Source organism: Chiroxiphia lanceolata, chromosome 8 (assembly GCF_009829145.1).
Source record: "Chiroxiphia lanceolata isolate bChiLan1 chromosome 8, bChiLan1.pri, whole genome shotgun sequence".
NCBI classification, from domain to species: Eukaryota; Metazoa; Chordata; class Aves; order Passeriformes; family Pipridae; genus Chiroxiphia; species Chiroxiphia lanceolata.
The window spans coordinates 18,601,179-18,829,431 of record NC_045644.1 but is presented as its reverse complement, the minus strand read 5'-3'; the positions used below and the strand labels follow the sequence as shown (position 1 = coordinate 18,829,431).

Below are 228,253 nucleotides of genomic sequence, written 5' to 3'. Positions count from 1 at the left end.
GATTTTGCATTATGTAAGCAAAGCATATCAAACTTCAAAGTGGAGTTTTTTACATGGCCAAGGCCCAGTTAACTGTGCTGTTTTGATCAGATCTGTGATTCTGATTGTATTACCCACACAGTTATGCCTCTAGTTGTATCTTACATCAGTTTGCTCTGATCACCCAACTACATTTGTCACTTTGATTTTCTCTGCTATTCCTGGGACAAGTAGGATATGAAAGCCTGGAGAGATTACTGATATCTCCCTTGTTCATCTGTTCCTCTATACCCACAGACCTTCCCTGCACCTTTGAGAGCAGTGACAGCAATATATGCTTTACTCAGGAGATGCAGGACCTCAGGAATCAGCTGCATAAAATGCAGTAACCTGGGCAATCACTTATCCCATCTGTCACCTATGGGCCTAGAAGAAATGAGGTCCTTGGTTCAGAGAGGATATACAGAAATTAATTATTTAAAACTTGAATGCTATCTCTGCAGAATGAATGTTACTTTTTTTTCTTTTAGTGGCAGGAATCAAAGAGCAGTGCATGCATATTTTAGACACTGGGGATTGAAACTGGCATCCTCAGGAATGTCTCTCCTCCTGTTGTCTCAGGGGAAAAATATAGTCATTTAGGCAGATTTGATTCAAAATGAAACTAGGGTGAAAACTGGAGGCTAGGTGAAAAATGGAGGGAGCTAAAAATTTCAAATGTGCTGTTATTTTAACACTGGCCCATTTTTCTCCTGTTTCAAATCATTTTAAGCAGAGAGGAAGAAAATAATGAGATTAAAATAGAGTTCTTAATGACTTCCAGGCTTGGGGTTTTGAGACCCAGGTAATATTTGTGGCTCTGCCACTGTCTGGGAATGTGGCCATAGGTATATCAGTTCAATTCTTAATGTCACTGTTTCCAGCCTGTGAAATGGAGACTGTAACATCTACCTCTCTGATAAGGTTTTCAAGATGTATAGAAGAAAAATTCCCAATAAAATGGGTTCAATATAAGCAATATTACTTATGAAGCAAATAAGTATATTTGGGAATATTTTTGGACCAAAATGTTGCAGAAAAACGTGAAAAGCTTTAGGTTTTTTTAATTATTATCAGCTTTTCTATGGGAAAAATAGTTTAGGGATTATGGTCTTTTAAAGCAGCATTCATTTTAGAGCAGATATAAACCTAATAAAGGTGGTCTTAATTTTGGTTACAATGTTTGTTTACAATGACACCAGTTTCCTGGAAGATGAAAAATACTTCTTCCTTTTCCCTGCCCCAATATTAATACATGTAACAGATATTACTTGGACTACTCAACTGTTTATTTATACAAATTCTTTTCAGATATGACCTACTGTGGAGGTTGTCCACTCATAGCAGCTGTAATGTGATGAGTCTGCATAGAGATACTTCTTTTAAAAAATCAGAAACTTTTAGCACCAAAAAATCCTTAGCAAGATTCCTAAGCTTGTGTTTCTGCAGGGAATTTCATCTCTGGAAAATTCCTTGTATTGAAAAGCTCTATATTGCTAGATGTACAGAAAGAACTGAACTACTCACTAAAGTTGTATGAATAGGATTATTTTTTTGTTTAAAAACAACCAAATAACCCTGTAAGAATCATTAACTCCAAACAAATGACATTTGTTTCTGGATTTTTTTTTATGTTCTCCTTTTTTAGCCTTCTTAATATTGTTGTTCAAGGTTTAAATGAAAAAATGCCTTTCCAAAACAAAACATCAACGAGTTTAGTGTTGAAGTATGGAAATATCCCTTATGGTTTTTTCCTTTGCCAATGCTGACACAATTTACAAATAATTTGCTTCCCCCCAGAGTTCCATTTTCCATTCACAATCTTTTATCTGTTCTGCTACATGCTGACATTTTTATAATCTGTGTCCCTAGAGTGAGAAGGTCAAAGCAGACCACTGTTTTCTAAGTGGCTTCTCTGCTGGCTGCCCAGCTGAAACCTGTCCATGGCAGAGGCCGGTGGGAGTATGAAAATGTAATCCTATAAATGCTCAAATTGCTGAAAGCAAATAAACAGGAAAGTAAGTGGTTCTATTTTGTGCTGTAACACTCTCCTGTCTCCTTTTCTAAGATGGTCTGAGGAAAAGAAATGGAAGCTGCAAATAGAAGGTGGAAATGAACTGCGTACCTACGGCTATGTAAGATTTTGGCTGCCTGATGTCAGAGCACTCCTTGCAAGCCCTTCTGTCGTGCTGCCACCTCGTGACGCTCGGGGAGGAAGGTGCCAACACAAAAGATGCTCAGGATTAGGACTGCCCACGTTACTGTTGAGAACCACAAACCATGTAGTGTTCTCTGGAGCTCGGGCAGAGGCTAAAAGGCTCTAAGGTACAGTTTCATATTTAAGATCTGTATGAACAAAAAAAGGTCCGTGGGAAAGGGAGAGCTCTGAATATCTCTGGCAGAAATGTCTGTATTGGACAGAGGGAGGGTGTTTGAATTTTTCATCTTTATTCTCATCTCATTTGAGATAAAAAATATGACATAAAAATAGAAAATAAAAGCTGAGTGGAAATGAAAAAGGATAAGACATTAAATAGAAATAAAAATATCACTAGAGCCTGGCATGTCTACACAAAGTGTTTAGTCATACACTTGTCATCTGTGCATTTAAGATGTCTTGTAAGATGGATCCCATCTCTGAGCTACTCTTCCAGCTGTACACAATAAAATACAAGCTATGCACCTTCTTTTGACCATTTTTTCCCCCACTAATAACTCTGTCAATGGTCTCAGCACAGGTTCCTGGTACTAGTTTGTTGCTACATAGCTGGATGAAGGAAGCAAACCTTGCAGATTACATTCTGAATGTATTTAGGTCCCGGACTTTTACAAGGTAGGTTTCTGCTTCCTTCAAGTAAGCAGCTTTGTACTGTGTGGTGACTGATGCACTGAGATACAAAACAATTATTTAAGTTTCACCTTAGGACTGGTGTCTGGTTTTTAGACAGCTTAACAATTTCTATTTCTGAATAAGCCTTCCTAGACCTCCATGTGAATCCTTCACATTTCTCTGCTTACAGAGAGGCAATTCTTGAAGGCAGTGACAGCCCTGGAGACCCTGTGTCTGAACTGGCATCATAACATTCAGCCTTGCAGCAGGAATTTGCTGGTTTGTCAGCTCTGAGCCACTGCTCTCCAGCCCTGGAATGGTAGGGCAGCAATGTATGGGGTCTGGCTGAGCTGGAGTTCATTTCCCCATAGCAGCCCTCACAGTGCTGTGCTTTGCATTGGTAGCTAGAAAAGTGCTAATAACACACGAGTCTTTTGGCTACTGCTGAGCACAGCATCAGCACTGTAGCATCTTTCCCCAGTCGAGGGCAAGATCCTGGGAAGCGACACAACAAGGCCAGCTGACCCAAACTAACCAAAGGGATATTTTGTACCATATGATGTCAGCTCAGATATAAAAGGTAAGGAAAGAAGTAGGAAAGGGGAGCATTAATTGTTTACAATGGTTGCTTGCTAAGAAACCATTATGTGTGCAGAAGCCCTGCTTCCTGGGAAGTGGACAGGCATCCCTTACTAATGGGAAGTAGAGAATAAACCTGGTTATTTTCCTCTTTGCTTGTACATGCACAAACTTTCGCTTCTGCTTTAGTAAACTGCCTTATCTCAACCTCTGAGTGTTTTCCGTCTTATTCCCTCTCCCCTGTCCAGCCGGGAAGGGGAGTGATAAAGAAGCTTGTTGGGCACTTGGTGTCCAGCCAAGGTCAACCCACTACATTCAAAAAGAACTCCAATCTGACCAAAAGCTGCTGCTGTTGCACTTCCCTCTTGTGGTGAGTCTCTCTGCAAGGTAACGACTGCATGCTTGTACCAGTTCCTCCTTTACTCCATGTGGCAGCAGCCTCTGCTGTGAATGTGAAAGCTGTGCTTTCAAGTTCTGCTGAATACACTGAGCTTGCAAATGATGACACAGCCAACGACTCTCTTGCTCTAATTTGCCTCTTTAACAAAGTATTTCTACATGCATAGTGCCATAGTTTAATTTCAAGACTAAAATTACCTCTCCGCTGAGCAGCAGCAGCATTTTTGTGTATCCTTCTAGGTTCAGTTCCTAGCACAAAAGAAAACACTAATGTAGGATCTGGCTATAAATTAAATCGAGAACAAGGAGATTTTTTTCTTATTATTTACCAGCCAAGAACAGCCATTTGAATACCCTAAAAGCAGTCCTTTCCTAGGAGAAAAAAAAAAAAAAGAAAACCATGGTCCCCAGGGAAGCTACTCAGCTTCAAGAATTGTTTTTTAAACCAGACCATAACCCCATCCTTCTGTTCATATTTTTGTATGACATGGCAAAGCCTAGCAACCAAATGCAATTGGAATATTAGTTCTGTAAATAAGGAATTAAGAAGAAGGGAAGATACATGAGTCTAATTCAGAGAGCTCGAAGAATATTTGTAGAAAAGCCAGGCTTATGCATGAATAGGGTGTGACAGCTCATTAAGCCTGGGTTATTAGGTATTTGAAGGTACCCGAGCCGTTATCACTGCAGGAAAGCAGCCTTACTGGATACATGCAGAGTCTCTCTGCTTATTGGAGAGCAAGGTCTCAAGAGATGGAGTTTATAGATAGACTTGGGAACTGCAAAAAAATAATAGTAGTTAGCAGGGGACACAACAAAGACGGAAAAATGTCTGCTCTCACACTTGAGTTGCAAGGATTTTGTTTAATTTGTTTAGCCTGAACTTCAGGCTCCCTATTTCCTCCAAGATGAAGATGACCTTTGCTGTAGGCTATGCAAGCTACACAACATCCTTGCAAAAAGCAAAGGGGCTGTCAAACAGGAACTAGGACTAATTTCTGAAACTTAAGAATAATATGGTGTTGTCTGCAGAGATTTTGGTAATTCTTCCTCAGAGAAAATGAGAAGAGCAAATTTTCCCAAGAAAATATCTGTCGGTCAATATGTGTTTCTTTAATTATATCTTGTGCTTTCGTCTGGAGCTGTCTGTGAGTACTATTTCCTGATAAGCACTATGTGTTGAAGTCTAACTTTCTGTTTTGTAAATATTTGTGAAAAATTTTCTTGCAGAACTTCTATCATGATGCTTTAATTCAACAACTTTTGAGTTGATCGTGAAAACAATGAATTCCTGTGTATCCTGTAGTGGAGAGCTAATCTGGGCTACGGGAGGGGGCATGCCATTGGTACGCCAATTATATTTTGCGTTAGCCTTTCGACTTCCTCAATCTCATTAGACTAATACGCCTTCCAGTGTGGAGATCATGTGTTCAGTCAAGCTGCCTTAAAATTTTCCTGCACATTTTTCTAGTCAGTAGGTGACATTTAATCAAAATAGCAGTTTCCCAGAGGAACTGTTATATTTGATACTTCTTTCTTCTGAGGAAAAAATGTTCTGTTCATTTGGTCAAGATGTTTGGGTCTGACAGTTTCAAACAAAAATGTTTTCACTTTTGTTACAAACCCATTTTTAAAGAGGCTTGTTTTTTCTTGTGTTTTTAAAAGTTGATGTTTTAATAACTCTGGAATAATTTTGGTGGCATTAAGTTATGCATAGAATTTTTTTAAAATGTAGTTTAAAACTATTTAGGGTATTTCTGTGATTATATCATCCAGTGATTCCCCCCAAATACTTTTAACATAGCCAAAAATGTTTAACAAAGGGGGAAGCTGTCAAGCAGCAGACTTACATGTGCTGTGTAGGGGTTTGTAGGAAACCACTTTGGAATTGCACAGATTTCAAAAGGCTGAAAAGCACTGCTGCAGCTTGACCTGTAGGATGCAGGCTGTTGAAAACTTAGATTTGTTCCTGTTTAAACAACAAAAGCATTGGAAAAAATTCCATTTTGATTTACAGATTTGTGTTGATGAAGGGAATTTGTTCTAATTTCCAGTGAAACGTTTTGAAATAGCAGAAGTTTATGTCACAAATTATGCTCACCAAACAATGTTGCTACTGCTAATGAAACCTTACCAATGCCCAGGTGCAGGCTGGGTGCCGGGAGGCACAGAAGAAGGGCTGCAAAATGCCTGGCCTTGCTCAGGTGGAAATGTTGGGGAAGGTAATGGAACCCTTTCCTGAGACAAGTTAGGAGCTTGACTGCAGGACCAAGGCTGCAAACTGCTCTGTCCTTTTACACCCCTCAGTCATGGTGCCAGCGTAGTCGGGGGTGACTGGGCCTCTCTGGTAAGACTGCTCAGGTGCCAGGGGTAGCTGGCAGGCAGCAGGGCAGGAAACATTGCTTTGTGGATATGCTGTGTGTCTGTACTAGCTGCCAGTCCCATGGCTTCATCAGTATGAGCTCCACTTAATTTAAAGCCAAAGTTTAGTTGTGCAGGTGCCCAAGTGTGCCCATCTATGCGGTGTGGCTGTGCACGGGCACATGCTGCCTTCTTTTCCTCAAAGGTGGTGATGCTGCCTCAGGGCAGCAGCCACGGGCAGGAAGGGCCCTGGCTCCGTTCGGGGCTGTCTGGCAGCCCTGGCAGAAGCTGGCTTTTCCTTCCCACCTCCCAAGGGCTTTGTCCTCCAGGGAAAACCTGGTCAAAGAGATGGTACCCCTGCTGCCCCAGCCTACCCTGTGCGTGTGCCAGAGGGAGAGGAGCCGAGCTGCTCAGGCTCACAGTCCTGCTGCTTCTTCATAGCCCATTGCTTTTGCTTCTTTGGGAAGATGTGCCGAAGAATCTGAATGCATCCTTTATTGCAGATTTCAAGGTTTGCTGGGAAAAAACATGAGTGGAAATGATGGTTAAGCAGATGGTTTAAATTTTTGCATTGACTTTTTCTGCGGTCTCTCTGTCAGCTTCTGTTCTGCCACTGAAAAGAGGGGAGGAAAATGAAACACAGCCGCTTCCCTAAAGAAATGAAAAATGACACTATGAACGTTTTTTAATCAACTTTCTTTTTACCAAGAAAAAAGATGGATTTTAGCAAGAAAGGCAACAAGTGGAAAAAAACCTGCAGCTAATTCAACTTCTGGACACTGAAATGTTGAAAGGGACATGTGTTTAACTGACTTTCCCCACACATACATTGAAGGTTATGAATGTGCAGCAGAAAAATGTATTGTCTCAGCAAATTCAGCTAATTTTATTTTTGATGTCTACAAGGAGAGAAACTCACCAGAGAGAGAAATACAGGCTTTTCAGCAAAGCTCCATCGCACTTGGGTTTGCAGTTGGGCTGGACTATGAGCCCCTTGGGCAATGGCAACTGCACAGCAGCAGCCAAAGGACATGTCTGCTCTTGCTGTAACCAGTAAACCACTTGGTGAAACTAATGCAACTGAAACATACTGCAACTTGTGTTTTTGGAGAATCCTGCAATCACTGACCTGCAGCCTCAAGTCCTGTGATTCTAGTCGTTCTCAACCACTAAAATAATTAAGATACTTTGGTGTTAGTGGTATCATTAATGTAAAGCATGAATCAGGGTTTTTCCACTTGTGTGTGGAAGTTGGATTGGCAAAGAAGAGATAGGTTTGGCAGGAGTCAACATAAGGGAAATTATTTGATGCTGTGAGACAGGTGGACCTTGCAGTTATCTCCAAATCCTTGCCTCAGGAAGCCCACTGTATGTCTGGCTTAGGCAGGACACCATCTCCACTGGGACATGCATGATCTACATCCGAGTGCTGCATTATCAGATACAGTTTCCATCCGGTGTTGGAAGAGCTAGCTCCTGGACCAGGAGGTTTAGTGCCCTTTCTAGGTACCTTAAACCAAGATGAGGTTTCCTTTGAACTAGGTGCCCTGCACGTAGATGCAAATGCAAGTATGTGGGAGACATATATGTTTTAATTTTGTTTTTCCCGTGAGACTATGGGGGAAAGGACAAAGAAAGGAAGGATTTTTATCTCTGGTTTTGTATGTGGAGGCACAGTGCAAGGGGCTTTTAATATAAACAACCCAAACTGGCAAAGGGTGTTGTGACACTGTCTCCTACTACATTATCTATATGCTTGTCTTTACCCCTTGAGTTATTTTTACTGCAGATAATTTGGTTACATCTGTTTTGCTCCAGTGAAGCAGAGATTAAGTGGGTGTGCGTGTTGAAACTGGACTTTCAGGCCCAGCAGCAGTTAGTGCAGAATGAAAAAGAGAAATGGTGCTTCCTCTGCTGTGTGGATTAGAAATCTACTAACGATTGTGTGCCTGCTTGACTCCTAACAGCATCTAGTGAGGAGGTACCACTGGATAGGGAGGGCTCCTGGGAAATAAACCTCTCTGATCAAACAGCATGGGGGGGCTGCTGCAAATGACCTTTGTTTTGTGCTTTTAAACTGACAGTAAAAGGGTGGAAATGGAACACTTTTAGGCTTGTTTCTGAGTTAGGAAGTTGAAGACAATGATGTTCTCTCTGGGTGGGTTGGTATTAATATTCCCTTCTGGTCTCTGTGCTTCTGCCATTCATCTCTCCACTGTGGCTAGATTGCCACTGGGAACATATCAGCTAATATGTGCACGGCCTAAGGAAGAAAAATAGTGGATCTGTTGGCACGGCCTTTCAGAGGCTGCATGAGCTTGCTTGGCCCAGAGCAGCCCAGAGGTCTCACAGCCATGCCAGAGCAGCACTGAGCTCAATGGTGCTCACTGAAGTGGCCAAATGCAACATTCCCTGGAGCTGCCCTGGGTGTGGGTAGCTCAGTGTGACCTTGTATCTTCTTGGAAAACACCGTGTAGATTACACTTATTTTAGCTAATGCTTTCCAAAACCTAGTAACAAAGCTACAGAGCTGCTTAATTCCTGGTATAATCTGTAAAGGGATGAACTAAACCCATGATTTTGCAGCTGCCTCTATTGTTTATCTTTCTATCAATACAATGCATTTCTACTGGAAGGCATGAGAACAGTCTTCTGGGATTGTTCTGTTCCAGGAACACCAGTGCATCAAGAGAGGTGCCTGTGGTGTATATGCAATTGCTGTCCTGTTTATTACTTATCAGGAATCTTCAGCCTGGATTAGCTGCATGTTATCCAGCTAAATTGCAGCCTAGCTCGAAGAGAAAGTTAAGTTTTCCTCCTGAACACTCTTTCAAGCATTTGAGTGAAGTAGATGTTAAGAGAAACAGATGGCTTTAACCACCCTCAGGTGGTTAAATCCCCTCAGGTTTCAGTCACTGTAAGGCTATGATCTCACTGATTCTCAAGGTCACCATAAAATTGTTGAGGAGAAGCAGTTGGAAACACTTGAATTTCCCATGTAAAAATGTTTGAACTCCACCTCACCTTACAAAACAGTTATAAAGCCTTTCACATGTATGAAATAAAAAATTAGACAACTGAGAAATAATCTTCCCCCAAGCCCATAGCTATCTAGGTTCATTTATGTTGTCAGTGAGCTTATAGTGCTTTTTTGCCTCTTGATCTGGGTAGCTGCCTTGACCATTTTAGTAGAGAGGTCAGAGACAAGAATTCACCTCAGCATTCAAATGTATTTATTTTAAGGGTGCTGCATTTGAGGAAGGACTCCCAACAGTTGCCTGACCTTTGGGCCCAGATTGTTGCACAGAAAGCATGAGCTTTGTGCTGCTGTATTCCTCAAGTAGTTTTGCAAACATTATATTTAAAAACAAAATGAAAGAAATCCCCCCCCTCACCTCCCTCCTTTGTGAATATGGCACAGAGGGTGAAATACTTGGTTACTCTTGACTCAGGCAGAAGCATGCTATGCATGCCAGGTTTCTGTGTTAGCTGAGCTGTTCTAAGTTGCTTTGGGAGCTTGGTGGGTCCTGAGCTGTGGTTCATTTGCTTTTCACTTCTGCTTTCCTCAGGAAGTAAGTGCAGCAGCTAATCAGGTGATTCACAGTGGAAAGTTTAAAGAGCAGAGTGGGAGCTGCTGCGTGCAGCAAGATGCCTAGTAGGACAGAAACAGTAACACTCCTTTTGGATGTGGTTATTGACTGCAACAGGAGCTGCCAAATCTAGGAGCCCAGGTATGTCAAGAGATTCGCTGTGAAAGCAAAAGGAACAGTGTTAAATGTTGAAGGAAACTGCAGTATTATCTGCAACTGCTTTGTCACTGTAGGACCATTTTCAAATAGCAAAGATTTCAGTCAAAGTTCACCCCAGACTGCAGTACAAAGAGGAAAAAGGATCAGTGGTTTGCTTGTATCATTTAATCTAGAGATGATAATAGAATTGCAGATTTAAGGATTGCAGATCTGTTGCTGCTGCTAGTGAAGACTTGTTAGATATGATTTAACTGAATGTCCTTATCTAATGAGCTGTTGTTTTGAGATGGTCAGAATTACTCTGGTCTTAGTTGTTGAGTTTGTTACTACTATATTGTCCATGACTGAACAGAAGCATTCTGTTTGCTCTTGAGATGGGGACATTACTTCACTTCCAGGAGGACCACATCTCAAAAGAAAGTATACCCAACGTCTCTGCTTCTCTAAGTTGAAAAGTGTTTTAAAACCCTTCTGTTACTTGAATTTTGTCAGTGATTTGTATTTCAAGGCACCAGCCAGATTAGGATCCTATTGTACAAAGCACTGTGCCAGAACATAGGAAGAGAGAATACCTTGCCCTGTAAATTTTTGATTAGATGGAACTGGCAAGGTTGGGTAGGATATTTAATTTTGCAACTTGATTTAAGTTATTGCAGTCCTCTTATTGGAGAATGTAAATAGAGTGACATTTAAGTGTAAATCTTTTTGGTGGTGTTTGTTCAGTTTGTCTCATGAACTATGAGAAATAGAACTGATAGATGTAGATAAGGAAGGCAGAAGGAGTTCAGGGAGGAAGAACCAGGGTGAATAGGAGGGACAAAGGTAAGAGGGTAGTAGGTGGACAGCATCTGGCACACTGTTCACTCTGAGGTACTGTGATTCCTGTGAACACAGAGTGATGTGAGCCACAAGGCGGGAGTTTGTGATTGAATGGGAAGAGAACAAGAATTTGTGATATATCGTGTTTCACAGAAAAAACAAATGATGCCTGCTATTGCTTGGATCTGTTATGGCATCAGACAGCTTTCTTTGGGAGGTAGTGGCATCCCTGTTTTTAGCATTTAAAATTATTAACTGTCATAACTGTGTTCATTAAACAGTCATCTTAGCTGCCAGAGAAAGGAAAGAGTTATAAAGGAGTATCACACAGTGGATTTGTGGGATGCTCTGAGACGTGTGTTTCTGACAGTCACCAGTTTCCTGGGATTTAATAGTTAAGGAAAGGCTATTAGGAGAAGGAATATTTAAAGCAGGTAGTTGTAGAAGTCTGATATTTAGTCTAATATTTTTCTTGTCATTAGAACAGTTGGAGTAAATAAGGAAGCAATTCATAGTCTTTATTTTGCTTTCATGTACTTCTGGAGATTAAAGATTTCCTTGTGCATTCAAATATCTAGCATTTTTTGCAGATACTTACTGTAAAAAAGTGGACCAATCTCTGAAATATGGTATGAGACTTGATTGTCTTTTGGTCAACCATCTGGCTGTGATAACAAGTGATTTTAAATGTATAAGTAAACTTCTTGATCTTGGTGTAAATTGAGATTTTGTAGCCGAATGAGATCCTTCTTTGAACTGCTGGGGGAGGTAATCACAGATAAATAAACTGTCATTTAAAAAATCATGTTTGTTCATCTAGTAAGATGTTAGTAACAGTGTTCTGCCGGTTCTTCTGCCAGCTTTGGTCAGGCCTTTCTTCCCTTTTGTCTTTTCAGCCTAAAAAAACGTAGCAACATTGCCGTGTGATTTCACATGAGCTTCATTTAGAAAAAAAGGGAAAATACATGATTACATTTCCTCTCACTACTTTCTGAATGATTGCATCAGATTTACTTAAAACATTTTGACTTTCATGTCTTCTAAAACCTTTATTATTTAGAGTTTACTTTTTGTATCATTGTGATACTTATCAAAAAGTATCTTATCAAACTTAAGAATCAAATGAAGAAACTTATCAAAGCTGAAATAAGCTCTTAACTTACACTGAGGATCAAAACAAATGGTGGAGTGTAGAAGAGAGAAAACATATAAGATCTTTTCAAAATATCTAATCTATCCTTAATACCAAAGATATTTGAATGCTGGACCCTGTGATTTTGTGGTTAGTCTAGAGGAATAATTATCCTCTGAGAGGAAGAGAAAGTGTAAAGGACTTAGAAGTCTTAATCAAAATGTAGACACAAGAAAAGGCTATTAGGAGAAGTAATATTTAAAGCAGATAGTGCAAGTGGAGTCAACCGACTAATACCAGAGGACTGATATTTAGTCTAATATGTCTTTTGTAGTCCAGATAGTTTGGAACAAATAATGAGGAAAATAATAATCCTCATTTTGCTTTCATGTATTTATGGAGATTAAATATTTCCACATACACTTAGATGTCCTATATAGCCTGCTATAATTAGGTCTTCATTAATGAAGTTGTGTGTGCATATCTGGTTATGAGAGTTTCTGTGGAGATGGGAAGAACTCTTTCACTGCATGGATTCACAGAGCAAACATTTTTTGAGTGACCATCCCCGCTTGCTTTAGCTGTGACATTGACAAGAGAGTGAAGTGTGAATAGAAAGAGAGAAAAATGGTAAAAACATTTACAGGGCCATACTCATGCAGTGCAATATAAGAAGTTGATTGGTCAGTCACTGACCTTCTGAGGCCAGCACAGGCACTTCATTTCACCTCTCCATGACTTAGTTTCACCATCTGTAGAATGCCTCTGTAAAGAACTTTGGGTTTCTCAATGCAAATGACAAAGGTTGAGTGTAGGCACTGAGAATGAGTTACTTGTTGCTTAGCATTGATTTAGGCTTAGCAGAGTAGCTTCCAAGGTGAGACATTTCCTTTAGAGAGAGAATGGTGGTGCTGTTTGGGATGTGAGAGCAGCATAAGTGAACTATGCTCACTGAAGCCCCTAGAACAGTACCCAGGCTTCCTCAATCAACACGCTGTACAGCTTCATGATGACTCAAGTGGGCCAAAATCCCACACCAGATTTGAGTATAACATATGACAAATGTAACTCCCACACAGTCATGAGGAACAGAGTCTTCCTGTTTACTGTATGCAGACAGTCATCACAATTTTTCTGCTCACAAGGCTGTGTTGTCTTAACACAGATAATTAGAGAAAACAACAGCAGTGAAACACAGAATGTTGTTGAGGTAGGAAATTTTAGATTGACTGTTCCTTGGAGGCTGATCAAAATTTCATAGCCCTCCATCTCCCACAAAGGACAGAGTATGGGCTGTGGTAGAGTGAATTAGCCTCTGCCATACTGTGAAGGATCGGCATTTACATCCAGACATAGGTGTCTGCTGGCACTGTCAGCTTGCTGCAGGTGGTGTGGTGCACAGTGACAAGATAATGTCATGCTCTTCATCTGCGCAGTGTGGAGTTGCTGCGTGAGTGTGGAAGGGAAACTGATTCATCTGGCCTGGAGTGGGCAGAACGCAAGCAGTAAGCTAACTAACTGCATAACTTTTGGAAGGTGAAGGAAGAGAATCCCAAATGTAGTGCTGGCTTATGATTCTAAACCAAGCTTGTAATACTCTTTTAAAATTTATTTTAATGGATGTATGTACTGGTAGTGCAGATCTGACTCAGTTTTTTAGTTATATTTGCTTTTTGGCATTTTTATTGACAAGCTAGAATGGCAATCAAAGAGACACTGTAGAGAAAGAACCTATTTCCTAGAAATGAAGCTACATTGACGTTTTTCTTTGAGGGGGGTGTAACAATGTGTTAAAGATTCTTCTAGGCTCTTAGAAGACAATATACTTGGTAAGTAAAGTGAGATACATTAATTTTGATGACTCCCATCTGTCTACCCACACTGTGATAATTTGTCCTGTCATATTTTGAATAGTCAGACAATGACCTAGATACCAATAAGCATATGGATGACTTTGATGGAAACTGGAGAAGCCTGATTTCCATTGGTGTAAGTGTTGTCATTATGTAGGCTCAACATAGCAAGGTGAGCTCACAGAAGGCTACGGCAGAGGACTGGAGCTGCTATGGATTCAAGGCTGTGTCAATGACCTCTCAGAAGACTATGGGTGAAAACAGGGCTGTAAAGTAGATGAGAGGACTTGGGGTTGAGATGAGTTGTATCAGAAGGATTCCCGTACCTATAATGCAAGATGGACTCATTTTAAATTAAATTTGGTGGAAATGAGACTTCTAGAAGCACCATGCTCCTTCATTGAGGAATATCCACTTCGGTTTGCAGGATCAACAAAGCAAGTAATGTTGTAGTGAAAATACCTACTTATTGTACAGAGCTGTATGTTGGCCATATAGAAGAGCTGAATCTGGCTGTCTCTTTGGGCCAGCACACCCATGTGGAGAACCTTTGGCTTTTCCACCCAACTCCTGTTCCAGACAGGGCTTCAGCCCCACCCTAGGTAGGGCGTGTATCAGTGATGTGCAGCTTAATTTAGCGTCCATACTAAATGAAATGTGTAACCTGGCTCTTGGCTAGTGCTCTTCTGTTGAAGATCTGATGATGGTAATAATTATAACTTGGTTTACAGTTGGGGTGACTGAAGTATAAGGGAGAGGATCTGGCTCAGTGGCAAAGCTGGGGCTGGAATACAGATTTGCTGCATGGTTTGCTTGTTTGTCCTGTCAAAGCCCAGATGAGTTATGGAGCACATGCACGTGTCTCATGGCAGACAGCTTGTTCATATTCTTGTCCATAAGCAGGGTGCTTTGCCATTAGAATTGTAGAAGAGTCAATGACTGAGACCGTTTCCATGTTTCTAAACTCTCTAACTCCAACAGTTAAAACTCTCAGCGTCTAGTTTCATGGGAGGGTTAAACAGTAAGAGATGATCTAACTGTAAATAACATAGTATCTTTATCTGGTCTCATCTCAGCATGGACAAAGCAGCTGAACTCACACGGCAGCTGGAGGATGCACCTTACAAAGCAGGACAGCAAGAGCAAAGCCCTGATGATGGAGACACGGCAGAGGAGCTGGAGAAGCCTGCACACAGCAAGGACAAGCTGCCCCAGAGCCATACCCTCCAGTGGGAGACTCTAGGCAAACAATTTGTAGAGTATGAGCAAGTGGCTCCATTTCTTGTCCCAGAGGATCAACAGAGAAGGCTGCTGGACTTTCTTCCCCTCTTCTTAAAGGTTTGTTCAAGGATGTAAATTTGAGTTTCTGTTGCCCTATCCATTCTGTGGTCACCCAAACTGCCAGTATAGTTAATTGAAACAGGATCCCTTTGTCTAGGTGATGCTTTTACTCCACTGGGAGTAAAAGTACTCCTCCTTCCATCTACCTAACCTGTTGAGTTAGTATGAGAAAAATGTGTGAGGGAACACTGCTTTACTTTCCTGAGTGGCTAAATTCTATTCTTGAAGGCAAGGAATATGTTGATGAGACAGGCATCTTTCAAAGTGAAGAGATCACTTCATGTCTGTCTCATGTATTTTATTACTTAATGGGAGGCTGAGCACACTTTCAGTCTGGGAAAATGTGGTTGTGGCATGCAGGCAAGTTAGGGGAAATGCAGGAATACAGTCTTAAGATGGAATTTTGGGGTTAATGACCATGCTGATGTCTAATTTTAGTGCTTGAGAGAGGATTTGTGTTAGGGACATGGAACGAAGAGAAGAAGATCATACCATGGGTGAGGGATACAGCTGAGAACCAGAACATTTTAGTTAGCAGGCTACCCTACCCCATTCCCTAGACCTTCCATCAGCCAACAGTTTCTGAGATGGCCATGTTAAAAGGAGAAATTAGAAGAGCTCTGTAGTGAACGGGAGCCTTATGGGTTTGTTTTCTTTGCTAGAGTCTGTGAAATATACAGGACACTGTTTGAGTGGACCATACAGTGATAGAATGGCAGAGCATATACTGAATAAAGCAGAAAGCTTGGCCTATATTTAAATATACTGTGGTGATGTAGTAGTACAGAAGAATTGTTTTTCTATTGAATTACATTGGGTATTTATGAGTATTAAATCTGTGGTTTTACACTCTCTCACTATGTCTTTCAGAAAAGAAAGCAAAAGCATCTTTTTGATGAAACCGTATTTTAGTGATGGCATATTTCAATTGTCTGTACGTGTGATTTTTCAGTGTTCTTGAGTGACCGAACTCAGATACATCTGTTCCCTACCTAGTTGAGCTGATTTTCTAAAAAGTAGCCAGTGTGTAGGTGAAGAAAAAAAAAGTTAATGCATGATCACTCTTTATATGGAAGTACTGTGAGACATAAAAGGTGATACTCTAGACTGACATTTTAAACGGAGTGCGTAGGAAATTCACTGTGTTCAGCGTTGTGAAATCTTTAGTGTCCATGACAGTAAAGCAGGAGTAACTTCCAGATAGTCTTAAACGTTTCACTCAGCTGGATGGAGCATGAAACTGATAAGTCCTGGTGCACAGTGAAATCCCTGTAGATGATGGTGTCAGTGAACAGCACTGAAACAGGGCACTCACTGGTGTCAGCCTGATTAAAACAACTGAGTTATGGGTAGGATCTGGCAGTGCCTATGGTGAAGAGTTCTCTGTGTTTGAGTACAAGCTTGCCCTGGTCCAAGGCAGTGCAGACAAAATGAGTGGAGGGGTCTCAAAAGACAATGAGTGTATAACCTGGAGTCTCAGAAGTGGCCTTCTTAATAAATCTAAATGATCCTACAGATACTTTATGATTATTGAACAAATTTCACTTTTCACCACTTCCTCTCAACTTCTGGATTTTTTTGCATAGAAGAGTGCCCCTTCTGAACCAAAGACTATATTTGAACAGAACAGCTGTTGTTCTGCATATGAGCCTGTCACTGGAAATTATTCTCTCTCTCTGCATATAACACTACATGTGCTGGGGCAGGCTTTGCTGTCTTGGGAGCTCACCACTGCTTTATCAGGTCACAAAATTTCTGTCTTTGCAAAGGGGCAGTGTTCCTTTCTCAGCCTTCAAAGAATGCTCTTCAAAGTCAGATCAGGACTGATAATCTGACAGTTTTCTGTAGAGGAGCACCTTCCCTTTCCATAGGTCTGCTTTTAAAATGGCATGCTGAAAATTTCACTGTTTTTTTTGAGGCAGCACACTAACAACCTTTGTACTTGGAGCAGCAGTCATCTATTTTGTTTTTTTTCTGGACTGTTTTCAGACCTCCTGTCTTCCTTCTTCTTGAAGGTCCATGGAAACCACACATACTTTATCTTTTGAGAAGACAGGCTTTGCTGTGGAAGATAGTCTCTCCAAACTGCTCCCTCCCTGTCTTGTAAGCAAAAGGCTTTTTGTGGAATTCTTCTGCTGAGCTTTTCCTTCCTCAAACTTAAAATGAAATTGAAATTCGAAGATCTCCAAGTTTCTGAGTTGTGTTGCAGCTTTAGTTTTTGAATACCACATAATGAACATGAAGTAAGAAAGTCTTGGTGTGATAAGATTATATAAACATATTTACATTTGCTGATCATTAACTAGGTATGAATAACAAGGATACCTTTCACGTGGTGGTAATTTTCAAAGGACTGAGAGAGTTGTTTCTGAACAAAGATGATAAAATTTATAAAATCTAGAAGTCTTAGGAATTAGAAATTGGACAGCAAAGAAGGAAATTGCTTATTTATCATGACACATGAGAAATAAAATTTAGTACCGGTGTGTCAAAGGACAATTGTTCTCAGGAGGCAAGGTGAGTATTGCTGAGGGGCTGGCAATGTTGTACATATGCATACCCATTGTGTGTCTCCTTTCTGGAGGGCTGAACTTCACACGCTTTAGGGTTATAGAAACTGATTTCCTGAACTGCAGTAAGGCTTGCAAAAAGGGGATTTAAAATTCTTAAAGGAAATTTTGGCTACAGAATATATTCAGAATGGAAATATGAATTTTTCATTAGCTTAACACTTGATTTTATGCCCTGAGAGAGAGATTCTTCACCCCACTTTTCTTAGATATAATAGTGGAGCTTTGCAGGGCTTTGCAGGCATTTAAGTTTAGAAGTGTGACTAGAGCATTTTAGCCTTACATCATTGATTTAAGAGATCTTTAGCTCTTACTCAGTTGGCTGGAGAGAGGGGGCACTAACCAGGAGACACCTCGGATATGGGGGCTCATTACTCATTGATACTCCTTGACATAGAAAGAAAAGGTGTAGGAGGAAAATGTTAGCCATCTGCTTGTGATTCAGGCCTAGGGAGTCATTTAAATGTGCCTTCTGTGTCTTCCTTCTCGGTGCCTCAGAAAGTATCAGAACGTTCTATCGCATGGCTGGCTTTTGAACTAACATCTCTCCATGAACTATGGAGTAGGAAGGACAGATGGTAAAAGCAGACACGGGGAACTTGTGACAGAATCTTAAACATGTAGAAACAGACTTAAGAGGAAGAAAGAAAATCATATTACGTTGATACCATATTATTCGAGTTTCGCCTGAAGGCAGACATCCTGGAATGGAGTCAGGTTAATATGCTTCCAGATACAGATCTTCTATAGGCTGGAACATGAATATGGAAATAATTAGGTCTGTTCTTAAAGGGCAGTGTATTCTAAAGATTGATGTCTGACCCATGGAACGATCACCAATAGAATTAAATCAGAACATTAGTGGCCTGCTTTGTAGGGAGAAGGACTGGTAGCATTGCTGTGAACATTTGATTACTGCTCCCTGCTGTGTATGGTCTCAAATCCTAAAATTTATCCTGCTCTTTCTGTTAGCAGAAGAGTAGGTATAACAAGGCCTTTCTGAAGGGCTGTGGATGTTCCTCTTTGAGGAAGAGGGGCAGGGATTTATCACTGCTTTTTTTCTGAGAAAGGGTGTAGCTTAATGACAAGCATTGTATATCCTGAAGTGGCTGTAGGTTTCTTGTCATTGTGTTTGCCCAGCTTGCTTCTGTTCTTTATATATCTTCCCTCCCTTCTGCATCAAAAGTGGAGGAACTGATGGATCTTACTCACAACTGAGTATCTCTGCAAATAACTTATGGTCAAAATCTGAAAAACTAGTTTGTTTTTAATATGATTGATTCATTGATTGAAAATTATTGATAGGCACACTGTGCAATTGCATTTCACTCTTGTAGCACAGAAAGAACAGTTGGGTGCGTTTTACTGTGTTGGCTACAGTAAAATGAAGTAAAAAGTAGGTGCCTGCTTGATTACTGACAGACAACTGGCGCTACATGGGGAAAAAAATAGCTTGTCCACAAGCTGCCATCCATGATGAAATAACAAGGAGTTGAAAGCGTGGTAGGGAAGGAAATATTTGTGGAAGATCTTCTTTTACAAAGAGTTGTACTTATTTCTTGGCAGACAATATTATATTTGCTCCAAACTATTTTAGGAAAATGTCATTATTTTTCTTACCTTCCTTTTATAATCTGACCTTACAGTATGATTTTTCAGAGCTTCTAGAAGGAGACTTTTGTAAAGAAATTTTCAAGGTTGCTGGGGACAGAGGTGTCTCAGGCTGGTTTTTAGAGGTGAATGCTGAACTATTGCTAATACATTAATGTATATAGCATTAGATGCTCTGTATAAAAGTAATGATACATGCTTGTTGGAGGCCAATTGGATGTGATAGTATTAGTCTGCTGGAATTTTTTTTTTTATTGCTCTTGAATTTTTTTTCCCCAAAGGCAGGGTTACATTTAAGAGGGGATCTGTTTGCCAAACTCTGAGATTTAGCAAGTCTTGCTGTTATCTAGTAAGCTTTGCATTTAATTGCTTGTCCATTCTTGAACAAGTAAATAATAAATTTATTTATAAAATGTTTATAAATTTGTCTATAAATTTGTTTTTCTTCAGGGTGTTTATGTTGTATTTTGAAAGGGACTAGCATAATTTTTGATACAAAGGATTAGTGACAGAGAGTATGACAAATATTTACATTGTTTTGATTGTACTCAATGTAGAAAATACTGTAAAAGCTCTCTAGTAGGTGTGTTATGTGATTCAAAGGGTTGACTTCTGCATCTGTATCTGTATCTGTTATACTCCTTCCTGTCTGGAAAAGGCTGCTTAATGGACTATACTGGATGGAAAGGGAATTTTGCAGGGGATTGTTAGCTTTATCGTTCTTTCTTTATATATATTAGTATTTGTCAGTCTACCAAAGACATGATATGTCAGAAAGACTTAACAGTTATGCTTGGATTTCAGGCCTGGGAACAGTCTGCTGGAGTTGTCGTATTCCCCAACATTCAGCTGTTAGCCAGTGAGGTTTCCAAGCTTCTGACTAAAGAAATTAAGAGGACCCTCAATGGCAAACCTGCGGGTAAGGATCCCATACCATATCCACTGGATCCACTTGTTCTGGAAATGTGCTGTCTTTCAGCTGTCCTCTGTGCTGGAAATAAAGAGGGAATAGGAAAATGCTGTGTATCAAGCCAGATATTTCAGTAGGTGTGAGCTGGCACTCGTTTTAGGTGATTGCACTGAAGAGCTGGCCTTGCTGATCTTGGGTTTGGAACTTTTGTAGCTGGAAATGTATAATACATATAAGAGTTAAAGAGTAGGTTGTACACTATTCTGAGGAGCTTTCTTTAATGAGAAAAATACTGCCAGCCATGCATGGCTTTCCTGGTGGCTGTTGTACATTCTTCGCACTGTCAGCTGACAGGCTTCATGAGCTGAGCTGGTATTCCCAGTGAAATTTCTCAGTTTGAGACATAATTTACGTGAACTGACCTGAACCTGATGCTGGATCAAAATCATTTTATGTCTTTCTGTTCATTCAGTGGACTCCTGCTACTGTAATTTTGTTAAATTTGTCAGATCTGTTAAGAATCTACATCAATACAGCATTTTCATCTTTGATTTATGTTTTCGTGGTAACAGAAGAAGCTCGTCTGGCTTTGGAGCAATTCCTACAACAGAAAGTGGAAGCAGAAGATGGCCATTTGCTCCTGAAATCAGTGTATCTGCTCTCACAGACTGACTTGGTAAGAGAAATTACTACAGAGGGCTTTTTTCTTTTTATTTCAGAGGAGCCGTGTAGCCACCCCAACAGTGGGACACCTAAGTCTCAGTGTTTGCATTATCCCCAGTACTTGGAGCTTCAGCATGCCCAGGGTATACAATCAGAGGATGCACCACCAGGTCTATAGGCCAGGCTTCTCTGAAAGAGAGAAGTAAGCACTGTGTGCTTTCAGATACCCTTTTTGTTTTGATGATCAGACAGCTATTTTTCCTCTGCTTCCCCCCCCTTATGTACTACTGCTCTTCAGCCTTTCTTTATCACTCCAATTTACAAATCAAAAAGGTGACTAGTAGGGACCTGTATCCCTGGTAATACAGTGGTTGAATTTTCCATCCTGATAGACTCTTGCTTTGAAGCATTTCACAAATTCTACTTTTACAGCCATCTTGAATGCAGACTGGCATCAGCAGTACAGCCTGCTGATGGGCATCAGTTATGTGTTTATCCACAACATTTAGTTGAGTCTTATTCAAACACACAAAAATAAAATCTTACTGTCAGATTCTAGGGGACATGTTCTGTGTCAAAAGGACCTCCATAAAATTATATATAGTTAGTTACAGCATGAAGTTTCTGATGAGCTTTGTGTTTTTCACAGATTTAAGACACTGCTATTTTTTGTAGCACACACACTCACAAAACTTCATATCACAAACCTCATTCTTCTGTTTAATTTGCTTCTGGTTTTTGCTCTGATTACTGTGTGCCAAGCACACACACTGGGACTTCTCTGGAAGTTGTACACAGCCATGGTGAAAATGGGAATAAACTAAGTGTTGAGAAACACTATGAAGAAACTGTCTCTTGCATTTATGAATCCTATAATTAGAAGTGTGTGTGCAGTTAAAAAAAGCAAAGGCATTATAGCTAAATTGCTGTCATGCTGAGTCAAGGAGGGAATGAAGAATTCATGCTTTTAACATACCAGGCCTCTGTAGCTGCAGGGTGTCCTGGAGACTAATGGTAAAGGGGGCACTGTCTGTCTCTGGCCTTGCTGCCTGTTCAGCTGCTAGTTAGTTTGCAGGCTGTGTGCTTTATTGACTGTAGGTCTCTATATGCAGGACATAGAATCTCTGTCAAGCCTGTAGTGGGAAGTCCTGGGAACATCTATGGCAACACATGGTTAGTGTATTTACTTCTGCCAGATGGATTTGTACAGCCATGCTATATGATAGCCAGTCTTGTGTGCTCTGGAGTACTCATAAGGATAAAATGCTCAAGTAGCTCTTTCATCTGCCATGATTACTCTCAGTGTGTAGAAACACAAGAAAACTGTGGTCAGCTTCTGGAGGGACTGATCTTTATTTTGCTTACTTAGAGAACTTTGTGGAACATCATTGTATCTGGACTTCCCGCCGCTCTGATGCAGTGCCTGTACCTTTTCTTCACTTTTCCTCTGAAGAAAACCAGTGATGCTGGAGAGGCAAGTGTGGATGAAGCCCAAACTCAGGAAATGCTTGTTGAGGTGAGATGTGCCTCTGGGAGTTCATTTGTCCTGGGCACTCAGATACACTTAGGCTCTTAGCTGGTGATTGATTCAAACTGCCACAAAAAGAAGTGCTTTTGTACTGAAAACTGTTGAACAAGCATCAGGAGCAGTATAAAACAATCTGAGATGATGCCACTGTATCTCTTACTTTTTTATTAAACAAAACAATGTGACTTTGTGGGAAAAAATCCATTAAGAATATCCTAGTGGTAGTTTTATTTGTTCATTTCACTGCTGCTACTTTCTCGTGACATTATTATCAAACTTATAATTCCTTCTGCCAATGGGTTTTTCTTCATCTCCTGGATATTTGCAGAGGTTTTATTGTAGCTGATGTTTGTTTGCTTTTCAGATAATGCTTAACATGTACAAAGAGGAACAAGGTGTAGAGGAACTTCTGGCAGCTGATAAACTTCAATCATTAATTATAGCAACTGCTTCTCTCTGGGACCAGTGCAGCCAGTCGTGGAAAGTACCTACAGGCCGTGTTCTGAGAACAATTTCAAAGGCTCAGACCAAAAACAGCATCATGTACCTACAAGGTTTGGTTTAGTAATTTGACTACTCCTTTCCTCATAGTTCCACTGAGAATGAATTCTCAAAAGGATTTTTTCCAGGATGGATTTTTATCTCCACATCATCTGATAACTGGTCAACTGCAAAGAATGGGCTCTTGACTTTGTAGACAGGAGCTTTATTAGCTCTGATAGCTGTCTGGAAACTGAAGGGCTTTTTACACAAAAATTAAAATTACAGGCAAGAGACAATCCCACTTGATCACACTGATGTAGACAAGAGCAAGATGTAATATGCTTTTCCTTAAGTTATGTGACTCAGTCTGTGAGCCTAAGACTCATGAACACTAAAAACAGGGCTGGAGGCACAGCCAGAGAAATAGTGTCTTTTGGGACAGCATCATAATTGGATGCGTTACATCCTCATTTCTTCCTAGGCTTTATTAATCTAAGGAATTTTTTGTTGTTTGTTTGTTTGTTTATTGTTATTGAGAAGTGCAAAGGCCACAAGTCTCAATTTCTTAGAAGGGAAAAAAAATAGTTTTATAATGCAAACCTTACTGTCAGTATTCCTTGTCATGGGATAACTGCATATAGGTATTTTTATTTTTTAAACTAAAAATTTGGCTTCCTGAGTGACACTGAAAGACCTGTTTAGACATTTTGAAGCTGTCCTGGAAGGACTGGCTGTCAGATTAGACAAGAAAACTAGGCATTGCTGCTCAGAGCAAAACATGTGTACCCCATTACATATGCCTCATTGAGTAAAGAATTAATCTGTGAACTCTGCACAGAATGTGTGGTCGACTTAGTAAAAGAGAGTTAAATTTGTTAGTCTCTGCTTACCTTGTACTCAGACAGCTGGAATCACTGTATATGAATTTTGGTGAGTGGGTGGGATGGAAGTTCTGTACTCCTGAGACTAAATCAGCTTCTGTGGGTTAAGCAAAGAAGTGCATGCATACTGTAAAGCCATCAATGTTCTTCATGTAGCTTCTGAAATGAGTGTGATATTCATATCTCTTCTTGTCTTTTCTGTCTAGAAAAAGATTTAACTGACTACTATTTTACTGAGAAATAACTTTTCAAACTTGTTTTACTTTTGTTAGTAACTTTGAACTTGTTTGACTGACAGTTTTTAAATACCTGCTGTATTTTTTTTTTCCACAGCTGTGGACTGCATTAAAATAGCTGTTCAGAATCTCTTTAAACTGGCTGATACTCTACCTGCTTCTGATGTGTGTGAAGCTGCTAGTATTGTCTTGTGCTTTGTGAAAGATTCTTATCCCGTATCATCAGCTTTATTAACAGAATTTGAAAGTAATGATGGCTATCAACTCCTGCTAAAAATTTTACTCAGGTAAGCAGAGGTTTTTAGTAGGCTTCTACAGGATGGTAAAACTTCATTTTCAGAATGCATGGGGGTCTCTTTGAAAATATGAATCAAAAAAGTAATCCTGTGTGGATGCAAAGCCAGTAATAGCGACCTTGACACTGAGTCTGTCATTGCTGTTTTAGGAAGGGAAGCAGTACATAACTTTTTCTACTGAAACCATAACAGAAGGAGAACAGTATAGGAGAAGTTAGTCTGCAGTGGGATAGGGACTTTCTGAACACAAGACAAAGGTTCTTCAACAATTAATATTACAGGGGATGCAGGTCAGAGACATTTGTCTCAGTTAAGGTGAACTCTTGATCCAGAAATGCAGTCAGCTAGGGAGGGAAACACCATCTCCTTGCTGTGCAGAAAACAAGCAAGCAAAGCCCACCCAAAGTTAGATCTGAAAAGTTTACGTTCTTCAGAACCAAGATGAGGATGAACATATCAGGAAAAATCCTTGCTAGTTATCCTAATCAAAAGTACAAAGCAGAATCTGTTGCTCTCCTTGTCAGCTTGTGTTGTCTAAGCAGGCTCTGAGTTTGCTATGTCAAAACAGTACATTATACCACTTCCCCAGAGACACTGAGGAGCTTTGTTCTGCTTTTTGTTAATATCATTTGAAGAGAGTATTTCCAGATCTTTTTGTTTCCATTCTGGCTTTGCCTACTCTTGTACTGCTTCTATGCTTGTGAGAATTCTGGTCCCTGAACAAAGACTGGGGTGGGGAGGGTGGTTTTGAATTTGGATCTAGAGGATTATAATTTGAATCATGAACTCAAAGGTATCTGTGAGTATGATTTCTCAAGATTTTTGAATGGCACAAAATTATTAACTTCTTTACAGACAATCAGAGATTGTCTAGCTTTCTCTTATAAATAAGCAGTGTTGAAATGCATATTTCTGGTTAAATTCTAACCACATAAGGGGAGAAACACAGGATCTTTTTCAGTAAGGGCTCTGAATCCCCTCCATCCTTTTTAACTGATGTAACTAGGCTGGGGAGACAGAAATAGCATTCAGGTGCTCAGGGCTTCAGATTAGTCTCCGTTCCCAGCATAAAGGGATAGATGGAGAGCTTCTTTCCAGAGTGTTTTGTGTGACCAGGTTTCCTATTCTCTGATGTTTAGGATTTTTTTTAAGGTAAAAAGAATCTTGCTAATAGCATTCTTTCAGAGAGAACATTTGCTCTCTTTTTCTTTTTTCTTGTTTAGATGAAACCAGAACATTTTGTTTTGTTTTCTTCTAAGATTTTTCTAGCTTCTGGTATCAGTGTGTTGCTCTGCCACTAGCCCATGCCCAAATACTGCAGTTTTCCTTAAGAACTGACCCCTCTAAGCAGTACAGAAGAGGATGACACAATAAGCAGGTCTCTGTCCTTTGACACTCTCACTTCAGTCTATGAACTATGGCAAATCTGGGGTTACAGTTCAAACTTTTTCCTTACATAGGAGAGACATGCCATCTTTATGTCTGATTCACAAAGCTTAGGGAAAACATCTTTTTCTTCCTCAGGCCTGAGATTTTCTGTTATTTATCTCAGTTAGCAAGTTCCTTATCTTGCCAACCATATACCCACCTCTTAATATGAAGTGTCTGTTTTAATTTTTTGAACCCTCATGAAATTTAAATTTTTACTCCGCAAGCCAGACTTTTTTTTTGTAGAGAATTACTTTTTTTAAAGGACACATAACTGGACTAAATTCCAACACTTATCTTACTTTTTTTCAGAAGACTCTTACAGTGTCACTTCAGTTTCTTTCAGTCTGTAAGTTTTGTTCTGCTTCAGAACTCTGCCATGGTGTGGAGTTACTGTATGCAGCTCCTATGTGCTCAGTACCCAATGATATGTCCAAAATGTTTGTATTATAAAGGTATCAACATATGACTGTCCCAAATTTTGTTCCTAGATGTGAGGGGTTGCAGCAAAATGAAGGAGACCCTTATTTGGATGAGATCGTGGACATGCTGACTTGCCTTACAACTTGTGGAAAAACTGAACTGAAAGTTTCTGGCAATATTGTACACCCACAACTGCCACACTTTGATTTTGAATGGACACGATCTTCTGGTACAGTATATATATATATATATATATATATGTATGTATACATACACACATGTGGCTATGGAGGTGGGTCATAGAAAGATGAAGCTCCATTCATTTTGTGTCTAGATATGGAGGAAGGAGTATGAGATGGCACCTTCTGATTTATGTGTTTAATGCTGCAGGAGTCTGAATGCTCCCTAACATCAAACTGAAATGACCATGTCATCTGTAGGGTCTAATCCAAGGTCAAGAATACACCTCCCAGTCAGATCCCTCGTGTCTTTTATTCTTATTTCCACTTTCAGGCATGAGTTAATATTACAGTTATGGTGATTGCATACTTAACTAGCACTCCTGTAAAAATGATCTCACCTGGTTTTATCCCACAGGAATGACAGTGAAAAACCTCCAGGCTTTTCAGGTGTTACAGTCCATTTTCCAGAAAAGTAATGATCAGCACCTGTGTGGAAGAATCTTGGCAGCAATTGGTACCATATGGGCTTGGGACAGAGTGAACTTCTTTCTTCTGGAATGGACACTGCAACCTATCAACCAATTTACTGACATAATCCATTTCAAACCATACCCAGTCCAAGTCCAGTTCTTCAGACTGGTGGAGTCCATAGTCCTAGACCTGTCCTATGTCCCTCATGAAATTTTGAAGAAGGTTCAGTATTTGATAAAGGAAAACATAGTGCCATTCTGCACCTTAACAGCTCTCCAGTGTCTTCTCAGCATGACCCAGAAGGACCTGTTATTCAGCGATATATTCCGTGACTCTGGGCTCTTAGGCCTACTGCTGGCACTTTTGAGGAAGCAAGCCAAGATCCTGAGGAAGTCAGGTACAATATAATGCCACTCACAATGTCTTGTATTACTAAGGCAGATCAATAGGAATGAATAATCTCTTTCTACAGTAAATTTATGGATTTTATACACTGAGTAGCTAGATGATGTCTGCAAGCCAACTGGCCTAAATTTTTGACACATTAAGCTGGGTCCTCTCTGAAATCTTTGCTGTTTGTTCTGTTCATTAGTCTAAACAGTTCTGGGTTATTCTTCACTAGTGCATGATGAATTATTCTGGACAGTGCCCTTTAGCCACATTTTTAAACAGGTCTTAATCTGGGATTCTCTAGGATGCCATCTTGAGACTTGGGCAAGAAAGAGTGTTCCACAAAGCTTAGTTCCTTTGAAAATAACATTTTAATCCTCAGTACTAATGACAGGAAGAAGTTTATTGAATTTTGGCCAGATGTTATCCACAATTACTACCACCCCTTGTGATAGAGGTATATCCTAGCATGAAAACAGGAAGGTAGTAGTCCTAGTGTGGTAACTGTGGAGTACAGCTGACTTAGGAGACAGACTCATGTATTTATAACTGCTATTTTAAAGAAAAATTCATTGTAGTATTTTCTCTACTATATTAATTGAGAAATGCCTTTAAACTGCAGTGCAAAAGTAATTTAGTAAAGGAGGAGGGACCCAAAGTACTAGGCATAACTTCTGATACAGCAAGAATAACTGAATTATTTATACACATTTATTCCAAGAAACAGGAGGGTTATGAATATCAGCAGAAGTTTTGGAGTGCAGACATCCATCACCTGCAAGGACACTTAGATTTGCATTCTTGATATCAGAGGACTAGGTACAAGAGTTTATAAGGTACATAAGGATTGCCAGAATTAATACCAAAGTTCTTGAAAACTTACCTTCTGGTTATGAGCTGGTGCATAGGGGCCACCTTCTGTTTTGCATTACATTTCACCGCTTTAGATAGCTTGGTGATGTAAATGTTACAGAATGAATGATGGAATGGCTATGTGATTTGTAAATTTAAACACAGGGAAGAGGGACAAGTGAGAAGACAATATCACTACTCCCCTCTTTTTGTTTCCAGAAATTTAGCCCAGAATTTGCTGGAGAACTGGTTTAATGTGTTTTAGCTACAGTTATCCATGTCTTATATATTGTATTATGACTTTTAATATACTGACAGCTGGAACTGATCTGCCTGGTCTGGAAGAAGGCACTGAGAAGGAATTAAATGCTGTGATGCTGAAGATGGTGGCTGCCCTTACAGCGAGGTCCGTGAGGAACACAGGTAAGAAAATACAGCTGACTGCATTGCCATTATGATATTTAGTGGTAAGTAGCCATGCTCTGAAGGAGTACCAATAAATTTTCTTACTTTTGTGCTTCAGTCAAAAGCGGAGGACAGAAGCTAGAAGTGTAGGGATAACAGGAAGAAATATGACAAAGGTATTCTTCTCATCCTGGATACTGAACTTTATCCCGGTAGTCAACTTTTTTCCTTCATCAATGTGGATCCTCCTGCAGTGGTTAAATAGAATACACAAACTTCTCTTGTGGAAAACAAGAGTGTGTATGTGACTCTTGTGTATTGTTTGTTCATCCAGATTTTCTTCCATTGTATCTATTACTTGAAATACTGATTGGATCATACGCATGCTGAGTGACACTCCTACATTAGTGTCGGCATACCTAAGAGGTCTGTGTGTAGGGAATCTTGTGGAACATAGTAATACAAAAATGAACTCTACTGAATACAGGAATCCACTCACTTAATTCATTCTGGAATCCAAGAATCATCAGGTTTGCAACATCTTACACAGGGTAAATATATTGTCAGAAACCATCACAAAGTTCCCTTCCTAAGTTAAAGAGATGTTTAAGCTGAAAACTAATAAGTGTCTTTTTTCTTTTCACTTGTTATTATATTGGGAAGCTGTCATCTCTGACAATTGGAAACCGTGGTCATCCAGTCATTTTATCCCTGGTTGTTCTTGTGCCACTCAAGTTGTGTCATCTTTAGCTTAACTGGCTGCTCCTCTTACCCGTCCTGCTGTATTTGTAGAAATGTGGCACTTCACACCAACACTGAAAATCTGCCTGTAAAAACTACAAGCAAAGGATAAGTTAAGTAACAAATGATACCATATTTTTCCCTAGTTGTTCTGAAGGACTATGGAATGGTGCCATATATCAAGATATTTTTGGATGATGAGTGCTACAGGAGTGCTACTCTCAGTATCTTGGAGCAGCTATCAGTCATCAATTATGAAGAATATATGAGCATTATTATTGGGGCCCTCTGTTCTTCTACTCAAGGGGAACTGTCGCTGAAACTAGATCTGCTGAAGGTAATTAATGTGACTCTCACTTGGGCGTTGTTTTCTTGGAAACTTCTTGGCTTTGTGGCAAATTGTTTTTCATGTCACCACAGTCTTTTTATCAAGGTGTTAAACGCAGAATAAAAAAGAGCCATGGGCTAGATCTTGACTGTGGTAAATCAGGCACTTTGATATTTAGGAATGCATGTATGGTCAACACCTTCACTCAGTATCAGATTATGAAGTATTTTGAAGACTTAAATAGAAATGCAGAAGGGAGAAATGAAAATGCCAAAGGCACAACTGTACGAGCAATTCTGTGTAATGTGACAGAGAAAGAAGAAACAAATGTGAATTAAAGTGGAGATGTGGAGAGAAGATGTGAGATGTAAAGGAGTAAGATTGGAAGGGACAGGGTAGGCATGATATGAGCAGCTTGATTCTGATAAGTTTCCAAGGTTGAAAGTTTGCTGTCCTTAATTTTGTCATCTCTTACATACACCAGTGTTGTGGGAAAAGAGATGAGGCGATGGAAAGGAGGAGTTTTATGAATGTTTGGAGAAAGAAATCAGAACTATTCATAGCCTCCATTATGTTTACAGAGGGTCTGATCTGTAAGCAATGAAACAGGGGAAGGAATCATTGTGCTTTATTTTGTTTTAGGTCATAGGCATCAAATTGAAAAGCAACAGTGTTAAAAGCACTGATTTTAAAGTTTCATTCTACCTTCTCTGCCAAGTGTGAATGGAATTCATCTTTCAGCACAATATAACAATTTCTTCTGTGATGAAAGAACAATGTTACTTTAAAAAAAAAAAAAAAGGTTATAGCTTTGATTTGAAACAGTAAACTTTAACAATATCTGTGGAAAAGTTGAGTATGGTGTCCAAACTAATATGAAAATAAATGCAGCTTCAGTGTCTAATTTTGACAAATGATAACTGTATTAAAGCATAATGTAAGCAAATGAATTTATTATCTTTATCCATTGGGACTGTGATTGTGTTACACACAAATTCAGATTGATTTGCTAATGTATATTTAGCTGTTAAAGCCTGAGCCCAAATGCAATTAGCACTGCCATATTCCAGCGTGGCACGTGGACAATTATGAAGAATAACAAATAATGGAATGTGTGAAATAAATTCTGTTAACAGTAACTGAGTTAGGGGGTTTCCAGCAGACATCAGTTTTATAGATTCAAGACAGAGGAATACTAACTCATAGGTGATTAAATTCTAACTGAGTTAGAACTGGAGGAAATGTGTTTACTGCTGACCTTCTCTGAAATGTGTTAAAGCCATCCTGATAACTTCAACTCTAAGTTATTAAATTTACTCCCTGTTCAAAAGTCTCTGCCTGGTTTGATACATTATCATACAAAATTGAATGACAGTAATGGAGTTCCCCCTCCCCCTTCAGTTCTGGGAGCCCTTTCCCACAGTCCTAGGTCCTGTTACAGGCAAATATATTTCTTTAAGAAACCATTCCTCTTCAGAAGGCTGTGAAGTGAAGCTCTTTCATCAGATATCTCTTGGGAAAGAGTAAAGTTAACCCTTTCCAATGTGAAAAACTATGAATTCAAATTTGAAAAGACCCTGGTGCCTGTAGGAACATTCATATTTACAAAACGAATTGTGCAACATTCCAAAAACTTGGGATAGATTACATTCAAATATACTAGTCTGTTTCCTTGCAAGCTCTTTTTTCTCACTAATTTTGCTTCCACAACTCTTAATAACTTGTCTAGATTTGTTTTAAAATGGTGAGCCCATAACATTCAAAATTGACAGGTGGCATAAGCTGGTTTTTTATGCGTGTGTAAAATTGTCAAGTGGCATTCATTTTTATGACTTTTTTTTCCTCCAAAATGTTGTGCAATCTTTAAAAATACCTCAACTGAGAAAGATATTATTGTTGCCTTTCTTAATGAGGAGAGCCTGCTCCTTGCAGTATTCTTTGTGCCATCATGAGTCACTGCTTTTTTGGAAAGGGCCTCCCCAGTCATATGAGCAAAAGTTGTGTGGCTTCTCACGTGTATTCAGGGCTGCAGGAAGACTCGCTTAAAGAGAGCTGCACCTTCTTGTCGGTTTCTATATGAGGGTATTTACAATTGAATCTCTACTTTCATTTATTTAAGGCAAAGACAGGTTTCTTGAGAGAGTCTGAGAAGACTGATAAAAGAATAGCCAAAGATATGAAACTACCTCTGGCCAAACTGACTAGGATATGTAATGTGGAAAATTTGATTTCTTTGCTCGTTCCTCTGAGCACTGTTCCCTACCGGTCAGGCTGACTCCACAGGTTGCTCCTCAGGGTGCATTCAAGTCTTGGTTGTATGACTCATTGGGTATATGGGGGAAGGGAGGAAGAGAAAAGTTGTGCAATGATAACCTTTATTTTGACCAACTTTTTTTTGTATTTCAAAGAATGAAATTTCAGTGAAAGAATTCCGGTACAAACTTGGAATTTTAAAATATTCTAAAGCTTCTTTGTTCCTTGATTTAAGTGCTCCTTTCTTCTCAATGTTTGTAGTCACTCTTGAGGATACTGGAGAGTCTCAAGAGCCATTCAGCTTTCAGAACCTGCAGTGGATTCAATGCGCTCCTGTCCCTCCTCTCAGATATGGAAGGTGCACTGCAGGACCCTCCATCTGGGCTGTGGACAGCATTTGGACAGAATTGCATATTGGAGCTTGTTTTCTACACACTTCAGGTGGTAACAGCTGCCCTGCACCTAGACCCTGTCAACAGCAATTTCTTCCAGAGGAGTGGTCTCTTTGAAAAGATGGCAGAGGATCTCGGATCACTTGGATGCTTCTGGACACAAGGGGAACGGCAAGGGGAATGGGAAATTCCTCTGAGCCTTGAGAAGAAGAGGACGTTTGCAGAATTTTTGGATGCAGCTTTCTGTTCTTCAGAACCTTTCCCAATGTGGCTAAAGAACTGCATATGGATACTGAATTTTCTTGATCTCATGATAAAAGGAACCCTCCATCAGGAGAGCTACTTCAAGGAGAGAAAGCCAGAGATGGGAGAAACATCAAGAGGTGATCAGGAGGGACCCCAAGCTCAAGAAGAGCATCCTGTTGCTTTCAAAAGATCAGGCAACAAATTACCTGCCTCTGCCTATAGGCCATGGGGAAACCCTGAGGAGAAGTAAGTTTTTATTTGCTACAGGAAATATAGTAGTAAGACTGGTATGTGCATTTTGTGTGGTAGTAAACTGAGGTAAGGTGTGATATAACCTAAGAACAAACAAATCAGTGTCACAATCCCAACTCTCAGGCTTTCAAGCAGCAGAAAGTACTTTTGGAAAGGTAACTGATGGTAAAAATTAGGGCATAAGGATTTAGTGGAGCAGTGGGACACAAAACCCAGTAGTTGCAGAGTTTGTGCTGAAAATTCTGAGACCTGCAATATGGGAGTAGGAATGGACTCTAAGGACAGAATTGCTGGGACTTGCAGCTTGTGCTTAGTCTCTGCTTGAGTTTGCCCCAACCAATTTTGACTTTTTCAATTATGTGGAAAGCTGCTTCTAGTCACCCGATACGTTAAAAACAGAAGTTATTTTAAGTTATTTTAAATGCTGCCCTATGCATATGTGTCCAAGCACATGTGTGCAGACACACTCTCATTCATTTATTCATGCTGAATTAGAGAAGATTGGAAAAGGAATAGTAATGCTGCCTCCCTCATTGAATGAAGGTTTATATCAAAATATATATCCTCTGTAGGAAGGAAAGACTATACCAGAGATCAGCATAGCTGTCAGCTGTGAATCAGTTCTGAATAACTTGGATTTCATAACTTGTGAGTTCTGTCCCTTCATTTGTCTGTAGCTTTATCTCAAATCTCTCAGTCCTTTTATCAAACACGTTTCTGGTTGGAGTTATGCTTAAAAAGATTAAGCTGATAAGTGTGAGATTCCTTCAGCCCTTATTGTAGTTTATTTCACAGTCATCTTCTAGTTTAAAGACCAAGACATTAGCTCTGCCACTTGTAGCAGTACTCACTGAAGTCAGCAGAGCTTTTGTTCCCCAAGTACTGGTCAGGCTGAGTAAGCATTTCTGGTTATATTTACACGTGTTTGAAGCAACAAGAAAAATGTTCAGTAGCTTTCTTTGTTCCTTGTGCAGCGGATTTTGAAGTAGTCAGGGAGATGTTTGCTCCCTATTACCACTCTTAATTACACTGTAAGCTTCTGGTTACAGTGCTGGGGAGAGGAGTTGGTAGTTCTGGAGGAATGAATGCTCTTTTCAAAGTAGATCTTTGTAGCCCAATTTGGGAGAACACGGGTTAATGTGTAGAGAGTATACAGATGGTGGTAGTTGTGTTGCTTAAATGTGTATACAAGAGAGGATATGAGAGAAAGAGTAGATCAGTGGTAATGCTGGGAAAGATATGGCTCTGTCTTCTTATTGTCTTTCTCAAGTCATTAGATCTGAAATATAAAGCAAGGCTTCCCACATCCTTGTGTTGTTTTGCCTGCAAGGCTGTGAAATAACTCAAAGCATTCATGGAGAAATTAATCCTGTAAATTGGGATCCATTCCATTCACAGTGTCTGTTTCAGGACCTTTTGGCTTTGGTTCTGGGATATGAAGGCACAAAAGGGAGCCAAATTAGCTAGAGGTGCCTGGAGACTGTCCATGACAAATGTATGCAAACACAGAAGAGGAACATGTACTGGAAAGCTGTCAATCATCAGGCCACATAGCCGGGATACTTTTCCAGCAGTAAATTTTATGAAAATAAAAATAAGAAATCAAGTTCCCATAGTTTCTGCAAGCCTGTAGTTCCCCTGATGCAGCTTCCTCTCAGCTGTACTCCAAACTCACACTTCCCCCTGAAGAAGGCTTCAGGCTGCAACTATGCAGCTTGAAAGGAGGAACTTGAGTGCAATCAGTGTAGGTGGCCTGTGATGTCCCATCTCACAACCTATATATTAGGTTTTTTAGTATTTTAGTGCTGGATAATATTCTAGCCCCTTACACTGTCCTGTGGTCAGTGATGCTGCAAGCTGCTGGGCCACGGGGGAATTGACCCTGTCATTCCCATCTCAAAAACAGCCCTCTGTGTTCCTACTCCTGCAGTAATGTTTGAAACACCTTCTGTGACAGATGGGTTTCTGGTTTTCCTTTTGCTTCTGCTGATTTGACATAGCTTGCTGCAAGCTGTGTTAACTGAGGCTGATCTCTCTTTGGGAGAGAAGCCCTTCTTTGTGCCCACCCGAGCAGAATGGCTGCTGCAGCTGCTGTTACTGCAGACTCACTGTGCTAATGGCTCTTCAGGTTCTTTATGATGTCTCATTTTGTCCCCAGACCCTCTTATTTATCTTATTTTTAAGTAGCAGCCAGTGCAGAGCAGCTTTGCGATTCATACTATGATACTGGTGACATAGATGGAGTGGAATCTTGGGGCTGACTGGATAGCCCTGGGGCTGACTGGATAGCCCTGGGGCTGACTGGATAGCCCTGGGGCAGGAGTGTGAGAAATGGGATATTTGCAGGAGAAAGCTGATATGGCAAGACAGCTTTTGTACTGAGACAGGTCATAAAATGAGGAGCTCCAAGGAAAACCACACAGAAGGCTGGAGATAAGGCTTATATAATATTCTTAGAGACCATGCACCAGCTTTGCTGCCTTTTCTGGACACACTTCAGCACCTCAATGTCTTTCTTGTAGTGAGGGGCCCAGAACTGCACACAGCACTCGACGTTTGGCCTCACCAGTACCATGTACAGGGGGACAATCACTGCCCCTGGTCCTGTTGGCCGTGCTGGTTTTGATACAGGCCAGGATGTCATTGGCCCTCTTGGCCACCTGGGCACACTGCTCGCCCATGTTCAGTAAAATGTTGACCAGTACCCCAAGGTTGTTTCCAACTAGGAAGCTTTCCAACCACAATCTCAACCCTATTGATTTTAGTGAGCCTGGATTTTTCTCTTTAAAAATGATTAGGGTTTTTGGGGGGAGATGGGACGAGAGCATATTTTCAGACATATTTTTTATTGTTTGACATTTAAAAGCATTCACGTCAAGTATAGGTGTATGTATCCACATTGGAGCCACTGCTGCAGCAACACGTTATACCAGATGTGATTTTGATTCATTGCACAGAAAATATTGCAAATGAGCAATTTATTTGAAAATATCTTTCTTGAAGGTGCAGTAAGAATTATTTGTCACTGTGTGGCAGTGTGCTACACATTACTCGTTGCTCTGATGTATCAGATAAGCCTTTTTTTGGAAGTGGCTAATAAACATGTTTAATTGCAGCCTTTTTACCTTCCTTTAGATCCCTTGTAAAACTTTTTTTTTTTTAAATGCTCACTCTTTTACTTATACCCTTTGTTTTATACAGTCAGTAAAGCATATTGTGCATTATTATTTTGTCAGTCTAAATTCGACAGTTAGATGTTACCTTTGCTTTTCCTGTGAGTTCTGTTTGGGAAGGATGTTTCTGACAGTGCACATCACAACTCCAGTTCAGAGGTGCACCCAGAAATGCCGATGATACTCTGAACAGGATGAGCCTGCAGTGCCTGCACTGGAGCTACTGCTATGCTGTGGGTTCATCTTTGAGATACATCTAACATCTAGCCTGCATCATGGCATAAGGAGATCTTCTCTGTGGTGTGGCACAGATATTCAACTTTGTTTTACTAGTTTAGGCAGATTCTGGTGTTGAAAGGGGAGGCTTGCATACTGATTTCACCAAGACTGCCTTGTCTTTGCTTGTTTCTGTTATGTTTTGAAGTACTGAAGTTACTGTATAACCAAAGTGACAAACTGCTAGAAAATAGAAAGGATAACGCTGGTTCTGGACTGATACATCAGTGATTCCTATGGTTGTGTCTTTTTTTTGTACTGCAAGTACCTTCAAAGGCATAGTTCATATAAAGAGGCAGCTGCACATGCACAGGAATGTGCAGGTCCCTGAGATTTGAGCTCATGAGCAGGTAATGTCCTGTTGTTTTTACTCTAAGGAGGCTTCCAGCTCATCTGGGTTGTCTGTATTGTTTGCTTAGTTTCAAATGCTGAGCCTGGTTACTTCTAGGAGGATTTAACGCTGTACTCTGCTGGAACATTGTTGGACCCTCTTTGCTACTGTTAATGATCATTATGATGATGTGTCTTTTTACTGCAGCTTGGAAATGAGAGACTGCACCATTGTACATCCAGGTGCTGTCTGTGTCATGGTGAGGTTGCTGCCAAAGCTGTACAAAGAAGGACATGCTCAGGTGAGTCTGAACATATCAAAGTGCCATCTAAACAGTGTCTTCTACTTTTCTGTAGTTTTATTTCCAGGAGTTGCTTACTCTTTGCAAATGTGGCGGTACTAGCATTTACCTAAAACACTGTCAGGAGGAACAGCACAAATTTCACTGAGTCAACAGATTAAGAACGACAAAGGCTCTTGGCTATCAGTTTGACTAAGTGTTTGTATACCTGTCTGATGCAGTACATGGATTTTGGTCCCAGAATACTTATTATAAAGGCACAGTGTAGAAATCCCTTGAAAATTGTTTAAAGTATTGCTATTGGACCTAGCAACCAGAACTGTCTGGCTCCTCAGACTTACTGGTCCATAAACTTCCAATGCAGCTTAGAATTTGTTTTGCTTTGTCAAATCTTCCATGCACACAACCGCTCTGCATAGGCATATTTGCTATATTGTATCTGCTATTTGGTCTAAAATACTTGGATACAGTTAAAGTACATGCATTGAAATAAAACCAGATTGTTCATCCAGAGCTATGGAAGGTGGGAGGGCAAGTTACTGCTGGCACATCCCAACTTTGTTTAGTGGAACCAAGCCATCAGCTAGTGAAATTTTGTTAATTACAGTAATTAATTTCTGAAAATCAAGTAGAACAGTTAATTAGATGAGAGTGTCAACAAGAAATCAGATCTGGCTCTAGGACTTGAGCTCTGTAGGAGAGAAAGCCTCTCAGACCCTCAGTAGATGGCAGTGTTCTTAAAAATATGAAGGACTAGAGCACAAATTACAGCAACCTCAGTTATATATTTAAGTATGTTAATCTTTTGTTTCTTTCTTGCTCCTTTTTTCTTAGTCAACAATAAATTATTGCCGGTAGTGTTTGTTTAGTATTGCTGTTGTGAACAGGATTATCTTATGTAAAATGGGACCACTGTTATGCAAGGTCCTGATTCAGACTCCAGCCTGGAGTTAAAAAATGTCTTGATGAATTTTTCACCAAATAACCTAAAAAAAGGATAGAGGAAAAATAGAATTTTTCCTGGCTATTTTTATTTAAAAGTGGGTGAGAGAATGAATAGAATATTTCGGAGCTTGGGAAGCTCACTGATGCTGCCAGGTACAGACATGAAAGGCTGGACTTCAATGCCTTTAGTCATAACATATACCACTGCATGAACCCTTATGCAATGAGATGCTACTTGGAACACAGTAGTTAGGTAAGATCTGATGCAAAAGGTGGAACTCCATGGCTAGTGAAGGGGAGCTACTTGGTAGAAGGAAAATAACTGAAGGAATTACTCTTTGGATGGATATATTCTGTCCCAAGCAGGGTACTATTCTTTTTTTTTTTTTTTTAGCACTACAGTGTTTGACAGTTACGTGAGAGATGAAATTACATCTTTGTGAATGGAGCTTTTTACTGCAGACTTTCATGAAAAAATCTGAAGGGGCTTCTTGCTCTGAATATAAGACTGAGTCAAATAGTACATTTTTAGGAGCAATTTTGGAAAAGAGACAGTAACTCATTCCTATAGTGCCGTGATGGATATTTTGGGCCCAGGTATCCAAGAGTAATCTGGAAAAATCTTCAGAATCAGTTCAGGTCATGTGCAATTCCTTTGCTTTCACTGAATTGGCAATGAGAAAGCACTGCTTTTACAGAAACATTAATGGAACTCAATAAAATTAATGTACTTTGATTCTGACTCTCAGGGATAATATCCATTTCCTGCCAATTTTGCAACTTCTCAGTGACCTTTGTCAGACCCAAGCAGTGATAGGTTGAAGCACTCTTGAGGCTGTCAGTATAGAAAAAAACAATAGCAGAAATTAAAACAGGTGATTTTGCACTTCATCCATTTCTTAATACTCTCTAGAATGAAACTTAAAAGCTGAGGAGAATAGATTTGTGGATGTATATTACTGCCATTCCTAGGTATGACCAAAAAACACCAAACATTTGAATGTCATATGGGTATGAAAATTTGCTTAAAACTTTAAAACTGCCCAAGAGACAGTCTTTGAGTCAGTAAACTCTATTTAAAGGACATTGCTCATGTTCATGCCTATGACTTGTACTAAGCTATTTTCCATCAGACTACATAATGTTTACCCAAGTAAAAAGTAGACTTTCCTTTTATTAATATGCTACCTGTTCAGTGATGAAAGATAGCATTACACATTTCAGAAACTAAGTAGAGACAGGTTACCATACATTTTAGAGATGTGGCCCAGGATATTCACTGTGTTTTTTTTACCTTTAAAAGAAAGATATTTCCTCTCAGACACATCTCATCCTTGCCTAGAATTGTGGAACTCTGGCTTTTAGGATTCCGGAGTGTCATGCCAGATCTTTCTCGTTTGCAATGTCAGATACGGAGATCTCCTAGATCTGACAAGCCTAAGTAAGGGAAAGAAAACAACTTCTGAGAAGAGAATCAAAGCATGATTCAGTTCTATGTTATCATCCCAATAGATTTCTTTTGAGTACAGGAAAAAAAATCTTCACATGATTCATTACAGAAATTATCTATGCTTTTGTTAAGTAATGTTATTACTTCCACAGCTGAATTTGTGCTTTCTGTTTTCATTCATGTCCCTCCTATGATGAATTGCTGTCATATTCTCTGTTGTGAAAGTAAAATATTGTCCATCAAAACGAGTTTCGCACCTTTTAAAAAGACCTTTATCCCTGTTTTAAATTTAGCCTAAACTACTTGTTCTCACTGCAGATGTTAACAGAGTAACATTTTTCAGGTATTTGTATCTCTTAAAAATGAAAATGGAAATGGTCTCTGACATAGAAGACTGTGTGACATGGAGATTTGTCTGCCTTTAGACTTATATTACTGATTTTACTGCTAATGTAACTGTTAAGGTCACAGTGAATTCCTAAATTACTGCACTGCATTATCTGTGCAAGGAAAATCTTCAGGCATTTGGCCAGAGCTTCATTCCCCTTTGAATTGTGCAGCTAAGGTTTTGGGATAAAGGAATGGAGAATGGATCAAAACTCTGGTAGGAGGCTTTTAGTTAGAAGTTTGCTTGTTCATTGATCAACTAGCTTCTGAAGCTTTCACTGTTTATACAAACTAAGCAATTTTTTTTCTGTGCTTCCAACCCCACAGCCTGCCCTTTTATTGTCCTGTTTCTCTTGCTGTCACTTTCTCCTTAAAAAGCGGCAAGTGACTCTAAAGTTGCATAAATTCTTGTTGGTAATGTACCCTGGATTGAAGAGATAGGACCTCTACCAAGAATCCCTGGCTTAACTATACTGGAGATAATTTTCCACTTTGTCTTCTATTTCATGCAATCATATTATTTATAAGGTGGCAGGACAGCTTTGTCTTCCCTTCAGATGTCTGATGAACATCATATTATAGCACTGCAGAGTAGCTTGGAAAAATAAGAAGGAAATGCTGCATTCAGCTAATACTGTGGGGAAAAAAGTACTGCAACTAAAAGTAAGTGGGTGAGCAAGAGGTGTGTCAGACCACCAGAATTAACAAAAGGATTCTTAACATTAAGAAGAGATTTTGTTGCCTGGCTTTAAATAGTTAAGGCTTGCTAGTGTATTTCCTCTAGAAGGCAGTAGTAACCCTGGTATTTATACAAGCAAAGATCTTTAGTTTCTCTTACATACCGTACTGAGGCAAAATGTGAAAATCCTGATGAAGACGTTGTGACTTATTTGGGGCATTTAACTATGCCCTGTCTTGTTCCATGTTTTTGAAAACGTAGAAACAGTTCATGCAGTTCAAAATACTTTTTTCCTTGCCTATTTGCAAAGAGCAAAAACCAGTTATACATACTGTCAGCAAAGTAAGTTTTACTTGTTAGCGGGTGAGAGTTAATCAGCAAAATATTATGAAAGAAAGGGAATGTGCTTGCAGTTGAGAACAGTGCGTCAGGAATTTAAGCTGTGATAAACTGATGAATATTTTTATGACATATGATTTTCAACAGTGACTCAAATTCTCTAGAGACAGTGGGTTTTAAGCTGATGGATGTCTACCTTTTCTTTTGAAAGCAGAATTTAAAGTCCTGGGTCCCTTGGAACTTTTTGAAAGCTCTTCTTTTGATGCCTTGATTTCTTCATTTGTAAAACTAAATCTGTGATTTGTTAGGAAGTTAATTCTAATTTTCTGTGAGGGGCTGCTAGCTTTTCAAGTAAGAGGTACTCTGAGACTGAGAAGTAACTTTGCTTTTTTCAAATGCACACAAAATTATTGCTATATCATTCTTAAATCTCAGGAAATTGCATCCTGATGAAGTGAATGCAAACTGCCAAAGGTTCATCATTTTTGCTCATCTTGAACATAGCATAAAAATCTTGAAGATGAGTAATGGTGAATTAAAATCAGATACCAAGTTTTGAAACTATGGGCTCTTAGGAGCAAGAATCTGGGAAATGCTTAAGCAGATTGGGCAAATTGCTATGTGACATTTTACCCTTAAGACTCTAATTTGAGGCAGACCTCAAACTACATTCTAACTGCACCTTCAATATCCTGATTCACGGTGCAAGTAATATGTGCTAGGAAAATCAATCCATGTATATAGAAACACACAGCGTGGTTTCCTGGACACCTTTAATATTTCTACTAAAATCTCATTTTACTGGAACAAAGATCCATGAAAACAACGCGTTTTATTCAAAACAAGGCAATATTGGTATTGACAAAGCTGCTAAGCTAATGAAAACAATCAATTTTTTTGTATGCCATTATGCTTTTATTGGATTTATTTTGGAGTAAACCAGTTGTTTCACTTAGTCAAGACCTGCGTTGCTCTCTGTTTAGTTGTAGTTTTACATATCATGATACTTTCCTGCATATAGTCAGAAATGGAATAAGCTATTAATTAAAAGATCCAAAAAGTTATGAGTGAGACTTTGAAACACTGTAGCAGTAAGTGCCTCTGAAAAATAGTATAGTTCAGTCTGGTAGATGATTTCTACATGTAATGAGATGCACAGTGAAAATTGTGTCCCTGGGAATGAACACTCCTTCAGAGAGAAGAAAATGTTATCCAAAAAGCTCATGCTTCAGATATGAAAAATAGTAGTTGAGTTTGCAAAAACAGTAGGGGTGTTGTAAGGGATATGCCAGTATTATTATCTAAGTGTTGCAGCTGGAGACACTTTGAAAACAAATTGTTTGTTGGCCTGGAAATTGTCCTGTAGTAGTTTTGTTTGGTTGGATGCAAAAGAGCTGAATTCCTCTTTACACTTAATAAGCTAGGTTATCCTGAATCCAGTTGATTCTCATTCGTGTTATAAAATCAAATCCCAGTGCCCCAATTTGCATGTCTGCCACCATTGTTGTCCTTTTCTTTAAAAGTTTGCATATATGTTTCCTGGAAAAGTGTATGAGAAAGCAGGAGAGCTCCTGGGAGTAGGGAACAATTCGTCTTTGTAAAATTTGTGTTTAAATACATGATCCAGTTACTTTTGTGCGAAATCTAGTTAGGTCAGTGGGGTACAATCCATTCCTAACTGGGAACAAAATGCTCTAAAAATAATTTATGAGAAATGGGAGATTTTAAGATCATTAAGAAGCAATAATGAAGTAAAGCTTCCATTCAGCAAAACATGTAGAGAAGTGTTTAAAATTAAGTGTTTAATGACATTGCTAGATACAGTTTTGTTTTAAAACAGTACTTTTAGAATGAAGAGTAGATCATGCCAGTATGACTCTCCACAGGCTTAATGTTAAATATATTCTGAGTTCCTGGGTTGGTCTTGGAGCTTATGCCTAATAACCTGCCCTTGGTGGTGGTCCCTTCTTTAGAATGACAGCTGAGAGCCCTGGTCCTTCACTACCATAGTGTTGAGGCACAAAAGCTGAACTGTGGATGGCTGAGCAGCTCTCAGATGAATATATGGATACTGTGCAACTGCAGAACTTTACAGAAGAGCCATGCAGTTGCACTTGAGTCTCTGGCCTTAAGGGCTTCTTTTCTGGGCCAGATTTTTACATCCAGAGATTTGACAAATGAAAAAACCAATTAAATAAAATAAATCAGGTGCCATGTGCAATTTTAGTTCCAGCCCTCTGACTTCAGTTCTGTGTCCATTTCAGCTTTCACAGGAAATTCAGTATGCTGTGGTTGATCATATCCAGTCCCTGGTGAAGTCAGAAAAGAGTCGTCAGGTGATGTGTGAATCTGGGTTGCTGAGCACCATCATAACTTCCTGTCAGGATGCCTTCCACAATGAGAGTCATCCACTGCATCTGCCCCTCACTAGAGTGTTTGAGAAGCTTGCATCACAGGCTATTGAACCAGCTGTGTTAAGGTATCAGATTGTATCTAATGGAACAATTTGCTTTAGTGCAATTTTTTGTGAAGTTTATATAATAATCAGATGCTTCACGTAGTGCTCTAATTCAGCAAGACTCAGCCTTTTGTTTCAAGTCTCAGTTAATATTACTTTCTCATTGATTGCAGGATATGTGCTTAAATGACTTACTGAAGATGGTGTGTCTGTAGTGCTCTGCTGCATCATCTCTGCAGGGGTTGTAAAGCCATTTATGAATGAACTAATTAAGTAATTGCAAAACAACTTTATATGGAGAAGCTGTTTTCTGAAGAGTAAAAGTGACTTTCTCTTATCTCTTATCTCAGATCCATGTCAATAATAGATGCAGAAATAAAAAGTCTAGTCTTGTTTCTCAGTCTTTAAAATTTGGTGTTCAATAAGAAAGTTGTTCTCCAGAGGGCTGAGCTGCATTTGCCTGGTTGCTGTGACTCCAAAGTGTCTGGCTTCATTGTTTTCCTTTTTTTCGTTGCTTTCTTAATTATTTTTTTTTCACGTTAGGCAATTTCTTCGGCTGGGAGGTTCTCCAGTACTACCTTCCAGGCACAGCACAAACAAGACCAAGGTCCTTTCATGTCAGGGAAGTGATTCAGCTAATGCAGGTAAGCACATAATGAATAGCCTGTTGAATGGCTGGGTTATAGATGTCTCCAAAATGACAGGAAGCTTCCCTTAAGCAGGTTGCTCCAAGACAGGCGGTGAAGGTGGAGTATGGCTGAAGTTCTATGCTGGCTATTGCCCAGGTTGGGTGGTACTTGACCAACACTGAGAGCTGATCTAATGATCATCAGAGATCAAATTATGTAATATCTTAGCTCAAGCTAGGTGCTGATTATAGACTCAGACTTTCCTAGATCAGACATGGAAGTGATCTATAAAAATACTAATGATATTCTACAAAACAGGGAGACTGTCTCATGGTTTTGCAGCATGTTTTTCCTGTGATTTATATCTAGAAAGAGAATAAAGATGTAAATAAAAAGACACTGCTTTTTGTAGTTCCTAGGATATCCTAGTAGACTGCCTTGCTTCTACAGGCTATTTTCCAGCCAAGTTCTCTTCTATAATGTATTTTGCAGGTGAAAGGCTACAGTAATAGTATTTGGCTTTTATACTGTTCTCATGCCCATGAGACATCTGATACATCATGGTATAAATTTCGGTCTTATGTTCTTTGCAGTCATTCTTCAAATCCTCTCCCACATGTTGATTGCAACTGTTCTGTTACAGCAGAATTGAATGGTCTGTGTATGAGAAAAATGGAACCAATGGGTTGGGGACCTTTTTTACCAGCAGTGAAGTCTGGATCTATCTGAAGATGTGTGGGGAGAAAATACAGCTATCGTTTCTGTAGAGCTCATCTCTCCTGCCAGCTTCCCATTTTGAAATTCCTTTAGTGCAATATTTTTTTGTATTTCTGCAGGATGCTGAGGATGTGTTATTTCAAGAGCATGTAGGGCTGTTCTTAGCAGTGATGAATAGAATATGGGCAACATCTGTGCAGATATTGATCTGGTTAGACACTCTATTGATCTTGTAGGTTCAGAAGAGGACACGATGGACAATAAAACTGATCCTCAGACAGTTGTGCCTATCAGCAACTCTCCTTGGGTGTCTAAGGGATCTGCACTTGCACTCCAGACTGCAATGAGTCTCATCTCCATGACATCACCTCGAAACTTCCAGCTACATGGCACTGCTTTGGCTCCATCATTTGTGGAGTTTGACATGTCCATGGAAGGCTATGGGTATTGTTGCTGTTGCTTTTTTCTTGAGCTGCTCTGTAGTCTCCAAGCCCTTACTCTGGACACAGTTACTATTCACTTCTCTCTTTGTCTTAACCTATTTATGTGCCCTGTTGCTGCATCCCTTGCAGCAATTTTGCCAACCTGTTTTGTTATTGCTGATAGCCTACTCTTTGCCTTGCTACCATGATTCTGCAGTATTAAGTGACTAGTGACTTTCAGATATGATTTTACGTTTTTGATGAATGGGTGCTTGCTTCTGTAGGTGTTTATACCTCCCTACCTTGGCCACTGTTATGGGACCCAGTGCAGACCAATCTGTCTCGGGAGGAATTGGCATGGGTAAGCACTGTGACTCAGCTGTAGCTTCCTGTAAGCACTCACTTTTCAGCCCCACTGAAAGCATTCAACAGCTGTAAGAAATGGCAGCAAATAAACTGTGTATTTCAAAATATTTCTCTGTGTCCCAGACCAGCTCTGAACTGTATAATTCGAACTGCTCAGCAAAATGCAGTATCAGATGCAGCTTAATAGTGTGATAAATTAAGATTAACATTAGCAGTAAAAATTTAAGGCAGGCTGCTAAGAAAATAGTCTTAACAAATCAGAGCCACTAGATTTTTGGGTAATCTCCCATGGCAGCAATAGCACTTGTCACTTAATGGGGTTCTCCTAAACATCAAAATCCTCTGTTGGGTGAACAGTGAAATGGGTGTACCTTTTGCTTCCTGAATTTTTGCAAAATTTAAGAACTTTTTTCTGGCTCAGTGGTTCCTAACTGATGAACTCCATAGCATGGAGTTCTAGTAGTCATTTCTCATCAGTCAATTTTAGGTCATTTATTCATATGCACAGACTCATATGTGCAGTCTCTGTGATATTGAATACAGGCAGTGAAATCTAATAGAACAGAAATTAAACCTCATAATCTAATGTCAGTTCTTGCATGATTTGGACTACAAATGCAACAGAAAGCAGTTTGCTAGTGGCTGCACAAGGAATACAACTTCCTTGCTGCCTTTTTGTTTCCTGTCTACAGGCACCAGAATGTTCCCTCCCTCAAGTGGCCTGACACTCTCCTGCTGGTTTCTGATTAGCAAGTTTGGGTTGGTGCACAACAATCACCCAGTCCGTTTCCTTACGGTCGTGAGGCATGTGTCAAGAACAGAGCAAGAATTTGTTTGCCTTTCTGTAAGCTTCTTCCCACAGGACCTTTCTTTGGTTATTTCCACAGAAGAAGTGGAATTCCAGCCACTTGGTAAGGCTCTTTTCAGTTAATCTGCAGTGCTGTGTCCTCTGATTATCTAGAGTTTTTCATTAACAAATTTTCTCTTCTTTGAAGTACTCAGGATATTAATGAGATTTACCTCTTCAGTTTTCCTCCTGCGACCTGTTGTGATTGTAATTCTTGGCCATGTTTCAGTTTTAAGTTTGCTGCAGGTATTGTGAATTACTTTGTGGCCTGCAATATTCTATGGAAAACTTTTGAATGTCAGTTATATTGTTGTCTGCAGTTGTGGAGACTGGGCTTGAACCAGCAGGTCTCTGCCTGTTCTGTGTGATACTAGACAGGTTTGGAGAGTAGGACTGAGGATTTGGGGTGTGATCTAGCTTCCTAATGAAACAACTCATTTCCTCTCCTCACTTTCAGAATGTTTTCTATCATATCAACCTGATAGTATTTTTCCACGTTGATGTTTATTCCTTTTTCCTTATTGAGTAGAGTAGGTACATCAAATGTAAATGTGAATGAGTATTCCAGAGGAGGTTGAGAATGGAGTGGGAATAGTAGCTGGGATTTTTTTCATGCACAGCTGACTTTGTGTGAGTGCTCTAAGTGCCTTAGATGTAAAATTCCAGCTCACTTCTTTTCATAAAAACTACAAATTAATATACAGATTTTTATCATCTCATAAATTTACTAGGATTTTTCTTTCTGTGTCGGGTAACTCAGTGAATATCCTGAGGGGTTCTCCTCTTAGAGAATATGTTGACTTTGTCCTAGTTCAGTCTAGTTTTGCAGCATTGAGACAACTAGCAGGTTGGGAGGATGGCACACTGTATGCTGGAGGGGTCTTAGGTGTTGTGCAAGTCTTAGGTCCTGATAATAGACCTTCAGGGAGCATTTTAAAGATGTTGAACAGAATAGAAAGAAATCATCATCTGCCTACAGAGAGTCATGTTCTTTCTGTCACATTTGATAGTTGTGTACCAGAGGCAGGAGAAGGTGGGAGACTTTCTGTTCAATCATCCCTATTTTTGCTGTTACAGATATTATGGAACCTGAGGGTGAGGTCCTAAATCCCTCCCCATTTCCAGGGCAAGTCCAGTTTGGCTGTGGTAAACTGCTGGCCACTGGTCAGTGGCATCATCTCACAGTGACAGTTGCTAAGGAAGCAAAGAAGACCTGCATTGTGTCAGCTCATATAAATGGTCAGATGCTTGGCTGTGCAAAGGTAAAGGCTCTCTGCATAGATCTCGTGCTTGACATTTGCCTTGCATTGCTTTTCATTCTCATCTCGCAAAGCGTCTGTAACTTTACAGTATTAATCTGAGAAACTCAAAGCATGGTGATTTGCTTATATAACGTACCACTGTGCTGAGCATCAGTGGAGTCAGAAATTCATACAAAACCGGATATATTTGTGCTGCTTTTCAGAAATGTGTTTTCAGCTTATACTGCTGCTTTGAACTAGTACCCTCCTCCCCTCTCAGCGTGTAGATAACCAGGGCAATTTTGAGTGGTGATGCTCCTCTGAGAGCTGGCGTTACCTTCGTTGCAGGTAGCTGAGGGTTATGCTGCTGAAATTCAGTTGTACCCTTAGGCCAAAATTTTCTGAGTTCACTAATGATTTTGAGGATCTATCTGTTTAAGCTCAAGATTTGCAGAGGTTGGCAGCAATAAAATGTACCACATTAAAGTGTGATCAAAGAACCCTAAACTGAAGGCGCCTTGGATTTAGGCTAAAACCTGCAAAGGTGATGAATTATGTAGGGACTCTCCTTTTTTCTTTCGAAGAAAGGTCAGAGACAAATAAGCTTCTGTGACTGACCAGCTCTTTGCAAGACTCCAAAGATGGGAGGAATTTTCTCAAGCATTTTACATGGTCATATTTCAAGCCATCCTCTTCCTGTTACACCCATTGAACAATCAACTGATGAGTCAATGGCCTTTTTCCTGCTAGCGCACTAAGCATTCAGGAACAGACAGATGTTCCTCTGAGTTAGTTATTCAGTGTGTGAGATTATATCATCTGATGAGTTAATCGCAAATGTTGGTGCACTGGTATTTCCCCTAAGGTGCCATTTCTTGTGATCCTGTTGCATAGCAGTCAGTTCTCAGGTTACGTGAAATATCACGAGAAAGCAATCCAAATGCACCTGAAGGGTTCATAATCTACAGGATAAATGAGAATAGCCCCTGGTTTATATTATCAGTATCATCATGCTCCTCGTTTTGAAGCTAATCTCAAATTATTTCAGAGATCTGATTTTTGCATTTTGAATGCTGGAGGCTGGCAGTGTTGAAAATGCAGCTTATTTCTATTGCAGCTATGGTGGGTGTGGTGGTTTTTTGGGTTTCTTTCTGAATAGAATCCTTTTATTAATTGAAACTTGTAACCTTGGTCTGTTCCTTCTTGTTCCCATATTTCAATTGACTCTCAGCGAATGCAAAGCTCACTTGTGTATATTACACTTCCCTTGTAAACGCAACCTGTTTAATTCCAAACATTCTCATATTTGAGAAAAATGGTATGTCTTCTAAGTGCCTTTTGGGACCTATATCCATTTCAAGAATGAAAATTTAATTTAATTTGCCTTCCTTCAAATGAGACTGAAAGCCATCAATAAAACTAGGCCTAAACATTGCAATTGATTAAAGAATTCATAGCAAACGTGTTTAACATACAGTGAAACAACTCATATAAATAAAAAAAGCTTTTGGTCAATAAAAAATTGTCCCGGTGCTGGGGTCTCTGACATGATGCAAGTCTTCATCTTTATATGTACAGTGAAGAAGTGATTGTCTAAGAAATTAGAAATGCACAAAGGTTGTTAACAATACCAAAGGCTGGTTTTGGTTGGTAGAGCTGGGGGTGGGTGTTACTGTGTTGCACCCAGTCTAATATTTGTTCACTCAAGTGTTCACTCAAGTCCTAACTCTTAATATTGACCAGCCTTGTCCTCTACATGTCATTAGCCAGAAATCAGTAAATTCTAGGAGTCACTCATGCTAACAGCAAATTGTTAAAGGCAGTACAATATAGTTTCTCTCTACCAAAAATTTCCGACTACTTACTATTAGAGCTGTCTGCATTTAAATAAAATAATACACACCATTTAGGAGGCCAAATCCTTGTTTTGCTACTGAGAATGAATGACCCCATTTCCTAAACAATGTTAGCTTCACTGAAGCTAACTGGTGCACTTGGACAATCTATACTCTTCAAAAACTGTTTATTCTCTCGGTGCTAGTACAAGGTGCTCTCTGTAACTTGTCTTTCCGTGTTGAAAGTCACAATCTGAGTTATGAAGTTTAGAACAGGAAAAATAAGTCTGGGTCAAGATAGGGATTTTCTTTGCCAATACTTGAAATTATTTTGACTGTGTTTTTTGAACAAAAATTAAGCTTAAACATTCCAAAATGCTTATGTTTATGGTACTTCTCAAAGTCCAGTTTCTAAGCAGTAGTTGATAATTGTGTTGCACAGCTGACTGCGACTTCAATGAGCAAAGAGGCGACAGGCAGTACCTTACAGGGACAGGACCCTAAGGCACCCTGAGTGTATTGGGGTCCTCTCAGTGAATTCTTTCCCTGTTGCAGATGCAGTATCTCCAGCCCTTACCAGGTAGCTTCATTTCCATGGAACCCTCTTCCTTTATTGATGTCTATGGGTACATAGCTACTCCTCGAATTTGGAAACAGAAGTCCTCCTTGACCTGGCGCCTGGGCCCTACATACTTGTTTGAAGAAGCCATTTCTGTGGAAACCATGGAGGTGATTATTAAACTTGGCCCGCAGTATTGTAGCAATTTCCAAGCAGTACAGCTTCAAGGTATGTGATCATTCTCATATCCACCACTATTTGTTTTTCAGGGGAATGCTTTTTTTATTCTTACAATCTGTTATTAGTGTTCCAATTGTGTCTAGAGTTCACTCTAAAACCCTGGAAAACTGCATTACTGAGTGTTGTACAAGACTGTAGCAAGATGCACGAGGATCTTGTAACATACTGTGAATGGGGCAGAAAAAGAGGGGCAGGAATCAAGCAGCAGAAGGAGATGAAGAGTAAAGAGGGACATCCTGAGTTGCAAGATTGTGATTTCTGTTGTACAAAAGTTAAAGCAGCAGCTTTAACTGAGACATTCTGCATTTACAGTGCTACAGAAAAAGACAAAAAAAGAAAAAAGAAAAAAGAAAAAAAAAACCCCATAGCAGAAAAAGAGGTATCAAGTTTAATTGCAAATGCCTGCAGAATAGGAGAGAGCACAGGGGAGAGAGGGATAGGGCAATAAGTTACATTCCACTTAATGAAGGGTCTTTTTAACTAAAGTATATTGTTAGTTTCAATTATTAAACAGGCAGACAAAACATTTCAGTTATTGATTACTGTTTATTCAACAAGTAGTGCATTCACCTCTGTGCTAGAGTTTGGGATGACATGGGATGACATGGGATGACATGGGATGGTCATTTCTCATGTGAAAAGAGCAGAATAATCTTACCTGGTGATGCTCCAGCCTAAAACAAAGGGAAGACTGTCCAAAAGTAGTCCTTCAAAATGCTGTCTATCTACACACAAAAAATCTGCAAGTCAAGCATGGGGAGGGGGTTGTTGAAAGATAAATTGTATCAAAGTACAACTCTAAAATGAAAACATTACCAATAGAAGTCAGAGGGATTTGATTTTTGAAGATTGAGTCTTTATGAAATCTGGGGTGCTTGTTTTCTGCAGAGTTCTGCACAGATGGACTTTTGTACTAATCATGGATTGTGGCAATCTGATTCCAGAGATACCCCGATGCAGGGAAATCAGAGAGCAACATACAAGATGTGACATCATAATTGTAAAATGATCTCACTCTCTCTTCCCCCAGACTCCCTATTCCATCAATAGACCTAAAGGAACTTGTCAAATGGAAATTTTTACTTAAAAAAAGCTTCAGCACAATGCCCCAAAATACTGTGTTTTATTCCTTAAAATGGATTTATGACCTTGTGGCGAACACCAGTGTGAATTGTTTCAGCAGGGTTGTGTCCTGTGTCACCACTTCATTGCTTCTCACTAATCAGCAGCAGTTCTGAAGAGGCTTAGCCATAAGACCATGTCCTGCTGGAAGGGAAATAGGTGACAATCTTGGGGCATTTGCTTATAGTTAATCTTCATGTGGAATATGAACTAATGCAAAGTTTCTTCAGACATTCATGGTCTGTCTTGTTTTAGGTGAGGACCAGTACGGTGATACTGCACCTCTGGTGGCAGAAGAGAAGATTTCTTTTGGAATCAATGCCATGTGCTCAACCCTTACTACAGTTCAAGATATAAAGAGCTCCTACAATGAAGTGGATGGCCGGCTGATTGCCAAAGAGGTCATAAACTTCCCTTGTCTTAAACAAGTTTTCTCTTGTTTCTGAGCAGTTAACTAAAGCAAATTCTGCGACTTTGTCTTAGTTGTGTACATCCAGTGATTTTTTTTGAGCTTCTTTTCCCATTCCTTAACTTCATTCTACTCATGGGTTACTTTTCACCTGTGGAGTGGAACAGATTGGACAGTCTGAACACAATGTTAAAAGCATTTTTTGAAACAGGAACAGAAGCCATAGTTTTTAGGTCTTATGATAATTTGTTTCACTCTGTGTTTTCTTAATGCCTTCACAAGGACTTTTCACATGCTATTCTATCATTCTTGCTAATGCCAGGTCTACTGACATGGGAGAGTAATGGGGTTCTGGGATATTGTAGGTGGGTGAATGTTTGTCCTAACAATCAACTTGTAACAAAAAAAAGATTATTTTCATAGGCTAAAAGTATCAAAATAATCTAAAGTATTAGAGCATGCATTTGTTGCTTTTTGTCTCTCTAGTACTACCAAGGTGAGAATGTCTTTTATCTGTTTTAGATTGGGATTAATTCTCGGGACAGTTCAACTCCAATATTCCTAGCAAAGAATATTGCTGGACACCTCTCGGGTTCCTTGCGGACTATTGGGTCAGTTGCTGTGGGCCAATATGGTAAATGCACTATATCTTAATGTTTAATACTTTTTAAGAGTGGAGCTTTTCTCTGTCAAATAACAGATTTAGTCCATGTAATTTCCTGATAGAATAACACTGCAATTTCCTAGGGGTAAGAGTGTTCCAGTCCTCTCCAGCAGCTACCAGCCTGAACTTTATTGGAGGCCCTGCCATTCTCCTGGGTCTCATTGCTATGGCCCGTGATGACCACACCATGTATGCAGCTGTCAAAGTCCTGAACTCCATCCTGAACAGTAGCCCACTGAGTGAAAAACTGATGAGGCACATACATGGATACCAGGTAAACACTCTTGTTCATTCACTCTGTTATAGTCCTTCCTGTGGAGAACTTTATGCCAAAACCTATCAATGGCAATGAACCAAGCATACCCTGGCTATAGGCACTTGTGATTGGAACTTCATAAGTTATAAGATCTTTGAGAGGGGGATATAGGACAGTGCTCTGTATCCTGTGCTTACAATCTGTGGGATCCTCTCTAACATATATCTGCTGATGGGAAGGTGAGGACGGATGCCTCTTGGCCAGACATGATCTAATAAACTAAATAAGCCAGTGCAGCAGATTTGTGACTGACCTACCCTTCACCTTTTACCTAGACACTTGATCTCTCCCACAAAAGACCATTTCTAAGACAGGTTTTCTTCTTCTTGGCTCATACAGCCTAAGATTCTTCTTTACAGACTGCCCAGTGTAGGGATGACAATGAATTTCTTTGACTCAATCTTCACTGTGTATTAGGAACTGGGCTGGTATAAATAACTGCTGTCTGAATTTCATTGATTAGGTCTGTCCCAAATTAGCCTTTCAAACCTGAAATCTGTGGAAATTGAAGATTTTGGTTGTATGTAAACTATCTATGCATATAATATTCAATGGATTGAGGCTCAAGTATGAAGCTTCAGTTTAGTATCATTTACTTCATGCTGTGCAGGCTGAGCAGAGAACTCTTAGGGAACAGGGAAGACTCTTTAACACAGAAGGTTTCAAACAAGACTCAACATTAGGGCATCAGGATTGATTTATTATAAACTTTTCATTTTCCCAATTTGCAAATTGTTCATAAATTGATCATGATTCATATGAATATATTTATCCTACTTAGATATTACTTGCCCAATCCTTTCTTGTAGGTGAATGCAGCCTTTACATTGGTGTATAAGCTGTTCCTTTTGACTATGTGCTTCTCTCCATGTGGCAGATCATCATGTTGCAATGGAGTGCTTTTGCTTTTGTTTGGAGGTCTGAAGTTTTTCTTTGAAGTTTTTTTTAACAGCAAACTAATAAACGTGTCTTGATATGTATTTTCTAATTAATGTCTATTGCTCCCAACCTGTTCAGAATGCAGTGGCTTTCTGAATGTTATTTCCTCATAGTATTAGGAAATCATTAGATAATCAAAGGCAGGCTCACTTGAGAAACTGGTAATGTTTCACAAATGTCTTTCATTTGGAGAGGTGAACATTAATATTTTTTCAGTTAACACCGTTTGCAAGCAACTAAGAACACATCCATGAAGAATAGCATCAAAAACCTACATTGGTTATTTACAGTTATATTTGTACGTTCCTTTTTGTAAATTCCATTCAACATAACATGGCATGTATTTTGCTCCTGTTCAATGCCACAGAGCTCCTTCAAAAACTTACCCTTTTACTTACTGCACGAAATTTCAAGTGTGGACTGAAATCTTCACTTCATTATGCTTATGCAAAATGTATCCATATATGACTAATACAGCTGAGCAAACTGTGTGTTTTCCTTGAATTAAAAAATAGTGTTATATTAGTTTATAAATACAGGTTTATACTCGCAGATACTTATTCAGTCTTCCTTTTTCAGTTGCTGACCTATCTATTGAAAAGGAAGACAAAGCTGTTAAACAATAGGATTTTACAGCTAATGTTCTCCCTAGTGGGCACAGCTGAGCTTGGCTTTGAGTCTTCGGTCATCAAGAATTATAGTGCATTCCAGTATGTTCTCTGCAACTTTGAGGTAAAACTGTTGATGTTGCTTTGTGGGTTTGGCTGCTTTAAAGATGGCTTTATAGTATGATGGTTTGGTTTGTTCATAGCACCTCCTGCATCCAATATTTGGGATGGGGTTGTGTGTTGGGGTTTTCCACACTGTGGCTCACCAGGGGAGATGGCAGCTTCCCAGGTCTGAAGGAACACTCCCAGAGGGCCTGCTCCTCAGGGCTATCTCTGGAGCAACAACTCCCCACACTAGGGATTTCCCAGTGCCTACAGGTTGTGTTGCAGAAACACTGAGATTTATGATGTTATCCTCCCTGAACTACTTTTAATTGTTTCCCTGCCACAGGTACTGTCCTCACAGCTCAGCAGAGCAGTAAAACCTCTGCTTTCCTTTGTCTTTCAGCTTTGGATGAAAGCACCAGAAAATCTTGACCTTGTTCTTCTTTCCCATCTAGTGGAGATCTTGCAGTCTTCCAGGTATACAAACTAGTGTTTGAATCAGAAACCTGTGTGAGAAACTCAGTCTGTAACCTGAAGCTGGAACTGTGAGATGCCTATGAAGGGTCCAATCCTAGTTAGAATCAGTGGACTCTGGGAGTAAATAATTTCTATATTTCTCTTTCAAGCCTGAAGTCAGTGATTTGACCAGCCCCTGGTATGACTTTGGGGCCAGACTGGGCAAAGATACCTGGTGACCTGGTTCACGTGGAACCACTGCTGTACAATGAAAGTTTAAGTTTCTGCTGGGGAGGGGAAAATTAATGTTTGAATTGAGTATGAAATAATTTTTAAAAATATGTAATTAAAGTTGTGTTTAAAACCAAAACATAACCCAAGAAGACTTTTTATAACAGTATACTTTCTTAATCATCTGGACTAGAGTTAAATGTATCCAAAGAGATACAGCATGGCAGAGGGGCTGCTGAGTAAAGCTAGATTCCTGCTTTTTGGCAGCAGAGAGCTCTATGCAGAGCTGTCTGGTTTCCCTTTCCCTTGCTGAGTTTTACAGGAATAGCATTTATTACCACCAACTCACTGCTTGCAAATTCAATAACACTTTCTTTGAACTCATTGAAATGCAGCAGTTACTGGGGGAGAGGGCAGAGGGGAAGGTAGAACACACAAAGTAGTCTTCTGATCTCCATCACTGACACATGTTCAATTTATTTGGCAGTGTTTGAAATGTTGTCAAGGCAACATTAGAAGCCAAAGGTGCAAAGTATCAATGCAACCTGAGAATCCTTTCAGCTGACACTCAGCAAATTTGGTTCTCACCAGTAAAAACTTTTATAGTCCCTGTGCTTTTTTACAGAGATGGACGTCAGAATGTTGCAGTTGCCTACCAGGTGCAAATGGTGCCCAAGCTTGTTTTCCTTTTCAATGATCCTGAAATAAGTAATTCCAAGATCACTGTGGCCTGCACTATTCTCTCCCATCTGTTGCAAGGATACTTTAATACACGGGATGTTCTCAGGTAACCTTGAAGTCTATAGCTTTTCCTCAGATTGCAGATTAGCTCTACTCCTTCTGGTACTGGAGAGAGCTTGATAGTAGATCTTTCCTCATGTAGGAGCTCCAGATTCCTGTGGAGTTTGGTAGAACTCCAGATCTTTGGCAACTGCAGGATCTCCACTGATGAAAAACTTTTTCATGCTTTCATTCAGTCCAACCTTATATTTGTGTGAAAATATGTGGGTTGGGTGATGACCCTTACAATGGTGGCACAAACAGTTCTGCAGGTTTGACTGGGACTACTCAAAGTCTGTACTTAATATTTGGTTTCATTAAAGCCTTGCCCCTAAAGTATCACTATAGTATTAGACTTGGCCCCAATGAACTACCTACCTAATCCTGTTGGTTTGGTTTATATCCCAGTAACAATCCTTTTTGTTCTTGAATTTCTATCAGTTTTGCTATCAGGATTTCACAAAGCAATGAATTTAAATCCTAGTTTGTTCTTCACAGAATGTAAGTTCTTCACTGCTTCATTTTATATTCCTGGTCTAATTGTATCAGCCTGTAGCTGATGAATTGAGGAAGGTCCATATAGTGCTGTCTACAGCCACCTAACTCCAGGGAAATGCACTGCACAGATGGCAGCTCTGTTCCTAAAGCTCTGTTTTTAATAAAATATAGAAACAGAGTTGCATGTCAAACCTGTGGTCTCTGCAACAAGCCTTTAGCTCTGTTGAAGTGTATGAGCACCTCAAATAATTAACTGTGGAGTAAACTAGTATGTGAACTTACTGCTTGCCAGCTCTTTTGCGGATGTATGTTCCTAGATGTATGTTACCTGCATGTATGTTCCTACCCTGGGCTTGTATGAGTTAGCATATTCCTTTAAGTGAAAGTCGTGGGCTTAGTATACCAAATTTGCCACATTGTAAGGAGTGTGAATGAGCATTTTTCTTAAAATACCATAATTTGTTATTCTATGGTAATTTGACTGGTTGTCAGGCCCATGACTGCTGAGTGGACAGAGACAATCCCTACCCTCCTAGCTCCAGGACAGCAGAGACTATAACAGGTTCTCAGCAGCACTGAGCACTGAGAAGGATGCTGGAATTTCTGCTGGTCCCAGACTTTTGACAGATCTAATGGGAATTGCTGTGTGGACCATTCCTGTAGAAGAACTGGTGTTCTGACCTCTTAAGAAATGCCCTTCTTGTGGGCAGGAGGAGATCATGCACTTTCACTAATATCACATTAATTTTTTTATCCTTAGAATCAGGTAATGTGTTAAAGAAAACTACACGTGAAAAGAGGTTGCCAGTCCTCCTCCCTGAGTACCTGCTAAGGTTTCTTTGCTCTCCTCTATTTGCTTGGAAATGAGGTGATGATAACAGTGACACCTGAATGCCACAGGGAGTTCAGAATCTTTTGTATGAACAGAGTGCTTAACTCAGTATTGCTTTCCTCATGATGAAAGACCTTTAAAACAGATATAGAAAATTTTTCCATTTTTGTTTCCATGTTGGATTTGTAGGTAGATGACCCTTTAATTTGCTTCCTAGTTTATGAACTTTTCATTTCTATTTCTGCAACAACTAGAATTTCCAATGGTTGTTAACAGTCATCATTAATGAATATTGAGATTTACATGTAATCTCCAAGTAATTAAATTAATGTCTTTTTGCTGACCAAAACTGCTTTCCTCTTTCTCTGCAAGGATTGGATTGTTCCTTGTTTACACCTTGAAACCTTCTTCCGTGGATGAAAATCAGCTTTTCCTGGATAGTGTGGCTGAGATGCCCAGTGAAGGTAGGGAGCTACCTTACCTAGCTTGTGTTGTCATAGATGCTACAGAACTTCCCTGCTTCCCCAGGGCCTAATGAACCATAAATGCAATACAGTGCTTCTGCCTCCTGTGGCAGGAAGAGCCACAGTTCAAATGGCTTCATATGGAAAGGGACAGGCTGCACTGAGGTGACCCTTTTGCCCTCATCTCTGCTAACAGGCCAGCAGTACTTTGGCAGCACTGTCCAGAGCCTACATAATGTTGGATTTCAGATATGCACAGAGAGGAAGGACATTAAATTGAAATTGTCCTCGAACTAATCTGCGGGACTGTTATAAGGAATAAAATTTCATGGATTTTCTGTGAACACTTTACTACACTTACAGTTGTAGGAAATAATTGTAGCTCTGCACCTTTTAAAGTATCTGTATCTGTGTATTTGTGTCAGGTTCATGTGGGAGAACATCCAATCAGTTGGCTTTTTCATTGTGATGTTTCAGTTGAGGCTGTATTGGTTATTGCACCTCTAAATCAGAGATCATATTAAGAAGATGCTGATAACTGTGGTTTTTATATCACAGTAGGCAACACGAGTCAGATTGCCTGTTTACATTTTCCTCTCTGGTTAACCTGAGATTGCTTCCTATTGAACATGTAGTCTGAATGAGTTTTAAATAACTCTAAAGAGAGGACTTTGAAAATGTAAGCACTGGTTGTTTCTGATGTTAGCAGGAACTCTTATGTCTAAGATTTGATGTCTGCATCTTTTTACTCTACAAAAAACCTGGTATAAGTATTTCTACTGGGTTAACTTGGTGCAAACAAAGTTGTTCATCACAGCAATGGAACATGTGTTTTGTCTCTTCATTACTCTTTATTACTTTCTGATATTTGTAGCCTTAAGCCAAACATCTGGAAAGACAATCTGGCTTCGAAACCAGTTACTGAAGATGCTGTTAGATGTAATGCACTCAGACAAACTTCATCTGTCCTCCGAGTAAGTAGAATGGGAAGGTATAGGCAAGTGTCTCTATCTTCTGGATTTTTCTTCTTGCTGGTGCTTGACCAGGACTAAACATAATGAAAATACTTGAATCTCAACAAAATAGTAAGTAGGAGCAGACTAGATTCAGAGCTACTTTTTGGTCAGTGATTTATCTGGCATTCACCTGTGTGGTCTGATCACATGTCTGATATCCATTTTGGAAAAAGCTTTACATTTTCAGAAAATATTGTGAAGGAGGAACTTAGATATTGGTGTTTCTTCTGCATTACAAGAGTTGAAGAAATCCCAGCTGTCTGTGAAAATCAACTCAATCTAATGTGGGATTACTTGCACCTCTCTATCATAACCATGAGCATGCACTTACTACAGTTCTACCTTTTATAACTCAAAGGAAGATTTTATAGTGCTGGGTGCTTTAACTCGGTGTATTTTCACTAGAAAACACATCTTGGACTTCAAAATTTAAATGGTAATTTTGAATTTCATAGGTTAAAAAATCTAGTCTGTGATATAGTTTGCCTCAGTTATTGATACACATTCGCAGAAGGAGATTCATATTAGTGAACTTTTTTTGTCTGATAGTAATATAAGGTTGGATTTAGCAGGAATTAAGTGTCTTCGCCTGTGTAGATGAGTCTGTTGTTAAATCTTCGTGATTCTGTGTTGTGGTACACCTTTAATCAGACTTTTTCTAGAGAAACTTGAGCTTCTAAATCACTTAGCGATAATTTTAAATAATATCTCCTCTCTGTCTTTCACCATGTCTCCTTCCATGTATTTTCATTTATCTGTTTGTCCTAGGGAAAAAGAAAAGACATTTTTGGCACTGGGGCCAGACTGGTTTCTGCTATTCACACAGAGCTACCTGCACTCTAGCACAGTTGTGCTAGGAATCAAGCTACTTCTGTGCTTCCTCCACAATCGTTTGCTGCTGAACAAATTCAAGGAGGGGATAGTGGCTGGGCGCTGGCTGGAAAACAGCTCTGCAGGATTGAGTATTCTAATGGGTATGTATTGGTTTAATGTTCCCCAAACACTGCCTTGATCCAGCTCAGTGATAGATCACTGAAGTACATGATAGGAGAATTCCCACTGATCTCAGCAGACCAAGAATTGAAATTACTTTCTAGGGCAATCTTGTCTTGTACTTCATCATTTCTGTGCTGAAGACTGGAAAGCATTGCTTCTCCCTTGCACAATAATTAGCAATTCTGATTAGCACTTTCAGGGAGATGGGCCTTTTTGTGTTGCACAAAATCAGACTAGCTGATAAGCCTGTGAGGTGTTGCAATGTCAGCTTTGCTCTGAAACCTTCTGTTTCTTTAAGATTTGTTCAGCTTGCTTTCTGATAATTAGACCTGTGGTTCTGAGAAAGGGAGGAGAAAGGAAGAATAATTAAGGGAGAATCTCCTGTAACAAAAGTGATAGTGGGAAAAATGGTTATCTGTTCGTCTGAGGGAGTTTTATAAACTGTTGATATTGCTGATACTGAGTGGCCTGGGACAGAGACAGATGAGGATCAAGTTCTGTCAGTAATCCTTCCTCTAATATGACATTTAATTTTAGACACTTTCCTTTTCTTTTCCTTTAAAGATAATTTAAAAACTCATCCTCCAGTACCTGACAATGGCTACTTCTTGATTTTTGGGTTTTCTGTGTTGCAAAGATGTCTGACTGATCATGTCCACATCCCTGAGATCTACCTGCTTGTGGCAGAGCTCTTTCTGGCAACTCCACAATCTGAACCACCTGAAGCAGTCAAGGTATGAAAAAAGCACCTGAAGCTGATATTGCTTTACTACTTTGTCATTTTATGCCCTTTTTCATGAGAGAATTTTCAGGCAAGTTAATCACACTTGGGTTTTCTGATAATAAAAATTAGTCATTCATATTTTAAAAATTAAGTTAACTTTGATTTAAGAAAATTTGTGTTCAGAACAAAATTGTTCATGCAGGTATTAAATGCTACACATTTAATAGAAGAGGGAGGAGCTGCTGGAGGTGAAGATGTGTTGGTTTTGTTCTTGATGTATTGTATATAATTCCCATCTCTTAATCAAATATCTCTCTTCCTGTGTAGAAAGATCTTGAGTCTGTGTTGCAGTGGATCTTGCAGCACCACCTTACAGAGAATGTCCTCAAAACTGGGTTGTGTGCAGAGGCAGCTGTTTTACTGCTGGAAATGGTTAGAGTCACTGTGGACAAGGTAAATGTTTTGTTGCAAGGACAGTGCACTGTGAATGGCAGAATAAACTGCCCAAGCATGACAGATGTCAGTGGCAGCCTTTACCTGTAATCCTTAGTCCTCCTCTGCCCTCACAGGGCAGTACTGAACATAACAGTGAGCGCAGACTTCAAAGGGTCAGAACTGCTGTTGCCCTGGTTATGTAGCAGATGATGTGATGGTCTCATGTTTAAGAACTTTTGAATACAGAGACTGATCTTACCCACAGCAGTACTAAACTTTTTTCATTTTGATGATGAGGATATGTCATCTTCTGGTTGGGTTTATCTTCAGTCTGAAAGGTGGGAGCTGGCTGCCTGTGCCTTGCCTGATTTCTCCATGGCTGTGTCATGTTTGCTTCAGAGAAGAATGCTGACTTGACCAGATGCACATTTGTTTGTATTCAGCCTATTGCAGATGCAGAAGCCTCCTGGGAGATTGCCTATCCAGGGAACGTTATCCAGTTTCTGTGCTTGATCTATCACAGTTATACTCAGGACCCTGTGTGGCACTGTCCTGACTTCCTGAAAACTTTGGCTATGGTTGCTTTTCACTCAGGACCACCCAAGGTATGTGTATATGAGCCAGCACAAGCCCTTCAGATTGGAGATAGGCCATTAGGAGAAAAAAAAAATCAATTTAAAGAAGACTGAGTTGGAATGTATTGCCGTCTACTTTCACAGGGAGGGTCTGAAGGCCTTTTGACTCCCGATGATCCAGCCATTGCTGAAGGGAAAGGCTGTGTTGATCCCTCCTCTCTCCCACTCCTACCACACCCTGCCAAGAAACAAGTGTGGGATTTTGTGCGAGTCCTCCTGATGGATAGTCTTCTCAACGTCCCAGCAAACAAACAAGGGCATCCACTGGAGCTGCTTCTTGAGGTTTCTCCTATCATCAGGCTTTTCTGCTCTATCTTGCCCTGGGGGTGGAAGGACAGGATGTATCCTGCTAGTGGCCTAGTAAAAAAAGTACTAACAGTGACAAAAGGAAAAAATCCTGTCTCCGCTTTAGGTACAGATCAATACAAGCTGTAGTAGCTGAGTCCAGATTATGGATTTCAATGACTCAAAGCACTCAAAAGAGTTGAAGTAGAATGAAGAAAAGGAAAAAGAAAAATTTAGGCTTCAGTTCTAAATTGTCAATAGTCCAGTTATCCCAGATGTAAGTTCTCATGCAGACTTAGCTTAGTAATAGAAATAGTAATGAACATAAGCTTGACTGCAATTGTCATGAGTTAAATCATCTTGTGGAGCAACAGTTCCCAAAAGGCTTACCCAGTATCCCAAGGTTTAGCACACTTAAAACAGAGTATGGCTTTCCGACTGTCTGAATCCTGAGCCTGCTAATGGAACTGAAGGTCCCTGAGGACAAGACCTCTTGGGAATCACCTGTGAACCTACATTATGGCCCCTTGTGAAACCTTGTTTCTGTTCAGTGTGCAACTGAGTTGGCTATCAGCTAGATGGTGTAGTCCTATGTGAGATTTCCTGGTTTTCCAACTAAAGTATGAAGTTCTGCCATCTACTACAGTAGCTGTCCACACATGCACTCTTGCTGAAAGTGAATTTGAATCTGATTTTCTTTCTGTTTTCCTGCTGTACTAATATGTATACTGTCACTATATAGGCTTCTCCAGAAGATGCCACCGGTGAGCAGAAGAGACATTTTCAGACAAAAGTTTTGCTGTCTGCTATGGATGTCTTCCATGTTACCAGCCAAGGCGAGGGGAAAACAAGACCAAGAGGTAAGTGGTGAGAATCAGATCATTGACTAGCTTATATTTAGCATGTAGGTGTCATTGCTAGAAAGGTTTGGAAGCAATAGAAGGACAGTCCAATTCAGCAGGCTGGATGTTCTGTTCTCTCTTGCTGTAGGCCAGTTTGCATGAATTATTGGGGGTTTATAATTTTTTCTCTCTCTTTTTGAGAACAGATTCTGAATAATAAAAAGAAAGTACTTAGAAAGAAACCTAGGTTTATCCTTGAGTGCTTCTGGAAACAACCCAAATAATTTAGTTGTTGCTGCTCTCCTTTCTGAGTCATTAGTTGGATCAGTCCATTAAAGTATTTTACTGAGGTTGATTCCACCCCTAAGATGGAGCTGTCATATCCAATCTGAGTAAGGTGTTTCTGTTAGACCTAGTGTTTTCTTAGACATGTCCCAGCTCTGAGACATTATGGCATAAGACTGTTCCTTCTCAGCTCTGGTAACCTTACATCTTAATTTTTTTTTTTCATTTCAGCTTGTTATGGAATAATCAACCCTTTGTATCCCCTCCAGGGAGCAGTGATCCTCATGGTACTTCAGAATCAGCTGCACCTGTATCCATGATGAATATTTCTTATTTTGTTCAGAAGTTGGTTGAGAAGCTGAACAGCAGAATGTTTGCTGCTGACCCCAAGCAAATCCTGATCTTCACTGCCAAACAGATTATGTGGGTGAGTCACATGGTATTTTTTTTTCCAACTGTTATCAACATATTGTAACATGATGTTTCACACTGAGGCTGTGACACTGCAATTGTAAAGAAGATGGCTGTAACCCATTTGGTGATTGTTATTATTCCTGGTTTCTTGCATGAACACATAACAGCTTTAAATGATAATGATGATGGAGATAGATGGTGCCCCATAAAGAAGGGATAGTATTGTGTCACTCTTTTGTGCCACTGTCCATTGGCTATGTACGTGTTGCTGAACAAGAATAAATTAATCTCTTCCAAAATTCTGGGGACTTCAGCAGAAATACAGAAAGATTGAATTTGTATCTAACAGGTAGTTCAGGGGAGTTCTGCTGAAATACGTTTGCAACAGCTTAAATTAAGTGGGAGGTGTGGATCCTTGGGGAGAGAGTTCTCTGAGCAAGCCAAGTACTGTGCTGTTTTGTGTTTTCACAGGTCTTAGAAAGCTCGGTTTCTCAAAAGGAAGTTTTCCTCAGTGCCCTGTACAACTGTTTAAACAGAGCCATCCTGTACTGCCTATCCAGACCTCAGCAATCACTGCCTGAACAGTTTAATGTCCTGAACACTCTCAATGTCCTGCAGGAGCACTGGGACATTATTTTTGCAACTTACAACTCAAATAATAATTTTATCATTTGCCTAATGTACTGCCTTTGCCAACTGAACTCGGGCAGGTACAAACCTTCATCTCATTATAATGTTTGTTTACATCTGTGCTGTATCTATGGAAGTGGGTGCAGAGGGAGAGATTTCACAGAACTTGAGTATTATCCATTTTGAAGAATCACTAGAAGCTGAGATTGAGCTGGATCCAACATTTCCAGCAGTCTACTTCAGAGTAGTAACTGGGGTTAAGAAACTTGAACTGATTTCAGTGGAGCTGGCTCACGGGCCAATCAGTAAAATGAGAATTTGGAAATCCTCCTGGGATGTAGACTAGAATCTCTCCACAAGCATGCAGGTGGCCATTATCTGAGACATCTGCATGGGCTAATGTAATGAAATGTTTTTTCTGATTCAGCAGCTTTTCGTGTGCAGGTACATTTAAAACATACATAAAAGTGTGCATGGATCTTGTGAATCTTTCTGTTATTGTTACTTGGATCTCAGCTGCAAAGTCTGGGTCATACTGAGGTTGGGAGTTTTGCCATTGACTAATGTAGGGCTAGAACATCCATACCTGCTCCGTTTGCTGTTCTTACAGATGATATACCAGATGTATTTTTGTGTAAGCTGGGAAGTTATTTTGGAAACTTAGTTTTGTGGAAGGCCAGTAGTTTATTCACTATAACGATGTTTCTTGTTTGATTGAAAGCCTTCTGTACTGCTTAGGTGGTTTGGATTAAATCCATTAATAGACTATCACATGGGAAATGAGCTGTACTTTCTGATGTCTTCTCTTGATTGTTCTTATTCCAGTCAGATAATAATTTCCAGGCCAGAACTGTTGAGATGGGGTAAGGATTGCTTGTATGTAGTAAGAACAGAAACATTTTTTTAAAAAATTAATTACAGAAGTGTTTGTGTTATCCAAAAGCCAAACATAGCAAAGCCAGGGAATCAGAACTGTGGTAATTAAAAGAAAATCAGACATAAAAATGGCGGCTTTGCCATAAAAGACATACAGGATGCCCAGTGGAGGTGCAAGAAAGCTGGATTCAGACTGGCTACGTCAGTACAGGCCTATGTTTTATCTGACTGAGATGAATGGTAGATACAAGTGCAGGAAGAAGTCCAGGGATAAGGTACGTACAGCAGAGTGATCTATAGGATCTCAGCGACTGCTCCTTGGCTTTGAACACCAGACCAGCAGTGGTTTAGTTCCCACTTCCTGTAAATTCTGTGGTATTATGTGATTGGTGTAAGCCCTCAAGCCTCGAAATATCAATCTACCAAATGAATCAAGTATGAATGGATGTACAGAAACACCTGTAGCTTTTTCACTGTCCTCAGTTTGTTCTAAGTCTGGTTTCCTCACCTGCCCTCCTTTTCTTTCCCTCTTCATCACAGCTGTTCAGAAGGTTTTGGGGTGGATGCAAAACCAAAGCTGGCTTCTTATCACCAAATTTTCCTTGCACCCAGTGAAGAGGAAAAGGGCAGCCTGCCTACTCCAGATGATGGTAATTTATGCCACAGGTTGCCTTTGGCTTACAGAGCAGGAAACTGCCTGGCCTAAGCAGTTATCAGAGCAGCTTGTGCAAGTGCTACTTATTTCCTCTGCTGTGTATAGACATTGCAGGCACAGCACAGGCAAAGGAAGTTGTGCTAAACAATTACTTCTGTTACATGCCTTTTTATTCAAAAGTCATGCCCAACATCCTCAGGAGTAATGGAGATCTCTCCCCTATGTTATGGCCATTCAGCGGCCAGACACATAGTATTTGTAGTTCTATTTCTTTTTTTCAAGTCCCATATAGAGCTTGTGTCTGTCTGTTATACACAGGAAGAAGCATTTTGCTCTTTTAAGAGAAACACAGGGAAAATTTTGGGTTGAATTCAGTGTGAGGGCTGTCAGCTGAATCCTATGGCAGAGCAGCTTCCTTTCTTTAATTTTTTATTTTTTAATATGTATTGGCTTAGTTATGATGCAACCAAGTAAGTCTGTTTTGCAGGGAAATACAGCTAAGCATCTCAGCACTTCCTTGTACCGTATCCTCCTGCTGTGTCAAATTGTTTCATGACTTGGTTACTTTCGGCCCTCCATATTTAATGATGTTTGGCAACATAACATCCTTTATGTGCTTTTGCATTCTCTGTATGATAATAAGATCATCAAAATTCTGATGAGATTGTTTTCCAAGGTAGAAACCAGTTAGACTCATCTGTCACTCCTACTTGTTTCTTTCAGGGAGTTGAATATTGTAAAAGAAATGTCCTGCTCTTTTCTGTCTGTCTAACTACTCTGGCTTAGAACCTGCCGAGGCAGTAGACAAAAAGGAACTCCACTGACTCCAGCAGTTACTCTGGACCAATGCTGTTCCAAATTAGATGGTTTTGCTCTATCTGTTGCTTGACTCTTTACACAAAAAAATGATTCTCCATTTATAGTTTCTTTTGTTTCCTAGTCCGTCAGGAGATTCTGAGAACAGTAGGAATCATCTGGAAGCAGCTCATTTCTCAGAGGCGGCAGGCCCTGGAGGACACTTACAAGATGGATCTTTCTGTAAAAGGAAATGACAAAGAAAGGGACATGAAGATAACAGAGATCACTCCTTTATGGGAAGAAATTATGACAAAAGCTTGGCAGCACTTGATAGGTCTCTGGTTTTTTATGGAATATTCATTGTAGTAAGCAAAGGCATTGCAGTAAACGGAGTGCCTGCTGGAAAGCTGCCGGTCCCTTGGTTATACCTTTCCCCTGCCCATCACCTGCTGGATAAAGCAGATTGCCAATTTCTCTCATTCAGGACTGGGATTGCTTTCTGTGTCATAACCAGCCCTTCTCTAATCACCTGATGATGGTGTAGGGTTCGTGCTGCACTGCAAGAGAGAGAAATCTCCTTAAATCATGTCTCATAGGAAAACTTAAAAGGGAGGATATTGGGTGAAGTCATTGAAATGTGTGTAGTGCTGCAGTGATTCAAAGTTCATGTCTGTGTAATGAAACTGATCTATGGCAGACCTCTGTGAGGCTTTTAAATAAAAACTTGAGAAGTATGTGTTAGTTCAGTTGTCATACAAATAGAAGAACGGTCTATCTGGAGTGAGGCACTGCCATGTTGTTTTGTCTTCTGTAATGGGGATACAATATATATTCTGAAAGGCTCAGCTTTAAGTCTTACATGCTTTTTTGTCTGTTCTGACCTACAGCATCTGAAAAGAAGCTTCTCCAACATAAATCAGGGCTAGGCCTGTCACAGAGCAAGCACAATTCCTGGAGTGAAAGCCTGTCTTCAGCTATTAGGTCCATGCCTGGTCGAAACACAAAGGAAATAATATGCAAGTCAGAGGTAAATTTTACACTTTGTCTTTTCTGGCTTGGTCACTGGTCTGCCTTTTATATGTCTCTGGAGAGTTTGTCTGGATTTGGGAGGCTTCTGAGTGTGTCTGTTAATTGACATGCTCCATTGTAAACTAGACACCTATGGCAATTGAGGTTCCTTTTCTAGGCTGCTATAAATAATCACAAAGAAATAGTGAGCTGAAGAACTTCTCTTAACATATAATGTAATAATGCATACTTTTTGCATAAAGCCCAATTATTGCACTTGAAAGGAAAAACCTGATCAGCCCATATATGCCTGTACTTAGAGGGCTCTGCTTGGGGCAGAGCAAGGTGAGGAGATGCCACCTTTGCTGCTGCTTCTCACTTGCATCACTTATGTAAACCTTGTCCTTCAGACACTGGATTAGTAGAAAGCATCAGATATTATCATAGCACTGTCCTTCCATTTTCTACTCTATATGAAGTATTAAAGGTCCAAATTTTAGTTTAGCTCCTAAAGAAACAAGTGTTATATAATCCAGGGATGGATTTGGAGGGTACGCGAAATACTGTCAACAATGCAGTTGAACTGTCTTTTCTATTTGTGAGCTTCTCTTTTGCTGAAAGAAAGGGCCATTTCCATGTTTTTGCTGGGAATTTGTCAAAAACAGAAACAAAAAGCACCAAATAGATGTTACTTGTAAGTGTGTTAGGACTAGAGTGACTAGCTATAGGGTAGGGCAGCAGTGCATTGACATAGTATTCAGAGTTTTAAACCAAGCTTGTGTTGTTGCAGTGCCTAACATATTAAGGTTTTTTTTTCTCCTGCTGAGGAGACAGTGTGTCTATTATAGCATCACTTTAGGGATACTTAACCCTCTAGCTCAAGTTATAGCAGATTGCAGCTTTATGCCCAGTGATGCCTGGTTCACTTCCAGGTGTGCTGATCAGGAAGACTACGATACCCACCTAATGTGTCTGGTAGTACCTTATTGAGCTGCAAGTGTTTTCTCAGCATGCCACAGCATCCTTCTCATTACTTAACATCACTTTGCTGCTTACAGAGGGAGCAAGTTCTTCCCAGGTACATATGTATACCATGATGTCATACTACAAGAGAGCCGACTATTTGCCCTGGGGTCTGTTTAATTATTTTTTAAAATTAATTTTGATTATTACAGCTGATTACACCTCAGTGAGCAATGTAATTGATATTTGTAAATGTATCCCAAGGAACATTTTGTACAACATGGTTTTTGCCGTTGAAGGTTAAAGACTCCGTTATTGGTTTTTCCCTAAATATGCCCACATCATTAGTTCCTCCAGTGAAAAGGTTGCCATCTGGAAAAGGCAGCATGGAGACATTATTCAGGCACAAGTGCATGAAATTGGTGTTTCTACATCTTCTGTCTCTCTTCTGCAAGGAAGCGGCTTGTAATTAAAGGAGCTGAGTTTGGAGGAAACATTACTCACTTGGTGTTATTCCTTATCATGTCAAATACTGACAGCTCTGTAGCTCTGATAAATTGTTCTTCTCCATGAGATAGGAAGATACAGCTTAGAATGTTCTTCTCCATTCTCCCCTTCCCACTTTCTCCCTTCAGCCTCCCTTCAGAGTTTGTTGCACTTTTTAGAGAGGTGAAATCTAAGAGGATGAAATTTATTTGCTTCTGAACAGCCCTCTTCCTTCATACATTTACAGTGAAAAAGTTACATAAAAGGTTACATTAAAAATAAATGGTATTTGTGCTTCTAATTTATATTTTTGACCACTTTGGTAGTCACTTAAAAAAGTGCCCTAATGCAATTTTGCATCATTTTCTGTGTCTCAAGTGGCTTCTGTATTCACTTAGGAAAGTGATTTGTAGATGCTGGTCTCTGTCTTCACTACTGCTAGTAAGAACTTATGTCCTACAGCAATAGGTACCTGGTTGAAACATGAAAAAAAGTAACAGTATGAACTATGTCATGAGAGACAAAGACTTTAAATCCCATAGTGAAATAAAAATATTTGCATTTACTGAGAGCTAAGCATGGTCTTTCCAAACTAAGTAAAACTTACTGAGAAAAGTGCAGAAATTAAGCCAGGATTTCAGACCTTTGCCCAGTAGAAGGAAAAAATGGGTTGGCTACTGGGTTTTGCTGTCAAAATCTAGCATTTAATGTTAAGATTAGCAATGACTGCTTTTGATATTTTCAATAAGCTGCAAGAACAACAAAGGACCACTGTAACAATTGTCTTTCAGTCAACTGTAAATCAGTCAACAGCTTCTACCATGCAGTGTCCTGAGGTTCTTTAGGAGTGCCTGAGCAAGGCTGCAAGCAGCCTATTTCTAACTCCTGTAAGACACACTGCCTCAAAGCTGTAGATATAGCTACTATTCTTTACAAGAAATGCAGAGCCTCCTCAGTTTTACAGGAGGCCTGATCATGTCTGTCCTCTTTTCTTTTGGTTCATTAATTACATTCCTCTATGCCAGAGGCCCATATAACTTGAAAGAATGAAATAGAAAAGTCTTGTTAATCCCAGTCTTCAGAATAAAGAGGTTAAGAGACCTCTTAACTTGTCATTTCAAAGTCAGAAACTTTATATTAGGATTTTGGTCAGCAAGCATATGCTTGTGATGACAGCTATAGATACATCTGACCTCCTTTGTGCTGATTTTGTCAATCTTCAAGAGACTTCCTCCCAGTTTGAACTCTTAAGGATTTTTTTACTGTTTTTTTTACAGCTTGGTGTTGGCTTGGTTTTTTTTATCGTTGTTGGTATTTTTTTTCCAGTTTTCTTATGTGTTTATTCACCAGGCTTCTGTTAGGCCAGCAAACAAAAGTGTTGTTGTTACAGAAAAGTATTGGTTTGTTACACCAGGAACAAGCATCTTTTCAAATTTCACAGCCAGCAAAACATTTTTAAAAATCCTTTCATATGTAACACTCATCCTTATGATAAACATGGCTAGTATACCTAGTATAACTAGTGATTCACCTGTGGCAGTACTGCATTGTATTTTGAGAAGTATTTAAACATAACATTTCCACTGACCCAACTCCCAAGTGGGAGTTTAAACTATAGACTTAAATTCCTTCTGTGCTGGAAATGTAAATCTCTACATCAACACTTACAGGAGTTTTTTAATGTATGTTGTACAGTGCTAGGCTTACTTACCTAAAACAAATAATAGCTGTATCACAGTTTTGGAATTAGCCCTATCTGAGGCAGGGCTCTCACTCCACATGATTCCATCAGGGAAGAACACTGGGGCTCTATTTGCTCCTGGCTGTTGGTTTTGCTTCATGCTTTTGCAGTCATGTTTACAGGTTTTGGGGAAGAGGTAGATGTCTGTGCACAGATGTCTGTTCAAAAATCTGTATTTTAGAGCGTAGTTTTAAAGAAGGCTTTTCAAGCAAAAGTGTCTGATGTTGAAGCGGAAGGGTGATGATTTATTCCAAGGCTGTTGTCAGGGCACTGAAGACTTGTCCCCAGGACATAAAATCACTGTTAGCTCATTTTGACTTCTGTAAAAAAGAAGCTTTATCTCATGATTTTACAGAGCCTTTGCCATTATAACTCAAGATGTCAATGGCAACACTACACCAGCAGCTGAAGTCAGATCTAAGTAATGGACTAGTGACTTCAAATAGTAGCTACTTCTTTCCTCCACTTTTATAGCATCTTTCAATAACTGACTGTAAATTAAGTCTGATGCTTATAAGCTTCGGTTTTCAAACAACTGCATCAGAGAATGGTTGTTTAAGGGGGGAGAAGTATGCAATGCAGTGAAGAGGGTTGAACAAAAACCTTAGATTGCTAAATAAAATATTAGCTTGCTAATTTTGGAGGAAGGAGAGTCAAGACCAACTTAGCAGTTCATAGTAGGTGAAATGAAGAAGATAGAAATATTTGAAACATGATCACCATTATTATTTAAATCTTTTTCTTACCAATCACTCAGTTGATCTTTTATCAGTTTTTCAAGTTAACTGCATTAAAACAAGCAAACATTTAACGATATTTCTTTGAAAAGTGCATCATTTGTGTAACATGTTTATCTTCATAATAGAAGGATAATTAACATCACTAATTATCTAATTAAGTTCATTAACTATCCACCAACAGTGCACCGTGAAGTTGACATTATGTTCTTCTGTCAACAAATGCTTTGATTTCTTAGGAAGTAATTAAAATGTAAATTAGCATGTCATTAAATGCACAAGGGAACTTTGGAATCAAATATTCATTTCAAAACTGCTCATAGCACACATTTTTTTTACTTCAATGAAAGCAGGCACTTTACTATTAATGATGTATATTAAACAATTTCCATTATAATATTATTGTCTTGTTTAATAACTGGCTCAAAGCTAAATTACAGCATGCTGCAGCAAGCTGGAAAAAAGTTTCTTTAACTTTGAACAAAGAAATTTTTATGTCCTCTTACATGGATATCTGACATACCGCTTATTTATAATTTTCAGATTGTTTACAATATCCTAAAGAAATAATTCAACAAGTCTATGTAAGATGAGATTTGCATGAAAACATAAAATACAGAGGTATTTTATATTATGTGATACAAATAACTGACCTTTCTGAAATGTATGGGAATAATTTCCACATTTATTGAAGATAACTGTTTAACAGAGAATTGGAATAGAAATGTTGTATGAAGATGAATACAAACTTTTAGGCTGACTCAGATTCACGGGCCCCTCACCCCACAGTCTGTCCCCTAAAAATTCATTACAGGTTGCTGTCATTGTGTATGACAGCACAATGCACAGGAGAAAAATCAGTTATTTCTTTCTTGATTTACTTTTCATCCTAAAACCTTCAATACGAGAGATATTATCACTTACAAATTTTTTGTGGGTAATTCTTCAGAGGGAGTTTTTCTGTGTTTTTAAACTCAGTGGTGTTCTGTGGCAGTGAAGTCCCTTCATTGAATTACACATTGTATGACAAGATGTCTGTTATTTCTCCTGCATATTTTTTTTTAAATATACTTCTGCCTTTCAAGCTAGAGACTGTGTCTGGGTCAGGTTTAAGCTTGGATATAAGATTTCAGTGAGTGGAATTTAATGTTTAAAGCTCTTGGCATCAAAATCTCATCTTTCAAGAGCTGCTGGTTGCAGAGTTTTATTTTCACATAACAAAGATGATGCCAAATGAGTAAACAGTGTTAACATGGATGAAAGAGGAGTTTTATTTGGTTTCAGAGAAACCCTAGAAACAAGTGCTAGCCACTGAAACTATTTTTTTCTTTGCTGAATACACAAAAAGACAAATAATTTTTCATATTTCTTGTTTCAAATATGTCTCTTTTCTTCCAAAATTTTGATGCAACATTTTATTTATAATAATTTCAAGCAAAATTGTTTGAATTAAGTTGCTTTATATGGATTGTTTGATTCAAAAGCCTGAAGTGGCAATTTAAACTGAAAATTAAAGAACAGAAAATTAGGGGAGGTCCTAGAAATCTCTGCAAGATTGACATAAATATTTCTTCTAAGTGAGGGTATAGGTTGCTAACTGTGCTGAAGTCTGTGACCATTCATTTCTCATTGTTCTCACCTTTGCTAGCAAAATTAAAGTTTGGTTGTACCTATCTGTGTTCTATTCATGCTTTCTGCTGCAGAGAAGCTTGTACTACAGGCACTAACGAAATCCAGAAGTAATCTTGTCACCTTCAAATGTAAGTAATTTTAGAAAACTGATTGTTTTGGGGGTCAGGAGAAAGATGCTTCTTTGTATTCTGTACTCTGAGCTCTAAGCATAAGCTAACATCTACAGAATTCTTTCATCAGCTAAAGGATTAGAAGAGCACATTTTTCTTAAATAAAATCCATGATTCAAATGTGCATGAGGCTTTTGGACAAAGGTATTGATATAGTATGTAATAAAGCCCTAAGATACATACACCTGTAGAATGTCAGCATTTTAAATAGTAATAGGAAAATGGTAAGAACAAGTGAAGGCAAGAAGAAACTCCACTGGTATTCCCCATAATTCCAAAGTCTGACCTTCACCTTTCACTAGATATAAAAGCTAATGCCTCTGCTGTAACAGGATGGAAACTGAGTCCTCAAGAGGTTGAGTGTATTATCCCAAAGTCACAGAAGTCATTCTCAGGATTAAAGAACAAACATGCCTTAACTCTCATTGTGTGTTTTTGCTATTACGAGACAAGTTATCTGTTCTCTCATGAATTAATCTCTTCAGTAGTATCATCTGTTGAAGGACTGTGTGTGTATGCACACCTACATACATATATATAGTTGCTATAGAAGTAGACCTGCTTCTGTACTTCCTGAGTTTAGCTGATAAATGCAGTGTGGAAGTCTCATCACATATACACCATACTTCAGGGTTACCCTTTGAAACCCGCCCCTGTGTGTGGGTACATTTATGATGCACTGAAATATGGAGGATTTTCTCATTAAGTCTGCTATTCCCCAACCAACTGGCAATGCCAGGAATCCATCCATGATCCTTAGGAGCAGTTGGCACTCTGCATTAGCCTCCTAGCGGGTTGAGGCACAAAGCTTCCATGCAACACTTAACTGCTGGAACTCAGTCTGTTGAAAAGCTAAATGAATTTTGGCAAAGCAACAATAAAATCCGCATAGCAATAACAATTTTGTGATTCAAAAGAGCCTGCGAACAACCATCAGTGTGGAGAGTCTATGTGAAGGACTAGGATAAACCTCTCTTTAATCTGCTAAGGAAAACATTATCTGCCTTAGCTTAATGATTGTTACTTTGTAACTAGTGGAACAATTTTTCCTCTTATGAAATGAACCTACTTGTTTCCTAGTGCATACTTGATTACCTGAAAAGTAGCCTGGTCACAAGATGGGTGACATTGTTTGCCCAGGGTAGTAGTGCACCCAGTCTCTGATTCACTGTGTTAGATTAGTAGCAGTAGTAGACTTGGAGATGTTAGGCACTTTGTCCCTATCCAAGTAGAACAGGGCTGGTGAATTGGAAGCTCCACCCAGCTTTAGTAATTTACTATAACACTCAGATGCTTCTTTGTAAAACTGCCATGGTAGCTGTAATCCTGTTCTTCGCTTGTGAGCCAGATGAGGAAGGGGTTGATTGATTTATTCTCTGTGATTTAGCAAGAAAGGACCAGAAGTATTGAGCTTTAATTGCACACGTCAGAAGGGGAAATTCTGATTAGATGTGTGGAAAAAGGAGGAGCATGAGAACTGTCATGAATACAAGAAGATAGGTTTTACATGTCAAAAGAGTTTAGACTCAAAACTTTTTTTGACAATCTCACCCTGTGGCTGTGTAAGTCATAGTGGTTCTGGAATTTCTATGAAAAGATTATTGGGTCTAGATGAGGACTGCAAAAATCGTTTGCTTTTTTGAGAAAGTGTCTCCTTCCTGACTAAGTCACATCCTCAGAGACAGGAGATCCACACTGGTTAGAGCACGTAGTCCAGAGGTCAGAGATGGGATACGGGGCTGCTGAGAGGAGCAATGCTGCACCATGGGTAGATGCAATTTAATATTGAGCTGCTGGGTAATATATAAGAAAAGCTTAACAATTTGCTCTTTATAAAATGACATTTCCTTTGTGTTCTGTTTAATCAGCTTTTCTGTTTGATTCAAGATGTGAAATATATCACATTAGTATAATGTAATTTTTCTCATTCTAATGAGAATTTCCTGTTTCCTTCTTTTGGAATTATCATCCACAGAGGTTTTAAGTGTTATCAATTGTCACTTTTGAGGTTCAAGTGCTGCACACATATTTTCTGTGTTTGTACCTTAAATACTTGGATTAAAGGCAAATCTGCCCCCCTTCGCTAGCAGAAAGCCTGTACGTAAAAGTTGTGAAATACATGCCTAAACACAGCCCTAAACACAGTGATTTCTTGAATCAGGGCCATCAGATCTGTTTCTGCCATGCACAAACTCTTTGCCACTGTCACATAAGCTATTTAAATGCAATTTGTGGCATGCCCCTAACATTGCCTCCTGTTCTGTTTTCCTTCACCCATGGAATACTTTCTAAAAGCCTAGTGATTGCTTGAATAACTATAATTAGATCAAAAAAGCCTTCCTCGTAGAATTGTGAAAGCCCAGGTTAGAGGAATAAGGTACGTGGACTCTTCCTGGAATATGAGATCTAATATCTGGTAGATCAGCTATATTAGAGTACTTACTATCTGCCACTGGGAACATAGAGTAGAAGGGATTTCCAAACTGGTTCATCAAATTGTTCCCCCCTCCCACTACTGCATGCTGTCACCGTGTGCATCCTCTTTGTAGGCTTACCAGGCTGTTTCAAATTAATTCAGGTTGGGTTTGCCACATCACCATCCCCTCTTCCCCTGCAACCAGGTCATAGTGACAGGAGGTTGTGGACTCTCCATCCTTGGAGGTGTTCAAGACCAGGCTGGATGCAGCTATGAGTAATCTGGTCTAGTGGAAGGTGTCCCTGCCCGTGGCAGCAGGGTTGGAACTAGGTGATCTTTAAGGTCCTGTCCAACTCAGACCATTCTATGGTTCTATGATGTTCCAGAAGCTTACTTGTCTTAGTTTCTCCAACTATAAGCTAAAGACTTCGACCTCTTTCATAAAGACCTCTGAGATGTACTGGTGAAAAGTACTATACAAGAGTATATTACTTTTTTTGTTATAGCTGTGATGCCACATAAGTGCCCTTACTCTCTATGCTTATATGTTTATAATATTTATTTTGCTCAGAAGAGCTAAAACAGTGTACCATTATCATTAGTTCTAGCCCTGACCAACAGGTGATTTAAAACATGTGCTTCAAAACAGGTATGTGGGTATTGACACTATCATCCATGGGATTATTCGCTTGGCACAGTGAGGGATTGAATATTCGGGCTTTCCTTTGTCTTTTAGAAGTCCAAAATTATTTTGTCTTGAAGTTTATTTTCATTTATTAAGAGTTTTGGCACATAGTTTTGTGTGCATGTGTGTTCTGTAATATATTCTGTAAAATATAGCCTTTAATTCTCCAAAGAAAGCTTCAAAGTGCAGAGCCCCAGGGACAGAATGTTTCTTAAGGAAAGAACTGTGGTACCTGTGGTGTCTGTATCATGCAACATGAGTTTATTATGGCAAGTCTGAATATTTATGAGGTGTGGGAATGTTAAGTGATGTATATATATTAAAAAAAAAACAGACATAAAGCATTCCAGAACTCAGTAGACATTTAACTTAGAAGTCACACCTCAATCTTTTTTTTTCTCTCTTTTTGACTGTTTTTTTTTTTTTTTGAGGGGGTAGGGGTTTTTTTGTTTTGTTTTGGTTTTTTTTTTTAATGTTTCTCATTACAAGCAGTCTTTCAATTCCTTTAGTTGAAAGAAATTATAGAAAACTCACTCTCTGGATTTCCTCAGTGCTAATCATTTTCTCCCCTATTTGCATGAGGACTCCACACTGCAAGAGGAGAAATGGTTTTTGGATCTATGGAGCTTTTTTGTTTTTTAATAGGAAAATAACTTGTAAATTCCATCACCTTTTCAAACTCTAAATACTGGCTGGCAGCAAAATGATCTGGTTCTACTTAGAATGTGATTGTCTAAGGCTGCAAAGTAGAGAAATCTGTATAAAAAAAAGACTTAAAGCATGGTTTCATACTCAGATTTTTAGGAAAGGATTGATCAATATGGCCTTTTAGTATGCCCTTCCCTAAAATGCATATTATATTTCTTATATTTACACCTGTTTTTCTGCATATGGAATTCAAACCTTATATTATGTAACACTACATTGACAATTATCAAAGCTGGCATATTGTTCTTGTTTAAAATACTACACTGTGACACTGTTGTATTTAATCTACTGCATAAAGAGTTGCCATTTTAAAGGATAAACACCTACATTTTTTAATGGAATCTGTTTAATTGTTAGAAACTTGTTTGCACTAGTTGTTCATTAAGAATTATAGTGTAATTGTTTTAACTGAACACTTAATAAATAATAGTCTGGTCTATATTCTCCATGTTTACTGAGTATCTTTTTCAGGTTTTGGTGGTTGGTTTGGCTTACGTAGGTGTTTTTTTTCCCAATCAGAGCCATCTCCAATTTTTTTAACTGTTCATTTCATTTTATGGCCAAATGGTTTTCCTGTGGGGATGATCAACAGGGACATGTTCATCTGATTGAAGATGGCTAGCTGTAGGTCATTTGGAAACCAAACTGGATAGTCTTCAGTTGACCAGATGTGGCTAGCAGAATTTTTCCTTCTTAGGACCCTTCATATGTTTCAAAGGCTAGGAGTTGGGTCAGTGAGAATCTTTGCAATGTGGGCTTTGACCTTAGGGGTCTGAACGGTGACCATGAGTGAAATACAGACTATGAGCACCTTTGAAACAGCTTCCAGTAGAGCACTGACTTGGCTTAAGTGGCCTGTGAGTATCTAAAATGGTTTATTAATACTTGGAGGCATTGGTTGTCTACTCTGAATGGCTTTTGCCCTATGTCCACATACAACTGATCTCAGCTCTTCTCCTGTACTGAGCCTGTCTTAACAGCAGAGATGCTGTTGCTTTCTAGGTCAGGCTTTATGGGAGTTTTATATGAATTATGGAATAGTTTTGTGAGGCCACAACTGTGATTACAGGTTTAATGATGCTTTAAACAAACAAAAATATAATGACTTTCATCAGTGTAAAACAGGAGCTTCCTGCAGGGAAACACCAATAAATGTGACTTCGCGGCAGGGGTACAGACCTGGCTGGCAGCCAGCAGTGATCAGCACACCACACAGACCTTGTATGTTAACTTAATTATAGCACAGTGCAAGCAGCAGCTAGACAGTTTGCTGTGAGGAATCACCACCAGTGGGGCATAGAGTCCATGCATTTAAAAATTACCCACCTGATCCGTGTCCTTAGGTAGTGACAGGCCGGGACTTTGACAGCCAGTTTAGCCTCGTGCTGTGACTCACAGAAATCTCACCTTTGTCAGGGAAGCTCAGGTGGTCATGAGAATCTTCAAATGGCACTAGGGGCACTCTCATCTCTCCTATACAATCTCTGGACAGCTTCTGCCTTCTCTGCCACCTCTAATCCTTAGGAATTTATCAAAGGACAGATCAATTTATCAATTTATCAAAGGACACTTTTGCTACTTTCTGTAATGCAGTTAATGGTCAACCACTCCAAATCCTGTTTTTTAATTTCATGGCTTTGGTGTACCTAGTGAAAGTTTCTGGGAAGGCCAAAGAATCTTATATTGACTTCAGAATCATGTTCAAGTAAGCCTGCATCTTTCCAACATATTTGGCTGGCACATGGAACAGATATTTCTAGTTTATTTGGATACTGTGGGAATTCTGGGGATTCTGCTTCTTTCAGTAGTGATTAGGAGCATTATCCTGAGCGAGGTCCTGATGTGTTGTACCATTGACTTAAGGGGAAAAAGAAGTTGCTCTTTCAGAGAGCTTTTATTTGAAAAACTTTAAAGCAAGTTTGCCCAGATCAGACACAGCAGCATGTAGTTGTAATAGGACAGCTTGAATCTTTTTCCAGGAAATACACTGTCAAACAGGAGAATTTTTACCTGTGATTGTTATTAAGAAGGTTGTGATGCTGAACTCTTCCCAGGTGGCCACTTGTCAGCAGTTACACCAAGAGATAATGAACAAGGAGAGGAACAGCTGGAGAAGCTATTCTTGTGTTTGCTTAGAAAAGTTAGAGTTACAAGACTCAAACAGTCCCATGAGTGTTGGACAGCCTGTTGGACAGAATTCTATATTGGTTCTTCAGTTATCTTCATGCAATAAGATGAAACAAGCCAGTAGCTTACTTGGCAGTTGTTTAATGCTTCAGCTATACACACAGCCATTCCATATGCTTTGCCTTTCTGATCAGGAAACAAAAATGGCTGTAATAGCATAGAGGAGCAGAGGCAGTTATTAAGGATGTCTTCTTGCACTAGCACAACTCTCAAAGTTTCCAGTTCTAGAGCTAGCTCAGATATCTTTGCATCACAATCCCATTAAATAGTATCTTTATACACCAAGTCACGTGTTGCCAGAGGACTTAGGCTCCTAAATCTCAAAAATGTGTTTTGAAGCAGTTCATCTTCTGTTTTAGAAAAGGGGATCTAGACCATACTTTTGTTATCATTTTCTGTTTATGCAGAAAGGATCAGGTGGATCATTATGGATCCTTACTTCAGTCAAGGTCTATACAACAGATAAATGTCTTTTATGCTACTTGCAGTACTAAGTCAGCTCCAAAAGAAGAAGCCTTAAATTTTATTTGCTGTTTTCTTTTTTCTTCTGAGTAGTTCTACTAATGACCCTTGTTAAGATCATGACTACAGTGTGTGTAACTTGCTCTCAAATGATTGTCTCATCATTGTACTGTCTGGAGAGCCACCAAAGTTGCAGACACAGGCCATATTCCCTACTTGTTCTTTTAAAAGACAGAGCAACTAATGCCTGCTTCTGTCCCTCACAGAATTTATACCTGCAGCAACTTGGTGGCATGTGTTCTGATATTTCTTCTAGGGATTTGTGTCATGTATGGAACGGTACCGAAGAACTGGGCAGGAGCTGTATGCCTCTTTGTACAAGAACCACATACAGGTAAAGAACAGGAATATTGTGCAACAGCTTTCTGTTGTTGAAAGGTTGCTCTTGGACTACCCTGTGAAATCAGGCATTTTAGAAGTGAGAGTAGTATGTATAAAGAATTGCTGAGAGTTGATGAGACAATACTCCATCCCTGACATCACCACTGAAGAGTGATACTGACAGCATCACTCAGCAATTGGATTACCCACTTTATTTTCAGGAGCCTTTTTTTCTTTTTTTTTTAATGAATTATTCCACTCTCACAGTGGCAGCAATGAAAGTGAGGTCAATGACTTTTTTTTTTTTTATCTTAGCAGCCAGTAAAACTTTTCAAAGAGATCTCGAGCTTACAGACAGTAAAATGTCACAGGTGTGTTTCTGTTTCAGGATTGGCCATCAGAGACCAACAAGCTTTTCCTTCTTTGAAAATCTCACCTCTTCTCTCCTTTAAATTGATATTTTAGTGCCCCCCAACTCCCTGAACACACCTGCTAAGTAGAAATAATTAATTTTATGCCTAGCTGGGAGGGAGCACAGTTACTTCTGACTGAGACATTCAGACTGTGTTTTCAGCAAGCATGGTTGTTGCCATTTGATAGACACACTTGCCAGAAAAAAAATGAAGTGAATAAAACCTCTGTGATGCAGTTCTTCTGACTCACTGTGTTTGAGTTGGAAATGTAATGAAAGCAGCCATTTGCAAGTTTGTGACATGCTTATATTTGTCACCGTATCTTCTAGTCCAACTGTCACTGGTTTGACTAGCAAAATCTCCTGCAGCACACTTCCAGTGGGCAGTTGGGCTTGTGTTTGCCAGAACTGCAGTGTTCCTTCTGCATTTATCCCATCTGGTAGGTTGGGCACATCCCTGTGAATCACTGGGGTGGTGCCACTGCTGGTTGAGGGGAGGGAAGTGTTCAAAACATGGCACAAAGTGGTTCTGTCCCACAGATGCAGCAGTGTGGTTACAGCAAAGCAGCCAAGGACTGGATGATACTTGAGGAGCAACTTTTCTACAGAAGGGGCCCGTGGAGAGATGCATCACGATCCTTGGAGCCACGATGGATTCTGGATTGTTATGAGGGGCCTTCACGAATGAGGAGGAGGATTCAAAATGTGAACCCTCGAGCAGCAATGATGAGAATGAAGAGTGAGGTAGAAAGCTTTTGCAAGAGGTGCACAATTTCTGGGCTGGTGACTTTATATAATCACAAAATCATTAAGGTTGGAAAAGACCTCCAAGATCATGGAGTCCAACCTTTGACAAATATGTGCATCTCTTTCCTTCTGGTTCTTATCACCTGACTCATCAATATGCTGTGCCATGCGTAGAGAACCCACTGAAGGGATCTGGTTTTAAGAAGATAAGAGAGGCAAGAGAGGCTGCAATGTGTTTAATAGCAACAGAATGATTTTCCCTCTTTTCTTGTATACAATCTCCCCAGACTGAGGACAGTATAGCCTGTCCATATTTTTCTGCTTGTAGTATCTCAAGGATGTAGTGCTTCCCAATGTATGCAACAAAGTCCAATTAGAAGGCTGCACTGTCCTGTTAGTCTTGTGCTTATCAGGGCTGCTAGAACTGGTGAATGATCAAAAGGGGAATTAGAGTAGTTTAAACTAAACATTGAACTGTATATGTGAGGTATGTACTATTGTTTGTCTTTCTAATCTCCAAGTGCCAATACTGTCAAGCAGAAGCTGAAGCATTTCAGAATGAGGTTCCCATATCTAGGACATTTGCAGCTTTTATGTAAAGCTTGGATTCTCGCAGTTTCCTGTAGAGTGGGTGGTATGATTTTTATCCTATAACTGTCCTCACGCAGGATCTTCTTTGAAGAGACAATAGTCCTTTTGCTTAATTGTTGACATTTGTTCCTTTGGGTTCCTTTCCGAGTTTATTTGAATTTCAAAGACATTTATTTACAACGTAGTTCTAATCTGTGTTTTTCTCTGCAAAACGGTTTTGAGTTATGTTCACCTGTCTGCATATTCTCCTCTGGTCATACCTAGTCTCTTTCCAGGTTCTCCTAGCAAACAGAAATGAAACAACCTCCCCTGCTGAAGTAAATCCAGGTAATCTTTTAGGGCTAAATTATATCATGAAGAGGGTGAACCCAAACAGTCAAAGATAATTGGAACAAGTGTATGGAGTTCTAGGTCAGAATTTAATATAGTGAAAAAAACTTAGTGTCAGTGCTCTGGGCTAAAAAGTCACTGTAACTTCTGGGAAAAAGCTGATGCAATTGTTATAGGTGATATATAAACTGTCTTCAGAATTTGCTGCTCTCATTTTGCCATCTGAAAGATCTAAAGCAAAAAAGCTATCTTGAAATGAAAGCTTTGGGCACTCCTGGGCACCTGGAAAGCTCCCAGTTGCTTAAAATCAGAAGGAAAAGTGCAGCCTTTTCCCCTGCTTTTAGCAGACACTACAGTTCTACCTCTGAAACAGTATTTTAAACCAGGTTATAGATGGCACAGAGAAGTGGTAATAGGAATTGTAACTTTCCAAAAATGTGTACAAAATAATGAAGAGTGGAAGGAAATCAACAAGAATGTTAACATGCCAAACTGTTCAAAATAGAACCAGATTTTTCAAAATCTTATCATTTTCTCAACATTTTTAATTTTTCAAGGCCAGATTTTCTGTTACATAGACATAAAAAGCAGAGGGGCGGTGAGGGGAGTGAAATATGGTACAGAAGTCAAAAGTTTTTCAGAAAGGGCAGAAAAAGGTAATTGAGAAAGAACTGTAGTTTGGAAATGTCAGTCTATGGCTGTGGATTTCAGCCACCTGTACAGCTGCTCCAAGTCAAGATTCTAATGTACACTGTTGGAAACATGCAGTACTGCTGTACACTTTTCAGTGTGATAGGGCCTAGAAAACAAGTGAGAGTGGAGGTCATAGTTACAGACTCCAACCAAGGAGTTTCTGCATGAAAGGGGTTACAGTCTGCCTCAATAAGAAGGCTCATCATGCCTTTCCTAACTGTATGGACTCCATGAATATGCAAAACTTGGGACACAAGATGTAAGTGGATTGTCTCTCCTTGGGTTTTTTTAAGAGCTTGCTCAGTGTGTGTTCCCAGAAGACTACCATTTTAAATTTTTCCTAATTCCCTAATCTTCTATGATTATAGGAATTTAGTCTGAATTATGACTGACTGCATGTATCTGTCTTTAGTTCCCTGAACTAAACATCCTTCTTCAGCAGTCACAGATTTTACTTCTCTCTTGTCTGTTTTTTGTAGATAAATAATGGTATTTCCCAAAGTAGAATAGATTGGGTGAAAGTCTAAATTGCAAATGCTTCTGGTGTCATCCAGCTGCCACTAAAACTGCAATCTCTTTTATACTGATGTAGGTGACCTGACGTTAAATGGAGAAGAAAGGGAGATGGATAAGAAGGGATTGGATTGTAACCAGCTAACATTCTTCCCTGCTCTGCATGAAAGTTTCCATTCAGAAGACTTCTTGGAACTGTGTGTGGAGAGACAAATTATATTGCAGGAGTTTGCAGAGAGTGAAAAGGTATGAAAGATGAACTAGAAAATTTTCTCTGGGGAGATGGCATTTTAGAGGCTGAATTGCATGGGGAGGCCTATCTCTTCCTTTCAGTTTGGGGTTCAGGTGGATTCAGGCTACAGTACATATCATCACTATCTGTTTCCTTACAGCAATTACAGTTTTCCAGCCTCTGTATGAACTCCTATGTAGACTTTTCTTGAAGAGCAATAAACATTAACTCTTTGAAGTAACAGAAAAAAATTTGGGCATAGCAGCCAAGATACTCTCTTGTGGGACGGTATTGTCTGAATTTGCCTAAGACATGGCAAATTATGAGACCCTGAGAATTCCTGTCCTGCTCCCCCACCTTTACTCATGCTCAGAGCAGTGCCTTGATTAAGTGTATTTACTATCTCTGGAACAGTGTGCCAATTTTGTATAGGTTGATAGTTCAGTTCACATCGCTTCCTGATGAATACCAGAAAACATTTTCTTCCTCCCTGTACATATCCTACTTTTTTTCCTGTCTCCCTATGAGTACTGGACAGATTCTTGTCTCTAAGGCCATAAAGAGTTTCCCTGCTTCCTCTCTGGTACTTCCATCATGTGTCATCTTGTCAAAACATTGCTGTTCCCTCTTTGTTCCTGCACTGGACTGGATGCCCTTCTCTTAGGTTTCTTCCCAACATAAGGAAGAGGCAGGTTCAGGAACACTGGGGAAAGACATGAGTTGTGGAGTAAATGGGAGTGACTCTTAGGAAGGTGGTAACTTTGATGTTGTCAATTTAACCTCTTTGCTCAAAAGCTAGCATCCTGAGCATGGTGAGTCCCCACCATGATGACATCAAATCTTTGATGCTGGATATGCACTGCACAGAGCCATTTTCCACAAGACTGGGGAGATTTTGTCATGAGGAGTAGACATGACCTCATTCCCTCTCCTTTGCAGTGTACCTGTTTTTTTCAGTGATATCATTCCCCCACTGGCCCAAGAGTTAGCATCCCATGGTGGAAGCCAAGGGTCAGACTTTCAGTATTTAAACCCAGTCATCACAGTGCTGTGATAGTTGTACATAGATATAGAAATAGCTGTTTTATTTCTCAATACCATCACCAAATTTTCTTGATGCTTTGCCAGTGGCCAGTGCCAGAGCATTCATGCTCTCTAACATGATGACTTCCTCATGCTATCAGGGCTGTTGGTGCAGTCTGTTTATGTAACATAATTCATTTACCTTCCCCTCCTCCTTTTGTCCCTTCCCCCCCATGCCTCTCCCCAGCAGAAGGAGACAGGCATGAAAATGCGAGGCATGTTTTCCATGCCCTGATCTCATTTTGAGCCTTCAGGCTGTCTGTCTCTTCTCCATGTAACTCCGCAGGAAGCCATCAGAAATGCCAGGCATGTTTTTTTCCAGCAGCAGTCGCGGCGTTGCTGAGCTGACAGAAGTATTAACAAAAGCAGCGGGGGGTGACATTAGCTGTCCTGTGCTCACTTAGTGCACCGCTGTCCTGCCTTGTCAATGGCTGCCTCCTGAGCTGTTTGCACTTAAAGCAGGCAACTGGAGCCATCTTACCTCCTGCACTGCACAGAAAAGTCATTGTGATGCTTTGGCAGATATGGGATGGATTTCTGGAACACAGGGATAGCTCATGTCTGGAAAGTGGTCATTGTTTTATAATGTCACCCAGTGCTATTTTTTTGCATTACCATTAAACAGATACTTTTGTATATATTCAGATATGTGAGATTTCTTTTTGCAGAAGCAGCAGATCAAATGATATTGACGTTGCCTTTTAGTTCAGATTCTTTTCCTCAGCAAGTTAAATCAGGAGAATATGAGTGCAGGTGGGGTATTGCTATGCTAATATCATCTAGTCTTTTATCTTACTTGAAAAATGGAATAGAAAATATTTATAGGCATTCCTGTGAAAATAATCTCAAGTATTTAAACAAGATAAGTTTGCCACTTGGAATGCAAGAGAGCATGACTATAAAGAAAAAAGCAAATGGATATAGTTTAAGTACAGGCTAAAGGAAGCTGCTGAGTGGTTAGTCCCTGAGAGTGGAGATATGAGGGAGCAGTCAAGTTCTGTATGTTTGAACAGCACCCAGACCATGCAAAGTTAAGCCTTTAGATAGGCCTTTAGATATGTCTCTTTTTTGTTGGCTTTTTTTTTAATGCAATAAACTACCCACAGAGAAATGCAGACAGGATGGAGGGTCAGGACAGTTTTGCAGATTAAAGGAGGATGGTGGGCTGGTAGTTGAGATGCTTTATTGCTTCATCACCCTTACAGATGGCCTCAGCAGGGACCACCTATGAAAGCTGGGCAAAAGAACTGCTCTTGGTGTGCTTGGGACAAATGTGACTTTGAACGCAAAGCTGGGAATTGAGTCACTTCACTGATGAATGTTTGGAACTGGTGCTGTAGTTACAGTATCTATGTATATATGCCCAAAGTACAAGGTGGAGGTTTTTTCCTGCACTCAAGTTAATGTGTGTAATTCACTAGGTGAACATATCAGACTGTAGGTGCAGATTTAAGGGTGTTGCTGTCAGAGTTGTTCTCTCAGAAGTTACTGAACTGTCACACTCTGGTCGCTTGATTATACATTTTGCTGAGGCTCCACTGAGGTTTTAGTGTGTACAGGTATACTGAGACTATGTGCGGCGTAGTCATGGGAAGAGATATGGATGATGTTACACATGTGCTGCAGTAGAATTTTGCAAGAGAAATGCAAATAGGAACCTGTTCTGACCTAATCTATCAACTTGCCTACTAAAAGGCAAAGCACCAACTTTTAAAATGACCCTACCTTCCCAGCAGAGACAAGGAGATTGGATTCCTGTATCTGCAATCTGAGCACCAACTGTAAGATTGCCTCCCTTATCTTTACAATCCTAAGGTAGTCCTGCCAAACTGGTAATGTGTGTTTACTGTGTAATAAGTGAAGAAAGTGTTGGAAAGCTCAGGGAATGGTTTTGGTGTAGAAATTCTGAATTTTGGAGAAAGATAAATGTTTGTGTGCATGGAAGTCATTTGAGACTATAAGAAATCCAAGCAGCTGGGGAAATGAATCTGAAGTTAACAAGCGGGCACAGCCTAGCAGAAATCTGGGCAGAATGCCTTTGCTTTGAGGAGGGGCTGGAGAGAGCACAGGGGATAACAAGAACAGTGATAGAAGGGACTAGCCTAAATTAGAGGGATTGGGATCCATGGTGTGGAGAGAGATGTTGATTAAAGGACAGGCTCAATGGAAAGAGGGAACAGCTGTAAAGTGCAGCATCTAGGACTGGCAGAATGGTGCAGCAGCTCTGCATCCACTGTGTTTTTAGGGAGATTGTACACACCTCACAGCTATGAATAGAATATTTCAGTTGAAAGGGACTTACAATGATCATTAAGTCCATCTGCTTGACCACTTCAGGCTGGCCAAAAGCTAAAGCATGTTATAGGAGTGTTGTCCAAACACCTCTTGAACACTGGGTTGGGGCAGAAACTACCTCTCAAGGAATCCTGTTCCAGTGTTTGACCACCCTCTTCGTAAAGAAATGCTTCCTTGTGCAGCCTAAACCTACCCTGGTACAGCTTTAAACCATTCCCATGCATCCCATCACTGGGTACAAAAGAGAAGAGAGCAGCACCTCCCTCTCCAGTTCGCCTCCTCAGGAAACTGTAGAAAGTGAAACAAAACCTCAAGAAGGGCCTGTTTGCGTGGGAGCACTGTTACACTTCATCCCATTGTGCGGATGCAGCAGTAAAACCTTATGTGTGCTGATGTGCAGTGTGAACAGGGAGCAGCTATTGTGGTCAAAGCAGAGGACTGGGTGGCCAAGTTCTTGGCATTTCCCTTTTCTGTGCCTCAGCTTCTCCTCTTCCTTTGCTGTTGCAGGCCCAGACATAGTAATGGCTACCCCACTGCAGGAAGGGGTGCTAAGCAGTAATAAGCATTTTCAGTGTGAAGCTCTGTGTTCAGATGGGAGTGTCTGAAGAATGACTAAGTGTTGCCGATCATTACTTGTCTGACTTGCTCTACCTGGGTTTCTGCAGCAGTGGAAAGGCTGCTGGGAGCTCCTTCCCCAGCCCATGCTCCTCCAGCCCTACCTCAGCTCAATGAACAACTTTACAGCTACATGCTGTGAATGTCACAAAAACCCCCCATCAGAATATCTTTAACCAGATCTTTGATCTTCTGGATATCTTCAAAATACTATTTGGTGTTCCATGGATACCTCCTAGCATTCTACCTTTATATCTGCTTCTGGGTTTGTTTTTTTTTTTTTTTTTAATGTTCACCTTGATGAAAAACATCTTTCAATTTTAAGGCTGTAGCTGCTCTCTGGATCTCTGCAGAGCACCTGACAAGCACCAGGGCCCTCCAGCAGACACAGCTGATTCCCTAACAGTTTTTTTCCATAGAATGATGCATCAGGTCAAGGAGCAGGCAGACTTTGCTGTGATTATTCTTGAGGCAATGGGAAGGGCATGAACTTGAATGAACTGACCCTATGATGAAATTTAAGGGCTCATGTTAGTTTTTGGCAGCATTTTCTGTTTGAGAGGAGCCTGGAGTGAGACAGAGATGTCTGGGTGTACAAGAGGTATGAGCACAATCCTATTAGAACTGTCTTCCAGATGCCATCATCAGCTAAGAGATGCCAGCTTTTTAGACTGGTGATGGGTTGGGACAGATGGCAGCTTTCATCACAGAAAGCAAGGACAAAGAGCAGCCCCAGTGCCCACAACCATCTACAAGAAAAGAACTTTCTTCTGCCACCCTCCCTTTTCCCCAAATGTGTGATATTCTTTCCTTGCAGCATTTGAGAAGTTGTTAAAACCCTGAGAAGTGCATACAAAAGAAGTGGGTTTTGCTGCAGTGGAGGGAGGGAGGGAGGGTGAGTGGTGATTACATGCAAAAAAGGAATGTGCCCTGGGTCTTCTAAAGCAAAGGTGTGACCGCAAGGCTTGCCTTCTAGAGATAGCAGTGGTTTCACTCAAGTCTGAGCAGAAGAAGTTGGATCCACTGTTTGTAACAGTTCTGATGTGACTAAATGCGAGCCTACAGCCCCTACCACTAAAGACTAGGCCAAGTTGATTTAGTTTCTTTTGGAAATTGCTCCACTGAGCAGCTGGAGGGAATGAGGCAACCTGTCATGTATTCTTAAGTTGTGATTAATGAGGCGCGTGTGTGACGGTTTCAAAGTAAGATGAGACTTCAGCAACAAGCAACCTAACAATCATTGCAGGAAAGGTCTTGTCAGTGGCATAGAGATGTGGACCTGTATTGCTCTCTCTTACCATGGCAACACATATCTGTTTCCCTAGCAAAAATTGTGAAAGCAACGTATTTGATTTCATGTACTCTTAGTAATTTTAAACTCTGTGGCCCTAAATAACATTTACCCTACTTTACTGATAGGACCTTTGTAGCTGATGCACCCTGTGATTCCTCTTTATAAAAAACAGAAAGGGCAGAAAGAGTACATAAGCACAGGTTTCATCTCTGTGATTCCTGATACAGTGCTACCTAAATGCATTGTTTTTATGTGTATCATGCAAAGTTTTTGTAGCTTTTGCTGAGCAAGTGATTAGAGCAAGCTGTGAGTGTTTATAGGTAAACATGAGATATGACAATGAGCAGGAGGAAGGGGATTCAGTAAGTCCCTAAGCCACTGATTGCTTAGAAGGCATACGAAGATCAAGAATCAGTCCATGCCAAGCACATTTCTTATACTCTTTCCATAAGGCTCTGTTAGAAGATACAGGAGAATTGTTTAGGTGGACCTCTGAACTGACTTGGAGTAGCCATTCTTTTGTACTTATTCAATAAGAATGTTATACTCAAGAGATTGTGTGGGTGTGTTCCAGACACGTGGTTTTGTGACTTTAATTTCCTTGCATTCCTGTGTTTTTCCTGGGAGGGACCATGCTAACACGAGTAGAGCCTATAGGAATAGATGGTTAACCCCTATTGTGTTTTTGGAAACTGTATAAAGACTGTTTGCATTTGTAATTCTTTTAGAAATCTGGCTCTTGAACTCCAGAGCAGAATATGCTTTTATGGCTGTTGGCTTAAATGCAACTAGAACACTTAGAAACAGGTCTTCTGAAAAATAAGAGAAAAATCTATGCCTTTAGCTTTAATTCTCCTGTACATCTGAATGAACAGAGCAATCAAGAGATGCAGGGCTTTGGGCAATACCTTAGAAGGTAATTATTCAATTATTTTATGTCATGTTTGCTTCATTGATTAATGATTCTAGTAGCTTGTGAACTGGATTGTGATCCATTTTGACAGAAAATGGAAGTTTTTATCTAATTTATGATAATTTCAAGCTGCTTGGTGTTTCAATGCAAGACTGAAGGTACAAGACTTGTAGGTACAGGACTGTTCTGATGGAGATTCTCTAGTAGAACTCTGTCAGATCTTTCTTACTCACCTGCAATAAAATGAGTCATGTTCCCCAAAATGAAAAAAATTTACTCAGCTCAAGTATTTCTAATAGTGCAGATCTATTTAATAATAATATAAATTTGAAGAAATAATGTCAAACTGAAGAAATGGATACAAATGACTGTTACTGGTTGGATAGTACAGGAGACAGAATGTACTGGGGCTTAGAGTTTAAGGTTTGAGAAAGAGAGGTTCATGTTCTCTCCTCTCTCAAGGTCTGCTAATGTACCCTGGTCCTGCCTTTGGTGGAATAACAAAGTTATTATTTTTGCCAGACCATATTAGTGATCATGAGCAGGCCTCCTTCACAATCCATGTCCCTCCTAAACCCACACACATGATCTCTGGGTCTGATGAAGGGGATTTCTTAGAAGCCTGGATTTCAACTTTGTGTCCATGTAGCTATTTTATACAACTGCCTGATGTTTCAATATTCAGTTACCTTCCTTTTGGGAAGAAGTTATCTTTCTGCTATTTAATTACTTCAGAAAACCCTGCGGTTTGCTAATGTGAGCAGAATTCCCCAGTATTCTCAGTGCAAGCATATGTCTCTAAACACATAATGGCAGGCACTCCAGCTCAGAGTTCTGTGGTTGGCATATCCCCACAGAGACAGGCATTCCCGTGGGATCTGCATGAGAGGTGATGGAAAAATTCTACCTTCCTCTTAGAAATTATTCATGGGGAAAAAAATTGAAGGGATTTTCATCAAAAATTATCCACAGAAATCTTCCAGGACTATTTTTTTTAAACCTAGAATGAAGAAAATAATCTTCTGTGCCCACTAAGTGATTTCACAATGAACCACTCCATTTTGTTGGTAAAATAATTGCTTTGCAGTAAAAATATTTAAATGTAGAAACAAGATTTTATTTCATTTATTTATATATTTACTATTTATGTTGTGCTGGCATCAAAGACTGAAAATTTGTGTATCAGTGCAGGTCTGTTTCAGCTGACCTGAGCTAGCTTATGTGTATTTTGGGATGGAGGCAAGGAAGGCTGTAGATTTGTTTGCAGAAATAGTGAGGTTAGGAACAAAGGCAGAGAGCAAAGGAGAGCCATACTTACTCTACATATCATCATGTAGACTTCACATAATCTAGTAAAACCAATGCCATTTCTGGGCATGCACAAAAAATAATGCAGCACCCTTTTTCTTACAAAGTTTGGTAGAGATAAGATCATTGAGATCTTAAGAGACAAACTGACTTCGTCATATTTCTCATACTTGTTAATTTGTTCTCTTAAGAACATTGCACTAGATTTCTGAACCAAGAAACTTCTTCCTCTCTAACTCCTCCATATGCAGCCCTCTGGTCCTTGCATTTTCAGATGGACTCAGCTTGCAAAATTTTATACTCATTTCTGGATTTTATGCAGTTCAGGATTGTGTTAATTTACAGGGGGAGCTCAGCAGTGAGTAGTTTTCTTAGTATGGAAGGTAGTATTAGCGTTTTAAGATTTTGGAAACATTAGTGTTTTGTTGTAGAATGAATGTTTGAAGGGTTTTTGCAAATAGAAGGTGCTTCAGACTGGGCTAACAGACTGATGATTAGCTTCTCCTTCCCGCCCTGGGAATGTAGGAGACACTGGCTGAAAGTACTGGTTGAAACTGGGCACAACAGTGAGTTGACCTTGATCCTCACAGTTGACTGTGATAACCAGTGGACTGTGCTTTTGGAGCTGAGTATATGTAGAATATTGTATCAACAGACAAGAAAAATAAGGAACTTCATACCTCTAAATGTAAGGGAAATTCTTTGGAATGAATTACTGCTTTATTTAAAGTCATAACTTTTAAATTTCCTACAGCCCACACAATTTTCCAGATGGTTGGACTTTTCTGGTCCCTGTATTGTTCTGTTTATTTTTTGCACCATCTCTCAGCCATAAAAACTGTTCCAGAAAAAAGGCTTTCTTTATCAAAATCGGTCAATTTCATGAACTGGCATACATGACAGAAGAACTACTTGGTTGAAAAATTCCCAGTGCTTCTAAATTGTGTTTTAGAAATTCCTCTATTTTAAGGGCCAAGTTAATTTACTCAGGAGTAAATGCAAGAAAGTGAGATGCAAAGGGAGGTTTTTTAAAGTATTCCAGAATGTTTATCTAAATCTTTAAGACCACTAAAATGATATATTCATATATTTTGATTGGCCTTCTGTATAGTACAAGAAGGAAATGTGCCAATTCAAGGAGTTTTACGTTACTGAGGATTTCAATTCATACTTATTCAGCTGGCCTTGGTGAGATAGATACCCAGAGAACTAGATTGTTTCCTTGTTCATTCTCCCTGCATGTTTGCAGGATTTTTTCACTGGGATCTAAATGAAAATGTTTGCCTTTTCTCTCTATTCGAAATACATATATACTTATCATATGTCACTGTTATTCTGTATGATGCTGTGTTAGTCACTTCTTTCCTCAGTACTTCAACTCCCTGCCTGTGTAGTAATGCCCTCTTACAAAGTTTTGCAGTGCTAACTCCTGCAACATTTGCAAGTTCTTCATGTTCTGTAGTGATGTTGATAACTATAACTACAGAGAGATGGGTAAGGAACAGGGAAACTGTGGGAAAGTGCATCAGACCCTCCCACTAGTACCATAGAAGCAGGCACTGCCAGTCGTATGGTGATTTTGTGGCCTCATCCCTATGGACCTGCCAATCAATATGGCAGCTGTTTTGGTACAAACATATGTTCTTCTGCATCATTGGGTCTAGCTCCCTGCTGTCTCTGTCTCCTGTGTTACCAACTCCTGGCTTCATTCTGCTTGCATCCATACCAGGTCACATTCAAGTGCTCTGTGGCAGTTGTGCAGGGCCATACAGCATTGGAAGGAGTGTTGCTCTTTGGCAAAGAGCACTTCTACATCTGCGAGTGCTTTGTGTTGTCTCCTCTAGAAGAAGTCTACTGTACTCGTCACTGCTTGTCCAGGTGAGTCATCCTTTCCTTCCAGAGATCTGCTTGGTTAACTTCAGTATTGGCACATGGATACCTTGAATTTGCACAGACTTTGAGGGGATTTCAGTGAGCATAATAGCACAGCAAGAAGTTTACCATCCTTTCTATTTGTTCAAAGAATTGTTTAACATAACTAATGTAGATGCTTGTGCACAGGCTTTGGAGGTGCAGTGAGAACTCCCATCTTCAGCAGATGGAGATGGTGGACAGTGTCACACATACATTGCTGGTTTTCAGTTATTTTAAGTGTTGTTAATGTTTCTTTCCGAGTGGCTCACATCTTTTATTCATATGGAACAGTCAGTACAACGGCCTTTAACTTCACTGTCTCATAAGTTTTTTGTTTGTTTCTCCAAGAGAGGATCGTAATTAATATTTGGCACACTCTTTGGCTCATGATTTATTGAAAGCGATCAATACTGAAAATGAGTCTGTTAGACTAAGCTCTTTGTGCATACTTTGTGTTCATGTGCAAAGCCCAGTGGGACAGAGAGTAACGCAGTGATTTTACTCCTTGACTGTCTGCTCTGCATCCAAATCTTAGTAAGTCCAATATCAGTCAATCTGATCAGGTGACTTAAGGATTGATTGGACTGGGTCTGATAGAAGCTTAGGTTGCTTTTCTATGGGATTTTCTGTGGGCTAGGCTGTAGATAGCAATTCCAGGACATATACACAACTAAAATAATAATGAATTAATTGCTTGATTATTAGTTCCAAGTAATTGCTGTTTACAGTAGCTGTGTGTCCATATGACACTTGCCCTCGACCCAGGCTTTCAAGTTCTCCCACCCAGCTCCTTCCCTCTCTGATTCTCATACTTCAGTGTGTGCAAAACATTGCCTATTTGCCTGCACTAAAATAACTCCAAACCTGCCCTTAGCCTCCACAGGCTCTTTATTTGGGGAACCTTTAGTATTTAGCTTTGTTTTCAGTTCATGTATGCCCCTGTTGATCTTGCTATCTCTTTATATTTGTATTCTCCTTTAGGGAGGACCTGGATGTTCATGAGGGCTCCTCAGGTGTGTTTTGTTTCAAATTAATTTTTTGGATTTTTTTATATATATTTTTTCTCTTCCAGCATCAGTGATCCATTTATTTTCAACTTATGTCATAAAGATCATGCTGTGGGAGACCAGATGTGTTCCCGTTATTCATATCATGATATAAAAGAGATTCATCTGATGCGGTTTCTTCTGCAGGTAGGAACTGACATGCTTGGTCATTTGAGGGAAAGCTGCAACAGCACTAATGACACATGACTGAAAACTACTAGCTCAATTTTCACTAAGACTGCAGAGATTTCTTTGCTTAGATCCCAAAATCCTTTTGCTCCCATCATTGCTTCCATTAGCCTTTGGTAATACAAACTCCTTTTTATATTCACCAGAGTGTTTAAGCACCCTCACTGGAGTGGTTGGCTTATTAGTTGTTAGACTAACAGTGTTGTTCACACTTTATCTCAATATTTTTGAAAATTAGACTTGAAGTCAATTTCCTGTGTTTGATGGAAGCTCCCCGTAAGTGGATGACTTTCAGTAATGCCCATCTCCCACACACTTCAGTAGTTATGACATCAGTGGATTATGGGTATGTGTAACACACTCATCCTGGGCCTCTTAGAATAAATTCCAAGTTGTACATGAGGTTCAATAAAAAAACCATAAGCCAGAACAAAGGATTCAAATCCTTTGTGCTGTTAGTGCAATACCCAGGAGGTACTCATCACCAGTGGCCTGGTATCCTTTTAGTTTTGTCTGGTTTAGGTGAGCCTGTGATGAGAATCACAGAAGAATTGTAGCTAGAGCTTCTTGCAGCAGCAGAGCCTGTACTTGTTTAGAGGGTTTTGGTATAGTCTAAAGAGTAATTCACAGATTTGTCAAAAATGTGGAGTTTTGAAGCAGCCGTAACTAGTTACTTGTTATTTTTAATTCATTTTTGGAAGGTTGAGATTCAGCAGAGAATTAAGAAATCATTTGGAAAATTCAGAAGCTAGAGAAAATGGAGCTGATAATTGTCTTATTCACGTAGTATGGTCATGACTCATCCATGAGTCAGCCTTGTTTTATTTCATTTAATTATGTATGTAAAATGGACAATTTTAGTAGGTGAGACTTGCTTTAGGATATAGCATATTTCAGTGGTTAGGTCACTCGCCCAGGATGTATAGGAATGTTAAGTCATGTTCTGAGTAACTGTGAGAAGCTTATTTTCTTACATCACTGGTGATCAGCCTGAGCAACAGAACTGTCATCTCTTCTGTTTCGTGAATAGCATAAAGTTGCCAGTGGAAGCTTGCTGACTACTCACATATTCACATCTGTGTATGCATGAATTTATTAAAACATGCAAAATAGAAATGTTTGATTTGACCCAAAATGAAAAGTGGAGATGAGTAGAAACAGTCTTTGAATGGGTCTGTGGCAAAGGCTGGGCTTGTTGGTTCAAGGAGGTTTGTGGTAGTTTTTTGTTTGTTTGTTTGTTTGTTTTGTTTGTGGGTTTTTTTGATTGTTTGGTTTGGTTTTGGCTTTTAGTTTGGTGGTGGTTTTTTTGTTTGTTTTTTTAGGGTTTTTTTTTGTTTGGTTGTTTTTTGGTTTTGTTTTGTTTGGGGTTTTTTTGTACGAGGGTTTTGTTTTTTATTTGTTTCAATAAACTGAAAACTCAGGTATCTGTATCAGGCTTGTACTAGGACTCTATGTCACAATCTTGTTTGAAAAAATATTGTGGAAAAAGAGGAAACCTGACTCCTTATGCTTTCCCTGCAGGACAGGTGGATCAGCTGTTTAGGCAGCTACTGTCCCTCAGAGCTGATCTCCTCCTTTTCATGCACACAGCCCAGCCCAGAGCAAAGCACTGTGAAACCACATGGCCTAATTTTGTAACTGCAACACTTGAGCAGACTTGGTTTGGAAAGCTGAGCTTCAGAGCAAATGCTGCAAGCTGTTTATTGTCATAGCTGCTCTCGTATTACCTTTATACTTTATTTGTGAATCATGTATGAGGCAGTTGCCACTGTGGTGTTTCTCTAGGTTTGTATTGCACCTGCCACATTTGGACTGAAACTCATGTCTGGGTTTGCAGGCACTGCATGTTATTTATAGTTTTACTTGAATGATATGAGGGGGGGAAAGGACCACTCACTGAGTAAATAATAGGATTACATTCAAATGTCCAACATAGCAATGTGTGGAGACATTGCAGGGGGGAAAGAGAGTGAAATTTTCTTTCAATTTTAATTCTTCAAAGCTTCAGTGAGAAATGCCATAAACTCCCCTTCCTTCTTTGCTGCTTCTTCTTTTCAGGAGAAATTTGGGCAGTTCTGTTTAGCTCTCTATTAATTTAGAAAGTAGTGTGGTTACTTTCTATAAGAAACTCTTACTTAGAATCCCCTCTTTGTGTTATCTTTAACACCTAATTGGAAATTAATGCAACTGTTGTCTTATTAATCACACCAAGATTTCAAAATAAAAATATTTCAGAAGCAGCAGGAAAAGGTGAGTGATGGCACCAATATCTGGAGTTTGGTTTTGTTTCAAAGAAGCATTCGAACTCCTAGTCACCCAGTAGGACCGTTCCTACAGTTAGAGAAATATAGAATAGTAGATATATTTTGCTTTACTTCTTCACACTTGGTACGAAGTCAAGGTCCCTTTTTTTAAAGCCCTGAAGAATTGGACAGGCCATAGTGGACCTTTTTACAGCACTAGGCTTTGCTCTGCAGCTCTTCACACTGTAAATCTCCTTTCCAGGAAATTGCCTTGGAAATATTCTTCAAAAATGGTTACTCCAGATTTCTTGTCTTCCACGACAGCGACCGAAATAAGATATTTAAAAGGTAATGACTATCTCATAATAACATGGGAATACCCAAGTGATGCTCCTGGTCTACCACCCTTATTTATCCTGGCCTAAAGTGTCTGTGTTGTGTTGCCGCAGCAGCTTTATTTTCAATTTCAGCTCCTTGGGCTTTAATGGGTTACACTTAAGCTATGAAATTTTCCTTTTGCTGACCTGTGAATTCATTGGAGCATTAAACAGCCACTGATTTATCAAGGGATCTAATGCGTGTGTAGGACTTTTCTAGCACCCAGTGGTGTGGTGTGTGTCCCTGCATCCCAGGAAACTGCAATTGTAGCTGTGCTCCTTCCTCCCACTGAGATGAGAGCCACCTCCACCTCACCTCACAGTACTGGGCAAAAGAAGATTTCTTCCTGCTTTTTCCAACACACAAAGTGTCATTAGATTCTTCAGGAATAAAATATTTTTGCCTCTCTGACACTATCTTTGGTGTGGAGTTAACGTTAACTTTTAGCAATGGCATTTTTATTTAAAAAAGATTTCTCCCTATATGCTTGTCTTGTTAAATGGAACTTGAACTATGAAGTGATTAATTTGCACTTTATTTTCTTGCATGTTTTTTTCTACTGTAGTTCTAACCATCATATCAGGATTACATTCACTGGCCTTTACACAGGACAAACACTTCAATACCAGTATTTCTCCTGTGGTAAATGTGTCAGCCTGAACTGAGGATTGGTACCATTAATTTCTAAACAATCACAGCAATTCCTTTCGCTCCTGAAATCTCTGAACAGTTCCTATAGGAGTATTGCATAAAAAAGTCAATGCAGATTTATTTAATCTTCCTTTCCAAGCTGGCTGCATAGTGTGACTACTTAAAATCACAGGGCCAGCTGCTTTTTTTAGTCTATCTTTGCTGTCTTTGAGCTCTGACAAGTATCTCTTGGGGGAATCTTTCAAAGGCAGTTCAACATAAGGTTTTGATCTTCAGCTGAAGGTCACAAACCCTACGTATTCCAAGGGTATAGTTTGTCTGACATCATAAAACCCACAGTGAATATAAAGAGGAATGGCTGAGATGTGGGTTGGTATTCCTTTCTGCCATTTTTCCTAAATAAATGTCTGAGTGGGTTCTTATTCTCTGGCTTTAATAGCCCCTTAAATCACCTGATCATAAGTCCATAGCCCTATATATAAATTCAAAGTCCTGTTTGGGAAAGAAACTGCTTTTATCAAGCCCACAGGTAACTCCTTCATACTAGATGTATGCTGTGTTGTCTTACAGCTTTATTCTAGGTTAGAGTCTCAGTGAAATTCTGTGGCATCCTTCAGGAAGAAAGTTGTTGTTGAGGACATGATATTAGTTATATACATATGTAATGTATCCTAATAACCATTTACATAAATATAATGTGATCTTTCATATATCTCCTATAGATTTTGCACTTTCCAGCCTGCTTTGAAGTCGAAGGGGATAACAGAAGAGTCCCTGAATATAAGGTAAATAATAGGAAACACTGGATATCTGTAGATAAGTACAATTGTTTGAATAAGTTGCATCTTAAAGCAAAGCATACAGAAACTTACCTATTTGTGTCCCCTATTTTAAAGATCCAAAGATGTTGGTAGAGCTCCAAAAAGCATTCTAGCATATATCATCCACACTATGGAGACATGAAAATAGTATTGAGTAGGTGATCATGCACAGTTGATTGATAATTATTATCTCCTCAATATTACTTTATTGGTAAACTCTACACAGATGGTTACTGTGGGAAGAGACAGTCAGTGAGATGAGGTTAGAGCTAATCCATGATGCTTCTGCATAATGACCTCTTCATTGCGTGCTTAGGGCAGACAGTGATAGATGTACACATGGATCTTTTAGTGTGTTATATTAGCTGTACAGTGGAGATTCAGACTTGTCCCTCAGATTTACCACTGCAGGAAAAAATAAGTTTTCTCCTAGTGGCAGGTGATTGAGAGCATGTTTCATGCTGACCATGAGTTACTTGCATACCTGTAATTTTTCTCAATTTGGGTATCTGAGGAACACAACCCTAAGTGCCTAATTGGTGTCCTCTGAAATGATCACCTGAGGCTGAAATACTGTTGAGACCTGAGGGGCAGATTGCCCCTGTGAGCTGTTGTGGCCTCTGTCAGCTGTGTTCTTTAATTTTCAGTCTACCTGTTGTAGATCATTACCTATCTTATAAGTGAGCATTTTCATCCAGTCATCAACTGACAGAAAGTATCCGTGCGGTCTGCAGCCAGCTCTGGCTAGAGCCTAACCTATGCCAGAGGGACTGGTTGACTCTGTGGAGCATGGTGTCTGTTCTGTGTGGAATACACAGTAACTCACCCCAGGGCTTCCTTTCCCTGTGCTTCCTGGGTGCTCAGCTGGTGTGAATATCTTGAGATAAGAAGCACTACAGCATTAGGAACTTTGGACATTAACTGGGCTTGTGGTTGTTGTGAGAAACACTTGATTCATGTTTAATCTCAGAGGTTGAGGCAGGCTGTATGTCTATTTCTAAAGTAGCCTATCCTGAATCCATAAGGCTCTGTTTTCAGTTTTACTCCATTAGCTGAGAGAAGACTCTGTGTAAGTTACTCACTCCAAGAACATAGGAGAGCTTTGGCAGAGCTTTGGCTGGACCATGTTAGAGAATGAACTGAAACAAACATAAGATAGTACCACTGTGTAAATAATGATCCTAGACAAGTTGTGCTTAAGTGAAAAGCTAGTGAAAATAACCTTAGCAGGTGTGCTTCGCTTTACCAAGCTCCAGTCAGAACTGAAGGACTGAGGTCCTGATGAGTTTACTTTTCCCTTGTTTGAATTTTGGAGCTGCTTCTGAGTTAGAAAATTTCAAAAGCAGCATATGAGGCTCCTTCCCCATCAAGGAGTGCAATGGCCATCTTCCACAGCATCCCAGTTTTATCTGCCCTACCTGAGACAGGGAGGAAGGCCAGATTAAGCTCTTTGTCCAGACACACTATTAATAATTGCACAGTTGAAGCATGGAAAGAAGAAATTACTGGTTTGATGCATCACATGACATTGAGGTAACAGCATTTCTGGGAAACCCCATATAGTTTTTTCCACCTAGTCCATAGGAAATACACAAGAGTTCCAACTCCCAGGCTCTATTGTAGTAATTTAAAAAATAAAGTGCTCCTGGCACTTTATCGTTCATTTCAATATACTTAAATGTTTGCCGTCTCCACAGGTTATTACGGTCACTGCCAGCACTTCTTCTTGTGTCATGCTTGACTGCCTTTATAATCTGCTCATTGCTTGTACCTGAATATTGCTGTTTGCAGGCTCTCAGCAATCTCTGCCCTAGGGATGTGATGTGAGCAAGTGAATGTGTGTGCTCAGGTGCACACAAGCATACGAACGTGTGAATGGAAAGCTAAAAGTAGTGTGGGAACACTAGACCTGACCATCAATTCACATACTGACTCTTGGATCATGGAATACGATGACTCTTCTTAATCACTTTAGTCACTGCCTAAGTGATAAGCCTGGGACCCCTAGAAAGAAACCTTTTCCCTACCCCTTCTCCCTTCTGCAGCTTCCTTGGAGGGATACTCAGAGGCAGACAAAACACAATGAGTATGGGCAGTGGTGCTGACTGTATTGTGCAACTTGGAGACTGCTGCACCTAGGTATAGCACCCGAAATCCTAAAGAACTTGCTTGTGCAAAGTCTGGCCCCTTGATGGCAAAACAGGATCATGGGTTGTCTGCCTCTAAGCATTGTGTTTGCACTGCTTAGTTATTCCTGACCATAACATTTGTAGCTGCTGCCTCTGAATTGGAACAGCCTCACAGTTCTAACACTTGACAGTGCCTATCTGGGACTCTCTGAGAGCTTGGTGGCAGCCACCAGCAGCAGAAGGTTCCCAGGTCTCTGCGTTTTCCTCCAAACTGTATTTACTGAGACTAGAATAACTGTTTCTCACCCTACGAAAATGAACACAACTAATGTCTGGGGCTTAGTGGTGGGAATAGATTTACTAGAAAAATCCCTTCACTGGACACATGAACAAACAAAAGACCCCCAAAACACCCAAACATGGAGAACATGTTGTAGGAACAGGCCCAGATCGAAACAGTCCTTCCCAGATATACATCTGTTTTAGTTGTTTTGGTTTTCATTTTAGAGACCACAGAGATCAGCTTCTAAAACAGAGCAGAGCTTTAAAGAAGAGCAGGAAAACAGAGGAAGAGGGAGGTCAGCTTTATTTTTTTTCTTTCTTTTTTGGACTGGACTTCATAGCACATGATATGTGGAGTGCCTTGGTATATTTCAAGGATCTGTGCCTCTTACTCTCCATTCTTCTTGATTATCCTTTGCAGAGGAATTGGGTGTAAGGAGTAAAGGGAAACTTAGCTCCTTGGAGGAGCTAGGTGTCATGTCCTCCAGCCTGTGCAGCTCATCCTTCTCACCCTTACACTTCTTCAGGCAGGAAGAGCATAGGTCTTTCTCTTCTACTAAGTGAAGTGTTTCTATGCGTTTGATGGTGTCAATCTCCTCCTCTGGCTTTTCTAACTCTCGTAAAGGGTTTCTTTTTACATTCATTCTCTCAATCTTGGGGAGATTTTTCACGCTCTTTGGTATGGTGGTCAAGACGTTGTCAAAGAGACCTAGATCAACGAGTTCCCTCAGGGCCCCAAGAGTGGTGGGAACAGTCTCAAGACAGTTCAAGCCAAGGTTAAGAGTCTTGAGGTTCTTGAGAAGTTTCAACTCCTCTGGCAGACTTTCCGTGGTCAACTTGTTGTTGCATATATTCAGGAAAGTAAGGTTCTGAAGTGAGCCTATTTCCTGGGGCAGCTCATCAAGCTGATTACTATGCAGGTCCAACCAGAGCAGGTTCTGGAACTTCTCAATGGTGTTTGGAATCTTTCTCAACATGTTTCTGCTCAAATCAAGTTCGTCCACATCACCAGCCAGTTCCAGAATGCATTTGGGGAAGGTGGCAATGCCCATTTTGCTTAAGTCAAGACGACGCCTTCCACTAAAACTTACTCGGATTGAATTTTTGGCCATCTTCAAGGTGATCCTTTTCCCTTGTGGGCCTTTTGCTTTCCCCTTGGCCATGTCTCCACCAAGAGATAGACAGACACACCAGACTCTGTGGATAAAATGTGGAAACTCCCATAAAGCCTTTGAAAGCCATGGTTGTTAATCACACAGTTATAAATTAATGTTACCATTAGATTCTTCAGAAGTCGTCTTTTCTTTTTTTGAGATCAAGACTTTTCAACCCTGAAGCTGCAACTCTGAAAGTTCTTCCTGAAAGTATTTTGAGTAGGTGAAACTCTCATAATATATAATATGCTTTTATTGCAATGTAACACCTATATTGCATTACAGGGTGAAATTACAAGTGGGAAACATTTGCTGTCTTTCATCTCTAAATACTGATTTAAGCCAAGGATGATGTGAAACAAAATGAAATGTGTTATTATCCATCGGCCATTTGAGGACTGAAGCAAAATGTAACGTAGATCTCAATCTAGTCCTTAGGGACTACATTAAAAGAAGCTGTCCAAAATTGTCTCGTTCTATCCGATAAACAGTTGCCTTCTTTACAGGCCTGGCATCTGCTAACAGGTTGGTTAAATGTCCTGTTTAATGGATCTAAGATTTGGGCTCTGGATGCTATTGAAAGATTAAGTGTTTAAAGGAAATTATTATGAGTCTTTTTTTAACCTAGTGCGCTCCCAGATTTGCCAGCACTGTTGGCAATTGATACATCACCTGCAGGGCAGACTGCAACACGGATTGGTGTCAAGTGCTGCTTAATGACATGTTAAACCAGGCCTTGCTAAGTGTCTCCTCTGGGTACTCCAACCTTGTCTTGTCATCTGTGCTGTAGGATAGATGGTCTCCCACTGCAAAGGTGCCCTGCCCTCAGAAAAATGCATGTAGGTGTTCTACTCAGACTTTTGACTCATACTGATGCTCAGCATGTGTTATGTGCTTTGTTGAATTGAGGCCTGTAAGAACAGTCCACTTAGTCTCAGGTTTGGTGAACTCTCTCTAATTGAAGATCATCAAATACAGCTACTAATTATAGTTAGTGACAAAGGAAATAGGCTGATTCCCTGGAAATGGATGACAATGTCCCTCTCAGCCAGAGTTCAGAGAGGAGCATGGGTTACAGCTGGCTAACCTCAGGATGGTCTGGGTGCTCTGGCATTTAATTGTGGAGAGTCAAATTGAAGCTTTGATGAATGATTGTTTGGGACAAAATATGGATTTGTCTACAATACATTTCCCTATTAGAAAGGCTTCATTACAAACCCTTCAGGCTTTTTGGCTACTCATTAATCATGTGCGAATACGTGAAGGGGAAGCTCAGGCTACAGCTAAGGCATTTCATCTCCTTTTCAATTACATGCCACAGCCCAAAATAATGCAAAAGCAGGGGGAATCTCTCCCAGCTACTACCCACCCTCCCAAGAGCTCAGTAATGAGGCAGATGCTTCAGAAAGTACTGGAAGCAGCACAGTGGATTCAGTCTTGCCCTGAGGGTATGCTCCAAAATAAAATCTTTGTTATTTTATATAAAAATATTTAAACACAGTTAAATCTTTCTGTGTGTCACTCCCATGTTTCTGTCTCTCACCAGTACTTACAGGGCGATATTACCATTATATCTGAAGGCCTCTTACTCTTCGCTGTATTTAATCCTGCAGTGCCCAAAGGGCAATATCAGTGCTATTCTTTCCGCAGTGTGGACTGGTAACTGAAGGAAAGTACTCTATGGCGTAAGTAAAGTACTCTTTCCACCTTTGTTGATGTTAGCTTAAATAATTTGCCCAGGAGTGAGTAGGAAGTTCTGGAGATCAAAGTAGCAGGGTTTTCTAATCACAGCTCACTCATTTTAAGGATTTTCTTGTTGTCAATTCTGTGAAGATAAAGTTCAGCTGTGTAGGAGATGCCAGAGCCTGGTGCTGGTACAGGACACCCTGCGTCCTTTCTGGTGCACAGAGGGTGACTACCATGCTTCAGAAAAAGATCTGTAGGGCAGCTTCCTTATGTGTTGGCTCGATGGAAGGAGACTTTCTGCTTCCTGTAATTGGTGTGAACCAGGTGACTTTTAGGTCCAACTTTTTCTTTTTTAGAATTTTGTGTTGGATGAGTTGATCAGAACATTCAGTGCATTTGTATGCCTTTAATAAATTGAATGGGAGTTTCAAGGAAAGATATTTTTTTTTCTAATTTCAAAATTATAATTTCTTTTAAAATGTTTTTCAAAACATCTTTAAAACTCTTGGAAATAAAACATTTCCTTTAGTTCCTAGTAATTTTTTATATTATTTTTAATTTAAAATCCAAGAGGGGAACATTGAGCCAAACCGATTTCCTTTCTTATTTTTAAAAAGAAACAGCGAGGTAAAAAATCAGCCAGTTCTGCCGCTGTTCTGGTAATGCTGGTTCCCAGCGCTGGTGTCCCTCTGCGCTGTGTGTGCCTGGCAGCACTAGAGGGAGCCTGGAGTACAAGGTTGAGTGCTGGAGGCTTGGCAGCAGTTACCCTACAGTTTAACTTGTTGGGTTTGGGTATTTCTCTGTCAATAACCTCTTCCAACCTGTTACAAAGTTTGAACCTGGACCTTTCAGATTTTTAAGACGTTTCTCTTCACCCTGCCTCCTATAGTTGGATTTTTTAAAATCCTACTGCGAACCTCTAAGATGTGCTGATTAGGATGACCTAAGTCCTTCGGAACTGTTATAAAGCCTCACTAAAGAGGATCTTGACAAGAAAACCCTTTCCTCTTCTATCCACGCTTGGCAAAAGCTTTGGTCTGGATTGGGGTTTTGAAAGCTGAGAGCTAAGCCCAGAGCTTTAGGAGCGTTTCATAGGCCCAGAGCTATGAGGCTGACCTAATACAGAAATTAATAGAAAATGTATGTCAAGGGCATCATGTTGTCTGTGGTACTCAGTGTCACTGGGAGCTGCAGGGATGGAACAGACCTTGAGCACCAGCACCAAGACTGTCAATGTCTCTCTGAGGCAAGGAAGGATAGAGGATTACTCCTTATCTGCATTTAAGCACTTGCACAGGGGTCATTCATGACCCACTGTATCTTAGGTCTGTCCTAAGAAGGAGATCTGATCGTACAAGAATGCATATTTCCTCTGACTTTCCCCTTGGAAGTCTGCACAGTGCAGAGCAGGCTTGCCAAGCCTAGCAGAGCTGAACATGCCCTGCACCTCTCTGGGGGTAGGCAAGCAGTGTGGTAACATGCTGATTCACCCATGGAATACTTCTATGAAAATACTTTTATATAAAGCTTAAAACCAGCATTTGTACAGCAAATGATTTTGCATGAAGCCAAGCAGTTACACTTTGGGTGGGTTGTTATTTCCCTGCTTACATATCTGTTATCATTTCTTGTTGTTGGATACGATCTGTTGGGAAAGAGAGATTAATTCACTGACTATCTTAAACGCAGTCTTTTGCTAACAGGCAGGTTTAGACTAAATCCTGCCATGAGCAAATAGTTCAAGAGAGGTTTCCTTCCTTGGTTTTCCTACTTTTATAGATCACTTCCGAGCCACCATACTATCACACACTGCAAGCTTACTTGCAAAACCAAAGCCCACCAAGGATAAACAAAAACATTGTTTCATCTTAACAATTCTGCCAGACTGCCCCCCCTGCATAAGATCTTACCAGCTAGTTGCTAGAAAGGCCTAGAAGGCGAGGTACAGATGTCACAAGCTACTTGTTTTTTCTCAGTTGCGTGGGCTGAGCCTTCATAGTCTGTTACTGTGCAGTTGTCCTCTGTCTGCTCTTCTTTGAGTTATGAATTAGTCTTTAAGTCTGTAAATAAACCCGTGAGCAGGAAACACAGGACAGTTTCCTTTCCACAGTCCTGCGAATTCTGAATTGCACTTTCTTGACAGAAAATGGCAGCTCTTCAAGAAACTTGTGTGTGTGTGGAGGGAATAGGAGTGGCAAAAGGGCTTCCCTCACTGCAGGGTCTTGCTATTCTGTGCTCCTTCCGCAGCCCGTGAAACTTTTGTTACTAAGCAACAGGAGTGTTACGCCCTTGGAGATCATCAGCATAATGGTTGGTTCCAGAATGGAAGTTCGAGCTGGAGGGGGAAGAACTGAATGGCATGCAGTGCCTGGAAATGTTAGATTTCAAATTATGCAGAAAGAAAAAGCATCTGGAGCTCATTAGAAGCTGTTAGTCAGCTTCTAACATTCCTTAACTGTCAGTTTTAGTCTTTTGGCTATTTCATTTTACTTGGCTGTAACACGGTGATAGATACTTGTATGTGTGTGTGTTAAAACTCACAACACTTGTGATACCATCCTTAGCACATGCCAAATTGGATAGATGTGGACAAAGGACAGAAGGCTCATTCAGTGATACAACAGAGAGGATATGAGCTGCAATTTATATTCATTTATCTGTGACCCTTCAACGGTGTGGTTGGTACAATTTCCCTCTGAAGCATGTGAATTTATTAAAATTTTTCTATATGACTGAGGTTACTGAGCTGAAGTTTTTATCAACCAGTTGCAGTAATTTCAAAATAGCATCTGGAAAAAAAGAAGTGGCTGAGTGGTTTATTTATGTATTATTTGCAGGACATGCAACATTGAGGCCTCTCTCTTGCTGATAATTGGTCCGGGATATTATTGGTATAAAGAAGCTGATAACGTTGATGTGCTTGTCTGATTCCAGGGTTGGAGATTGCATTCTGCTTACCTCAACAAATAAACAGAATTTACTGGATGTGTTTCTTCACAGCCCGAAGTGTGCTTGACCACAGCATTTCCACACTGGAAATGTTCTCCCCTTGGTTTAGGCACTGTGAACGCACGTGGTGCAGAGTTCTGTAAATGAGGGAGATTCCTTTCTCCTTCCATAGCCCCTTCAAGGAGCCCTACTTGAATATGACATTTATTTATAAGTTTTGTATTATATCTCAATTATAATACCAATATATATCTCCACCCAGAAAGTGGACTGCTACAGTCAAAGAAAAAGGACACTGTACCTTTATTCTAAAGTGATCTAACCTAACACTTAGGTCGGAGTTTGAGAGAGACTTGATTGTTTCACAGGGAAGACTTTTTGAAGTCTTCTATTCTTTTTTTTAATAGTAGGACTTGGCCCTAAGTTGTGGCTTAACAGAAAGGGAATTTTCCTTACAATGTTTTTGGTAATTGCAAAGATTCCTTAAGAAAAGTGGTTTTAGGAGAGCCTTGGCACTGTTTTCCAAACTTTAAGAGGTCTGGGGGATGGAAGAAAAAAAGAAAATGGAAGCAGCTTTGTGAAGTCTAAGAACCTATTAAGTTTATTGGAATTTTAGTATTAATGTCAGTGGGGGCAAAATCTTATCTTTTGAGATTATCTCATCTGCAATGAATCTCCAAATGGGTTGAGGTCCACCTGTCTCTAGCAAATGGAGAGCACTGGCTATCACAAGAGTGAGATCATAGTCTGATGTTAATGGAAGAGGGATTAATAAATCACTCATGTATAGTATAGCCAAAGGTGGATCATCATTAGTACACATCGTGCTTAGATACTGCCATGTCTGGTGCCCTACAAATGCCTTATAAATTAAGATATAGATAGATATCTAGGTACTTCTCTTGATTTCAGATAATTACACCCCCTCTGAAAGTTTAGTTATTTAAACTTACAAAGCACTTCTCTTGTTTCTTTTGCAAACCAACCTTTGAATATTTATTTATTTATTTATTTACTTTTAAATGCACTTACTGAGGTTGGATAGCTGATGTTAATCTATGCTGAGCTTTTGCTGTGCTGTCTAGAGAGGTGTTGGCTGAAGAAATGCTAATTGATTGTCAAGGAGAAGGCAGAAATAGGCTTGAGCTGCCTGTAATGCAGTTCATGTTCTGAGCTCCTGAGTGAACAAAGCAGAATGCAGAATTCCAGATCTCTGGGGACTTGGAGGGAGCATCCTGCCGGGTCCTCTGAGACTCAGAAGGATGGCTTTTACAGGGGAGTGACTACATTTATCCTTGCTTATTTTCATGGTGTGATGAACTTGTCAACCTCTTTGAGTTATGTAGTGGCTTCCGAAGTCAGCACAGAGGATTATTTTGACCCTTGTAGAGTCCTTATTAGCTCTTTAGGGCTCGTGACAAGCAGAGCAAGTGTTTCACTAGAGGGTCATGGCACCCATAAGTCAACATATGTATATTTGCATAACATACACACAGACTGGCACAGTTTAGTCCTGTGTATAACATTTTGTAATGTTCTCCCCTGCTTTCTAACTCAGCCAAAAATCTAAAATAAACATGGGCAGTTTTAGTGAGTGAGTCTACCCCTGTGGAAAGGGAAGAACTTAACTTGATCTTTCTGCAACAAACACCCTAATCCAACCACATTCCAAATAACCCCAGAAATCCTGATCCTGTTCCATCCTTTCAAGATACTCTCTGTGAGTTCCAAATGTCTCTTGGAGGCCTTACAAAGGCCACTGGGATAAAGCTCTGTGAAATCTACATATAGTGTGAGAGGGCTGAATTTTAAAGGATAAGTGCTCAATAACTGTTTTGTGTTTTGGAATTCCCCCATTCTTGAGCCACGTGTTGCTCAAACTAGGGGTGCAAAACCACCATTACCCTAGTCAATGGAATTTCTTCTGATTTACATTGTGTAAATTAGACCATTATATAATCTACTAATTTTTTTGGACAAAGAGTGAAGATCTTATTTTTCTGTATTGGACTTCTACACCTTTCTGTGTTGCCTGTTTTCCATAAAACTATAGCCTGTCATTGTTAGTTTCATCTGCTTAGGAGAACTGAACAAAGCTTAGCAACTGTAAACCGTTGCTAGAATTTGTCCTGGGTTTCATGTTTGTTCATGCAAAATCCTTCTCTCAGATACACACTTTTCTCTGAAGAGAGTGCCTAAGCAAGGAATAAAATAATGTGTTGAGAAAACCGTAGTGTTTTTTCTTTATATACGCTATCAACTGCTCCAGGATTGAATAGGCGGTAAAATAATGATTCATAAGCATGAGAGGTGGTTTACAAGAATTTACTACTGCAAATCCAATAAAAGTGTAATGATCATAGACTTTTCCAATGTTTTATTTAGATCTTTGAAGGTACTTTAAGCCTTCCTTTGTGGATTTCTAATGTGTCCAATACAGAGCACAAGAGTGTGAAATAGCAGCTAGTTATTCCTGTAGCAGTTTTAAAATCTATGGCTGAACTTATTTCCTTACAATTCATGAATTTAATAGTCCTGACTCTGAGCTGGCACCTTAGAATTTGTTTAAACTATTACACTCAAAGGAAAAAGCCTCTCTTGCCACCAGTATCATGTCATGTCAGTAATCCTGTTTACTTTGGAAGATCAAAAGTATCTTTAATCCATGTACTGGTTTGGGCTGGAGTAGAGGTAATTTTCTTCATAATAGAAGAAAATTGCATTTGAATTTGTGCTGGAAACAGTGTTAATAATTCAGGGATGTTTTAGTTATTGCTGAGCAGCGCTTACACAGAGTCAAGGCCTGTTCTATTCCTCATACTGTCCCACCAGTGAGGAGGTTTGGGACACACAAGAAGTTGAGAGGGAACACAACCAGGACAGCTGATCCCAAATGGCCAAAGGGATATTCCATACCATGCTACATCATACTCAGCATATAAAGCTGAGGGAAGAAGAAGGAGGCAGAGACATTCCAAGTGATTTGGAGTGATGATGTTTGTCTTTGTAAGTCATTGTTATATGTGATGGGGCCCTGCTTCCCTGGAGATGGCTCAATGCCTGCTGACGGGAAGTACTGAATTAATTCCTCATTTTGCTTTGCTTGCATGCACAGCTTTTGCTTTATCTGTTAAACTACCTTAACCCATAAGTTTTCTCACTTTTATGATTTCCCCTGTTCCTATGTGGGGAGAGTAAGTGGCTGTGTGGGACTTATTTGCCAGCTGGGGTTAAACCACGATGATCGAGAAGCTGTCACTTGTCTCAGTTTGGTCTCTGGGAACTGACGAGCAAATCCACGGCCTTCAGATACTGACACCTTCTGATTCAGTGCAGTTGGAATGTGACTTTTGTTTCCTCAGAACCTTTGACTCTTCCTTACTTTCAAGTGAATTCCCTGTTTAGAATCTGCCTTCAGTTGATCTGGGGTTTTTTATTTAGAGTTTTCATAAAAAGTTGCATTTTGAGAACAAAAAGGTGGAAAATACATATTTTGTCTTATTACTGTAAAAAATATTAAAATGACAATCCAATTTTTAAGAACTACATTAGTTTCAAAGTGCTTTGTGAAACAAGAATGTCTTTTGATATGAAGACTGAGGGACTTCTGTTTTCAAGCCTGTATTTTCTGAACACTTCAGAAAAGCATGAACTTTTGAAACTAACGCTTCAGAATAGAAGCAGACAGCCTTAATGGTACCTGTCATTAGCACTCTAGCTCTACAGTGGCATGAGACTGGCAGGACAGACTGATTAGCCCTGTGGCTTAACTCAGAGCAGCTGAGGAGGTTGCTGTTCCCAGCTGTCCATCTACCTCTGCTGCAGGAGAATCTTCTCTGCCTGTGACTCATCTTCTGAATTCTTGTAACTTACCATGTGGCATCACATGGCACTTTGCAGCAGTATCGTAAGGCAAACAGAATCTATCCTTAGCCCCACAATCCTAATTTCTTCTTTTTTTTTTTTTTTAATTAAATATCATGCTGTAAGTGGCACTTCATTCAGAAGCCAACTGGCAAGTAGCTTAGATACAGTCAGCATGTCAAAGGTAGAGTGACATGTGTCAAAGGTACAGTGATAAGTTCATCAGCCACCTAAAGCTGATCCCTGCTCATCAGGCAGAGCCTTCCTTCCAAATGAAAGCAGTAATGGAAATTTGTATTGTGCTAACCTGATCAATGACACTCTGATTTTGGAATCATTTGGTCAATGATGAAACCTCAACATTCTTCTAGTGTTGGTGTTCTCCCATTTTTGTAGGATGAGAGCAGGGGGCACAGGGAGCACAGATGTTAATGTGTTGACTTTCTCTTACTGTTCTGAAGCAGGCTGTTTCAGTCAAATATTTGTTCCATACAGGAAACACTCAGGAGGGGAAAAGACAATGCTCCAGAAGTGGCAGGTAAGCTAAATCTTGGCTGCATATGATTAAGCAAAGAATTTCAGCACCTCTCTGTGTGTCTGCACACAAATGTGTGTGTGTGTGTGTGTGTGTGTATGTATGTATGTACCTCAAGGCCTAAGCTGTTCACTCACTGCTGGAGGTGAGGTTGTTGGCAAGAGGAGCACAGTATTTACATCTGGTTATTGCAGAGATTTTGGTCCTCCTGCTGTGAAACATACGGTGCTACTCTCTGGCAGATTAAGTGTGATTTTATGCACATTTTGAAACGGAGACCAAAGAGAGCCACCTAGTTGGATGTCTGTTCACAGACCATCTGTACATCTAAATCAATGCACCTCTCATTCTCCCAGATGTTTGCTGAGCTGGGAGATGTGTTTACTTTCCTGTAGCCCTGATCTTGGTGACCCAAGACACATGAAGAAATCCATACCTTCTTGTTTATATGTAAGACTTTGTGCAGCCTTTTCTGTACAGGCAGTTGTCCAGGGTTTTCCAATATCCAGACTGCATGCATTTGGCTCACTTTTAAATTGGGGAAAAAGTGCTCTGTTATGCAAATAGAGCATAAAAGCACTGTGTGATTATAGACAAATGCAAATGGCCTGTCTGAAGAAGAGACACAATGAGATAGGTTCTCTTGAATGGGTTGCTGTGTAAGAGATATTGTGCTGATCTGAATGGCAAAGCATGATTTATTACACTATTTATGACTCTTGTCCTGGTGGACCTGGGAACCACAGGGCTCTGAGGGTGATTTTGATGCACGGTTTTCACAGGTAGAGTCTGAAGATTTTAATGCTTGTTTCCTTTCCCTGGCAGAAGAGGGAGATTAGCAACTTTGATTACCTCATGTACCTGAACACATTGGCTGGCCGCAGCTACAATGATTACATGCAGTATCCTGTGTTTCCATGGGTCCTCGCTGACTATCACTCTGAGGTCAGTGCTTGCCACAGTATTCTGTACTTTCTATGATAGCAACTGCACAAAGGTTTGTTTAAAGATTCCATTGAAGAAGAGGGGTCTAGACCAAGGGATTAAAATTTGAGACAGTTAATTTGAACTGTACTGATTGAACTGTATAGATTAGCCTTACCTTCAGCATGCTGAGTTTGACATTCTGTCTCACAAAGGTGGATGAACATTTGTTAAATACATACCTAGTTAAGAGCAGGCTGCATCAGCTCAGCAGATGGGCGTGAACACGTTTGTGTGACCCCCAAGAAGGAGGTTCAGACAGAAAAGCCTTGAGAGTAGTTTGGAACCTGCCAGGTACTTTTTTTGTGAAGTTCTGGAGGTGGATAAACCTATGACCTTCTTGTATGGGTGAAACTTCCAACACAGCGTGGCGGCTGTCCAGTGTCATTGAGACAGTCATGATTTCTAAGACTCAGGGATCTAAAAATCTACATATCTTCTGGTTTTGCTTTTCAGACTCTAAACCTTACTAATCCTCATACATTTCGGGACCTATCAAAGCCCATGGGAGCTCAGACTGTGGAGAGGAAACACAAGTTCATCCAGCGCTTCAATGAGGTGGAAAAGAGTGAGGGTGAGTGTTTTAGGAGACTAACAGACAGCAGAGGCTTGAGTTCCCCTCAGGACACCCAAAAACTTTGAAGAACTGTGGCTCAGGGAAACATCATGCCAAGGAGAGCCTCTCACACTGATGTATACAAACTGGTTGAGAATACAAAGAGAAATGACTCCTGCAAGTACTGCCTTATGTACCTTGTACTGCTGCATTCTGTTCTCTTCCCTTGGGCAGGAAGAGATGCTACAGCAAAAAGCCACATTCCCTGGAAAAGACTGTGTTGTTAGCTAAGCTGCATGCATTAGTCTTGTTTGTTATCTAAGCTGCACGTTAGAAGACTGCTGCATGCAGCTTAACTAAGAGCTACTTTAAGAAAAGGAAACAGAATGGTGAGGCTATTGACCTCTGGAGAGCAAGAACTTTTGTGGTACTATTGGGGAAAGGAATGGTGTTGAATGTTAAAGGTGTTATTTTCCAGAAAATGAAATGTGGGAGGCTTTTGCTGATAGACCTTTGAACGCACCTGTTCAAAAGACCTCTTCCCTATTTAGTTGTGCTGTGGTAATTGGATGCTATGGGCTTGAAATGGTGGTATTTTGCACTGGAATCTGATTTTTGTGCAATTTCCAGGAGACCTATCAGTCCAGTGCCATTACTGTACTCACTATTCATCAGCAATTATAGTGGCATCTTACCTGGTCCGAATGGAGCCATTTACCCAGACCTTCTGTTCTCTGCAGGTAAGGGGGCAAGATAACTTCCCTCCCACAGCTTGTTATGAACCATGTAACACATTACAGTGAAGTGGAATTAATTCTTTTGGCATTTTCTGCACTCTCTATGTGGACTCTGAGCTTACTGAAAGCTCTATGCCATGTGTGTTGAATTCAGTGAAAACACCTTAGTGGGAGCATGACTTATGTGAGGGAGAAGGATTATTTAGTCTTGTGAGAGCTGAGGCATGTAAACACCTAGACAATATTTTATTACCTGTCTGAATATAAGCTTCTGACTTTAGAGCAGGTCAGACTCTGATGGTAGGTAGTCTAAGCCCAAGTGCCCATAAAGTAATGTGGCTACAGGCAAGTACTTGGAGCACTGTGGTGGCATAAAATGCATTTCTGGGACAGATGAGGACAGACAGGTTCTGGTGAGTGAGAAATTATAGGGATCAAGGGATCAACTTACTGAGGAAGAACTGGGGTTAGACTACATCCAGTGCACCAGAAGGAATATTTTGCACTGTTTTGCAGTGCCAAGCTGGTTCTCACCATGGAATTGAATTGCATGGAAATTGAATATTGTGCTTACCTTTCCCATCTGCTCAGCATACAGGGGTACCAAATTTCCTGATTGCCCCTTTCAGCAGGCAGTTGATGATACACAAGCAAATTCACCTGGGCCGTAGCAGAGAGTTGTTACCCTCATTTCTGTAGTATGTGTTGTGTTATAGCAGGGTCTACCAGGAGGACAGATCCTCAAAAGTTTATTTTTTTTAAGGAGTGCCTTATTGAAATCTACCTATCCTTGTGGAGCAATATGAGGGAGATAGCTAAGCCATAACAATTCACACTCAGAGACTGCTGTATCAATAGTGAGGGATGGCTGTGTCTCCTGCAGCTTTCCAAGTGCTTTGCTATTATGCTGGTCTTTTTTTTTCCTCGTCTTTTTTTAATCTTGTCTTTTTTTTTTTAAATGAACTAATACAAATAAAGTGCTGTGCTAATTAAGTAATAAGCCCTATGATATCGGCTGTTACCAGCAGTAGCTGATGGGTTAGTGAACCACCTGAGGCAATGGTTACCATCACACTCTGTGAGCCATATGTTAGCTGCAGTCATGAATGACTGTGGAGCAGTTATTTCTTGTTGTAAACAACAAAGGCTGCTGTATCTCACTGGCACACTTTTCATGCATAACGAGTTCGCAGTCTGAGGAAATGCTTTGTGGCTGTGTTTATGTGTGATTAGCAGGTAACCAACAATTTTGTGAGGATAGTTATCTTCAAAGGCTGCTGAGATCTGAAGTATTCAAAATTTTGTCTGGATCCACTGAAAGTGTTAAACTTTTTCAGTTCTTATTCTTTTGCTTTTATGTTGCCACATGTTCAGCTGAACTCATTGCTGTTGTTTCCCCCAGGTGACTGGTCCTATAGTGGCTTAGGAATTTCTAACTGTGAGATGCAGTAAAGCAAACAGCAGACCCAAGAACTGTATGAGCAAGTCAGTTGCAAGAAGAGCACACCCAAACTTAAGACCTTGGAAGGGTGCTGTATTTGGGAGCTGTGAAAACTTCTCAGCATCTTAAAAATCTATGTTTATAACTGCAAACGGACAGTCTGCATACATGACAAGGAAATGCAATAATTTGGGTGCATCCCTTGTGAAAAATCGGTGTTGGCATAACATCTTGTTTCTCAAGTCAAACAGTTGATTTGCACCTGACCACAGAAGAAGGCAGTGAGGAAGCATTGCCTTTAGTAAGGGGATTGTACAGGAGAAACCTTATTACTTCACTTTTTAAGTGTATTGAGATCTGACTCTGGAGAAAAATTTGTAGGTGTTTTGCATATTGTATTGTAATGGATGAAAAACTGGCTCATCAAACAGCTGTTGGATGGTACCTTCCAGTTCACCTTGGTCAAGTACCTCCTGGAATTCCTTTCAGGAATTGGTCTTAGCACCACAGAAGAGCAGTAAAGGTTTCTGTGTTTAGTGTCTTTGTTAGAAAAGCATTCTAGGACCCCATACCCTCAATAGTGAGACTTGCTTTTGATCAGCTCAGCTTTTTATCCCCTTTTATTCTTATCCCATTGTTGCATTTCAGGTATCAGACTGACCTTTCCTGAGCTTTACCTCCCAAAGTACTTACAGAAAATAGGGTTCTTACTCTTCATTGTGTCACTGACTCTTGAACAGTCATTTAAGCACTATCTACAGGTAATAACTTCTCAGCATCTCTGGGCATGTGGAAAAGTCTTTGCATCTTCATAAGCACTTCTTAGAAACAGTTTGAGGTCTTAGGGTTTAAAGCACCATCAAGGTGATGCTTAGTTTTATGAATGTGTGAAATTCTACCATCTCCCTAGGGATAACTGTGCCTAGTTGCTTTGTATATACCATGCTGGTCTCTAGTTTTAAAAAGCATATTTTTCCAGTATTTCTGATGACAGTAAGGCCTCTACTGAAAGGAAATAAAACAGAGACATACTGTGTCTAGCTGTAGAAAAGTCATAAGAGTTTGTTGTCTTGCAATCTAAAAGCATAAAGCAATTCTTGATTCTCTTTTTCCCTTTCAGTGCAGTTTTTGCATTCATAGAGAGAGAAAACTCATTAATTCTGATATAAATATATGCAAATAAATTTATTAATATAGGAAATGGGAAAATCAGTTATTGCTTCCTTTATAAATAATACAGGCTTAAGTTTTAAAGATATTACTTTTCCCTAAAATGAATTAGACAGCCAGGGAAAAAATCACATTTTTTCGTGGTGGTAATATCTTTAACCAGATTTGTCGCGCTAACAGCATTTCCTATGTATATATTATTTTTATTTAATACAGGTAATCTTTTTATTACAAATCATATTGTTTCTCAGGAGATTACGACCAGCTCTCATAAAAGCTGCAAAAAAAGATGAAAAAGCATCAATCACCACCAGACACAGCACACTGTGTGCAGATTAAATATACAAAGCCCTTTAATATGCTTCAATGAGATACTTGTTAGCTGTTGATTTATTTATAGTCCTCTTTCTACTCTGTTTTAATTTCAATTTGAATTTGACTCCAAGGGTCCCTGCCTAATAATGATCAAGAACAAGATGACCTTGTGCATCAGATTAACTCCAGATAGGCTTGCTCATGTGATTAGTCACTTCTTCACTTCGTCCCTTGAGTGGATGTGGGAAGGCTTCACAATTGTCAGTGGTATAAGGAAGAAGGACAAGAAGCTACTACAGAGCTATGCTGTCATTTAGAGATGAGGCTGGACCAGAAGGCTGGTCAGAATTCACCTCAGGGAAACAGGGACAGGGTCTTTCCATCTGGACTATGTGCAGGGTTTTGGTGTGAGTCTATCTCAAAAGACAAGCAAGGAATGTGGCTTCACCGCTTGGGATTTATTGACTTCTGCCTTTTGATAGCTTACTATGAGGGTATTTTCTCCCTAAAAAAAGATATTGCAAAAGTTACTTCTTGACTTGCAGTTCCCAGACTAAGCAGAGTTTGTAGATCCAAAGGAGTTGCAGCCTAAGTGTGCAGGTACTCAGAGGAACCAGAAGGGCAGTGGTTCTTACCGTCAGAACTGCTGGTCAGGGTTCAGCTGGTCCATGGGAATGGGATGCCATCCTCACAGCATGGGGGTGCTTAAGTGTTGTTTTCCTATTTAATAGATTGTAAGTCAAAACTTCAGCTGACTGTTATTGTGCAGAAGTACAACATCCTTCTCAACTGGCACGTGCAACAGTCTACAGGCAAAGAGAAAACTAAACAAAAGTTTTCCCAAGAGGTCAGCCATAGACAGAACCTGTCTGCATCTCACAGTCATTAACAGATTGACTCTTGCACCATGTCTATGTTTTAGTGTCTTCATTATGCAATCCTACTGGCTTATTCTTTTTGCCTAGTGAAGCAGCTTTGAGGATTGAATGGCTGAGGATAAGCAATTATTCAAAAATTTTCACTGTACTGCAGAACTGTTTAAAGATACTTGTTCTATCTCTGACAATCTCTCCTGAGCCCCGGCAGTGGGATGTAGTGTTATGTCCTATGACATGTAATCCAAATTAGTTGACCCCAGTGAGAAGTATCTATGTTGTCCTGGGAGCACTGCTGCCAGCACCTGAGCTAGATATTGAGAAGAAATTTTGTTCTGTTACTTTAATACAGTTAAAAGTCAGCTTTTCTTGTAAAACAGTTTGGTGTTTCTGACAAACTCAGATGATTCCAAAAACTGATTTCTATTTTTTTTTTCCATTACTGTAGAAATTTTATGTTCAAGTAAATCTTTTCATGCTGAATGTAGAGACCCATATGTAAAAGTGAACCTGGATTTTCACAAATGTATACAGTATCTGAAATCCTATTAGGAAATCCTGTAGGAAATATGGTTCCATTGTAAGGCATGTTCCCTTCCTTCAGTAAGTGAAGGATTATTTTTTAATCCTTTCCTCTTGAGGCCTTAGTTCAGAATGATGTCCTGGGCTACTAAGGCTGCTTTTGTCTGGTGTTTGACTCTCATTAATCTAAACATGTTCAAATGCTCTCAAGAGGTGAGGTAGTTTGTTTCTCCGTCCTTACATACCAATTCAGTGTGGTTCCCAAGCATTCTTCTTTTCTTCCCCTCTTTATGCTGTCTGTCCTTCTCATAATGTATGACCTGTCCCTGCAGGCTCCTGCCCACTGGGCCTTTCCTGTTTGGCTGGATCTAATGAATGTTACTTCAGTGGTAACCTTCTCCCTTCTCCAAGTTTTTTTTCATAGGAGAATTGCACATAAGATTTTTCATAACTGTTTGAGTCACAACTGAAGTGAAAACACTGAAGTTGTGTCCACTGCTTGCAAATCACTTTGGGATGGAAGGAAGTAACTGCTTTCAGAAGCATTAATACTGGGTATGCTGACATTCTCAAGCTGCCTATGATTGTTTCTTCTTGCCTCTGTGTTATTGCAGGCTGTGCTAAGACTCCAGGCTTATGGTCTTCTCAACATACATACCTACAAATCAGGACTAATATAAGTCCTGATAATAGGACTATATATAATCCCTAATATAAGATCATAGTATACATGTCTGGGACAGATCTTGAGACATTCCCTTATCAAACATGTGATAAAGTGATCATTGCAGAATTAGCTAAGATGCTTTTTATTTAACAGAATATTCACATGGAAGTCTTTTTGTCTGTCTACATTTCACAGGGTGGGAGTTTTGATGTTGCAGACAGGATGTTTCACAGTGTCAAGAACACGTGGGAATCAGCATCAAGGGACAACATGAGTGATGTCAGGGAACTCATCCCTGAATTCTTTTACTTGCCAGAGTTCCTAACCAATGCAAATCACTTTGAACTTGGTAAGTTCTAAAAAAGACTTAAGTGTTCCTCCCAGCATCCTGCCAGAAGAAAAGATCCAAATCATGTGTTGAGAGTTGGTCTCTGGACTATGCAGACTTTTGAGACTTTCTAGTGATAAGAGATCAATTTTTCTTAAAATAAGGCTACAGGAACACAAGCTGCTGGTATTTGAATGATGTTAGAAGAATCAAGTTTCCAGATCAGAAAGGAGCTAGTACTTCCTATTAGTTACTGGGCAAGGGAATTACACATTTTGTCAGACAAAAGTGGATTTTGATATAACCAATCTAGTTTTCTGCTTTTGAAAACTTGGCCTCATCATCACATCTCTGTGGCTATGAAAAATGTATTAATTTGACTTTTAGAGGTGGGTCAATTATTAAATGGTGTTGGTGAAAGGTGGGGTTTTTTTGATCTCATGTGAGACCACAAGGTGATTAAAGTTTCCAAATGTCTTCACCATCATCTTGAAAGGTTCTGCACAAATCACATGAACTTGATATATTTTCCTTGTCCTCAAGCAGCATCACAATCCCCTCTGAATGTACATTTTCTCTAGACCTTTCTGCATCAGTCATGAAGGGCCAGAGAGAATCCAAAAAAACCCAGTATTCAGAAATAGGCATGGCAGTTCTGATTCACTTCACTTTACAGGACATTCACACCATTTGCAATGCAAAGCTGTTTTTTTTAGTAGGCACAGGTTGGTTAACAATTTAGGCAGAGGAAAAATACTTTAAGAATCATCCTAAATTGGTAACAGCAAAGGCAATGTAACCCGTGGTATTGAGATCTAGCTGTAATTGTATTTAAGATATCAGTGAAATGAGATACACTTTAGAAAAAGAGCAGAATAGGAAAAAAAATATGTTATAAAACTGTTAAAAGATAAGAAAGAATTGGGGTAGTTTCATCCTGAGAGGAGGCCAAGAAACAAAGCCTGGCTGAAATCATCAAGATCCAGAGACTGACCTGAGTGGAATTTAATGCAGGGTCATGAAGGACACCAGAATCTTACCAGTAGAGGGCAAATATACAGAAGATTTTACAATAGGCAAAGCTAAGAGCCAGAATCTGTTCACTGCTACACTGAAGGAAACTTGTGGTCCCAGACCTGAACCTCAATTTAGATTTGAATTCATCTACTTGTGCAACACCATGCTCTGATTTAAGAACATATGCTCACTTTCTGAAAAGAATCAGGTTGCAAAGGACTTGAGAACAAAATCCCTCTTAGTGGCTGATTTAGTAGGAATATTTGACAGTTAGACTCACAGGATTATGTATAAAAAGAAAGTTGTGCAAGCATGTTTGTCTTGTCTGCATTTGCATTCTGTGCTAAAATGTTTTGTGCTGATGACATGCATATTTTTACTGTATTAGTGACAATTATTAGAACATTTTCTCAGTGCTTTATTACTGGATGAGAATTCCCAGAACACTGGGTCGTCAGTATTCTATGGCACTAAATTTGGTGAACCTGAAACTGCATGTAGGAAAATCACCTCAATTTCCTTTGACTTCGGTGTATTAGAAAAGCTGTTCCTATTTGCAATGTGTCTTATTCTTGTTTTTGATTCTCCCTTTGTAATTCCTGCAGGCTGCATGCAGGATGGAACAGTGCTTGGAGATGTGCAGCTTCCTCCTTGGGCAGGTGGGGACCCCCATAAATTTATTCTACTGCACAGGCAGGTGAGTGAATATAAAGATTTTTGACAAAACACTGGGTTTCACTGAAAATGAAACTCTGAAGGCCAGAGTCACAAACAAAAATGTTGGATCCAAATGCATCCTGGTTTTGTGGAGTTTGTGTCAGTTCTGCACTTTGCTTGTCTACTTGTCTCCCTAACACTTCACCTTGAATCAAGACCAACTTTCCAGACCAGATGAGGGTTATATCTAGGTTTGTGGTATGAACATATCTCAGCCCATAAGTGTAAGAGAACATAGTATAATGTGCAGGCATTTATGTGCATATAGTTCCATGTTGTTGCTAACAAACTCTGTGTTTATTTAAACTATTTATCTCTATCTCTGAGTCATGCCAGAACTAAAATTATAATTTTTTGGGGGGGTGGGGGGGGGGGCGGAGGGGAAGAGGGATAGAAACTTAGTGTAGTTTTCTGCCTTTAATGGAGTCAGCCTTGGCTATTTGAAAGCAAATAGCTTTAAGGTCCTGAGACTTACTGCAGTTAGTTCTATCTGTTCACAGAAAGTCTTAACTTCTGTGTGATGTCATCTGCTACACAGAAGTGAATGCAAATGCAAATCTGTATGAAGATTATTGTATTGAACTCAGACTGCAGCATAATATCTTGGTGCTGGTCTCTATAGTGCCCCTGCATTATCCCATCTGATTTCCTCTGGCAATCTACATGTGTGAGTGCATACAGATTGTTGCTGTGTACCACATATATGATGATTATATGTGTTAGCATTGGTGGAACTAAACAAACAGCCCATGATTTTCAAGGCATTGCATCATCCTGGTTTGTCATATGTAGCTTCAATTTTTGCCTCAGTGGGTTCCTCTTACCAATGCTATGCGGGTCCTGCCCTTGGGATTTTGAATTTCTCAAAAATCACTTTGTAGGTGACTGTATCCAAACTGGTAGATACAAATGTCTTCTCTGTTTTGGTGTCTCAAGCCTTTACTCAGTTGACCTCTTGAGTGCTGGTTTAAATCCTGTCTCTGACATCCTTACTGCCTTAACTTTTTGCTCCTCTTTTGAACAAAATCAGGGTCATACTCTTATTTTGTAAATATTCTTTTCTCCACTGTTCCCTTAATCGTTAACAGCAACCACAATGTTTTCATATAATCATAAATTGGTTTGGGTTGGGAGGGACATTAAAAACCATGTAGTTCCAACCCCTCTGCCGTGGGCAGGGACACCTTTCACTCTCTGGTTCCTTTCACTGCTCTATCTCATTCTGGCTCTGTGACCTTCCAAGGTGCTCAGTCTCTGTTCTCCAGACCTACCAGATGTGCTGCAGACAAAAATCCATAAAAGCCTGAAAGATGCTGCAATTTTACACTAATATTTTTTAAAACATAGGGAGAAATGCTGTTTCTTCTATTGTGACTTGTTTGAAGAGTAAAGTACTGAGCTGTGCTCCTTACTGCTTGTGTAGTGGTGAGCACTGCAAAGGCTCTTGGATACAATGGAGAAATCTGCTTTTGCCTTGTACTTTGGAGTAACGGTGCAGTTTGGAAATGAATCTATAGTCATCCCTCCATAGCATGTCACTGTAGAGTGATCTCAGATTGTGTGAACTAGATTTGTTTTGGATGAAACAAAACAAAAGCTGCACTCCAGTTGTGCACTCCAGATGCTGATGGCATTCAGCCTGTGGGAGCAGACTAGGTTTAGTTGGAAGTAAAGCCCCCACAGTGCATGTAATGTGGATACTGGGCCCTCTCTACCATTTGTCTACAGAACTGCTTCCACTGAGCTGCACTATTTAATAACATTGGCACAGCTGATGAACAGATTAATTCAAATCTCAGATAGGAGCAGCTTAGCAAATGAATGATCACATTTGTGTTCTTAATAATTTGCCAGACCTGATCAAACTTCACACATACTCAGTGCAATATCCTCTCTTCCACCATAGCTGGTATCAGGTATTACACAGGAGAATGCAAAAAATCTTGCTGTGGGGAATTGATTTGCCTGCCTGGGAAAGTTTGTCTAACCCTTAAGTGAAGAGTCGGAGATCTTGAATTCTGGAACATGAGGGTTTCTGTCTCCTCTGAAATCAGCTATAAGGCTGAAGGTAGTACTTACTGGTACCATGCCATTTTTAGGAGGCTTCACAATGAGTTTGGTGCATTAAAGGGATCCGGGTTCACACTGTTCTAAGGTTCGGCTATTGCTTTAAAGAATATGAGAGTAAAGAATTGTTCTTGACATAAAACTCTGAGTAGCTTCCTGTTTCATGTTTAATAAGTTAGGAATCTAGTCTACTAAATAAATATATTTGCTTCCTCCCTAGACCACAAGTTCTCCCTCCCTGGCTGGGCTTGTCATAGTGCTCAGTGAAATACTGAGAGGCTGCACAGTTGCAGCTCTGTTGGTTGCTTTGTTTTGCTTTGGCAGTGATGCCAGAAAAAATTTACAGTTTGTAATTCATGGAGTAACTGCTTTTATTAATAAGGATGAGTTCCGAGTCTGTTCATAAGTGTTTTCCCGTTGTTTGCAGGGGACAGATTGTACGCTGTGCTTGTTCTCTGAGCTGCCCTGTGATCATTATAGCTGTGGGCAGGGTCATTTACACCAGCTGCACTGGGCTAACTGTCTGCTCTGTGAAATGAGCCATTGTTCTGGATCCCATTAGCTTGTTTATTTCTGCTGTGCTTTGGGTGGGATGGTCTGCTTGGGAGACTTTTCACTGAGCATCAGGGAGTATTACGCAGTCAAATGATTTGGAGATAGGAAAGTACTTTTAATAATGCTTAACACTGCTGCTTGAGTCATTGGCCAAGACTATTTGGGAATGCACAAAAATTTCGTGAGGCAGGTGATGGCAGGAGCAGTAGCTTTTAGTGAAGCCTCATGGGTAAGACTCTCTAACCTGGTGGTGGGCAAAAGTTCAAGTTGAACTTGTGTCCACTGCTTATGAACTTGCTGTCTGGGTCTTCCAAGCACAGGTTTTCCTCCATGATTACACTGAGCTTTCTAGGGAGCCCACATTTCGGTGGTCCCATTAATCCACGTGCCAGTCAGTATGGTGGCAAACCTGATCAAAGTCAAACATTTTTTGGGGGGGAAAACGTTTAAACCCTGAATTTTTCCAGGATGGGGAATTACAGTGCTGTGATTCTCTGCTTAAGCCCTGGAAGGGTAGTAAAATGTTTGCTGGTCAAATCCAGGCAGTCTTGAAACTTCTGTCATACAGCTGCCTTGAGGGACCCCAACTCTGCTGCTGCAGCTATCGCATAACCCCTTCTCTGTCTTGGCTTGCAGCACCCTTTGCCATTTCACTACAAGCTGTACATTCTCTTTGCTGGTTCATGGCACGCAGCCTTTCCTGTTGTTTCCTTCGAACTCAAAGCCCCTCTTCTAATCATCTCCCTTTCTAATCTATTTTTATATGTATTTTCTCAAACAAAAATCTCTGCTACTTAGTGTGACTCACAGCTGAGGTGTATTTCTACAAATAGAAATTCACCTGTGGTTTGTCTGTAAGGTGGTGGTACAAAAAGCTAACAAATGCTTTGCTTATTTAAACCATCTCATGCCAGTAACACTATTGGTGAAGACATGACAGCACAGACTTCAATGTGTGCTGAAAGCTGGAGGATGTGCCAAGATCTGTGGAATGCTTTCACTTTGCTATGTGAACCTACCTGTGTTGTCTCTGAGGATATTGCTTCTAGTGTCTGCTAAATCGAACATGCTGCACTCTGTCCCTTCATTTCCTGTGGGGATCCACTTTGATCTCTTTTGGTCTTTTATGAGGATGTGCTGAGAATGGTGGTACCAGAGGAACTGAAAGTGTGAAGATTCTGTTGCAGAAAAGTCTCCAGCAAGGACTGGAAAACAGTAATGCATTTGTAATGGATACAGTCTAGTGAATTAAGTAATTTTCTTTTGGTTTCAGGCACTGGAAAGTGACTATGTCAGTGCACACCTTCATCACTGGATAGATCTTATTTTTGGCCACAAGCAGAATGGCTCAGCTGCAGTGGAGGCAGTTAACACCTATCATCCTTACTTTTATGGAGACAAGATGGACCTCAACAACATTAAAGATCCTCTGATTAAAAGCACTATCCTGGGATTTATCAGCAACTTTGGACAGATACCAAAGCAGGTACCACTTTACCATGAGACGAAAGAGCATAATTTATTTTGATCTTACAGTATTTGACAAGAAAGCAATGATAGTAACTGAAATCAGAAACATATTCTGATTTAAATCTGCTGAAAGATGGGCTATAGACTTTTCCAGGTTGTGTACTACACCAGTATGTACCCGCACTTTCTAACCATGCTGTTCCTGTTGTATGCCATAGAGATGCAGCATCAGCCCTGGGTTCTGCTCCTTCACTACAGTTACACGAGAGACCACTAGTCTGGGAGTGGGTATAGTCAAATAAAACCCAGCTCAAAGTCTCATCTATTGTTTTCTTTCTCATCCGGAATTGCTGAGATTAGCTTTCTGCCTCTGTGAGGAAGGGATGTAGTTTGATTAAAATGTAATAAGGATAAGATTTTATTTTAATTAAGAGATTTATGTATGGTAGTTCTGGAGTCCATGATTAAGGATTTAAATTACTGTTTCTCCTGCGTGATCTTGCAAATAGAGATTTTTTTTTCAATGCCATTCCTTTGTTCTAGCTCTTCACAAAACCACATCCATCCAGGAATGCCCAAGGGAAAAGCTCATCAGGAAGAGAGACTATACTGTTCCTTCACTCAAGTGGAATTCTTCCTCCTTTTATGAGCAGCCTGCAAAATCTGAAGCTCTCTCCAGTTACTCTAAAAGGTGCTGCAGGGGTTGTGTTCCATTTTCTGACCTAATAAATACATAATTTTTGGAAAGGATGAATCTGGATTTTCAAGAGCACAAAAGTAGTCACACAGCTTTGTATGAGTTGGTTCAATCAAGATGCCTGCTGCCAATTGTTTTTTGTGTATGTGTGTATTAGCAATAGACATTGAAAACACTCAAACATCTGTTGTAGAGTTCAGCACAGATTTTTTTTTTATAAGACACCAGAATAATTTCTGGCTTCTACAATCTGAATATTTTAAATTGAAACCTAAAGTTCATTGTTTTCCATTTGCATTCCCTCTTTTTATATTCAACAGCAAAGTAAGTACTGTCTGTCTTTCCCCACCTCTCAACCTTCAAATCTTTTCTTTTTCTTGGTCTGCTACTTTTCTTACTATGAAGAAGCCTGGAACATTTGTGTGTCTATTTTTTCATCTCACAGCAGTGGTTTTTGTATCACACATCTTTGTGTGGACATTAGGCTCCCGTAGCTGTATTACAGAGGCTGTTGGTGACAATGCCTGTCATCCTCTGTAGTGCATGGCATAAGGCAGTCTGCCAGTGAAAAAGAACTTTATGACACTGCTGTTAAAGCAGTGAAACATGTCCCTCCCTCTGCATGGATTTATGTGGTCCATTGGAGAGGAGCATTTCCACTGTTCTGTCTGGAATCTCAGTTTTAGAGTGGATTTCTGTCTGTGGGCCTGACCCAGATGTAGGACTTGCCAGCCTCACCACACAAGCTGTGCAAGGAGGAAAGTTAGCATAAGTACCTTAAAACCAACGGAATTAAATATTTTCTCTGTCTTGTCAGACTATCCCAAGGGAGCTATTGGGCATATTGTTCATACAGAGAAAGGCATTCTGGCTGTTGAAAAAAATAAAATTTTGATTCCTCCTCTTTGGAGCAAAACATTCTGCTGGGGATTTGAGGACTTCACCTGCTGCTTTGGCAACTATGGATCTGAGAAGGTAAATAAGAAAAAGTCTAAGAATTCCAAAAATGAATGATATGTTGTGGTCTTTGACTGATTTGGGCACCCATTTCAGAGGTGGCTGGGAAGTTGATTTCAGAGGATGCTTACAAGACTTTCTCATAGTTGAGTTTCTTGAGGAATCCCAAGTTGGATATCCCAAGATAATACAAAGTCATTCTACACTGTGCAAAAATGTGACATTTTCCTCTAAATTATCTCAAGTTTTCCATCCAGTGATTGTGTTGTCCATCAAAATGAAGGAGAAACCCCATTTCATAGGTTGTAAGGACAACAGAAAGTCTCCTGGTCTCTGATTAGAAATTTCGTTGTGCAGAAATTTCTTCTGGAGTTAAGACAACCATCTGTCAATTCCCATCTGGCTCCCAAGCATAGTCCAGTGCATTAATTGAAAATAGTAGTGTCTTTTGTTGTAGAAAGTTAATACTCTTACTTCTTTTCTGGTAAAAATAAATGGTCTGTATCATCACACTGCTTGTGTGTTTCTTCCTCTACCACAAACACACTGATTTTTGGATGTGTTTGGGACAATATTATGATATGCAAAGACTTCTGAGTTAGCTTGGATACCAGAATAGCATAACATGTAATTCAGCAAGATACTGACTTGGGTATTATTTGTGCAAGTGGCAAGGTTATGTTTTTACAGACCTACTCATAGTCAAAGGAAATGAAAAAGCCATGAGATGTATTTTACTTTTTGCTCCCTGTATACAATTATTGAGAGTTCTCACCATTGATTTCAATTAAAATCAGTGCTTAGCAATTCATAGTGTTGCTGCAGGCACAAATGATTTGGTTTGTCTCTTCAAAAGTCAGAGTGACACTGAGCGTAGTGAGTGTGACTACACAGACACTGTGAGTAGTGGTTGGGAGTCCAGCTTGAGTTTTCTCTGAGTCAACAGTGCCTCTGAACATGAGTCTATAAGAGATATTTGTCCTTGTTGTAAGTAGGTAAAGGTCTGTTCTCTCTGTGATAGGGTTTTTGTAGCTGTGCCATCCAGCTCCACCAGAATCATTAGCACCATAGTATTGTCCCAATTGTGTGGAAGAGAGCTAATGCAGAATGTGAGCAGGAGGATGTTTGTGATGTAATTGTAGCAATATGTAATAGACCTGACGTTGCTTTAGCCTGGTTTGGGTGCTGCTGATGGAGCTGTTGGCACAGAATGAAATTTAGTGCTTTGTCTTTTAGCTTTTCAATCCAAGTAAGAGGAGGGTTGCAGAGCCTGGCACTAACTGTTAGCAGTGGCTGTCACAGCCTGAGCTTACTTTTAAATTTACATTGAATGTTTGCATTCTGTTACTATGTGGTGGCAGAATGAGCTTTCCTGAAGTTATGTAGGAAGTGTGGCCCAAGAAGAATTGGGACTCAGGTCTTCTAAGACATAAGATAGTGACCTTTGTTCAGCCTTCCTGTTTGGCCCCTGGAAGATTGCACAGCCACGTGCAGCCACAGCCTGTGCATGTCCATATGGTCACAGCTGTGCTTACACAGAGACTGGTTAAGATGATCTTTTTTTCCCTAGATTTGAAGAAATGGAGACTCAGTTTTGAAAACTGAATCTACAGTTTGCTATTAATAAATGTATTGTATCACTAGATAAGAATTTGACTTAAAGATGTTTTCTTGTACAGAATATGACTACATTTGAGTGCATGGCAGACTGGGGAAAGTGCCTCTGTGCTGTGTGTCCTTCAGCGACTACCATAATCACATCTGGAACAAGCTCAGTTGTGTGTGTCTGGGAACTTTCCTTGGTCAAAGACAAAGTGAAGTGTCTAAACCTGAGACAGGTACGTGCTGTGGCTCTTCTGCTATGGAAACTTAATGAAATCCAGAAGATTAGGTTTTATGTCTCAGATGTCTGGCAAAAGAAACGCCTTTGGGTGAATCAAGAAAGCAGAAAAAACTCAATAATCAGCAGTATCATGTGACAGCTTGTTATCAGGTCGAGAGCTGATAATACGCCTTATACCAACAGCTTATAGTTATGAATGGCACTTGGTAGTTTTTTTTGCTTTTGGCAGCATTGCCAAAGTTTATCATGATAAAAGAAACAGTGAAAATAAGGCACATGTTCTCATCTCTTGAAGTGCAGGCAGCCCTTGGGTTATTTTCAAAAACAAGTATCACCTGGAGGTGCTTAGAATTTGTTTTGGACTGCTACAGCAATGGACAGAATCTCCAAAACATCCTGCGGACTTAGCTGATGGAGATGAAGGCTCAGCCAGGCAAAGTTCTTGATTCTTGTTTTCCTCAACCTGAATTCAGAATACAAAAGATTTGTCTGTCACTCCATAAAGTAGGGGGGCAACCTATAAGATTGATATGGTTTTTGTGTTCTCATTATCCAAAGCCCTTTAGTTGTTGATTGGAGATCATCTATAGTCATCAACCAGCTGTATATATGCTATTTCATTTCAAAAAAGTGGATTCTAATGCAAAATTCAGCTATGGTGAGTTCTCAGCCTTACAAGTAAAGCTAGAGTACACCACTGTCATATCTGAAAGGCAGCATGGGGCCGTTTTTCCCTGAAGAAATCAAGAGATCTAAATAACTCTGCTATTTAGGCAAACTATTAAAGGGTTCATTGATCAGCAAGGTCTCCAAGTGTTAAAAGCTTCTCTATTCATTTGTTCTGGAGGGACATTCAGATGATATTTCAGTGCTTTCCATACCCTAAGCCAAAACGTATTTTGTTTGTAATTAAATGATGTGAAAACTTCACTGTCTGATGGGATGCCAGAGAAGTATTTAGATTTTCATTTATCTCAAATTCTTGTGTGTTGAAACACACAAGAAACTGTGCAGGGAGCGGGGAAACTGTTTAGAGCAGTTTCCTGCTGTAGAAGACAGAAATATAAGATCTTCAGTGATGACCATTTAATGCAACTAGTTATCACTCCAAATCAGGACATGGACATAGAAATGGAAGAAATAGCAGTAGAGAAAAGCATAAGCAGTAATTTTCATCAATATCCAAACAATACTAGTCAGAGAGTCAGTTTGAGTTTCAGGCAACTGAAGAGGCTGGTTTTTATCTGCGATATAATGCCTTTCTCTTTAGCAGTGTAAAATCAGCTTTGCTGATGTGTTCTACTGTGATTAATTTGGTATTACCCAAAATCCACAAAGTGGTATGAGATCATGCAATGACAAATTCTGTATTTTTTCCTTCGCTTTGCTAGCAGAGGCTTTTTTTTTTTTATGACTGTCTGGCATGGATGTAAACTTGAACTATGATTCTAAATGTCTTCCAGTGAATTACTTGCTGCTTTCATGTAGTTCGCTGTTTCATGGTGGCTGCTTTTTCTGCTGAACAAAAAAATTTCCTGAGAGAGTGAGCTTTGCTTAAGAAAAGCTGATGTGCTATAAAGTGGATGCTGTTCACTTATCAGCTGTCTCATGGGACCTACACATTCTGGTTTGGAATGTAGTAAAGTGCAGAAACTATATTTCAGCAGAAAAAGTAGCTTTTTCCTTCTCTAGTGGGATCTGCTTCCACAGTTTTGTGGAACACTAAAGATTGAGCATAATAGCCTCAGTATTGATCCATGCAATTTACTAGTTCCCTCAGTGTTCATGAATAGAGTGAATCCAGTCCCCAGAATTTCTGGGCCAAGCAAAACAATAGACTGGGATAAGCATCTGGGCAAGATGTGCTGTGTGCTTCACAGACCTCTCAGGAAGGTGTCGAGCATAGCTGTGAAGTTTGCGTTCCTATCGGCCGCTTAATTTGAATGGTCAAACTTGGTTTATGTTTTCATGGACTAAACATTCCTGCAGTGAAGCTGGTCTTCTTTTTTGTGTTTTGATATTTGTTAAAATACTTTGGAGATAGGCCTCACAGTTCCTTCTGCAAATATGTTGCAGGATATTTCCCATAAGGGAAAACCTGTCAGTCTGCAGAGAGATAATGAGAAGATGGTAGAGAGCCAAAAGCATGTGACTTTTTTTCATGAATATACATTGAGACACTGGTGGATTGAAGTTGATATTATAATTGGGTTCAGGTCTATTCCTCTCTTCCACGCTCAGCTTGTATTTCAAGTGCTTCACTGCCGGGTAGGATCTTTACGGGTTAAAAGAAGAGAAAAGGGTTTTATTAAAACTTGTGCAGGAGCTTAGCTTGGCTTGACTTGGCAATTTGGATGCTTTCACAGTGGGTATGTTTTCTTTCGTGCTTTGGAAGAAGGAAAGAAAGTTTTGAGCCCTTGAACCTGTCTTGTCACAGCCTTTTTTGCAGCAGTCTTGTGCAGTTCCCAAGTACAGGCACTTGGTTATGCCCAGTCCTTTGTAAAGAGACTGTTCTACAACCAGTCCAAAGTTACTGCTGAGCCTCCTTTTCCATGCTTAAAGGTGGGAGTGTTTCTGACCTCTGAAAACCACTGTTAGAGACCTAATGTTGTACCAGTATTTTTAGTTGACAGTTCTTGGGAATGGATAAATCACAAGCTGAAATTCATTCCCTCGCAGTTGCGGGTCATAGTACATAGCCTGCTGCATCTCAGCTTCTTCACATTGGATTAATCTTTGAATACTGTTGTCCTGATGACCTTGGCAAATGGCAGCACATGTTAGCCAGCAAAAGTTCAGTCTCACGCTGGAAGAGATGATGTGTCTACAAACATCATGTGGGAAATGTAGCTCCCCTACATCATGCTGAACTGGGATAGACCCTAATATCACAGAAAGAAAGCCATCAGGGAATATGCATTTACTCTTAAAACTAATATTAAAACTGGTGGGTCTGATTTTTTCCAAGTAAGGCAGCTAAAAAATGAGCCCTTAAAGGCTTTTCAGGAAAGCTGTGAAGGACTTTTTCTCTGTTGCCATGCCAGCTTTACTGTCGTTGATGGTTATGCAGCAGGTGGTTATGCACTGCTGTCACTTGAGAATGCTGCATTAAACAATTGTCAGCAGCTTACTTCAATCCATGCCTTCTATCTATGCCATTAAATTGCCTAAAGTGTATAGTCTTTTTTAAAGAAACTGTTTAAATAAGGCAAAGTTAAACTGAGCACTCCTTAAGTCTCTGGAACTATAAAACAACAACAACAAAAAGAATGTTGTGTAATGATGAAAGAGAAAGGAATTCCTGTATGGCTTTAAAGCCAAAAATCTCCACAAATGCTGTTTCTCTTCTTAACCAATATTAGAAGTATTTTAGTATTTGTTCAGATAAACAGAAAGATAAGACTGAGAAGGTCACTGATATACATCCTGCTAAGTTTTATTTCAAAAAGTTTTTTAAATATTGAGAAATTTCCAAGCATATATTTTAGTTAAAACTACATGGACTGAATGAAAAATTATTTTTTGTTGCTGAGCATAAATCACTGTCTTAGAGTCTGAAATGTAGGCCAAAGACCCTGAATCACTGTGCAACTTGTGCAAGTCATAAGATCTCTTGAACCCTCAACTTTGTTCAACAGTGAGTTGAGGACAAGGGTGCTTCTCTGTAAGATCCTTTGGTATTTTTCCCTCCTACCTACCCTTTTCAGTTCTCCGAAGAATGACTGGGAATGCTTGCTAAGCAAATGACAGTAAGACTGTAGTTCCCTAGTAAATCAGCCTCCCTCTGCTGCGGTTTATTAGTTGGTTTTTCCCCACCAGGCTTTGTATGGACACACTCAGGCAGTGACCTGCCTTGCTGCATCTGTAACCTACAGCATCTTTGTGAGTGGATCTGATGACAGAACCTGCATCATTTGGGACCTGAACCAGCTGACGTACATAAACCAACTTCCTGCCCACGAGGCAAGCCTCTGTTCTGTTGCCATCAACAACTCAACAGTAAGATCTTCATTTATCATCTTTCTTCTGATGCATCCATGAACATTTCATGATAATTTAATGGGTGCTTTTCCCAACATAAAAACATCCTGAGAGTCTGATACATTGATTTTTTTTCTTTCTACAGAGATTGCTAATAGTGTTCTTAATGACGAGAGGCGAGCACTAAAAGCAACGTCTTAGACTGAGTAGCTAAGCAGAAGCATCTTTGGATGGATAGATAGCAGGATTAAACAACTTTTAGTTTATAGAGAATGAAGTATTACCCTAGTACCTCCTGGACTTGGCTCACCCATAACCTTATTGCCCCTTTTATTTCATTAATTTCTCCTGACATTCATGCAGTAGAGCCACATCAGCTGAGACATGTTAGGCTGCAGTCTGCCACCTCAGCTGACAACACCTTACACCTTTGTGGGGACAGTGTTTGCATTTTGCTTTCTCTTCTACACTCAGGTGCAGAGGAAGCTCTTAATAACAGTGGGTATAAATCTGTTGAGGTCTGTACCTGGCCAGAATTGCATGTGCATTGATAGGAAAATATTCTGCACTGGATTTTACTGTAAACACTCTGGATGAGATTTTTTTCCCAATCTTCTACCTCCCAAAAATGTTGCTTTAATATTTGTATTTTCTCTCTCTGTTAATGCACTAGAGCAGGGTTCCAGCTGCTCATACAATTCAAGGTTGGATCCAGTACTGGAGATTGTACAAAGGCAAAATTTAGTTCATAGCAGGAAGAAACCAGGCAGATATTCTCTTAGTCTGTGCCAAAACAGTCATCTTGTATCAGAGTTTTATTAACCATGCAGTCTGATGGCTAGCAATTTGAGGATGGGAATTAACTGGTCTGTTCAGTGCCAGCTCAGCTCCCAGCTCCAGGGGTCCTGGTTTGTGTAAAATGGCCAGTGGCTTCAGCAGGCTAGTTTAGAATATCCTGGGAGTCCCTTATGAAGTCAGCTGAAGCAGTGCCAAGCATTCAGAAAATGAGTGGGTGGGCTGGCACAGAGCATGGGCTTGAGATCCCAAGGGGATGGAGTCCTCTCCTTTCTATGTACCAGCCAGTACATTGGCCTTGTCAGTTGGTATCTACTCTTCTGGAGCTGTCCAAAAATGAGATGGTCTGTGCCATGAACAGTCTGGTGACCAATCCAAGTGCAGTTCTCCATTTTATTGGAGTGCAAATGGTTAAACTGTTTGGATAATAGTCTACAGAAGGGTTCATTTAAAAGAGGAAAAACCTTAGGAAAGTATGACTGAAGCTTCAAGGAAAAAAAAAGATGAAGAGATCTATCTTTTGTGGATGCAAAAATTCTTTTTGATGTTGGCAGAACAGAATACTTCTGAAATGCATTTTTGTTTAATTCTTCTCTATATATTTATGTACTGTAATGTGAAGATAGAAACAAAATGTTTCCATTTTGCTACATTATTTTGACTGACATGAAATTACATGTTTGGTAACAACATTTTTTTCCTGAGAAATTCGGAATTATTCAAAGCAAAGTTTTGAAGGGAATAAATTTCTGAACCACATACTTTTCTGTGAAATAAGAACCCTGTACAGCTCTTCCTTATGTGGTTGTTGCATTTTGTATTTGCTTGAGCATCTAGAAGCTCCATCTAGATCCAAACTTCATGGTGTTTGTGTCACGTAGACACAAAATAAGAAGGCTATCCTTTATAAGCTAAGGAGGATTGTAAAAGCTTGAACTAACTAATGATTTCAGTTAGTTTTAAATCCTTTGTCTAGACCTGAAAAGCACGGTAGATCATTACCAAATACTTGGACATTATGTACTCTCATGCAGATAAGGTGGCTGAAATTTAATCTCTTGAATTATTGGCAACTGTGTTTCGAACACACTATCATTTTTTATCTGCAGAATTCTGCCCTGCAGTGTGAAGAGCCCTGGGCGCAAATGAGGCAGGGGGCAGGGGTGAAGTAAGGTGTTAGTTGACTCAAACCAGATGCATGCTGCTAATTTAAGGGCACACTATCCTTTACCAGAATCAGATGACTTTGCCGATGGGGTTCTGTTTAGCTGATTCTTAGTATGGATCAAGAGTGGAAAGGTTAGGTAGAATTTCAATTAATAAGTGAATCAAAATGCACTTTTGATAAGATCATTTACAATTGCAGCTTTGGCTCTTGGTTCTGTGTGTTTCTTGCCCCTAAAAAATTACCTCTGTATTTGCTCCTTACATGCAGTCTCTTGATAAGACTGCACCTGCATGGAACGGAGAGGAGAGATTCAGTTACAGAGGATGTTTCTGCATCAGAAGTGCAGGTCACTGAATGCAGAGCTGGTCATTGGTCAAACGCAAAACGCAGTGTAAAAATGCGATGACAGTGAGCTCCCTGCGAGGGGCAGAGGAGGATTGTGAAATCACCAAAGGCTTCACAGCTAAGCAGGTGAACACCATGTCCTTGTTTAAGAGGAAGCTTATTTGCAAAATTTATAAGAGCACTAGTCCTAGCCCAGAACCTGTGCTAGACATTGCCTGTGCCCAGTCCCTGTCTCTGACAAGGTCAGTCTGTCAATCTGCTTTTTTACTGAAAGCCTGGATTTTACGGAAAATAGAAAGGGAACATTTAATTAAATGTTTTCATCTAAAAATGTTAAAAAGCTTTGTTTCTGCATTATCTTGCTAAATCTGAGACAGTTGTTTCAGGTTTCTGTTATGGGAAAATTTCAGAATTTTTCATGAGGAAAAAAAGCAATGTTTACTTTTTCTGGTTTATATCATCTGCCCAGAAGAAAAACAGTGGTGAGAATTTAAGTCAGAGCAACTCTACAATTTCTAATCAGTGCTTAAGAGTTGTGAGGAGGATGAGTGTATGATTTTGAGACATTTCCTCTTTGCTATGTTACAGGGTGACATTATCTCTTGTGCTGGATCTTACCTGTATCTGTGGACAGTCAATGGCCATCTTCTTGCAAGCGTCAACACTGCCTGCAGCCCCACCTGCCGTATTGTTTGCTGCTGCTTTGCTGAAGTGATGGACTGGGACATAAGCAGCATCATCATCACAGGAAGCACAGATGGAGTGGTGAGGGTAGGTGGATGAGAGCAAGGAAGAGGGAATTCTGGTTCATTGTAGACCAGAGGCAGAGTTCTGAACTGTAAATGGAGGGATGGAGCTACTAAAAAACCCATGTCACTATCTTAACAGGGTGGGAAAGGGCAGAAAATGAAAATCAGGGTAAAATATTTGCTTCCTATCAACTTTTAGTCTCCTGAATGGAGGAGTCTTTGCCATTCAGGGATATTTTTGAAAATGTGCTTTTAATTCTGGAGTGGTTCTGAAAGGAAAAATTCTATCACCCACTGGAAATACGTTAAAGTCTGGTTTCTGAGAGTTGATTCGCAGCTCAGTTTATTAAGTCATACTTTCTCATGAGTAGGAATTCACTGCTGGTTCTACCTCCAGTCTGGTAGGAGAGCTTCCTGGGTTACTAGGATCCTCAGCAACATGTCAGCCTTGCAACCTCACCAGCTCCCTGCATACATTTCTCCAGGGTGACGCTCTGCAGCACAGTGGCAGAGAAACACAACTGCAAAATTGTGTTCTGGTGTTAGAAGCCAAATTTCCACACCTTGCTGGGAAGTGTAATCAAAGCAGGAGCTGTATCTCTCTCTCATTGTTATAATCCATGCTTTTTCCATTTTCACCTCCTCACTGGCACAGCTGTGGAAGGCCGAATACACCAATAACCCAGACCAAGCTGCTGGAGTCAGACCACAGAGAGATGTGATGGAAGAGCCAGGCAGCACAGGTACGAGCACAGGGTGGGCTGTGAACTGCAGTGTGACCATGTGCTGCAAACCTTGTTTGGTTCTGAGGAAGAAGAGGGTCTGTGAGCCCAGTGGTGTGAAGGGAAGGTGATGTGGGTGCAGCGTTACAATAACCAGCAGCAGCAGGAGTGGGTAGCAATTGCTCTACGTTAGAGAGCATTCCTGAGTCAACCATCTCATGGAGACGTCCTGCCTGGATGAAGCTGAAAGCGTCTTCATAGGCTCTGTCATGGGTTCTGTCAACCTTGGTAGACCACCTCTCTGCATAAACCTGTGAAGCCCATTCCCTTGGCACCTCTGCTGATGGCCTGTGATGAAGTATTCCTGGCGTAATGTCAGAGTGGGCAGCGCCAGATCCTGCTCTGGGCTGGAACAGGGAAGTTTGTTGTCTTTGCTACCTTAAAAGTGGTCAGAGGTCCATCAAATTGGTGGGAGGCCAGAAGCAGGCACTAGTGCTTAGAGCTGCTTATTCAAGGCTATGTGAAGCTGAAGTTGAAACCCTGGAGTTCTCGCAGAGCTGAAGTTAAAAAGACCACGGCTCTACAGTGCCAACTGGTACTAAAAACAGCTCAAGCTCACTTCTCTGTTCTGACAAATACAAGAGCTGAAACCTGCCAGGAAGCTTTAAAGGCACATCCTAAATAGCACAGCGTTCTTCTTTTCCCAGTGCTTTTTATAAGAGAAAGGAATTGTGGTGTTAGTATGTATAATTTACACCACTTATTTGCTGTGCTCCTCATTACAAACATTCTCTATTACTTCAATTTTAGGCATGCAATTTGCATAAATATAGAGCTATAGATTTAACATCTGCAAAAAAAGAAAAAAAAAGATATTATACAGTAATTGGGCATTACCACTGAGATCTTCAGAAATGTTGTTCATGGAACTTGGCAACAACATTACTTAGATTGCTATGTGAAAATATTTCCAATATGCTTCTGTATATATAACTGCCAAACCACTGCCTATCCAACCTTTTGTCATGTCTCAGAGTAGCCAGAGCCTGATGCTTCTAGGGAAAGTGCAAGAACACCCAAGATGCCAGATGTGAGATAGTCTGGCTATGGTATCTTCATATTTGGTTTTGTTGTCATCTCTAATCAAAGATTGCTGTAAGTCAAAGCAAAAGACTTAACATTCTTTCCAAAATTGCTGTAGTATTCTGTAGTCATTGTGTGGATTCTTTTTACATGTAGAAAAGTCTAATTTGTTTTAAGAATTTCCTGAGATCTTGTCCGTAACTTCCCATGGTAGGTCTTTCCAGGTCCTGTTCACTCAAGTACAATTGCATACACATGTCTCTGAACAGCTTGAGATTTTAGCTATTTGTAAGATGTATATCTTAAATAGTTTTCTAAATAAGGACATAAAAACTGTCCATGGGAGCACAGCAGAACACTCTTGTTTGTGCCTTTTTCAAGGAGGATCATAGAAGACACGTGCTGACCCCAGTCACCTGTTGATGTGTAGACACACACACCTGTTTGCACATGAACATAGGAGTGCATGTTTTCAGATGCATACAGGAACAGCATTCTTTAGTAAAGCGTTGAGAAGTGTAATCAAAGCAGTGTCGTACTCCTTTAACCTATTCAGATTATTTCAGAGTTATTTTAAATGACCAAATATTCCCACATCTCCTTCTGTACACTAAAGAAAATGAAATTAATACAAAACATAGTCATTAAAAAGACCAAAGTAACTGTGATTGAGTTATGTTGTTAGCTGTGTGTGTATGTATATATGTGTACGTGAAATGTTCACAGCATTTAATTATTGGTTCTGTTTTGAGCACATTTAGATAAGTTGATAATACTAGGGCTTTATGTAATTTCTTTTTACTAGGCAATTATGGGCTGTATTATATCCTGGCAGCAAGGTATTGTGGGGCATCTTATTAAGCATAGAGCCAGTGAAAACTGATGAACAATTTTGCTGAACTAGGCATGCAATTTAGAAAGCAATAATACACAAATCCAATTTAGCACACAATTGATACAGCCGCACGTCAGCACATGTAACTATCATAGCCACAAATTAAATTGGGATGGGCCTATTTTGCAACAGCACAGGCCAAGATTAAATATATTTGTTCTCAACTTAACAACTTGCTGACCGTAAATAATAACAATCCCATCCCTGCTGCCCCCCAGACACTTTCTAAATATTTATTTTTAAACCGCACAACAGGTAACAAGTGTGGAAAACATCTTGTTCTCTGTCGGGAACTGAATCCCAGCCTTGCCCTGACCGGCAAAGGGGGTCGGACGAGCGCGGCGGTGACGGCGCTCGCCGTGTCCAGGTACGGGCCGGGCGCTGCAGGCGGGCAGTGCTGCCCCCACGGCAGGGCCCGGGATGGGCTGGGCCGGGCTCAGCTGGGCAGGGCTGGGCTGGGCTGGGCTGGGCACGGGGACTGGGGAGCCTCTCTTGGTTCGGTTTGGGACAACTCAGGAGAAATAGCAGGTTTGAGCCAGAATAACTGTAGAGCTCAGCAGCTGCTACACCGTCTCTGAAACACAGAAATAACTCCTGTCCTAGGAGTTACTGGAGATACTGTCTCCTTAAAATGTAAGCAGGAAGCTTTTGGCCAAAGGACAGCTTTGTTGTTCAAATTCCCTCGGTTTGCACAGCCAGCAGTATTTTGGTTTACTCGATCACTCTCCTGCACTTTCATCTGGCTGCAATATTTGTTGTTGTCTCCTACTCCAGGATGTTACAATGTACTGTAAAACAGTTCCTGCCTTTTTCTCCAGAAGTGTTGGCATTTTGATATTGACTAAAATATTCTGATATTCTGCATACTCACCTTTAGAGCTCATAATGTGATGTTTATATGCTTTGAAAGTGGGAAAGTTTGGGGAGAGTGTTGGTTTCATTAGTGTTGGTGGCACTGCCTGCAACAGAGATTTCAGTGGCTGAAGCCATGACATTATGTGCTAACAAGATTCAGAATTCTGAATCTGGGCATCAGATTATTTAACATCCGTAGTGTAAGAGCTTCTGATCTGGCTAGAGTGTCCACAACTAACTCATGGAACTCCAGAAAAGTTTGGACCCAATTCTAAGCTCAGTCTTTGAAGTACCAATCTTTGTCTATTCTATGTCATTGTTCTTCAAATTTAATATTCCCCTGAATATTACATCCTCCTAATTGCTGCACATGCAGGAAACAGCCTTGATCCTATTTGTGTCTTGTTCTTAATCACGGTTTTCTTTTTCTTTCTTTTTTTCTTTCTTTCTCAAGAAATTCCTCCAAGCTCCTAGCTGGTGATGACTGGGGAAGAGTCTGCTGCTGGTCTGTGGATGGGTAGGAAGAAATAGCCAAGAACTCTTGTTTTTTCAACCTTTTGGATGGAGAGAAAAATTACCCTTCAGAGCATGAAAGAATAAGAGAAACTGGAAGCCTGTGGTTGGGGACTGAATCTCAAAGGACTTGTGGGACTGACCTTGCAGTCAAGTTTGATTTAAATTAGACAATGGACTCCAAAGTTGTGAGAGACACTGACAGACGTGCACATAGACAATTAGATTTTTTAGTATTTTTCTGGGGAAAACTTTTGTATTTTAAATGTTATTTTAGTTATTAAATTTGACATAATACATTGGATTTCGCAAATATTAGCTAGCAAATAAAACTGCCTTGATTATGCCAAAGAGCAGTGTAGCTTAATAAAATGAACATGTTCTATTTTTAATATCATGAGATAAAAAAATATTGAGGTTTCAAAGAGATGTTAATTGAGTTTGTTGCAGTATTTTTGTTCTTATTAGCATGCAAGGATGTTAGTATCTCCATTCCTACACTTCCTTCTTCCCTGAATCTGTAAAAAAATGTATGCATACCTTCTGAAAAGCTATTTTTTTTGCAAAGTGAAGCTTGGAATTCTCAAGTTGATGCTGGTGCCCTTATCCAGCCCCAGTATGAACAAGTGTTATGGTGCAGTGTTTCCTAATTTCTGACTATTTTTTTATAGTGAGTAAGGCAGGCAAAATGTATGGAATGGGTGAGGATGAAGATCTGATACAACTGGTCATATTCTCTTATTTTCCTCCTTCCCTTCCCTCTTTCCTACCCTTGTCCCTATACTATCTGGAATATTAGTATATGAGACATACTTCAGGGTTTACGTTCACAATCATCCTTCATGGTAGAAATGAGTATTTGTAGTGTAAGGAGCCTGAGACTATAGGGTAATAGATTTAAGTGCCATTTGTGTACGTAGTGGAAATGGAAAAACTGTGAAAAATTAAATTGGGATGGGCCTATTTTGCAACAGCACAGGCCAAGATTAAATATATTTGTTCTCAACAACTTGCTGACCGTAAATAATAACAATCCCATCCCTGCTGCCCCCCAGACACTTTCTAAATATTTATTTTTAAACCGCACAACAGGTAACAAGTGTGGAAAACATCTTGTTTCTCTGTCGGGAACTGAATCCCAGCCTTGCCCTGACCGGCAAAGGGGGTCGGACGAGCGCGGTGGTGTCCAGGTACGGGCCGGGCGCTGCAGGCAGGGGGCGCTTAACATTTTAGGATAATTTGAAGGAGCTAAATTGATAACTCCCTCTCCCCACTGGTCCTCCTTGACCTGGTGAGGAAATTGAGTATCTTATCTTACGTACAGAAGGGCGAGTAGCCACTTGGGCAGAGCAGCTTTCTGAGCACCACAGACTGGATCAGGGCAGTGCCAGGGAGAACACGAAGGACATTACGGCCATTAAGGCCCTTTTGTTCATACTGCTAAACACACCCTTGAACAGACAGATCCAGGAGACTTCCCTGATTTCCAGTGCACTGGGGCTGTTCAGCACTGCAGTAGTGATGCCCCATGGGTGCTGCACTGGAAAGATGCTTGACAGCCATGAGGAACATGAGATTTGTCAGCATCATTAGGAAGGATCTGGAGTAGAAGACAGGTTTTTACCAGTCTTCCTTTAACTACACGATCAACTTTCTTCTTCTTGTAGGACGCTGCTTTGCTAATAACTCCTTTGAATTACATTGCTGAATGAGCAAATCTTCCTATGGCAAACAGCCTCCTTCCCTACAGAATGCTGAGACATGTCCCCAGCCCACCCCACACCTCTAACCTCCGTAGTGAGTGAGGTAATTGCTTGTGGAAAACAAGCAATAGTAATTAGAGGCCAGCTCATGATGCATTATGTCTACACAGATGACCTGCCTGGTTATACTTTCTGACCTCCAAGTGCATGACTTGATGAGTCAAATACTAATCTTTCTGTGCTCAGGGAAACATACACTGAAAACAGGCCAAAATACACCAATGTTTGGTAATCAAAGTAACCCTGTGGAGCAAATGTGCCTGTCTTTTCCTGAGGAATGGGGAAAGGTCAATTGTCAACAAAAGTATACTCTGCTTTCCTCTTCCCTCTGCACATTCCTTAAAAATAAGCTGTGATTTGGATACATGGACAGCAAGACTTGGACTCCTGTCAACTGTGAATACAACTCTACTGAACCACGATAAAGGTGATTAAGAGCTGTGAAAGTAGGTCACTGTCTGTGTTTTCATTTATCTAGTAGTCATCTTCAATAGCTTGCTAATTATCTCCTCCTTTAGCCTTTTCATGCAACCTGTCTTTGCCAATAGCAGATGCTCCCTTTTCTAGAACTGGCACTGGCACCCAGCAGCCTGGGCAGCTGCACTAATGGCTCCAATACTCTAGGCATCAACATGGCTTTGGTATAAGAAGAGGCCAGCTGTAGGCTGGCCATGTATGGATTTGACAGGCTCAGCTCCTTGTGCCTAACATCAATTTTCTTAAATCTGCAAGAGTTGCATCAGCAACTTCAGCCTTGAATCACAGAGAACAGATCCAGAGTGTGCATGTCTGAATGGAAGTCAGCAGGTTAAGAGTAAATGTGTTCCTGAGTCAAGCTTCTTCTCATCTTCAGGGAGTTGTAATTTGGGAGAATATAAAAGGCCAATAAATAGAAGTGGTTTGCAATTTCATCCTGGTAAAAAATTTGATTAGGAAAGATTTGCTGGACAACATTGTTTGGTTGAGAAAGTTTTGGTTTCTTCTCTAGTTCTAGAGGATTTTTTTTCGCTGATGTCATAAGTCACGGAAAGAAATGCATCCTGTAAGTACCAAAGGCACTGCTCCTTTTTTAGAGTTAAGGCACAAATGTAAGAATGCTGCAGTCCTCAGATTACCTAGGCCTGATACACCCAGTGTGGTGTGACAGTAGTAGAGTGCTACCTGGTCGTTTTTTCTGCTGGTAAGTCTCTGGGACATGAAAGTTTTGCTCAAAATTTTTAATATGTGGTTGAATGATCAGCTGAAATTAACCTTCTTATAAATATCTACTTCTATATTTGTTTTGGTCTGCTACGTATTTGGTAAATGAATGTCCATGAAAATGTCCAGGAGATTCCATCAGCTCTGGATGTGGAGGTAGCTTTCACTGACACATAGACAAGATTTGGTGCTAGGTCAGGGGCAGTAGTGGTGCCTACTTAGTGAGTATCCTGATGTGATACACGCATAGGATGTAGGGAAAGCAGATCTACAATATGCTTGAAAAATTAAAAAAGTAGAGCAGTTCTACAGCAAATACTTTTAGCATAACTCCATTGTTACCGTAGGTGGAACAGTGTGAACATCAATGGAGTGTTGTAATTATCTCAGAACCAACTTTTGCAAGGGATAAGTAGCTCAGGGTGAGAATTACCCTTAAAAAAAATCCAATCCTATTAGGATAAGAAAGGCAGAAATAAGGCATAGTTTTAACTTTGCCCTGTAGGGAAACCAAGAAGAGAAACGTGGAACAGCACAACCTTTATGTGACTTTTAAAATCAGTTTAATCAAGTACCATAAGCCCTAGAATGCCTTAATTACACTTATTTGGTTATTGCACAGACTATCTTGCTTCCTTGTTCAGCAACAGAAGTCTTATAAATGTTACAGTGAGCATTAAGTGGTGTCTGATCTGTGGCATTCTCCTGGCTAGTAAACACTAGTGAAGCTATATTTGCAGAGCTGCCTGTGCACTGCAGGGCCTTTGCATCCTCATAAAAAAGAATTTAAACCTTTTTTGAGAAATCTGTGCAAAGCAATCTGTAATTCCCACTGGAAAATTTTCCCTGTGATTCTCACCATGTGCTACTGTTACCAAGTCCTTTTTATACAGTGATCTCAAAATTTATTACAAGAGGATATTGGTAAGAAGATCATGTAATTCGTGATTGCCTATGCCTGTCACAAGGGAAGTTACCTGAGAGCCATATAAGCTAAAATAATTTGCAAGAATATGCTCTCTTCTGCATGAAAATGCAACCTGTCGTGCTTTTCTCTCATCTTTCAGGAGGGACATCCCAAGGAAGTTGAAAAAGAAGCCCAGGAAAGCTCTGGACCTGATCTCAGCTCTCTTGTCTCCTTCTTGGTACTAAGCACCTCCAAGCCAGGTAGCTGGAGTGATTTATTTCCTTATGGTCACATATATCACTCTGGGATCGGTTGATGCATTGCTAGTGTCACTGTTCAGACATGTGCATGGCAATTACTGTCATTGAAGTCATCCAGGCTGATGGGGGAGTGTGAGAGGGTACAGGGCTGGTGGAGGACTGCCAACCCTCCCTATACTTTTTGCCTTATGGACATGTTGTCATCAGAGCTCTTCCCCAGTGTCAGGATGCTCATGCAAATTCACCACTTGAAGTTTTTGAAGGGGCTTACTCTCATTGCCTGCACTAGAGTTGAGTGTATTATGGTTAAATGTCTTAAATATCTGGTAACCAGAACCAGGCAGCCTTCAGCAGTACATCAGAATATTAGTGGCCATGAATAATACTTGCTGTAATGAGTACTGAGTAAATGTAGTCCTCCTGATGGGGACAGCAGTGCCTCTGTTCAGTGATCACTCAATGTGTTTCATATTCAAGTGTTGTAACCCCATGCATGTGGAGGCTGCTGCTGCAGGGCAGTCACTGGGGGAGCAGTGGTGAGTGTACTGGCTGAGTGGCTGGAGCTGAGGATGTCAGGTGAGTCCAGTGGTGGAAAGAACATCGTGAGATCTTACTGATGGGGGAGAAGTTGTCCCTGGGGATGACTGCAACAACAGCATAGGAACTTCCCCTATTTCAGGTCAGAAATTGTCTCCTTGTTCAATTTGGACAGGAGGCTCTCAGGACTTTGCTTCTCCCTTGTACATCTGTTCCCTGGCCAGGAGGGACAACAAAAACTCATGCTCCCATATCTAATCCAGTTTTGGTGGGATGCTCACTCTTCTGGGGAGAGTATGTGGATTAAGCCACAGGAATGAATGCTGAGAGTGCTCTTTGGCTACTCATGTGTTCAGTCCATTCCCTACCATCTCCTGGCTGTGGCAGTCTCCAGTGGAGAAGTGGTAGCAAGTTACATCTCCTCTGCCAGTGTCTGTCTTTATGCTCCTTATTTTACTGTCTCTGCTGGACTAACCAAAATAAAATGCAGTTAAGGTGCAGTCATTTAAGTTCCCACCTTTGACTGTCACAGTTGCAGATAACAGATCTGGTAAGCAAGCAAAAAGGCATATCTTTATGTGACAGTGGGACCATGAATGTTGTAAATAAGGGATTCCAGTAATGTTATTGAAATAAGTAGAGTTCCTGACAGACTATGAGGTTATTTGTTTGGGAAGGTGAAATCCTGATTTCCTTCAAAGCCTTTGTCTGCCTGGCAGGCTGGCTTCTGCCTACAGCTTGGCATTTGTTGATTTTAGTTGTGTAAGGACTCATTTGCCACCTTGCTGGGTGTAGCAGCCTGTGGTGTTCCTGTTGCAAGCTCTGGGCAGCTCTTGGCTCTTCAGAGCCTGATTATGAGCTGAATATATACTCCATATCTGGGCTGTATATTTACAGGCCCTTCCCTGTGGCAGTACTGGGACTCTGATAAGTGGGAGGAGGCCCACTGGAAATCTACTGAAGCAGATCTAATTGTACCAAATAGAGCAGCTCAGTAGAGTAGAAAATAGTCCTTATATATCTACCCGAAGAAGATAATGACCTTTTAAATAACAGAAGCAATTTTATTTCAATGCCCCAATTACTCTGAACTCTCAAATGTCAAAATGCCAAGCACTCTCAAAATAACTTAATTTAGACATTTATAGCACTTAGACACTGCTAGTTTCTTATCTAAACTAATTATGGGTTGTACCGGAAATTGCAAAGCATCCCAATTAATGTTATTTTTTATAGTGATACATAGGAGTGGCCTTTGCCATTTGCCATCATCATGTGCACAGTGATTTACTAATTTTGGCTTTTGAATTAGTTCCCTGGCAGGACAGAGCTCTTCTATCCTGTGGTTGCTCTTTGAGAGCAAGCAAGGAGGAAGTAGAGGTAGAAGTGAGAATAGCCATGTTTGCCTGAGGGAGCTGAAGGGCATATTTTCCTGTGAGAGCAGAGTTCAGTTGCAAAGCAGGTGAAGAGGTGCCATGTAGAATAATAGTGGCTGGCTGGGAAAATTGTTGATCTTCCTCTGATCTGGGTACCTAGGCCAGGATTCTTGTTGTGTTTCCCATGGGACTAATTCAGTGGAAAGAGATGTGTAAAGCTGCTTAACTGGATGCCTGAAAAATCCCTTCACAGACAGCGCTGAGCAGTTTCCCTTCTAATTCCTATGCACAGCAGTCAGAATCAGAGGTGGAGGAAATGTTGCAGCACCACTGAGGAATATCCAGTGACTTCTTGTTTGCTTTCATGGTAAAGGGAGGACATGCGTCCAGTTACTGTGTTTGAAAGTGATAGCTGTTGCCCATCCCCATGTGCTTTTTGTTCTGTATATTTTATGTGAAGTCTTTGTTCTGTGCTGTGCTCCCCCACCCTCCCCAGTGTCAGGAGAGACACTCTTAGCAGTCAGAGAAGTTCCTGTAGTCCTCTTCTTTTCTGAGGATGACGTGGGGTTGTGGGTAGCTATGTACTGAAGCTGCTGTCAACTGTGCCCAAGACAATGCCAGCCTGGAACAGGAAGGCAAAAGTCCCCGAAGGTGGTCTTGTCTTGTGCTGCTCTATGTACAGAGCCCTAATGCACTGTTGTGTTCTCATTCACTTCCTTATGGTAAAATATTGCTGCAGACAAATAGGTAGGATTTTAACATGGCTTAACTCAAATGAAATCCATGAGGGAAGTTTGTGTTCGACTCAACAGTTTACATTGGAGAGGGACACAGGGAACAGGCATGTAGGGAGGTGAGAATGTTTTTCCCTCATGTTCCCCAATGTTTTTCCCTAGCCAGGACCACAACACAAGTGAGATTGCATGGACACTGTGCATGTGACCTCCTACTTCCCTGGTGTGAGATACAGGAGAGTCTCGGATCCTCACAACAAGAAGAAATGCAATTGCAGTGATTAGCTCTTTCATGTACTAAAATGAAAACCTGAGCAGGTCTCAGTTGGGGCCTCAAAAAGGGTTGGCAAAACATTTCTGACCAGAGTGGTTGAAGACTGAAAAGCCTCTTGTGGGGTTTGCAAACAGCCCAGCAACTCTGGTAAGGAACAAGAGAGACAAAATGTGGTGCCAAGACAAGCAGAATTCCTGCCCTACTTAGTGCTATGCAATCAGTGTAAGTTGCTTCACCATGTAGCTTCTGAGAGGAAATGCTGGAATATGAAACTGCTACAAAGTTTGCTGTAAGAGCTGTGGCAGCCAGGGAGAGGGGTTGTTTGAGATCCACATGTTGGAACAATGGTGTTTTTTGTGCAGCTGTTTCAGCAGGCGTTTTCCTCTGTGGGCTGTGCTCAAAATGGTATCTGGGAAGCCAGCTCAGAACCCAACCTAACGATTCCCTAAATTTTCAGGGCTGTTTTCTCTGGAATAACTTGTTAGTCTTTTCCAGAGAAGAATTCTGGAATAATTTGTTCTTTACAGAACTGGGGTAGTTAATTTCTTTTTCAACCTTCCCTTCAATACTCTTAAACTATGGAAAAGGCTGTTAAGACAAAAGGGAGGTGTTCTGTATGTCTACTGGGTAAAAGACAAAAAGATAAAGCCTATATACTAGGAAACATTTTGAATGATTAGGGCTGTGGAAATGGATGGTGATGAGAATATGGAATCTTATCACTGTTAGTTTCTAAGAAGAGGTTAGAGCAGCTTCTACCAAGGTAAGCTGGGATGAGTTGGTCCAAGGTCAAGTAATAGGTTAGCTGACATCTCAAAATCTGTCCTATCTCCACTTTCTCTTTTGTTCTGAGAGGAATAACACAAGCTCAAGTATCTTCTATTGACATCCAGTCTTTCAATCTACCTTGCCTCCCAGCCGAGGTAGTAAAGTGGAATCGAACCAGCTGATGGAAGAAAGCACATGGAATGAGTATATTGCAGATTAGTGCAGAAAAACCAGAAGAGAAATTGTTATGCAGCAGAATTTAGGAATCTTCTGTTTTACCCTGCCAGGTTAGACTGAAGCCCAAAAGGATCTTTGCACCTTGATGTCACTCACCAGAAGTGTTTTGGAGAAGCCCCCAAAAAGCAGAATTTAGCCTACAAATTAAACATCAAATGCAACCTTATCTGGATTGAGTCCTGTTATGCCAGCAGAACCTGGCCAAACCCTGGCTAAGGACACAAGTTTACTGAACTTCTTAATGAAGAGAACCCCCAATTATGTTACAGTTATACTAAAACAAATAATTTGCTTGTAATTACAGAGATAATGACATGCTGACCACACCTACCAATTAGAAAGTTGTAATAAAGAGTAATAAAATACCTTTTCCTTGGGCTGCAGAATCAACCCCCACACAGCCTGTGACACTAATATGATTTACTCCTATTTGCTGATGGAGGATTCTAGCAATAAAATTTAATGTGGAGGAACAAGGTGCATTTAACCAAAGTTGTAAACATACCTAATTCTATTTAAAGCTATAGGGTGCAGTACATTAGCATTTAACAATCTAATACTAAATTGATGTGAAGCTAATAGAGCTGTATTTGTTAAAATTACAGCACTAGACCATGTTTTACCAATGACAACAGAAGGAGTAACCAAAATAGTATGACTCAGCAGACTCCAGCTGCTGCTTAATAAGGTATTAAGAGTCTTCATGGGAGCTCCTGTCATAAAAGAACAGTGGACTGCATTCAGCTTCACTGCTGTTCTCCTGAAGCCAGGGGAAGTTAGGCCAGGGATTAATTTGCCCTTGCAGTTCCTCTTAGAAGGAGCTAAATCCAATTATTCTACAGTTCTCACACTAAAGCATATTATACTCAGTGAAATTTTCTTCTCTGTAGTCTTTCAAGTAAATTGCTTTGATACTTAAAGATGGGCAATTAATTGCAAGGTAAATGATGATTTTTTCTTTCTCCAATGATATGATCTGACATTATTGAATCTAGGTGAACATTGAATAAGAAAAGGCATAGGAAATGTCTGCTCAGGAAGATTAGTGTTCTCCCAAGTAATATTTCTGGCCTTGTTTCACTCAGCTGGTCTTTTGCCTTTCAGGATCTTGCTGTCATCAAGTTGTTTACAAATGGAAAACATTTGAAAAGCCTGGAGTTTTCTGAAGAATGAAGAATTTAATTCCAAATACTGGGATTTTCTAAATGCTGTGTAAGAGATAAACACATATCCTTGAATCATTCTCTAGGAAACAATAAATCCTACACAGACTGAAAGAACATATCTTACAAAAAAGGGTAATTTATTCAGCTCAATTAACTATTACTTTTGGGAATTAGATATCAAACATAAACAAGAATATATAGGATATTAATACATAAAGAATGGTATTCATTAACATGCTGGGCATCAATATACAGTAGAGAATTCTTCTGAACAATGGGCACAATGGCCAGTTGTATGTAAAAGGAATGTTTATAGCCAAACTTGAAAGTTTTCACAACTAAATGGTTAAATCACTTGTGTGTTAGCATTTTATTTTTAATTCCAAAGGAACAACTAATAAATTCTATACCTTTTAAAGGCCTTTTGAACAGCTGTATGCATAAGAGATGTCCTCTCTGAATAGTTAGTCAAACTCTGGCTGTTCCAAAACTGATCCCTGATTGTTGGATCACCCTTTAGCACCAGTTTGGTTTTGGTCAATGAGTTGATTGCTGTTGTCACTGAAAGTCCAGCATCCAATCAGAGAACAAGGAAAGATGCCATGCCCTTTTGGTGGGTGATTAACTCCTGGGATAATGAAAACGTGAAACAATCATTTTCTTGACAGCTCACAGATGGAAACATTAAAAATGCAAATAAGTATTAGCAAACCTATTGATAAAAGCTGGCCTTAGTTTGGAAAGAACTGTTCCGATGAAGGACTAGAACTGGAATTAGTACTGTACATAATGGTCAGCCTAAAAGCTTTTCTTAATTCTTTTTCATAGAAGAGATTTTTACCTAATGCGGAAGCAGGTGACTGCATTTTATGTTTACAGGCAGTAACAGATTACGTGTGCTACCTAATCTCTACCTCTGTTCAAAAGAGTTAAAAAGCAGTTTACATAAACTCACTTATTTTGGTGAAACCCTACAAAAGGCAGTGATGTGCTCTCTCCCTTGGTTGCATGTCCCCATCCTTGCACTGTTGCCCCTGCCCTCCTCTCCTGCACTCCCATTACAGTAACAGGAACAAGGGAGTGAGTGTTCCTGTGATGATTCCCAGCTGTGCTCTGAGCCCTGGTGCGAAGCTGTGCTATCACTAAAAATGCATGACCTGTAAGGGAGGAAGCAGCTTGGACAACCTTAGTTAGGATTCCAAACCCCAAGGCCTGAAAGTGCTTCTCCAAAATCCACATAAAATACTGCTGAATGTCACAGGGTTCCACCCCAGACCTGGAGAAGACTTGGCACATGCCAAGTATCAGATCTCCGTGACCTGATGGTGAGCTAAAGAATCCATGCTTTAACCTCTCCATGAACTCCACAGTTACTCGAGGGCTAAAGCTTCCCAAGGGCTGAAAGGTGTTGGGTATCAGACATTCCCTGAGCTTTGGTGAAATTTGGACACTGAAGATACATGAGCTTGAAAACATCAGTCCAACTATGCTTCATGACTGAAATGCCCAAGAAGCTCATTTTCCATGGTTGTGTATCAAAGGAAAAGGAAGAATGCTTTCTCAGTTATCAAGAGGTAAAGAAAGAGAAAGGTAACTTTGTGTCCTCACATTGGACTCATTTCCCTATCTCATGAGCTCTGGTCTTTCCAAAGAAATAGCTCCAAAGTAATTCAGCAGGGTGTTATAGTCTGCTCCATCCTAAAGGAAAAACTGTGTGATTTTTCCTCTAAATCAGCAGCTCAGTAATGCAGGCCACAGGAGGAACCTTTTGCAGGTTTGGTAGCACCAAACTAAACCAAGGCCAAAAGCAGTGTCCTGGTTCTGCCAGTCTTTTACTCACTATCATGTTTTTCCTATTCCCAATCAGAATTAAAAAAGATCAACTCCTGGAAAATGTTCCCAAGCTATAAATATTCTTCCTTAAATCACTGGGGTTTAAGTGATTCCTTTGGATTATTTTTGAATATTTTATTTCAGGCACCTTACTAAAAGTAACATACGTTTTTAAAGACAATGTCATTTAGGAATGGAATTTGAAAACATAGAAGACAAACCTTTTTAACTATTTCTGGAGGGGGGAAAAAAGCTGAAAAAGTTATTTAAGCTTTTTCCTTTGCTGTAGAAAAAAGTCTCAGCTTTACTGAGTTAATATTTTTCTGATGGGATAAAATGCATTAAAGTGGCCATTTTCCTAGCCAGTGGTCTTTGCCTTCAGGAGCAGGCTGATGGGCATGGATCCTGCCACTAGTCCTCCTGAGGCTTGTTAAGATGTTGATGTTTGCAGCTGGACTCTTCCCATTAACATTAAAGAAGGAATAATGTTTAATGTGAAAAATGCCCCAAGTGGAACTTAGTTCATTTACAACAGGGGTATAGAACTCTACAAAGGGTATCACTTGTAGACCAGCTGCTTTTTCTCTGATTACTTTCAACTACATGCTGTTTAGAAGTCTCACAGAAAAATAGAAGTGCATGAATGGAAATAAAAAAATAAGGACATCTGTATGATTTTTATAAATAAACAGTACAGCAAGAATTAAATAGAACACAGACATAAGACATTTCTACAGGCATGAACTATTACAGCTTGTTCTCCTCAAAGAGTATCTGTGCGTAGACTGTTGTACTGGGAATGCCTTTGGCTTCCTGAATCGGCTTCATAAGTTCAAGTTCAGCATATGTTAAATTCTCCTCCGCGATTTTTGGCTAGAAAACAGAACCAACAAATTCATTATAATGTCATTACCACTGAATGTAGATATTCTCTACAATGAGCTATATTTCTTCTTGCACCCGTGCTAATTCTGCTATGCTGTTAAATTCTATCTATGCTGTTAATCAGTTTGCTCTGCATTACAGTTAGTTCATAGAAGATGAAATAAAAGTAAATAACATTAAAAAAAACCAACAAACAAGAATAAGTAGGCTTTTCAGGTTTGTTTCTAATTTCTCCTTGTTTCAAAAACACTGAACATTTTAACAATTCAAATATTGCATATTTGAAAGATGTATGCTAGCAAAATGTTCAGCCTCCTTAATACTAAATTTCCTGTTTTTATTTATGGTAGATTTCATAGTTTGAAAGATAGATGCCAGATTTACTTCCCAGCTGTAAACCTTGGACCAGTTACATCTCTAATCACAGTCACTCACAGTGCCTTTCAGTTTGTTTCTTAAGAGAACAAAAGATGTTAAAAATACACAGAAGGCAGAAAAAAATTGACAGAATTACTGCCATTCCAATGGAATTTCACCCCTTTTGCCAAGCTATAGATGAGTTCAGAGTTTAGCACAAAGGTCATACCACCAAAGCTGTCTGCTCTATTACAGTGGTTGAGTTTTAGACTTAAAACTATAAAATTTAGCTAAGAGAGATGTCTATAAAAATGTACCAAACAAATTTCACATGCATGGTAGAAGCTGCCTGTTGCTATTGGGGACTTCATCCAGACTCAGGTGGCTTAGAGGAGGAAAATCTTTTCTTGTGCTCCTGTGCTTGACAGCTGCTCACACTTAGTGTTTCAGGTTGTTTCCCAGACCTTGGAAAAGTTTATGCTTTTCCAGCATTAATTTGACCTTATTCCTCCTCTGCAGGTCAGATCCTCAATATACTTTATCCGTTTACAGGGCTGACCTTCTGCAGGACTGGCATCTCTGCACTTCATTATTCTCATGGTCTTCCCTCCCTCCCCCACTTGCATAGGTAGTGCTATTTGATCTCAGCTTCTGGTCCTCATTCACGATGAAATGCTTCACTGTTGACAACACAGAAAATTTCCTGCTTTCATTGAATTCTCTGATGTAATGACATAAAAGGAATTCCTGTGGATTGCAGACAGATCTTGACTGTAACAGAAATAAAATCACACATATCTTTTCGTTGTTAGTGTATTAGGGCTGAATTGAACCTCAGTGTTTAGAAAGACATCTGCCCTACCCTGGCCTTGGCTTAAAGAGTTAGAAAAAACTCTTGGTCAGCTGCTGTGATGCTTAATTAATTTTTATATTCCCTTTTCTTTCTATCCTGAAAGTATTAGCCTGTGTTTCCAGGCACTTAAGTTGTTTTTTGCTTTTTTATATGTTAAAGATTCCTTTTGAGATTTCAAAACTATATATGCTCATCTATTCAGTAGTTAGTACAGAGGCTAAATGCAGGAGTTGATTTTATTCTCAGTGTATGATAGCATATCTAGTTTCTGTTTGAAGGTATTGGGAGTTTTGCTGGCAGCTTCACTGGGTGTCACATCAGATCCTCAATACATAATGATACACTGCATATGAAAGCCACCTAAAAATGAATGTGATAAAACTTTACAAACAAACTCTTGGTCACTGCCAGAGTCAAACTCTACATTTCTAAGGCTGACAAAGAGCATCTGTTGAGGTAGAAATGTTTTCATTGTTCTGTAGGAATCAGTTGCTCAGGGCAAGCCAAATCTGTATATGCTTTCCCCTTTGCTGTTTAATCATATTTCTTACATTTCCATTTAGAAAATGCTGCTTGTCCTAAAATAGCCACCACAACACCCAGCTCATGTAAATTTTAGAAGTAAGATTTATGAAATCATATTGTCCAGGTGTTTTATTATATTATCTCAAAATTGCATTGTTTTCCAGTGTAGATTATCTTTTTATTCTTACTTTATTCTATTATGTTTGGATATGAAAAATAACACTAGGTTCCCCAAAACAAGTCATTGGGCAGTAGTGGCTGATGTGTTGCTTTCATACATTTTTATGATGTTCCTATAGTAAACATAATTTAATAAAGCCAAAACACACTAAATAAATAATTGCATCTAGAAAAGCAATAAAACCAAATAAAATTAGTACTTTCATAAGTGGAAAAGGTACTTCAATTACTGCTACAAGCAACAGCACACCATAAAATGTGTAGAATAATTTCCCTTATGCATATTTCTAGTATGTAATAATTTGATTGAAAATATGAGGAAACACACAGGAGGTTCAAAATTGTGAAAGGTATACAGTTTTCAGCAAAGGATGTGTAATAACAGTGCATGGAAGCCAACACTACTCTAAGTACCTGTGGTAGCCAGGGTTTTACTCCATACACTCTTCTGCACTTCATTTATCAACCACATGTTTAATTTAATTTCGCTGGTTTGTTTGTCCAAAACCAATTTTTTTTTTGAGCAGAGAGGGAAAGAAAACTAATTCTACCATTTCATCTCTCATTTGGACTGGATCATGTTTTGGCAGTGTAAACCTGGAATCAGGCCACCACCTCCTTTTTGGAACAATCGTGTGACTTTAATAACAGACGTTACAGGTGGGACGGATGGTAGGGCAGAAGAGGAAGAGGCAGTGAATGACTGGCCATACAGTATTTATCTTGTATGTCTGTTTTCTCATCTTGGGATCACACATTTTGCCACAATTAGGAAGAGTCATGATTTTCCAGTGTATCTTCTGGCAAATGCAAAACGATTCCTCTTCCAGATTTCTTCCATTTTAATTTTAGTTTATTCCAGTCACAGGGCTTCTCATGGGCAACTACTCAAAAGAGTCCACTTATAGGAACATTTTTCTTATTGAACTATCTGCAAGGTTTATCATGTGAATATTTAAAAGAAACTAAAGCATGTGTATATCTAGTTTTGGTTTTTATTGAGTTTGTCTATTTTGTGTTAGAAATTAATTAGAAGAGTTGGGTTTTTAATCAAAATTATTCTGATTTTTATGTCATAATTACCAGGAATGTCAATTTTGCTCTTCCTAGGCTTAGCTAGTTTGTTTCTTGGTAGCCTCAAGGATGTTTACTGATTTAACTAAGAGTACTTTTATCCAGATTTGTAATCAGGTACGAAGAAAACAAGCAAATAAAAACCTCATATATTTAACTTGTCTGGAAAAACAACTGATGCCAACTTGCACTTACAGATTGCTCTAACCTCATTGTTCCATGACTACCCCAGTTATCATGAAGATGACAAAAAAAATGTGAATTTCTAATTGTAAAAGAAAAAATCCTTGATTCTATTTCACTATTAAAAACAAGCAGAAAAGGCCTGACTTTCCAGTTCCTTTCAATCTTAAATATTTTAGAGACTAGTGCTGCAGACATTTGCCTTCAAATTCAGTGTCTGCATGATTGATTACATGCAATGCAGTTTTTGTTTGGGATATGACACAGAATGACTTTTGCACAGGACCAGGGGAAAAAAAAACCCCAAAACCAAACTATTGATGAAACTGAATTTTCAGCTCTTGAGTTTTCTGGATTTGACAAGCATCTGTCCCAAATTGTGTCCCTGCCCATGGTAGGGAGGTTGGAACTAAAAGATGATCTATAAGGTCCCTTCCAACCCGAGCCATTCTGTGATTCTATGAAATTCCAGTTAGAGCTTCACAGTATTTTTAGTAACTCCGATTTCCTGCAGGAACACTTGAAAATGAAACTCCACCCTCACTGGCATGCCCTGCACTCGTGGGTGAACGGATTAGGTCAGCAAGGACAAACTTTGACAATTGTGCATATGTTTCTGGTGTGATTGCCAGTACATGGCAGATTGCCACCTATGGCCTGGCCATGCTGTCCTGTTGGGTGCACACTGCGGTGCCGGGGGATGCTGTAGGAAGTGCAAATGGGAAAGGTACAGAGTCAAGAGGTGGTGCTAAGGCTTGTTTGATAAATTTCTCTAGAAACTGCACTTCTCTCCAGGTTACTCCACGGCACAAAGAAAGCAGCCTTGCCCCAGTGCCATTAACTAGCTCTTTTTAGCAAGCACATCCTGGAACTACGATTTTTCTCTCTCCCTTTCTATTGCAAAATCCAAACTTGAATCTTTGGCCTTCTTCCTTTCATGTTTGAGAAACATCCTGTTTTGTAGTCAGTCAGTAAAGAGCTCCACAGAAAAAAAATGCAGATACGGTCCAGATGGCACAGCTCAGGAGCATCCTGTGTCACAGCCTGAGCACACTGCATCAGAAAGTGTCTAGACAGGACTCTCCAGACCAACTGCATGGGCTTTGACCACAGGAACAGATTGTTGGTTCTCTCTGCCTGAATGCCCAGAAGGGAGGAAACTGCATGCTGTATGCAGCCTAAGGAAAAGGGGGTAGCCCATCTTCTCCTCTGCATGTCTCCTTTTCATAAGCATCTGTTTTTTGAAGCTGTGGGAGGGGATGGCATATGGCTGGCAGCTTGGCCATCACTGGAGGGTCAGTCACGGAGGTGAAGGTGAGGGTGGGTTAAAATAAAGATACAGCATGTTTGGTGGACAGGCTGAGCCACCAGGACCAGAGGAGAGAGCATGTGCTAGCAGTGGGGTTAAGCACTGTAGCTTCAGAGACAAAAGTCTCTGGACAGTCCTATTTTTAAATATACACCAGAAAACCACTCAATAATCTGTAGTCTTTCTTGTGCTGAAATCAGTAGTGTTCCCGAGGACCATAGATATACTTTATGATCAAACCCTATGAACTTCAGTGGGATGACTCCCTCATTAAGGTAATACTTTAACTCAGGAGTCAGAAAGAGATTTTCTTTTTTTTTTTTAAGACCTTCAACTCTTTACCAATGTCAGTGACTTAATTGCAGCCAGAAAGCCAGAGATTCCCCTAGAAACAGAGGAGCTTCAAAAATTACTTCTGCAGAAGTTCTGAAGCTAGATCTGCAAAAGGAGTTATCCTCTAGAAATGCAACTACTGGCCAGTAAGAGTGCTGAAATAACAGGAGAGGCATTCAGTGCCAAAATTAAGAAATATGACATTGGAAAATATGGAGATTAGGAAGTATGGCTTCTAGTAGCACTATCAAGTTAAAAAGGACATTTAATAAATCCCATTGAATGAGTTTTGAGGGAAGAGCATCCTCACCTTTGCTAAAACTCTATTCCTTTTACAGTTGCATTTATTCCTAGATTCTAAGCCAACACTGCTGGAAATCAGGCTGATTTCTTCCTGTCTTTCAAAAAAAAGCCAAGGAAGTAATTAAAAGTTTTCACTTCACTGGTGACACTTTTATCACACAAAAACCGTCTGAAGTAGGATTTTGTAAATACACAAGTCTCTGCCCAATTCCAAGAAGAAATTTTATGTATTTATACAAATTATTCCTACTTGGATGTGAAGATAGCAACCTCTAATCAGAATGGGAAAGCAGGCATAACTCAGTAGTTTTGAATACGTGGTGTTCTGAGTGTCAACCTGAATGTGCAAATGATATTCATGTCCTGTGGACATCTCACATCCTAAAGAGAGCCTGTAAAAAAAAAGGATTATTCATCTTGCAGAGAGAGGAATTATGAGGACTGGATGGAAATTTTAAAGGATCACAGGAAGTCAGGAAAAACTGTTCATCACTCCTTTGTATATCATATGTACGGTGTCTTTGGAGATCAATGCCTTAAGAAACTGGGAGCTTAAATCATCACCTTTTGTTACAAGTGGAGGAAAGAGGGTGGCACAGCTTTTAATTTAAAATCATCCAGAAGAAAGGAAGACCTGATTAATCCGAGATCCAGAATCACAAATTACTGAGCAGATGTATTTCACTTCCTTTTTCTTTCTCAAAGAAAGGGCCAATTAAGTTAAGACTACTGTGGAATCCTACCAGTTGTGCAAAATACTGACACAAACCTACCTTTCCTAGCTAGCTTGATGCATATAGTATGACTGGCTAGAATGATGTAGTGCTTAAATGTAAGATGAAAAAGAAGATGAGGAAAAAATCAACTCCTTCATCAAGTACAACCTTGCAATGTGTAAATTTGCTCCCAGGTTGCTATGAGGGCGAAGCTGCAGGACAGCAAGCTGGAGCACTGCTTAGAAGGCACAAATTTCCCAGCAGTGAGAAACTTAAGGCAGTTCTTTACATTTCACAGCTCTGATGTGGTAATCAGACTGCAGATTATTCACTTGCACATCTAAACCCCTTTCACAAAAGAACTCTAGGCTCACTGGTTCTAATATACAGTGGATCTGGTTGGTTTGTTTTTCAATGGGAAGTGCACTCCTGAAACCTCATAGTCAAAGGTTTTTCTTCAGGTGAAGGAAACCTAAGCTTCTGGGCAGCTTTAGGGGCACCTGTCTTCATTGCTTGATCCAGGAGTACACACTGATGCAGGGCTTGATTTTGCTGACTACAAACAGATGAGACCAAGTCACAGCCTTCTCAGTTCCACAGGTGTCAAACCTGTGTCAAGTTCCTGCTCTAAACAACGCCCTTCTGCTTTGTGGACATGGCAGGAGCAGGACACGGCATGTCCTTTGAATGAATACTTATCAATTCCAGACTTTCAAACATATTGCTCACTACAGAGTAAGCACTTTCAGTGCAGGGACTGTCCTGACTTGGACTGGCTGGCCCTCAGCACATTCTCAGCACTTAGCTTATAATGATAAATAAAGATGGGGTTTTCAAAGCTGCAGAAAGAAATGTGAGCTTACCATTCCTGTTACATCTGTAAAAACCTGAGAATCCAGATCTCTGAGCTGGCTTTGCAAATGTCACCATAAAATTTATAAGTGGTGCCTGAAAAAGGCAAGTGGGTAGAATGGGTGCCAAAGGTTACGCTTTCACTCTAAGTTAACAAAATTACTTCTAGAAATTTCCCTCAGTCTTAGATAACCATAATCCCTTCCTATTTCTCAAGTAGCTTTAACATCATCATCATCGAAAGCAGATCTCAGTAATGGTGTAGCACTGAGCCATTGGTGATCCAATCCATGCTGAAATAAGCAATGCTGTCTATGCCGTATGAGCTGAAGGCAGTAGAATGCTTCTCTTAAATGTCTCGGCTGTGGTGAAAGCACTCTACTTCAGAAGTCACATAGGAACAATATGTATTCTGTGGCAGGGAACTAGAGAAGCCAGATACACTCCAATAAAGAGGTTATTCAAGAACTTAGTCAGTGTAGGAACAGCAGAAATCAACTCTTGGGTACTTTTGAAGAACTAAGCCCAAGGGAATCATTTGTAATACAGGATATATTTACCTGATTTCAAGGTGTTATGATCATGTGATTTAGGAGAGTGCACTAAAGTCAGCAGAAGAATCAGGGAGATTCCCTACAACCTGTCTTATCTATGCAGGTATTCCTACCCTTAAAATTTAGTGTGAAAATTATGAAGTCAACAGTAATTTTGCATAAGTAAAGATTTCAGGGTTTGGTCTAACCTGAAGTCACATCCTTTGCATTGGTTGTAGTGAATCACATAGGAGCTCCTCAGCTTGGTGGTTCAAACCTTCATGTAAAGACACTAAAGCCTTTTCATTTAGATGGTATTCTATAACTGACACTCTTGGGCTGTGACAGCTAATCTCTAGGAGGCAATAAAGGCTTACCAGAAAATTTGGTTGAGGAAGTATAAGATTTATCTCTACCAACTCAAAGGGCTAAGTACTTAAGGCTATAGCAGAACAGCCCTTAGAGAGGAGTTTGTGGGTCCCTCGAATTTTCTTCTTTCTAATGACTCTCTGTGCTTCTTGCATGCTATAAAAAACATCCCTTTTTGCATTGCAGCATCTCTATTTCCTTTGATCTGTAGACATTTCTCATTGATGCTAATAGAGAATGACACTGATGGGGAATATTTTTGCAACAGAGGGAGCATAGAATTGTTATTCTGGCTCAAGCAAAAGCAATATGACTTAAGCAGAGTATTTAAAAGGCTTTACTCAAGGCTGTGCAATTGAACATGATATTAGGCTTTCTCTCTCTTTTTTTTTTTTAATTTTCATTGAGATTATGTCCATATTTTATCCAGATTATTGTGTTCTTGTAAAATTATACTGCAACCCACTCTAGCACGTTAACAACAAAAGAAATTCTCTAGCTTATTATAAACATCTTTCAAGAAACCAGAAGCACATGTCCTCTGGAAATAATTTTGCTGGTATTTAGGTTATTACAAAAAAATTTCCCAAAACACTGGAATTATTTCGTAATGTTCCTTTATACTCTAGCTTGTTATCTTAGGTTTTCTGGAATATTCTCCTGGTGCCCCAGTAGGGTACCTTCCTTGGGTTGCAAAAGGAAGCTGCAGAAGTAGTCCAGAAACTCAGCAATTTGTCTCTGCCTCTGCAGTGATGATTACCTAGTAACTATGTGCCATCAGTGGACAAAAGACCTAGTGTAGACATCAGCTGTGCAATAATTATAGTTGGAGAAAAAAGTTATCCTGCTGAGATTCGGCAGGATGATGATAATACTTTTTTGCCTCAAAGCAGACAAAAAATTTAAAATCTGAGAGATTTTTGACAATTAAAAAAATGGAGTGACAAGTTTGCTGAAAATAAATAAAATGTTTCATTTAGATAAATTTGATATGTCTTTTTCTCTGTATTTAATAACATTTTTTATCTTTCTTGAAACTTCTTTTACTTCAATTAATTTTCTCACTGAAAAAATACTTTAAAAGCAGAAAAAATTGATGTTTTTCTTTTTTTTTTTTTTTTTTGGCCTGAGAATACTAAAACATAAGCAACTGTGTAGTAAAGGGAGGCAAGAGGAACAGAAATGGGAAACTGCTCTGAGGAGTATCCTGCTCAACTTCTGAATGTGCCTTATAGACTGACTTATGTTTACTTTACTTTGTTCTTTATTGCACTTTATTGCTAGGTTACTTTTTGACTTTAACTCATATCCATAGATTGTGTGTTTTCTGAGGGCTGCTATGTCTCTCCAGGTGCACTCTGAGGCGAAATATGAAAGGGAAAAGAGCAACAAGAGAAACAACTGCCAGAGTAAAGTCCAACAGCAAGGCATTAAAACAGAGTTTGCTGTGTGCATGTGACAGGGAAGACAAAGCTGATTTCATTGTTTGGAAAGGCCTTATTCCTGCTCACCTTCAGAGTGTTTGAACCTTGACTGGGGTTGCATAGCAAGATGGAAAGAGCCAACAGCTATTTGAGGCCTATCCTTGGAATTATTCCAGAAAGAAAAAGCATCTGGAAACAGATTTACTTCAAGTTCAGCATGTGTTGATGTGCTTTATTGACCTGCAGAAAGAGTCTGAGTGCTTTAACTGGTGAGAGCTTTTCCTAAGGGGGCTGAGACTAACTGATGTGCCTGGGCACAGGGATTAATGCAGCATGCACAGCAAAGGGTGGCTGTCACCCCTGGTGCCAAGTGCTCTCATCTGTGTCTTTGTCCTCTTAGCACAATTTTGGCCTGCCACTATTACCTACCTGGACATAAGGCTTTTGTCATGGACTTTTAAAACACTACCTTTTCCTCTACTGAAACCTGACTTGTATTAGCAGAGTCTGGCCAAGGGGCAATCCCTGCAGGACCAGCAGAGGAGAGATGAGCTCCATACCCAAGCAGAAGAATTGCCTAGGATAGCTGAGCTATTCTGAAGCCACCTGGCATTACAACCAGGTATCCAGGGTTGTACCCTGACCATGCTTTGGAGGTTATTTACTGACAATTGGTGGGAAGGTTCCCAATTCTAACCCTTACCAGAAAGTGAAACCATCACATGGCATTTGGGTTATTCCAGTGGCCTAATTTTAGGCACCCACCTTCACCTAAATTAGAGAGTTAGTCTCTCTGGGCTCTCTCTCTATTACCAGAGAAGGGAGAAGGGAATCCCAAAAGGCAATTCAGAGCAGTAGTCTGAATTACTGAGAGCATCAGACTCCTACTCTGACTCGTGTCTCTTTCTATTGACTATACAGGGAGCTGAAGTTGGCGTAAAACTGTCTCTCTCTGCTACTGCTGGATGTCTTGTCCAGGTACTGCTTTGTTATAAAAGCAGAGAAACATCTCACCATCTAACTGTTTTGTCTGGCATGCATCTGCAGGGGTATTTTTCAAACAGAAACTCATATCCAAGAGAAACTGTCATATGAGGGGTTTTTTTCCTTAGTATGAGCTATACAAATACATCATATTCCTGCAATTCAAGTTATTCCTGACTTCCACCAGTGTAGTGCAGAATCAGGCTTGCTGTTTCTGACTTGAAAAGTCTCAAAAGCAGTTTGTATAGTCATGACCAGTAGAGTTATGATTCTGTCAGTAACTAGTACTTTTTCCAAAGCACCAGCTGTGAGGAGCATGTGAGAATCAATAGCAGGTTTCATTTAAGAACAGGCTAAATATGTAGACATGACAACTGCTAGAAAGCTGGAAAACATAATCCAGTGTAACGTAATGCTCAAAATGAAAAGAGCCAAGATAATTCCTAACTTGAAAAAATATTACTTAAAAAAAAAATAGAACCTGTATGATTTTTAAGCCAATTTATAGTTTCTGCATCTAGAGTTCTGGCAACATTACAGCATTTGTGTTGAGAGAGAAGAATATGCAGAAAATGATGTCATAGAAAATTACTTACCAGGATCAGTTTTCTTTGAGGTTTCAAGAGCTTGGGCTTAGGGAAATTATTGGCAATTGGAGCTATAAAAATAAATGTTAAGAGATCATTTCATATTATTATCATTCCCTGTAATTTTTAGTATATATATTAGCAATCTGTAAATTACAGATTAATAGCAAATAAGAAGCAAATACATGTATTTATACCAGAGATAAACTGTATTTCAGGTAACATATTTTACAATGAAGCATAATGCTCATGAATTAGAAAAATTCATAAGATTAAAGAATCTGATACGCAAGACATGCTGTTTGCATGCAAATGATACAGCAAATATACCCATCAAGAACTGATCACTTGTGATCTAACCTACAGTAAACCTTCAGGTCCTTTCCCTCCTGTCTCCCACTGGCTTAGCACTGGCAGTGGTGCTCTGAAAGTACACCCAAGAGTTTGTGAGACTGTCCCCAGAGTCACAAATCCTCTTTGAATGCGAGGTCCCCAAGGGGTTGGTCTTTATCTGCCCAGCTTGCTTGACTTCCCAAGTGCACCTGCAATTTTAAGAGTGCAATTTGCTGCCTTCCCTCAGAATACCCCCAACACGTAATTTCAATTTGCCTAATTTTAATCTTCTCTTTGAGCAGGGTGAATATTGCTACAGAGGTTTCTCTCTCACCTCTGGTTAGTGAGAGCTGAGATCTCTTGCTTGGACTCAGTGAGTAGCTTCTCATGATGGCTAAAGCTGAAGGGAGATGAGAGCCTGGTCCCAGCAGCAGGCACAGGCCATTTCTTTCCCTACTGATGGGAGCAAGCACAGTTCACCTCACAGGCAAAGTCAGTGGCAGAGTGCAGGAGTCCTGACATCCCATACTTTCCTGTTCCTCCGTGGTTGTGCCCAGGACTTGAAATACCTTTGTGTCTCTGTTTTCATACCTTTTGCTGGAATGGCTGGTGGCTGCTCCAGTTTCTCTTTCTCTTTCTTTTTCTTTACCTTCTTAGGCTGTAGAGGAGACAGGCTTGTCACACTGGTAACTGTTTCCCCGGAACTGCAAAGCACAGGTTCATAAGTGGGGGGAAAATGAAGGCAATGGAGGCAAAGATGGTTTGTCCTAGTGAGTTCATGCAAACACACCACCTTCCACTTGTGAGAATCCCTGCCCAATAACCTGGATTGTGGTCTGGGGATATAATGAAAAACCTCTTATGAAGGTTTGAAAAGCCCTGGGTCTTATGTTTTTTCAGCTATACAGTGTGGCTGAGAAACTCATAAAGTTTGATTCATCCTGGCACAGAAATGCAAACTGTCAAGTTTAAGCAACATTCATTTCATAGCACCTATTCCTTAAAAAGATGTATGACCCCACTGCTGCACTCAGGATGAACTTCTACCTGCCTGCCCTTGAGGGCCAGAGGCACAGACAGGTTAGGTGACTTGCATAAGCTCTCATGGAGAGTGTCCAGCAAAGCAAAATCTTCAGTGCAGATTCCGGGCTAAGACTGGCTGACGGGCCAGCAGGCCAGGAGAGCATGCAGCATGTCTTCAGGTAGCTCACAAACCCACATTTGCAAACGCTAGCTTCTTCAAAGGGGCCAGCATGCTCAGAAAACACAAAATGGAGAAACTGTGCCCCAGTCTCTAACTCGGGCATTCTCCAATACATCTATGCTGAAAAAGCGCTAGTTGCTATGAGGGAAGAGTACAAGTTATATTTCAACAGATTCCTATCCAAGAGAGCTTCTGTGTTTGGACTATTACAGTCTAAAACCCTCTAGAGGTCTGGATTTTTTACCCTTATCATCCCCCAAAGCCCAAGGTCATAAATCCTACTTTGAATATTTAGGGCTTGGATATGCAGTCAGGCTGCAGCGATTGTGTCACTGCGTGTCAGCCGAGCTCTGGTAACTGACTGTGCAGGGGCTGCCAGCTTGCAGCTAAAGGGAGATAAACTTGTATTGGCTTAACTGGTAATGAAAGAAATTCTAACTTACAGCTGGGGTGGGAAGAGAATGTAAACCATTTAGTTATGATGACTACAGTGATGGAGGTGACTTGGTAAGAAGTTGTTGCTCAGCTGTGTCTGACCCGGGGCTCACCCTGTGAAAGATTAGTGCAGTAGGGTTGTGGGGACCCTTCTATTCTGTGCTGATGAGTTCCACCACACAATGAGATCCAACCAAAGTCTCCACAGTCATAACACTGACAACACTGATTTCACTGAATTTTAAATAATTTGTCCCAAGTTGCTGTTCCTCTCCAGGTTCTCTTGCATAATGAAACATTCTCGCTATATTAATAGAATAAAATATTCAAATTGGGCCAAAGACTTAATGAAAATTTAGATGTCTCAGCTATTGCCCACACAAGAGCAACAAAATAACAGATATTACCATTTTACACAGTTGTAAATCCAAATGAATGTCACTTCCATTGGTAAAATCACTCTGAATTTACACTTGTGTAGATTACAAAAAGACTCTGGTTTGCTGATTTTCCTGAGTTCTGTCTCATGCACTCAGTAAAAAACACAAGTTTCCTGCTAAACTTTCTAAAATGTGTTTAAAAAGTAAAATATGTTCACAATTTATAAACAAATCACACCAGTTATGTAAACTAAGGACTGCACTGAACCAATTTCAAGTCTGCCTGCACTATTATGAACTTACCCCACAACAACTGTTTCTATATTAAAATCAAGACATAAAATGGTTTAAAACCAGCAGGATATTAAACTGCCTGGCTCCTTTGCCCAAACAGCAAACTGCAAAGAAAGAACACCAAAAAGGGGTGAGAATGATTTTTTAAAATATTTTGGGGTTTAATAATCCAAGGTCATTCAGGCAGATGCGTAGCTTAAAGATACTGTTGTTCTGATACAGCTACTTTAAGCACAATAGATGAAAAGGTGTAGTGTCAATTCATTGCATTAGTTATTATTCGTGTGTTGCCAATAAAAAAGTGAAGCTACAGAGAAATTTATTTGTGACTTGCGTGTTTCTTTTAAATGCCAAGGCCATACAGGGTTAACTAATTCTGGGAGATACAATAACTATACTTGCCATCTTAGAACTGAGCTCCTCAAACCAAACAAGGAGGCTCAGAAAAGACTCCTTGGCTCTGAAACACTGCCTCTTTGTGAGCTTGTCTTGTTCTGTGTCTAAAAGGAAAGTTAGTTTTTTATCTTCAGCTCCTCCTCCAGCCTCCTGGTTTCCATTTCAACAGTGTCACGTTGTGCATTTCTTGAAGGATCTAATGAGTATTTAGAGAGCAAGAAAAATACAAGAGTTTGTGAGAATAACCTGTGAAAGGTATCTAATAATCATGGAACCAGGACAGCAGTTTCCCTGGAGGTCATGGCTGTTCCAAGAGCTGGGAAACTACTAGAATTTTGGCTATACTATCCTTATTAGAGTATAGGATTTGGAACTTTTCTTGTTGTCATCAAAATCGGCTATTTTCCCGTGTCAGAAGTCGGCAGGGGGATGACAAAAAACTCACTTTAGTGAACTAGAAGCTGCTTAGATATTTTCCAGGTAGGGGAGGTGTGTGAGAAGGTGCCAAGGATGGATTGGGTACTTGGTTCTAGTTTGTTCTGGTGAATTTGTTCCCATAATGTCAGACTGGCACTGTGGAACCAAGGTGTCAAGGTGGACAGCTTTCTGAGGTGAGCACTTTATTCACTTCAAATTATAAATTATTTGTCTTCAGAAGAGCAGTCACTGAAGGACTAGAGAGTTCAGGCCAAAACAAATATAAAGGAAAGAAAAAAAAAAATCCTGTTTTCAAAGCTACACCTCCTGGTGGTTTCTGGATTTGAAAACTGACAAAACGATCCAATAGCAAGAAAAATAATAATAAGGAGGATATTTAAAGAAAAGAAAACACCAGAAAATGGAATTAGGTGGTTTGGAAAACCAAAAATAACTGTACTTTTTTATTTAGATAGTTATTTTTAAAATGTGGTAAAGAAATGGGTTTTGGTTAACTCATTTTTTTCCCTTAATTTGTTATTGGTCAAGTAGCAAACCAAAACCTAACATTTGCTTTGTTCTACTCAGGAAATCTGGATTTAATTTTCTTTTCTGCCACTGCCATTTTGTGAGACCTGGAACAAATCACTTAGCCTGTTGTGCTTCAGATTCCAATTAAAAGTAAAAATACCATTCTGATGTCAAGACATAAAATATTTTAAGATGCTTAGGTATTACTACGGTGGGATTACAGACATTTCTTAGACACCAGACTATTAATGTAATTTTGAAACTGGATTCTGCTCTGTGTTTGAAATATCACTAAGGGAGTTTGAGCTGAGCCTCTCTAATCAAGGCTGAATTTTGCACAGCATAGTAATTTTAAACTGCAAGAATCTCATGCAAATTAGTTAATCAGTTTGGCCTAGTGGGTATTTAGACACTGAGTTTGGGTCTAAATGTGTTGGAATAAGTTCCAAGACAAGGAATGTGCAGGTGAAGAGCAATGAGTTCAAAGAAATTAATGGTTTGCGTTTTGAGCAAAGGGTGGAAAATAAATGGTACCATGTGTGAAACATAATAAAAAATATGATATTGGTATAACTTTCATAGCTATTTAATTTTAATAAGTCAATGCATTTTATCCATGCATTTGTGTGATCAAGGATTTCATTAGCACATCTTGTCACACTGAAATACATGAAACTGTATTTTTATCCATACAGAGTCGTGCATTTCTTTCACTTCTGGAGATTCTGTTTTACAGTGAAGAAATCGCATTGGCTTGTTTTCTCCCTGCTACTCAGTCTCCTAATTGTAGTGTTTGCAGCATCACTGCTGCATCTTCTATTCCCAGAGCGGCAGATTTTTTAGTACGAGTCCTTTTATCTGACTGCCATGCTCCATTTTTTCAACCAGGTCTTATTTTTCTTCTCTTTTTGTGTTCTCTATCAATTTACTTTGATTTCCTCCCCCTCAACATTCTTTTGTTTGTTTGTTTGTTTTTATAACTCCAACTTTGTCCCAGAAGCTAATAAAGAAGGGGGAAAGAGAAAACATCTAGGGGAAAACGAAAACTGCTGAGCTGTCTCTGTAAATTTTTGGTGTGGTGCAATGGCTGGTCAGGGTCACAGAACAAAGATCTTTCCATGAGTAACATGAAAGTTTCAGTTTGTACTGGCCTCTCCTGAACTCTGTGTAGCTTTGTTGTGACTTCACTTCCATCTGAGTGTCAGTTAGATTGAATTCACTGATAATCTCATGAGAACGCTCTAAAAATCTCACTCTTGGAGGATCTACTCTGTGCTATACTTGGCATCGAATCCTGTAGTATCTAGAGATACTATGAGAAACAGTATGTGATACCAAGATGTATTGCATTTAAACTACAAGGCTAGAAACACATGGTTTCTGTCACTGAAAACTGGGAAACAGCTGTGCTTCTGTGTTGTTATGAGGCACCCCTCTTCCATCTTTTTTGTTTGTAAAATACTTGTCATATTTTTTTACTGCAGTTCCAGCACAATGTATATCTCAGGAAAATCATGCAATAGAAACCAGTTTTATAGCACCACACCATCAAAAACTTTTGGCAGCTGGTGGTATTTAAAGGGACAGTGATTAATGACTGCAGCAGAAGTAGAATTTTTCCTATCACTTGGAGTCTTTGTCTGGGAATAAGACTATGGGCCTTGAAAATCAGCTTTAGCCCCACTCCCTGTTCCTGGGTGTGGGAATCACTGGGTGACATTGAGATTTGTTCTATTTATGTGGATGGTGTGATTACCATCCAGTGAGGTGTTGGGAAACCCTAGAAAGCCACACAAGATGAAAGTTGGCTTCTTCAATAAGCAAATCAGAGTGTCAAGGAGAGGTTTGTCACTAAAGCACCTTCACAGCTAGCCCAGTAGATCTCCCTTTTCATACATAGCAGGCACATTCATGAGTCATGGACCTGGGACTCTATCTTTCTGTAAACATTTTGGAAAACACTTGTTCAGCATACTTAGCAAAACAAAACCAGAACTGGTGCCTTTGGTTACAGTAAAGAGATGTATAATCTCCTACCTGTTCTGGGGGCATTTCACGAGGTAATGCTTCACTGTTAAAGAAAAGAAAAACAGAAAGAAAATGTGGCTTCATATCAACAACGTTTATGAGTTACAAATGGGCACTGCAGATAGACCTGTGTTGCTGAGGCTGTGAAGCTGCCAGATGGTTACACTGGGAGAGCTGCTGATCGTCACCATACATTACATTGTGCATTAAAATGTAATCTGACTCAAAGACAATAGCTAGGCTTGGGAGAGGGGAATGTATCAAACAACAACAAAAATCTGCTGTGGAAGTCCTGGGCAACACACATTCCAGTGGTCAGCCCAGCCAAAAGACAGCTTGCTAAGGAAAAGCACAGCAGACCAGTAATTTTACTTTGAAGACTTTGATTTCCCTTGTGGTGCCTGTATTTATTTCCAGAAGCCTGAAATAAACCATTCACCCACAGGAGCCACTGCTATTCCTAATGTAAGTTAGATTGTGGCCACAGGCATAAAGGGATTGCCTCCTGGGATCAGATCAGAGGTCCAGCCCAGCCACTATCCTGTCTCTGACAGCTGTGTGTGTGAGCAGTGTAAATCCTTCTACTTCATATTTCTTTGAGTCAGTAGTCCTGAGCAAGGGCAGCTGCCCCTGCTGCAGCCTTTTAGGAGCCAGGGTTATTAAGATGCTCTTTTGTGGCTTTGTGACTTCTATGGTTCTCTCAGAGGACAGACTCTGACTCTTCTGGTCGACCTACTGCCAACTTATTTCTCAGAAGGATGAGAGGGTGCACCCCTGGGCCATGATGTGAAGTTGAATACAACATAGACAGGCCTCTCCCTTCTTGTCCTCTGTCCTTTCAAGGACCATGAAAACCAGACAGCAGTACGCTGACATGACTATCCCCCTCTCTACGGGAAAGTTTTCATATTTGGTCTCACCTAAATGCTCCCATTCCAAGGGAGCTACACAGCTCCTAGGAGGTGCACTTTGGTCCTAAGGAAAGGGGAGCTGAGAGCACTAGGAGCTGGGGCTAACACAGGAGCCATGCCTAAGCCAAGCAAGGCAATGCTTCCATCTACTTGTCAGGCCTTTTTTAAATGTACAGGAGAACAGTAGGCCTGATCCTTTGGGAGTAAGGGAAAGCTCACGTACAGTGTTGACACACTTTTGAGCATCACTAGGTATATGTTATTTTTTTTGCCCTGCAGTAAATAATCCGGTCCTTTGAACCAGGAATTAAGAAGAGCAATCACTCCTGTAACAAATGGGCAAAGGCTTCTACCAGAACCACAGAGGGACTGCCAGCTGGAACCATTGCTGCTTCCCACAGCATCCCATAGCTCCCTGTGCTACGGGCCAGCCCCAGATGCAGTGCCTACCTAGTCAAACTGAGAGAGCTCCCTCGGTGAGGAACTGGGTTCAGTGTCACCCTTCTCCCGTCAGAACCCTGACATGAGCCAGGATCTTCTCAGGTTTCACTCCAGAGGGATCACAGAATAATTTAGGTTTAAATGATATTATGTTAGAGGTAAAAGACCTCTAAGATTATTGAGTTCAGCCGTTAACCCTGACAATGCCAAGTCCAGCACTAAACCATGTCCCTAAGTGCTACATCTACGTGTCTTTTCAATGCCTCCAGGGATGGCAACTCAACCACTCTCCAGCTTCATCTATGGCAAATTCCAACTGTTAGTTCAGGTATGAGTTCCACTATGTTCCAGATCAGGCCAGGTTGTTCTTGTAGAGGGTTGGGCAGTTTTCCCTCTTCTCCCTGTGCTTGGGTATCTGCCTCCACTCCATCTGTGGGGGGCTGGGGGGGGCAGGGCACATTATCCTCCTTGTTCTCTTTGGGCTGAGGAACTGGGGAGGGGAACCTGGAGTGGTGGGAGAGGGAAGGGAAGCTTTTGGTGTCTCTGTGGCAGGAGTGGGGGAACTATAGAGGTTCAGGGAGAAGCTCTGATGGAAATTTGCCCAGTGAGGTGAAGTAAGGAAACAGTTTTGATTGTCCTGGGTCCCTGACTTGGTCTCAAATGGAACAGCATTGAGGCTTCTCTTTTAGGGCTACTGAGGAAGTTGGTGTGGCAATAGCTCATTATAGGTGGAAGAAGGCTGTGCCTGGAGCCTGCTGAGAGGCTTAGGGTTATGCAGAGGGAGGACTGCTTTGCTGACCCTGTCTTTTCTCAGAGAAGGATAGACTTCATGATTTCACTGCAGGCTCTTTTCACATGAATACTTGCACCTGTCTAGCCCTGCCTAGGTTGGAGGTACAGAGTAATGACAGTGGAGAGGAGGTAGGTAATGGTTTTTAAGGAATAATGCCTTGTGCTAACAGACTGAATGAGAGCACTGATATTGTCTCTTGTGGTCAAACTGTAACCCCTGGAAGGTGCTTCTGGAGATGGTAGAGCACTTGTGAAGAAGGAGGGGGCTCTCTGTGCCCCATACCTGTGTGCTGAGTGAAAACAGCACCTCTCAGGGAAGTGCTGCTCTGTGGGTCAGAGGCTCAGGGCTGAGCTTGCTGCCATGTCCCAGAAGCTGTGGGGAGAAAAAGCAGTGTGGGGCTGGTTGGTGGAAACTATGTCCATCACTGGCATTCTTTCAATGCTGCTTCAGAAATTTTAATACCCTGATTCTTGACTAGGTGCTGAGCCAATTATTGTAGCTCTGGAAAATACTCTGATCAAGTGGTCCCAGCTGAACAACTTGCCTGAAAATCTTGTAATTGTGTATGACTGCCTAAGCTTTCTTCTGCAATATTTTCATTGAATCTGTAAATTTAATGCTGCCAGTGTTTACTGAATAATATTCAACACCTAAATAAAAATTTGGCGAACCCTGCAATTATTAAGATATTAGCATAACGAAGAAAAGTTTTAATAGTTCAGAATAAATTACTTTTTATCTGTTGTACATGCTTATTCTATATTGTATATTATTTCTATATTTAACTGGTGTTGGTTCAATGTACAGAGGCATTTCCTCCAAGCTGCTTGTATGCTTACGCCGATGTCAGATGACAGAAACAGAAGCAAGAATTCTAGCCCAAGAATTGGGTCTGCTAAAGAAAAACTAGGATGCATCAGTCTAGTGCTTGTGGCTTCAGAGTGACTCACCATGACCAACATACTTAAGTGTGGGTACTCCCCTGGCACAAAACCTTTGTCATCACTTAACAGGGTAGGAAGAATAACATCGATCTTGCTCCTTCCTCTTGGCAAGCAGAGTTGTTGGGTTCAGTTAGAATCAGTTACTCTACTAAGTGCATTACCAGGAAGATGGAGCCACAGGCTGAAATGTGTTTGTGGTCAGGCAAAGGCTTCTCTATACATCTATTTTTGGTTTACATGTCTTCTCATTTGTATATCTGAGTCACTCATTCCTTTGTGGTATGTGTGTAGTGCTGCAGAGGCACCAAAGTCATGATTCTCTCCTGTCATTAACAAGACAAATCACTAACCAAGCTCCTTCTGAAACCTTCTGTTCAGAGGTGGTCTTTATGTTCTCCTCTAACATGGTGGCTGCTAAGCATGCTGGTGTCTCATCCTTGAATCTCGTGTGAGGTCTCCAAACAAACCACTTTTGAACCGAAATGAAAGTAGAGCCTCCACAGATCAGAAACAGCACTTTTGTTTACAACAGGACTGCTTGGATGTAGATGCAGCCTCTTTGAGAAACCTTCTCTGAGGAAGAGAAGAATGAAACAATAATCCTTGACCTTGAAAGATTATTATGAAAAGGCAGATTTGAATGTTGAAACGATACTTTAGTTTCAAAAAAGGCTACAAATGAGGGTGTACTAATAAAACCCCTCATATTCCCAAGAATATTGACAGGTACTCAGGAAGAGAGAATAAAACAGAACAGAGCAAGACTGCTTTGAAACCCCTCTACGCATGTGCAGAAATGTGACTCGTGTAAAATGTTAGATTCTGGTCAGAATGCAACTTAATGATACAGCACTTGGTCTGCTTTGAAAGAAGTTCCAACAACCTTCAACTTACATTTGTGCAAAGGTGAAAGATTTTTGAAAAAAATTAAAGTGAAATAGCTATTCAAAGGGAGGAAAATTACTTTATTCTAATTTGGTTGGCAGATTTTTTTCCTACCATTTTGGGTTTTTTAAATTACAACCAAGGCAAGGAAATATTTATTTTTCCTGCTTCTTCTGCATTTTCTTCTCCCCCACCCCGTCCCACTTTTTGATAAGGGCTTTACAGTCGTCAAGAATGACATCTCACTCACCTGTGGATCTCCTCTTGTTCAGAAGTGACTGACAGAGAATGACAAGTGTAAAAAGGAGGACGCTGATGATTCCTATGGAACACACAAATACTGCATACACATATAGGTCTGAAAACCAAGCACAGATGACAGGCAGTGTTACAGCTGTATTCTTCATGATGACAGGATAGAAAAAATTTACATTTACAAGATCTAAATAGACTCTGGCCCTGAAGATGTAGGATTAGAGTTCAGAAATAGTTTAACGCACTTGAAACTTTCCTATAATATCCTGCTTAGTTTAAAATTTGGTTGAAATCTCCATAAATGCAAATAGGTGTAACTACACCTATGAGATCTGACTTTCAGGAGCAAGCAATGGGCTGGTTTGGGTTGTTCCTTTTCTTTTTTTTTTTTTTTTGAATGGCAACCCAAAAACCAAAAGGACTTCAGTTGGATTATTTCCCAGTTCAAACAGCTGTACCTTTTTTTTTTTTAAACAATAAAGAAAAAAACCAAACACCCAAAAAATAAAACATGAAAAGTGGCAGTGGGGGGAACACTGAGTGGCTGGGGAAGAAGCAAGAAGATCTGCAGTTGCTTTTTTCTCTGGTAACACTGGCTAGAAGTTTTTGTATGATTTTTTTTTCCCTTTTTAAAACTACAACCTCAGTCTCCCTTTATGGCTTTCATTCAGGTGCTGTATCACATTCCCAGCGGAGCTGACAGGAGTTGTACTATGGCAGATCAAGATGAAGTATTTTGTTCAGAAGGAGAAGAAATCTTTAATTACTTATTTCTGCTTTTACTAGAATTCTTTTTAGAGTACTTTAAGGATGCTCTACCCATTAATGTCTTGAAACGTCCTTAGGGGGGAATATTGGCTTCTTTCCTGCTTCACAGAGAGGAAACTAAGCCTCAGAGGTCAAGTGTTCTTGCAGAAAATAGCATTGCTGGAACTGTACCCCTGACCTGAAGTTCTGTGTTTCATTCCCCTTATGCAGTGCAACAATATAGTTTATAAATTATGGTTTAAAAAGCAAGGCTCTCCACAGAATCAGGGCCATCCTGCAAGCGAGCACTCCTGCCTGACAGGAAGCACAGCAGTTGTAAGTGCTGTGCTGGCACTTCACTAGTGCTCTGGATTGTGGGGGGGAGGAGGAGGGAATCCTAACTGCATGCAAATTCTGGATTACAGACTCTTGGAACAGTTGTCCACTAATCTAAACAGAAAATTCTGCTTGCCTTGAAACTCAAGGGAACTTCAAGCTGCTCTTGCAGTGCAAATTAGGCTTACTGAGCAGTTTCTAAGGCCAGTAGAAGTGTAGAGTACATGGTACCTCTGCAGACATGCTGAATACCTTCCTGAATAAGGGTCTGCATTTGCATTTTGTGATTAGCCAGGTATAGGCTGCTGACCCTGAGATGAGCTCAGCTGGTTAGAGCGTGGTGCTGATAACACCAAGGTTAGGTTGTAGATTTGATCCCTGTATAGGCCATTCATTTAAGTTGGACTCAATGATCCTTGTGGCTTCCTTCCAGCTTGGAATATTCTGTGAAATTCCCATTGGCCATAACAGATACATGAGAAACTGAAGCTAGACTCTTCCATTCTCTTTTGTCCAGCACACCTGTACTCTGGGGGATGGATTCTCAGGCAAGGCTTGGGTTTGCACAGAAACTAGCAAAATTGGTCCTGATTTGGAGCACTTCAGTTGTCCTGTAGCATTGGACGAAACTAGCACTGTGTATAGAAGCAGTAGCAGATGCATCTTTACCTTCAAAAAATTTCCAAGCTTCATGATTTGTCTTGAAAATGGGATGATCAGAAGATTTTGATGAAATCACTGAAAAAAAAAAAGCAACAAGAGTTGAAAAATTGTGTGGCATAAAAAGTTTGGACTTCTTGAAGTAAATGTATTCTGCTTTAGACTCCAGAACCAGGATCTCAAGATTGCTTTATCTCACTGGATAATTACCTTTCAATGAAACAATTTACACAACAGCATTATAGACATGTGTTCCAGCAAATCTTATATGGCTTGACACACTCCACAAGAGCCATATGGCTTGAGACTTCCTCCCTGTTGTCCTCTTATTCTGGGAAAGATGCAGTGTGTGACTCTTCAATCAAAATTTAATTGCAGTGAAGAACAGGAAGAGAATTGAAATATGTATTAGAAGAGCCTAGGCCTTGGAATAGTGATGTGCTTGTAAGGTCTGTAATGGCTTTGTGGGGATGATCTGAGTACTCCAGGGGAAAAGCTACCATTAATGCCATATGTAGCTGGTTTTATTCTGCCTCTGTTTCTGCTACTCAGAACTCGTACCTCTAGGGTTGCAGTTTGTGTTTCTGGACCGAACCATACTAATTCTGAGAGAGGAGATGAACAACTTATGCTCAAGAGAATAAGAATTTATTTTCCCTTACAGTTACAAATAAGAAGTTTCAACACCGTAGTGTATTTCTAAGTCTTAGAAGTTAAGTTAAAAAAATAATGGGAAGAACAGCAACTTTACTGAAGGATATAGATCTGAAGACTTCCTGAGAACTGACTGGGAGCCAGCCACATCAGGCACAGCTCTTTCAGAAGAAACATGGAAGTTGTTCTAGCAATGTTTGGCACTGAAGTAAACTCTACCAACATGCTGATGACACAAAGCTGAGAGAAGTGGCTGATACCCCCGAGTGCTGCACAGGACCTTGACAGGTCTCCAACCATCTTAAATTCAAGAAAGGTAAATTCAGGGTCCTGCAACCGGGGAAGAAAAACACCATGCATCAATGCAGTGCTGTGTCCAGTTGTGGGCTCCTCAGTACATGAGAGACATGGAGCTCATGGAGCGGGTTTGTTGCCCCAGCAGAGGGCAACAAAAATGGTTGAAGGACTGGAGCATCTCTCTCACTAGGAAAGGCTGAGGGACCTGGGCCTGTTCAGCCTCAAGAAGAGATCTGACTGGAAGTATCTGAAGGGAGGATATCAAAAGGATAGAGCCAGGCTCTAATCAGTGGCACCAAGCAATAGGACAAGAGGCAACAGGCAGAAACTGTTGCACAGGATGTGCACATCCTGCACAGGATGTTCCACCTGAATATGAGGAAGAACTTCACTGTGCAGGTGACCGAGCACTGGAACAGATTGCAGAGAGAGGTTGTGGAGTCTTCCTCACAGGAGATATTAAAGAACTGACTGGACAAAATCCCGTGCGATGTGTTCTAGGATGACACTGCTTGAGCAGTGAAGTTGGACCACATGGTCCATTGTGATACCTTCCAACCAAACCCATTATATGATTCTGTGATTCTGTGATAGCGTTTCCCCAGCTTCAGGACTGACTCTGTAGGCCCTGATATTGCCCAGCTTGCCTTCCCTCCAAAGCTCTTGTGGATGTCCCTTAGCAGGTCGAACTGCTCTGCAATTCCTACAACAGCACCCAAATAACACAGTGAGAGACCCAAAGTAAGAGCACTGCTCAAAAGTTCTTTTTCTTTTTACTTTCCTCAAAAGTCAGCTTCCATGCCATGCCTTTTAAATATACATGGCTATGATACCCACCTATCTGAAAAAATGCACCCATGCATGCATGGACTTTTTGAAACTGTCCAAATGCTTCAGAAACTGCATACCTGAGCTGTAAAGCAGAACACATCTACTTATCCTCAGTGTCGTTGGCTCAGATGTAGGAACACAGTAGGCTGAACATCTTAACTAGTATAAACTGCTCTGTCATTGCTGTATCAATGGCCATTCACCATTGAGTGCAGAACAGCTCAAGTTCTCAGCCAGCATAATTCCCCTGCCTATATGTGGCAGTTTTTTCCTGAGAATAAAGATTGCATGCCCACAAGTTGTACCAGCTCACCTTTATAGCCTAGAAAAAGGGTTGACCGAATGACAATGTTCTAGCTCAATTAAGAGGGAAAATAGCTGTCAAGTTTGCACAGAATTGTCCTCTCTCTTTCATGAGGATGGATGACTATCAATATCATAACAGTTGTACAGCCTAGCACTAGAATACAAATGTTCTGAATGCTGGATCAGTGTTCAAAACCCTCTCTGCTCTCCTCAGCCAGATTGTTTCTGCATGCTGATATTTTTTATGACACCAGATTAGATGATGTCACTTATGTTAATCCACGGGTTTTCTTCTGCTAGCAATCGCTGTAATACAATAGAAGTCTGGTGATGTCCTCCAGCTTGCCAGTGAGGTCTGAACTTCTCAAAAGAGTTTCATGTGGTAAGTCATTAAAGAACAAGTATCTTACTGGAAAGGGAATCCATTAAGGAGTGCCCTGCAGGGATGTGAGGTGTAGGGCTAACTCAGTGGATATAAAACTTTTAGGACTAATGAAATCTGTTCAGTTGTGATGGGAAGCTCATCCTGAATATTTCAACAAATCTATTAATTTGTTTCATGAAAGTATCACATGTGTAGCTTTTTGGTAAGTATTTCAGAATAACTTCCCTGGAAAAAAAGGGGGGTTGTTCATTTTGAGGAAAAAAAATCTTGCATTCCTATATTTTACCACATTTTTACTGTTAGAAAATGTCACGTGAAACTAATATTTAACAGAACTCAGACTTTCTTCTGTGGCAAATTCTGACACATAAACTTCCCAACAAGACAGATTGTTGTGATCATCTCTACATGTTTCTGTTGTCCATGACAATAAGATTACAGTTGGACTGTCTAATTTTCTATGTTTTTCTCCCCAACAGGAGTAGTCTCTTCTCTTGGATTGTAAACCATTTGGAATATGTATTGCTCTTCCTACAAGATGTGCAGTACCTTGAGGAACTACCTGACTATAAATGATGGTTTGGAGACACTGCATATTGTTCTGAGAAGGCTACTGACTATTTTGAATTTTCCGATAGGAAGGGAGTGGGAGAACATTTTTCTGATGTCTCCTTTTTTATTATTATTTTTTGTCTCAAATAAACTGTTTTCTGCTGCATTCTGTACTATAATGAAGACCACTAACTTCTTGTTAGGCTAACATTGACCACACAAGCCCAGGAAAGGAAACGATGACTTTGATAAGAGGATGAGGGGAGGGGGAAAGGTTCGCCTCTGCTTAGATAGGAGATGTTGCTGAGGCTGAAGAGGCTGAAGTAGGAAACACTTCTTGGCAACATCAGCATATGGATTTCTCCTGGATTTACCAACAAGATTTAACAATAGCCTTTTTATAAATCCTATTTGATGTCTTGTATTCCCCACATCTAAAGGGGCAAACTGCAACAGTTCAAATTTCAGCTGGACCTACTGAAAACACAGCAAAGTCATTGTAGTTGACTGTATCTCCATCAATGAGGCTTCTTTTCTGAAGAAATGTATTCTGCCCCTAAAGTAGAAGCCAGATATGTAGCTAAACTTTTAACTGCCATCATTAGACATTAAGGAACTATAGTCTGTAACTCAATTATTTTTCCACAACTCCAGTATGTGTATTTGTATAAACTTATGTGTTTCGACAAAATATATTTGCAACTTCTTAATGGCCTACACAAATTTATGCCTGCAAACTTGCTAGCAAATAACAAAATCTCAATATAAATTAATAGCAGTAGATACAACAGATCCAGCTATCAGCTTGCTTCCAGAGCAAGTTACATTTTGAAGAAGCAGAATGACCCTTTTCTCTCTGGAAATTTGCACAGTGACCTCCTCTTCCTGTGTGAACTGAAAAGAAAAGGGATGATGCTATTTCTACATCCACTTGATGTGCAAAGTCTTGAGAAATTTGCCTGGTGCTTTAGCATAAAGATACTATTTTGAATTTGGGGGTAACTGCAGACATATTAACTGGAACAAAATGTTAGGCAACACAGTAACTGTGATGTGTTGGAACACTGTTACCTTATTTGATAAAGCACAAGCAGTACAATTTAAGTATCCAAATGCTTCAGGCAATTTGTATTGCTCCTTTTGTTCCATCCTGGATCTAACTGTAATATAAGTAAATCCCTTTGCAATAAAAAGTGTAACTGATCATAATATAAAATACAAAATGTGTTTGGAATAAAATTTCCTTGAAAAGCCTTTTCCCTGTTGGGAAAATTGGAAACTTTATCACTACTTGGAGAAGACTTGCCTTCCCTCCCAAGTGTAGCAAGTTCTGTACACTGAGAGTGCATTAGCAGAATGCTAGTAAAGACAGTCCTTTGTTTCCAGTAAAGTGGCTTTAAGCAGTAAAACAGTTGCTATGGCATTTAAAGATATGTCATTTTTCCAATAGCATTTGGTATCTTTAATTTGGATTTAGAATTAGAATAAATGCCTCACATGGCATACTGTCGGTGTAGTTTACAGGTTGGCCAGCCTTCTCCCTCGACTCAGGCTTCCTCCTCTGCTTTGGGTCACATTTGAAGCAGAGAGAAGTACTACAGCTGAGAAGACAATGTGAAAATGATGAAGTCATGAGTCTGAAATCCCTACCCTGATTATGTATTCATAACTCATACTCGAAATTGGAAGCAAAGTAATATTTAAGGACTGGACTGAAAAGTTACAAATTTCCTTCTTTGCAATGATTAAATCGATCCAAACCCCACACTTTAGCTATGAAGAGCAATGAGCTGTTTCTACTTTAGCAATGGCCTGAGAAGCTATGAAGGATGCAGAGTAGCTTTTTGTGATAAGAGGTATGACAGGGGGTGTAACAACATTTTATATTGTTTTTTCTTCTGCTGCCACTTATTTGGAACATGCCATTCCTTTTCCAAGCACTCCTGACAAATCCATATGTTTCACTATAGGCACTTAAGAACTCATTCAGTGAATCAGAAAACACTCTTAACTGCTTTCTGGCATTATCTCTAGAGCTGATCCTTTGGGAAATCAACTTTTCTGTTTATAAAGCCACAGGTGAGGGGTAGTTTGCCAGCTAACACTAATGGCCTGGAGTCTGTTCTCTAAATCCAGTTTCACCCATCTCTAAAAGTGTGGGTGTGATAACATAAGATTTGAGCTGACCCATCCCAAAGAGATGGATCATTTTCAACTTGGTTCACATCCATCACTCATTGCTGGTCATTTTATCCAAAGTTCAATACCAGTAGGATGGTCAATGCTTTTCTAGCTCTGCTTTCTGGCTACAAGTGGTATAAACAATAGTACAGAAGTGATACTAGAAGTGCTACTTACCAACTGCTGCTAGACTAGAACTAACAGCAAGTGAAACAGCAAGAGAGAGAGGCAAAACATAGATCTAAAATATAATGCTTCTATTTCTGACAGACTCACTGCATATTCTTCAGAAAACAAGTTAATTTCTCTCCTATTTCTGTCTCTTCGTATTTAAATAACAATGGCCAGGACAGCTGACCCAAACTGATCAAAGGGATATTCCCTACCATATGATGTCTGCTCAGCAATAAAAGCTAAGAAGGGGTGGGGAGGAGGGCAGTTATTATTGTGGCATTTGTCTTCTGGAGCAACCGCTATGCATGCTGAAGCCCTGCTTCCTGGGAAGTTGCTGGACATCACCCGCTGATGGGAAATTCTTTTGTTTTCCTGTGCTTTTGTGCATGGCCTTTGCTTTTGCTTTATTAAACTGCTTTTCTCTCTACCTGTGAATGTTTTTTTGCCATCTTATTTTCTCCCCTTCCTGTCCTGCTGAGGAGGGGAGTGATAGAGTGGCTTGGTGGGCACCTGGTGTCCAGTCAAGGTCAACCCATCAGAGACCTGTAGCTGAATGGAAAGGAGTTTTAATTACTGCTATTCTGATAAAAGGCAATGGAAATAGACTATCTTCTACCAACCTTCTCACTTCTTTACATTTTATTATGGGCTGAATAATGTTTAAATTGTAATGAGTAAGTAAAGAAGTTGAGTATTATGTTTTCTTCTCATACCCACAGATTACACTTAAAAATAACGTAAGTTCAAATGTCTTATGGATGAACTTGCAAGAAAAAAAGGGATCGCAGGACAAGAAAAAATGACAGACTTGAAATCCGTAGTCTCTCACCTCTTATTTCAGTAGCTGCTGTGCCATTTGACCATGCTGTCCACTTATTCCTGTGTTTGCCGATTTCCTGGACTTTACATATATAACGTCCTTGATCTGTTTCCTGGAGACTTAAAATAAGAAATTTGTACATAGTTCCATGTTTCTCCTTAAGAAGATGAAGTCTTTGCTTGTGGAAATGATGAGTATAATTTCCATAATACTGGACAGATCCAAACTTGGTCATTTTGATCATCAGATGCTCCTGGGTAGGTGATGCAGCAAAGACCCACCGCACAGCCAACAAACTGTCTGTCTTTCTCTTTTGAGAAATGTGGCAGTAAAGAGTAGCATTATCTCCCTCGAAGTATCGCACTGTTGGTCCAGGAGAGACCGTCACATTTAAAGCTTCACAAACATCTGTAAAGAAAAGAAAAGATGATGAGAATCCTCCATACTGGCACAACAGCACCATAATCTGCCCCAGCATGCAAGCCCACAGCAGATAAACTGATGGAATCTGTTTAATGTGCAGCAACTTAATAATCTTGTATAACTTGAAATCATCTGCTCCTCTGTGAATATTAAAGGTGGTATGAGGCCCTCCTTCAGAGAGTCTGCTCTAGTATTCTTGCTCTTGCTAATCAGTAACACAGGGCTGATGTGGAGACCTTGCTGCTGTCATAGGATCAACTTCATGCAATCTTTCATCAGCCTGAACAAATGTTGATCTAAAACTTGCTTGGAGAAAGAGCCAAGAATGGCTTTTGGAAAGCTGTTCCATGACCAGCTCTTCTGATAACTCTTCTTAGGGCTTCCAGGCTAAATCACAGAATCACAGAATATGCTGAGTTGGAAGGGACCTACAAGAATGGTTTCAATAGCCAGTTTGTGCCCATTTGTTCCTGTGCCAACTTTAAGTTGAAATAGCGTTTTCTTCTCTCAGCTTGCTTCCTGACTCTATATAGAAAGCAATTATCTGGTGTCTCAGCCTTCCTTCGCTTTGTTGAGCTGAAGAAGCCAGCCAAGCTCTGTTAGTCTCTTCTGGTAAGTAGTGTCTTCCTTTCCCTATTCACCTTAGCAGCCCTTCTCTGCATCGGTTATAGTTTAAAGTTTGGGGTTGATTGTAATAATTTTAAATTTTTTAATGTAATTGACTGCCATTATAGTCAGTGCCTGGAAAGAAGTTTTCCAATGTCCTGTGGAATACTCACAGTATTTCTCAGATTTGACTGGGATATACCTTGCCTGCTATATCCTGGAATTATGTTGTACTTTTTCATGACACTTCTGCATGTGATTATATGTCAGTTTATAAATAAATAGCATATTTGCGTGTTTTCTCTTCTTTGTCATTTGTGGTTCAGTCCCTAATGTATCAAAGAAATTCTTACTAATCCTCAAGTACGTGACTTTGCTTTACTAACTTCTGTTCCACTCCTGTGTACTCCGTCCTCAGTTTTTCCTATGTGCTATCTTTGTCTTTTGCTGATTTGACAAGGTCACAATTTCAACGTGCACACTTCCATCTACTTCTTTTAGACATCGTTTGTGCAAACCTTACATCATACTGTTCCGCAGATGGCCACTGAAAGACCACTGAACCCACTATATGCTACAGTTCCCCATGTCCTCTGTTTTAAGTAATATTCTCCTTGTCATAATTAAATGGTCATTTGAAACCTGGGCTAAATCTGTCAGATTAGTCCTTCTGACTACAATTCAAGTTAATCTGACATTATTTGCATGATAAAATATGACATGAGATCATATTGGGACAAATGATTATTTCATTGTTCCGTTAATTTCTGATTCTTGTCTTTAGTGTTCTCCATTATGAACCTCACTTAGACCAATTGCTTGCCTCTTGTTTTACTTCTAACAACAGGTGAAGGTTGAAAGAAGTGTCCATAGCTGTTCATTAGAGGAAGATTTTCCTTTCCTGACCTAACCAGTTTATACTGGACTGCTTTTCTGAGCCATGGGAATCAACACTCGTTTTATTTCCTTCCTAATGTACATCAAGAATGTCCTTATTAGTCATATCAGAGACTGATCTATTTTTGACCAATGGTGTATTGTGGCAATGTGTTCCCTACGTGATTTGTAATGTGTAATCTACCAGTCTGAGGGCATCCACTAGAGAGAGAACCACATTTCAGCAGTGAGCAAGCACTCCCTGCAATGCACTCTGCAAAGCATGAAATGTCCTCCAAACTGTGAACATTAAGCTTCCTGTTATGTGAATACTGTACTGTACTCAAATACTGATGAGAATTTCAACTCTGAGAGACTGATATTTTCATTTTTGGACACTTTTCTAGCACATCAGCAAGCAACATTTTAACAAAGGGGATGTGCGTTTTGGCAGAGACTCTTGTCTGACATCAGCTCCTGAAACACAAACACATATTTATCTTCAAAATAAGCAAGTAAAAGATTTCCATTCTATTTCTGAAGGAGTGCTGGAGGCAGAGATACTGGTTTTATGGCCCCAGTGAAGCTGTGAAATGAAGCAGTGAATTGTATCACCTTACTTTAAGTAAATCCACTAAATTAAAGAAGTTATATTGCAACCATTTGAGAACTCTCTGAAAATGAATAGTATAATAATTATTTTTGTGTCATTTCAATAGAAAGTTCTACTGAAGAGTGTGTATTTTCCAAGTAGACATTATTTTTTTATTTATGAAGGAGAAAATAAGTTGTATAAAAAATGGTTTAGTTTTTTTAAAAAAATCTCTTCAGGAAACTACAGCTAAGCATGGCTGAGGTTACTGACAAAATTATCTCTCCTTGATGTTTGTGCCTGCAATTCATGCAAATGTCAAAGAAAGAGGTCATTTTGGATTGTAGAAAGCACACAAGTAGAACACAATGCTGAAATTTAAAATCAAGGTTGAATCCCAGCAAAAACTTTCTAGGCACGAAACTTCCATTACTACTTGCTGGAATTACCTGACCTTAGTTCTTCACTGGCAGATGTGAAGCCCATAAATGGCTGCCTTTGCCATCAAAATAAGATTAAACTTTGAAGGCTGTGCTGCTTAGTAAATAAGGAGTAAGTTTAGAATTTCAACACTTTTTGGAGTCCTTAGGCAATAAATGTTTAATAAATCATTTATAAAATTATGGCTTGGGGAAATGAAAAACACAGACCTTTTTCCACTGAAATTATGAACATGTCATGAAAACTGTAAAGAAAAACAATTATGTCATTTTCCTGACATGTGAACTTCTGGTTTGAAAAAGCTGGCTAGGAGTAATTGTGAAATAGAGTCCCAAAGTAAAAGGCAAAAGAATCATTGTTTAATTTGAAACTAGGTGGAACATAGTGCCAAAAAGTACCCAAGAGAAAATACAGAGGAAGTCAGATATAGTGATGATGGAAGCCTCTGCAAGAAGATAAAGCAGCATTGTATGTGGAGTCTCTGACCCCCTTCTAGCTGTTTACAGTCATACAAACATCGGTATTTTATATCTAAGGCTTCTACTTTTCCTCTGGGGACATGCCTTTTTATAAGCACATATCAAATTTTGCATCCTTCATGTTGTCTGATCAGTGGGACCCCATCTCCTTATCTTCCTTCTGTGGCTGCTGTTGGTGCAGTTGCACAAGTGCAGCAATGGGGAGAGTTTTGGAAATCCCCTGATGCTTTTACCATGATAACAGCTCATGTTGAACAGGGTCAGGTGATGCTTTATATAAAGCAGAAAAACAGTACCCATTTGACTTAATCCTCCCACTGCCACTGAAGCAGGAACAGTGGTGGATTTAGGAGGAAAGAGTTCGTATACTTCTTATGTGGAAAGGAAAACCCTCTTCAGGACTCCCAGACACTAGTGGATATATTCCTCCTGTCCTTAGCAGGCACTGGATCAGTTTCAACATGAGGTTTACCCTTGTAATGGGCTCCTTGCCAAAAATAGGAGACTTCTCCACAACTTGAGAGCAGGCTTGTGTGCCAACAGAGCACTGAATTTCTAGACTTCGTATTGCTGTTTCAAATGAGGAATCGCTGTTTTCCTTCTCCTGCCTTCCCAATATAGCATGATGTAGCTGCTCAGGTGGAGCTCACCACAAGAGCTTTAGTTTTGTTTCTGCTTGGAAAGGGAAACTATTTATAGAAAGGGGGAGGAGAGTGAGTCAAAGATTTGAGGATTCCTTCGCAGTGTGCTTAATCATCAAACATGTCTCTGTTTTTCTCAAGCAGCTCACTTAGCCCCATCCCAACCTTTTAGCTGTTTGCTTCTTTGGTACCCTCCACCTACATGTCTCACTAGCCTGTGGGGAGTCAGGAAAGGTGACTGCTGACTAAGCTCTGTTTTAAAAAATCCTACTATTTTGCAAATTGTCCACTTCTGCTTAGACCAGTTCAATTCCAAGAATTAGCTAGATCTGGACTTTGCTGTCTGCCATATCACATAGCAAAACATTTTCATAGAACTGTCAGGAGTACCAAACTATCCTTCTAGCAGCCAGAAACTTGTTTATTCCAGGGTTATCCCCTCTGTCTGTGCTAGAACAGTGGCAAAGGCCTTACAGTCACTGCTTGGTCCTTACATGTGGTGAGCAGTTTCAGCATGGCTGTGTTTCTGTGGGACAACCCCAGTTACTTCAAGTGGAGATACGGGTGGAGTTGCTCCTGTGCATAACTGTTCACAGTCCAGGTTTAGTGTTGTATATAGGCCACTCTTCCTTCCTCCATGGAGACCAACAGGCAGAATCTACAACCAACCCTTCAGGACTGGGAGGACTGATAGATAGCTGGGGGACTAGAGAAGCATGCCGCTGGGATGGTTACCTTCTGATCTCAAATTTGCATGACCACAAGCATATGGGATGGGTTTTATCCATGTTGTAGTTTGTTCTAGGAAACTACGCTACTGTCAAAGCCTGCTTTATTTTGATTTCTCTGCAATTAAAAAGAGCAGATGAGCCAGGAAGAAGTAAAGCTCTTTGTTTAAATGAAAATAATTAGGAGCTGGCTAGCAACAGCACCAAAAAGCAACCAGCTGTTTTCAGTTAACAGATCTGTCTTCAAGTTTCACAAGTCAGACTCCCCCTCGCAGAAAGCTTCTGCATTGACTAAAGATGGACTTGAACCAAACATCTGCCTCCACCATCTCCTGCCCTTTTGTGGTGAAGATTTACATTCAACTCTTTCATTAACCTTGAAGGTCTAGGGCTTCCCCACCCCTCTAACCTCACTGTATCTGGAAGTTCAGATACAGACTCTGTGTCCATTTTGCAGCTTCAGGACACACAAGGTGTCCAATGCACGTTTGGTTTTGGAGGCAAAAAGGTCTTAAATGAAGGAGGCTTTTTACAAGTGGCCTATGGGTTGCATTTCCACCTGATGCCTATGGGATCAAGGCACCTGTGGAAAAAAACAATCTCAAACCTCCCTTTGTCTCGGCTTTGCCTGACACAGAAGACGGCCGAGGACCCATCTCCATGAACTTCTGCATGGAAAGGGTTTTCTTTTCTAAAAAGGATCGGGTCGCTGTGCAGAAGCGCTGCTGCCGGGAGCCCGGGAAAGCGGCGGCGGAGCGGGGTCGGGACCGGCGGAGGGCCGCCCCTCCCGGCCGTGCTGCCGGGCTCCCCCGGTCCCGCTAAGCCCTTGTCCCGCCGCCCGAGCCCCAGCGCTGCCCCAGCGCCTCCCCGGTGCGGGCGGCGGGGGGACCCGGACCCGGACCCCGACCCGGACCCCGACCGCGCTCCGCGGCGCGCAGGGGCGGCGGCGGCGGCCCGAGGGGAACCCCGGGGCTCACCGGGGGCCCAGGGGAGGCTGCCCCGTCCCGGGCGGGGGTTGCCGGGGCTGAGCGCCCGCCGATGAGCACCCGCGGTGCCGCTTACCTGGGGCCGGGGCCGTGGCCAGCAGGGCGGCCAGCGCCGTGGCCAGGAGGCGCATGGCCCGCGGGGCGCTGGGTCCGGTCCCGTCCCGTCCCGTCCCGTCCTGTCCCTCTCTGACAAGCTACCTCCCTCCTCTCCTCCCGGGCCTCTCGCCTCTCCCCCTCCCGGTCCTCCCTTCTCCCCTTGCTTTTCATCTCCTCCCCTTTCTCCTCCTTTTTCTTTTTTTTTTTTTTTTCCTCTTTCTTCCTTCCCTCTATACTCCTTTACGCTTCCCACTGTCCTGTCCCCATTCAACTCCCCCTCTTTTTCTCGCCTCCTTTCCTTGTCGTTTCTCTTCACCCCATGCCTGTGGGGTGGCACTAGGTTTAGACAGGGATGCTCCATCTCTAGCCTCCACAATCCCCCCCATGCAAAAACACATTTTGCCCAAAAGACACGGATCTGCGTTGATGGGAAGCAGCAACTCCCTCCCTCCCGGAGCACAGAAAGCTTCTCTACGAGCAGGTGAGGCAGCCCAGTGCTGGAGGCTGAGGGATACAGTGCTGGGACGGGAAGGCTGTACTGGGCATCCTCTCAGCTCTCCTTGAGGTGTTGAAAATTTTGCAAGCCCTCATGTCGGTTCCACTCATCCCACTCCTTAACTGGAACAGGACCACCATTCCCTCACTGTTTTAATTAATGCTGTCTCCCTTCCCATAGGCTCTGTTGGTGGGAGCATGGCCAGCAGGCATGCGGAAGAATGCTGTAGTGTGTTTAAGACACCTGTGCCAGGACGTTGTGCTCAGGGCTCTGGTGTTTGCCCTGTGCTGTGACATCACATCTACTGACCACTGGTATTTACTCTCTCTCTAAAGAAGTCTAAACAATTTGATATAGCACCTTAAGGTGCATCACCTCAAGGTTATTGTCCTTGTCTTGCCAAATGGTCCTACACTGCTAGGCCAGAAAGGACAAGGGAAGTTGTCACCTTGCAGCATTTCCCCTGTGCTGCTTTTGAAGCGTTTATCACTTGAAAGCCTACATCCCCAGAGACGTGGATTTAATACTTTTACCAGCATGTATGATGGGTTAAGACTGATTATATATTAGGGTTGCATCAAGTGTGGATGACACAAACACTTTGGCATTCCTGCTTCCCTGGATAGGGCAATTAGTACGGATTTAGCTACTCCACCCCTCTTCTAGTAATCACTTAGGCAGGATAATACATGTCTGCTTTTAAGCATCACAGATAATTTAGCATGTGCTAAATCTGATCCTAGTGAGACTGAACACTGCCTTTAAAATGTTACAATTTGTTTCCTCCAGGGACAGACTTTTGTGTCCACACAGCAAAGACTCCTCACAAGAGAATGACAGGTCTGGATTATGCACAGAGCAAACAGCAGCTTTGAGAAAGCAGAAGGAATTGTTAGAAGTTATACTGCCCGGGGAGCTAATTAAAATTTATAGGTTTGAATCTACTCCTTTAATACAGCAAAGGGAAATCCTATCAAAGAAATCCTATTCGAAAACAAACAGACACATTCACCAAAAAAACTCTACCAGCAATTATTTACTTTGATGGTCCTGATGGAAACTCCATTTCAGGAAGTTCTTGGACTGCTGATTGAGAGGAAACAGGGGATGACTGATTTTGCATACTCTTTTCCAAAGTATCTGCTGCTTGCCATTGTTTGAGAAAAGATATTAGGCTGGATGGATGTTTTATTCCTTCTCATGTAATTCTGCTAGGCTCAGTCATGTCTCACACCATGTCTCTCATAAATGCCTTCACTCTGCTAACCTCTTAATGGGGTGTACAAAATTCTGGTGTAAAGGTATCAATGAGGGCTGCCTAAGCTCTCATGTAAGTGCCTAGACTCTATAGAGCTGAAAGATGCACTACGAGAATCAGTATCAATGTTGTTGTTTGTCAATTACTGTTTGCACTAACAGTTCCTTTAATTGCATCAAGAACCCTAATGAGCTTCGGGACAGAGCTAGATCAATTAAATGGTGAGAAGGTTTCATATAATCTATTTGCCTATGATAGAGTATAAGAGTCAGAGGCATACCTGGACTTCTGAAATCTCTTATGCCTGACAGTTTACTGAAAACATATTCTTTCTGTTTTGCAGCTTGTGATCTCTGTACTTTTGACAGTTCCCTGTGTGTTCAGGGCTTTTGTGTAGAATTGTTTTGTTTATTTCTCCAATTCTGAAAGTTCTTCAATAACATAAGAACGTAGAAAGTCATTGATATTTATTCTAAAGTTTCAAATGTACCTTTAAAAGTGGCTTGGGCTGAAAATCTTTTTGACTTTTCATTTAATAAATAAGCTCAGGTGAAGCTGCCCTTTTAGATTTTTCACCAAGGGAGAGATTTTCTTCGCACAGCTTGGAACAGGACTCTAAGCTGCTGTGCATAGGTCTCCCTTTTGTCCCTAAAATGTACTGCTAGCAGCATTCATTAGACAACCCAGCACCTAACATACCTAATAAATCTACATTTTGCTAATCTCTTGGAATATACTCATGAGCCAAACAGCACTAGTCAGGCGAGTGAGCTGTGGAGAAACATAGACTTCTGACCTCTCATCTTCCCAGATTTAATGCTGACTTGTTGGATGATTTTAAGCAGGTAGGTTGTAACCTCTGTGCTGCAGATGGGTGATCTGTAACCTTCCTTTGTGCCTGGATTGGAAGGGTTTGCTAACGGAACCGGGGCAGCCAGCATCAAGGGTTGCAACCGCATGATTTGCATTACTTCACTGTTAAAATCTTGCATCCCTTCCACCCACTTGTTGCAGCTGAGATATTTCTGCTTTTGCAAAATGTTTATTCAAGATTTTTCGTGCCTCTTACCTGACATCCTGACAGTTTTACCCATGTACCAAAAATCCCAAAGGCCAAATGAACGTGCAGTACAATTGCCTTTTTCTCCCACAGGCTGGGTGCACAGCTCTCTCTGTAAACCAGTGCACCTCCCTTAGCTGCTCTGGAAGTGCGCTGATGCACGCGAGCGGAGCCTCTGACCCGCAGGATATGGCTTTCTCAGCTCTGGCAGCATGTATGTGGCCTCATTTCCTGCTGAATGGGTCTGCTCTGACGAGGAAAGTGCCTAGTCAGCACTCTGGTGCAGCTGACACAGCTCAGACTGACTGTTCGCCAGAGCCTGGAGCCCCTCGCTCCCTGGGGCAGTGTTATTGAAATCATCAGCCTCAGTCGCTCTGGGTGAGACCTGCTGTGCAAATCCCCTTTGCCTCTCTGCAAAGTCACATCTGTCAGGAGAGGTAACCACAGCCTCTTGGCTTTTGCTTCCTGTCCTCCCTCCCTGGCTATTCTTAACCTGCCTTCTTTCTTTGAAAGGTCTTACTTGCACCCGCAAATCTACCTCCAGAATCTGCTGCAGGATTCTTGTGAGCGGAATTGTGTCTTTTCTTTACAGCAGCATTGTAGTGTGGCAGAGAGACACAGTGGCATCCACTGCAACTCATACAGGGCTGCTTTGGCTGCGCTCTGGCACTGGGGAAAAGGTCTTTACAAGGTTGCAACTCTCGCCACGTGTTGATGGGCTGGGGTGGCCCTGCTTTCATACCTGGGACGCTGTTAAGGAGAGTTATGCTTGTTCTGAGTGATGTATGGGAGTTTGCTACCCACCTGCAGCAGTAAACTGTGTCTCTGAACTTTTCATCTTTACTTGGACGGATCAGGACAACTACAGCTTATCACCTTCCCACATCTCATCCAGGCAGCATGCAAAGATGCTACCTTGCCTGTCTGAAACTTGTAATTGGAGACAGGAGTTATAGCTGGGTCTTCCTCAGAATCCAGTAGCTGGTAGCTCCCATGGCCCAAGGAATCCTAACTAAAAATTAATGTTTGTGATTAGAGATGAATAAGATCCAAACTGATTCATATTACCAAGCATGGAGGGTGTTTGGATCTGTATCCAAACTTTCCCATTCATTTAATGGGCCAAGTTACCTTTGAACTGTAACAGTCCAGAGCTTCTGAACAATATGGTTTAGGATTAAAAGCTCTGTCCCTGTATTTTTCCATGGCTATTTTGTGGACTGACATGTCAGAAATATTGTTTTGTGGATCCAGCTCCATGTCAACAGGAAAAACACATTAGATCTTCCAAAATGTAAGCATCATGCTTTTTAGGTCTCTGAATGTCATGTAATGTTCACACCGTGTTTGGGGCTATGATGCTATTGCCATTTATTTCTGACTCACTGGCAAATTGCTGGATAGGGTGATGTTGTTAACTGCAGATTTCCTTTCCCCCAGTGTAAGGTGTCCTTCTTCCATTCTCTTTTTCTTTAAGGGTTATGAATGAATGATGTATCTGTGTAGGATCTGAGGTTTTGTGGCTGTGGTGCAGCCATACTTTCATGAATAAGTGAAATCCTTATTATTGATGCTATATTGTATTTTTTGTTTTCTCTTTCTTCAAATGAGAGCACTTTTTTTTTGTTCAGAAAACTTGATTTGTTACTACTTTTATTATTATGTTTGGGACTGCACAAAAGCGCAGGGGATTTAGTATGTTTTTCCTAGCTTTTGCTTCAAGCTTGGTCATTCCAATTTTCAGGGCACTGCTAATCCTGAAGAGATTGAGATTTGTAGATGTTTTGCAAGAGTATTTGGAGACTAACCTGCATAGTTAGGTGTGTGCAAGAGTTGAAACCTTATTAAGTCTTGCTGCACATTATCATGTACAAAGCCACAGTTTCAGCTTCATCTAGGGGTATATAGCAGTGTCATTTGAGGACCACTAAAAAGTCCATTGCTGCTCCAGTTCTCCAAAAATATTTAAATGTCACTTTTAGCTGGCCTTATTTCTGGCAGTAGGTGAGCAAATGTCATGCTAAGATGGATTTCTGAGGCCTTTCAGTGCATTAGTATGTTCTGGCTATGCATTCTCATTAGGCACCTGTCCCAGTTAAAACATTACTGACAGTACTTTGCTCTGAGCTACCCACTGTGAGCCTGCTGATCCCACTGTACCCAGCTCAGAGAGGGCATGGACTGCAGAACCTCATGGTCAGTGAGAGTTACCCTGACAATGCACGGTGCCATCACCTGTTTTGGCTTGCCTTCCTCCCCAGATAAGTATTGCAGCCAGGTTTGGAGAAGAACAAGTCTTTCCTGAAGACCACAGGGTTGTAGTTTACCTGTGAAATCTTCTGTTTCATGGAATTTGGTCTGTGCTTTCCACACAGCCTGTGCTGGCATCATATTTAAAACTTTGTATCCATAATTTGTCTCTGGATCTTCAGTCTAAGAGACTGACTGATATAAGAATTACTCTGTTGAGACAAGGCAATGATCCCTCTAGCTCAGTACCCTCTTTCTGACCGTGGCAGTTGGCAAATACTTAAGGACAGGGCAAACACGCAGTACTTTGTTCCCAGGAGACTTTTCCAGCTTCATATGGTTTGCAGCATGTGCTGTCTCAGCAAGATGTATTTCAGAGCCTCACTGATCAGATCCACATTATGTGTTCCTTTGTCACCTTGTTCTGGGCTAAAGAGACAGATGTTTGCCTGTGCATTCCTCCTTCGTGGACAGGGTGGCTGCGTGGCTCCCATGGTACTGGATGTGGCCCTGATAGGAATAAAGCTTGGTGGTTACAGAAGGAGAACTTTTTAAGGTGAAGCTTCTCATGAAACAGTCACTGCACCCACACAGGGACACTCAGTCACTGCTGTCAGCTGGTGTTACATGGCTCATTGAAAGTCACACTACAAAAAGCAGTGAACTAAAATCAGAAGGTATAGTGTACTTATCTCACATTTGTAGGGTTATGTTTGGATTTATTAAGTTTTCAAACTTCTCTTCAACAAGTTTTCCAAATTAGCAAATTTAGTGTTGCTGTATCTTAAGAATAAGGGCTTCCACATAAATTCCTTTGGCCTACATGCTTCTGTTCAAACCAGAGATATTACAAGAAATGCACCCCTTGCCTGCACCTTGTATTCCTGATCTGCTCTTACCCAGTCACCTGGATTGAGAAAGACAGAGATAGTTTCTAAGTAGAGAAATTAATGGTTCTGGAATGCAGAATTTTCATGAAGGTGAATTAAGGGGAAGATGTGGATGAAATATGAACCAAAACTGCTCAGGTATTGCTCCTAACTGATATTACATGCTTTATTCCCATGCTTTATTCCCATACATGTACAACTTGCCTTCTCCAAGAAATCTGTTTGAAAAATTTACTGTGAAGCTTGTACTAACTCTGTTACTTAACAAGAAGAACCAAATTACTCTCTGCACTTTAAAAACTAAATTGCTAGCTCACCTTTGGAAAGAGCTGAAGTACACACCTGGAACACAACTGCAAACCTGTAAAAACGTGCACCAACTTTGGGGATACATTGAAAAACTGGGCTTACTCAGTAAGGCCTGGGAAGCGTAATAAATCTCCAGGTATTGTAAGGCTCTTGCAAAGAAAGGGAATAAACCATCTATGTTCACTGACATTAGAATGGGAAACTGCAGATCTGTATTGCAGGAAGCAAGATTAGATATTAAAAAGTGCTTTCTAATCATGAGGTTCGTTTAGGGTTGGAATAAGGAGGTGAGGGGCCCTCCTTATGAGGAGTTTAAAAATACAGATTAGACAAATATTTGTCAGAAATGGTCTAAGTGTACCAGGTCAGATTTTCAGAGGATATTAGGCTAAATGAGATCTGAAGAGCTCTTCTAGCCTTGTTTCCTTTGAGACTGTTTTATGCTCTCTGTATATTGTCTCCCTTAGTAGAAATACTAAATCCTTGAACGTGACACAGAAAAGACATTTAAGCTCTTCATAAGGAATAACAACATTTTATATCTGACCTACTTTGTTCTTCTCAGACATAGATAGCATCTTGCCCTCTTATCTCCATTTTCTACCATGTCTCCCAGGACTTTTTCTGTTTCTACTTTTCTTAAGCTTGGATAATAAATCCTATGACTCTGTACTTCGCATTTTTTAAAAAATTCCATGCTGAAAACAAAGTACCCACACACATACAGCACAGAGTTTGTTGTCAGAAAAGCAGGGAATCCTTCCCTAACCTCAGGAATGTCCCTGGAAGATATGCTTGCCTTTTGCTCTGTTGTCAGGAATGGTGTTGTTATACTTTGGCAGCTGCTAACTTTTAAATGGATTCTTTAAACTTAAAAATAGAAGTAAAAGCCTACTGTTTGTTAAGGAATTCTTTCAGTAAAGATCTTTACCAGAGACAGTTTAATCAGGAAACTTTGGTTAAATTTTGTATGCTGTATACGTTTGAGTAATGGTCGAACTTTGACCTCTGAGCTTAGGAGGAGGCATGGATGAGACAAGTTCTTATGTTTCCTGCAGAGTGATGAAATAATGAACAAATATATATCCAGCAGGTCTGTGAACTGCTTAAAAAGTTGCCTCACTTGTGTTTCTAAGATGATCTCTCTGACGAATTTTTGTCCCAGCTTTGAATAACAAACTATATGACTTTCATGTTCTTCAAATATTGAGTATTTTAGAAAAGATTATCTTTCATGTTGTAGGTGAGGACATGTGTGACTCAATAATGCACTTAAGTGAAAAATAGGCTGATACTACAGGAATTTAAAGGCACCTCTTTCATGTAACTGTCAGGTACTGCATATTGTGTTCTTCATCTTCTTTCCTTTAAAGGTAAAAATAAGGAGTGAAGGAAGTGCTTTATCTGTTCTTTTTTGAAGTACAGAAGTTCAGGTGCCATTTATTAAATGATTATTTGCAAAGAATATGAAAGAAGCCACATCTCACATGCTGTACATACCATATGCTTGGGTGGATCCCTTAACCAAACACAGACATTTTTCTTAGCAGTGTTGTGGCCATGTGGATAAGATGTAGGGTTGCCGTATCACCAAATCAGCTGGAATTTCTTCTGTCTGAAAATTTTCCTTGTATAAACTCTCAAATGTGCACTACTTGTTAAAAAGGAAAAAAAGAAGGATCTAATCTTTTTTTCCCTTCATTCTTCTCCTTAAATGAGAAGGCAATAGACAAAATTCCTTGTTTATCTCCTAAAGCAGGGAGAAGAGAACTGCTTCAACAGCGGGCCTTAGAGAGGCACCAAATTATTTGCATTGTTTGATGGAAGAGGAGAGGTCCTGACCGATTAAAAATTAGTGATTTTGATGTGGTGAAGTAGCAGCCAGATCCCTTTTGGCTGTGTCCTGCCTGATTTGCTGGCTCCATGGCTACGTGGAACAATAGTCCGTGCAGGGCGGCAGGGACGTGGGCAGAATTACAATTGAGCTTCCATCAAATTCCTCTGTGCAACACTAAAAGGGTTTTTTCCTCTGCACTTTCTAAATGACAGAAAACCTGTGTAAATTATTCTCTATGGCTTGGGCTAGGCAGCTTTGAACTTACGATTGTACCCTGGAAACATGAAAAAATATTTTTCTCACCAATGAAGGTACTAAAATTTATTGCGTTTATATTAAGTCAGATGTTGGCAAAGCTACGTGGCCTGGTTTGTTTGTTTGTTTGTTTGTTTTAAACTCTTTGTGAAGAGCCCATGCATAGAATATTTCTACTCCGATGGTTAAAGTCTGTCAAAAGTTATTAACAGTAGGAGGGGGGTTTCTGATGGGGATTGCTGATGAAGACTGCCAATAAGCAGTGGCTGAGTGCAATGGCAGATGTGCTACAGCAACATGAACATTACAATGGAACATTTTAAAAAAGGTCAGATATTAAAAACTGAGGAAATTGCCAGCAAAGGTTACAGGAGCAATGCTGGGAGCAGCATCAGAGGTGAAACAAGTCACCTTATACCAACAGACCAAGTATCCATGACTTCATGTCTGCTGAACCTCAGCAGCTGCAGCAGGTTGAGGGCTTTTCCTGCGGCTTAGGGATGTGTTGCAAGCAGACAGGAAAGATGGGTGTTATATACTTATTTTCCACCATGGTGATATACATCCTTGAGGAGGTGGTCCATGACTGCTTCATATACTTCTTATTTTTGGGATCTGGTAGGAGAAAATGGAAAAGGGAGATGGGGTTGTCAGAAGCTGAAACCCACAAGACTAAGATCAATGGAAGCACTTCAGGTTCTCAAAAAAAATCCTCTCTTGGTCAGGGCTAGGATCACTCCAGAGGCATAGTCAATAGATCTGTGTTGCATTTTATGACTCTGCAGGATAATATATAGAAAAACAACACAATTTTATAAAATGTGTGTTGTCCAGAGCAGACACTGGCAAAGACCTTCCAGTTGGGAGTTACTGTTGAAGGGTGTCCCATGCTTGAGGCTGACTTCACCAGACTAATGATGGGCTCAAAGGTTTGTGTGTGCTTGAGTGGCTGTGGAGAGACAGAAATGGAAAGGAGGAGGATTCAGCTCCTTCTCTAGGACTCACAATAGATACCATGCTGATCTTTTAGGGAAATCTGTATCTGAACCTAAGTAACCTCCAAAGTTTAATAAGATGGGTGAGTGAAGCATCAAAACTCTGCTTGAATTGCACATAAGGTGTATTAGTATATTGTTACATGCCTGCTGCTGATTGTGTTCTTGAAGTCTGATTTATTTTTGTTATACAGACTTCTCAATGCAAAGGCAGTCAACGATTTGACCGAAAAGAAAAGTAAATTACCACAGTGTTAAATAACCATAATATGAACCATGGCATATGCAAGTAATTTTTTAAAAAGGAGTACTTGAACATTGCTCCAAAGAAAAAAAGATTGTAAGGAAAAAAAGGAAGTAGGATACTATCTTTTAAAAGTAAGAGCACACAATGCAGGCTCCAAAATGTTCCATAATTGTTTGTGGTATAGCCTCAGGGTAAGGAAATATTATCATTAAAAAGAAGTAATTTGAGTGAAGCTGAAGATCATAACATTCCACTTACCCATTGCAAATTCATACCATCAAAACACAGGTTTCCGATAATACCCAGAGACTTTCTCTGCTTCTTTTGATCTGTTAGCGTGTAACAAACATACTTTCCTTCTCTGACACTGAACTTAGGAAAGTAAATAAAATCCAAACTATACTTAAAGCACTGACTCACAGAAAACATTATGATTACATGAATGTCAAAGACATATGTTATATTAGTCATTATAATTAAAATAATACACACATCTGTTTTACAATGAAATGTGAGTAATGTGTCACTAATTACTACCATCTGTAGTTCTTTCTAGCTATGATATTTCCATTTTTAAATGGTGCACATTCTGTGGATTAATAAAATGTGCAAAAGCAGATTTATAGTTTAAATTTAAGAATTATAATACTCTGAGCCATACTTTGATTTTACTTATATCAGTATTTGTCATCAGGGACTTCCTGGCTTTCCATGAATTGTCTTTTTTTGTCCCCTACAGCAATCAGAGTAGATGTTAAACAACTAGATTGATATTTCTTCCCTGCCTTCCCAGAGAAATGTGTCTAAGTTTGCCCCCTCTTTACAAGGGTAGCTTTCCTGGGGACCTGTGTTTTGGAGTAATCACGTCCTTTCAGTGCCGTTCAGCACTCTTTGAGAGCTTCCCAATTTCCCAAAAGTGTCCCTAAAGCCTTCTTTAGTTGTTTTGGTCACTCCTTCTCTGATGAGTTTACTGTCTTGATCAGACTTACAATGTTAAGATCAGCTATAAGATTTCCCTTCTTTGCTAAGTCTTAGAAAATTGTCTTGTTTCCAGTTTGTTAACTGTCCATGCATCTAATTCTTATAGTTCTTCAATGAGCTTTGCCTTTGACCTATTTTATCCACAGTGTAGTTCCAATATGACTGTTCCTGGCATTGCATTGACTCACGCATCAGAAGCAAAATTATTAAGCAGCCCACAGCAACCAAATCATGTTTTTTAGCCGTGCTGTCCAGACATCTCCAGAAGCAGCAGTGTTGGTATTATCATCATTGAACTTGCCAGGCCTTCTTTGCCATCTTGCCAAGAATTGTGGCTCCAACATAGTCTTAAACTCTGGGCATGGTTTTGGCTTGTCTGCCGAGTCATGTTGTTTTAGACTCTGAACGCCATGGGCGGGTCCTGTCTGTATTTCTTTACTTCTGGTGTTTTTTGCATGCTATCATGGCCACAGTATCAGAGAAGCCTGCACACTCTAAGCTTCAGTTAAGTCTGGGTGACTTCCTTTGCTTGTCAGATTCCAGATGTTTTGCCAGAGTTTATTTCTAGGTCTTTCATGAGCCTGCCTCTGACTTCTCTGTGCATGTGTGTCTTCATGCCAGTGGAGAACTATCCTTATCAAGGGTAGTCAACTACCATCCTCCCCAACCCCTTTTCTCTCCAGAAAAAAACGTTCATCTCTCAAGTCCTAGATCTGTTACAAACTCTTTTAAGATTTTCCATTGCCCCTGCATTAAAAAATCTTGTTCCATTTTTGCACAGAATGCAGTCCTCCTTAAGTTTCTGCAATCCATTTTCATAGTGAGCCTCTTGGCTGTCTTAATTAAAAACTAATAAAAACTTCAAGCAATTGTGAACTTTTATCAGAAATAAATTGACTTTCTGCCCAGTATCCTTCTAATAGCATTCATTGTTTTTAATTGCAGAAACTGTGCAGGTCTTCTCTAAAATTTTTTTTCACCAGTAGGGAGTTTACCCCCTCCTTTATTCATTCCTGCAGAATAGTTTGATTTTCCCTGATAGTTTACTTTGTCCTGAGATAACGCCAAGTCTGTGAACCTGACAGACTGTAAAAGTGATATCTGAATGTGTCAGCATTGTTCTGCGTGGAACTCCATCAAACTGAACATTTCCTTCTACATGTATTATACCAGCAGTTTTTAAAGGCACAGCTCCACACATGCTGTGAACACTCTTTTTTTCCCCAGTACATTTACCTTTCCACCCCTCATTTTTATGTCCTGCAATGGCATTGTGGAGGAGGAAAATTGAAAGAGCTTAATGCACCCTGCAGCCTAGGGCTATGAATTCATCCCAATGGCTTGCAGAGTGTTAATGGACACTGTGCAGACCAAAAAGGGACAGGGGGAATCTGTCCCAATAGTTTTTAAAGCTTCACCTCTGTTGCTAATATCACCTCTGAGAGCTAATGAAATAGTTTTCAGACGTGGGTCTGGTCTCTGCTAATGCTCATGCTTGCGGGCATACAAGTAGTATTGCATACTCAGATGGGAAGTTTACTTGGGCAAAATTCCCACTGAGGTCAGTTGGGCTTTGTCCAGAGCAATCCTTGCCTAATAAATCCCTTAATGGTAGTAATCACTGAGTTTGGGGCTGTAGTTAAACATAGGAATATTTTAAATTAAAAAATACATGGGCTGAACTCTTCTCCTGTCTGCACTGCTCTTTCCTGCAGTAATTCTATAAAGTTACTCCCAGTCTTTGTTGGTGTACAGCTAAGTGCAGAATCAAGCCTCCTGTTACCACTTGAAATAACTCATGAAAAAGCCTCAATTATATACAATTTCTTTCAAATATGAATTTATGGCTTTAAACTAGTGAACGGCATGGCAACTAATGAGACCTGAAGTGTCTGAACCATAAAATAAAATTAAAGAAAGTTCTTATTTTTCTCTAAATGAAGGTATGATGGCAGAGTGGTTACAACATCTGGCTTTTTGACAGAGGTATAAGCTCCCTTGTCATGCTAGCAATGACTGTTTTCAAGACAGGTAGAGAACCAGATTGTGCTGGTTTGAGGCTTTTCTTGTTCAACTCAGCTGTAAGTGGGCACCAGTCGTTCCAGCTGATAGTCAAAGGGGCTGTGATAAAAGGTCGGTGACAACAACCTTTATGTTTTTTAAATATGATTTACCACAGAGTTGGCATGTATTGGCTGTGCCAGTCTGATGGGCTGAGCTGCCTTGTAAGTTGTGACCATTTTCCTACTACTTCTGCTGAGAGATGTGTATTTCAAGTGTAAGCAGATACGTCTTGTGAGAAGCAGAACTAATGAAGTCAGCTTCCCAACAGAGCTGGTTATATGCTTGTTTGATATTAGCTAAATAAGGCTATGGCTATTATAAGGTGTCAGGTAATCTCTAAAGAGAGATCTAGAAAAGTTCTCAGTCTTGGGAAAAGCTTCAAATGGGGTATGGTGTCCTCTTAAGCACTAGGATCCACACTTTAGAAAGGACTAGTAAGGTCTTTTTCTAGCTGCTTGCCTTCATGAAGCAAACTGGAATGTAAATGTCTTGAAGACTCCTGCCATTCTGTCAAGTTCTGGTAAAAACTGGCAAATCTATTGAAATGGTGGGAGGAGGCTGCCCTGGCCTGAGCTCCAAAATTCTCTGAAAGAAAAGATTTTCCAAATCATAGCACTTTTTGGTGAATGCATGCTGTCAGACATGAACTCCGAAAGGATCTGCCATGAGCAGGTTACTACTTGGTATATGAGCACATACCCTGAGTTCAGTTGTTCCAGCAACCAGTTGTGATGCTCTGAATCCATGCTACAGCCAGGCTGCAGCCAGCAGTGTGCAGGGATTAGTCTGCTTTAACTGACTCTTCACTTTCAGCTTAGGCAAAGTCTGTATGACCCTGCTATGGTAAAGCAATTAAATTTGCTTTAAAATTGGATCTGCTTCTTCTCTTGTGCCTTTTGACATCCATACAACTCAATTGCTTTGATTTTCTCTTGATTTTTCCCCAGCACAAAAGAAGTTGATTTTTACCCTTGATATGAAGTTACATTGACTTCTTTAATGCCACTACATTAGTATCATCTGGCAATGTCCAAAAGGACTAAAAGGCCTGTTTCCAGAATGAAACAAAGAAGAAATTCTCATCAGAGACGCCACAGTCAGGTACTGCTGTTAGATACTGTGATTTTCACAGAAAGTTGCAGTATAGAATATAGGAACTTGGAGAACAGTGAGGAGACTTAAATCCATATATTTCTGTAGTGTGTAGAAATTCAGCACATAAATATGTAAATATTTATTTTTCTCACTGCATTCTTGGAGTTCTTACCCAAGTCAGAGAAAGCTTCCTATTCTTCAGAGTCCTTAAGCATGTGCTTAATTCATAGAAGAAGGAATTTTAAGGAGAATTTCTGTGGAGCTCTGTGTATCTCCTATCAGCTGCTTCCATGTGGGAATCAACCATTTATGTATACAGTTCTTGACTCTGGGGCAATTAAAATCTCAGCCATAATGTTATATTAACACAGAATTTGGTGTGCCTAATGACATATTAAATCTTCCTAAATTATAGCTAAATTACAAAAAGGACTAATTTACCAAAACCAGTTAATAAATGTTTAGAAAAGGAAGATAATTGAATTATCCCTTGTTTGTCAGAGACAGATAATCTCCTTGTGAGAAATCTCATTTTTTCTGAAGCATGATTAATTGGCCTGACGAGTCAGAGATTATGACAAATTATGCAGGAGAAGATAATACATAAGTCAGAAGGAAGACTTGGGAGCAGAGAACTAGCAGCTGTTATTTGGTTTGGGGCTTGGTACCACTTCTGGATTCCACCTGACCCTTGTGTGGTTTCTTTGCTGCTGCTCCTGGAGATGAGCCATGCTGCTGTCACAGCCACCCTTTGCTTCTTTCCCCAACATGCTCAAAGCCTCAGCCCGATTCAGGTCAATAATATCACCTCCCCAAGGAGGATGCCTGAAAAACCACGTGCTTCTAGGTCAATGACTGGTTTCTACTGAATAATCAAGGGCATGAGATGAATTTTTTATTTTTCCTTAGTCATGATGGAAAGGCATTTATGACTCACACAGAAGGTCCAGTCACAGCTTCATCTTGTTACCATTAAACTCAACGGAGAAACTAAACTCTGTTGTGCCTGTGCTTGACTCCGAATGCAGTTTGTCTAAGCCCCTCAACATGGTGCACATAAAGGGCTACATTGCACAGGTCTGCACTCCTTTAGGGAAAGGCTTCAGTGCATGCAGTGGGACTGCTCAATTTTAGTGCATGTTGCTGGGCCATAGTGCTGTTGGTGCTCCAAGTTCAAGCTCCAACAATAAGCAGAGACGAGCCAAGGGTGTGATGCATGGTGGTGCACCCGGTGCAGACTACATCAGGGCACAGACTGGGGATGAGGCTGGTACTCTTTGAAAAATTTGATCCAAATGATTGAATTTTTTGTGCAATGTTGTCTACTTTCATCATCTATTTTGAAAAGCCTGGCAGGTGTTAGAACTGAATCAAACATTTATTGGTCATATTAATGTTACATCATGTGGGTTTGAGAATAAATTTCCATTTGCACCCTCTTGTATGTGTATATCATACTGTAATAGGAACTAGATTTGACTTATTGTCTCAAGAACATTATTTGGAAAATCTTATTAATTAGATCTGCATTATTTATTAATGTGCTGCATTGGTATATGGGTGATAGTGTTCAGAGATTGTAGGAATGATTGTGGGAATCATTTCTATGCAGAGGATACGGGACTGAGGCAGCAATCATATTGGGTCAGTGTAAGAGAGGTCTCAATATAGCAGGGGGAAGGGAACAGAGATGTGTAAACTCCTTGCTATTGACACTGCCTAGTAGTGGGATATACACAATCTTTACATTTATATGCCAATACATGCTTTTCATTTACACCTCTAACTCACCTCTGCCAGTCTCTAGTGGAAATCATTTGCACACATGAGTTCCCAGCAATATTTAGGGGGCTTTTCCTGCACTACATTTTGGGGTAATTTTGAGAGGAAATGCAGGGCTAGGCTTTTGTCCTTTGTAAGCCAGGAACTTCTTGGACTTGGTGTGTGTCACAGAGAAGGAACTGCCACTCCAGTAACAAGCAGGTATGGGCCTGTTGTTTTACTGAGCTTGTATTTGTAACTCTGAGAATTCAAAAATCCATAAGCATATATTCTTGACAGTTAAGAGAGTTTGGGCGGGGTTTTATTAGTACTATTGATCTCCCACTTTCTGAGCCTTTATGATGTTGCAGAGATCAGAGCTTCTAACTGTTCCCTACAGCCTCAAAAGCAAGGTATATTTTAAATTAAAGTGGGAGTTGCCACAGCTGCACGACTTGAAGACTTTGGGTCTCAAGTAGAGTATCATAGCGCAACACTCCAAGTTAAGAAATACTCTGCTTTTTCTGTTGTTCCTGACTGCTAAAATAGTGATTTGAGGCAAGCGTAAGTTCACATATCCTGCCTTTTCCTCTGCAATCACTTTTTACCCCTTCCCAACATCAGTTAGTTCTCTCTTATATCTAGTTCTCTATATCGCCTGTTCACTTATCAGAAATAAACAATTTCCCAGGCATTCCCTCCAGGTCACTGTGAACCTACCACTGTCCCCAGTCCCATACCAAACACATCCAGTCAGCTCCTCACACCAGGACCCCCTGAAGTACAGCAGAGCCGTTCCAGCTCTACTTTGGGCACTGCATCCCTTTGGCAGGAAGTAGGAGAAGCCTCTGGTGGGGAGAGGCATAAAGGAAACAGTCGGGTGCCTACAGCCTTTGAGATGTGAGGTCAGGGACCTTCCCTCAGGACAGAAAGATGTTGGAAGCCCCTAAAAGAGGAACCTGAGTTGGAATAGCAAGGTCCAGACCTGTCAGAGATACCCAGTGTGTGAGGGGCAGATTCACCTACCAGCCTGCCCAGACTTCACAGTTGCTTTGCCAGTTGTTGTTAGAACATCCTGTGAACACACAGCAGTCTTTTCTTCTAGGTAGCTGGTTTGTGTTTTGCATGCATTTCAAGGTGGCAGCTCCTATGAAGGGGTCTCTGCAGGAGCTCTTGGGCACTCAGCACAGGTTTCTGTTGCTTCCCTAGCGCCATTCTAACGAGTTTAAATATCAAGCAGCTTAAAACATACAGAGGTCGTTCCCAAAAGGAGTGAATAGTCAGTGTTTTATATTCACTGGAGCATTTCAGTCAGTTTTAATCACAACAGAATATGTTTGCATCTGGTCCCAGCCCTCCGAGTCCTCCTTCAGTACGGTGGAGTAATTGAAGAATATGATTAAAGTTAATTATTTTAATTGCCCATTGACTCAGAAAGATTTTTGATAGCACTGGGTAGGATCTGATCTGCAAAGGAAAGGCCTTGTGGATTGTCTGCATTAGCACAGATCACCACCAGCAGTGGTGTGAGGGGTGCAAATGAAACACCATTAGCATCCTGCAAGCACTGTGTGGGTTACAGCAGAGGGGAGGGTGAAGCAGGGTGGGAAACATGAGACATATTTTTATCTGAATGCAGAAGAAAGAATGTGTGCATTGTGCCACTTTGCCTGTGATGCATTTGGCCTTGTTATCAGTCCACACGGTGTTCAACCCCAGTGTAATGTCACTGACTTTGGTGAGGCTACCATTAGATGCAGCTGTGAGTGAAATCACAGGGTTTTTCTAGGGCTTGAAGCCTCAAATATGAGAATTGAAACCAAATATATATGCAATAAAGTGAAATACTTAACACCTAACTATTCCAAAAGTAGCATTTTTGTTGGAGGCAGCAGTAAAGAATGATGGTCTACTAGTTAGCTCACTCACATTGAACTTGGAAAACTTTGTCTATATTCTCTGCCCTGCTAATCCTGCACTGGCCTTTGGCACAGCATTTGGGCTGCTCCATGTCTCATTTTCCCTCTCTGTAAAGAGCGAACATGACTTCTTAGGCCTATGTGAATTACTTTCATGATGTGTGAGCATGAAAATTCATATAAATCCACTCATGTAGCAACAGAAAGGGCAAAGGCCTTTGTGGTTTTTTTTTATGTATAACAGTATGGAATCAATCTATGGAATCAACCACTTCTGACAATGGAAAAAAAATAAACCAGAAAACAGTAAATTCAACAGGATCACTTTTAGCTTAGTGACACTAAGCAGAAGTTTGCTGTAGGGTGGTAGGGTCTTCTAGGAGAGCATTGGCACATGCTTGCAATGCTCTTAGGCTTCATGTAGATGTTTGTTACTAGCCCCTGAGGCACAGAGGCTATTGGAGAAGATGGACTTCTGTCAGACCTAGGCTGGCTATATTGTAATATTCCCTGTGTGTAATGAGAGCAATTTTCAGAAGTTTGGAGCCTCTCTAAGTCCTATTTGTATAGTATAATCATCCTTTTTCTATTAGGTCTCATAGGTAAGCACATTCTTGTGTTTTCCCGTATTTGGTTCGTGAGTGAAAGCGTTTTGATTAAGTGCAGATATAAGAAACAGAAAAAATACTCCTGACTAAAATGATCTGATTTTTCATTTATAAGCATGAGAGAAGCCAAGAAAGATTCAGGTTGCAACTATTTTGGCTATTGACATTTGCCATCCTTTCTGTTTGAGAGGAGCTGAAGCTGACTCCTCTTCCTCACGCTGCTCAGAGCAGATTTATATCAGTGGGGTCTGATTTACAGTACTCCTCCCACAGGCACTTCTTCTCTACCCGTGCAGCTGCACTGAGTCCAGTGGATTTTTGCCTGATTTATTACCATGTGAAGAAGGGCTGCACCAAGCTGTGTGACTCCTGCAGTTAGTTTCAATTTGCACTGATGCAGCTGACAGCAGGATTTGACTTGAATGATCTCACTGTTGCTGTGGCACTTGCATTGTAATTAAAGCCAATGCTGCATCGTTATGTCTTTAGAAATGCATGCTGTGCGTGCACCTCTTAGCTCACTTCTTGTGTCTACAACTGTCTCCTCTTCTGAATAACTCTATTCACAAGCATCATTATGTCACTGGGCATCTGCTGTGAGGAGACTGAAGTCCAGGCATGGCATGCTGGGGCATGTGTCCAAATTCTGACTCCAAAGTCCTTCCATTCCTGTTATCCATTCAGGAGAATGGCAGTGAGCTCAGGGAGAGTGTCGGGTGCTTAGCATGGGCAGGCATAACCTGTGCTAGACATGCAAACAGGCGAGTGCAGATGCCTGTTGTGGGGGTTGTGGACTGCCTGAGCCATATCCTTGACCAAGAATTCGTGGAGCTAACAGTGTATTTTGTCTTTTGACTGAGTGCCTCCAAAATGCTCCCCTTGCATCTAGTTTTCCTTCACTGATTATTTCCAAGCACTGCTGTGCAGCTTGGCCCAAATTCAGGAGCTGTTGATGCTGCAAGTGGTGTTAGTAAAGCTGGTTGTAGGAACGGACAAAACCAGCAACTCCCTGAGGGAGCAAAAGACTGCCTGGGCAGCCCCATGTAACAGTGACTAAGTGTGCCCAAACCTCCCAGTGACAGCAGAAGCAGCAGCTCTGGAGGTGCCTTGTCCCCAGCTGTCTGTCTCAGCACTGCCTATCCTTTTCCCATATCCAGGGAGCCAAGACATACACCTAAAGGTTTTGAGAAATCATCTAATCACCACCCCTGCACATTTGCCTGATCAAGATTACTAATTTTAGTTCTCCAGGCCTTTCTCCTCTACTGCTTGTAATTTACCATTTTTTGTTTATTTTCATCTTTATTTCCCATACTGTACCAAAATGACATGTACTGAAACATTTGTTCACACAAATAAGGGAAGGTAATCACTTTCCTCCCTGACCACATGCTCTCTTCTGTTCCAAGTCTTAATTAAAATGATACTAAAGGAAGCAAATCAATTAACAGATACCTTACAAGATGCTTTATTCACTTACACATGTACACACAATTTCTTACAAGTATCACATTACTGCTTTAGTTTATCTCTTAGCAAATGGTGCTAATGAACTACAGTGTTACTGAAATGAGTAACACACACGTAGGAATCTAGAGAAAGTGCACCAATATACCATTTTCTTCTCAAAATAAACCTTATATTTTGTTATTCAAAATGTGTGGAAAAATTACTATCCGATTTCCTTTGCACATTTGAAAAATTACCTGCTTTGTGAAGGTCAGAAAAAAAACATATTCAAATCTCTTCAGTTACAGTTCAAATAGTAAAGTAGCTTATTATTTATAAAAACAAAATTCTGATATATCTGTTTGTATGCTCTAACAGTATGTTGACTCTAGGTCCCTGATACAGCACATCAGCTCTGCCTTTAATGTGTAGGGTTAATTGCAGCTCTTTATGATCTGAAAGTTGATTACTGGATAGGAGGCTCTAGTTTCCATGATTTTTTTGAGTGATATTTCTTAGTAACACACAGAACTTCTAGGTTAGACTTCAGTCTTACAATTGCCTTTTTTTTTTTTTAAGTTGGATTACATCTATTGTATTAGTGAAGAACTGGAAAGGACTTTATTGTTAGGATCTGCCACATGGCATAACTGAGAGCAGACAGAGGTATAAAAACTTAACTTTAAGAATATATGTTAGATGAGAGATTAAAAAAATCCATGTCTATAGACATTAGCCTGAGCTAAAAGTTTATGAAGATCCAATTTATTTACAGTTTGTGGTCTTTGGACTTAGATAATGGTTATTTGTAAGTTGCAATAAAATAGTGTAACATCCTGTTTGGAGTCATCCTGTAATGCTACAACATAATGCTGTAATGCTCTGCCTGTCAAATATTGGGACATTACTTAATGTTGCGCATGCCATCTACCTGAGGCTCCCAAGCCTTTAAGTCCTGCTGGGTTTCCTGAGAGGATCTGTAGGAATAGCAGAGGATGCCCAGCATGGCATTGCTGCTGGCCAAGTGCTCCCCGAGCTCCCACAGCTGGGATTTTCTGCCCCATCTTCAGAAGCGGAAAGGAAAGCCTGGCTTGGAATATAAAAATCTTCCTGCTTTTCTTGCACCTCGTAATGACAATATATTACATATAGCATTCTTGAAAGAAGAGGATTAAATACAATAGAATCTACAGTATTGTCTTCCAAAGCCACAGGCTCACAAATATAGTAGAAGTTTGGAAATGTTTACAAAGTAACTTGGGTTTACGCTATTTAAAATTATTTAAACTATTCTAAATGTTCTGAGACAAAGCTCTAAATTTTCTTCTTGTCACTCCCACTGTAAGAAGCTTGTAACTGGCAAGCAATTTTGATGCAATCAAGTACACTGGAATATACAAGGCTAGAACAAGAATGAAGGTTCTGTGAGAGTGAAATTATTCACAAATTCTAATTGAACTTAGTGTATTTTCTTATACTAAAAAAATAGGGATGGGTTAATTCTGGAAATGTCAGATTAGCTTGTTTGTACAGTGTTGACATGAAAAACATTATTTCAAAAGGAATTTTTCACTTTAAATGGCCATAATTCATTTAAAATGGCTGAAATCAGCACTACCACCTACAGACAAAAGACATCATTACTAAATCTAAAAAAAAATAAAACTTTAAAATGGCTGAATGTTTTTCTATTAACACAAAACATATATTTCCTGAAAAATTTGAGAAGCCTTGTGTTGCTTCAACTTCAAATGAATGATTTTCCAACTTGGTGCAGTCATTATTAACCTGTCTTGAAATATGGGCGTGATCGTGAATTCTGCTCCTGAATTATATCGCTACCTTTTTTATTACCTTGTATTTAACTGATTTTAGAAATCAATCATATACTTATCACAGACTAAATAGGATCTATTAATGAACAGACCTCATCTATTTTATTTTCTTCATACATTTTGTTCATATACATTCTGCTGGGCATTGCAGGCTTTTTGGGTGCAAGTGACTGAAGTTAGCATGCACTATAAGCTCTTCCTGTAATCAATCCATCAACCTTTCAACTAAAGAACAAAGAAAGGAATTGGTATTGGTAAGATTCCTGCCTGTGCACAAGAGACTTCTATTGATCCTCAGACCAGGTAACTGTTGATTGCAAAAGGGTTATTGATCTTTTGTACTTAGGTTTTCCAGTACATGGATGTCATCTCTGAAAAGAAAGAAAAATCACAGGTTAACAGTTACTCTCTGGCTTTGGTTTTACATAACATCATTGTAAAAACTCAGCTGGGAGATGCTCAGATAAAAATCACAGGAATTCTAGAAAATTATTAATGGAACTGCTGGAATTACATTCATGAAATTCCTTTCACTTAGCTTTTTTTTGCTAGGTGTTTCTTTGTACCTTTGGAAGTATCTGTTTTTTCCTGAGTGAATTAACAGAACAAATGCATGATTGTGGCTGTTGTGGTGACTTCCAGATGCCCTCATCACTGCCAGGTAGGAATCCACTAGCAGCAAGCAATGCATTTTAGGGTAGCATCCTACTGTAAGAACTGTTCCCTGTACTGCAGGCACTGGACTATTGTCATTTGGGGTACTTCCCAGTATTGCCTTGACACAGGAGGGGGAAGCGGCTGAGCAGCTCCTGGATCCCTATGGTGGCTGCATCTTTCTGGGAACTTACTACTTCAAGTACCTGCCAATGTAGGGGTAGCTGCATAGGGCAGGCAGCCTTGCAACATGTCTGGGCCTTATGTCAGGGTATTCCAAGTACGCAGCTGGGAAGCTGGAGGATGGGGCAGGTAAATTACCTGCCTAAAGCCACACAGAGTGTCTGGCAGATCCAGGCTGTCAGTAGGAGCTCAGGGTAACTCCAGAGCCTTTACTGCTGTGCAACCTTTATCTATGTGAATGTGACTCTACAGCTTCTACGTGTCTGCCTAGTCACTCTACCGCCCTGTGCCACCAGCATTCCCCTTCCCCCAGAACATACCTGTTTTGGCTTGATCCCATGTTTGACCTGCAAAGTATAGAGAGTGAGATATTAATTGTGACCTTCAGAGCAGTAATCAAAGCTGAGAATTCAAATAAGCAATGCATTAGGAGTTGGGGAAATACAGGAACGTTTTTCTCTTTTCTTCACTGCTCTTAATCTTTTATTCAGTTTTACTCCATCTAGTGTTAGCGCTTGGGAATAAGATCTTGTCTTACAGCCCTTGACTTGTTTATATTAGACCTCACTACTTTAAGCCTTTAAACTTCTGTGAACTGCTGAGAAATACACCATGGATCCCCAAGCACTTGCAGCCTACAAGGCAGAAGTCAGCACCACTTTGTGATACTCATTTCTTTCAGCTTGCTATTTGTTCTCTGACACCAGGTTGTAAAACGCACATGGAAATGGAGACTGGATGATTATAAGCAACCATCAGAAGAAAAACAAACAGCTGTGATCATATTTAGTACAGATTGTTCAAGGCAGAACTCTTGGAAAGTTGAAGATAAATGAAGATAAAATGATCTGACAGACTGTACACATGATCTTAAAAAAAGGATTTATAAATAATCTTATTTTATGAGATGTCACTGAAAAAGGCTCCTGGGAGTCCACCTGAAATCAGTGATTCCTTTTTCATAAGTTTAGAGTGAATTTGTGTGCAGAAATTGCATGTGATACAGGCAAATCTGTGAGTTGGAATACACAGGAGCTCTGATTTGATCCTACTCTTTTCTAAGACCAGTGGCACTCCGAGTCTCTTGCATCAAGAGGCCTTGTTTTGGTTTGGTTTTAAGCTGTTGTTTAGCTATCATAGCAGCTTTCATTCCTAGCTAATCCCATGTTGTCACCTCTCTGACAAGCCCTAGCCAATACAAAGCTACTCAGTCTGGTTGGCAGACAGGTGCTGCCAGGGAGCAGGAGGCTCTGTGCTTAGTGGCATCTAGTATTTGAGTTATCCTGGGTGCCTGTTGACAGGAGTGAAGAGGGTACTCTTCCAGAAATATTTCTGAATTTTTTTTATCCAGACTTGCAGAAGCTCCAGGGAGAGGTAGAATTACTCGCTTATTGCTGGAATCAGTTGCACCAGCAAGTTTGCCAGCAGAGGCCACGATGGCTGTGGAAGGAATTGCCTCTGACAGGTGTCCGAATATTACCAGGAAAGCATTCTCCTGACTCAGCAGGTTAGGCACCAACTCTTACAATCAAATTATTTAGAGCTATTCAAGACTAGCCTCAAACAGTTGTGCAGAAGAGTAGGAAGGAGTAAGGATTCCTCCCTGTTTGGCAGCTGTGAAAAGGTCAACCACAAAGGCAGCCCCTAGATCCGAAGGGAGTACAGGCATCCTGGGCCAGATGCCCTCCCAGGGAATGTGGAGGGTGGCCAGGGAGTAGCAAAAAATAGCCAGAAGTGTGGCTCTGCCCATCAGGCTGGTAGCTGGCATCAGTGAAGTATGCTGTATCCTGGAAACGGGTTTAATGAATTAATCTCACCCTAACAGTTTGGACCATACTTATGTATATATATATAACTGTCTCTCAGTGTGTGGCTGTATACAAAGTATTACCTCAATTCAGGAATGGTGCTATGAGGAGCTGAGAACGTGAAAGTGCCTACAGAGTATCTTAGTGCTGCCTCTTAAAGCCTGCTGTCCCCAGCATAGTGCAAAGCTTAGTGTCCTTGATTTTGAAGTGTGTGGTATAAAGATTAATTTCATTTTATGGAAAAGGTAACCTGAGCCAGTGACTTGTCCAAGGTTGCTGAGAAGAACAAGTTCAGCTAAACAGGACAGTGGCAGAACTAGGTAGAAAAGCCAGTTTATTGATCTAGTCACCGGTGACTATTGCCTTAACACAGAATGGGTATTGACGTTTTGTTTATGCAAATGTATATGTGCAAGAGTTGAGACAGCCATTTCTGCTGAGATCATTTGCCCATTTTTTAACATTTACACACACATGGAGTTGTTTATTCCATCTCTACTCATAGTTAAGTTATTTGCAATAGCATGCATTATTTGTGCAGCTTTTATATATTTTCCATTAAACTCAGTTTCCAGGATGCATGCTGAGAAAACTTAAGGCAGTGAATACAGCCTTCAGTCTATTACCCATCCAATAATCCCTACTGGATGTGTTGGGCAAGGAGTTGGGCATGCTCCAGTGTATCACCAGGGCCAGACTCATCTTGTGCAGGTGGGATCTACTCAGTGAAGTGCAAATGCACTTTTACTTAAGGGGACTGTAGCGCTCCAAGTTGTCTTTCACTCCCATTCTCCCCATAGCTGTTCACTGCTGGTATTTGGCCATGGTGGCAATGTGAAGGGAGGCTCTGCAGTCAAAATAGACTACACAGGAATAATTTTTGATTGATTTTGCAAGGTTTATGTAGATCATGAAAGAGGCTAAGTGTCTTTGTTCGCTCTGGTTTTCCTTATTTGTAAACAACTAACAACTTAGGAAAACTTTGTTGACCTGATGATTGGGTTGTTTGTACAATATATTACTTGGCAGAATGAAAGACCTTCTGAAGGTCTGCTTGGAAAAACAAGATTGGCAAGTGAAAGTATAGAGTATAGCTGAGGGAAGTTAAGAGAATCCATTCAAGTCTTTGACCTCAGAGGTGTCAAAGATTCTGCTGAATCTACCTGGCTCATCTGTTACAGAACCAAGAAGATGAAACTGACTTCATAATTTGAAAGGAATATTCCTGGAAGAGGAAAAGAAAAAAAGAGGCTTGTTTTAGGAGAGTAAAGATGAAGCATAGATGCAGGCAACTCAGCGGCTCTAAGGAATTTGAGGATTACTTAGAAATCCAGGAAGCCATCTGGCTTACTGGGAATTTAGAGAGAACAGGGGTGCATGTAGGGTACAGTTAATTTTTTCTCTTTGATGCTTCACATCTGTTGTTGCAAGATGCTTTATGTCCATGCATGAGAAAGTTAATTCAAACTGGTCACAGTTCCTGTAAGGAGGAACTGAGCACTGAAACTTAATTTTGCTTCCTCCGCAAGTCCAGAAGACATTTGAGGCACACATGAATGGAACTTTGGAAGATGAAGACTCAGGGCCAAAGGGTGAACTCAGACATCCCTAAACAAGGACAGGGATACAGTCAGTCTGTCCAAGAGCAGTAGCTGCAAGGTATGGGGGAAGGTGTGATATACTTTATACTGTGTAAGCACCACCATTTCTAGTCCTCCACGTGGGAAGAAGCAGACACCTTCAAGCTAGAAGATGAGGGGTGAAGAAAACCCAGGGGTCAGTGGGAAGGAGAGTCAGGATGGAGATGGGACAAGAGATGGATCAGGATGCAACAGAGCTCAGTCATTTCTATTAGCTGCAGTGATCGGTAGGCAGCAGAAATCTGGACAGAGTTTGGAGCTCTTTGGTATGTTATCTGCTGCTTTTTCTTCTCTGCTTTCCCATATCTCTCTGCTGAACCTTACTCTTTCCAGACCTGACAATGTTTTCTTTCTATGGTAGAAACGCCATGGCTGCACACAGCAAGGGGGAAACTAAGCTGAGTGGGGAAAGGGAGGTAACTGGTGGGGTGGGGAAGATCCACTGGAGTCTGGTTTTGTGGGACTATATAAAGCAGTTCTTGTGTCAGGGAGGTCTATCTGCACTGCAGCGTGAGCTGCCTTCTGCCAGGTGTTTTTCTGGCAGGTCTGGTTCCTGACAGCTGAAGCTCTTGTTTATGTTTGCTGTTGAAAAGCATCTTGGAGGATTTGATCAGTTCCAGACACTGTTCTGCTAATGCAGAAATATGAGACACCTCAGAAAGAAAGAAATGTGCTGTTCATCTTCAGTTCATAATATTTGTTAGTGCTTTGTAGCGATAGACAATTCAGTGGTCACATATTTTGCATAATGAGTTACTGATTTCGTCTCCCTCTGCAAAGATGTCCAAACAAATCCTATGTCAACTTTTTAATGGGGATCTTAGCAGGAAGACCACAGCTTGGATGAAGTTTAGAGAATGAACTAGTATGATTCCAGGTGTATCCAGGCTAAAAAGTGAGATACTTTAGTGCTGGGAAAAATGTCCTCCTAAAGTCAGGTAAGTGCAAAGAAAACGTCTGTCTCCACATCTGACATATTTCCTCAGAAGGGAATTACTTCATTGAAAAGTAATCAAAAATCACAAAAGTTGCCATAGTAGGTCTTAAAACAACAAATACTACTCCCTGTTTTCTGCTTTCTTTGTATAAAAATCTTCTTTGGAGACGATATCTTAGTTTCTTGGATTAGGAACTGGATAAAGATAACCCCTTTCCAGATTTATTTTTGGCATTGTGCTGTTTCGAGTACTTTTGCCATTGAATTTGTCTATAGTAGAGCAGCAGTATGTGCTTCTATCTTAAGCAGATATGATTTCAATGGATAGTAGAGCAGCTGAGACACTATTACTGCCTGGCTTCAGGATGAATGTATAGTGTTTCGTGTGAATAGCTGACACAGTATGTGAGTCCCGGCAATGCATTTCAATACCCAGCATCCTGTGCAACCTGTGTTCTCCATCTTGACCCTTTTTCCTTGTGCACCACTCTTCCAGTGACACCTTCAAACAAGGACAAGGTCTTTTTTTTTTTTTTTTCAATTTGTATTTATTTATGGACTGTGATTTGTAAATTTTGGGACCATTTTCCAAAGGGCTCCCACTTGTAGCTTTCTCAAGTACCCACCTTAGCATCGAAACTAGATCTCCAGGTAAGCTTGTTTGTGAGCTCAGATTCTGGTAACTAGACAGGTTGTGTCTCTCATTTGCAGGTGATAGTATCAGTGATATGACTCATGCCTATGTTTTTTGCTTCCTGTTTGTTAAATGATGCATTCTGCAATTCACAGTGTTCCACACCAAGCTGGACTGTTTGGATCAGAAAGAACTGCTCTCAACTGCTTTAAAACAAGACATTTGTCTTTCTATCTGACTTCAAAACAGTTTGAAATATATGAAATTTTAAGATCAGATCTTATTCACTATCTCTGTCTGTCAGGCTACTGACCTGAACATGACAAATATTAGGAAAGAGACTCTGTGACAGTTCTGCTACTCGGAAGAAACTACTGCTCAGTATTCAAGTCTGTTCATGATTGCCCAAACCTGGTCTTTGCCCTGCCATCCGTCTGCGATGTTTATATTTTCAAAGTAGAGGATTTCACCTCCAATGCAATTCATGGCGCTGTTTTAGAGTTTTTCAGAGTAGACTGGAGGCTTTCAAGGTGTGGTAACATTCCGAGACCTTCTCCATTCACCTAAAGAACGCTACAATTCTCAAAAATATCTTGTGTTTCCCTAGCACAGCCTAGAAAAGGACAGGGAAGTCAGTCTCTTAGAAGTCAAGATGGAAAATACAAGAGAATATCTAGATGAAGCTTTGGGTAGGAAAAGAAAATCACCGAAACACTTGGCAAGCAGGTCTCGAGTTCCTTCTCTCTTCCATCAAACATCAGAAAAATTTGTGTATTGTATTTAAAACCTCATCTCCTGCTGGGTCCTGTAGAACTCAGTAAGTAGCATGGGAAATTTTGTTGTGTGCTCTTGCCCACGATGTGTTGACAACAAATTCATTTGCAGCAGATTTAAAATATGTACCTTTTCCCTTTTAGTAAACATTCTCTATCTCACCACCCTTCTTGTCTCTGTATGTCTCTTTCTTTGTCTCCTGTCAAAATAAATCTGGCTGCCATGCACTGTAGTTAATTCAAAATATTGCCAGCATTAAATGTGCCCAGACATTTTTATGAATACATTAAACTTGCATGAAAATTTTAGGCACTATAATTTACCAAGCTTACACCAAGATGGCATTTGATACTGACATGAGCTATTAATTAAAAAAGAGGACGTTAAATAATTGTCAGTTGACATCTAAATTACTGTACTGTTGGCTGACAGAAGCTTGCCTCAAGCCTTTCTCTTCTCAAGTGTTAGTAAATATCCCATTGAGTTTAAGGGCATCCCATCGTGAATTGATTGTTTAAATCTTAATGTTATATACCTGACTAAATAAAGCAGTAAATGCTGTTAATTGTTTCACAATGAGCTGTCAGTATCATGTGGGTGTAAAAACACTCGTGCTTGAAGAATTTGGAAAACTATCAAGGGAGACACATTGGAATGCTTCCTGACTTTACTGGAAATCTGTTCTTGCAATGTGTTGGTTAGGGTCAGTACCAGCTAAACGGGGTTCTAACACAGACGATGATTCTCTGCGTCAAGGCCTTCAGCCGGTAGGAGGCTGAGCAACTCCATCGACTATGAAAGTACTGTGCTGGGTAATACCCACTCAGAGTGTTTCCCAGCTAGGGAAATTATTGAGTGGCTTAAGGCACTTGTGGGAATAATGATGCGAAATTTTGAACAAAATTTGGCTGAATTTGAATTTGGTGAGTGTTCTATCAGCTGGATTAAGGGTTTTTTCCCTGAACGAACATTAATAATCATAACTAGTCAAGCAGAAAATGAAGCTGTCTGCAAAAGATATGCCAGTTCTCCTCTCCTATCCTAAAAGGGTGGTGTCTTGATGAACACTGAGGGTTTCAGGTTGCCTGTAACCCTGAGGGATTCAGGATTGCTATATGGTTGGCTGGAGTAAATCTAGAACCAGGTGATTTCAGATAATGGACTTTACTTTATCAAAGGGTTTTCTAGGACTAGCCACTGGTCTAAAAATTCCATGAATTAGAATTCCCTACAGAACTGAAGGAGGTAGCTAAAATCAGCTTAGACCTAATTACCACATGTGTCTCTGGTGACCTGACTAAATGGGAAACTACAACATATGAGGAAAAATAACCATGAATAAAAATGAGCAGCTTGGATTTTCTTGAGGAATCTCCTCCTGTAGCACTTACACTGCAGGTACTCAGCACAAGTGATATTTCAATGCTCTTTTCAGGAAATAAACTGAGAGGAATTGTGGTAGTTTTGTGTTTGTGATGGTTTGGGGATTTTTTTTTTTTTCCATGGCCATACTGGTTCTGGGTAAGGGTGAGGAAGGTGAAGGGCAAAGATGCATCCCTTCCAGCAGGAATGATCATTGCATGACGTTGACCTGTAAGAGCTTGGAGTGAAGAGAATTCTCCGAAGTGAGATCCAGAAACAGTAACCTTTGATGAAGCCATTTACCCAGAGTTTGCTATTATTATATATAGTATAAATTTTAAAAAAAGAAGCTTAATCACAAGTGTTTGAAGGATTTTCTTTATAAAAAGGATCTTAGTCTCATGGGATTTCTTGTGTAGTTCTGAAATGTTAAAACCCCACTACAAGGAATTTTCTTTTTCCACATAGATCCACAAGATATCCCAATCCTCTAGAGGCTTACATGTGTGCCATGTGCAATCATTCAAATGGCAGTCATGGGAAAGCATCATGCATAAAGAGAGAGAGGAGTTAAGCATGGTTTGTGTATCACACCACCTCAGAAAACACGACTCTTACCTTCTATCCATTTTGCCATCTGACTCTAAAGAGAGAACAAGACAATGTGGTTAGTTAAGAAACCAGGAACAGGGTGGTGATAGGCCTGTGCAGAAGTTGTAAGGAGTGAATCAGGAGAATATAGTTACAGCTAGTAAAGATACAGCCATCCTTTCTGAGCCAAAACTCTTTTGATATTTGTGTCATGCAACTCTCCTAAAGCCCACCCTGATTCTTCCAGCTGGAATATCTCATGTTCATTTCCTCAGAGCTGTATCTTTGCTAATATATTGGCTGTTTGGGGTTTGGCTGTAGCACATACCCAGAATATCATAAGAAACAACTTTGAGGCTAAAGAGTTGATGATACTGAAATGTGAATCTACAGTTCTAGGCAGCCCATCACTTCAGACATGTTTAAAATAGTCCTTCATAGGAAAACCAGGGCTGTTGTACAGACACAATTGCTAACACTGAAGCTCAGATCTGCTGTATCAGAAGATAAGGAGAACTAGATCTCTAGATAAGGGATCAGGGGTATTTTTTCTTACCTCCAGAGACATGGTCAAACATTTGGGTTTTGATCATGCAGATTATTAATGCTACAAAACCAATTGACAGAAGTGCTCCCAGAGTAGTTCCTATAATAACATATGTGTAATCTGCAAATATGGAAAACAAATCAGTGAGTATACACCATTAAGTAATAAATGCAGTCTTCTGTTTCAGATCTGACATGAAGCTTCCAAAGTTTAAATGCATCCTTAAAAAATGATAACACTGAGCCAGACTAGGTAGCTGAGAAGAGTCTGAGTCTACTCTTTCAAACACCTGCATATCATGAATCCATGTGAACTCATTGCTAAGGGGCTCAAGGGTGTTTTATGGTAATGAACAACTTCAGCCTTTGGTGCGTGCAGGTCTCAGCTGAGTTTTAGAGCTAGGGTTACACTTTCTCCCCTGAAGCAAAATACCCCATCCCCACTCCTTTGCCACTCTGCATCCTGCCAAACTCTTACTGTACATATCCATCTCCTAGTCCCTAGCCTCCTGTCATGCCTGACTGTTCTGCCTCTAACTTTTTGCTAGGGGGAAGCAGGGGAATTTTTGAGTGCAAACTATGCACTATGTTGTGATTTTGCATCACTGTGTGTATGTGAGGATCCATCTCCATATATAAGGCAGGAAGGTGCATGTGCTCAGGATCTGTGTTCCAGCCTCTGTACTCCCTATGCTCATTATGCTTACCTAAAAGTAATTTAAAGCATCAGTCACATGACAGGACTCTGTGCTAGGCAAATAAAAACATGCAATCAGACGCTTATCTTTTACACATAATATGTACATAAAGTCTTCTAAAGACATTCAATTTTGTTACTTTGTCTCTAACTTCCTGTCTGGAAGCAAAAATCTCACCATGAACTCACCTATTTCCTCTTCTGGATTTCCAAAAGCATATGTCTTTGCTCTCCAAAAATCTAGAATGGAAACATTTTAGCCTGTTAGGACATTGAGCAGAATACCATATCTGGCTATTTCCAAGGGGATCGTTTATTCTAATAAAGCTTAAGATAGTATCTGAGGCTTCCCGAAGTAGTCAAGTTAATGGGGGCATCCTAGAAATGTGGCCATGATGTGCCACTCTTTGAACAGAACAGAAAATACAGAATAGAAAATATAGTTTCAAAATTTTATGTTTATTCCACAGTTTCCTTACTGCAAGCCTGAGAGGTCTATGCAAGAGAAGCTGCTATAAATCAAGAAAAAGATTACAGATGCACTAAAGCTAACAAGACATGCTAACAAGTGAGGATATGGTACACCGCAGCACCCTTTCCAGAAAATATGAATCCCAACCCTTCTTGTAGTTCCAGTCTTCTAAATGTGTTTTATTGCTGTCAGAGAAGAGAGTCTTTTCCCCTTGCAAGAAAACCTTATGGGCTGGGAGAAAACCTTTACAGAGACTCCTATGCCAAGTTGCCTGTTCATGAGAAGGACAACTCCTGGCCCTTCCCTTCTCCATAAAGCCACTGAATCGTGTTGCCTGATGGTCAGTGTGTGCAGGCCCTCAGAATGGAGTGGACCTGAAGAAAATAATTCATTCCCACATACTTCAAGAAGAAAACAGATTCAACATTTAAAAAAAAAAATGAGAAAAAGGAGAAGTCTTATTTAATTTTAAGATTGGTTGGTTATTACAGGAAATGGATAAAAACGTACACTCAAATGTTTTTTCAGTAATGGGCATGCAAGGATATTTCCAGCAAAGTCTTTTCAAGTAGCTCCAAATGATGTGACTGACATGCCTGAGGTGCCTGGACCATGAGAAGGTTTTAAAGACAGATATGACTCCTGCATTTCAAAACAGCATGCTGCTAAATTTCTGCACATGCCTCAGGCAGAACATGAAGTCCTCACCTACAGCTATTGCTCTTTGGCAATCCACTGCTGGGGTGACAGTACATATGGCAGCTGCTGGGAATACAGCTGCTTGCACACAACATCATCTTTTCACTGGCATTACACCATAGTGGGGAATTGTGAGGGAGTATCATTTCACTGAAACTCAAGTAGAATTTTAATGTCTTAAATGCATCCAGTTTTCCTACCGCTAAGGTGTCCAACATTGTAAGTCCCAGCTCCTCTCCTCCACTTCTTGTGGAGAATATTTATTGTGGAGAAGTATTTCTTATTTTACATAAGCAGAAATGTTTTCTCTCCAAAAGCCCCATGACACTTAGAGAGGGAGTTAGAAGGGGTGGAGAATCTATGGTTATACTGGCTATATTAAATGACCAAAATCGAAGTTATAAAGATAAGGCAATTTAAAGAAAAAAAAAGGTCTAAGACTACACAATGGGTGTAAAAAGCATAGCTTCTGTTTTTCCAGATTAAAAACCAGTCTCTTTGCTCTCGCCTGTGATTTTATTTCATTATAAATTTTAAAAAACCCACCTTTCTCCTATCCCCTTAATTATTCTTTGTGCTCATATGAAGAATGTTTTAAATTCAAACATAATAAAAGTGATATTGTATTACTTTTATTATCCTAATGATCATAATACATGGACCTTAATGTATGCTTTCTAATGGAATTAAACCAGTGACAGATTATGTGTTTTATGGCAGAAATAATATTTTACATGGAATATTTTACATAGGTCAGTTTAATACATTGAGATTAAATTACAAGTTTCTTTTTTTTAAAGGGAGGGAAATCTCTGAAAACCCACAAGACTAAAGAGAATATTTTCAATTCATACTTTCAATATGGTTTTAATTAAGGTTTAATATCATTTACTGGGTGCTGTTTAAGTACCATTTGCTTTTGAAGACTGTGTTAGGTGTCTTCCGTTTGTTTCATTTTCTTTTTGGGTGGATAGAGACGGATTAACTAATTCAAATACATGTTTTTCTGTTTGACCTCTATCTCATCTTCAGTTTAGATTTTCTGGGGACGCACACAACCCTCCTGGTTCAGAGTGGTTAAAAACTGCCTTAAACTCTGCCGTGCTCTAGTCCTAGTGCTAGCTTTCTAACTCCTTATCTCTGTGTATGAGGTTTAGACTAACTCCCACATCATGAATATACCCTCTGAACTTGGAGAATATAGGCTTCTGGGTGGAAGAGCCTTGCAGACGAATTTGATATCTGTACTTGAGTGACTTGTGGATCATTTCTCAAAGACTCTCGAAGCAACTGATGGTTGACGCTCTTTCCCCTCTCCTGAGCGCCTGGCTCAGACACAGCGTGGAATTGGCACTGCAGCAGAGATGTGCCCCGCGGGGCTCTGGCAGCACCAGGGCGCTGGTGAGAGGTGCGGGCTGCATTTCCAGCTGATGGGGGGACATCTTCATGAGCGTGTTGTCGGCAGAGAGTCTGGAGATGAGACTGCAGACTGGGTGGGTCCCGCACTGGAGGTGGGGGGAACAGAGAAAGAGTAACCGTGAATGCACTGTGGGAGCCTGTGGGAGGAGCCAGGATTGGTGAGGTGTGCTGGAGCCAGGCGTGCCGCTGGGGATGTTCCTAACTGCTGTCAGCAAAGGCAGTCCTCTGCCAGAGTGGTTACGCCCTCCAAGATAGAGCTGCTGAGCAAGCGATGGACCTGCAAATAAATCCGTTGTGCTGGGAGCTCCTCGTCTGTGGTGTAACCGTGGGCAGACTTAGCCCTCCTCAGACGTGCTGCACACAGAGCTGAGCTAAGCAGAAGACAGCTTTTGAGCCGCACTGAGGGACATCCTGTTCTCCCCGTTCTCCCTGCGACATAAGTCTGCTCACGCGGTGCCTTGCCCAGAGGGCAGTGCGGTGAAGAAAATGATGCAGAATGCAATTTGGGCATAAGATCAGGGAGCAAGAATAGCTCCGTTTCCCCACATGATTAGATATTGTAAACAACTCCCAGCCATAACCTGCAGTGGTAAACAGCAACGTGTGCCTCTTCTTTCTCAGTACACAGCAGTTACCTTAGTCCCTTTGCTTGTTGCCTCCTGCTTCCATGTGACTTTCTTCTCCCTTCCTCCCCCGACTCAGATTTCTTACTGTAGCAGATAATGGCTGGTCTTGTGGCACTGGGGAAGCCAGGGACTTAGTACCATTTATCTTTGGGGTAGCAAATGGAAAAGGAAGCAAATATCTAGGGAAACTCAGAGCGGAAAAAAGGGATGACTCACAGGGAGTGTCTGAGCAACTCCAGAGTCAAGTAAGAAATGACCATGACAACAAAGGGATGACAGGCAATTATCCTGCTGGAAACCATTACTGAAAATCAATATATAAAAAATAAAAGTATTTTGGCTGGTATTTAGTTTAGCAAAATTTTCAGCTATATGTAAATTTAGTAATAGAGGCACTGCTGGCATCCAAGCAAACGAGTTCTTTCATTAGAACTCAAATTAGAGGCAAAATCCTTCACTTTAGTAATAGATGAGGGCAGGAGTCACTCTTACATGGAGACAGAAATTTGTTGAGTTGAAGTCTGTGCTAGGCACTCCTCCTTCCAAGGCATATAGCCTGCCTTTACTTTTCCATGTGAGCACTTGGAGGCATTTTCCCTATATCTATTACCTTTGCTCTAAGTAAATGCTACTGTATTAATGGGACTTGTGCCATTTGATTGCTGAGCCAGAAGTAGTCAGTCACTATGGAGCAGGCATGGCTGATTTCACATCTCTAAGAACAGTTGGTTACCCATATCCTGTGTGGTGGACAGTGTTCGTTCCTCTGGAATCTTCAAAGTGTCAGTGGAAGGGTGCAGAAGGCTTGAAGGGCCAACAAAAAACAGACAGAGCAACAAATTCCTGTGTGTATCCTGAGGATGGGTAGAGCACTGCTGTAGATCTATGGATAGGTTTGCTTGCAGAAGGTGAGGCAGGAGCAGATATCCAGTGTACAAAAGCTGGAATAGCTGGTCTACATGCCTCGGGGGCGGAAACTGCCCTTATGGGATTCCCCAAACGTAGGTGGTGATTTTCTGTGAATGCCTGCATGAAGCAGGGTAGTGTGGGAGGTGCGCATTACGTAAAAAATGAGGCTTTTGCCACCAGAGGGTGCCTGCCCCCTTACCAAACGTCGGCGATAGCCCGTGTAACTGCTACCAACTCTCTCCTCCCCATTAGTTCACGTTGTCCCAGTGTTAATAGCACCCCTGCTGAGCCCTACTTCTTCCCCGCACAAAGTGGAGATGAGTAACCATGAAGTCAGAGACAGGTCGTGAGAAAACCCTGCTTTGGGCTGGCAGGGATCATTAGAAGCAGCGTCAGTCAGGAGCATCAAAGTCCTGTAAGGGAGAGTTGCAGAGTCCAGACGTGGCTTGAAGTTAACATGCACACAGATCAACTTTTCCCTTGTACTCTATTAAAGTAATGTTTTTGATACAGCGCCAAACAGCAGCTCTATCATTTCATCTACAAAGCTGCAGGTATTTAACTTCATGGTGTCTTCTGACCCCTTAGCACTCAGAACAGGAAATGTTAGCTAGAAAATTCAGCAAAATATCCATCTGTCTCAATGAATGTTCTTTCTCCAAGAAACAAAGTTTTAAACAACATACATACAATTAGACTGCGGAATAAATAAGCCCACCAAGCTCAGGAAAAAAAGCTCTCAAAAGGAATGGAAAAGAAATACATTAGACCACTTACCTAAGAGAAGAAGAAATGCTGTTAGGACTGATATCCAACTTGTCAGTAAGGTCATTATGAAGTTTGGACAACAGAGTGGTTTCACCAAGATTTCTGAATTATGCTCTTCAGCAGTGTCTTAAAAAAAAAAAGGCAAACCAAAAAAAACTTAAGCGGGTCACATGACTCTTGAGAAACTGTGGTCACATCCTGAGTAGTTACATTTGCAAACGGAAGTTTCCTTTTTTGGTTTTAAGTTCAACATATAAACAAACTCCCCACTTTAAAATGTATTGTGGAGAAGGTGGACACCCAACAGTCACAGCCTGGTTCAGCTCTTTTGCTCTCTGAGGAGCCTTTAAACACTAATAGTTATTTTTACAGAATTGAAAAAATCCTACTACAGTGAATTTGTCTCTGCTGAAGTCTTCTAAATCCATGGACCAGTGAGTGGATTTTCTGTCTTAGAAGAACTTTCTAAGACATTCTCTCTCAGTATTGCTAGCTTTTTCTTGAACTCAACATGAATGCTATCATAGTGTTCTGAGAAAAGGACTTGTTTGAATATTTCCCTTTCATAATCAGCTTTTGCAGGAACAGAGGAGAAGCAGCTCACCATGGCTGCTAAACCATTGCAAGCCAGTTCCTGGAAAATAACTTCTACCTAAGAAAAATGTCTCCATGTAGTAGGAACTAAAAAGCAGGGGCTTACTATCAGATGATGTTTCTGATACGAGTCAAGCTTATTCTTTGAATCAGAGTAAAAAACACATATTTTTCTACTCTTCATGAAAATTTATCTCCTTAAATGAATTAATCTGTTCCACAACTGAATGGCAACAAAACAAACAAGTAAATATTAATGCATTTTGCTAAGTGAACACATTCCTTCAAACTCATTTCAGGCCTGTCCTTCAGAGGGGAAAAGCACAAGAACACAGGCCTCATTTCTTTGCAGCACAGGTCTCTGGAGGGTCTCCATATTGCTTTTACCTCTTGTTTATTGATGTGCCTTTCTGCTTTAGAATTGTCCTTTGCTGTCTGATATCTTCAGCTCATGTGGATGCTTATATGCTCCAGTCAAAATAATCTGAAACACATCTTGTATGAGAAGTTTTAAGAGAGAAAACTCCTGAATATTTCTTTTTCCTACTGTTGGTGAAGGAATGTCTGAGCAATCTGGTCTCAGTAGAATCTCACTTCTTAAGGCTGGATGAAATATCTGTCTTGCTGAGTAAATTACAGTTGTGAGGCCTTCCTTCCAGACGTGTTTTTTATGGGACCATTGTAGTCCATAAGGAATGATGGTGACTGGCACATGTGTATGGCCAATGACTGCAAATTAGCATGATGTTGACAAATGTTAAGTTGCTTTGACAGACTCAGTGAAAAATTGTATTAATGACTTCCATGCTGTTTGTGAAGGGATAAGCAAAATACAGTGTTAGCCAGCAAATAAGACTCTTGAGAGACTAAAAATATAAAATATAAAGATGATCCATGTACTCTCTGAGGTGGCCTTAGTTCCTGGCCTGTTTTGCCGTGTGAAGTGTAAGTACAACTGACTGTGATAGGTGTCACAGAAAGTATTTGTTAATGTTTTGACCAGTATTGAGTGTTGGTGTGTACATATGCATGGGTGTGTAGTTCATTTTTGCTTTTCACTGCTCCTGGTTCTCTATGGGATCAGAGTTGAAAACACCGAAACCAAGCAGACAAAAATCTCTGTACCAGATGGGTGGAAAAGATCAGGATCCTTGTAAGAAACCTCCAGTGTTTTTGTACTTCGTGTTTCATCTGCAAATGATCCCATGCTCCAAGGTTCCTGAAAACCTCTTACGGAAGGACTAACATGAATGTCAACTCTCTTGTTTTGTTTTGGGGTTTGGTTTTTTTGTTTGTTTCTCCTGGTCCAAGTCAGTTGTCTCAAGTGGGTTTTGTATTTCAGAGAAGGAACAAAACATCTGAGTATTTGGCTGAACTCTGTCAAACTGTTTGGTTTATTCCATTGCTCCTTCTCCACAAATGCTTCAGAGAGCTTAGCTAGCTGACTGCACACTGCTGACTGTGTACACTTCACTATTCTCATTCACAGCATACTTCCAGTGAGGAAAAGTACTGATCAGAATAAGCCAGGCTTAATATAATCCTGCTTTGTAGTAGCTTTATTCTGATTCTTGACCAGACTGGGAACTGGGGTTTCAAGCACAGTCATCATTATCAGCCCTCCCTCTATTCTTCACCATCCAGCCACTGGGCAGGATATATATGTTTAATTAATTCTGCTTTTACCTTCGACCTGTAAATAGTGGCAGTAATGTCAGATTTATACGTTATATGAGTAACAAGGATTTCTCAGGAGACCCTATCCTGGTGAAAGAGGCTAACTGTAATTTTCAGCTGTGAGTAATTGTATATAATATAATCCTAAATGATTTTTCTTCTGTAATTTCATTAGAGTTTAGAAATTTAATTAGATTTTGAATCACTCTGAAATAAAGTAGCAAAACACCCAGAGACTAAGTGCAGTGGTTATTTTGTCCTCCGAGGCCAGAATTCTTGGTCTCAAATTGGCATGTGTTCATTAGGAGGAAGTTTGCAGAAGTTCTTGATATATTATTGTCTTTCAGAATGGACTCTGAATAGGTCTTTGGAGAGCATTAGAAGAGCACACGATTATTATACAGACTCTTTTTGAGGTTTAAGATCATCTGCCTTTCATATACTTAATAAAAATATGCCTCTAAAGTTGTTTAAGAAACTGTGGAGATAGGAAAGATGCTCCTCCAGTGCCTCAGTGCTCTTCCTGGTTTATTAGCAACTCCAGTACCTGTGTATGATGATACAGAGAGGAGTTGTTTGCTTTACTTTAATGATTAGGTAGGTTTATGGTTATTTTTATTGCTACACATATGAACTGTCATGGTGGCTGTAATTAGAGACACACTAAAATGCTGTTCGTTCTCTTCCATCTGAGGTTCAAAAGAAATCTGTCCTGGCCAACTTTGATTCTCTGTGGAATTCATCTTATGAGCAAAAAATGGACTCAGATGGCACTAAACAGCTCAAAGCAAAGATTAATGCAGCAGCTGATCATAGCACAGGGTGCCAGGATAGTTGTGGGTTCATAAAGGACATCCTCTCAAAAGATTCTGAGGGATCTAGGTATGCAAGTGCTTGTTCCCTTTTTGTTTTGACTCGTGTAACACAGTATGTTTTTGTGGATGTGCCCAGAATTTTGCTGTTTAACTAGAAAAGGGATCTGGGCATTTAGGAGCAAATTCTCCAAAGCCTTTACCCACAGTAGGGCCTCTTTTCCCATTGGAGTTAGTTGATGGATCAGGACTACCTGCATGATTTTGTGGGAGTAGGTCCTTAAAAGGCAAAGGATGCAGCACATTGGGGGATTAAGTAGCGAGGAGGAAATTCAGATTACTTTCAGCATGGCCACAATATAAGGAATCATAACAGAGCTATAGAGAGCATGAATTAAAGAATCCAACAAAAATTAGCATGGGGAGAGACAGTAAATGTTGTAAAATGAAGAATTCCAGCAGGACAAATGAGACAGACAAATGTCAAAAAGGTCTTTAAGTAACAGCAGTCCAACCTATTGGAAAAGAAAGAGGTAACTCCAGTGCAATGGGATGCATGTCAGTCCCAAAGTGAGGAGTCAAAAAGAAACGTCTCAGATGAGCAGAATGTTCAGTTATGGACTGACCCATGCAAACATTGCATCCTCTGTGTTGGCCACTGCAGGCAGACATGAAGTGAAACAGTTCCTTGGTCTGATCAAAGGTGTCATATCCTTTGTTCCATTAAGAGCTCTTGATTAGAGCTCATCACCACAAAAATGAAGTCCTTAGGCTCAAATATATACCTTCAGAATGTGACTAATAACATCTTGATTCCAATTGAAAAAGATTCTTGGAAAAAGATTGGAAGTTTTTGTGCACTTTGCTTGGTGGATATCAATGGAAATTAGACAACCTCCGGCAATCTGGTGTGTGTGGTTGTGCTGCCTTCCATTAACATGTCATGTCACATCATAGAACAAATTGAAGAAAACGTGTTTGGGCTGGTTACTGATAAAAAAATCAAGGTGCTTTTGCTATGGGCATCCGGAACAAATTGCAACTATGCTTGAAAACTCACAGCTGCTCTTCCTTTGCTATTTTCTCCATCCCCTCCTCTGTCAGGACTCTGAGCTGCTGGGACAACTGGAAGGGATTGCACATCTCAGCAAGCAGTAGGATCACAGATGTCGGGTGTGTTAACAAAGGGAAACACGCCTGCACCAGTTATTTAATGCTTTCCTCCCTTGACATTAAAGAATACTGTGGGAAAACATTCAGCATTTCAGTCTTTCTCCTTTTTTATTCCCCTCTGTCTCTGTTTCCTTTTCAGTGTGAAGAATGTGTTATGTTACAGAAGTGTTGCTACATTTTAAAAACACATTTCCTGGATTTTACTTGGGGGACGCTATAACTTGGTCCTGTTACCAACTCAGAGAGGTGCGAGGAGACAAAGTAAAAAGCCTTGGGACATGTGTGCTTGAGTCTCTTGTGTACATTGGGAAAGAAACTGCTGAAGTAGTCCATGTCTTAGGTAGCAATCTATTCATTTGCAGATGTCCTGCCCCAGATCTTGCTCTGTTCTTAGGTTTATAAAACTGTGTGGTGTCCCTCATGGAACTTACAACTTTTACTGAGCCGCATTTCTTCCATACCAGATGTATTTGGATTGTTCATTCAAGTGTTCTGCATCTGTGTGTCATTATTGCTTTCTTCCCAGTGAAGCACATTGGTTTTTGTACTTCTGTTGACTCTGTGTTATGCTGCAGCAGGAAAAAAGGGTATTACAACAGAAGGCAATGTCTTCCATGGTGAAGGATGCCCAAAATTATGGGAAGCTGTATATCTTTTGGCTTAACATATAGCAATGAGCATATTATGTGCTGGGATGAAACATGGGTAGGCAGACATAAATTTGAGTTGAAAAGTAAACCTTTTTTGGGGAAACATGTTTTGAAAGGTGCATATCTAAGATTTGCATGAAAACTGTCAAATTAATTCTAGGCTGAGCATTTGGCTCCTGCCACTCTGCCACAGGCATGGTCTGGGATCCTGGGGGACCTACTGATGCTGCTTCATGATGGAAAAATCTGTAGCTCAGACTGGAGTACAGACAACAGGAGTGTTCGTGGTTCCTCGTCTCCAGTGTGCTTTCCCATACTGACACCCCTCAGATGGAGAGCTTTGGCACTTACATACAGGGTAGCAGGGCTTTCAGGGAGTGATCTTGTGGTCAAGGTGATATGGTTTTTCACCATGCTATGTGTTTGGTGAGGGAACAGACATCTGCTTAGAGCTAGCCAGGTTGCAAGCTATTTCCTGTCTGGGTCTTGGGCTGCATGGCCATTGCAGCAGGTGTGTCTCTAGCGTTTTTCTTCAGTGTCCTAATTTCCCACAGGCTAGAATTCAAGATAGCATATAGAGAGCACCAGCAATGCAGCATTTTTTTCTCATCTCACTCTGCTTAAGATGTGTGGATTTAAATTCCTTTCTAGTTTCAACTAAAAAGCTTCAAGGAGAGGTATCAATCTCCAGCTAGTTCATGCAGGACTATAAGTATGTTCTTAGGATAACCTTTGCTGACTCTTAAACATTGTCAACAGCTTCATATGTATTTGTGAACCACAGCTCACAGGAATGGTTTCACAGGAACTTTCCTGTTACGGTATGGAAAATTCAATAGTCTAGCTCTGCTGCTGATGCCTGAACTGATGCTCTTACAAAATCAGAGAACCAAATCTGCGTTTTTCTTTATTTATTGAAAACAAAAACACGTATGTAGGTAACACTACAAAAAAAAAAAAAATCAATAGAACAACTGTATTGCACTGAGGCAAGCATTTTGGAAATGCTACTTTGTTCTACCATGTAGAATTTCAGATATAGGGTATGTTAATTCAACCTGTTGCATATTTCCATGATAGTCTAGACTTGAATAGCATGGTCCCACGGTAAGCAGTCCTGCCTCTCCCATCTCCACCCGACTTCAAGGACAGATCCTCACCTCATCTGAAATGGATAATGAATGAGGCAGAGTGAAGAAGACAGTTATTCAAGATATCTCTTTATGTCCATCATTCACTGGGACTAACAGGTCTTATTTACTACCTACCACCTGTTCAAACACAGAACAAACTTGTATTAATCCCAGAAAGCTGCTCCCATGCATCAGCAGGTGCCTTTCACCACTTGTGCAACTCCGTCAGAAAGCCAGGTTTGGCTGGGGAGGAAGGTGTCTGCTTGTTTTCCTTGGCTCGCTTTGGCTAACAGCTCCTCTTTGTACAAGTCAGCTCCGGGATGGAGTTAAGAGTCTGCTAAAGGAGAGAAGTGACAGAGTGTGTGGGTTTTAGTGCATTCAGCCTCCTGTGGGAAAATCTCTCTGCATTTTGTTTGTCTCGTTGCTCAAATCTATCTGAGTGAGCTACTGGAGGAGGAGATTCTTCCACATATTGTATATTCTCTGAAGCACTGTAAGTCACAGTGGAGATACTGTAGCATTTGTAAAAGTGCCAGAGGAGCTGGGATGCTATGGGAGGAAGAAACAATCCCACAAAACTGATCAAAGAAGTCCTTGAGGGAGACTTTGGCTCTCTGAGCAGTGAGTTTAGGGCTGTGTGACCCTAAATTATGGCTCCAGTAGTCACTGGATGATATTGTCTGCTCCTTTGGTTATCAAGCATCTCAGTCACTGGAGGACTTTGTGTTGATAAAATTCCTTTACTGAGGCAGCACTGCTGGAATTTTTCCTATGTCGGTTTTCATACGGCATGAACAAAACATGCCAGGCAGCCCAGCTTTGTCATTGTTGCACATTCTGATACACTCAGCTGTATCTTAAAATACCTTTGACGTGTGTGATGATAACTTAGAAAGCAGCCTCTGAAAATGGCTGGGTGTTTACTCTTTGAAGGTGGCATTTGTGGTGGCAGAGCAAAATGCAGTGGCCAGGAAATTTCAGAGCAAGAAAAAGAAATGGAAAAGTATGTCCAGTTTCCATCCAATAGTCTTGTATCTCCTGTCCATCTGTACTCTGTACAAGCATGTCGGACTTTGTTAAAGTGAAACCACTGTAATTTATATCAGTAAAATATGGTAAACATTTCCAAGGGCATTGTGGTCATTGAAAAAAAAAACAAACTAAACAGCAGAGACTGAAAATCTCTAGCTACAGTTATACTTTAGAGGTGTTTAAACCATCAGAAATTTTGAAGTAACTGCAAAGGCACAGTATTTCATTTACCCCTCTTCAGATAGTATTTCATTCTAAGAAAACTTGAGTTTACC

The 228,253-nt window shown here is 40.3% G+C and overlaps 4 protein-coding genes and 1 long non-coding RNA gene across 7 annotated transcripts; 2 read left to right on the top strand and 3 right to left on the bottom strand.

Moving 5' to 3' along the window:
• Window positions 1-9,820: 9,820 nt before the first annotated feature.
• WDFY4 (WDFY family member 4) lies at window positions 9,821-138,645 on the top strand. Of its 3 annotated transcripts, none has more exons than XM_032695324.1 (62): window positions 9,821-9,918; window positions 14,817-15,078; window positions 20,067-20,181; window positions 20,745-20,848; window positions 22,205-22,351; window positions 22,728-22,917; window positions 24,061-24,250; window positions 26,179-26,339; window positions 26,708-27,160; window positions 28,324-28,428; window positions 29,298-29,488; window positions 31,994-32,616; window positions 36,610-36,703; window positions 42,768-42,982; window positions 43,505-43,605; window positions 44,544-44,751; window positions 45,014-45,090; window positions 45,788-46,006; window positions 47,020-47,204; window positions 49,574-49,805; window positions 51,195-51,340; window positions 51,871-51,982; window positions 52,096-52,286; window positions 53,847-53,999; window positions 54,384-54,457; window positions 55,293-55,454; window positions 57,150-57,241; window positions 58,116-58,215; window positions 59,026-59,231; window positions 59,818-59,987; window positions 60,305-60,430; window positions 60,856-61,017; window positions 61,132-61,329; window positions 62,075-62,192; window positions 62,729-62,886; window positions 63,345-63,583; window positions 64,920-65,029; window positions 65,975-66,166; window positions 66,720-66,859; window positions 79,344-79,421; window positions 80,361-80,564; window positions 81,434-81,485; window positions 82,774-82,940; window positions 92,164-92,312; window positions 93,421-93,541; window positions 96,089-96,174; window positions 97,578-97,640; window positions 110,236-110,278; window positions 111,101-111,220; window positions 111,716-111,833; window positions 112,446-112,555; window positions 117,738-117,891; window positions 119,493-119,584; window positions 123,500-123,712; window positions 124,240-124,387; window positions 125,211-125,368; window positions 127,030-127,188; window positions 131,013-131,192; window positions 134,071-134,253; window positions 134,887-134,974; window positions 137,187-137,298; window positions 138,241-138,645. In XM_032695324.1, the coding sequence occupies exons 2-62, from the start codon at window positions 14,818-14,820 to the stop codon at window positions 138,305-138,307; spliced, it is 9,585 nt and encodes a 3,194-aa protein (XP_032551215.1). In that variant the 5' UTR covers window positions 9,821-9,918; window position 14,817; the 3' UTR covers window positions 138,308-138,645. The 3 variants fall into 3 exon arrangements, with proteins under 3 accessions (XP_032551215.1, XP_032551217.1, XP_032551216.1); XM_032695325.1 differs by lacking the exon at window positions 9,821-9,918 and adding an exon at window positions 13,943-14,181; XM_032695326.1 differs by lacking the exons at window positions 60,305-60,430; window positions 60,856-61,017; window positions 61,132-61,329; ... (27 more) ...; window positions 137,187-137,298; window positions 138,241-138,645 and having other exon boundaries at window positions 59,891-59,975.
• On the bottom strand, window positions 100,374-105,359 carry LRRC18 (leucine rich repeat containing 18). The gene is made up of 2 exons (XM_032695327.1): window positions 104,838-105,359; window positions 100,374-101,284 (listed from the first exon to the last, which is right to left on the bottom strand). Exon 2 carries the CDS (start codon window positions 101,248-101,250, stop codon window positions 100,459-100,461), a length of 792 nt encoding a protein of 263 aa, XP_032551218.1. The 5' UTR covers window positions 101,251-101,284; window positions 104,838-105,359; the 3' UTR covers window positions 100,374-100,458.
• An 11,412-nt stretch (window positions 138,646-150,057) lies between the features above and the next one.
• On the bottom strand, window positions 150,058-185,006 carry VSTM4 (V-set and transmembrane domain containing 4). The gene is made up of 8 exons (XM_032695237.1): window positions 184,860-185,006; window positions 179,021-179,419; window positions 172,821-172,889; window positions 171,064-171,171; window positions 166,849-166,882; window positions 161,746-161,858; window positions 160,831-160,892; window positions 150,058-150,227 (listed from the first exon to the last, which is right to left on the bottom strand). Exons 1-8 carry the CDS (start codon window positions 184,912-184,914, stop codon window positions 150,102-150,104), a joined length of 966 nt encoding a protein of 321 aa, XP_032551128.1. The 5' UTR covers window positions 184,915-185,006; the 3' UTR covers window positions 150,058-150,101.
• A 19,910-nt stretch (window positions 185,007-204,916) lies between these two features.
• TMEM273 (transmembrane protein 273) lies at window positions 204,917-221,041 on the bottom strand. The gene is made up of 6 exons (XM_032694821.1): window positions 220,917-221,041; window positions 216,204-216,254; window positions 215,328-215,438; window positions 214,799-214,823; window positions 207,346-207,372; window positions 204,917-206,559 (listed from the first exon to the last, which is right to left on the bottom strand). Exons 1-6 carry the CDS (start codon window positions 220,969-220,971, stop codon window positions 206,514-206,516), a joined length of 315 nt encoding a protein of 104 aa, XP_032550712.1. The 5' UTR covers window positions 220,972-221,041; the 3' UTR covers window positions 204,917-206,513.
• On the top strand, window positions 212,344-223,570 carry LOC116790118. The gene is made up of 3 exons (XR_004358268.1): window positions 212,344-212,904; window positions 221,070-221,072; window positions 223,560-223,570. It is a non-coding gene; the product is annotated as an uncharacterized LOC116790118 (long non-coding RNA).
• Window positions 223,571-228,253: the final 4,683 nt, after the last annotated feature.

Excerpts from the sequence above, each read along its gene's own strand:
- WDFY4 (XM_032695324.1), top strand. The coding sequence starts at position 14,818 with ATGGACAAAGCAGCTGAACTCACACGGCAGCTGGAGGATGCACCTTAC. Across the intron at positions 51,341-51,870 it reads GCCGGCTGATTGCCAAAGAG|ATTGGGATTAATTCTCGGGA; the intron begins GTCATAAACTTC and ends TATCTGTTTTAG. Across the intron at positions 60,431-60,855 it reads TTAGAGTCACTGTGGACAAG|CCTATTGCAGATGCAGAAGC; the intron begins GTAAATGTTTTG and ends GTTTGTATTCAG.
- LRRC18 (XM_032695327.1), bottom strand. The coding sequence starts at position 101,250 with ATGGCCAAGGGGAAAGCAAAAGGCCCACAAGGGAAAAGGATCACCTTG.
- VSTM4 (XM_032695237.1), bottom strand. The coding sequence starts at position 184,914 with ATGCGCCTCCTGGCCACGGCGCTGGCCGCCCTGCTGGCCACGGCCCCG. Across the intron at positions 171,172-172,820 it reads AGCTTGGAAATTTTTTGAAG|ACCTATATGTGTATGCAGTA; the intron begins GTAAAGATGCAT and ends CTTGGTTTTCAG. Across the intron at positions 160,893-161,745 it reads ACCAGCCATTCCAGCAAAAG|CTCCAATTGCCAATAATTTC; the intron begins GTATGAAAACAG and ends TTATTTTTATAG.
- TMEM273 (XM_032694821.1), bottom strand. The coding sequence starts at position 220,971 with ATGACCTTACTGACAAGTTGGATATCAGTCCTAACAGCATTTCTTCTT. Across the intron at positions 215,439-216,203 it reads AAATCCAGAAGAGGAAATAG|ATTACACATATGTTATTATA; the intron begins GTGAGTTCATGG and ends CCATATTTGCAG. Across the intron at positions 207,373-214,798 it reads GATGGCAAAATGGATAGAAG|GTCAAACATGGGATCAAGCC; the intron begins GTAAGAGTCGTG and ends TATACTTTGCAG.